Source organism: Zootoca vivipara, chromosome 11, assembly GCF_965207765.1.
Source record: "Zootoca vivipara chromosome 11, rZooViv2.hap1.1, whole genome shotgun sequence".
Lineage (NCBI taxonomy): Eukaryota > Metazoa > Chordata > Lepidosauria > Squamata > Lacertidae > Zootoca > Zootoca vivipara.
In genome coordinates, this window is record NC_142594.1 from 50,488,074 (window position 1) to 50,731,866 (window position 243,793).

The following is a 243,793-nucleotide window of genomic DNA, read 5'->3' on the forward strand; positions in this document are numbered from 1 at the left end:
TAAAACAGAGCATTTAATAAAAATTATAAACACACACACACACACAGATCCCAGCTTATACCAGACAAGATGGTCCTTCAGATAGAGGACTGCTCTCTGTAAAGTAGGGCATATGCCTCCCCCCTAACTCTGCCCTTCTTGGGAGATGCCCAGGGTTGAACTCGTGACCTTCTGCTTCCAAAGCGTCTGCTCTGCCACTGAGCTATGGCCCTTCCTCCATGGAGCATCCTGCCTTCTGTGCACTTCATTTCTTCACAACGCTGAATCTAACCTGGTTTCCAGCTTCCATGGGAGGTCACAGATCCTTTCAGAAAGGATTATTAATGAAGTGCAAGTTCAAAGTGGAGCTCAGTGAGCCGTAATGGCGTTTCCCGCCAAGCGTGAGTGGCCGTCGGGAGCTCCAAGGACTTCTATGTTGATAGGAAGGTCTTCTGCGTTCAGAGGGACCTCTCTTTTCTTTTCCATTTGGAGAGTGTGCAGGAGGAACGGGCCTTTCTCCCTCCCGCTCCACTGCCCAGTGGCAAGTCCCCAGATGGGGAGAGCCAAGTTTAGAGCTGGACTTCGGCTGTGTCATAACCGCTTAGATCAATCATGTCTCATTAAGTATGGTGACGGATACAACCAGGCATCGCCCATCACAACCGCTACCCGTCAGCCTCAGGGGGGACGCAGAAGATCTACATTTTCAAGAGGTTATAAGCAAGCCATCCTTCCACTTGGTTCCATGTTTTCTTTCAGTTTCAGGAAGACATGGAAAGGAAAAAGAAAGGAAAAACCAACCAACCAACGCAATATATACTCATAATATTGCATGCCATCTGGAGTCGCAGCCAAAGTTAGGAGGGGGAAATATAGTCGTACCTTGGAAGTCGAACGGAATCCGTTCCGGAAGTCCGTTCGACTTCCAAAACATTCGAAAACCAAAGGCGGCTTCTGATTGGCTGCAGGAAGCTCCTGCAGCCAATCGGAAGCCCCATCGGACATTCAGCTTCCAAAAATAGTTCGCAAACTGGAACAGTCGCTTCTAGGTTTCGATTGTTCAGGAGACAAAACGTTCGATACTAGGCTGTTCGAAAACCCAGGTACAACTGTATCTATGAATAAAAAAAATTCCTTCCAGTAGCACCTTAGAGGCCAACTAAGTTTGTCATTGGTATGAGCTTTCGTGTGCATGCACACTTCCTCAGATAAATGTGCACACAAAAGCTCATACCAATGACAAACTTAGTTGGCCTCTAAGGTGCTACTGGAAGGAATTTTTTTTATTTTTTGTTTCGACTACGTCAGACCAACACGGCCTCGCGTCGTGACCCGGCCGGCTTCCTTTCCGGCGGGTCAGCGACGTGACAATGCAAATCGCCCTTCTCGTCGCGGCACAACAGCCAGCGTCTCGCGGCACAGTAGTGTGCCGTGGAACGCCGGTTGAGAAACGCTGCCCTAGCAGTTCGAAAGCACATCAAAGTGCAAGTAGATAAATAGGGACCGCTCCGGTGGGAAGGTAAACGGCGTTTCCGTGTGCTGCTCTGGTTCGCCAGAAGCAGCTTTGTCATGCTGGCCACATGACCCGGAAGCTGTCTGTGGACAAACGCTGGCTCCCTCGGCCTATAGAGCGAGATGAGCGCCGCAACCCCAGAGTCGGACACGACTGGACCTGATGGTCAGGGGTCCCTTTACCTTTACCTTTACCTTTAGGAGAAGATACTTGATTGCTGCTGCTACTATTAGCAATGGCTATTCTCTTGTTTTGCTGTGATGTGTTTTTGCAGGTCATTTTTATGGATTTCTATCCATTTTGCCTTGTTGCATGAAGCCCTGTGGTTTGTGCAAAGGGAGATGCAAAAACCATCTAAAGAACGGAATGGTGAAATGGTAAAATGTCACTCAGACGATGCAACCTAGTCTGAGGTCCAAGCTAAATACCTGCGAGAAGTAACAGTCCCGAACAAATTACAACAGGCCTCTCTCTACATCTTGTCAAGCCTACGCTTCGTTCCTCTGTTATTAATGGCTTCCTCCAAACAATTCCGAGAATCTCAGTTCCACAAGGGTGCTGAGAATTCCTTGGCGGGGATCATTCCGCACCACAGAATGGCAATTCCCAGCATTCCCTGGGGCAAAGGAACAAAGCCTGTAGCCGTTTCCTTTGGCCTCCAGTAATTCCCACATCAGATGGTTAGTTGACAGCAAACAAATTACGCAGGGCTCTTTGTCTGGACATTTTTGGTGCTGTGAACCAGGATTATTCTCAGCACTCCTGTGCTTTAAGGCGCGGTGAATGAATCTGTCAGTTCCAGCTTTTCTCAGCTTCTTATATTCAGTCCACCCCATTTCTGGAGGAGTTTACGAACTACTTTGTTGTTGTTGTTTTTTAAAAAAACACCTTCAAACAAACATTTGCACCCAGAATGCGGCAGCTAGACTGGTGACTGGGAGCGGCCGCCGAGACCACATAACACCGGTCCTGAAAGACCTACACTGGCTCCCAGTACGTTTCCGAGCACAATTCAAAGTGTTGGTGCTGACTTTTAAAGCCCTAAACGGCCTCGGTCCAGTATACCTGAAGGAGCGTCTCCACCCCCATCGTTCTGCCCGGACACTGAGGTCCAGCACCGAGGGCCTTCTGGCGGTTCCCTCGCTACGAGAAGCCAAGTTACAGGGAACCAGGCAGAGGGCCTTCTCGGTAGTGGCACCCGCCCTGTGGAATGCCTTCCCACTAGAGGTCAAAGAGAACAACAATTACAAGACCTTTAGAAGGCATCTCAAGGCAGCCCTGTTTAGGGAAGCTTTTAATGTTTGATGGATTTCTGTATTTTAGTGTTTTGTTGGAAGCTGCCCAGAGTGGCTGGGGGAACCCGGCCAGATGGGCGGGGTATAAATAAATTATTATTATTATTATTATTATTATTATTATTATTATAGTGTACGCAGTGCGCGTAACAGACCTCAGCAACTCAGCATTTGGCTAATCTACTTTATTTAAATATAAACACACACGGAGCACTGCAACATGGCTCCCTCTCTCTCTAGCATCAGACAGGAAAGAGAGAGAACAAAGGGCAATAATCCCATTTCACGGAACACAGTAACACAAACACCCTGTCTCCATCACTTCCCACTCTGTGGAATGAAAACATACACTGTCATGTGATAGACAACAATCCCATGACTGCAGACACGGGGAATGAATCTCCAACATTGCATTAAACTGATCGGATTTCTCCCTCACCCTCATCCATTCCTACTCCAAAAATTATAACTCTTCCAATTGTGCACCCTACTTAAATAGCGAAATCCACTTTTGCCTCTGATGTTTTCTGTCTTTGGGGTTTCAGCTCTTGTGGGGCAACCTTGTCCATTTTGTTCCTCACTGAACTCATGTTCCCAGAACTGTCTGAATCTCTACCATTTTAAATGCAGGAGGCCACTAAATATTGCTTCTCCTAGGCTCCTGGTTTGCCACAATGAGAGGGTGCTGCTGAATGGACCTGATCCAGCAAGCCTCTTCTTACATCCTTATCGGGTTGGCTGGATTTTCTTTTTTTAATGCTTACAAAACTTCATAATTTAAATTTGTATTTAAACAGGTACTTGAATGCATCTTATCCCAAAATGCGTATTTAAATTCCGTGTCTACATTTTGAAACACATTTCATCCAAAAACATTGCTACATTTTTCTGAGCTGAGGACTCCTGAATTTATTTTTTAACATTTTGGATTTCCTCCAAAGTTGCTTATATATTAAAATAAGAGTATACATCAACTGCAACACACCCTGAAACTCCCGGGTTATATCACAAAATTCAGAGGAGTGCAAAACTTGAAGGGTAATTAGGCTCCGATTTCATGAATTGTGCCCAGGAGGCATGAATCTGCTCAATTTCCTTAAAAATGCAGACCAGACAAAATTCTCCCTCCCTAGACTGCGCTACACTCATTCCCCGAGATCTGCTTATCCACCCACGAAAACGCTGCCAAATGAGATCTGTGTGCAGCCTAATACTTTCTGCTTTTATTATTTTGTAAAATAACGTTCTGGTTATATAGCAATCTGTCGAACAGAGGTTTCCTTCCCTTTGTACTCTGCGACAAAAATAGACCTGCCGAGTTATTTTTAGCACGGATCAAGTGCATAGCGGGTCCAAGTTCTTGCCACTGGCAATGAATATACCTCTAAGAGTGTCTGGGAACTCCTGTAAACAGTGATTTGCAACGGAGCCTGCTCTGCTCTCTTATTGCCGGAGAGGCATAATTATCTATTCCCTAATTTCATAGTTCGTGTCTCATAACATCAAGGTGTTTAGGGTAGAGAGGCAGAGCAATATATCGCAAAGCACTGCACACACAGTTTTTGTAATCCTTCTTCGAGCCTTGATTTCTGCTGAGCAAAGAATACATTACTATGCATACATGAGTGGAAGGAAAATGTTACCTCAATCTTTTCTTGTATACTGAATTTTGCGGCAAGGGTGGTGACAGAATATTACTGTATATCCCTCCTCACCTCCGCATTCGCAGAACCATTTGCTTTTCACGCCAGGAAGCAGTTTTCAGAAAAGAGCACTTATATTCCGGACTTTAACATTTGGTCCGCAGCTCTTGTCATCGTCACATACCTTAGTTCGGCTTCTATTCACAACACTTCAGCCATGCAGGCTGTTAGGAAGATAACATAGGAAGATATGAACAGAGGTTGCGGAGTTTGGGGCTTTTTAGTTAGGGGCGGGGGAAGGAAGGTGTGCAGGGGAAAGGCAGGATGATAAGAAGTGTGCAGGATTATACGGCACGTGGGGAAATGTAGATTCAAAGAGGTTTCTCTCTCTTTCTCTCTCCCTCTTGAAATCCTGGGACATGAGGTCATCCAGCAAAGATGGTTGTTTGGGGAGTTCAGGACAGACCAAAAAGAGAGAGTACTTTTTAACACCTTTATGGTTAAAACTATGGACTTTGCTATTGCAAGGTGCTACGACAGCTGCCAACCCGGATGGTTTTTTGAAAGAGGATTTGATAATGAAGAAGAAGAAGAAGAAGAGGTTGGATTTGATATCCCGCTTTATCACTACCCAAAGGAGTCTCAAAGCGGCTAACATTCTCCTTTCCCTTCCTCCCCCACAACAAACACTCTGCGAGGTGAGTGGGGCTGAGAGACTTCAGAGAAGTGTGACTAGCCCAAGGTCACCCAGCAGATGCATGTGGAGGAGCGGAGACGCGAACCCGGTTCCCCAGATTAGGAGTCTACCGCTCTGAACCACTACACCACACTGGCTCTCAAAAGCTCCCGGTCATGGTGGCTATGTGGCGACATCTCTATGCATCTGAACATCATTGTTGGGGGTCACAAGCAGGAGAGGTCTACTGCGCTCCTGATCTCATTGGAAGCCCCTCACAGAAACCCATCTCCTCCCAACTGTATGTTTCATTAGGGTTTCAAAACCCCAAATTAAACATGAGCCCTGTCTCTGAAGCCATTCAGCATCAGATCCGGGCCAAGCCAACTGTTCTCTGGGTCATGGCTCCAGATTGGATCCAGGAAGGGCTGTGCGCAGTCCTACTTCTGGGGCCATGCGTTTTGCTCCATCTGTGGGGTTGAGTGGCTCCTCCAAGCCCCACATGTCTTGTTGGGTCACTTCTGCAGTAGAGATTCTTTTTTTTTTCTATCAGTGTTACTCTCCCTGTGCTCAGCAGAATGCTCATCTTGCGCTGTTCTAAATTATGCCTGGGGCGCCTCCCAGAATCAAAAGGACTTCTTGAGAAGGTATCCCAGGAAATATGTGGGGCTTGGAAGAGTTGCGAGACCTCAGGGGCAGGGCTAAGCATGTCACCTGCAACTGATTTCTACCCATGTTGCCGTTTGCACAGGTAACATGTGAAAAATGCCTGTTTCCTCCCAGGGCTTTTGATTCACATGCTGATTCCATCCCTCTTGTGGTCTGGGGCAGGTATCTTTAAACATTTCTGACCCGGGATCCACCTTTAAACCCAAAACATTCATTTGGGGACCCATTTCTTAACTCTTTACCATATATTTGCATGGTGGTCATGCTCCTCTTGCAACCCACCTCGGAACAGCTTACTGAAATGCTTGGAAAATGTGTATATTACGGGCTTCCCCCTTGCTTCCTTTTGTGCTGCATTTCTAGGCACAGGTGCAGCATTGTTGTTGTTGTTGTTGTTGTTGTTGTTGTTGTTGTTGTTGTTGTTGCTGCTGTTTTACCCCACCCATCTGGCTGGATTTCCCCAGCCTTTCTGGTGTATGCTTTAAAGTGCTGTGTCCAATCCCATTTTCCCTCTGCCCTGGTACTTTCCCCACAAAACCCACTCTTTACTGCTAAATCGGAGCAAACGGCAGTCCATGGGAAACCCAAATTACTGTTTGTTCTGATTCAGCATTGAAGAGCGGGTTTTTGTGGGGAAAGCGCCAGGGCAATAAAGAAAAGCACTCAGAATCACTGCTTTAAAACACGGACAGAAGGTAAGTGTGGGTGAGCCTTCAAATGAAATGTGTGCTTTTTGTACACTCTTGTGGGACTGTCATAGAGTTGGAAGGCACCCTGAGGCAGTGATGTAGCAAGGTCAGGTGGTACCCGGCACAAAAATTTTTTGTCATCCCCCCACATTGAAATCTAGTTGGACTCCCAAGAGACTGCGATCTACTCACAGTATAAAAAGACTGCCTGTGATCTACCCATTGTCATTGCCAGGAGTTGTTGAGCTTTTCTTAGGGAAGGGTTGCCCAAAGTTGTTGAGCTTTTTTGGGGGGGGGTTACAGGGTTTGGGTCCAGTGTTGACGGATCTTTTGCTGCTCTCCTTCCCTCCACCCTCCGCTTCTTTGCTCGCCTGCCTCCTTCCCATCCTCTCCCTGCCTGCCTGCCCCTACAGCAGCATGGGAGCACGGGGCTGTCAAAACGCAGGGCGAAGGGGGGAACGCCACAGCTCCCCACCTTCCATTGACAACTTGGGGTAGGCGGGAGTTGTGGGCGGGCAGCAAACCAAATGACACCCCTTTGGTGATGACACCCACCTTGCTCCGCCCCTGCCCTGAGGATTATCTAGTCCAGGCATAGGCAACCTTTGGCTCCCAGATGTTTTGGAACTACGACTCCCATGATCCCTAGCTAACAGGGCCAGTGGTCAGGGATCATGGGAGTTGTAGTTCCAAAACATCTGGGAGCCAAAGGTTGCCTATGCCTGATCTAGTCCAACCCTCTGCAATGTAGGACTGTGCAGCTGCCCTATACAGGGATTGAACTTGCAATCTTGGCATTCTCAGAACCACACTCTAACCAACTGAGCTATCCAGGCTGAAATTAGAAAAGCTGGAGAAACTAAGATTGGCAGATCCACCCATCCCTGTGTCAATTTCCACAGCGCGGCTGCTCTTGGTAAGTTTTGTGGGTCTTGTGTGGCAATGTCCCTCCTTCCCGTGTAATAAAGACACAAGACACGGTAAATGAGTTTAATTGGGTGGATAAGGACGCAACTTTATTGATTACGAGCGTTGAGCGGAATTGGCTTAGACGTTGGAACCTATCAGACTATATCCGACTCCAACCCGTGTGTTGGAGCCCGTGAGAAGTTGACCACCAGTAAGGAGCCCAGTGATGTACATCTACCGGAACTCCTCCTGTGGCCACCGAAGGGGCGTGCCCTACGGCCCTGGCATCTCCAGGCTCAGGACCGAGCCCCACCCCCAGAATCCTTTAACAGAATTACTTCTCCAAATTTGGGCAGTTGCTGACGTAACCTGCCCCTCTCCGTCTCATTGTTATGCAAATTTCCAATGCCTAACCGCCACTCGAGCCCCCCAAGGCTTGCCGCCAAATCTGCTCACGCCCGTAACCAATCTCTTATCCCCCTAACTACGTCATCTAGCCAAATATCATTCCCCAAAGGTGAGAGGTGTACGCCGTCAAAACGGTAAAGGGCTGCTTCACTGCGTTTTAAGTTTGGGTGCGAGATCACCTGACCATTCAAAGCTAGAACCTTGCAGACCACAAAGGAGTTCAGGAGCCTCCTTGCCTTGTTTAATGCATTCGGGCAACGTCCATCGCGCCAGGAGCGCCTTTCGAGCAAAGAGGACCAAAGCAGCGTCATCCCTGGGTAAGCTTCACTCAAAATATCAAAGTCATGGAATATATGCCGTTTCAAGTCCACCGCATTACGGTAGGGGAGGTCGTTCTCCCCCAGTTGCACGACCAACATGTCAGGGGGGCCCAGTGAAGCAGCCCGGTTCTGGATGGCTGGCAGCAATTCATTCCACAGCAAGGGGGTAAAGAGGCAGAGTTTCCGCCTGCAGGGGCCTTTAAACTCAAAGCCCCGCCCCCGATCGACCTGATTGGTCGGTCCGGGTGTGATGCAGGCGGGAACCTTCCATCGCGCAGGGGCTGACTAGCAGCCCCCTGCGCAATGGATCAGTCGGGCAGCCCACAACCCCACCTCCGTAGCAGGCGCGGAAGTGGCTTTCTTGGGGGAAGGGGGACAGAGTGGTGGAGGGTCACACTGAACAGACCCGTTGGTCAGCCTGACCTACTCCTAAGGGACCAAGCAAGGGTGTAGCAAGTAGTTTGCCAGTGATTGGTTTGGTTCCACCCCACGTGCTGCTTTCAGAGCAAACTTGGAAATCAAGTCGCTATACCTTTGAGTAGTCTCGACACGTCAGGTCGTCTTGAATGCAAAACACCATTTGAAACCTGTATTAAATGTTTCTCTTCCACTCTGCACAGCATTACACGGTCGCCCACAAAGAAGCCAACTAAGTCATTATTTTAAGCCCTTGCTTCCCCCTGCAAATGCAATCCAGAGCACTGAGAAACTGCAAGCTGCTCTTTGTTTCTGGAGCATGCAGGTGTGTGATTTGTGAGAGTTAAAAATGTAGCAGCAGCTCATAGCGTCCGCGTGCAACTCAGCGTGTGTGCTGGAGTGTGTGGCAGAGTTTTTCTGCAGAGTGATGGGTTGCAATAATCCAAGCCAAGACATTATAGACACTCACACACCATAGACTACTAATTCTGCCTTAGGCTGCCTGCAGCGTTTCTGGGTTATTGTCCTAGAAAGCTAACAGTCCAGACATTTCATGTTGCCGCGACTGACTCATGTGAACTGGAAACGACATGAAATGCTCCCCAAGCACCTTTGTGAGCAAAATCTTCCCTCTCTGAGACCCACATTGACTCTGAGCTGTGCAAGATTCCAGGGGTCCCAGAATCTTACCCAAGACTCGGGTTTCCTTTTGGGTTCAAACAAAAAACAAACATTGCTTTCCCTCTCCCCCCCCCCCCAGCTTGCTGTTTTACTTCTAGGTCACATCACTGTAAAAAAACAAAAACGAAACACACCTCTACTCTAAACCCACCCATTCGCCGTCTCACACAGAGCCCCTTAATTTCCCTTGTATTTAGTTATTCATTTATCTACATTGGCTCCCAGTACATTTTCAAGCACAATTCTAAGTATTGGTGCTGACCTTTGAAGCCCTTTAAAGCACTAAACAGCCTTGGCCCTGTATAACTGAAGGAGCGTCTCTACATCATTCAGATGTCAAGGAAATAAACAACTCGGTTTTCGAACGTAATCCGTTCCAGAAGTCTGTTCGATTTCCGAAACCAAAAACTGAAAGCAGAAGCCTCAAAACGGAAGCCGTGTTTCCTATTCGACTTCCGAGACGTGTTTGAAAACCAAGGCATTTACTTCCGGGTTTTCGGTGTTCGAGTTCCAAAACGTTCAACTACAGAGGCATTCAAAAACCGAGGTACCACTGTATATGACTTTTAGAAGACATCTGAAGGCAGTCCTTTGTAGGGAAGTTTTCAATGTTGGATGTTTTGTTTGATGTTTTAACCCAAAGTGGCTGTGGCAACTCAGTCAGATGAGTGGCATATAAATATCATTCATTCATTCATTCATTCATTCGATTGATTGATTGATTGATTGATTGATTGATTGATTTGCAGCATTTGTACCCCACTCTTCAGCCAAAGTCGCTCCCCATCAAAGCAAGACAGTCTCTCCCTGGAGACTTGCAACCTAAAAGAAAAATAATCACAACACTCAAGGAAAAAGGGACAGGGAGGGAAGAGAAAAATCAAAATCAAAACTCGGGCACCAGTTATTAAACAGTTGTTCCTATAATGAACTGCCTGATGCAGCTGGCCTGTCACAGTAGAGCTGATGGAGTGAACTCTGCTCCCCAGATTTCCCACTGCTGGAACGGCTGCCCCCAATGACAGTTGAGCAGAACGGAGATCTGATGGCGCTGGCCTATGCCGTATGACGCTGGGGCTGATGGGAGATTCAGTCTGAAACATTTTGGAGGGTGCCTGGTTGGCAAAGGCTTCTATATGCAATGCCCCAGCTGTGCTTCCCATTCCATCAACTGGGAAACCCACAATGATTAAGCTGACACCCACATTTTTTACCCGGTGGAGGAGGTGGAGCAAAATATTCTTTAACTGTCAGGTTACAAATTTGGGGGATTTAATGGCGCGCCACCCAGGCTATCACCTCACCAGGAGGCTATCCTGGCTGTTCGAAGAATTAAAAGCCTTGATTAAATTCAAACACTTTCTGGATCCAGGGATAAGAGGGGGGTCTGGCACACAGTTTAACACCCCAAACTCATAACAATATCATTTGTTGCATGTTCTGCTTTTTCCTTCGGGTGCCCCATGGTCAGGGATTGGGGCCAGATTGAGTTCGGTTTGCATTTTCATGCCATCCCAGCAAATTCAAATTCTCTGAATCAAAGCATGGTCGAGCCACAGATGCATTTGGCTCCCCTGACATGCTCTCGGCGAGGAGGTGCCACCCTAAAGTCTGCACGCTATTGCAGCAACATAGATTGACGCAACAGAAGATGTTGACACGCCTAATTCTGTAGGCTTGAAATTGGCAGAGGTCTGATGTATACCTAGATCTGAGTGAGGCAGAAGGGAATTCTCCCCAAGGGCATTTATCCTTTCATGAAGAAAGGGACTCTTTTACTGTTTCTTTTGCATGTTCTTTCCATTGGACAGGGAGAAAACAACTCTTTAATCTACCCCAAAATGATTGTTTTGGTGGCCAGCTGGCAAGAGGAACTGGGCAACCCAGCCACTTGGGGGTGGGGGTGGTACAAGAGGCTGTAGGGATTTTCAGGAGACCAAGAAATCGTTGGGTGGCTTGCTGTCCATTGATCAAAGCCTACATGGCAAATAACCCTTCTGGGCCTGGCGCCAAGGATGCTGGGCTTGAAAGGAGCCCTTTGATACCTGGCAAGGATAATCTGTCATTCTAGAGGCATAATCCACTTTCTCCTTTAGTTTAACCAGAGAGCTGCAGCTCAGGTGTGAAATGTTAAAATCGCAGCTCAGTGGAGATGAGCAGGACTCTGGCATGTTGCCGTTGCTGTTTCTGGAGATTTGTTTCGCTCTTTCCCCTCGAGGCAGCTGCGGTAGCCAAGTTCAGCTTCCTTTCAAAGAGAGGAGAAGCATCTTTCAAACCCCTTCTGAGCAAAATGGAATCAAAATTCTTTTTACCTTCCCTTGAAATCCCAACCTTTAGTCCCTTGGGACCTTCCAAAATCACCCAGAATGAAAAGAAAAACAATACAGTATTGCTAAATCTTTGCGCATCCTTCTGTAATTATTTTCACTGCTCATGTGGATATTTCACAGACCCTCCAAATAAACACAGCCAATTCCAAGCTCTTGCGTCCTCATGAAAATTTGTCAGCATTTGAGTGGTAATTTCCCTTAATATGCACATTTTGTGTGTGTGCAATTTCCCCTAATACAGTATACACATTTTTTTGCAAAAGCACTCTCCCCTGACTTTATTTATTTATTCATTCATTAATTTACTCACATACTTATTTATAAAAATATGCACACACCACCCTCTCACAAAACATCACGCAGAGGTGTACAGCAATGTTGTAAAAATACCCTTTAAAAGGAATACAGAACAATCATTAAAATGACTGGTTGCTTTTTGGTATGCTATTTTCAACAAATATATGCATTCACCAGCATGATTTGCCCAAGTATATGCAATTTTGTACACATACCTTGGCTACAGAAATGCATTGCAAAATTCAGAGAGGTGCGAATTTCAAAGGATGGCTGTGCTTCGGTTGCTCCAAGAAGTGTGAATTCAGCATGTTGGCCTTTACTTGTGAACTGGATCAAATATCTCAACCATCCCAACTTAGGAAGGAGACTTTAGCTCGTCTCCATTGCATCACCATCACCAGTCTTGCAGCCAAACATGCACGGAAGAGGCAACGAGCAGCCTTTTCTACTCATTTAGGCTTCCTGCTCAATTCAGAATCCTGATTTCCCAGTGATCCAAATCTTTTATTATCAGCATCACCAATTTATTAATTGCCTTCTAAAGAACTGTCTCAAGGCGATGCACACTGAATATCATCGAAGATTAAAACTCAAAGGAGCAAATACATTTAAAACAAAATTAAAACCAGATAACGTCGACTTAGGGTAGACACCCATTTCTCCAGCTGAGAAAGAGTGTCAGAACAAAAATGTCATCGATTGTTTCTGAAAATGCAGGTAGTGGGAGCCTTTCAAATCTTGTCAGGAATGCAATTCCATAGAAATGGGGCAGGCACACTAAAAGCCTTGCTCTGAGTTACTGTGAACTGGGCTTCTGAGATCCTTGGAACTTGCAAGAGAAACTCTTTGCACTTCTTAGCCTGCTCCTACAGAAGATTTAAAACCCAGCCAGACTTGACAATTCCCCTTTGTCCCACAGAGGCTGGACTGTGTAAACTCTTAATGTATACTTGCCAAGCAATCTGATCATCAATCCACACTTGCTCAGGGAACTAACACGAATTACACAACTTGGTTTGCATCACTCTCCTTTCTCAATGATTTGAAGAACCCATTTAAAAATCTCACACACCCCTGCTGTCAACAAGGGTTGCCTCCCTTGTAATAGATCAGCAATTTGTTCTTCTGTAATCTTGTAGCCACTGGAGGGGGAGAGAGCTGGGTGTATCTTAGGGTACCAGCTCAGAGTAACAAGAGCAGAAGAAGAACTTGCTGGATCAAGCCGAAGATCAAAGATCTAATCCAACGATGGACATTCAGAGGGCACCCAGGACTATGGCACCAAACAGTGGTGCTGGAGCTATCATGCAGTGGTTCCTTGGCATGAAAATTGTTCCCCAAGAGAGAGAGACCTTGAAAAACATCGCAATAGATCAGTGATTCCCAAAGTAGGGGCGATGGAGGAAAGGCGGTGGCAGAGGGCGCAGGAGGCACAAATAACTATCAGACTTTGAAAAGCTGGTATCTCTGGAGCAAGTCCATCAATTTTGTTGAATTCATTTAAGTTGTTTTAATTGGATTTTGAATAAATGTGCAATTAATTTTTTACTGTTTCTAATTTTATTGTGTCACTATTTTCCTTAGTGGAATTATTGCTTCCTCCTCCTCCTCCTCCTCCTCCTTCTTCATTGAATTTATATACCGCCCTATACCTGGGGGTCTCAGGGTGGTTCACAGAATAAAATCAAGATATTAAACCACAAAATACATAATAAAAATTAAGACAACAAGCCAATACCCCCCCAAAAAAACCACATTTTAAAAGGGCATGGGATGTAAATCAGATCAACTAAACAGCTGGTTAAAAAGGAACGTTTTTGTCTGGTGCCTACAAGTGTATAATAAAGGTGTATTATGTATTATGTATTTGTTCTTTTCTATTGTAATTTTATGTTGTGAACTGCCCCGAGATCTATGGATGAAGCACAGTTTGATGATGATGATTACGATGATGATGATGATAATAATAATAATAATAATAATAATAATAATAATGCTTTTGATAGGGTACAGAGCCCTGGGGATAAGTTTATGGAACCAAGTGATGGATCGTGACATTCTTGCCACCCACTTAAAATCCCTTGCAATTCTTCCTGGTGCTAATAGCAAAAGCTGCACAGATTAGGGAATCAACAACCAAACAACTCGCGCCAACAAGTTGCACGAAACCATCGCGAGTGACATGCTGCTTATTAATGGCAGGTGTGAGGAAGTTAAGCACGGCGTGTACACAGATCTTTATCCGCAGCTATTCTTCAACAAACTGGCAGAGACGCATCGCTGCCTGCTGGGCGGGAGACAGAGAGGGATGAGATGTTAGGTGGGGACCCCCAACCTCCCAGCTTTAAGTTTCTGAAGAATACAGATGTGTCCTCGGCTGACGAGGAGCACAGAGAGGGGCCTGGGAAGGAGATACATCAACAATGAAGGTTATTGCCATATAAGGCGAAGAAAGCAATGGCGCTTGCCGGGGGGGGGAAGCAGGTTCAGGCAGACGGGGAGATCGTGGGATCGGAGCATTAGCACCGAGGCCTGTCGAGTGGTGCCGGGATGAAAAATAGGCGAGGGAGCTAGGCCAACAGGCAGCCAGATCAGCCAATGGACAGAGCTCTCGGTATGGGGAGGGATGGAGCCGTGGATGGTGTGTGTGTGTGTGGGTGTGGGTGTGTAAGCCCCTCCCCAAATCCAAATTGCACATTTCTGCTTGGGTCAAAGCTCTCCCTTTCTCCTGCTGGGCGGGGGGGGGGGAGGCTTTCCTGTAGGAAATAAAGAGCCTGAATCTTTCTTGGGCACCTCACAAAGCTCCCGGGACTGTGATCAAATGAAGCCGCTCCCAGTCACCAGTCTAGCTGCCGCATTCTGGATTAGTTGTAGTTTCTGGGTCACCTTCAAAGGTAGCCCCACGTAGAGCGCATTGCAGTAGTCCAAGCGAGAGATAACTAGAGCATGCACCACTCTGGAGAGACAGTCAGTGGGCAGGTAGGGACTCAGTCTGCGTACCAGATGGAGCTGATAGACAGCTGCCCTGGACACAGAGTTGACCTGTGCCTCCATGGACAGCTGTGAGTCTAAAATGACTCCCAGGCTGCGCACCTGGTCTTTCAGGGGCACAGTTAGCCCATTCAGGACCAGGGAGTCCTCCACACCCGCCCGCCTCCTGTCCCCCACAAACAGTACTTCTGTCTTGTCAGGATTCAATCTCAATCTGTTAGCCGCCATCCATCCTCCAACCGCCTCCAGACACTCACACAGGACCTTCACCGCCTTCACTGGTTCTGATTTAAAAGAGAGGTAGAGCTGGGTATCATCCGCATACTGATGAACACCCAGCCCAAACCCCCTGATGATCTCTCCCAGCGGCTGCATATAGATGTTAAAAAGCATGGGGGAGAGGACAGAACCCTGAGGCACCCCACAAGTGAGAGCCCAGGGGTCTGAACACTCATCCCCCACCACCACTTTCTGAACACGGCCCAGGAGGAAGGAGCGGAACCACTGCATGACAGTGCCCCCAGCTCCCAAGCCCTCTAGACGGTCCAGAAGGATGTTATGGTCGATGGTGTCAAAAGCCGCTGAGAGATCCAGCAGAACAAGGAAACAGCTCTTACCTTTGTCCCTAGCCCGCCGGAGATCATCGACCAGTGCGACCAAGGCAGTTTCAGTCCAACTTGTTCATCACCATCATTTTAGTGCTTTTTTCTGGGGGTACTCAAAGGTATGCAGGAGCAACAGCTTCCCGCACCCCCAATTTTTTTTATATTAAAAATGTAGTGCTTACTGTAACAACTTCATGGTGAGTACCAGCACTTTCCCCCCCCTATATAAAAAAGCACCGGTGATTATTTTATGTGGAAAGGCAAATTTATCTGTATGGGAGTTAAGCTATACCTGGGCTGCCCCCCCCCCAAAAAAACCAAGCAACTCAACCTTCCATGCTTCCTGCTGTTTGCAACCAAGGGAGGTGGCATCGCAGTAAACATGTTCTTCCCGATGCCCATTCAGATTGAGGGCTTGTGGGTTGCCGAAAGCATTGCCCTTACTCCTAATTGGCTTCTCAACACTGGACCTTTCCTCAATTTTTACCTCACCACTGAAGTACACTACGTCTCCCTTATAGATGAAAATATGCTTCTCAGGGCAAGGACTTAACGGGACTCTATGAAATGTGCAACAGTTGAGGGCTTGTGGGACTGTGGCACAGTGCCGTGCTCAAAACATTTAACTCATGATCCACGCCGCAGATCTATTTACTCCTACAAATATTTACAATAGCTGCAAGTGGCAGCCGCTCCCTTAAAAGAGCCAGTCCCTGTTTTCCCCTATGGGAAGGAATGCTGTTCCCTTCTGGATCATGTGCGGAAATAATCTGAAATTTTTGTGGGCAAACTGTGGCCAGGGGCAGAGGAAGGGGGGTGGGGTAGGGTGGTCCGCCCTGGGTGTCACCACTGAGGGGGGTGACAAAATGCTGCGCGACACTCACCGGGGGCCTGCAGCATGCCCGAGCCACGTCTCTCCTGGGAGAGACATGGTGGCTTGGGCATACAGGCTCCCCACTGACCAAACAGTCCACCTGCTGTGGTGTAGTTGTTAAGAGCGGTAGACTCGTAATCTGGTGAACTGGGTTCGCGTCTCTGCTCCTCCACATGGTGGAGGACCTTGGGCTAGTCACACTTCTCTGAAGTCTCTCAGCCTCACTCACCTCACAGAGTGTTTGTTGTGGGGGAGGAAGGGAAAGGAGAATGTTAGCTGCTTTGAGACTCCTTCGGGTAGTGATAAAGCGGGATATCAAATCCAAACTACTCCTCCTCTTCTTCTTCTTCTTCTTCTTCTTCTTCTTCTTCTTCTTCTTCTTCTTCTTCTTCTTCTTCTTCTTCTTCTTCTTCTCTAGGGCAGCTGAGTGGGAGGAGGCAGGCAGACTCCGGAGGCCTCGTGGTGATGATGGCCTTAAGGCGATGGTGGCCAATGACTCCTTTCATCCCCTGACTACTGGGCATGCTGGTTGAAGATGATGGGAATCCGATAGATTCCTCCTTTTAGCTTACTTCGCACTGCTGGCTGGCGTATATGTTGTTCGCTGGGCTTGGAGTCCAGGCAGGTGAGGAAAGTTTTAAAACTGATTGCTTAGACACCTGAGGCACCATGGGTTTGAAGATATACCTCAGTCACTTTCCACTGCCTTTGGCTCAGGTTGTCCTTGGGGTCCTCTTTAGGCTCGGCGTGAACACTGGGTAGCGGAGCCACTTGTGTGTGTGTGTGTGTGTGTGTGAGGTTCACATCCAACAGGCTCCTACAGCAAGCTGGGAGAATTTACTTCCAATCCTTTGCTGCATGGCCACAGTTTGTGGCTGCAAACATGCCCAGGAGATGGAAAGGACCCGACCTTTCCTTATTGCATAGACCCACCTGCCTGGTTTCTTATGTTCTGGGCTTAATTGGTTTTGGCAGACCTTCTAATTTCATTGTATTCAATAATCGCAATCATTTCACCACTTGATCTGCCCCCGGCGTCTTCCTTATGGGTGTGCTGGCAAAGCCCTAATAGTGAAACAGAAGACTATTAATGCAAAATATGAGAACCATGGAGACGTAGAGTTGGAAGGGTCATCTAGTCCAACCCCCCTGCAAGGCAGGAAACTTTTGCCCAACGTGGGACTTGAACCCACGACCCTGAGATTAAGAGTCTCGTGCTCTACTGACTGAGCCGTAATAAGCACAACAAAATGTACATTGCATGAGGGAAAATATAAAAGGACTCAAAGCCGTGTTCATATTAAAACAATACTACAATAAGGCTGCAGTCTGAACCAAACATACCCACAAATAAGCTCCACTGAATTCAACAGGATTTATTTATTTAAATTCTTATAAACTTATTTTCTATGTTTTTCATTTTCTATGTTTTTTAGCAGTTCTTATTTTTATCTGTAAGATGTATTGGGTCCCGTCAGGGGAAAAGGCAGTGTATAAATAAATTTATTATTATTATTATTATTATTGGCCACACTTTTATAACAAAAAGAAAAACAAGGCAATATCCAAAATTACAAACCCAGCATGACAATAAGTTCAATAAAAGCACCAGTAAATACTGGTTGGGGGAAAGAATTTCGCATTTCAAAGGCCCATCTGAATAATACAGTTTTCCAAAGGCATCTAAAAGGAAGCAGGGATTATTCCCGCTAGATATCTATTGGCAGGGAGTTCCACAGGGCAAGCCTGTGGGGCAACATCTTCCATAGTTTAACTATGGGCTGTGTGAAGTAGTGTTTCCTTTTAACTGTCCTCAACCTTCCAACATTCTTTTGAAAAGCAGTGGAGCCTGGTCTATTAGGACAAATGGGGCACTGCCCCCACCAAACCCAGCCTACCTTCTGCCAGCTCCTCCACCTGTTTGCCCTTTTACTTGCAACCAGTCCAGGGGGTGCCATGGAGTGCCAGCTTCCTCCTTCTTAGTCTTACTTGTAGAACTCAGTAGGAAGTATGACCGGGACAAAGCTATAATCAGCTGTGGCTCTGCTTTTCATTGGCTCTGGCGCCACCTGCTGTTCAGCTCCTTGCCTTCTGCCCTACCAGCCGCAAAGGTCAGCGAGGTCAGCAATCGCCACAGTTGAAAAATAGCCCCTCCTCCTCCTCCTCCTCCTCCTCCTTCTGGCACCAGGTGGATTTAAAGAACTAAAACAGCAACCACATTTTAAAGAGAGTTCATTCAGCGCAATCAATTTCTCAAGGCTAAGGGATTACGAGGCTCCAAATGTCCTGGTTCGCCTACAAGATGATGAATGATCTCAAAAACAGAGGGTAGGTGCCGATCTATTCATTCCAGCGCGGTTCTTCTCCCACACCTCCGCCCAGCGTCTCCTCGTGGAACGGCGATAGGAATTGAGCCTTTGCACGCGTAAGGAAGCCGGGAATTAATGAGGGCAAAGTCTCGGAGCTCCTTTCCTTTGCAGAAGTGACACGGAAGCTGTGAATAATGAGCTTTCGTGCTACGCAGGCCCCTCTCCAAGGACCCAAACGTAGACACGTTCCATTAAGAAGCCACTCCATCAAAGGGTCCCGGAGGAAGCGCACTGGTGCGTTTTCCAGAAAGATGCCACAGAGCGGAGGGAGTGGGGGGAGGCTGGCGGATGATAGATGCCCGATATGATGTGCAAAGCTAACCACAAAGGACTGGATGAAGAGACATCGTCGACAGGTAATGGAAGACACTCATTCCGATTCCCGAGCAAGCCTCGGAAGGAGACCCGCACGCAGTGATTATTTGCAGCAACTTATTTATCATTCGGGTATCCTGCTGCTCCCCGGAAGAGCTCAGGGCAGCTTATCGAGGGTTGCCAAAATGCCTCTCATCTTTTTTCTTTTTTTAGTTTTTTTATTCATACTTTTCAAATTTATACATTCCATTACTTCTACAATCCATTTAACATTTCAAAATTTGACTTTCTTTCCCCCTCTTTCTGCGGCTCCTTAAATTTATTTTCCCATATCTTCTGCATATCCAAATTCATTTAATTTACTCATTTAATGATCTTCTGCAAATATATACTCTTATAAAACTTCAGGTCATTACAATAATCCCGCTAATGTTTTTTATCTGCTTACAATTTGTCTGTAAATATTCAATAAACCATTTCCATTCTTTTATTAAGAGTTTGTTGTCTTGATTTCTTATTCTTCCGGTAAGTTTTGCCATTTCTGCAGACTCCTTAAGTTGTTTTGTTTTTTAAATCCATTCTTCCTTTGCTGGGACTTCTGCTTCTTTCCATTTTGGGGCAAGTAGCATTCTTGCTGCTGTAGTAGCATACATGAATAAATTTCTATACAATTTAGGTAGTTCCGTCCCTATAATTCCCAAAAGCAAAGCTTCTGGGTTTTAAAAAATAAAATAAATAAACGTTATTTTGAACATCTTTTTCAATTCATTATATGTCATTTCCCAGTAAGCTTTAACCTTACTGCAAGACCAACACCATTTATCAAAATGCCCCTCCATCCATACACCTTCCATGGCCAGACCAGCTCTACTTCTGCAAGACAACCAGATTTAGGTTTGATGAGGCCCTAAGCTACTGAAGGTAATGGGGCCCTTTATATGTCTAACTGTCCTTTGTCAACAACAAATTGTCACTGTTTTTTGTGTTAAATATTTTACTTTCTTGGGCTCCTTGATCACTGCAGATGGTGACAGCAGTCACGAAATTAAAAGATGCCTGCTTCTTGGGAGAAAAGCAATGACAAACCTAGACAGCATCTTAAAAAGCAGAGACATTACCTTGCCGACAAAGGTCCGTATAGTTAAAGCTATGGTTTTCCCAGTAGTGATGTATGGAAGTGAGAGCTGGACCATAAAGAAGGCTGATCGCCGAAGAATTGATGCTTTTGAATTATGGTCCTGGAGGAGACTCTTGAGAGTCCCATGGACTGCAAGAAGATCAAACCTATCCCTTCTGAAGGAGATCAGCCCTGAGTGTTCACTGGAAGGACAGATCCTGAAGCTGAGGCTCCAATTCTTTGGCCACCTCATGAGAAGAGAAGACTCCCTGGAAAAGACCCTGATGTTGGGAAAGATTGAGGGCACAAGGAGAAGGGGACGACAGAGGACGAGATGGTTGGACAGTGTTCTCGAAGCTACGAACATGAGTTTGACCAAACTGCGGGAGGCGGTGGAAGACAGGAGTGCCTGGTGTGCTCTGGTCCATGGGGTCACGAAGAGTCGGACACAACTAGACGACTAGACAACAACAATTTATGGACCTAATAGGTATCTCAAGCCATTTGCCCATGTTGCCATGCAACCAGTCCATGCAAAATGTAGGCACCCTATATACTGAAATGAGCAAACCAGGGATATTTTAGGGAGCAGGCTAGCAGGCGGGGCTGATTCTCTTTATGATATGGGGGCTCAGCAGGAATGTCAACATGGCTGCCTCACTTTGCCTGCCGAAGAAGGCAGCTTTGTAGACTTCTCAAGCGCTATCTTAACCAGACAATCTCAACATTGTAGGGAACTATCTTCCAGAACCCTGGGAGTAATAATGTTAAACTATCCAATAATCCACCTTGGTTAACGTGAGCTGACTGGAGAATGTTCAATAAACACCAGTCGTTCTTGACATTCACCAGGCATTTAGCTATTTCAGTCCTGCTTTTCAGCATTAAATGTTGTCCGCCTGTATCTCAAAGAGGTTCAGGTAGAACCTAAGGAAACACAAACGAAGCCACAATAAAACATATATAAACACTGGGTGAGGAGAGGAAGGCATTTCTTAGAGGCCGGGGTCACACCGACACCATGCTGCATTTAACCCCATTTGTGGGTGATGAATGGGATACAATGAAACAGCAAGCGCAAAATTCACGGGAAACCTAAATCTCTGCCAAAGCATTTCATCTAGTTTTGGGCAGGGTCTCCCTATTATGAACAGCCAGCGAATTATCCCCCCCGGGGAGCAAAAGATAAATACCGTGACCCCGGGAAAGCGTGTCACGGAAAATAGCTTTCCAGCCTCCAAACTGCAACAAAATACAACAAAGGGGGGAGAAAACAACACCTTGCAGCTTACAGTTTCGAAACAGTAAACGTATTGTTCCGACTTAATTTCCTGAGGGCGAGAGTTGAAACGCGGCACGGAGCCTAATGAGAAAGCGAGGCAGCAGGTCGGAATGGCTTCAAAAGCACCTATTCTAACCCATCAGGTGTGTTCAAAGATATTTGAGCAGCATGCAGCCCAACGTTGGCACTCGGCGCTGTCGGGTAAATGCCAGGCTGCACAGTCCCCTCGAGGGTCCACGGTGGCTGACAACACCCCCCCCCCCAAGAACCTCCTTTGCTTCATACATTCTTACCAGGGTGACAGGGACTCTGCGAGGCACCAACTGAGGCTGCAACCGCCCACTACTGCCATTCAACAACTAGGGACCATTTCACCAGTCTTACCCCACACGTGCCCACTTGACTGCTTTGATCAGCCGAGTTGGCACTAATACTGGTGCCACATGATACCCGTTCTGCATTTGTAAAAACCCACTTTGGAACTTTGGAACTCCTTGCCTCTTTTTGACACCTGCAAAAAAACCCATTCCTGTCTAGAGAAGCCTACCCAGGTGCTTTGAAAGCGGAGGCGATTTTCACCTGTTTTAGATTCTCACCTGTTGTGCCTCTGGTTCTCACTACCTCGGGGTGCCCAGAAGCATCCTTTGGGGGGGGGATAATCAGGCAGCTGCTTCTGCCCATCATTTGGCAAGTTTATGTGGAGGGGGGTCACCATTGTGGTGGAGGAGGTCATACAAGGATGTTTGGGGCTAAGGCCTAACACTGACCCTGAATATCTCTATGGCAGGGGCCAGCAAGGTTTATCTTGCCTGGGCTGGATCGGTCCTGCGGAGATTCCTCCATGGGCTGGATCGTGTGTGTGTGTGTGTGTGCGCGCGCGCGCGCATTCGCCCCCGATTTCCGGCATCTGCGCAGATGCGATTTCCGGCACCACAGAAGTGAGTCCCCACGCCGTGCTGTGCTGATTTAATGCAGTGTGCAAGCAGGCAACTCGGTTCGGGGGCGGCTCAGGGGCCGGTCATACAACCTCCGTGGGCTGCTTCTGGCCCGTGGGCCTTAGCTTGCTGTCCCCTGCTCTATGGTTTGCAAATGTCCAGCAGTGACTTGGGGAGTTAGGCTTCAGGGACTCGGCTTCCTCCCCTCCTTTGGCAGTATATAAGCAGAACAAAGCAAAAGGAGTCTCTTACCAGTTAGAGATTTTAATGATCACAGCAAGAGAACAAAGGATGCTTTCTCAGGAATGAAGGTGCTCCCAGTTAAGGGTTAAACCCACTTCTCCTCTTGTCACCCACATCACTTCCACGTCCTGCAACCTGATATTGCAGCCACTGTGCTTTCTGCGCTGCAACCTTATCTGCTCTCCTTGACCTTGGGCTGAGTGGATGGACGCTTTCCAGCGAAAGAGAGTCCGTTAACTCTCTCCCAGTTCTTCTTGTTCTCCTAGCTGTTCACCCCTCAGTTCTTCCCAACTTTTGTCTTCTGACCTACGTCCCTCTGCAAACCGCCTGCTCCAAATCTATACTGTCCCACTGCTCCTGGGAAGATTCAGGAGCAGGGGGAGGGGGAGCCCTCCGCAGCCCTCCGCAGCACGATCCCTGACAGATCCGCACCCAACTCCATCAAAACACAGGCTTTGTACCGTATTTTTCCATGTACAGTATAAGACTAGGTTTTCCCCCTTAAAAATAATGTCCAAAAGTAGGGGGCGTCTTATACATGGATAGTGCCATGAGTGGATTTTCTTAAATCTGAGTCCCCCAAAATAGGGGTGTCTTAAACATGGGGGTGTCTTATAGACAGAAAAATACGGTATGTGTCTGATTGACTCTGGAGCTGAAATTGGAGAATTTCCACCTAGGGTGGGCAAATCCACTAATTTTGGTTTCTCTCCGTTCTCATTCCTTCCCCATCTTCAGCAAAGTTATTCACATTTTCACATTTGTGGGGGTCCCTCCCCTACAAAGTCCACTTGAAAATTCACCAGCATTTTAGTGTGAAATTCTCCCAACGTAGACATTCCTGTGTGCAATCTGGCCTAATATTTTGGTGGGTTTGCTTACCTAGGCATTTATATACCCGTTTTAGGACTGTAGTAGGAAGCTGCCTTATACAGAGTCGGACCATTGGTCCCTCTAGCTCGGCTCTCCGGTATTTCAGACTGGATTCTCTCCCACCTGGAGATGCCGGGAATTGAACCGGGGATCTTTTGCATGCAAGGCAGATGTTCTATTATTGAGTTTCAGCTCTCCAAATATGTGCCGTTTTGTACACAGTACTTGGCTGGAGAGGCGCATTGGGGGGGGAAACAGAGCCATACGAATCTTGTGGGGTGGTTATTTCAATTCGCACATTGCTTTCCAAAAGTGTGAAATCGGAAGATTCGCCTTTCAGTGCGAACTGGACCGAATCTCTCCCCCCACCCCCCTGGTCATTCCCATATCCCCTCCAAATGTCTTCTTTCTGAATAGTTCAGGCAAAGATCTCCAAGTTTCCAGCAGGCAACCCCAATCGGGGAGCTTTGAGGGCATCTGAACCCAGGCCAAGCCAGGCCTTGTTCAGAAGAAAGAGGAGAAGCCCCAGCTTGTTGCAACATGCATTGGGGGTGGGTGGGTGGGGGGCTTAAAAACAAGCTGGTTTTAAGCATGCTGCTGTTTTGCAAGGGCTTCCATGGCAACCATGAAAGTAAACAAGCCCAAACAGCTCAAAATAGCTGCCTTCCGCAGCATGGTTATTGTCTCTATCCTTTGGCCAAAGCGGTGATTTATGGCCAAGCACAGATAGCCCATGGAGCGCTTGGCTCTGTTCAGTCTGTTTCGCAAGCAGCTGGAAATGCTTAAAGGGAGGGGGCTGTCCCAGAAGGAGAGAGGGGTCCAGTTAGAGTTGGGAGAGTGGAGGCAGGATGTCTTAGGGGGAAAGCGAGGGCTGGTGCGTTTGGGATTTGGCCTGCCTGCAAGCCAGGAAATCAAGGTAGCTTGGCCCAAGAATGGATTTTGAAATGGCAGCACTCATTTATTTGTACTGCTGTACAAAGCCTTTGTACCCAGGTGGGACCCAGGTGGCGCTGTGGGTTAAACCACTGAGCCTAGGGCTTGCTGATCAGAAGGTCAGCGGTTCGAATCCCTGTGACGGGGTGAGCTCCCATTGCTCGGTCCCAGCTCCTGCCAACCTAGCAGTTCGAAAGCACGTCAAAAATGCAAGTAGATAAATAAGAACCGCTACAGCGGGAAGGTAAACAGTGTTTCCGTGTGCTGCTCTGGTTCGCCAGAAGTGGCTTTGTCATGCTGGCCACATGACCTGGAGGCTATACGTCGGCTCCCTCGGCCAATAATGCGAGATGAGCGCGCAACCCCAGAGTTGGTCACGACTGGACCTAATGGTCAGGGGTCCCTTTACCTTTACCTTTACAAAGCCTTTGACAACTTGGGAACTGTTTACATACAATGGCTCAGGACCACAATACTCCAAGGGCCTCCTCCCTCCTTATGGACCTACCTGGAACCTTCTTCAAGTGCCTCCTCCACGAGAGGTCCAGAGGGTGGCAACACAAGAACAGGGCCTTTTTTGCAGTGGCTCCCCGTTTGTGGAATGCTCTTCCCAGGCATGTTTGCCTGGCACCTTCATTATACGCCTTTAGACACCAGGCAAAAGCATTCCTTTTCAACCAGGCCTTTGGCTGATTAACATCTTATACCCCTTTTTAATGTGTTTGTGGGAGGGGGTGGGGAGGGAGGTTATTGGGTTGAGGGACTTTTCGTTCTCGATTTTATCATGCATTTTGTGTTTTTATTTTGCACTATTATGTTGTGAACTTCCCTGAGATCTATGAATGAAGGACGGTATACAGATTTAACAAATAGATAAATATAATGGTAATGATAATAACTTGAATAGTGACTGCTGTCAGAAACAGAGTCACAATCCATCTTTTCATTACTACTATATTTGGATGGGTTTTTTTAACTGTCTCGTCTGATTAATTTCCCCATGCACTGCCTTGAGTGAAGGGCAATAGATATACAAATCAAGTACAGTGGTACCTCAGGTTAAGAACTTAATTCGTTCCGGAGGTCCATTCATAACCTGAAACTGTTCTTAACCTGAAGCACCACTTTAGCTAATGGGGCCTCCAGCCGCTGCCGCCGCCGCACGATTTCTGTTCTCATCCTGAAGCAAAGTTCTTAACCTGAGGTACTACTTCTGGGTTAGCGGAGTCTGTAACCTGAAGCGTCTGTAACCTGAAGCGTCTGTAACCCAAGGTACCACTGTATAGTAAATAAAGCATGACTTATTATTACAGTCATACCTCGGTTTAAGTACGCCTCGGTTTGAGTATTTTCAGTTTAAGTACTCCGCGGACCCGTCTGGAACGGATTAATCCACTTTCCATTACTTTCATAAACTGAAAGTTCACTTCAGTTTATGAACGCTTCAGTTTATGAACAGACTTTCAGAACCAATTGTCACTCTTCATAAACCGAGGTACCACTGTATAGTGGTGCTGATGTTGCTGTAACTGTAACTCATTCCAGGTTTTGCTGAGAGATTTTATCATTGTTACTATACTGATATTGTTCATTCTTTTAATACGCTCTTATGATGTTTTATTGTTTTGCATCTGTACATTCTATGGGTTTGGGACTTCTTAAAGTAACATACACCTAAGAAATCCATAATTTTATACACCTCTATTTTCTCTCCCCCATACCAATTACACTCATACCTCGGGTTAAGTACGCTTCAGGTTGAATACTCCACGGACTCATCTGGAACAGATTAATCCACTTTCTATTACTTTCAATGGGAAAGTTCGCTTCAGGTTAAGTACGCTTCAGTTTAAGTACTCCATGGACTGTCTGGAACGGATTAAGCCACTTTCTATTACTTTCAATGGGAAAGTTCAAGTTAAGTACGCTTCAGGTTAAGTACAGACTTCTGGAACCAATTGTGTACTTAAACCAAGATACCACTGTACAGTACATCAAAATTGTTCCAGCACCAAGGCAGCTGTCCACATTTACCCCCTGACGCAACAAGGGCCCAAAAAAGTGCCGGTATAAATCCCAAGTTGAAAACTTGGCTGTAGACTTTGAAGTTGCATTCCTTCCCAAAATGCAGAATTGCAGGGCAAATGATGCAGCACAAATTAGCCCCCCCTCCTTTCCTCCCCACCTCCAAAGATTGCTAGATGAACTCAGCTGTTTTCTCTTAAATCAGCTCAAAGGGGCTGCCTTTAGCATCTGTTCCTAATCCTTTTGTGAGGAAACCAATATCCTTCTGATTTTGCCATCAAGTGGTGTTTCACAAGCGGTGGTTTTTTTGTGGGTTTTTTTGCCCCTCTCCCGTTTATTTTGATGGAGTTTGGGCAGGGGAACTTTCCAGCAAATCAGGGCCCTTCTGAGGAAAGCAGGCTGTGCCTTGACTATGGGGCCAGGATGAAAACAGATACACACACACACACACACACACACACACACACACACCTGCACCTGCCTCTTCCTTTGTCTCATGTACCAAGATGGCATTCAATTAAAGAAAAGTGTCATGATACTAAGAATGTATTAAATCTTTTTCTTTATGCAACTGCTGCGGCCAGAATAGCCGATGCACAAATGTGGAAGGACAAAAACAGTCCAATGAAACAGGATTGGCAGAATAAGTTAATGGAATATGTGGAGTTAGCGACGCTGACTGCAAAGATAAGAAACCAGGATGAACATAAGAGAGGAATAGGAAAACTTCGGGGAACATTCAAAGAATTACAGCAGTTACATAAATCTCCAAGTAGGACTGGATATAGGAACAGCAGCTACATTAACTAGAAAGATATGTAGCACAACTAAGAGTAAAAAGGAACCCATGGAGGGGGGGGGGGGAGTCGGATAATGTAGGATAATGAAGAATATTGTGAAATGGACCTACCAATTTACTGTTAAAGCATAAATAAAATAAAATTTTAAAAGTGTCGTGATAAAACATCCTTGCACAGGGTTGCAGCGTGCCTGTCAGATGTGACAAATAGAGACACCTTTCGATTCATTGCTTTGCAGCTCCAAGCTGCAGAAAATCCGAGAGCCCAGGGAAAGGACGCCAAGCATTGTAAGGAAACAGGACTCTCAGTTTTAACAGGTAAAGGGACAATTTTCTGGTCCCTTGTAAATCACTCAGTCTGTTTCACATTCTTTTTTAATGTGTCACAACATGATCCTAACTGTCTTCACCCAGAAGTGAGTCCTATCAAACTAGCCACAATGCGCCATTGTGTTAATGATGGCTCTGCTCTGCTTGCTATTAATTTTTCAAAATTCAATAGAAGAGGTGATAAAAGTACGCAGGAGCTTGGCTGTTTAGAAGCAGCTCAGACAGGGATATTCTCCCTCCGTACAAGAGGCGGTTCAGTCCTGCTCTGCAGAACGCAGAGCCAATCCGAAATATCCTACTAATGCATTTTGTTGGGCATGCTGTAAATTACCTTTCCCTGTGAGGATTAAAACAATTGTGGAGGGAAGGGATTAGGAGAAACTTGCAGTGTCAGGGTTGGGCCGGCATAGCTGCATCTGGCTCGCCTTCATTTTTATTTTCCCGCTTTCCGGTTTTATTGGAAGTCATAGCCGAGTTCACCTGGAAACCCAAATGTGCATTGGGGTGGGGGCAACGCTTAGTCGTGAAGGTCTCCTTACAACACGGTAAAAATGAAAAACTGTTGAATTTGTTTTCATGTCCCACAGGGTAACGGAAAAACTGAGGCACCTGGCTAGGTTTGTGAAATTTCCAAACTTTGAGAGAAACCAGAGAAGCAAAGGGACTTTCCTGGGTAGGTTTCTTTCCAAGGCGGAAGGACCTGGATACACACCTGGGAGACACACCTGGTATTCCTCCACCTGACTCTTTGGGGCTTTCCTTCTTTTAACATTCATGGGGATCTGGCTATAATTTCCATTCTTGGCCAGTGTGCCAAATGCCTGGAAAGTGGTGTAGGAAGAGAGGATGTTGTTGCCCTTCTCCCAGTTAAAAATCAGATAAAATGGGCCTGATTAAGGAATATTAATTGGAGAGAGGAGATCCTGTTGCGGCTGCTTTTGCACTGCAGCTCAGAAATAAAGGAGAAGTATTCCCCAACTAAGCTAAAAATAATACCTTTTTTTTTTTTAGTTTAAGGCAAGGGTAAGAAGCCTGCCAACCTAGCAGTTCGGAAGCACGTCAAAGTGCAAGTAGATAAATAGGTACCGCTACAGCGGGAAGAGGGACCCAGGTGGCGCTGTGGGTTAAACCACTGAGCCTAGGGCTTGCTGATCAGAAGGTCAGCGGTTCGAATCCCTGTGGCGGGGTGAGCTCCCGTTGCTCGGTCCCAGCTCCTGCCAACCTAGCAGTTCGAAAGCACATCAAAATGCGAGTAGATAAATAGGAACCGCTACAGCGGGAAGGTAAACGGCGTTTCCGTGTGCTGCTCTGGTTCGCCAGAAGTGGCTTTGTCATGCTGGCCACATGACCTGGAAACTATACGCCGGGTCCCTCGGCCAATAATGCGAGATGAGCGCCACAACTCCAGAGTCGGTCACGACTGGACCTAATGGTCAGGGGTCCCTTTACCTTTAAGAAGCCTGCATCCCTCCGGATGTTGCTGGACTCCAACTCGCATCATCCTTCACCTTTATCCAGGCTGCCTGTGGCTGATGGAAGTGGGAGTCCAACAACAGATGGAGTTCTGTTCAGGTGTTGCCGGGATGCTGCTTCCATCAGCCGCAACCAGCATGGCCAATGGGAGTGGGAGCCCAATACATCTGGAGTGCACCAGGCTCCCCAGCCCTGGTTTAAGGAGGCATCAGTTTGCAGTGCTAGACACAGTGTCCTGGGTGAGGGGTAAGTCCCATTGAGTTCAATGGGTTTCACTTCTGAATGTGCATGTTTAGGGTTAGGGTATAAGAGGGGAAGATGGTAGTGGTTTATAATAATTGGGCATGGTGTGGAGAAATCCATTTTTCTCAGTCCTTCATGTCTAATGAAGCTCATTGGTGGGGTCGTGTTAATGTCAGCGGGGAGCGATGGGGTGGGATCGGAATCTGCACTTCCCCAAAATTATGAACCAAAAATGCAGGTATCGTTCAAAATTCACACTCCTCCGAATTTCTGGGATGTAGTTCTCCAACCAAACAGACAAAGATGCATATATATATTAGGAGGAAATGTGCATTATAATGCATGTATTTGTGAAAAATAAGATACATCCTACGAGGAAATTTTTATTGCAAGATATTAGGCAAAACTGCATACAAAAATGGGTGTATTATTAGGAAAACTGGGCACTAAACTGCTGGTGAATTTGCAAACCGTTGCAGATTTATGGAGATTTATTGGGAAAAGGAGAGACTGAGGTCCAGTGTGCTGAGGACCACTTCTGCTGAAATGAACCTAAATTTTGTTTGCCTTTGTGCAAATAAACTGAGAGAAACAGAAATGGATAGACTCACTCATCCCCTACCAAGTTAGACCTCTTCCTTGGGGTAGGCTTCCCCTCTGCTACTGGGTTGCACAATATTTTCACCCAGGCTGCAAAACTATGCATACTTTATCGAGGAGCAGAGGCCCTTCATAATTCACACCTCTAGTTGGGCTGTAGGTCAGCCAGGGGGTAAATGTGCCATCTGGCTGTAGCCTAAGCTGTCATAATGAGTGGATGCTTTTTTGCACAATCTCCCACCAAGTCTTGCTCAAGGTGCATGGTGGAAAAGTCGGTGCGGCACAACCTTATCTATGCTAATTCTTTCTCCAATACAGAATGCTCCACTTCTGATTTCTGAGTCATCTTCTTTCTGTTTCCTTCTTTTATGATGAACGTCCACATGTATGTACCCATTCGCCCTAGACGTCTTGTTAGTTTCTTCCTGAAGTTTCCTTTAGCAGAAGTAATGCCTGCGCTCCCTCTGCTGGCCTGATGAGGAATGACATTGGTGTATTTAGGACTGACAAGATGAAATAGCAAAAACCTTTAGCAGATTAACTCAGACGAAATCTGGCTGCGTTCAGCAGGGTTTACGCTCAGGAAAGTGTGGGCAGGATCACAGCTCCTGGTGCCCTTAGTGCAGGGGCAAAGTTAAAGATAAGACCAGAATTTGGAATGAAATTTGGTGGCTTCAAAAAGTTCAAACTTGGAAGAATGCCACCGAGAAATTAAAATGTAAGCCTTGTTGTATGTTCAGGCAATCACATTTGGTAAATCGTGTCCTCCCTCAAAGAGGGCACGTATTGCGGTGAGACCTGGAGACTGACCCACTGTGTTGTGGGTGGGTAAGATTGGTCAGCCACAAAACCTGATTGGTAGGTCCCTCGATGTTGGGTTCAATCTGGCCAATGGGGCGCAATCCAAACGGATCGAGGGACCTATATATACCCATGCACATGACCCAGAGCTTCCTCTCTTGGTCAGTGCATTGGAACACCTGCCCACCTCTCCCTATATTTAGGGCTTGCACGCTTGACCTTGCTATGCCGCCGTGTGTCGCCTGTCGTTGGGACAGGGACACGGCAGGAATTTCCCCCACTTGGCTGATTGGCTGGTGCCATTTGGATTTTGCCTGCCACATAGCAAATCGTCACAACTTGTAAGGTTGTGGATAGGCACTGGCTCAGGTGATAGGGGTGGGGTAACGCTGCTTCATGTCCAATTGGTATGTATCCTCTAACTTCCTGCTGAAATTCTGTGACTTTTTAGAGCACAAATACTCCTCAGCTTTCTGAATTATCTTTACTGTTAAGGGTTTTGCGTGTTCAGACCCGGTGACCCCCCCCCCAATAAATTCACACTTGACTCAAATGTTAGTTTTGGTATTTGGCAGAATTTAGGCCACAACTTTATTGATCACAGAAAGTGAGTGGTTGCATAGGCTCTGGTTCAACTAGCTCCCTGCACCCTTGCAGGTAGCGCTGACCCAGGGCACCCGCATAGGTCAGCCAAGGGTGAACACCTGGAAAGACGGGAACAGACTATGTCCGCCACCCAGATGTCCCCCCTGGACTCAGGCACGGGCACAACCCCCTCACAGGGTTGACCAAACCAACTGAGTCCCTGGATTCCTTTAACGGAATACTCTTCACATAGGGATGGCGAGAGCGTTACCCCACCGCTGTCTTAGTCGTTTTCATTTTTTTAAAAAAATAATTTTTATTAATTTTTAGAAAAAGAAAACACATACAAAGTATACAACATAAACTCTGTCCCTTCATTTTCCCTCCACCCACAAGCCCACCTCTGCCACCAGTGAGACCCATGGGTATTGGGGAACAAAGGGGTCCATTTTAAGCTGGGTTTGACCTCCCCCCTCCTTCCTCCCCCCTCATCCCCCCCCTGCCACTGAGAGGACAAAGGCGGAGGATCTCTGGGGATTGGCTTATCCCCCAGCTCTTCACTGTACTGGAAAAAAGAAAAACAAGGAAAAAAAGGGGGGGAAAGCAAAAATATAAAAAGGGGGGGGAAAGGAAAGGGAAAAAAAGGAAAAAGGAAAAATATTAATGGCTTCCACGACTCTCCTCCTCCTGGATTTCCCAACCTCTTTACATAGTTATGGCGGGTTTTCTAATCCAATTCAGAATCTTATTCTTATAATATTAACACAATCCTCCTCCTTCTTCATGCTGTCCCCCTCTGAGCCCCCCCCCCTGCCACTGGGGTAGCCCGAGGAGTCCAGCAGTCAAAAGGTTCCATTTTTGTGTCTGGGTTTCCCTCCACCCTTCCCTCTCCCCTCAAGGCACCCCCTGCCACTGGGTACCAAGAGTAAGAAGGGGGAGACAGGCAGTTTTCCACCCAAACACCTCCTGATCACCAAAATTATTCAAAAACAAACTCTAAGCATATTTCCTCAGCCATTCTTTTTACTCCCTCCAGAAAGCTCTTAACCTTAAACTATAAAAATCTCTCCTCCCCCCCCCCCAATGTCCCTCCTCCCAATTGGATCAGCATATCCTTTAACAGGCCAAGATTCCGACACCGTTGTTCATAAACCAAAAAAAGTACCTTAAACTAAAATTTTTACCCCACACCAATTCTTTCCCACATCCACTTCCAGACCTCTGCTCCTCCCTCTTTCTGCCTTTCCCTCCCTTCACTAACACCATTCAACATTTCAGTCTCTCCAGGATTTTCACTTCCATCAATCTTCTCTTCACTTTGCTTCTCCTTGTCGGCCTCATCTCTTTGTTCTGATCTTTGTTTTTCATCATCCAACACATATTTTTTATGGTCTGAATCAGTCTCCAAATTGTCCTCAAATTGTTGCTCCTCACACACAATCTCATAATCAAAATTGTCCTCTAAATCTTGCTCTTGCACCTCATTCTCCTTTTCTGTTGGATTGAAGCATTGCCTTTCCTTGTAGATATCTTCCCATGTTTGTAGATAGCCCAGCACAGCCTCCTGGAAAGCTCGAGAGAATTTTGTTTTCATAGTTCACTTGACCACAGGCAGACCAGAGATAAGGGCAGAAGGGTACTGGAAAATTCCTCTCTACCACGTTGTCGGCTCCATCTTGGCTGTTCTTATCCTTTGTCTTTAACCTCATCAGATTTCAAATTTACAGTCCACTTAAATCCTTTTAAAACCTTTTGAATCAATTTTTCCAATTCACAGGAATAAAATCGTCTTTCTTAGTCCTTTAACAATTTGACAGCTTTTGACAGCTGTCAAAGCGTCCTCCCCCTTGTTGCTGCTGAACCTCAAGGGGCAACGACACCGGGGGCTGGGGAGGTTTGGAAAAGTCTTTCTTTCTCTCGGGTCCGCAATCTTGAAAGAAGTTTTCCCTTTTCGGCTTGGGAATATTTAATGCGCCTCCCGATTGTCCATTTGGAAGAGATCGGCTTCCGTTACTTTAGAATCTCTTCCTATCTTCAAATTTAAAATTTTTAAGATCCGAATGGAGATTTGACTTACTTTGAAGAAGTCTTTTATTTCCTTGGAAGAATCCGCCGCTTGCAGGCTGAGGACTCGGAGCTTCACTTCAAGGAGGTAAGATGAAACCCAAAAATGGCTCCCGCGACTCCACTCCGCTGGCTCTCGATTGCTCTACTGAGCTCTCGGGCAGCAGAGGATTCGCGTCCGGAGCAAACAGCTGGGCACTATGTCACCGGGACTCTCTACCCGGTGTTTTTTCAGGGAGTCCGCTCGCTCTGCGGACTTCCCCCCCCTCCACGAAGCCAGGGACTTCGGAGCACGAAGTCGCTGCGTCCAACTTCACCAGCGCGACGAATCGGAAGCCTGTCTTAGTCGTTTTCAGCTCTCCGTGACCCCATGAACCAGAGCATGCCTTGGAAACTCTCACTTTCTTCTCAAAGCTTTTCCTTTTTTATGTCCATGGAGTTTTCTTGGCAAAATACTGGAGTGGATTGCCAGTTCCTTCTCCAGGTGGATCACATTTGGTCTAAACCAGGCATCCCCAAACTTCGGCCCTCCAGATGTTTTGGACTACAATTCCCATCATCCTTGACCACTGGTCCTGTTAACTAGGGATCATGGGAGTTGTAGGCCAAAACATCTGGAGGGCCGTAGTTTGGGGTTTTTTGGTCTAAACTCTCAGCTATGACCTGTCCGTCTTGGGTGGCCCTGCACGGCATAGCTCATAGCTTCTTGGAGTTATTCAGGCCCCTTCACCATGACAAGGCAGTGATCCATGAAGGGGGACAAAACATTAGGAAGAACTTAATGATAGTACGTTTCCGGGCACAATTCAAAGTGTTGGTGCTGACCTTTAAAGCCCTAAACGGCCTCGCCCCAGTATACCTGAAGGAGCATCTCCACCCCCATCGTTCTGCCCGTACACTGAGGTCCAGCGCCGAGGGCCTTCTGGCAGTTCCCTCCCTGCGAGAAGTGAGATTACAGGGAACCAGGCAGAGGGCCTTCTTGGTGGTGGCGCCTGCCCTGTGGAACGCCCTTCCAACAGATGTCAAGGAAATGAACTACTATCTGCCCTTTAGAAGACATCTGAAGGCAGCCCTGTTCAGGGAATTTTTAATGTTTGATGTGTTATTGTGTTTTTAATATTCTGTTGGGAGCCACCCAGAGTGGCTGTGGAAACCCAGCCAGATGGGCAGGGTATAAATAATATTTTGTTGTTGTTGCTGCTGTTGTTGTCATCATGATTATTATTATAGTGAGCTGTTTGACAACAAAAGCGCGACTTCTGGTGCGACGGCCATTTTGGAACTGGGCAAAGCAGCATCCAAAGTCGCTTCTGAGCATGCTCCGCCCAGTTCCAAAATGGCCGCCGCGCCAGAATAAACCGGGGGGAAACAAAAAAAATCTGGTTTTTTGGCTGGGGTCAGCTGGAAAATGGCGGTTTCCCGGGGAATACGGGAGACTTGGCAGCTATGACTACCATTCTATGATTCCTGGACTCAGCACATGCTCAGAGGCACCTGGTTTCTCAATTCCTAGCCACAATTTTGGACCTCGGGGGGGGGGGGGGACAGGACCCCAGGGTTACAGTAAAAACAAAAGAACAAGCCTGAGCACTTGGGCCCTGAAATCTCTTCCAGGCAACTTGCTCTAGTTATTGTCTTTGGCCTTGTGCCCATCGCTCTGGGCACAGAGATGCATTTGCACCTCTCCTCCAGGCTGATGTGCACTTAGGCAACGCTGCTCCCACGAGGTTATTAATAGGTTTCCCGAACATTTCCTGCCTTGAGATGCTTCCTCCCCAGCAGGCAGAGAAGGGCCTTGGGATTCTTCCTTCTCCTGGCTTACGGTTCACGTTGACCTTCTGTCTCAAGGTTGGTTCTTTCAAAGCTTACAATGTGCCGCGCCAGTAACCTTAAGCAAGAACAGCTTTTCAACAGGAACTCATCAGCTGTAGGAGAGTCGCATTAGTTCAGAAGCAGCCCAGGAAGCAAATAAAGTAAATAAATGGAGAGAAGAACATTGAGATATGTTCAGACTTTGTGTGTGTGTGTGTTTGTGTGTGTGTGTGTGTGTGCTTTGCACAGGTTACAGACCCTCCAAGTGTCCCTATTTTACAGTGAGAGTCCCGGATTTACAGAAGCCGCCCTGATTTCTGATTTGATCCCGGAATGTCCCGTTTTTCATAAGGACATCCCTATTTTCATTGGAGAAATGTTGGAAGGTATGGAATTATCTGACCCCCGAGCCAAGGAGATAAGTAACTAGACAACCTTTAGAAGATGTCTGAAGGCAGCCCTGTATAGGCAAGTTTTTAAATGTGCAATGTTTTATTATGTTTTGATTTATGTTGGAAACTGCCCAGCGTGGCTGGGGCAGCATTATTATTACTCCAGTATTATTATTATTATTATTATTATTATTATTATTATTATTATTATTATTAAATAGGACACCCCTGATTTCATCAGAGAAATGCTGGAGGGTATGAGGTTAATCCAGAATGGGTGGGAAATGGAAAACCCCAGCCAATTAATTAGGGACTCTGAGTCTGAAATTTTATATAGAGAGATTTCAGTAGAAGTGGATGTGAAAACAGCACCTCTGCAATCATTTATTGGCAAGGAACAGAGACCCCGTGGGCGGAGCTAAAACATTTCCAGATTCCGTACCCATGTAAACAAAGATCAGTGGTTCTGAATAAGTCATTTATACTGTATATCTCTATTTAAAGTAGAGATCACAAAGATGGTGCTCCCCGAATGTTGATGGGCTTCAGCTTCCATCTCCCCTGACTGCTGGCCATGCTGGGAAGGGTTGATGGGAGTTGAAGTCAAACAGCATCTGTTTCTAAACCAACCAACCAACCAACCTCTCCCTCCATCCCTATTCCACTCCCCAAAATGATAGACAACACTGACTAAATTAGGATCCTGCCATGCCTGTTAGAGCCAGTCTTCAGATCAGGATAGAGCTGGGGTAGAAGAGAAAGCTTTTCAGATATTCCCATCTGAATGGGAAATTTCAGAAGCAACATTCAACAGGTGGCGCTCTCCCTTGTTCTTTTGCAACTCCCTCTGAGATCCAAGTGGTTGTCAAGAAACCAGGGGAAATGGAGTTTGATTAATGGAGGCAATTAAAATTAAAGAGATGTGTATCATTGTATCATTGCACATGACGAACACATGTTTATTTGGGCCTGCACTCACCACAAGTCAAACTGTCTGTGTGTGTGTACACATGCACACACGCACACAGAGTGCTTTTTTCTGGGAGGACACAGGGGTACACATACCCCTAAACATTTTGTGAATCTTTGTACTTTTGTCCATTTACTGTATTTATTTCCCCCCGATTTGAACTATAAAATGGTGGTTTTCTTGAGTCAGAATGAGAGCACCCCTTAAACCTCTCTCTCTCTCTCTCTCTCTCTCTCTCTCTCTCTCTGTGTGTGTGTGTGTGTGTGTGTGTGTGTGTGAGTGTGTGTGTGTGGACAAAATCAGGAACTCCATGAAGCTGGGGGGTGGCAGCAGGGAATGAAGCCAGGAAACATCACTAATTATTTTATTTTTAACAAATTGCAAGCGCAAACAAAACTGTGTAAATGAAACTAGGAATGCTAAAACTGTCAAAACAGGACCCCGTTTTTTAAAAAAACTAAATGCCACCACAACACAAACTGGTTATTCCTTGTGGTGGAAGGTGAGAGGGGCCCTTCCCCGCCAACCTCACTCTGTCCTCAGCCTTCCATGTCTGCCTGTCTCCCTGCTTACAACCACTTCAGGTGCTTTGCCTGGCTGCCAACTTCCTGCTGCTTAACTTCAGCGCTGCTCTCATCAAATTAATCAGGGAGGAGAAAAAAACAGTATCAGTTGCCTCGGCCGCCACCTGCATTTGTCTCTGGCCCCACCTGCTGTGGCGCTGTGGGTTAAACCACAGAGCCTAGGGCTTGCCGATCAGAAGGTCGGCGGTTCGAATCTCTGAGACGGGGTGAGCTCCCGTTGCTCGGTCCCTGCTCCTGCCAACCTAGCAGTTCGAAAGCACGTCAAAGTGCAAGTAGATAAATAGGTACCGCTACAGCAGGAAGGTAAACGGCGTTTCCGTTTGCCAGAAGCGGCTTTGTCATGCTGGCCACATGACCTGGAAGCCGTACGCCGGCTCCCTCGGCCAATAATGCGAGATGAGCGCCGCAACCCCAGAGTCGGTCGCGACTGGACCTAATGGTCAGGGGTCCCTTTACCTTTACTGTACCTTTTTACCACCTGCTGTTGACCTCTCGGCCTTCCATCCCACCAGCCTCCATGGATTCCTTTAGTTGCCAGTCATTTGTGTCTCCTAACAAGCCCATCGCCCTTCTTGGGCAGGCGTCTGTAACTGCCGTCCTCCTTAACAGCAGTGGCATTTTGCATGTCACCCCAGGGGTCCCAGGTGCTAACCCAGGGTCCGTGTTTCCTTCAGAACGAGGTACAGCAGAGATGGCGGTGCCTTTAGGATATACGGTTTGTTTACACACATGTAAATGCCAGCCAGTTCAGGGAGAGATGCCCACCCATTTGTCATCTGGCACAGAGCCACTTCCTTTGTTACCTTAATGACCTGTACTTAGAAAAGGTCATTATCACACCAGGAAGCTAGCCTGCTATTCCAGGATTTTGAATCCTTGCTTAGCTTTTAATACTTGCTGTATCCAGGAATTAGAAGGGTCTCGGCATACGGCCTACACCCCTACCCAGATTATAGCAGCATGTTGAACTTCATTATTTTCTGTAAGGCTCTCTCTGGATCCAGCACTTTGACCCGAGAAATCAATTTCCAACTATACTATAGTAAAGTCTTCCCAAGTTAAGGGTAAGACCACATCATTGGCTAAGACCAGGAAGAGCTTTAAGCTTCAGTTTTTGAGTTTTTGCTTACTAGCACAATCCTGTTGTCAAAGTTTTTCATCCTTCCCCTTTCCGTATCCCGAACAAAGGACATTCCTGGACAATGAATAGCCAGCAAGGATATTCTTTTGGTGCCCCAATGGCCCTCTTGTTAACATATTAACATCAGCTATTTGTGCCTCAAAGCTCTTAGAATCATAAAGTGAGAACAGACCCCCCCAAAATAAATAAAATAAAATTCCTAACATTATGAGAATCCTCCATCAGAGACCACTAAATTCTCAAACTTGGGCCCCCAGCTGTTGCTGGACTACAACTCACACCATCCCTGGCCACTGGTCCTGCTAGCTAGGGATGATGGGAGCTGTAGTCCCTCAACAGCTGGGGACCCAAGTTTGAGAAACGCTATAGATGGTTTCCATACACAAACAGCTCAACCTGCACAAGCCAAGGGCAAATGTACTATCAAAGAAGTAGCTCCAGATAACTCAAGTAAGCCTTATGCCCAAGTATCCCACATTAGAAAGAAACTAGAGGATTAGATCTAGATTACGTAAATCCATTTTAGCTCCCATCCCTATCAAGTAGTGGGATTTGCAGATCCGACTAAAGCCCCCCTCCTGCCCCTCCGCAAGAAAACCCGAGCTTTTTCTCTCTCCTCTCAAGCTCTGCCATTGCTGTTCTCACAGCCTAACTTTTAATGTTTAATTTGATCCCAAAGTCAGTGGACTTTGCCCACCCGGTTGCTGGAGCTAAACAGCCCAGACAAAAGACTAGAAGCTGGAAGTCCCCACTTGGAGAAGTCTTCATGATGCTTTTGCCGTGTTCCAGTGGGGGCTAGGAAACCAACCGTTGGCAGGTAAGTACCATGTCAACCATCTTAAAAAAAAATAAATTGTTTCCTCCTGTGTCTGTGCCATCCTTCCTCCAAGGCTCTCAAAGCGAACCTCCAAAGGTTCCACATTAAGCTCACAACAGCCGTCAGGGAGGCCGTGGAAGGGAGTTGCCTTGCAGCCCCCAAGCAACGTTCATGCCTGAAAGGGGATTCGAACTCAGACCTTCTTCGCCCAGCTCAAGGGTAGCCAACCTAGAGTCCTACAGGTGTTGTTGCACCATAGCTGCCAAGTTTTCCCTTTTCTCGCGAGGAAGCCTATTCAGCATAAGGGAAAATCCCTTAAAAAAGGGATAACTTGGCAGCTATGTGTTGCACTCTAGCTCCGATCAACCTTAGCCAGCATGTCCAAGGGTAAGAGATGATGGCGGTTATAATACAGGGCTGGGGAAACGGAACAGAAGAAGGCTTCTGCTGGATCAGGCCAGAGGCTCATCTTGTCTAGTAATCCTGTTCTCACACTGGCCGGCCAGATGGACCTGACTGCAGCAGCACTCTCCCCTCTTGCAATTGATAACTTTCTTGCCCGTGGTTTTGTCTCACCCTCTTCTAAAGCCATCCACGTTCTGGTAGCCGCCAGTCCTTTTTGCAGGAGCAAACTGGTTTTTCATCCATTTGAACATCTCTCCCCATCCTTCTCCCCTTTCAACGCATCTCCTTCAGCGCACAACCTTCCTTAATGTCTGGTTTGTTGGAATGCCTTGAATTCGCATCTTCAGAAGCTTCTTCTTAATGTACCCCCAGGTGAGAAGATGCAGTGCTGTTTATTTGCTGACATGGACAGAAGTCCCAGCGTGAGATCACAGGCTTCCCAGAGATTGTCTAATCCTTCGGAGTCTCCGGGGAGAAAACAGAATTTTGGAGCTGCACCTCTGGGAAGAAAGTCCGTTTCGGAATTAGTGGTTCAGTAAGGAGAATGAATGCCTTTAGCGTTGTTTTTTTAGAGTGGCTTTAATTACTTATTTCCTGGTGTTGCTTTTTCCCTTGGCTTTCTTTGATAGGTAAAGTGTTGTTTTGCTATACAAGCAACGCAAAGTGAAAATGAAAGGGCATCAATCACTAAAGCCCAAGAAACGGTCTCAATAAGGGGCAATTCATCATCAACCCTCATGCCTAGGGTTGCCAGACTCAATAGAGGACAGGACTTCTATACCTTTAATTGCCCTGCTCTCTTTTGAGTCTGGAAACCTTAAAGAGAAACCAGCAGACCCTTTGCTTGGAAATTAAACTAAGGGTCTGCTGGTTTCTCTTTAAGGTTTCCAGACTCAAAAGAGAGCAGGGCAATTAAAGGCACAGAAGTCCTGTCCTCTATTGAGTCTGGCAACCCTACTCATCATAGCTGCCAAGTTCTCCCTTTTTTAAAGGGAAATTCCCTTATGCTGAATAGGCTTCCTCGCGAGAAAAGGGAAAACTTGGCAGCTATGCTACTCATGCCATCTCCAAACAGCAAAAAAAAAGGCAGGGAAACTTTTAACTAACTGTGCAGGGGATCTCAGCTGAACATTGCTTATTTTGAATAGCATTGCTGGAGGAGCTTGGCCATGGGATAAGGAATCTCTGGATAAGACAGCATTATACTAACCAAATGCTTTGCAGAGTCTCTGTTTTAATCCCGGTTCCAGCTGACAGGAAAAACAGCCTCTGAGAAGTGAAATATATTCCACACTCCACATACCTCCCAAACTGCCCCCCCCCACAACCCTAAACACGGCCTCTCCCTTCCCTTCCCACTAAATCCCTTCCCTTCCCACTAAATTACTGGTGGTCCAGGAACAGCAACAACAAATGGATGGAGAGAGAGGGCGTGGGATACAATTCTCTCCATTTCTCCCTTTCCCTTTGTGTTGGCTAATAGCATGCCAGGGTACAGGGACATATGGGAGATGTAGTTCTCATAAGGCACAGGTGGGGGACCTGTGGCACTTCAGATGTTGTTGGACTCCAACTCCCATAAACCCCAGCCAGCCCTGGTCAGAAGTGATGAGAGATGTCACTCCAAGAGGCCATGAATTCCACAGGTCGGGCTCCAGAGGGAGGTTGTATAACTGGTTCATTTTGTTTCCCTGAGGTGTGTTTTCCTTCTTGTAGGTATCAGAATATATCGGAAAATGCTTCCACAACTGAAGAGCAGCCAAAGGTGAGCAAGAAGACCGAAGAGGTTTAAATTAGACTGTGAACTGCCCTTAGATATTTGGATGAAAATTGGTATATAAATTTAATAAATTGACCTATTCCTCCCTCACCCCAACAGCATACGAATCAATATGGGGTACAGTATTCTGACCCAGCAATGTCCTCTCACACACAGACAAACCACACTGCAACCGACCTCTGCCTTCCTCTTGACACTCTGCTTCTTTTGCAGAATATATACCCGTATATTCCGGCGTATAAGACGACCCCCAACTTTTCCAGTTAAAATATAGAGTTTGGGATATACTCACTGTATAAGAAATACGACTGGGCGTATAAGACGACCCCTGACTTTTGAGAAGATTTTCCTGGGTTAAAAAGTAGTCTTATACGCAGGAATATACTGTATTTAAATAAAACATCCCCTTCCACAAAATTCAAAGGGTGCAGGGGTTTCGCTTCAGAATTTAGAAGACATTTAAAGGCAGCCCTGTATAGGGAATAAAAAAAATGTTTAAAGTTTTATTATGTTTTTACATATGTTGGAAATATGTGGATCTCTCGGAAAGAAGACTATTTATCTTCATCCTTCTGTACACAGATGTGAAATTGCGGCAGGCACCAATGGAGCGTGCTGGATGCTCCAACCCGAAAGCTACTACTGTCTAAGGACTGTTGCCTTAGTTTTCCTTTTACAGTAGTTCCTTAGAGGTTAGACTCACTACATTCCAAAAGTTGATCAGCGCCTAGAATAATATGTGGGACCCAGGTGGCGCTGTGGGCTAAACCACTGAGCCTAGGGCTTGCTGATCAGAAGGTCGGCGGTTCGAATCCCTGTGACGGGGTGAGCTCCCGTTGCTTGGTCCCAGCTCCTGCCCACCTAGCAGTTCGAAAGCACGTCAAAATGCAAGTAGATAAATAGGAACCGCTACAGCGGGAAGGTAAACGGCGTTTCCGTGCGCTGCTCTGGTTCGACAGAAGCGGCTTTGTCATGCTGGCCACATGACCTGGAAGCTATACGCCGGCTCCCTCGGCCAATAATGCGAGATGAGTGCGCAACCCCAGAGTCGGTCACGACTGGACCTAATGGTCAGGGGTCCCTTTACTTTACATATGTTGGAAGCCGATGAGCGAGGTACAATTATTATTGTTGTTGTTGTTATTGTTATTATTGTTGTTGTTGTTGTTATTGTTGTTGTTGTTATTATTATTATTATTATTATTATTATTATTATTATTTAGGGCACTGGTACCTGAACAGAGACACCAGGTTGACCCCAAGATTGAGGGGGCCAACACCCTTTAAACAAATATTGAGGGGACCGAGGTGCCTTTGGACCTAGAGTTGGCACATCTGGACCCAAATATGGAGTTCAGGGGCAGATAATGTTGAAAATAAATGGGTATCACGTGTGTGTGTGTGTGTGTGTGTGTGTGTGTGTGTGTGTGTGTGTGTGTGTAATAGCTGTCCAGATCATGAATAATCATGGCAAGGAGAGTCTTTCAAGTGTAACAGGTCACCTGACTGGAGAGTGAAGTTCGAAGCCAGACAAGGTTAAACATTGCAGGACGGGTATTTTGCCTCAGTGGCATGTGCTAAAAAAAACCCCACTATATATGGTGTAGCAGCCAATATAAGCCCGTTCTTTGCTACAGTTTCAGGTCCTAGAGGGGAGGGTTCTGCAGAAGGCCCCAGCGGATGGGTCTGGCCCCAAATCAGATATCATCCAAAACAACAACGGCCACAGAGCCCCCAGGAGCAGATCCATGGAGAATTTCACCCTCCGACAAACAAGAGGAGTGAAGAACGAGAGCTCTGATTCCCGGGCTAGCTTTGACTCCCAAGGAGCTGCATCCCCACCAAGCCTTGGTGGATCCCTTGCCCGAGCATCTGCTGCTGACCTTCCTAGGAAGAGCCAGGTCGAGTCCCGGGAAATGGCCGCCACCCATCAGCCGAGCGCCAGGTCCAAGCCTGCTTCCTTGCTCCTTTCCCAGGGAAAAAGCAGAAGAGAGGGGAAAGGCCACATCGCCACCCACCTGCAAGATAACAAAGCAGACGGTGAGGTGGGTGCCCTTTCTTATTGAAAAGAGCATGAGGGAGGGGCAGGAATCCTGTCTGAAATCCTGGAAAGCTACAGACAGTTAGTGTTTACAGTACTGAGCTCGGTGGACCCAGTGGGCTAACTTATACAAAGGCAGCTTCCCAGGTGGTGAGAGCCAGTGTGGTGTAGTGGTTAAGAGCAGTAGACTCGTAATCTGGGGAACCGGGTTCGCGTCTCCGCTCCTCCACATGCAGCTGCTGGGTGACCTTGGGCTAGTCACACTTCTCTGAAGTCTTTCAGTCCCACTCACCTCGCAGAGTGTTTGTGGTGGGGGAGGAAGGGAAAGGAGAATGTTAGCCGCTTTGAGACTCCTTCGGGTAGTGATAAAGCGGGATATCAAATCCAAACTCTTCTTCTTCTTCTTCAGGTACCATTTAATAGCTCAGCTGGTAGAGCACGAGACTCTTTAATCTCAGGGTTGTGGGTTCGAGTCCCATGTTTGGTCAAAGATTCCTGCATTGCAGGGGGTTGGACTAGATGACCCTCGTGGTCCCTTCCAACTCTACAGTTCTATGATTCTATGAATCCCTGGACTAGAGTTTAAAAGGGTGAGGTATCAGCTGTTGGGAAGGGGATGGGAAAGACTTGGCCTGAGTGAGAAAACACCTGCTCAGGTGGGCAAGGGAGGGGCGGGAGAAATTTTTTATTGAGTTCGTATTTAAATGCGAACCTACCCAGTTCACACTTTCCAAGACAATATGCAATGCAAAGTAGATCCATCCTTGGAAGTCTGCACTAATCCACATTTTGCAATGCAGTTCTCCATTCTAGGATGTGTACAAAAAAAAGGATATACTATAGAAAAGTCTGCATTAAAAATGCATACCGTGTTTCTCATATTATAAGACATGTCTTATATTTATTTTTTCCTCAAAAAAAAACACTGTGGCTTATTTTCAAGGGATGTCTTATTTTTTTCCTCCTCCTCCTGCCGTGGCCGGCATTGCTGCTGCGCCTATCACTATGTCTTATTTTCGGGGTATGGCTTATATTCCTTGAATGCTTAAAAATCCTGCTATGGCTTATTTTATGGGTATGTCTTAAAATATGAGAAACAGGGTATCTTAGCAAAAGAAAAGCCCCACAAAACACATTATATTAGAGGAAATTGCTTTACAAACATGTGTTTACAGTGGAACCTCGGTTTATGAACACCTCGGTTTATGAATTTTCGGTTTACGAATGCCACGGACCCATCTGGAACGGATTAATTCACTTTCCATTACTTTCAATGGGAAAGTTCGCTTCAGTTTATGAACGCTTCAGTTTATGAACAGACTTCTGGAGCCAATTACACCCATGCTTTGGATTAAGTACGCTTCAGGTTGAGTACTCTGCGGACCCACGGATCCACTTTCCTTTCAATTGGGAAAGTTCGCTTCAGTTTATGAACACTTCAGTTTAAGTACTCCACGGACCGTCTGGAACAGATTAATCCACTTTCCATTACTTTTAATGGGAAAGTTCGCTTCAGTTTATGAACATTTCAGTTTATGAACAGACTTCCAGAACCTATTGTGTTCATAAACCGAGGTACCACTGTACTAGGCAAAAGAGCATACAAAGAAAATGTGTAAATTAGGTGAAATCCTCTTTACAATGCCCATGAATTTTCAAGAGGGTTCTGCAGAAGGCCCCAGCGGATAAAAATAAATAAAAATAAAAATAGATGTAGAAATGTGGATAGCTGGGCCTGAGATTGGAAAAATGAGAAAGTGATTGAAACTGAAATGAAGACAGCTCTGTACAGAGAAGTTTTTTTAATGGTTGATGCTTCATTGTGTTTTTAATATTTTGTTGGGAGCCACCCTGAGTAGCTGGGGAAACCCAGTAAGATGGGTGGCATATTATTATTATTATTATTATTATTATTATTATTATTATTATTCTATTTGCCCATCCCTACTTGGAACTGTTTGCAATGCGTTGTAAACTCTTACAGGGAAATCCGGTTGGGAAAGACAGGACTCCACAGCACCATCTGGTGTCACAGTGTTATATGGCGTATACAACGCATATATGACGCTGTTCCTTTACCAATCTAGCTGAGTCCTAAGAAGCAAAAACAAAACACAAGAATCAGTGCAGTTTTGAAATCAGTGGTTAAAATCAGTGTTGCTTTAAAATGTCAGCCATCTTGATTCAAAATGGCGTCCAGTTGTATCTAAACCCTGATCCCACAAGCCATCATCCAAATTTGGTTACTATGGGCGGTATTCCTAAATGTTACTCATAGTAGACCTGTTGAAATCAACACACCTCGCTTAATGTGTTCTCTTTCTTCCTGAGGTCTTGAGACTTCAAGCAGTGACTTCACACCCTTCCCATCAGCTTCATAACACACCTTGTCTTGTCACTTTGTCACCAACCAGGAGGCGCCATTCACACGGAGAAAGGAGGAATCTCCTCTCCCTTCTACAACGCTTGGTGCAGCTGCTGCCTACACTTCAAGAAAAGCCAACAGCTGTGAGTGAACTAATCTGTTTTGGTCCGGGGAGGGGGGGGGATCCTTCCTTTTCCCAACCATCATCCAGTCAAGATTTGGCAAAATGACATGTCCCCAAGCAATCGTGTCACCTCAAGAACCTTACCCTTGCTTAAATCCCTTCTCTACTTTTGCATCACTTGAAGAGTTTTATAAACTCATTAAAAAATACCAAGTTGGGGAGGGGAAGAAGGGAAATCTTGGTGTTCCCCCACACTGCACAACAACTACAGATCTTGCTAGAAAAGGACTTTTATGATCGGCGGGTTTATCGGCGGGTTTCTATTAAAATATCGTTAGAGCAATCACCATTGAGAAAGCTCAGAGTGCCACCTGGTGGGGGAAAGTGCCGTTTCTTTTTCCTGGAAATCCTAATTCAGGGATGGGGAATTTATGGTCCTCCATAAATTGTTGGGACTCCGACTCCCATAATCCCTGAGTTGGTCCATTTTCTGGAGGGCCACAGATTCCCCACCTCTGCCCTCGTTGCTTCAGTACATAAGGAAACAAGAGCCAGAGCTGGATCAGAATCTGGCCCAGCGCCCTGCTTCTGACAGTGGACAGCCCGATCCCTCTGGGAAGCCCACAAGCAGGGCGTGAAGGCAACCTCTTCTGTGGGTATGCATGTAGAAGAAGATTGTACCTCCCGAACGCATCATGGGAGTTGTAGGCCAAAACATCTGGAGGGCCGCAGTTTGGGGATGCCTGATCTATCTCTATCTACCTTCTTCTCTTTATCTTTTCTGTCTCTCTATTTCTTGATTTTTCTTTCTCCTTATTTTGGTTTCTCGTTATTCTCCGTCTTTAACGACAAAAGTTTGACTTTTGTTGTATTTTATGTTGAAATCCCCCTTCATGGATCAATGCAAACTATGGCAAGTTCTTAAAGAAATGGGAGTGCCTGATCACCTCATCTGTCTCCTGAGAAATCTCTATGTGGGACAAGAAGCTACAGTTAGAACTGGATAGGGAACAACTGATTGGTTCAAAATTGGGAAAGGAGTACGACAAGGTTGTATATTGTCTCCCTGCTTATTTAACTTATATCGAGAATTCATCATGCGAAAGGCTGGACTAGATGAATCCCAACCCGGAATTAAGATTGCCGGAAGAAATATCGACAACCTCAGATATGCAGATGACACAACCTTGATGGCAGAAAGTGAGGAGGAATTAAAGAACCTTTTAATGAGGGTGAAAGAGGAGAGCGCAAAATATGGTCTGAAGCTCAACATCAAAAAACCAAGATCATGGCCACTGGTCCCATCACCTCCTGGCAAATAGAAGGGGAAGAAATGGAGGCAGTGAGAGATTTTACTTTCTTGGGCTCCTTGATCACTGCAGATGGTGACAGCAGTCACGAAATTAAAAGACTCCTACTTCTTGGGAGAAAAGCAATGACAAACCTAGACAGCATCTTAAAAAGCAGAGACATCACCTTGCCGACAAAGGTCCGTATAGTTAAAGCTATGGTTTTCCCAGAAGTGATGTATGGAAGTGAGAGCTGGACGATCAAGAAGGCTGATCGCTGAAGAATTGATGCTTTTGAATTATGGTGCTGGAGGAGACTCTTGAGAGTCCCATGAACTGCAAGAAGATCAAACCTATCCATTCTGAAGGAAATCAGCCCTGAGTGCTCACTGGAAGGACAGATCGTGAAGCTGAGGCTCCAATACTTTGGCCACCTCATGAGAAGAGAAGAATCCTTGGAAAAGACCCTGATGTTGGGAAAGATGGAGGGCACAAGGAGAAGGGGACGACAGAGGACGAGATGGTTGGACAGTGTCCTCGAAGCTACGAACATGGGTTTGACCAAACTGCGGGAGGCGGTGCAGGACAGGAGTGCCTGGAGTGCTATGGTCCATGGGGTCACGAAGAGTCGGACACGACTAAACGACTAAACAACAACATGTTGAAAACCTGAGACGGGCCCAGGCTCTCTGACCCGGGCGGCAGCAGCAGCAGCGGTGTAACTGTTTACTCATGGCTGTTTATTTAAGCTGCATTATGGAAGGCGAAGGGAAGGTGGCTATTGCCTCTGAGGCATACCTTTTATGCAGAGATAGATAGACCGACTGCATCCATAAATAAGCTAATTGTCATGAAGGAGGCATTTCTGTGTGATGTTGTTTAGTGTCCAGGGTGAAGGTGAATGAATCTTCAGGGGAGAGGAATCCACCGGCCTGAGGTCACCCTTTCCGTTCTCGGGGAAGCTCCATTTCCCAGCCCCCAGGCCTCTAAAAGCAGTTGCCAGCTATGACATCTGACACTGGGAAAAGCCATTCCTTTCCCAAAAAAATGCTCCTGAAACGTTTGGTCACCCGAGTGTCACCCATAGCTCGGCTGTCACAAGCCCGGGTGACACAATGACACATTTGTGACATAGCTACGAGATGTGTAAGGATGAGTAGAACGGTCAGCTTTTGCTGCCTCTTCTGTTATCTCATTTCCCCAAGGATTGCTTATTTATTCGATTTAACAAAATGTATAGAACCAAGCTGTCAGAGATGCCAAGCTTTTCCAAAATAAATAAAACAAAGTGAAACATGAAAACTGTAATAAAGGACAAATAAATAAAATACACAGTTTTAAAACTGATTTTTTAAAGAAAAAAATGCCATATAATTGAAATCAGCAGTTCATATAAAATCAGATTAAAACAGATAGCCTAGGCTATCTAAAGGACCATATTCTCCCATACCTGTCTTGGCCCTAAGATATTTGGGGGAGACTTTTCTCTTGGTCCCCCCACCCTCACAGGAATGCTTGGTGGGGAAATGGGAGAGGGCCTTCTCGGTGGTGGCTCCCAGGCTTTGGAATTCACTCCCTGGAGAAACCAAATTGTCTCCCTCCTTGTTGCTCTTCCTCTGGCAGGTGATGACTTTTATTCCAACAGGCCTTTGGGAACTCACCGTTTTCGAAGGAGGGAGCTTTAACAGTGCTGTGCTGTTTTTATTATTTGTATTTTAATCAATTTGTTTGTGTAATATTGTTTTAATTCTGTTAGACTTTAATTACTTACTAATGGTGATCTTTTCTATGTTTTGAGCTGTTTGTATTTTATCTGTGTTGCTTTAGTCTATGTATGGACTCACCTTCCTTGAGTCCAGCTCTGGGGGAAAGGCGAGATTTATTATTATTATTATTATTATTATTATTATTATTATTATTATTATTACATCTCACACACACACTAGGAAAAGAGCACATACCTGTCAACTACCTCATTTGGGGCGCCTTGCTGTTGCATGATTTCAGGCCGAGATCTTGCCTTTTCACATCCACAATCTCACGCAGCACCCCCAAAACATGTGTTTTGGGGGCATCGTGCCTGAAAAAAGTGCTTTTTCGGGTCCACGATCTTGCCATGCCCCCCAAAAGTGCTTTTTTTCTGGGTCTGCAATCCCATGTGGGTCCTGGGATTTGTGCAGGATTTCGGTCCCAGAAGGTGGTGTCCCAGATTTGGGCCACGTCCCATCGGAGGGTATGAGATCACCGGTCTTGACATGCTCAGAGGTGCCTTGCCCGTGCCCATCTTACAGCCTAGTTCGAGGGACCCTTGTCAGGAGAAAATGAGAGAGAGGCCTCTCATGACTGGGCTGGACGGGGGCAACAAAAAAAACAAAACCGTTGCAGGCCATGACCTTGGGCTTAAATGGGCTTTAGACTGGACTAGTGGTCTGAAATTAGTTTCTGATCTCAAAAGGTGTGTTTGACGTGGTGCCGCCGTCGCCGTCATGACACAACACCTCAGAGCATGACTCAGCGAAGTGTCCCTAGTCCCTGATGTGCTTCTTCCCTTACCAAATTACGATTTACCGAGGGTGGAGGCGGCGGGGGGGGGGCTTGGTGGAGTGAGTCAGCCCTCTTGGCATTGCCAATTTTGCAGGACATGCCGCGGCTCCTTCTCCTCCTGCTCCCAAACTGGCGTACAAGAAATCGTGATTGACTCAGCCTGATGGAATAGCAGAGCGCCTGCCCCCTAAAAATAGACCACCCTTTTCATCCTCCCAACATAGCTCAGGATTCCAAGATATAATCAGCTGCGAGGGGCCGGCAGGAGAGACTCAGAGCCAGGATCAGAGAGTGGAGCAGGTCTCCTCCCTCGGATATACCAACGGCCGGGCCTTTCCAAGACGCCAGCCCAGGACTTGCCATTGCAGATTGCTGGGAACTCTCCGTAAGTCATTTCTTGAGATATCGTAAAGGGAAGGGGAATCTAACGGAAGCTAAATCTGTGGAGGAGTTGTAGATGCTGAGTGGCACATGCCCAGCTCCAGCCCTGGTGGGAGTTAGCGATTGTCAAATATCTCGTTGAGCGAAGCCAACTTAATGTACCTGGTTTTTCTACGTTGAGCCAAAGCTTCAGCCGGATGGTGGTCATTATTATTTTTCTGTAGTCAGGCACGTGTTCCTTTGGCGTAGTGAACAGTCACATCCAGATGGCGGCCTGACACTTTTGGAAGCTGGTCTATCTTCTGATGTGGCATAATGGGCCCCAGATGCAAAGGGTGAACCTGGATTCAGGTCTCGGGCACATCCACTGAAAAATGGATAAAGCCAGTATTTCCACAAATGTTTTGGCCTTCCACCCCACCCTCCAGACACACATTTTGGCTCTTCCTGTGATCTTGGAGGGGTTGCTGCCATTCAGAGTCTGAAAGCTACAGGTGGTCTTTCCGACATATACCTTTTCTGCCTGCCTCCGTTGTATTTTATCTCATAGGGTGTTCTTTTAATTGTCATTGTTGTCATTTAATTACCTGAGTAATGGTGGCGTGGGATTTTAGAGCTGGGAATGGGGGAACTTGGAAGGCGCCCACTCCAAACCTCCTTTGTGATGGAATGATCAGACTGCGGAACTGTAGAATGGGAAGGCCCCAAGGGTCATCTAGTCCAACCCCCTACAATGCAGCTTAAGAATCCCTGACAAATGGCCACCCAAGGGCAGCTCTGTATTCCTTAGATCAGGATTCCCCAAAGTTGGGTCTCCAGCTGTTGTTGGACTACAACTCCCATCATCCCTAGCTAGCATGATCAGTGGTCAGGGATGACTGGAACTGTAGTCCAAAAACAAAACAAAACACTGGAGACCCAAGTTTGAGGAACCCTGCCTTAGACTACGCTTCCCCAACCAGAGACTCTCCAGGGACTATAACCATAGCTGCCAAGTTTTCCCTTTTCTCGCGAGGAAGCCTATTCAGCATAAGGGAATTTCCCTTTAAAAAATGGAGAACTTGGCAGCTATGACTATAACTCTCATCAGTCCCAGCTGAAACAGCTGCACATGGAGACTCCCTGCAAATGTTTGGTCTAGAGAGTGAGTGGTTTTACATCGAATGGGTGGAAACCTGATCTGGCGGTTGGCTGACATCAGGTGATGATCATCATGATTTCAAAGTACCACCCGGGGCTTGGAGAGGCCTTGAATGGTGCTTTGAAGCGCCATGGTTCAGCCGTCTTGAAGGCAGCGCCTGTCATCGGATGGAAGGCGCTTCAAGGCTGCATGTTGCAGGGAATGGCTTTGCAATCGAGTCTCCCAAGGTGGAATCCAGCGCACAGCCCATCCAGCCACTTCTCTCCGCACAGGTGATAACCATAGGATGTCATGTGGGGGAAGGTTTGGGGAAAACAGCTTCATGGGTCAAATTAGAACCCAACGTGGGCCAAACTGAACTATCCACAGACAAGATAGCGATTGTCAAGATAGCGATTGGGGCACCGCACAGTCTTTTCGTTGCTGGCTTCAGAAATATATTACATAGTGTTTTCCGTTAACAGTAGCAAGATGAAAGAGTTGGTGCCCAGCCACATGGGGGTGCTTATTATGGAACAGACCCCCTATTCCCCTCATATAATTGCAATTCCCAGAGCTCCCTGAGAAAAGAGACCGACAGACCCTCCAAGTGTCCCTATTTTCCAGGGACAGTCCCAGATTTACAGAACCCACCCCAGGTTTCTGATTTGATGCCGGAATGTCCCGCTTTTCCTTAAGACGTCCCCATTTTCATCAGAGAAATGTTGGAGGGGATGTTTCTGTTTTCGTGGGAGGAATGTTGGAGGGTATGGACTGAGTGCTAAACCACTCTGATAATTTCACTTCTGTGAGGGGAATAGGGGCTTCGTCAGAACTCTCAGCATCCTTGGCAAACTACAACTCCCAGAATTCTTTGGGGGAAACCCATGGCTGTTTAAAGCAATAGGATAGTGATTTAAATGCATGGTGTGCCCTGCGTAAAACAAAGGTAAAGAATGAAAGAAAAAATGGATCCGTAATTGCTTTTCAAGTTTGTTTTGATTCCTCCTTGCCCCCCGCAGCTACCAATTCATTTCAGGATCCATCACCTGTAAAACAAATGTGGGTGCAAGCATTACATTTCATTTTCCATTCATTTTTTATTTAAAAAAATGCACAGCCTTAAAATACCACCCTCTGCCTGTCTGGACAACTACGCTCCATTCAGCACCAGCAATGCGACGGTAATTCCAGACAATACCACTGGCTCATGCATTGTATTTCTGAAAGCTCTTTAACATTCCAAAGGGTTTCGGGATCCCTCCCTGGCCTTTTGCACAGGAATGAAACTGGGCTTCTCTCACCAGCTGCCCGCTTGAAGGCAAACCTCCTCTCGCCCCCACATCCCAAAATGCAACCGGCAGTTGTCACTCGCCTTTGCATTTTTGAACCAGGAATAGCAGCTCTGCATTCTTTCAAACATGATTATCTCCCCTGCCTGCCTGCCTGCCCAGCCCCCCAGACCCACCCCTGGTTTCTCTCTCAGGCCAAATGTAACAAGCACAATGACTTTTGTCTCAAACAAGGGGCCATTTGCAAGGAATGCGTGCGAGGGGGGGGGGGGAGACTGCCCCTTCCGAGCTGTCAAAACTACAGGTTCAGCACCACCAGCTATTCAATGGACATTAGTATTTGCTATGGCTCGGCTCGGTGAGGGATAAGATTGCAGCCTAAATGGGCTTGTATGTGTCATGGAGGGTAGGACTCGAACCAGTGGCTTCAAGTTACAAGAAAAGAGATTCCAACTTAACATCAGGAAGAACTTTTGTGACAGTAAGAACTGTTTGTCAGCAGAACTATCTCCCTTGGGAGGTTGTAGAACCAGGCATAGGCAAATGTTTTGGGACTGCAACTCCCATCATCCCTGACCACTGGTGCTGTTAGCTAGGGATGATGGGAGCTGTAGTCCCAAAACATCTGGAGGGCCGAGTTTGCCTATGCCTGTTGTAGACTCTCCTTCCTTGGAGGTTTTTGAAGCAGAGGTTGGCCGGCCACCTGTCATTGATGCTTCAGCTGAGATTCCTGTACTGCAGGGGGGTTAGACCAGAGGACCCTTGGGGTCCCTTCCAACTCTACAATTCTGTGATTCTACTATTCAAAAGGGACCCAGGTGGCGCTGTGGTTAAACCACTGAGCCTAGGGCTTGCTGATCAGAAGGTCGGCGGTTTGAATCCCTGTGACGGGGTGAGCTCCCGTTGCTCGGTCCCAGCTCCTGCCAACCTAGCAGTTCGAAAGCACGTAGATAAATAGGAACTGCTACAGCGGGAAGGTAAACGGCGTTTCCATGTGCTGCTCTGGTTTGCCAGAAGCGGCTTTGTCATGCTGGCCACATGACCTGGAAGCTGTACGCTGGCTCCCTTGGCCAATAATGTGAGATGAGCGCGCAACCCCAGAGTCAGTCACGACTGGACCTAATGGTCAGGGGTCCCTTTACCTTTACTATTCAAAAGACCATGCGGTTGAGGTGAGGGCGGGTAGTGATTTCTAGCGGCTGTGCTAGATCTTTGAAGCTGCCCCTTCCATTTCCAACCGCCTTCAAACTTCATTGCCTGCCTGGACCAGAAAAAGCCTTACACACAGAGAGAGAGAGAGAGAGCGCTGCCAGGCCCTGGGATGGTGTTGCTCCATCAGGAATGCAGACAGGATCAGGGACCTGGCAGCAGGACAATGGCCTGCCAGCACAGAGATGGAAAGGGGGCAGGGCGGCGCAGGGCGGAGGCAGGGGGCTGAGCGTACGCCCATTGCCTGAATGGGGTTTGCATATAGAGCCGGACCCATCATCCTCCAGTTAAAAGGACGCATTGGCTTCTCCCTACCCCCCACCCTCCAGCTATTATTGCTGCTTATCCATCTATGAGAATCCCACAAGGCCGGGGGCACGAGCGGCGCCGGCGCTTAGCAAGCCTTTTGTCAAGGCTCTTGCAGCGGAGCAAAGGGAGAGGGATTAGGGGAGAGGCCACACGAGTGAATTCCTTAACTTCCAACCACAGATACACGCAGGGGAAGTGCCTTCCTCCCCTGTTGGAAGGCAGGGCTGGGGGTGGTTGACGTCCTTGGTCCAGGCCAAGATGCCTCTCCGTAGAAGCTCTGGCAGGGCAAAGACAGATGGAGTGGAACTGGCAGGAAAAGAGGGTGGGTCATTCTAGCAGCCGGAACTGAATTTTGGCAAATTTATTCAGTCTTAGAAAATAGGTTTTGGGGTGTGAGGAATTCAAATCTGCTTTTATTTTGTGATTGGGCAACACTGGAGATCCCCTTGGAATGACACTGCATCAAAATGTCATGACTTCATGGAGGTGGGGAGGAACCCTGAGAATAAGGGTCTCATGCTCTACCGACTGAGCTATCTAAGCTGATGTGGCAGTGAGGTTTTTTTTTAATAAAAAAATTCTTCTTCTTTGTAAAAAACAAGAACTTACAAGGAACTACCCCTGTTTCCTAAGGAATCAAAACTTTGAGGGAATGTCACCCCTCCCCATTTTATTTAAACCCCCCTCACCGACTTCCAAAGCTTAAAGCTCTTCCAGTTCAGCACTAAATCCCCTTGCTTCCTCCCCTTGGCTTTTCCCTTACAAAGACGGTTTAGGATTCCTAAGATTCCATGATGTTCAGTGAAGAGTGTCACACACAAATCACATCAATGAGGGCACATCAATTTCAGGCGAACATTTCTACCATGGCATGACTGCATGGTGGGTTTAAGTGCACGAGCAGGGGCGGACTTGGGTAATCTTTCGTAATACGGCGCCCTGTGCAAGGCCATAATTTTGCGCCCCAAAATTGATATCCTCAGTTATGGGATTTCTAAATTTGTACCCCCTTGGCTCAGCACCCGGCGCGGGGGAACTGCTCGTACCACCCTAAATCTAGCAATGGCATGAGAAACTAGTCTTAAAATCGACTCTTAACAGGGTTGTTGGTCTACAGGCCCTTCTCAGTAGAGATGGGGGCAATGTGACCCACAAGAAAGAAAGAAAGAAAGAAAGAAAGAAAGAAAGAAAGAAAGAAAGAAAGAAAGAAAGAAAGAAAGAAAGAAAGAAAGACGCCTGTTTTTTCTAGTACCTGCTTTGCCTCACTCACCGTACTCAATTCCAGTACTGTGAAGGATGGAAAGTGGGGGGGGGGAGGCTTAGAATCATAGAATCATAGAGTTGGAAGAGACCACAAGGGCCATCCAGTCCAACCCCCTGCCAAGCAGGAAACACCATCAAAGCATTCTTGACATATGCCTGCCAAGCCTCTGCTTAAAGACCTCCAAAGAAGGAGACTCCACCACACTCCTTGGTAGCAAATTCCACTGCCGAACAGCTCTTACTGTCAGGAAGTTCTTCCTAATGTTTAGGTGGAATCTTCTTTCTTGAAGTTTGAATCCATTGCTCCGTGTCCGCTTCTCTGGAGCAGCAGAAAACAATCTTTCTCCCTCCTCCATATGACATCCTTTCATATATTTGAACATGGCTATCATATCACCCCTTAACCTTCTCTTCTCCAGGCTAAACATATCCAGCTCCCTAAGCCGTTCCTCATAAGGCATCGTTTCCAGGCCTTTGACCATTTTGGTTGCCCATTTTGGTTGCTTAGCCTTAGGTACAAGGTGAGGGTACGAGCAAGCAGCAAAGCACTTGCAAATTAAGGAGTAGTATCCTAAATGATGCTTGAGATCCCTCCCAACTCGACAATTCTATGGTTCTATGACTTTGGCGGACTGGAAATGGCCAGTAGGCAGCAAGGGGGGAAAGGAAGCAGGAAGGGGCAAATACTTAGTGGCATGATCCAAAGAGGGATGGCGTAAAAGCTGGGAATCCCAATATAATCCCCAAACTGAAGTATGCCAGACTCCTGCTGCAGAGCAGAATACAACGTACCTATTCTAGAAATCCTTTTCATACTCCTCCGTTAGGAGAAAAAAGCAGGTTTTTGCTCCAGGGCTTTGCAGCAAACATCTCTCTCCTCTTCCTCATAATCATTCAGCCACATGGGGCACCCCTAAGCCTAGTCAGCATTTTTGCAGATACTGGGATAAAATTTAGGTTGGTGCAATTGATGTCTCCTGTCACCCACTTTAGAAGAGAAACCAAATAATTGCAGTAAGGAAAGTGACAGGGAAAGGCATTGAAATTCGTGTGACGTCTGAAGGATTAAGGGGAAGTTAGAATCATAGAATCGTAGAGTTGGAAGAGACCACAAGGGCCATCCAGTCCAACCCCCTGCCAAGCAGGAAACACCATCAAAGCATTCCTGACATATGTCTGTCAAGCCTCTGCTTAAAGATCTCCGAAGAAGGAGACTCCACCACACTCCTTGGTAGCAAATTCCACTGCCGAACAGCTCTTACTGTCAGGAAGTTCTTCCTAATGTTTAGGTGGAATCTTCTTTACTGTCTAAATAACCTGCAACCCAATCAGGACGAATGCTGAATAAAGACCCAACGAAATCTAAACTCCGCAGGAGTTTTGTGCAAGCAAATTAGGAGGAACTCTCAGCCAATAGGTGTTCTGGGGAACTGGAACCAGGCTCAACCCAAAGTGATCTGGTGAATTGAATTTCAAGGAAACGTCTATAAATCCAGTGATGTTTGCCAGGGTGGTTTTTTTTTTAATACATCCGTAGGGCATCGCTATATCTTGTCCACTGTTAAATTCAGGCCCTGGGTTTGCAAATTCCTCCTTAGGCGAAACATCTGAGAAATCTCGGAAGAGCCAAAAGGATCTCAGCAAGGGGTAGGGAAACTCCTCGTTGTGGGGTGGCATGCTGTTAAGACAGCAATGCTGATGAAAATAATCAAGGCTTGGTGCGATCAGTGCATGGATGAATTGCTGCCCAAGGAAGAAAGGTGGGCTGCGATGAAACACAAGACACGGCTCACACCAGGCTAGGCTGGGTGCTGTGCCTGTCCGCTGCTGCAGAAAGAGAAATTCTGCTGGCATTTGGGGCAGCTTATGCCGCGACACACAATAGGGTTTTTTGCTTAGCAGGCCTCTTTGTCCGGGGCAGATGGATTCAGCAGCAAAGCTGACGACACGCTCTTGGCCACCTCTGGCAGAGAGGCTGGGCGCTGAGCTTGCAGCTTTGCCTTTTTTTTTTAATAGGCAGTTGCGTCTGTCGGCAAGTCGGGGGTGGATGGTGGCACTCAGCCGGTCTGGAGAAAGAAGCCATCGATGCTAACAGGTGGGTGGCACCGCTGGATGGCACGCTCGCTGTGGTTTTAACATAGCAGCAAAACGGGGCAGGGCAGGAAGGGGGAAAGAGGAGAAGGAGTTGTCTATTTTGACTATATATTCTGGATCTCAGAGCAAATCTGGGTATTGCATGAGCATTTTTAGTAATGGCGGCTACAGTGGAGAGAAAAACACGAGTCAAGTGTAAAACAGCCTCTGCCGACCTCATGGCCTCCAGATCTTTTGGTCTACTGCTGATGGGAGTTGTAGTCCACAACATCTGGAAGTCAGCCAGTTCGGCAGAGATTAATGTACCGGATGCCACAGGTTGAGCTTTGTTGACTAAGCAGGAGTTATTGTTGTTGACTAAGCAGGAGTTTGTTGAGCTATTTGTAGGAAGGAAGGGAAAAGGCAAGCAGGCCAAAGTAGCCGATCCCACCCACAGAGAGGTTGCCAGCTTTCAACTGTTGGGTGTGAGGCTGTGCTCATAGCGTACATCTTAACATTTAGACATTAACCATGTTGCTCGGCACCAATGGGAAGCTTTCCTCCAGATGGAATAGCAGTTACGGTGTGTGTGTGTGTGTGTGTGTGTGTGTGTGTGTGAGAGAGAGAGAGAGAGAGAGAGAGAGAGAGAGAGAGAGAGAGAGAGAGAGAGAGGTGGAGGCAAAGAGTTAAAGCCCTCCCCCAACCATGATCCCAGTTTGGATCAGTGCCCCTCCCATATGGCTACTGTTTACAAAATACCAGGCAGCCACTTGCATGACTTTCGCCAAGTCATGTCATGGGCGTAGCCAGGATTTATTGGGGGAGGCAGGTTTTATGTTGGGGGGCAGAACCAAGTTATCTGCAACACAACTGGTCAGTAAGTATTTTTTATTCATTTACTTAGTTTGGGGGAGGGGCAGCTGCCCCCCTGCCCCCTGGCAACGCCTACGGGTTATATATGATGTCGTGAGTTGGGAGGGTGGGCATGGCTTGAGAGAAATGGCCTCGCAGGCCAAATTGGAAACACTACTGGGTCAAATTAGCTTTGCTTTGCTTTCTCACAGAGGAAATCGTGTCCTCCCTCAAAGAGGGCATGTGTTGCGGTGAGACCTGGCAACCAAACCCTTGTGTTGTGGGTGGGTACGATTGGTCAGCCACAACACCCAATTGGTAGGTCCCTTGATGCTGGGTTCAATCTGACCAATGGGGACGCTAGCCAAAATGGATCAAGGGACCTATATATGCCAATGCACATGACCCTGAGCTTTCTCTCTTGGTCAGTGCATTGGAACACCCGCCCACCTCTCCCTATATTAAGGGCTTGCACGCTTGACCTTGCTATGCCACCGTGTGTTGTCTGTTGTTGGGATCACTTCTTTTGGAGCCGCAATCTTGTGCAGCATTCCAAAATGTGCACTTTTAGGTCAGAGCACGCCCCCCATGTGTGTCTTTTGGGCTCTGTGATCTCATGCAGGTCACATGACTTGCAGGAAGCACAGACAGGAAGTTCCGCGTCGCCGTTTGGGGACTCTGCATGTTGATGGGTATGGGGACCTTGCCTTGTCTGGAACAGAGCTTGATGCTGCTACAACTTCCCATTATCTCTCCCAAGAAATACATTTCTCCACTTAGAACTCAGGGCTGGGGAAATTTCAGGGACGCACCCAGAACATCTGGAACAATGCTTGATTCTGAGTCTGGATTGACTACTAATTTGGATGCCACATATCACTGAGGATCATTAATTAAGTTGCCAAGCCACAGCAGAAATTGGTTGCTTGCTACTAATATTGTGTCCACATCTGGACACTGAAGTTTAAGGACAGACCACATGATAAACACGAGACTGCAGTGTGATGCAGCAGCAAAAATGCCAAATGCAATTCTAGGCTGCCTCAACAGAATCATAGCATCCAATGGTATTGTTGCGTGCTGCTTTGGTTAGACTTTGGCTGGGATACTGTACATACTTCTGGGCACTGCCGTTTTGAAAGGATATCCTTGAATCAAAGACCTGTAAAGCAGGAAGGGACTACAAGGATCATCTAGTCCAGCCCTCTGCAATGCAGGAATCTTTCAGCCAACGTGGGGCATTGAACCCGTGACCCTGAGAGGAGGGCGGCAAAGACCAAGAGGGGAGATTGAAGCAGTTGGACATCTTTAGCATGGAGAAGAGACAAAATGCCGTTTGAAAGAATACATCCAAAACGAATGCAAATTTTCAAGGTGTTTTTTAAAAGACTGGATGAGAAGGTGCTTGTGAGTGAACACATGTAAATCTGACGCAGGGTGGAAATAGGCTGATCTGCCCTACATAAGCATGACCTTGGGATGTGAAGTGGGGGTTATAAAAATATACCCCTCAAAGAAGCATGTTTCTCAGTTAAAGATGAGAACCCTGTATTGTGGGCATCTGCACAGCGAGAGTCAAATGCCTAGACTGACTGGGGCCGCCATGCCTGGCTGGCCTGTTGCATCAGTTGTGTGCATGATAGATGCGTCATGTACTGCAATAATAAGTGCAAGGCATCCCTGTGGTTCAGCATGGCATTTTCAGCTGCTTGAGATGTTTAAATGTCAAGGCCCACCATAAATTGGTCTCTGGAGCAGACTCTCCCCCAACGCTGTAGTCTGGGGGAAGGGCACCAGCGTTGCATGAAGAAAGCCACAAGTTCAATCCCCAACATCTCCAGGTAGGGCTGGGAGAGATCCTGCCTGAAACCCTGGCAAGCCACTGCCAGTCAGTGAAGACAATATTAAGTAAGATGGACCAATGATCTGTCTCTTTTTAAGGCAGATCCCTATGTTCCTGGTGCAAGAGGGGACATAGGTGTATTCTTCACAACTTCTCTTCAAAACACACAGAAATGGGCACTGGGCATGTGCTGCCCCCCCCCTTTCCAAGTATTTTAAAAGTGGTGAAGAATACACAATTCCTGACCAGTCCTGCATGTGTATAGTCTGCCCTATTCAAATATCCACTTTAATTGAATTTGGAGCTTGAGTTGGCTTCTCTTCCTCTTCCCTCCGCCTCCTCTTTTCCTTTTGTGTTGTGGTGTTTTGCCATCTACCCTGCACGGAGCTGCAATCCCAGCACCTTCAACAAACCACAGTTACCAGGATTCTTTGGGGGAAGCCACGTGCATTAAATGTGCTTTAAATGTATGGGGCGAATGTCACCAAGGCACGTGACTCAGGCTGCTGTCTGTAACTCGTTTTCTCGGAAATGTTGCTTTATAAGAGCTGATAATAAGCCAACAGTGGGCTGAGAAGCATCAAGCGCAATAAAGGGGAGGGGAGTTGAGGGTTGCAGTAGATTAACCTACACAGAAAACCTTCCACTTTTAAACTGCATCTCAGCTTGGCAACCCCAGAGGACGTGGAGTTAGATGCATCAAAATGGCGCACGGTTGCACTCCTAAAAATGGGTTTTAAGTGACTTGTTCTAAAGCAGATCCTAAGAAGCCTTTAAAAAAAAGTGACAATGATAGTATCAGGCAATATACCTGAGATATTATGAGTATCAAAGTTGATCTCAGAAAAGGTGTTTTGAAAAGAAAACTGCCCTTTAGTCTTACTGTTGCAGATCTGCAACAAATAAACAAATAAATGTTGTGGTTATTTGTGAAAGGTATCACAGTGCTCCCTCCCCTCCATTTCTGTTTTCTTTGGGGATTTGGGACTGGGTTTAGTAGTCCCTAGGGACCCAGGTGGCGCTGTGGTTAAACCACTGAGCCTAGGGCTTGCTGATCAGAAGGTCGGCGGTTCGAATCCCTGCAACGGGGTGAGCTCCCGTTGCAGTTCGAAAGCACGTCAAAATGCAAGTAGATAAATAGGAACCGCTACAGCGGGAAGGTAAACGGCGTTTCCATGTGCTGCTCTGGTTTGCCAGGAGCGGCTTTGTCATGCTGGCCACATGACCTGGAAGCTATACGCCGGCTCCCTGCTAGGTTGGCAGGAGCTGGGACCAAGCAACGGGAGCTCACCCCGTCACAGGGATTCGAACCACCGACCTTCTGGTCAGCAAGCCCTAGGCTCAGTGGTTTAACCACAGCGCCACCTGGGTCCTTTACCTTAGTAGTCCCTAATTGCTGGAAGCCTCTCTCCCGTCTTTGGAATGCCATATCCATCAGACTTGGGGAGATGTTCAGAGAGCCTGCTTGAAGCAAGTTTGAATTTAGGCAGGAAGCAATGGAGCTGTGAGGGGTCCAAAATAGGAGATCAACAGTGAAATCTTATAGCTGTCTAGTAAAAAAAAAAGCCCTGTTGAGTTAAGGAAGACTTCTTTGCAAGGGCTCGCCCTCACTGTTCCTTTGCTTCCGGGGTTAACAACCGCAGGGCTTGTTTTTAGTACCGTGTAGGCCAGATTTAGCTGTGTGGCCATCAGTTACTAACCAGGATCATACATTATCTGGACCCTGAAGTAGTAAGCTTTCTAGCAGGAGGGTAAGGCTTCATTCCACAAGGGGGCAAATGCTGGGATAGCTCAGTTGGTAAAACACGAGACTCTTAATCTCACAGCCGCTGGTTCGAGCCCCTCGTTAGGCAAAAGATTCCTGCATTGCTGGGGGTTGGACTAGATGACCCTCGGGATCCCACCCAACGCTACAATTCTGTGATTCTGTGAAGTAGTATTTCTACTGATGCTGGAACCCTGGCACATATCTTAGCATATCTGTCTTTGTCCCTGTTCCAGATGAGAGGACCCTGGGAGTTTTAAACCGCTCAGGCCACAAAAGCCACATACTTCGCCAAGGACACAGGACGGCCTCGTTCCCCTCTGTGAAGGAGCGGTCAGCTCTTTATCTGTCTCAGGCAGCAGCTGCCGCTGCGGATCTCCCCGGTGGTCTGACAGAACCAGTAAGTTTCTCAGCCTTGACATTCCTCTCATTTTTCTGAGCTAAAAGAAGTATTTGAGCGATGCCTTCCTCCACAAATGGCCATACTGGAGCAGGGGAGAATTGGGGCAGGGAGGGGGCGAATGCTATTATGGGAGTGTGTTTTTGTGGTCATCTCCCTCTCTCCAAGTAGCTAATATACAATGCCTAGATCTGAAAAGGCTGCAGGGCAATTTAAAAAGTCCAAATAGTTGCAAACACTGTGCTCAAATTGCCACCAGCTTGTTTCAGGGCATATCCATGCGATAGCTTAGTTGGTTAGAGCGTGGCACTGATAATGCTAAGGTTGCAGGTTCAATCCCTGTATGGGATTGAATATTCCTGCATTTCAGGGGGTTGGACTAGATGACCCTCAGGGTCCCTTCCAGCTCTACAATTCTATGATAACTAACATGAATTAGGAATGGTGGAGAAATCCAATCTGGGTCATATTTCAGCATTAACCATCCTAATTTGCTCTTTCGACACAATATGTTGACTGAAGCACAGCTCTCCTTCGAAATTTGTACTTCTAATTTTGCAACGCAGGTCTCCAACCAAATCATGTGTGCAAAATTAATATATTAGGGGGGTGGCTCTGTAGAAATAGATATGTTAGTGAAAACGACAAAAGCAAAAAATATGCATTTTATTAAGGAAAATTTGCTTGCAAGCCTATAATACAAAAAGGTATATATTGGGAGAAATTTGCACTAAAATGCTGGTGGTTTTTTAATGACTTAAAAAAAAATGCCTACTGATTGCAGGCATATTGAGTACCGAACTTACTGGTGGAGAAAATGAGGGGACAGAAATTGAAAATGAGCAGCCAGCCCAACATGAATCCAGTGCTCAGATGCAAAATACATCAGGGCTCTTGCACATTTAACAGTCATATAGAAGAGGACTCTCCTAGCGGTGCAGCAATAAAACCGCTAGCACATTTGCAAAGCTAAGCAGGATTCAGTGTGGTTTCAAATTGGATGGGGGACCGCGTGTTGAGATTCATGCATTGCATGGGATTGGTCTAGATGACCCTCACGGTCCTCTTCCAACTCTACAATGCTATGGAAATACAATGCCAACCAGGTGCTCCACAGGGATGATGATGATGGCGGCAACGACAATGATGATGATGATGATGACGACGATTATAATAATATTTACTTATACCCCGCCCATCTGACTGGGCCTCCCCAGCCACTCTGGGCGGCTCCCAACAGAATATTAAAAACATGATAAAATATCAAACATTAAAAACTTCTCTAAACAGGATTGCCTTCAGATGTCTTCTAAAAGTCAGATAGTTGTTTATTTCCTTGACATCTGAAGGGAGGGAATGCAATGAGGGAACCGCCAGAAGACCCTCGGAGCTGGACCTCAGTGTCCGGGCAGAACGATGGGGGTGGAGATGCTTCCTTCAGGTATACTGGACCGAGGCCGTTTAGGGCTTTAAAGGTCAGCACCAACACTTTGAATTGTGACCGGAAACGTACTGGGAGCCAAGGCAGGTCTTTCAGGGAAACCCTCCAGGAAGACCTGAGCACATCAGTATTCTGACCACCTGCGGTTCTGAGCAACTGGTGCCCAGAGGCGAACTTTCCCTGACACTGGAAGCAGTTGTATAACCATCATGGCTAGTAGAGATCAATTGCCTTACCTTCCGGTTTTTGTAAAAGCCATCAAAGTGGATGATCAGCACTGCATAGTGTCTAAATTTTAACAGCTGGAATTCCCTCTTCTACACAGCTGTCAAAAGTGCAGGACTCCTGCTCTCTTTTTCATGCCCACCCTGCCAAAGAACCTGGGGGATAACAGTTGGTGAGAGTGCAGAGGATTCTCTTTTGGGAACCCCAGTCTCCCTGATCCCATCCTATGCTGCTGCCACAGTGAACTACAACTCCCAGAATTCCATGGCCAATGGCAGAGGCGGGTTTGGGGCAGCACATTCGGTTCCTCTGCCGGGCCCAAGGGGACATCTTCTCGTCTTAATCTGGGGAACCAAGTTCGTGCCTCCGCTCCTCCACATGCAGCTGCTGGGTGACCTTGGGCTAGTCACACTTCTTTAAAGTCTCTCAGCCCCACTCACCTCACAGAGTTCTTGTTGTGGGGGAGGAAGGGAAAGGAGAATGTTAGCAGCTTTGAGACTCCTTTGGTAGTGATAAAGCGGGATATCAAATCCAAACTACTACTCCTCTCCTCCTCCTCCTCCTCCTCCTCCTCCTCCTCCTCCTCCTCCTTCTTCCCAAAGCCTAGTTAGCTCTTGCCCAGCTTTGGGAAGGAGCGAGGAGGGCTCTAGGACCCTGCCAGAGCCACATGCCTCCTTCCCAAAGCCTGCACCTCCCTTACCTGGCTTTGGGCAGGTGGCCTTGGGCTGGGGGGTTGTGTGTCAAATTTTGGCCCCGCACAGGATGGCAGATTACCAAGGCCCACCCCTGGCTCGTCAAACCAGTCCATGCATGTAGAGCAGGACAAATACGCCTCCGCTATGGTGAAACTGAAAGATCAGAATATTAAGATAAAATAGCTTTAGAGAAATGTGCCTATACACTGACATTGAATTTGGCATTTCCATATTTGTAGCTTACAGGCCTATCAATATGTATTTAGTGATGTGTGTGTGTGTGTATGTATGTATGTATGTATGTATGTATATATATGAATATAAATATAAATCTACTTTCTGTGTTTCATTCAGAATTTCATACACAAGATCCCTTTTTAATTCTCCGCATAACCAGAAAGCAAATAAGGTAGGAAATGCTACAAACATAGGTGTGGTTGCCTAATCCAGTATCCGCAGGTGGTTGCGCGGTTTATGCTAACAATGAATGCAGGCTTTGTGTCTCACGCTGAGCTTCAACATCACCTTGTGTTTTAAACCTCACTAATGTGGAATTTGCGGAAAGCACTAAACGGCAATTGAAACTGGAGTGATTTGCAGTTTGGTTTGCAATGTACTGGTTTTTGTTGTTGTTGCGTTGCTGTTGTTTACTAATACGCTGTCCAGACTTTTGTTTGCTGGAAATGCTTGTGCATCCAACTGAGGGACTCATACTGTACAAAAAGGGGGGTGGGACTCACCTGTTTTAATTCTGAGCTACCCATTGCATTATCTGCAATGTCGGATTCCTCTCAACGGCATCCTCTGTGCATCAGGTTCAAACACAGAAGGGGCAATATACCAAAATTCGCACTTTCCAAATTGAAATACAGTTCTCCCTTGGGAGGGATCTCCTCTAAATTTTGCAATGCAGTTCCCCAACCAATGAATGCATACGAAGCATGTATATTAGCAAAAGCTGCATGCATTTTTACAAAATGTACAAAAGTGCATTGAATCGAGGGGAACTGCTTGCCAAATTTAATTAACTGTGTGCCAAGAAAAAGTGTCTATTAGGAGCAACATGCATGGAAAGGCGCATGAATTCTCATGCAAACATTATTTATGTATCGCACCGCTATGCTGCCTTTTCCTCCAGGGAGCTCAAGGCGGGGTATGTGCTTCTCCCTCTCCTCATTTAATCACAACAACAACTCTGTGAGGTGGTGAGGGGCAGTGACTTCATGGCCACGTTGGGATTTGAACCCTGGTCTCCTAGGTCCCCGTCCCAAACTGCAGCATACTGGTGCAAAAATCCACAAATGTCTGTGAAAATGGGGCAAACCGAATTCAAGACTGGGAAAATGTGTTATTCTCTAACCATGTGGTGTTCTCGGGTGCAATGGTACCCTCAAGGTCTTCCTTTGCTACCCATGAAGCCTCTGAACCACCACTCATTTCCCCCTGGGTCATGAGGTGGTGAGATTCTCTTTTCCTGTCACGAAAAGTACCGTACATAGAGTTGAAGAAGGAAGTTGGAAGATTGACACTCCTTCCTACTTCCTCTTTCAGCTCTATGCACTTTCCAAGGCTCAGATTCATTTACAAGATTCAGCCTTTACTCGGATCTCTTGGAAAAGCACAGCACATATACGTCCCTTTCTCTTTCTGCCTCTTTGGCAGGGTATTGCAGATACTAATATTGTGTAGCTTCAAGCGGTTGGGTGCATAAAAACGGACACATTTTGGAAATAGAACATTACCAAGGCCCATAAGTTTAATTTAAAACTTTACTTGCAGAAATTTATTCAAAGCATAACAAAAAACATCAGATGATACATCCAAACAGTTCCGTAAGACATATTTCAGTCCAAAGCATAGGCTCAGCATCTTACAAAATATGAAATAATTCCAGAGGTCTGTCTCTTCCCACAGCCTGCAATCCTGCCTGAGGCTGTGTGCTCCTGGAAAGCTTCATTTACATCCTCACTCTCACAGAGCCTGGGAACAAAAAGCTCCAGCCACCACCCTTCCAAGATGGCAAATTTGCAGTTCAATGTCTCTCATATGATCTAAGGTTAAACACTCACATGTTAGCTAGCAGAAAACATCAATAGTTAATTCTCAACTCAGTTAAAGCTTAGAGTCTCTTAGAATACTGCAGTGGAATTTTCCAATGTTGAACCTTTCAGCAATATGCAGGCATTCCCATATCAGTGTGAATTAAACAATTATGCTTAACACAGGGGGGCTGATCTTGGAAAGGGAGGAGAGAAGTGACCAGAGGTCATGGCACCTGCACTCACTCAAAAATCCAAATGCACCCATGGGCTTGAAAAGGTTGGCAACCCCTCTTCTAACTAAATAGAAACATAGGACTTAAAGACTGAAGAAACAAAGCACCTGGGAAGTGTTTGTGTTGTAGCTTCTCACTGAAGTTACGGGTGTCTTTAACACCACTAACGGGAAACCAGTTGTGGTGGTTGTGTGAGTTTGCAGTGGTGTGACGCTTGTTGTGCTTTGGAGGTACGGAATGAACACACAGCTAGGCATATTAACCAGAGCTGCTGCATGGATTTGACCTTCCTCACTAACAAACTGGTGTACTGACGAAGGGATTATGCTGACTTAAAAATAAACAAATTGTTTCCTTAAAGATGGCAGAAGCTCAGAACGAAAAGTCTTCTAAGGCAAACATCAAGTTGGATGAAGGTTTGCTCCCACCTCCTCCGCCCCACGATTCTGCCTCAGCCGCAGCTCCCGCTCCTGCGAATCAGGATACGAACCCTCTGCCTCCACCTCCTCCCAAGGAGTCCTTCTCCAGGTTCTACCAGCAGCGTCAGGTGAATGAGCTGAAGAGACTTTACCGCCATATGCACCCAGAGCTGAGGAAAAACCTGGAAGTGGCTGTGTCAGAGGACCTGGCGGAGATGCTGAGTACCGACGACCCCGGCGCGCAGGCCGTGGTGAATCTAGATGCGGTGCTTCCAGGAGAGGTACAATCCATGCGCTGGATCTTTGAGAACTGGACGCTGGACTCCATTGGAGAACGTCAAGCCGCCAAGAAGCTGACTGACGAGGAAGGCATCCCGAGCGGAGATGTGAAGAACAGGTCCATGAGGTTTGAAAGCCAGCCGTTCAATGGACACAACTTGGTCCCTTTGGCCCAGGCACCTGAGAAGGAACAAGCCAGAGGGGATGTGCACACGGCTCGGTGGTTGTTTGAAACCCAGCCGCTAGACTCCTTGAACAAAATGTATTTGGATGAGGCCGACTTGCAAGAGGCAGTTCTCAAAGAGCCTGTGCAGAGCGGGGATGTGAAGGGGGCTGCCCGGCTTTTTGAAACCCATTCCTTAGACGCATTGGGCCGCTGCAGTTCAGTGGAGGAGCAGAATATCTTGCAGCTGAAGTCGGAGATTCAAGAGCTCAAAGGCGATGTCCAGAAAACCGTCAAGCTCTTCCAAACCGAGCCCCTCTGCGCCATTAGGGACAAAACGGGAAACATGCACGAGATCAAATCTGTCTGCAGAGAGGAAATACAGAGCAATGCTGTGAAGACAGCCCGCTGGCTCTTTGAGACACAGCCTCTGGACACGATCAACAAGGACACCTCCAAAGTACAAGTCATCCGAGGGATATCGCTGGAGGAGGTGGCCCAGGGGAATGTCAGCGGAGCAAAATGGATGTTCGAGACACAGCCCCTAGATGCCATAAGGGAATTTACCGTGGAAGAAGCAGAGTTCAAGGCTTCTCCAGACCTTATCCAAGGGGCCGATGTTAGTAAGCAGTGCCTCCTTTTTGAGACTCAGCCTCTCGACGCCCTGAAAGGAGAAGCGTCGGACAGCATCCCAGCCAAGGAAGAAGTTATCAAAGGCGACGTGAAGTCAACCCTTTGGCTGTTCGAAACCCAGCCAATGGAGAGGCTGAAGGACGACTTCGAAGTGGGTCATTTGAAGAAAGTAGAGCTTTCAGACGAGGAGAAAGGAGCGGTGAGGCAAACAAAGCACGTCTTCGAGACCTGTCCTTTGAGCAGCATCTCCAAATCTCCACCTGAAGACTCCTCGGCCACCAGCGTACAAGAGGTGGAGAAAGGTGACGTGAAGGCCTTCAAGAGCCTCTTTGAGACCCTCCCTTTGGATAGCATTAGGCAAGCGAGCACCGAGGAGGCTATCAAGGAAGGAGAGGAAATAGTTCCAGGGAACGTCAAAGCCAATCAGCTGCTGTTTGAGACGACACCTCTGTACGCCATCAAGGACAGCTTTGGGAACTTCCACAAAGTCACCTCTGTGAGCAGAGAAGGGGAAGTTGTAGGCGGAGATGTCAACTACAAATGGATGTTTGAGACCAAGCCCTTGGACCAGTTTGACGACAGCACCCAAAAAGTGGACCTTATCAAGGGGATCACTAAGCAGGAGGTGGTTGCCGGGAACGTGGAGACAGCCAAGTGGCTCTTTGAGACGCAGACCATCGACGTCATCCACAGTCAGGTGAACCAGGCAGAGCAGAAGGTCTCTGAGAAAGGAGACTCTTCCCAAGGGGGTGACGTGAAGACCTGTAGGTGGTTGTTTGAGACACGCCCAATGGACACCCTGTATGAGAAAGAGGAGAAGAAGAAGCAGGATGGAGAAGAGCCTGTGCCACGAGCAGATGTCAAATCGTGCACATGGATGTTTGAAACACAGCCCTTGGATTCCCTGAAAGGCCAAGAGGAACAATATCTGCAGGTCAGCAAGACCTATCGCCAGGACGAATCGCAAGGGGCGGATGCAGAAACGGCCAAGCACCTGTTTGAGACAGAACCCTTAATCAATAACGTCACTAGTGACGCAGATTCAAAGAAAGTAATCCGGTACTCCAGCCGTGTGGAGATCCAGTCCGGAGAAGTGTCCAGGGTGAAGGAGTTTTTTGAAGCGAAGCCCTTAGATTCAGCTGGTAAGCCCAGCCCGTCCACGAAGGCCGTCGATATCCCAGCAGACGGGAACATTGAGGCAGGGGCAGTGCACAAGTTTACCTGGCTCTTTGAAAACTGCCCCATGGATACCTTGAAAAGCAGCACGGAGGGCATTCAAGAGGTGCCCCCCGAAAAGGACATCCGAGGTGGAGATGTCGGAGGCAAGAGATTCGTCTTCGAAACCTACTCCCTAGATCAGATCCACGACAAAGAGAACGAGGTGCAAATCAAGAAAATCCAGGAAGAGACCATGAACAAAGACAGCGTCAAGTCCTGCACGATGCTGTTTGAAACACAGCCTCTTTACGCCATCCAGGACAGAGACGGGGGATACCATGAAGTCACATCTGTAAAGAAGGAAGAAATCATGAAAGGTGATGTGAAAGGCGCCCGGTGGCAGTTTGAGACCAAACCCTTGGACCAGATCAAGAAAGACGAAGAGGTGTTTGTGATCAGGGCTGTCACCCAAGAGGACGTCAAGAAGGGAGATGTCCAAACAGCCAGGTGGAGGTTTGAAACAGAGCCTCTGGATTCCATCGCTGATGAAAAGAGGCCTGTCTTGAAAACGGTTGACGATGTGCCAAAGGGAGATGTCCAGTCCAGCAAGCAACTCTTTGAATCAGAGCAAGTGGGTCAAAAGAAGTACGTGAGGATGGTCAGTGTCAGTGATGTCCACCAAGGAGATGTGAGGACATCCACCTGGCTTTTCGAAAACCAGCCTATTGACTCCCTCAGAGGAGAATCCGAAAGCACCTCCAGCCTGAACACGGTACAGAGGGAGGACATTGCCAAAGGGGACGTGAAACGCTGCACGTGGCTGTTTGAGACGCAGCCCATGGACAGCCTCAAAGACACAGAGGCTTCTGCGAGTGCTGAGCCCCAAGAGCTGGTCCCTCAGGCCGACGTGAAGAGCACCACGTGGTTGTTTGAAAGCACTCCTCTGGACAAGCTCAGTGCTTCTCAACACTGCACAGAAACAGAAGTTAGGGAGAGAACCATAAAGGACACTTTGGAAGTTCTCTTCTCCTACCAAGTGATCCAACACGACGGTATCCTTATCGAAGCCAACGACATTGAGAGCGTCAAGATGGCCAAGTATCAACTCGGCAGCCAAGGAGCCCCCGAAATCCAAAAGGAAGAGGTCGTGGGAGGCAACCTGCAAAGGATCTTGATGCGGCTGCTTCAGAGGCCCAACGTGGAGAGCCAGGGGGTTTTGGTGCAGGAAAAAGAGAGCGGGGATATCAAAATCAGCGCAGTGCAGCTATTGGAGTCTGGCATGTCTGAAAGGAGCCAAGAGGAGTTGAGCAGCAATGCGGCAAAGGCTCTCCAAGACGTTTTTAGCCAAGACACCTCAAGCAAGAAAGGGATCGTCATGCAGGAGACACAAATGGGGTCAGCAAACTTGACCGTCTACTCTCTCCTTCATCGCATTGCTCAACAGCAGCAGTTTGTCAAGGGGGATGTCAAGTCGACGATTGGGAATCTGCTGGCTTCTGCCCAGGAGCAGAGGGCAACGGCGACCGTCCAACGAGAGGACAACGAGAGAGGCAATGTCCAGCTGTTCACCAGCTGCATCGAAAAGGGAGACCTGGATTACTTAAAAAACCTCCAAAGGGATTCCGAGATAGAGGGCCTGGTTTCCTTGCAAGCAAAAGAGGAGCCCCTGAAAACGGTGGAAGAGTTCAGCGTATCTCCTGCCCAGCTGCAGGAGGAAAAAACTGTGGCAGCAGCAGCAGCAGACATTGTGCTGGGGAATAGCAGTGGGGCTAAGCGAGTGGTCTTATGTGAGAGCAAAGAAGGTACATTAGAAAGGAAAGCGATGCATGCAAGTGACCCAGGTTCTTCTGCGCACTGGCTTGCGCAAACCCCACCCCCTGCGATAGTCAAAGAAGGTCTTGTTTCTGGGGACGTTAATTTGCCCATGCAGTCAGTGCAAAAGGCACAGAATGGTAGCCACAGGGTAGCCAGAGAAGAACAAAATATCTTGGGCAACAGGAAAGAGGGCACAGCCGTCACCACCACTACCACCACCAAAGTGGAAGGTCAGAAGGATAATACAGCTGGGGTGACCCACTGTTCCACGGTAGGGGAAGCCAGCCAGATGGCGGCACAGCCCAAAACGCAAGTTCTGGGGAGTGACCTTCAAGCAGCGATGCAAAGCCTACGGCTAGCCACAGCAGAGGCCCAAAGCCTCCAGCACCAAGTCCAGAGCAAGCTGCAAAAGACGACCGAAGAGATTCAGCTGAGCCCCGCACAGCCCCAGGCGGCTGTGCAATCCGTTGCGGCAAAGATAGAGGGCTGCGTGGCCACCAAGCAGCAGCAGCAGCAGCAGCAAGCAAGCAACGTCACCATCCTCAGAGTGCAGGAGGCCTCCAGGTCCCATGCAAGTGTGTCTCAGAAGACCATGGTGTCCCACGCAAAGGTCAGTGCTTCCGAGGAAGTCCAGGGAGGTGCCCTGCCCGTTGCAGCCTGCCCGGACGGCCGAGCTGCGCCTAGTGCAGATCTTAGTATTAAGGACGGCCTGTATACTGCCACGCCAGTGAAGTCCTATGTAAACCCATTTGTCGAGTCTGATTACAAAGAGCACTCTTCCGTTCCAGAAGAACGAGAGCAAGAGGCGATAATCAGAGGCGATGTAAAGACAGCTATCCGTGCCCTCCAGAGTGCCGCCACGGAACAGAGGCAAGTAGACAAAGAGGACGTTGTCCGTGGCAACTTAAAAGCCGCGCTTGAGTCCCTGGAGAAGTCTAACGTTAATGTCTCCAAAGGAGATTTTAAAGCGGCTATGATATACAGGAATGCAGGGCTGTCCCATTCCAGTTGTAAAAAGAAACACGAGTCTCAGTCTGTTAGTAGTCAGGCAGCTTCAGCCTCGCAAGCTCTTAATGACTTTCCTCCTCCTCCTCCTCCTCCTCCAGCTTCAGCTTCAGTGATGGTCGAATGCAGCTTGCCACCCCCAACCAAACAGAGAGAAGCAGAGGCTGTAGAGCATTGCCTACCCACACCGCCCCATGTTCCTCAGACTCTCCCTCCTCCACCTGCCAAGCCCAGCAACCAGAGTCCTTTAGAGAAGCCGCAACTTCCCCCCAAGCCAGACGTTCTCGCCCCACCAAGGAAGAAGCCTGCCCCACCTCCGAAACCAGACTTCCTTTTGAAGGAAGCACCGCCCCACCCTCCCTGCTGCAAGAAAGGGCAGTCGGGGAAAGCGGTGCCTCCCCTTTCCCCACCCAAACCTCCAGCCACAGCTGAGCAGAACAAACCTATGGCTTCCCCCACAAACCAAGCCAGGGCACCTGGGGAGGCTGACGAACGGAAGAAATCTGCATGCGGAGAGGATTCGACAGGTTGCCCTGTCCCGACTGTTGCCACAGACGTTGCTTTTGAGAAGAGGGCCACGAAAAGCACCGTCAAGACCCCCCTGCAAGTAGCAGAAGAAAAATATAAGGCAAAGAAGGGAGAGCAGAGCAAAGTGGAAGCGTCTTCATCAGGGGAGATTAAAAATGGGTCAGTTGCCTGCGAAGGAGGGAACTGCCAGCCTACTACCCAAATCCAAGGATCCCTGGAGTTGTGCCAACAAGAAAAGATGTGTTTGCTGCCTGGCAAGCGAGATTTTCTCTCGCCTCTTGGATGCCAAGTGGGTCTTCCTGACTTGGAAGGTCAGAGGAAGCCGTATCTCTCTGCATCGTGCGAGGCCAATATTCTGAGAAAAGGAACCGTCACAACCCATGTCTCCTCATCGAAGATAGAAAAGGCAGCCGTCATTGGAGCCTCTGCTACAAAGAGAACAAGTCCAAGGGCACAAGAAGAGACACCAGAAACTTCTGGTTCAATGTCTTCACAATCCAAGCAGTTCTTTAAAGGTCACCAGTCTGTGAGCAGCAGCGGGTTAGGAGAACCGGAAGCGAGGGCCGAACAAGAGACGGAAAAGGAAAAACCAGTCGTGGTCATGCGGGAGAAAGCGTGCAGGGAAACCGAAGACGAACGTCGCAAGAGGCTGTCTGTTCACAAGGAGGAGATCATGAAAGGGAACGTCAAGGAAGCCATGGAGATATTTGAGAACCTGCGGAGGCAAGAGGAGCTACAGGAAATCCTAACCCGAGTGAAGGAGTTTGAGGAGGAAACCTCCAAGGTGGATGTGAAAGCCTTGAGAAGCTTCTTCGAGGACGTCCCTGAGTGGGTGGTGTATCACAAAGCTCACCTGGCAAAACAGCCCAAGGTGGAGAAGGCTGAGCAGATGAAGGAAGCACGTGAAGATGCCGACAGTGTTTCGTCGGTGGAGTTAGCCTTTGAAGATCTGGAGAGAGCCAGTGCTGAGATCATTCATCTAAAGGAGCAGACACTGAGCAGACTGCTAGACATTGAAGAGACCATCAGGAAAGCCCTGTATTCTATTTCCAGCCTGAAATCCGAATCAGACATAGCTGGGCTCTCAGGACTTCTCAAGGAGTCTCTTGGGAGTACCCAGAGCCTTGCGGCCGGCAACAACATCCGCAAGATCAGCATCGTCTCCAGCAAAGCCAAACAAGAGAGAGGGGTGCGGAACTCGTCCTGGGAAGAGGAAAGGAGGCACGAGGTGCCCAAAGTGGAGCTAAGGGTCCCCTGCATTGTTCAGCCTCGAGCAACTTCTCCTTCCTCCCCTTCCTACATCTCCATTCAGTCGGCTGCACGGAAGACTGCAGAATCCCCCAAAATGGTGCGTTCCTCTTCCTCCAACTACTTGGACAGGGCAGCAGAAAGGGACACGTTCGCTCAGGATATTTTTAGCTCCTTGCCACGTCACTCCGTGAGGTCTGACGGCTGCAACTTGACTTTCAGTGAAGGGGAGCAGGAGCCCATCAAGATGAAAAAAGGAGGGAGCTTAATTAAGCAGCAATATCTCCGTAGTCCCGACCATCTCCAACATCACCTTAGCAGCAATGGTGATCAGGAACGGGAGGCATCCCAAAGCTTGAACCAAGGAGGAGTAGCTCCCCTGAGCTCTTTAAGCCCATCAAATCCAAGAAGGCAAAAGAGCATACTAGAACTTCAGACAAGTCCCGATGGATCCAAGCTGTATGGGGCTACTCGAACCGTAACGGAACAGTATGAGGAGGTGGACCAGTTTGGAAACAAAATAATCACTTCCTCCACCACCGTCACCAAACAGTCAGAGACTCAGACCTCCTCCACATGCGACATGGTCTCCTGCCCTACCAGATATGAAGTGACGGCCTCTCCAGTCCTTCGTAGGTACCTGAACAGCCCAGCAGAAGACTTCCACTCAAATGGAGGCAACCAGGAAACAGGGGTGGTCTATGTCACTTTCAGCAACTCCAAACCTGCCAAAAAATGAATCGGTGGGTTGTTCTACAAGCTGGCTAACCTCACCCCAGGGCTAAAGGTTAAGCAAGCTGGTTTTAATAGGACCCAAATGTCTTTAATCCAGCACATTCAAGATAAAGGAACTGTAAATTACGGAAATTGCATGACAGGAGAAGCTCTTCAGCTTCGCAAAACTTTTGCGGAACAGTCTTAGGGTTTGTGTAAGACTGTGACTGATGAATTCCAAACCGGTTCTTGAAGCCCACCAGCTTCTTGCCATCACAATACAGACCTGGATTTCAAGCTGCAGGGAAGAGATTGAGGCAACTGCTCTTAAGAGTGTGTTTAAGACTTCTTCTAAGGCTCACCCTGCTGTCCTGGGCCAACAGGCCCACATTCTTTCCCCCCAAATAGACAATCAGAAGTTCAAAGCAGAGGTCAAAGAGACAGACACTGGACACAACTAAAGAACCAGGGAGCCAATATTTTGGGGGGAGGGATCACCAGTGTTGAAGCAACGATTCTTCGACATCAACTTATTTGGACTGGTCATGTTGTGCAGATGCCCGATGATCGTCTTCCAAAGCAGCTACTCTATTCCAAACTTTAAAATAGAAGGCGTAATGCTGGTGGTCAATAAAAGAGGTTTAAAGACTGTCTCAAGGCAAATCTCTAAAAATGTAGTGTAAACACCAGCAATTGGGAATCACTGGCTTGCGAGCACTCCAGTTGGAGAACAGCCTTTACCAAAGGTGTCATGGGCTTTGAAGACACTTGAACTCAGGACACAAGGGAGAAACGTGCTAAGAGGAAAGAACGCTTGACAAATCCACACTGTGATCAACTCCTGCCCAGAAACCAATGTCCCTACTGTGGAATGATGTGTGGATCCAGAATTGGCTTCCACAGTCACTTACGGACTCACTGTTAAGACCGTGTTTATGGAAGACAGTCTTACTCGGCTACGAGTAATCGCCAAGAAGATACTCAATCTGCAGTGCCCTTCCCCCACCTCTTATTTCGATTGACAGATGCTCCACAGACACACCCATGACTTCTCTATAGCTAGAAATTGAAAGTTTTTATCACAGCTGTCAATAGCTTCAGCTTTGTTACATATCAAACAGGATATTTAGAGCTATCCATATGTAGCAAGAGATACATATCAGGATGAAACCCATACAGTATTTAAGAATTCCTATCATTGTCTTTCCCTCTTAATGAGAAAATGGGGGAGGGATTCTAAAAAATACCAGGGTGGTTTTTTTTGCATATGGATGGTTATTGCTTTCCTCTTTTTTTAAAAAAATAGAACTGTAATTTATTATTCATTGTTAACATGTCTTTTATTCTTAGACTCCTCGCTTTCTTACCTGTTCAGTATTTAAATCAATTGTGAAACCATGTAAGAGCAATTTTATTACAATGTTTTGTATATTCTCAAGTGGAGATTTTAGGTATTTTGTGGTTGTTGTTGTTTTTTAAAATTTGCATTCTGAAGGTAAATTTGACTTCTGAAAAATAACTTGAGTCAATTTGTTTGTCTGTGTGGGTGTGCTTAGCCAAAAGTGTTAATTCCTTTGAAATCACCCATCAGATCATTTCTCTTCATGAACTAATTAAATCTGTCTTTTAAACAGATGGGTTTTAAATTACCTTGAAACAACAATGAAAATTCCTGAACACTTTTACAATGTGGCGTGATGGGGGCCAAAGACCTGTTTGCTATTTTATTTAAAGTGATCAGTTCCGCACCAGTAAGACATTCTTCATTTCTCTTCCAACAACAGCAGTCTGGTGTACAGAAATTAAGATAGTAAAGAAAATCACATTTACTAGCTGAGAGATTTGGGGGGGGGGGGGGTAGAGAGACTTCCACATTCTTAATTCCTGTTCAAGGTTGCCTACATTTCTTTATGTCAGACTGCTATTAAAGGAAAGAGGATTAGGGCCAGTATATTTTTATGTATCAATCAAATTTATAGACCTCTGCATGACATAAAGCCTTCAAAATGGTATACAGGGTGAAAACAGAAACACAAGCTCTAAGGACATCAAAATCAATTCAATGAACTTAAATATATATGTAAACCATCCATACAAACCCTATAAAGGAGATTCATTATAAAGGAGATTCTGACCAAACACCAGGAATAACTTTCTGACAGCAAGAGCTGTTCGACAGTGGAACGGTCTCCCTCGGGAGGTTGTGGACTTTCCTTCCTTGGAGGGTTTTAAGCAGAGGTTGGGTGGCCATCTCTCATGGACGCTGTAGCTGAGATTCCTGCATTGCAGGGGGTTGGACTAGAGGACCTTTGGGGTCCCTTCCAACTCTTAAGATTCTATTTATTTTATGCCTTTCAGCTCCCTGTCCTGCAGCTACATATAATATTCATTCCTTAAAACCCAACCATTCTGTCTTCTATAAACCTGCATTATTCCAATATTCAAATCCCAATATTACCTACCATTTCATCTTCTATTTCACTCAAAAGTCCATAGGAAATTTCCAATCCTTAACAAATGTCAGTAATGCTTTCTCTCTCTCTCTAATTAAGCATGTTAACTTTGCCATCTCAGCCAGATCCAATAATTTTATCAGCCATTCTTCTATAGGAGGGGTCAGCAACCTTTTTCAGCCGTGGGCCGGTCCACCGTCCCTCAGACCATGTGGTGGGTCTGACTAAAGCAAAACCACCTTGTTCCTCCTTTTCAAGGGTTCCTGCCACATTTCCAGAGTCTGTGGCGTGTGATGGTTACGGTTAGAAGGTCAAACTAGACCAGAGTTTAAATCACCACTCATCCATGGAAGGCCTTAGGCTAGTCACTCTCTCTCAGCCTTGCCTACCTCTCAGGGTTAGCGTGAAAATATGAAATGGGGAGGAGGGAGAAATTGAAACACAGAACATCAGAAAATAAGAACGTTCATGTGTGTGTGTGTGTGTGTGTGTGTGTGTGTGTGTATACACATGCACATACACATATACATATATACATACATATACATATATACATACATATACATATATATCCCTGTCAGGGGTTATTGCGACTACTCCAGAGTAACGACGCTCCACATGCTTGTCTTTAAACAGTATTTTATTGGTGCACTCTATTTACAGTGAGACAGGTGTGGAAAACATGTCTGCTCATTCCGATGCAGAATCCGGCACTGCCCCTCCGCGTGATTTCCTCCAACATAAGAGTCTCGGGACAGTAAACCTCCTCCCCTTTTTTCTCCTGCGTAATTCCGGAACCGGAGGAAAGGGTCTACGCTCCATACTTCCCTCCCCCCCTTTCCCCCTCTATCTCCTCCCTCCTGTGTAGCCGGGGCTCTCTCATGCTGCCAGAGCCCTGGCACTCTCCCTCCACTTCTTGACTGGTTTCCTCAGAGCCCTCGCTTCCATCACTGCTTGGGGAGGAGCTACTTCTGATGCAAGGGGGAGGTTCTCTATACTGTCTCCCCCTTACAATCCCCTTCTAAATTCAAGCAATCACTCGATGAAAAGTGCACATCACGGAGTGTTTATTTGTGCAGAGAGCTTCCAAAGTGTTCTGGCTGCTGGGGATTAAAATTCTGGATCCAAAGGAAACTTTGTTGACTCTTCATCTCTCCTGAACTCCGCCAACAATGACCTCATCGTTTGCGTCACAGGCATGTCCTAATGCCCCAGGGGAGCTGTTTATAGCAGGTGAAATAATAGCAGATGTGTGATCCTTTTCGCATAGTCGGTCTCATCCAGGATACTGACGTACCTCGTCTCAGATTACTCCAGCTCCACAACATGCCTCCCGTTTGTGGCTCTTGTGCAGCAAGAAATGGAATTGCTCAACAGACAAATCCAGACCAAAGAAAGGGCAGAAAAACACTCTTGCCACCTCCCTTTTCAGCGTTGCACTGCAAAATTTGGAGAATGTAAATTCAATTGCCGGCTCACCAAATAGCCATTGTGGCACTGTTGCCTTTCTGCAACCATTCTAGAATATCATTTCAAAAAGCAAATCATATTATGGGGGGTTTGTGTTAATCCTCTAAAGTGGGGCTGGGGGGGGGAATCGCTCTAAATAGCCAGATTGGGGAGTCCAACTCTGTGTGGCACTCTCAGTTCTGCCAACTCTACAAATCTATTTTCACTTTCAGAATCATATTTATTGCACATTCGTCCTGATTTGTTTGCTGCAAGGTTAGACAGCTCTCAGCACCCTTAACAAAATACAGTTTCCAGGACTCTGTGAGAGGAGCTGTGACTGTTTAAAATTGTTTGTTTATTGTGAATAGGCCCATAATATTACGTCAAGCAAACATTATTCCACACTTTCCAGTGCATTTTCTATTTACAGTTGTACCTTGGAAGTCGAACGGAATCCGGAATGTTGCGAAACCAAAGCGTGGCTTCTGTTCAGCCAGATGTTCGGCTTCCGATAATCGTTCGAAAACCGGAACACTCACTTCCGGGTTTCGATCGCTCGGGAGCCGATTTGTTCAGGAGCTGTTATGTACTGAGCTGAATCCGAGTATATTTCAGGAGCCAAAGTGTTCGAGATCCAAGGTGTGACTGTACTGCAAAAAGTCATTTTTGGTCGGAAAAGGGAGAAGGTTTGTTTTGCAAGAGCTCTGAAATATACCGGAGTTGAGTGTTGATTTTATGCTCTTTATTTCAGCTCATGGCAAACAGGGAGTGAGTATGCCCCAAAACCTCTGGCTATATACACATTATTTACACAATGAGTCCAGCTGATTCAACTCCCCTCCTGGAGCCTGATTGGGCTGCTGCTGCTGCAGGCCAATCAGGTTGCTGATTCACTTCTTCCTGGAGCCTGATTGGGTGGCTCCTGCAGACCAGTCAGGATGCTGCCTTCTAGGATCCTACTTGCCTATTGTTCTAGGATGGAAGCTCAGTACATAACAAGCTCCAAACTGGTTTCAGTTGCACAGCTTGATTTTGCCTGCATCTTTCCTGAAAACAATAAAAGCTTGGCACTTGGGAAAGGGCCATAGTTCAGTGGTGGAACATCTGCGTTGCATGATGCAGAAGGTCTCGGGTTCAATCCTGCCTGAAATCCTGGAGAGCTGCTATCAGTGAATGCAGACAGCACTGGGCTAGATGGACCAATGGTCTGACTCAGTATAAAGCAGATTCCTATGTTCCTATGACAGTGCCCCTTGCCTGCTGCAGCTGCTGCTACAGCTTCCCAGACTACCTGTCAGGGACATAGCTGCCAAGTTATCCCTTATTTTAAGGGATTTTCCCTCATGCTGAATAGGCTTCCTCGTGAGAAAAGGGAAAACTTGGCAGCTATGGTCAGGGATGAGGTGACTACTCTTGAGTAACGACCTTCCACATGCTTGTCTTTCAGACGTTTTTATTGGTGCACATTATTTACAGTGTAACGAACTACTGATTCCATGTCTACCTGCTCGAGTCAGATTCCTGCACTGCCCCCCTCCGCTTTCTGGACCAGCATAAAAGCCTCAGAACTGAGAAGCGCCTCCCTTTCCTCCTCCTCCTCCTCAATTCCGGCGTCGGGGGGGGGGGGACGGGTCTTCTGTCTAACCGATTCCTGTCCTCTCTTTCTGCCTCCCTCTCTTCCTGCCTATGGAGCAGGGGCCCTTGGATGTTGCCAGAGCCCTGGCACTCCCTCTCCGTTTCCTGACTCCCCCCATCAGACCCTTCGCTCTCATGACTGCTGGGAGACGGACTGCTTCGGATGACAGGGGGGGGGCTTCTCTATAAGCCCTCCCCCTTACACTACCCGAGATAATTTCCCAGCAAGAGAGATGGCAGGGCATCGTAAGCCTCAGTTCTCATGGCCATTAAAACAGTTTGATTCAGCCTTCCTCAACACGGTGCCCTTCAAATATTCCTGGGCTCCAACCTCCCATCATACTTGGCCGTATGGGGTAGGAGAATCCATCAATTTCTGTTTCTCTTGACTTGTCATTTTTCCAATCTTAGTTCTGAGTACAAATGCTTAGGATTGTAAGGCTGCACAGCCTTGACCCATTTAGTTGGGAGTAGGCTCCATTGAATATAGTGGGACTTTTACTTCTGCGTAGACTAGTGTAAAGCTCAATTGACAATAAAGGAATAAACACTCCACACATGTCCTAAGAAATGGCTGGCATTGCAATGAAAGAATTTAAAGTGGATTGGTGACATTTTCCTTTAAAATTAAAGAAGGCCTTTGTGTGCCAGCTTTACCATTTCCTACATAATATTATTGGGACCCAGGTGGTGCTGTGGTTAAACCACTGAGCCTAGGGCTTGCTGATCAGAAGGTCGGCGGTTCGAACCCCTGTGACGGGGTGAGCTCCCGTTGTTTGGTCCCAGCTCCTGCCAACCTAGCAGTTCGAAAGCACGTCAAAATGCAAGTAGATAAATAGGAACCGCTACAGCGGGAAGGTAAACGACGTTTCCATGTGCTGCTCTGGTTTGCCAGAAGCAGCTTTGTCATGCTGGCATATGACCTGGAAGCTAGACGCCAGCTCCCTCGGCCAATAATGTGAGATGAGCGCGCAACCCCAGAGTCGGTCACGACTGGACCTAATGGTCAGGGGTCCCTTTACCTTTACATAATATTATTACTATCATACCGTCCTACACCTGGAGATCTCAGGGTGGTTCACAAAACAAAATCAAACCACAAAATACACTATCAAAATAAAAACAACTCAATAACTCCCCCCCAAAAAAAACACATTTTAAAAGGGCATAGGTGAAGGTATTTTATTTTCAGTATAAACAGGGCTCTGTTTTTGCACCTACACATGCACACACGCACACCACTTTTAAATTGCTCTGCAAGACGTGGAGGAAAAAGGAAAAGTGGGACATTCCAGGATCAAAACAAAAACCAGGATGGCTTCTGTAATTCTCAGACTGTCCCTGGAAAAACGTAACACTTGGAGAGTATGCTGTAGCTGCTGATGTCTCTGGCTTAGTCATCACCCTGCAGGCCTGCGGTGCCCAAGAAAGTCTTATCCCATGAGTGCTGCCCCGTTGAGAGCAAGCCATGGCCAAACTAGTTACTTAGACAGAGCCAGTTTTCTCAAGCGGAGGGTGGGTGGGTTGGTTGCCACCATCTTCATCCCCACCAAGACCATCACAGGAGGCAAAGCACCAGAAATTTCCCTGCTCACACACATGCAGACCCCAAACTTTCTCTGAGGACCACCGAGATACATGAGGGAGACGTCACTTCTGAGTTTCAGTTCAATTGCAAGAGCTATGTTGCTTCAAACAGGGGTGCCTGTCGTCGATGCCTCCTGTGGCACCCGCAAAACATCCGCTCAAAAGTCCAGAGTGCACAAGATACTGTTCAGCTCTTTCTGCTACGTTCCTCTATGTTACATTAAGCACACACCCAGAAAATTCCCGCATTTCGATGGATGCCATTAGTGCACATCTACCCGTTTTGAACAAAGGAGAGGCTCAAAGACCTTCCCTCTGTGAGCAAGTAGCTAATGTAGGTGTCTTTCCCCCCCCCCCATTGGCTGGGAGGAGTTGATCATTTGGGGTGCTCAAACCATGGTGTGATTCTGTCTCTTTTTCTGCCCTTTGAGATGTGTAAACCCTATATACTTGAAGGAGCATCTCCACCCCCCATCGTTCAGCCCGGACACTGAGGTCCAGCTCCAAGGGCCTTCTGGCAGTTCCCTCCCTGTGAGAAGTGAGGCTACAGAGGGAACCAGGCAGAGGGCCTTCTTGGGAGTGGTGCCTGTCGTGTGGAATGGCCTCCCATCAGATGTCAAGGAAATAAACAACTATCAGACTTTTAGAAGACACCTGAAGGCAGCCCTGATTGGGAAGTTTTTAATGTTTGATGTTGTTGCCTGTTTATTATTGTTAGTGGTTTTCTGTTGGGAGCCGCCCAGAGTGGCTGGGGAAACCCAGCCAGATGGACGGGGAGGTGCAAATAAATTGTTGTTGTTGTTGTTGTTGTTGTTGTTTAGCATTATGCCACTCCCATTGCAGCCGTTTTGCAACAGGTGCCCATGGCACTTTGTCCCCTCTGGGCAAATCGGAGACCTCTGCAATGTAAGAAAGAAGCTCTATCGCTCTTCAAAACACACAGAGAGAAACAGTGTGAACAGGAATGGGAGGGAGGGAAACACATGCAGGAATAAAAGGCAAAGTAATGCCCCCATTGCAGCTGCGGAAGCCAGCCTGGCAGTTGGGGCAGAAGAAATCCCAAGACCCCATTGCTACCAGTCAGAAGAGGAAAGTGATATTTGCAGTTTACGGGTGACTTCTGCAAAGCGAGTGTGTCAGTGTGGATGTATTTTATAGAAGCAATCTATCTACTGCAGATAAAACCACCGTCTAAAATGCAGTAGCGCATTGAAAGTCACTATAGCCTGACAGACCTAGACTCTGCCTTCAAGAGGCCACAAGAAGGCCCCAAGGAGAGGAGAGGTGCTTTTCCTGCCTCAGTTGCCAAAATAAATGGGCTGGACATAGATAGGGATGGGTGAACCAGTCTGTTCTGGTTTCTCTCCGTTTCTTATTTTTCCAGTCTTAAGTTCAATTTTCCACGGCAGCTCATGATTGCTATTATTTTTAAATCCTCACGAAAACCCACCAGCCTTTTAGTGCACATAAGCCTAATACACACATTTACCCGGTATTTATTTATTGCAAAGCATGTTTTACCGAACACAATGCAGTTTTCTTTAGTACGCTCCACTGATATATGCATTTTTCTGCACGCTTTACCTCAGTGTGTGCATTTTTGCACACGTTACATGGCTGCACTGCAGTTTTTGCACTGCGCTGCAAAAACCGGGGAAGGGCAGATTCTGAAGGACGGCTGTGCTTTGGTTCACATAATGTTCTCAGAGTGAGAATTTGGGAATGGGAACTGAATTTAATTTCTCCCCCACCCCAGCTGGATAGAGGGGGACTGCCCTGTCCCTGGTTTAGAGCCTTCTTGGGTGTGGAAGTTCCTGTTAAGGCAAAACTGCTCGACATCCTCCACTCTTGCCTTTAGGAGAGGAGAAGAGAAACCTTCTCATCTTGGGCAGACGTTCTGGTTTTAAGCTGAGAATTGCTCATTTAACGCAAATATTTAAAATGTGTGAACCGCCCAAATAATTTTTTGTTTCAGAAGAAATCCAAAGAATTATTTCACACCACCAGAACCACCTTTTCTGTCCTATTCCTCCCCAAAAGAACCGCCTTGTTGGACGGACATCACGGGCCAACAAAAGCAAGACAAACATATTGATGCTAGCTGATGCTTTGTAATTTCAGACTGGAGTGAAGGAAGTGTGCACATCATGTTCCAAGCCTGTCTACACAGCGGAGCGCATGGCAATCCAGAACGTTCCTCTGCACCATGCATGTTTTTGCTGTAAGCATTGCGGAAAGAAGCTGAGGTGAGACATGAGAATCGAGTGAGAAAACCATGGGGTAACGGGTCACACTCAAAGAATGCAGAGATGTATCAGGCCAAAGTCCCATCTAGCCCAACTTCCTGTTCCAACCAGATGCCCATTATGGGAAGCCTAGAACCTGAGTCCAACCAGATGCCCATTATGGGAAGCCTAGAACCTGAGTCCAACCAGATGCCCATTATGGGAAGCCTAGAACCCGAGTCCAACCAGATGCCCATTATGGGAAGCCTAGAACCCGAGTCCAACCAGATGCCCATTATGAGAAGCCTAGAACCCGAGTCCAACCAGATGCCCATTATGAGAAGCCTAGAACCTGAGTCCAACCAGATGCCCATTATGGGAAGGCTAGAACCTGAATGCAACAAGACTCTCCCCACTTGTGATTCTCAGCAACTGGCATCCAGATATGGGGTGTTAGGAGAGGGGTAGTACCTCTGGTGGGGGACATGTCATGTTCCTTCAGGGGTAGCTTGTCCACCATTGGTCCCCGCTCAGCTCTCACCTGTGGCTCCTAGAAGCTGTCAGCACAGGACAGCGGCCACACTCCAGGAATGGCTTTGGCTGGTCAACTAAACCAGGTGAGGGTAGCTGGTGGGACTCAAAGCCCCAGTGAGTTAGGGTCTTCCCCTGTATGCGAAGACAGGCTCCGGTGAACTGAGCAGATGAGACCAATCATGGGATCAAGAGTCAAGAAGGCGGTTTCTGCATGGGCTGTAGAGGGAAGTGAGAGGCAGGTGGGACTTGTCAACCTGGGAAGGAGGACAACTCTGAGCCTATACCTACACTGCTTTGTGGGATATCTTCGGGAGAAGAAAAGGCTAAGGGGTAAAACTCTGTCAAATCCAGAGTGGAGTCCCTAAGGCAGTTGGGTGGCGCCTTGCATGCCTCCTTCCGGCAACTCCTGCCTCCAAGCTGGTGCCCAATGTCTTGCTCTGCTTTCCTTTGGACCACATCAGTGAGACCGAGAAGGGGGGGGGTCTTGTCATCTGGGCAGCCCAGGACCTCCATGCACACTGCCCAGGCTTGCACCCACTTTGATGCTGCAAACACAGCGGTTTGACTTCACCCTCAGAGGTATACTCCGTTTTCTTTTGAGACAGAAGGATGCCAACAGCAACTGCCTCTGACAGCAGATGTAAACACAGCCATTGCTGCTGGTACCCACCGATAGCACAAATGTGTCTAAATTTATTTTAAAGCTATCCAAGTTACTACCCAGCATAGTTGCATCAGGGCAGGAGATGTGCCTTTTCCCTTCTTCTGGTGACCCCCTTCTTTTTCACCCCTTCCCCATTGTCCCTCAGATGGTAGCTCATTTATTTTGCCCCACTGAACTAAATGGGGACTATTGATCATTCAGGCAGCTCTTATCTGCATAGCTCCACCCCCTTCATCTGCATGGCCCAACCCCTTCATCTGCATATCACCACTTGGCGTGTTCTTGCGTGATGCAGTGGAACTCTGGGAAACTGATGGGTGTTTCTGCATAAGCGACAACCGTAACCATTTCCCTTCTGTATGTCTTGCAGCTTAGCCAACTATGCCACCTTCCAGGGCACGTTTTATTGCAAATCTCATCACCAGCTGCTTGCTGGGGTTAAAAAAAGGAGCCCAGAGGAAAACGCCGGCATCCGTCAAAAAGATCAGCAGCCAAGTGCAGGACTGGGGTCCAAGGATAGAAATAATCGCCCAGGAAAGCTCCTCGCCAGAGAGAAAATGCAACCACCCTTTTCTGGTTTGTGCTCTCAGGCTAACCTGAGAGCGCCTAGGCAAGCCAGGCGAGAAATGGCCTCAAAGAACAAGCCCATTTCTAGTTGGCCCCCATTAAAGGAAGCGGCTGGAAAAGAAATAGGTCAAAAATATGGCAGCCCTGGAGCAACCAAGAAACCATTGCAAGATGCCGTATTGATTCTGCAATGCCGGAGTGGAGCAGTTGGGGGCCTCCGCGAGGCCCTGGGAGGCAAATCGACATCAGAAAGTGCTCAGGCAGAAAAGAAGCAACGCCAATTACCCAGAGTCACATTTCCAAAGCCCGGTTCGCACTGGATTAAAACAGCAGGTGGGAGCGGAGACTTGAGAGTATTGGGGAAAAGACAGTTGTTCACGGGTGAAAGCATCCTAGGAGCTCAGGGAAGGAAGAAAGGACTCAGCATAGCAGAAAGGGCTGTGATGTTCCAAGGCAACCCACTCAAAATGAAGAGGAGCGTTCCTGTAGTCTCACCTTTAACACCAACCCCTCTGGAGTCTCCTTCCTTTGGTTCACTGCCCTCCTGTTCAGAAGCACTCAGAACTAGTAAAGCAACTCATTTTGCCGCTTCAGGAGTTACTGTAGCTGATGCTTCTAGTCTTGCAAAAGGTTCTCTCGAGGGCAAGAGGCTTAGTAGTGGATCTTCCTCCAGCACGGGGGCATCCGATGAAAGGCGTGCAGAGCAGATTTTGCCAAGAGCCAGGCTTCTTCTTAAAGCCAGGGTCCCACTGCCTGCTTTGGCACCAGCAGACAGCAGACAGAAGCTTCCAGAAGCCAGCAAAGGTAGCATGTCAATCACTCTGGCATGTGAAGAGGCTGGACAACTGAGCCACAGCAGCACTAAACCAACAGAGGTTCGCAAGCCCTCCCCGGCGAAGGTTGAATCCTCAGTATATCTACCTGAGCACAAAGGTGAGCAAAGCAATGAGGAGGAGGCATTGGGTTCTTCTCCTGATTCATTGGAGACATGCCTGGCAGCTGACCAGGTAAGTGAGCATTTATGGGAAGGCAGGATGGAGTTCCCTGGGAGAGAAATGCAAGCAGTGATAGACCCAGCGAGCTTGCAAAGGCCAGAAAACCAGCTTTATCCTGAAACCCACAACAGTAAGGAGACAGAGAAGAGAAGGGAGAAAGAAATGCAGGCCGGAGGAGACTTAGACAGCACTGAGACACAAAATGGCATTCTTCAAGAGATCTCCCCAAGTAGCAAACCTGAGGAAAGAGCCACCACTTCAGATGAGGAAGCAGAAATAGAAGGTCATCCAGCATCCAGCTCGCAAGCAGAATGCGCTCCAAAAATGGGTGCTCCGCAAAGAAATAACCCACAAGACTCCACTTTGACTTCCAACACAGCACCATTCACTTCTGAAAACCTGGAACCATGTGACCTACTTGCAAAAATGGCCGACACAAATGTAGAGATACCAGGAAAGGCTAGCAGTGACAATAATATCCAGCTTGAGGAAGAAACTTTCAGAAGGACCACCCTTCAGGCTTCTAAGCTTCAGGTCAAAGACCAAGAAACATTCGACTCCTGTGAGGTCCCACGTCTGACTGAAAAGCAAGTGATGGGAAGTATAAAGGTGGCCATGAAACCTCAGGTTGAAAATGGCTCAGGTGTACAGACAATCTGCAGTAAGGAGACCACCAAGGAGTCTGCTAGAAAGCAAAAGGAAAGGAACCCTTTGGCTCGACTTTTTGCTTCCAAAACTCAAGGCAGAGCATGCAAGCAGGAAGAACCAGCAGTGACTAAGAAAGCACTTAAGACTCAATCTGCCTTAGCCACACTCTTTGGATATTCTCTGGAGAAAGACAAGACCCCAAAGGCAGTAGCAAAGCCTTCCATGAAAGCCAGCAGTGGAGAAGGATTATCCCTTGTATGTTTCTCAAACTTACCAAAGCTTGGCACCTGCAAGGAAAGTGAGACCTCAGGTCTTATTCAAGCAAAAGGTTCAGAAGCAGACCTTCGGGATTCAGAGGAGAATTATGGAAGCCACACAAGGGATGGGCACAGAGAAAGTTCTCCACCCTTGGACAGTGCCAAAGCCTTCAGTGCTGATGCGCTTCCTATAGAGCTGAGCACAGATATTTCAAGTAGCATTGAAGTAGTGTCTGGAATGAAGGGTCCTGAAGCTCCCAAACAATCCAATTTGCAAATGGATACAGTGCTCTCGGACAACAACAAGTCCTCACTACTTTCCAACTTTCAAGATTCTCTGACAACTGCTGCAGAGAACCTGTGGCAATGTTCTACGAGCTCCTTGATGGAAACAAACTCAGAAATAAATGTCTCTGGATGTGATCCCTATGATCAAGATCTACAAAACTTCCCTAACCAGGATGCCATGGATGCTCAGTATTTAGAAATAAAGGCTGAAAATGTTTCTTTATTGGGCCCTTCAAGAGAAGACGAGGCTCAGTGTGACTATCAAGTTCCCGACATGCTTCTATTTTCTATGGGGGTAGACAGATCAGCATGCATGGATGGAAGTGGCCTGCAATCCAGCTCTCTTGATCTGGACACAGGGAGCATGGAAGTAAAAAACAAAGCTTGCTCTGGTGTAAGCGCTTCAGAAAACGTCTCAGAGGTGAACAACCTGCACCAATTTTCAGAATCTGAGCCCCCTAGAGCAATCAGTCCTAATAACAACGGCACTCCAGGAGCTGGAAATTCTGAGATGTTTCAGAACCCACAATCCTGCCTTCAGCTGTGTGAGGATGTTCTCCTCGGACTCGATGTTGAAAAATCCACTGCTGATGGTTACCCCAGTGGGAAAGTTGACATCCCTTCATTCCTTGGATCTCTCCAGCATATTCCAGAGCTCCTTAGAGATACCATTCAGCCCAACACTGAAGGAAGTGCAGCTGCAACAGAACAATCCCTGGAAGAGATTATGCCAGCAGAGAAGAGCAATGGGTCATCGGGAAGCCTTCTGTAATGCAACTTGAAATGCAGTTTGTTGTACTCCCAAGGCGAGGTTATGGGGGCAAAGTCCTAGCAGAGGTGGGTCTGTGGCTAAGAGCAGCAACCAGCAAAGTCCCCTCTCTGGGATGCTAACTGACTTGACTGCCCATAATTTTCCCAGGTTAGGAACTGGCAACCCAAGAGAGAGCCCCCCCCCCCAAGGTCACAGGTACAATCCAATGACCTTCGACTCCAGCCCCCGACTTCCAAATGTTGGCCTACAACTCCCATCAGCCCCTGCCAGCCTGACCAAAGGTGAGAGAATATGGGAGTCGGGAGTTCAACGGGTGGAGGAAGGCTGTTTTTTTTACACTTCACGGCTCTGTGACTCTAGGAAACGGTAAAAGAACCCATTATCTGATTCTCTCCACGTTCTCCTTCCCCTCCACTCCACCACCTTAGTTCAATCAACCCCAAACTCACAAACAACCAATTTAGTGCGTTCCCAATTGTCTCCCCTCTTGCTCAAAAATCCTTAATGAGCATTACTCTGCGAAAAGGAAATTGCTCTCTCTAACCCTGGAGGGAGGTGAAAAATTCGTTTCCTCCTCTTTCCCTGTTCCTAAAATAACACATTGCAAGATAGGAGGTCTGAGAATTAATTAGATTTCCCTTTGCCTGGGATTGAATCCCAAGGAATTAGCAACAACACCAGGCAGTCGAAAACATGCTTAGCATCTGTTTTTGGGTACCACGTTAGCCGTTCATTTTTTCCAAAGTAAAGGAATAGCATTTTCTGCTCACTTTTCCTTATGAGGAAGTTTCATTTGGGCGGAACACACTTGGAGTCTCGTTGTGTCAGCAAAGCAACGACCTATTTTTTCCTTACAAAGGAAATGCTTCGCCATTGCGTGGTGTATGGCTTGCTTAAGGATTTGTGGATGTTTGGTATATCATTGGGTTTGCTGTTGTATTGACTGAGAAAATTTGTATGTCCCTGAGCTCCCTGCTTGATGGCAATAAAGACAATAAATACGTAAAAATGTGTTTGACACTAGGGGGAAAACCCACACAAGTTAAATGTGCAATCATTTAAGGAGTACATGTGCCATCCCGCAGGCAGGCAAAGTTCAGCGTGTTGCCTTTCCCATTCACTTCAATGGAGGGGCTCCATTCAAGACTCCTGAATCGGAAAGGCTCCACCTTGGCTATCACTTCACAGGCAATGGTTTTAGGAGAGCAGAATCGGAACTGCACATTTTAACTGAGAAGCATCTTTTGCGCCATCTTTCCCATTCAGTGGGATCAACATGGCTGCTACTTTGCCTCCTCTAGAACAGGGGTCAGCAACCTTTTCCAGCCGTGGGCCGGTCCACCGTCCCTCAGACCATGTGGTGGGCCGGACTGTATTTTGAAAAAGTATATACAGTGGTCCCTCGGCTTATGAACTTAATCCGTTCCGAATGCACATTCGTAGGTCGAAAAATTCGTAAGTCGAAAAGCGGATTCCCATAGGGGAAAAAAATATTCGGAAAAAAACGTAAGTTGAGGAAACCGCATTAAAAAATTCGTAAGTCGAGTAAACCGCATTTAAAACCGCCAACGGTTTCCATTCGGATGTAGAAAAATTCGTAAGCGTGCGGCCATTTGCCCCGTTCATAAGTCAAAAACTTCGGATGTCGGGTAATTCGTAAGTCGAGGGACCACTGTATAAATGAACAAATTCCTATGCCCCACAATTAACCCAGAGATGCATTTTAAATAAAAGGACACATTCTACTCATGTAAAAACATGCTGATTCCCGGACCATCCACGGGCCGGATTGAGAAGGCGATTGGGCCACATCCGGCCCCCAGGCCTTAGGTTGCCTACCCCTGCTCTAGAACATCCACATCTTCGGTCTCATAGTTGATTGTTCTTATTTGAAATATATGGCCTCCTAAGGTTGCCGCCGTCTTTTACTGGCCCTGCTCCTGCGCCTTTATCTGAAGCCTGGGACAGAGAAATGGAGCAAGCTACTCTTTCAGGAGTAGAGATAAGTCTCAGGGAAAGCTTCCCCTGATAAATTTCTGTGCGCCGGGTTGAAGCCGCATGTGGTTTAAGTCACAGGAGCAAAGCCAGCGCTCCTATGATCAGCCATTTAGCCCCTTCACAGTAAAATCAACAGGACGGTGGGTGGAATTGTTGTCTTCTTCTTAAATCGCCTCTCCTGGCAGAAAGCCCATCAGCAGTTTGATTGCCCCTTTGGACTCTGAAGTTTATCGTTCCTCTGTTAGCAAGTTGTGCATTAACTTCAGAGCCACGGGCATAAATAAGGACACAGAGAGTGTTGGTGCCATTGCCTGTGCAGCATGTGAAGGCAGCATGACGACCATCCATTTTGCTTTTGTCACATTTATGTCTTACGAATGCACAAAGCTGCCTTATCGCTGCTTCTGTGCCAGGTGATGGGCACATCTATCAGCCCAGTAATGTCTATAGAATCTGACAAACCACATCTCTCTATAGTTTCAGGGGCTCTTTCCCAGAACTGCAGCAAAACTTTATTTTCAAAAATAAAATAAAAAAAAGGTCTGGAAACCTGAAGGTTGAAAAGGGGCCTTGGCATATGCACTAGGGCAGTGTTTCCCAACCTTGGGTCTCCAGCTGTTTTCGGACTACAATTCCCATCATCCCTGACCACTGGTCTTGCTAACTAGGGATGATGGGAGTTGTAGTCCAAAAACAGTTGGAGACCCAAGGTTGGGAAACACTGCACTAGGGTGATAACTTTTTCATTTTTTTTCTCAAACATTATTTCCTGTAGCACAAATGGATGAACTTTTGCCTACTAATGACTAAAATGAGGTATATTCCATTGAAATATTTAAAAAGGTTACGCACAAACCGTTTTTATTTTTATTTTGTATGCCGTTTTACCATTTCATAAAATTGTATTAACAATTCTATATATATTTCGTATCAAATTTGGACACAACACCACATTCCACAACGGGGAGTGTTCTTAGCAACATAGGGTATACAAATGTCACACCTGCGCAAGGTAAAAGCCCCTTTTTGGGACCGCAAGACTCAGCCAGCAGACCCTGCCGGGCAGGCTGGGAAAAGAACCTACAGGAGAGGTAGCAAAACATTGCTCTCTAGCGGCGTCTATACTGTTACTGCAGCTAAAAAAAAGCTTCCTTGCGTGTTTGATGACGCTATATAATGTTGTATATATGTGACTCTAAAGCTTGGGTTCAGTTTTATATCTGCTTACAGTGACTTCAAAAACTGAGAATTAAATTTTTAAAATCATTTTGTGCGTGAGGTTTTTTTATCAAATCTCTTTGAAAGTAAGATTGTATCTAATCTTTAATGAAAGCTCATCAAATTATGATACAGGGAAATGAAGTTGTAAAAAAATCATCCCCCTAATATGCACAGAACACATGTCACTCAAAGAGCTTTCTAACTGCAAAACCTGGTAACTGGGCCTGGAACTTGAAGCATTGCAAACAAAATGTGTGTTTCTCCACCACTGAGATTATTTGGGGAGTTGAACTGGCGGGGAAGTATTTGCACGTGCTTCAACACTAGACGTGGGGGGGGGGAATGCAATTCAGTTCGCATTCAAAGTGAATATTGCACTTTCTGAAACAGCATGCAAGCAAAGACACATTCATCCTTCAACACTTGCACTTCTTCAAATTCTGCAACACATTTCTAATATTAGTGAGAAAAACATACAAAAATGAATTGAGCTGGAGAATGCTGCATGCGAAAGACATTTGCGTATATTAGGAGAAATTCATGCTAAAGTGCTGGCGAATGTTCACGAGGACTTAAAAAGCAGAATTGCAAATTGCTGTGGGGGGGGAATGTGGAGAACTCAACCTGGAAAAATGAGAAATGGAGGGAAATAAAAACTGACCACATTGCCTATCCTTACCTGACACGAAACTCTGTGGCCCCTCTCCATCTGTTCACCTGCTACTACCATGTCTGAAACGGCTTTCTCATCACCAGTTTGTGGCTAATTTATTAAAAAAAACAAAGTGGAAAGCACTAATAGTAGTGGGTCAAACTTGCCTGGAAGCCCCCACCCTCTATATACCCCTATAATCAACAGTACCATTCACAAGGTCCATTCTGTCAGGGGTCATTTCAAATATTTGCCAGCGCCTTCACCTATTCTTCACTTATTTTTATTTACAATATTTTTAGACCAGTCTTCGGCAGAAGTGTCTCAAAGGAGTGTACACAAGAGAGATAGAGATAGAGAGATCATAATATGTTAAAATTAATTAAAAACCAGGGGCACGGATAAAGAAGAGCAGCAACAAAATGAAAACAGTGAAGTGGGGGAAAGCTTCCATTTTACTGAAAGTGCCGTGTAACATAAAAAAACCAGGTGGATAGAAGCTGTATGAGCAACCTGAGGGAGAACATTCCATAGTTCTGGGGCTACAACAGATAAGTCCCTGTTTTTGGGGGGGGGGGGTATTCAACCTCACCTTGATACAAGACGGAATTTCAAGTAGGAAAGATATTAAAGGTTGGGCTGTGTCATTTGAAAGACTATTCTCCTTGAGATGGTCACCCTTTGGGCTGCTCGGGTCCAAAAAAGCTGCTTGAATTGGGCAAATGGATAGCCACACAGAGATATTTCAAGACACATGAAATATACCGGTATGTAATGGGTCAGAAAAAGAGACTTTATTTAACAGGGATGGGGAAATCTGTGGCTCTCCAGAGATTGCTGCACTTTGGTTCCCATCAGCCTCAGCCAGTATGGCCCTTGGGCAGGGAGGATGGGAATTGAAGTCCAATAATATCCAGAGGGCGACAGGTTCCTCATCCATGCTCAATTAAAAGGAATGGCAATCCTGATTGGTGTGCTGGTGTGGCTGTTTTAAAGGAGCACGGCACCTGCCTTTCCTAGGTACGCTTCTGGATCATTGGGACTTGCAAGGCCGCATGTTTTCCTAGGCAACCTGAGCATGGCGGGTGGACAATCGAGAGGTGTGCCCACATCATTTGCCTGCTAAAATCTTCTGCAGATGTCCCAGCACTCCTTTGGACTGCAAGGGGGATGTGCTGTTTCTGCTAGAGGTATGTGCTGCTGGTGTGTTCTTTCGTTTCGCCAGCTTCTTTCTGCGCAGGTCTTTTTTCGAAGCTACCAGCGTGAGCCTTTTTTGACCTAATGAAAAGGAACACAAATAAGCATCACATACAGCAGCCCCCGATCGTCCCTCCCCCCCCCACCCTCATCCCCAGCCGTTGCCATCTCTTCCGTGGAGACTTCCAAGCTGTCACTCCTCTGTGGTTACCTGGGGCGAGCTGAAATGATCTCCAGGCGATATTTGCAAGCCAAAACAAACTTGCTTCTTTCGCCTTTCCTTTTCTTGCAGGCCACCAATGTTGCCACACATTACAAATGGAGACAGAGGTGGGCAGCTTGGCTGGTAAAAATTGTTGCAGGCTGGTATTCCGCTCTGGTCAGACCTCACCTGGAATACTGTGCCCAGTTCTGGGCACCACAGTTCAAGAAGGATACTGACAAGCTGGAACGTGCCCAGAAGAGGGCAACCAAAATGGTCAAAGGCCTGGAAACAATGCCTTATGAGGAACGGCTTAGGGAGCTGGGTATGTTTAGCCTGGAGAAGAGAAGGTTAAGGGGTGATATGATAGCCATGATCAAATATACAAAAGGATGTCATATAGAAGAGGGTGAAAGGTTGTTTTCTGCTGATCCAGAGAAGCGGACACGGAGCAATGGATTCAAGCTACAAGAAAAAAGATTCCACCTAAACATTAGGAAGAACTTCCTGACAGTAAGAGCTGTTCGACAGTGGAACTTGCTGCCAAGGAGCATAGCTGCCAAGTTATCCCTTTTTTTCAGGGATTTTCCATTATGCTGAATAGGCTTCCTCGCGAGAAAAGGGAAAACTTGGCAGCTATGCCAAGGAGTGTGGTGGAGTCTCCTTCTTTGGAGGTCTTTAAGCGGAGGCTTGACAGCCATATGTCAAGAATGCTTTGATGGTGTTTCCTGCTTGGCAGGGGGTTGGAATGGATGGCCCTTGTGGTCTCTTCCAACTCTATGATTCTATGGTATGAGAACAGCTTGGTAAGTTGGTTCCTAGCCTAACAGCGACTTCATTCATTCAAGTCCTACCCCTCAATCATAGGCACACTACAGGTGATTAACAGCATAATTAGTAATTACATTGGGTGATTGCACAGGGGTGGGGGTTGTTATCAAGATCACAGTGCGCAGAGAGGTGATTTCAAGCTTTTTCTCTTCTGCCACAATCTCCGTGAAATTCTTCCTCCATTCCGCTCGCCCCCCTGCATGTTAATGCAAACTTAAGCATAGGTGCCAACTCCTAGAGACCGAGGGGTCTTCAGCCCCCTCCCCAGTACAATATTTGAGGGACCCCCCCCAAGTTGATGGGCATTGCCATTCAAATGGTGTGCCTGCACTACATCATGTGATTGATTATGCAGGGCGGAGCTTTCCTCCCCCCACTAAGATTTCATTCAAGTTGGCACTCCTGAACTTAAGCTTTCCTAGCATTTTTTAAACGCTATGTGTGGGGTATGTGTGGCAAATTTCACAAACATTGCTGGTAAGGAAGAAAAGCTTATATATAAAAGTTCAAATATATAAAAGGATGTCATATAGAGGAGGGTGAAAGGTTGTTTTCTGCTGCTCCAGAGAAGCGGACACGGAGCAATGGATTCAGGCTACAAGAAAGAAGATTCCACCTAAACATTAGGAAGAACTTCCTGACAGTAAGAGCTGTTCGGCAGTAGAATTTGCTGCCAAGAAGGGTGGTGGAGTCTCCTTCTTTGGAGGTCTTTAAGCAGAGGCTTGACAGGCATATGTCAAGAATGCTTCGATGGTGTTTCCTGCTTGGCAGGGGGTTGGACTGGATGGCCCTTGTGGTCTCTTCCAACTCTATGATTCTATTATTCTTAAACTGCAATCTCAATAGCAATGATATGGGGGGGGTGGATCACCTAATATTTAATTTCTTAAATCACTGAACTCATTAACCATTAACACTGTCCCATGGAGTCAGGTCTTGGGAGAAAAACCCATTTTACTCAGTGGGCTTAACCAAAAAAAGAGCCGGCACAGAGGCAGGGGTGGAGGAGGTGACAACGCAGCAGACTTAGTGTGCAAAATGTCAGCCTCTTAACTTCTTATGTAGAGCTGTTCAAAAATCCCCTGCAACTCACCTCTGGCTTGCTGGGGATTTGCCAGTGTCGTCCTGGAGATCTTGGTTCCGTGTCTCAGGAAGGAAGAAGCAGAGGATTCCCCCGGCCAGTGCTATGCCTCCAAATATCACCATGGGAATAGCAGGGTGGAACTTGTCCAGGAGACCAACAAGCGGAGCAAGGATGCCCCCTATTCTGGCAGCCATGGAGCACAAGCCTAAACTGCTTTGCCTGGTGGCAGTAGCAAAACACAGAGAGTGATGCCTAAGAGGAGGCGCAGACAGGGGCAAGTTTTCCAGAAGCAAATCAGCCACACCATGCTTAAGGGTCAACAAACATATGTGGTGGGAATGCCGAAATATTAAACAATTTTGGAATGAAATATATGAAGAAATTAAAAAGATGTTCAAAGTAACTTTTAGTAAAAAAAACCCAAAACCTGAAGCATTCCTTCTAAGTATAATTACAAAAGATATTCCTGGCAACCAAAGGAAAGTATTTATTTATGCAACAACAGCTGCCGGGTTGCTTATAGCAAAAAACTGGAAAGGGGGGGGGGGAATCCCATCAATAAAAGAATGGCAAAGTAAACTTTGTGAATATATAAACTTGGCAAGACTCACAGCATTCTTAAGGGGACCAAAAACTAGCAAAAGAATGGGATTGTGTTAAAGAATATATGAAAAAGCATTGTTCTGGAGTAACCATGTTGGTATGTCACGAATGAAGCTTTGCAGGGTTCAAGAAATTGAAAAGTGGTCCGAAAGATGTAAAAATAGAGGTAATTCACAGTAGACACCACAATTCAGAATGATTAGAAATTTCGAGGTCTCAAAATAGAGGAAGGAAGTCAACATGTGTATATGTGTGTAAAGATTATAATGACGGTGTGGTTTTCTTTGTAGGTTTTTCTTTTCTTTTCTTCTTTTGGTTTTTGTCTGTTCTGCTTGGCTTTTAGTTTGTATGTTTGTTTTATTTTTGGACTTTATGTTTGTAATTTTTGTTGTAACTTTGCATTGAAAATAAAAAAATTAAAAAGAAAAAGAAAAAACAAACATACGGTATCTGTTTTGGTATCTCTAACATTCTCAATTGTTCTAGTTACAGGTAGGTAGCCAGCCGTGTTGGTCTGAGTTGAAACAAAATAAAAAAATTGCTTCAGTAGCACCTTAAAGACCAACTAAGTTTTTATTTTGGTATGCATGCACACGAAAGCTCATACCAAAATAAAAACTTAGTTGGTCTTTAAGGTGCTACTGAAGCAATTTTTATTTTATTTTTTTATTTTTATTTTATTCTCAATTGTTTGCAGTCTTAAATTCACTTCACTGCAATTCTGCACCAGTTTACCATTTTGTCATTTTCCTGCACTTCTTCACTTCATTGCATGCAATTTTGCCCAATATTCAATGTTTCACTAGCTATTCTATCAGACATGATGCATTTTTAAAAATGTTATCTTCACCGTCAGGGTTACATCCAACCCAAAGGCTGGCGAGATGTACCGCCACTGTCTTAACCTTATTTGAGCAAAATACACAGAGGATATTTTTTAGAATACAGTATGCTTTGCGTAATAGATCCTCACCTGACAACTGTGGGAAAGACTTCGGCAGAAAACACATATGTGGTTGAAAAGGAGGCAGCCAATGCAGACTTGCCAATAACAGCCAGCACCGTCACGATCACAGGGAAGTCTGGGCAAAGACAGGCAAGTGAGGTTAGAAATCACCAGACCACAAAAAAATCAAGGTAAGGCATTGTTGAAAGACCACAGGCCTAGCAAAATGTTTAATCCAGTTCCGAAATGTCACCTGTGGTCCTAGGGATATCCAGAGCTACTCTAACTCAGGAATGCATGGGTAGTTAAAATGTTTTCTGGTGCCCATTTGCGGAAAGACTGGGGTTCAGTGGTAGAGCAGAGACTTTGCTTATAGAAAGTTCTGGGTACATGGTCGTGGCAGGAAATGATGCTCTACTTGAGCCCCTGGAGAAATGCCATCAAATGCCAGATATTGCTGCGTCACCACATAATGCTAAGCCCTTGTTTTCCTTTATTTTTATTTTATTTCACAACTGCTCATTCCACATTTCAGACTGCCTCCTCTATTGCGGTCAGAGGAGTTGTATTTAAGCTACAGTAACTGCTTCTAAAATTTGCATCTATGTGTATAAACTAGCACATGTAATTGTCATGCAAACCAGTGTGCCCTGTTTTTGTTTTTTTCCAGAAGTTAGTCCCTCGAGGGTCTTGGTGCAAAGAAAGGAATGGGAGGGAAGAAACAGGGAAAGGAGGAAATGGGTGGAACGGAGGAAGGACACAAAGTGTAAGAAAGCAAAGTTGAACAGAGATGCAGCTGGTTACCCAAGGCATCCCTGCAAGGGTATTGCTAGCTACTTAAAAGTCCTGGCGTTCAGGCTCCAAATGTGCCTCTGACAAATAACAGGGTGGGTGGGTGGGTGCACTTTATAGAGCATCCAGCCTCCTTGTAAGCAATCCTTTAAAATAAAATAAAATAATTTAAGAGGCATGGGGCAAAAGATCAGGTCCCCAGTGCAATAGACCCAGAGCCTTGTGGCAATGCCAATTTGGCATCCCATAATAACTCCACCAGTGCTTGGCTGCTATGTCTTCTTCACATACCTCAGGGGATCCCTGAGCACCTGAAACAGTCAAGGGCTTGTGGGTCGTATTTTGCAACGAGGGATATTGAACTCCAGCTCCCATCACCCCCCAGCCAAGATGGTCAATGCTCAGGGATCATGGGAGTTGAAGTCGGGAACATCTGGGCAACCGCAGGTCCCCCTTGCCTGCCTTGCCAAGCTTGCGTTGGACTTTTTTTTTTTTTGCTCCCTCAAGCGGCTTTTTGTACCTGTTGGAATAGCAGGGATGAGCAAGCACACGACTCCACTCAGGAGAAGCCAAGCAGCCTGGCATTTCTTCCTCCCCATCCACTGGAGGAGGAAGATACAGGAGGCTCGAGATGGTATTTCCACAGCTCCAAACACAAGCTGGGTCATGTAGATGTCCAAGCCAAAATCCCCAACATGAAGGCTCACTCCGTAATACACAAGACTGTCTGCAAACCTGAGGAGAAACAAAGCAAAAAATTACTGTTCATTCTGCATTTATTACTATTGTTCATTTTAATGTCTGGCTCACCCAGACCCATCGCTAAACTTCTCCACAAAAGAATGCAATAACGCAGCCTTGGGTGAAGAATTCAGTTTCTTCAGACTCTAATTTTTCATTTTAAATGGGAGAGCACATTCCTAGCCCTCCAGGCAGTGTTTGGAACCTGTTATGTACTGAGCTGAATCATAGAACAATAGGATCCAGAATCAGCAGTCTGATTGGTCCGCAGGAGCCACCCAATCCAACTCCAGGTGGAAGTGAATCCGCAACCTGATTGGCCTGCAGGAGCAGCCAATCAGGCTGCTGGCAGAAGTCAATCCACAAACTGATTGGCCCACAGGTGTAGCCCTGAAGTAGCCAATCACGCAAAGCCCATTGTGTAAATAATGTATATAAGCAGATGGTTTTGGGAAAAGGGCATTCTTCTTCTTTTCTTCTCCTTGATGACTAAGAGCTGAATAAAGAGCATGAAATTCACTCTCGACTCCGAGTATATTTCAGAACCGCTGAAACAGACTCTACTTTTGCTGCCTGAGACTGCCCAGCTGCCCTTCTGGAAAGTATAATAAAACAACAACAAACCAGAAGGTCTCATTCAAGATAGATAAAAACAGCCTAAAAACTATGCCTGTAGCGTATGCCATTATCTTGTTTTTACATCTGGGACACAGCATACGCATTTTGCCCATTCCCAAAAACATTCCTTTGCATACCCTCCGACATGGGTAGGCAAACTAAGGCCCGGGGACCGGATCTGGCCCAATCGCCTTCTCAATCCGGCCCGCGGACGGTCCAGGAATCAGCGTGTTTCTACATGAGTAGAATATGTCCTTTTATTTAAAATGCCTCTCTGGATTACCTGTGGGGCCTGCCTGGTGTTTTTTCATGAGTAGAATATGCGCTTTTATTTAAAATGCATCTCTGGGTTATTTGTGGGGCATAGGAATTCGTTCATTCCCCCCTCCAACATTCCTCCGATGAAAATAGGGACGTTTCTGACTCCCCCACAACTGACCCTCTTCAACCCCCCTATTTTTTTGTCCCCCACCCCCGAGCATTTCCATGACCACTACTACCAATGGCACACAAAACACCCACCCACTCCACCATCATGAGAAAACCCCTTAATCCCGGTTTTGTTTTGTTTTATTCTTTGCTAGATTTACAACAAGAGAGGCACACGCCAATGAACAAATTTTAGAAAGGGGCAAGATTAGACGCATCCACACAAAGCATTTAAAAAGAAAGAAAATCGGGACTCCACTCCCTGTTTCTTCCCGGTCCTCTACCTTTTGTAATTCCAGGACTGTCCCCGGAAAACCGGGACACTTGGAGGGTATGCGTTTATTCTGTTTGATGGAGAGATATGCATGCAGGTGCCAATGGCTGCTTTTTATCACATGGCTCTGCTTGAACCGGTCCGTGGCAGTCACTGCCAAAGCCCTTCTCCCATCCTTTCCCCATCTAAAGTAAGGTAAGCAGTGACTTGAAAGAGGACCACCTTAGGGGCACCCTCTTTGCGGAACACGCTCTCTAAGGAGGCCTGCTTGGCACCAACTCTGCTGTCATATTTGACACGGCTTTTTGTCTGTAAGGTTGGGCAAAGTTTTTGTTCCGCCCATTCCACTGATTTTCATGCTTCCTTTGAAGCTTGCTGCTCTTTCGTTTATTCGACCACACTTGATATTTAAGAATTGTTTTCTGGAGCGCATGAACTACACCAGGGGTCAGCAACCTTTTTCCGCCGTGGGCTGGTCCACCGTCCCTCAGACCATGTGGTGGGCAGGACTATATTTTGAGGGGGGGGGATGAACGAATTCCTATGCCCCACCAATAACCCAGAGATGCGTTTTAAATAAAAGCACACATTCTACTCCTCTAAAAACACCAGGCAGACCTCACAAATAACCCAGAGATGCATTTTAAATAAAAGGACATATTCTACTCATGTAGAAACACGCTGATTCCCGGACCGTCCGTGGGCCGGATTGAGAAGGCGATTGGGCCGCATCCGGCCCACGGGCCTTAGGTTGCCTACCCCTGAACTGTGCTTTCATTGCCACCCACCCTGCAAATTTTACTAAGAGTGGCCTTGAAATATTTTAACCAACGAAAGTTAATTCTCAGTCTTAGACCAAACAGAGCTTCATTAGATAGAAGTCAAAGGTTTTGCTATAAGCTATTGATTATTTTATACCTAGAGAACCAATAAGAAGGAAGCTTTATCTCGTGATGCCTTTCCATGTAGACATTGGAATTTTTTTTAAAAAAATATTTTGTACTGAATTAATATAGTTTGGAATACTTACCAGACTATGACCATGATTAAAGTCAAAATCCTTAGATGCGGCTTCTTGAAAATATCCAGGATATTCCCAGATTTCACCTTCTCTTCTGGAGTGAGCTTCAAAATGTGCAAGACAAGACAGACACAGAACATCAGCCATCAGACCCATCTGCCAGGGCAGCTGTGCTGGCTTGCGCTGATGGGAGTTTTAGTCCAAAACAGCTGGAGTGCCAGGTGGGTTAGCATGTTGAACTAAGACTGGAGAGATTCCACTCAGCCACAAAATTCACAGGGTGTACTTGGACTTGTCTCCCCCAAATCTCACAGGCCTATGAGGAATTAGGAGAGCATGTAAGGCCGATCAGGGGAACCTTTGGCCCTCCAGGTGTTCTTGAAATACAATTCCCATCATCCCCAGCCACTGGCCATGCTAGCTGAGGCTGATGGGAGCTGTAGTTCCACAATATCTCATGGATGTTCCCCACACTGGATGTAAGCCAGGCACCCCCAAACTCTGGCCCTCCAGATGTTTTGGATTACAATTCCCATCATCCCTGACCACTGGTCCTGTTAGCTAGGGATCATGGGAGTTGTAGGCCAAAACATCTGGAGGGCCGCAGTTTGGGAGTGCCTGATGTAAGCTGTCCTTCTTACCTCCTTGGAGAATGGGTGGAATATACATTTGTAGTAAAGTAAAGAAAATGAGAAGGCAGAGGTGGTTTGGAGGGACAGGTTGACATCTAAATATGGTAGTAGATACTCAAGGTAGATAAACCAATCTTTTTTTTAAGTCAAATGCAGTTTGATGAGGGACTCTAACATCGCAGGGCAGGGATCTCCCTTTTTCCAATGATCTTGTTTTCCCTTTCCCCATTGCACTATTTGCTTTTTCCATATCCTCCCCAGACATTTTCAGAAAAGGAGCAATAGAAATCCCAGGCTTTGCTACCTGGTTGAGTAGTTCTTCTGAGATGGCTCGTTTGTTAATGGAAGCGGCCTTTCGAAGCTCCTTTTTGGCTTCCTCGACCTTCCCTTTTGTCACAAGCCATCGCGCAGACTTGGGAAGAACCCTGTAAAGGACAAGAGTTTGTGAAGCACAGCAAGCGCATTAACCTGGAAAGGAGCTGAGATGGCTTCCTGTTTCTGGTGGTGAGAAATGGCTGACTCCCATAAGATCGGACCTCAGCCATGCTGGTAATTCAGGGTTGATATGGGGGTAATTAGCCCTGGCAGACTCCCCAGGGTGGGGAGGACTGTCTCATAGACCCGCAGATTGTCCAAGATTTTCAGCTTGCATCAAGGTGCAAGCGGCAGGACACTGGGTCCCAGAGCACAACACAGCTGGCACTCTCTGAAACCACTCTCATAGCCAGAAATATCTGTTTGATAAAATAATTAGATTTGGACAATAAACAGACATAGTTTGGACCGAAGAAGACTGAGGAAAAAACCTGCAGAACTGCACAGTCCCTGGTGTTTAAGATCGGACTTCAAAGAGATTCTCATCATGGTGTTTGGATTATGGAGGTGATTGGTACGTTCTTGTTTTCTTCTCAATACCTACCGTACAATTGTTTTTCTATGCCAAGCCTCATTAAGAAACCTACTTAAAAAAAAAAAAGTACAGATGGACTTCTATTTATAATTAAGTATTCAATTGCACAGCTTTACTTAGCCTTGAAAGACTTGATAAAGATAAAAGAAGAAACAAGATGTTAATATGACGCAGCACAGAAAAATGCAGTTCATTCATTTTCAGCTTTGTATTCTTGTTATAAAAAAGTGTGCCTAGACATTCTGTTGTTGCGCCCATAACCTAGGTTTAAGGTGCCATTTAGCTCCTAGCTTTCAAATATTGGTTTCTAACCCCGACTGAACACAGAAGAATGTTGGGAGGAACCATCTGGGGAACCCCCAAGGGAAGAAGACTCAGAGCCCGGGAAGTGGTGATGGGACAATGATGAGTGGCCAGAGGGAGAAGAGGGAGAAAACTGGGAGGAGGAGATATTGGAAGCTGGAAAAGTAACTGGGTTTGAGTGAGCAGGAAGAGACTGTGGCAGAGAGCAGGGCAGAGGCAGAGGCAGAAGACGAGGCTGGAGAGGAGGGGGGCCAAGAGGCAGAGGTGAGTCTGGCTGGAGAAAAGACACTGGTGTCTCCCCCTCCTGCTGTGACAAAATCCCCTCCCCCTGGTCTCCAAGAACCAGGAGAGGCATGAAAAGGGCGGGGGAGAGGTTGGCTGCATACAGACACAGTCTCTGATTGCTTGGGGAAAGCCCTGGAGAGGAAGGGACTTAAGCAGCTGTGGGAAGGCGGGGACCTTGAGTCTCCACTGCTTCATAGGGGCAAAACCTACCAGAAATGAGTTGCTGTGCTCATTAGACCCTACACTCCTGTGTAGATCCTGTTTTTGCTAATAAAGAGTTAACTCCAACTTGCACAGTGCGATTTACAGCCGGCTCGCTCCTGTCTCATTTCTGGCCCTTTTGCACACTCACCATATGTAAAAAAAGAGGGCAAATGCCGGAGCAGAGCCAGCAATCTGGTAGAGTCTCCAGTCACGAATGGCGTACGCCAAGCCAGCCAAGGCCATCTGCCCAAGAGCGTTGCTGCAGTGGCTGATGATCATCGCAAGCGGGCGATAGGAAGGCCCAACCCACTCTGAAGCTAAAAGGGTTCAAGTTACAGTCAGTACCTGAAAATTAAAAGACCTTGCCATTGACAATCGCTTGCATATTTTAAAACAACCCTGACTTTATTGTTGGCTGCTTTTAAATAACCACGTAAATTACAAGAGCAAAGTATATTTCTAGGTGGGCAAGAAAGAAAAGTAACCACAGATGTTGATGAAAACTCCTTGTTTGCCCCCACTTGTACCCCCAGCGCCATTCATGCAGCCACACGGAAGAGGCTACATTGGTAGCAAACAGAGGAGCATTTTGACCCATGCAAATCGGGACTGAGTTTTGCATTTATTCCAGGAACACACCAGCTGTGTTGCTAGAAGAAGAAGAATCATAGAATCATAGAGTTGGAAGAGACCACAAGGGCCATCCATTCCAACCCCCTGCCAAGCAGGAAACACCATCAAAGCATTCTTGACATATGGCTGTCAAGCCTCTGCTTAAAGACCTCCAAAGAAGGAGACTCCACCACACTTCTTGGCAGCAAATTCCACTGTCGAACAGCTCTTACTGTCAGGAAGTTCTTCCTAATGTTTAGGTGGAATCTTCTTTCTTATAGTTTGAATCTATTGCTCCGTGTCCGCTTCTCTGGAGCAGCAGAAAACAACCTTTCACCCTCCTCTATATGACATCCTTTTATATATTTGAACATGGCTATCATATCACCCCTTAACCTTCTCTTCTCCAGGCTAAACATACCCAGCTCCCTAAGCCGTTCCTCATAAGTCATTGTTTCCAGGCCTTTGACCATTTTGGTTGCCCTCCTCTGGACACGTTCCAGCTTGTCAGTATCCTTCTTGAACTGTGGTGCCCAGAACTGGACACAGTACTCCAGGTGAGGTCTGACCAGAGCAGAATACAGTGGTACTATTACTTCCCTTGATCTAGATGCTATAGAAGAAGAAGAAGAAGAAGAAGAAGAAGAAGAAGAAGAAGAAGAAGAAGAAGAAGAAGAAGAAGAAGAAGAAGAAGAAGAAGAGGAGGAGGAGGAGGAGGAGGAGGAGGAGGAGGAGGAGGAGGAGGAGGAGGAGGAGGAGGAGGAGGAGGAGGAGGAGGAGGAGGAGGAGGAGGAGGAGTTTGGATTTTATATCCCGCTTTATCACTACCCTAAGGAGTCTCAAAGTGACTAACAATCTCCTTTCCCTTCCTCCCCCACAACAAACACTCTGTGAGGTGAGTGAGGCTGAGAGACTTCAGAGAAGTGTGACAAGCCCAAGGTCACCCAGCAGCTGCATTTGGAGGAGCGGAGACGCAAACCCGGTTCACCAGATTATGAGCCCATTGCTCTTAACCACTACACCACGCTGGCTCTCCTGCAACATGGTCTTGTACTCTGAGGTTATTTCTTCCCTAGCTGAGAGAGCCAGGGTTAGCATGTTGGACTGGGAACTTGGAGACCAGGGTTTGAAACCCCATGTGGCCTTGAAGCTCACTCAGGGCTTATCCACACATTCGTCAGCTGGCGCAACGGGTCAGTGCATCCAGCTGTTAACCAGAAGGTTGGTGGTTCGAGTCCAGCCAGGGACGGCTGTGGGCAAGATTCCTGCATTACAGGGGGTTGGACTAGAAATCAGGGGTCAGCAAACTTTTTCAGCAGGGAGCCGGTCCACTGTCCCTCAGACCGGACTATTTTGGGGGGGGGGGGAATGAACGAATTCCTATGCCCCACAAATAACCCAGAGATGCATTTTAAATAAAAGCACACTCATTAAATCTCCAAAATAAAGATATAATTATATAAATCTCCAAAATTATATTTAAAATAATACATAATATATAATTATCTCTCTTTTTTGAGATTTAATGATTGTGGATTTTTTCTTTCTTCTTTCCTCCCTTTTTTTTCTTTTTCCGTTATCTTATTTGTATTTGTTATATTTGCTATATTTTAAAGAAATGAAATGAAGATTTATTTATAAATAAAAGCACACATTCTATTCATGTAAAAACATGCTGATTCCAGGACCGTCCGCGGGCCGGATTTAGAAGACGATTGGGCCGCATCCAGCCCCCGGGCCTTAGTTTGCCAACCCGTGGACTAGATGAATTGGCATTTGCTATCCAGATGTTTTGGACTTCGGCTCACATCTGGAAGACCCCGATTGGAGAAGGCTGATTTTTTATTTTTTTTATTTTTTGGATGGCAGGGGCCTGAACTTCCCCAGAGAAGCTGAAGTGTCTTACTTAACGCTGCCATGCTGATACTGATCCCGGCAAAAGCAGCGCCCACGATGAATCTCAAGGCGATGTAGAGGTAGAAATTTGGTGCGAAGCCTGCCCCGACACCAAAGGCGCCCATGAGGAGGAGGGTGAGCAATATCATCCGTTGGCTTCCAATCCTGGAGGAGGGAAACAAAATGTGGGACAATCTACAAGAGGCAGTTCAATAACGCCCACCTGCCTCACAAAGAACTCATAACCCACTTACTCTCAGCAACCGGAAACATAACCAGACACTGGAGAGACCTGTCAGGAGTAAGCATAGAATCATAGAATCATAGAATTGTAGAGTTGGAAGAGACCACAAGGGCCATCCAGTCCAAACCCCTACCAAGCAGGAAACACCATCAAAGCATTCTTGGCATATGCCTGTCAAGCCTCTGCTTAAAGACCTCCAAAGAAGGAGACTCCACCACACTCCTTGGTAGCAAATTCCACTGTTGAACAGCTCTTACTGTCAGGAAGTTCTTCCTAATGTTTAGGTGGAATCTTCTTTCTTGTAGTTTGAATCCATTGCTCCGTGTCCGCTTCTCTGGAGCAGCAGAAAACAACCTTTCTCCCTCCTCTATATGACATCCTTTTATATATTTGAACATGGCTATCATATCACCCCTTAACCTTCTCTTCTCCAGGCTAAACATACCCAGCTCCCTAAGCCGTTCCTCACAGTATGGGAAACAGTATGGGAAACAGCCTTACTAGAAAAATTAACCAATAAGCTGAAACTGACACGGGAACAAATAGAAGAAGATGGCTTCAACCCGGTATGGTTCCCTTTATCACATACACAGCCCAACAGGACAATGACAAAAATCCACCAACAGCATACAAATCAATATGGCTAACCTGATCCAAAACACTCACCCACCCCACTCACACACGAAACAAAGACCACCACAGCCAACCACAAAGGAACAACCATATCCTAGGTCAGGCATCCCCAAACTGCGGCCCTCCAGATGTTTTGGCCTACAACTCCCATGATCCCTAGCTAACAGGACCAGTGGTCAGGGATGATGGGAATTGTAGTCCAAAACATCTGGAGGGCCGAAGGTTGGGGGTGCCTGTCCTAGGTCAACCCCAACATCTCTCACCACCAAAGGAACACAAGGGAACAGCAAAGAACCTACAAAAGCGACGCTGACAAAAAAACCCCACATATATTAAGCAAAATAGAAACATCGTCCCCCCCCCCGACCCCACCCCCACCTACCTCTCTTCCCCTTTTCTTCCCAATGTCTCAACAAATGAAACTGATTTGTAAAAATGTTATGAAATATATTGCACATATCTTTGTAAACCAATAAAACCTTTAATAATAATAATAATAATAATAATAATAATAATAATAATAATAATAATAATGGAGGGAGTTCAGAACTTGCACCTCGCAGGAACATAGGAAGTTGTCTTATTTTGAATCAGACACCTGGGCTATGTAGCTCTGTGCTGTCAACACCGACTGCAAGTGGCTCTCCACAGAATTTAAAACAGGGATCTCATCCTGCCCTCTTGTGTTGCTGCACATAAAAAGCTTTCCTATCTGCTAGCCGAGAAACCCACGAGGTATTTTCATTCAAAAGGTTATTTTATATCCATAGTGGCTTATTGCAAGATAGGTGATTTTGCTCATTTTTAGTTGCATCCTCATCTATGATCGGGGGCATAGCGCAAATAAAGAAGTTTTATAGAGACAATGGGTAAAACAAACACCATTAGTTGTACTGCTGGATAAGTGTTTAATGCTGATTGTATTTGTACTTGTTTAAAAACCGATGAAAATTTGTTTTTTTAAAAAAATATATATAGAAGTTTTATTAATTTTGTGGTCCTTTCTGTTCTCATACACATTAAAAATATATTTTTAAAAAAGGCTTTGAGGGCCTTTGAACTGGACATAGCTGAGGTGGGGGCTCAGCACATCTAAGAAGCAGGCATGCAAGTTTTGGGTACTTCTGCATTCATGTGGCCTTGGTGTTGCAAAGTGCCTTCCTTCAGCTTCAGCTGGTGGGCCAGCTGTGCCCCTATCTGGACAGGGATAGGCTAACTTCTGTTGTCCATGCTCTGGTAATCTCTGGGTTTGATTACCACAACACATTATATGTGGGACTGCCTCTGAAGATGGTTTGGAAGCTTCACCTGGCATTGAATTTGGTGGCCGGGTTGTTCACCAGGGTAAGATGGCTTGAAACTAGAACTCCAATCCTGGCCCAACTGCACTGCACTGCCCCCCAATTAGTTTCCAACTCAAAGTGCTTGTTTTGACCTATAAAGCCATAAATGGCTCAGGAACGCAACACCTGAAGGACTCCCTCTCTCTTTATGACCCGCCCTTATCCTGAGATCATCATCTGAGGCCCTTCTTCAGGTGCCTCCTTCACAAGAGGTCTGGAGGGTGGCAACACGATAACAGGGCCTTTTCTGTGGTGGCTCCCCATTTGCAGAACGCTCTCTAGGGTTGCCAGACTCAACAGAGGACAGGACTTCTGTGCCTTTAATTGCCCTGCTCTCTTTTTGAGTCTGGAAACCTTAAAGAGAAACCAGCAGACCCTTTGCTTGGAAATTAAACAAAGGGTGTCCTGGTTTCTCTTTAAGGTTTCTAGACTCAAAAGAGAGCAGGGCAATTAAAGGCAAAGAAGTCCTGTCCTCTGTTGAGTCTGGCAACCCTAACTCTCTCCCCAGAGAGGCTTGCCTGGTGCCTTCATTATACACCTTTAGGCGCCAGGTGAAGACGTTTCTCTGCAACCAGGCCTTGGGCTAATTGAACCATCTTATTAACTATGGGGGTTATTGTTCTTTGTTTGCTACTGTGTTTCATATTTTTGTGTTTTTATATTGTGATCCTCAGACAAAGGGTGGTATATGAATTTTACCAGAACAACAACAACAGGATCCTGATCATGTGAAACCCACCAGCAGAAAAACACAACCTTTACTATATTTTGAAGTGCAGTGCACTTAGCTGATGGTGTTACCTTAGTTGTTGTCCAAAACTACCTGAGGTAATCTCTAAGCTAAACTGATGTGCCAGTTCACTAAGGTCACAGTGGATCAATTTCTTCATAAAATATCAGTTGTGGGTTCTGTCCTGCCCTTGCTTCTTCTAGAACAGGCATCCCCAAACTGCGGCCCTCCAGATGTTTTGGCCCACAACTCCCATGATCCCTAGCTAACAGGACCAGTGGTCAGGGAAGATGGGAATTGTAGTCCAAAACATCTGGAGGGCCGAAGTTTGGGGATGCCTGTTCTAGAAATATGTTTTGCCTCTCAGGCACACCCTGAGAATCGCTGCTCACACTCCTCTGACTGGGCGTTCCAGTGTTCAACTGGAAGAACAGGAAAAGTTTGTGGGTTTTTTTCTGCAAAGGCACATAGAAAGTGCAAGGAGCTAAGCCATCTTTTCTTAAAATTAAATTTGTACACCGCCCTATACTCACAGGTAGGGTTGCCAGACTCAATAGAGGACAGGACTTCTGTGCCTTTAATTGCTCTGCTCTCTTTTGAGTCTGGAAACCTTAAAGAGAAACCAGCAGACCCTTTGCTTGGGAATTAAAGGCACAGAAGTCCTGTCCTCTATTGAGTCTGGCAACCCTACACAGGTCTCAGGGTGGTTACAACACAAAAACACAAGATAAAAACACAAAATACATAACAATAACAATAACAACCCAATCTTCCACCAGGCACTGCCCATACATTTGAAAAGCCATGAGGACCAGAAACTTGGTTGTTATTATTAAATGGAAAAGTAAAAGACGGGATACTGCATTGCCAGCAACCAGCTGGAGATGTCTGCATCTGGGACCTTCTGCATCCAAAACAAGTGTTCAATAAATATAATAGGTAAACAGCCTCAAAGTTGTGGGCAAATCCCCTCTCCTCTAAATGACTGAAATACCCCCCCCCCCCGTTCACCAGCTGCAGCTGGAGTGGCCAATTTCTCTCAGCCGCAACATGAAATCTCAAAAGTTACGCTTACCAGTCGCTCAGTGGGCCAAAGACCAAGGCTCCCACAAGAAGACCAGACATGTAAATGGATTGAGAGATGTCTTTTAAGTCCTTTCGGTCGCAGACCAAGTTGAACTGAAGGAAAAGAAGAAGAAAATGCCTTTTCCTTCCGTCTCCCGGCACTGAATGTCCTGTTTTTTGGTCCAGCGCTCCGCTGATGATGGCCAGAATGCATCCCTTCTGATGCCCCAGTTTGGGGGGGAGGGAAATATTGGCGGGTGGGTGTTTCTAAAGGACCATGGGATCTCTCCCATGTGAGTGTAAAAAAGATCCCCAAAGGGAAGGAAGTTTTAAAACCATGGATCTCTCTCTCTCTCTCTCTCTCTCTCTCTCTCTCTCTCTCTCTCTCTCTCTCTCTCTCTCTCTCTCTCTCTGTGTGTGTGTGTGTGTGTGAGAGAGAGAGAGAGAGAGGGGGGGGCAGGGAGAGAGCCACTTCACTCCTCAATTTCTTAGGGTGCTGGAGCCCTGACATTTAATCGCTCCATAGTCCAAGACACTCCAGTCATCAGAAAAATCTGAATACAGACATCCCTAAGGACCCTCTCAGGTGTTGAGCACCAGAAGGAGCTCTCTTGGGGTCTCTACCAGCCCCCAAAAGCAAGGGAACCACAGCCTGGAAGAGGTCATTCTAGGTGGCCGAACTGGGGAACTCCCTCCCCACAGGAGGTGTGTCTCCCATCTCCCCTGTACAGTTCACCTGGCCTTCGACAGCTCGGCTGTTTTGCCTCGTGAGACCTGTCTCTACTCTGCTATACACTGTTTTGTTTTGAATGGTTCCAACCTGTGTTTTTAAATCATTTTTAACTGTTTCGCTTTAAAAATCAATCAATCAATTTTATTGTTGTAACCTACCCTGGGAACTCCTGGTTAAGAATGGACGCAAATTGTAGCCCAGTTAATTTATATACCACATTATTATCAAAACCTCTAAGCCAGGCATCCCCAAACTTTGGCCCTCCAGATGTTTTGGACTACAATTCCCATCTTCCCCGACCACTGGTCCTGTTAGCTAGGCATCATGGGAGTTGTAGGCCAAAACATCTGGAGGGCCGCAGTTTAGGGGTGCCTGCTCTAAGCGGATTCCATTACATATAAATTATATATTAAAATTGCTGGTAAAAATGAGATGTTAAAAAGAAGTTAGCCTCTCCCCCCCCCCCTTCAAAATAAAAGCAGCAGTTTTGAAAATTTACCTCTTGAAACAAAATTGCATATATCAAAATGCATGTCAAAACAATTATCCCCTTGGCTGGCCACTCATTGCAATAATTAATTTGTATTGTTCTTATGTTTTGTAGTGCTTATATATATACATTGTGGTACACCACCTTGATCTTTTATACGAGTTGGCAGCTAAAAGACTTAAAGAAGGCCACTAGTCTATCCACAAGTCATTTCCTGTCCTGTCAGTTTCGCTATCCAGATCTTTAACTGTAGGGTGCAGGGGAATACCAATGTTGAAATCACTTTAGAGCTGTCTAGTACAAATCCCACATAGCACACAAGCGCATCCGCTTCAAGAGAGACAGAACCATGTTTTGCTAACACGGAATGTACAGTACTATACTCACCTCGGTGAGCAACGACGGCTTTGGATCTGTGGGGTACACCCAACCATCTCGGCAGCCTTCTGTGGAATTTCGTCCATCTTTTATGATTGAATCGATATCCCCTTTCACAGGACTAAACATGGAACATTCCTCAAAAGAGCCATCTAGTTTCCTGGGAATGGTCAAGTTCAGCTGCTGCTCTTGGGTCAGGTTTTGGGTAATATTCAGGATCCAGTTCGTGTTGCAGTGGTGAGGCACGTCCATGACAATGAACACTTGTCCGAACATGTGAAAGGGAGTCAGGAAATTTGGGATGCAGATCAGCAGCACCAGCCATTTCTGAAACCTCCCGAATTCTCCGATCACCTTCAAGATGTCTCCAAATCTGATCATTCTGGGTTTCTTTGGCAGCCGGTCTGTATTGCTCTCACATCTGGGGACTGAAATTAATCTTTAAACTAAATTGTGGCTATGGATAAGGTGAATAATTAATCAGGCTTTGGCATCTGATAAACTTGAGGAATCTATCCTGTCAAAAGGAATTGAGCTTCAGTGTGTAATGTTAAGTGTACACCATACTTTTGAAGGACATTTAGAGCAGACCCCCCCTCTCTCACAAAGAACTTGGGAACCATAGTTTGCCCTACAAAACTACAATTCCCAGCACCCAGCACCAAGAATTCTAGTGGGGTGGGAATGTTGGACTGGTAATGTTGTTCAGATGCCTGATGATCGTCTTCCAAAGCAACTTCTCTATTCCACATTTAAGAATGGAAAGCGTAATGCCGGTGGACAACAAAAGAAGTCGACAACAAAAGAAGGCAAATCTTTAAAAATGTAGTATAAACACCGACAACTGGGAGACACTGGCCTGTGAGCACTCCAGTTGGAGAACAGCCTTCACCAAAGGTGTCATGAACTTTGAAGACACTTGAACTCAGGATGAAAGGGAGAAACGAGCTAAGAGGAAGGCACATTTGGCAAACCCTCACCGTGATCAACTCCCGCCCGTAAACCAATCCCCCACTGCGGATGTGTCGATCCAGTCACTTACGGACTCACTGTTAAGACCGTTTTCATGGAAGACAACCCCACTTGGCTATGAGTGATTGCTAAAGAAGAAGATTACAGTGATAATTGCAAATTATTGCAGAAATGAAAAATCAGAAACTGCAAGAACCAAAATTGTCAGATTCTTCCATCCCTGCTCTGGAATAAAACTCTTCACTGCCCAGAGTCAGGCAAGCTGTTCTATGAGGAAGCTTTACCACTGAATCTAGGCACCACCACTATTCCTGAACTCTGGATGAAAGAAAGAAGCGCCCAGTTTCACACCTTTATCTCTACACACACAAGATGCACCACATAAACCTTTGCCAATGCTACTTACCTCCTTCCCTTGCACCTCACAGCAGGAAAAAAAGAGAAGGAAGTCTACGGAGGGAAATGCACCGTGGAGGAAAGTCGGCAACACCGAGGCGGTTGAGACATCAGTAGGAGGTCAACACACCCTGAAATGGGCACCTCCATGAGAGATTACCATCTTCGCCGGTTGATGTAAACTTGTGCAATATATCAAAGGATGGTTGCATTCAAAGCAACATACTGTATAGAGGAAGAGGCGAGGCAAACCTGTTTGAATCACAGAATACCAGACGATCTGAAAAGTCAACCAATGGTGGCTAGTGCTCACTGGAAGCTACAACCAGGTAAGCCAGAGGAGGCACACCAATTTAAGAAGGGGGCCCAAACAAATGGCACTTTCCCTAGAGATTCCTGAAACCGGCATACAGCCGAGTGGCTGTGCGATTGTCGCAAGGGATAGCAAACAAGCATTTTGCACAGCCGGCTTCCCCCGGAAACCAACACATTGGCCCATCTAGCCAACTCAGGTGGAGAGTTTTCCCTACCCCGTTCCCGGAGATCATCGGGAACTGCCTGATACCAATCCACATCATCTAATTCAGTATTATCTACAATGACCCTCAAGGGACTCTCTAGGGATCCTGGCAGGGAACATTCCTAGCCATACTTGGAGTTGCTGGCGATTGAGCCTTCAAAACAGGTACTCTTCCATTGCTAATAAAGTAGCAATAGACAACAGGCTTCTTCTTCTTCTTCTTCTTCTTCTTCTTCTTCTTCTTCTTCTTCTTCGATCTTAACAATGAGTCCGTAAGTGACTGTGGAGGCCAATTCTGGATCCACACGTCCTTCCACAGTGGGGACATTGGTTTCCAGGAGAGTTGATCACGGTGTGCTTTTGCCAAGCGTGCCTTCCTCTTAGCACATTTCTCCCTTGCGTCCTGAGATCGAGTGTCTTCAAAGCCCATGACACCTTTGGTAAAGGCTGTTCTCCACCTGGAGCGCTCGCTGATGACATAAGAGAAGTCACCTCCCTCAAATGGGCGTTTCTGAAAAGTTCCAAAATGTTTGTAAAAGTGGGTTGTTGTTTTTCAGCTTTGAGCATTTACAAAACACGAAAGTGAAAACACAGACAGAAAGGGTAGAGCGGGGGAACCAAGAAAAGTTCGTTTGTAATCCCTTGCTTTCTGCACATCTCATTCTGTCATGTTTTTGTTTCTGCATCAAAAGCAATCTACACCGTTTGCTCATCATGGGCCAGAATTGAACAGTGTTGGCCAGATGTATATACTGTATCCCTGTTGGACTCTGCCACCTGGTGGTGGGAAGGAAGAAGTGCAGTTCCTGCCCAGCTCACCCACAGTTCCCGTCTGTATCATTGGAGCACACCCCACTTTCTCAACAGGACAAAATCTTGTTGGAGTTAGCGGCAAGCACTGTTCAAGCAATGGAGACAGGAGGAGTTGCTAAAGTCTTGTGCAAGCTTTAGTTTACTTGGTTGGGGCAAATGAAGTCTGCTAAAAATGGTTTGTTTTACTCTTGAATCAGTTACTGGAAAAGCATGGGGTAAGTGTTGTCTTTTTTCTTTTCCATTTTTTAAGCTTAAGTACAGGTTAGGGCATGAATGGGGAACCTGCGACCCTCATTAGCCCCTCCCTGCATGGCTAATGGTCATGGATGATGGGAGATGTTGCCCAGTCAACATCTGGAAAACCAGATGTTTTCCTCTTTCTCTCTGCCTAAAATGAAACATCGCCAGGTGGGAGGGGGTGAAGATTAATTATATTTCCCTTGCCCTGGATTGCATCTCGAGGAAACAGTAACAACAAAAGGCAGCCTGGGTTCAGAGAATATGTTTTTGGTACCGTGTTAGCCATCCTTTTTTCTATGCAAAGGAATAGCATTTTCTGCCCGTGTTTTCTCAACACTGGGGAAGTTTCGACTGGGGAGACCACACTTTCAGAGTCTTGTTGTGTCAGCAAAGCAACGACATGTTTCCTTAGAAATGAAATGCTTCCTGAAGTATGGCTTCCCTAAAAATTTGTGAGTTTGATATCTTCGTTTTGATTTTGCACTGAGTGAGAAAATTTGTATGTCGTCCCTGTGCTCCCTGGTTGGGTTGTATGATAACAAATGATGTTTGATTAATTTGCCTCCAGACAAATTGGGCCCGTTTGGAGGTTTAGCCTTCCTCGTGGCAAATGTCACAACTTTTGGCGGATAAGGCATTGGGTGGGCTCTTTAGTCCAATACTGGGATTGGGCTGAATTGGTGCATCACCCCAGCCTCAAGAAGGTGCAATCTCAGGACACCCTGTTAGAGGGGTCTAAGTGCCCAGAAGCTAAGTGTGGGGCATATGGACCACACAGCCACCAGCAGCGGCCAGGGAAGGCCAACTCAGTTGACTAGCATCTTGACGTGGTCCATACCCCAGGCATGACCTTTATAATTCTGCCCCCCATCAGGAGGCTGATAATGGCTATACACCTATCACCTGAGCAAAGGCCTGTCTACATGTGCAATCAATAAAAATGCAGCCAATTTTTAATCCCAGATTGTCGTCTTGTCAAATTTGTTCCATCTCACTGTTGGTATTGTTTTTGCCCACTGCTAGTGGTTCCACACTACAGCCACGATCAAGGACAAATCTGGAAGGGCCTCTAGTCACAGATTTACTGCTTCTCTGGCGGCATTCAGACAGCACTTTTTCCTGCGTTTTTGATGGATCATTCCACCACCATTCACGTGATGAAATCTGGGGCAGTATTCCACTCTTCTTCCCTTGGAGGTTTTTAAGCAGAGGTTGGATGGCCATCTGTCGTGGATGGTTTAGCAGAGATTCCTGCATTGCAGGGGGTTGGACTGGATGACCCTCGGGGTCCCTTCCATCTCTACAATTCTATTATTTTCATGGGAGAATCATGGGGGAACAGGGGCACGCATATCTATAGAGGGTGGCAGCATGTCCGACGGCATCCGCTGTTGTGCCACACCATGCCCACTGTGTGACATGGCTGTATAAATAATCCAAAAGGTCACAGTTCCTTAAAATAACAGTTAATGCAGTGTAAAAAGAGTGTTAGAAACTGAGACAGAAGCTCTAGCATTAAGGCATGGGAAACTAATGAAATAACCCCCATGTCTGAATCCACCCTCTGCCTCTCTTTCCTCTCTAGAAAGAGAGACCATATTTTAAAAAGGAACCAATCATTACTGATTATTCCAAAAGAACAGGTTGCACACTGTATTTTATCAACATGCAACGCTATTCCATAAATTTCAAGGAATGCAGCTTTCCAAAGGAAAGCTGGCAAGTCAGAAGAAACCGAATCCTTCAAAATTAAGCTGATCTCTCAAAGATAGAAAATGCCTATCCTTACACGGGGATGTGTCCAAATTTCAGAATTCAACGCAATGTCTCCCATTAGGTGTCTGCCATCTTAGCTACTGTTTGGAATAGAATGTGGAAGGTGGTGAACTCAGCAGGCCTTGTTCAGAAAGACCCTTAGATGTGGCTCCAAAGGAGTGAAATCTAAATCAGAACCACCCATTTTCACCTGGGAACCAATCTTGCATTATATTTCCCATTATGTGGGATCTGCACTGCTGCTCACTTCATCACCCCCTAGAACATCCAGATGCATTCTGAGTATCATAGTTGCTTGGTTTTATTTGAAACTACTGTCACCAAAGATTTCCACCTTCTTTTACTGGCCCTGCTCCTCTGCCTTTAACAGACGCCTGGGACGGAATAGAGAGAAGAGATGGGAGAAGCTTCCCCTGCTAAATTACTGCTTGCCAAGCTGAAGTCACAAACCATTAAGATAACACTCTTCTGATCGGCAGTTAACCTCTTTGCAGTGAAGTCGCATAGTGGTGGGTGAGATTGTGGTTTTTTAAATCTTCCCTCCTGGCAGAAAGCCCATCAGCAGCTGATTACCCTTCTGGACTCCCAGGTTTATAAAGTCCACTCCTAGCAAGTTATGCATTAAATTCTGAGCCATGGGTAAGAATATGAACCTGGGGGGTATAGGTGCCAAAGGCTTCATAGCATGGGGATCTGGCATGGCAAAAAAAGAAAAAGAAAAAAGACCGCTTACTGTTTGGAATACAGTACAGCTGGAGGGAGGTGGCAGTTGCAGCTCAGTACAGCCATGATGATGCCAGGAAAACCTCTGGCACCAGCGCAGGCATAGCTCTTGGAGAGGACCAGAGGGGAAACTTCTTCCCTCTGGTCTGCTCCCTGGCTATATAAGCAGTGGTGAACTTTAGGCTTCCACGTTTCAGCAATGCCCTATGCAATGCCAAACTTTGGCGCCACCTCTCTGTTCTAAGTCATTGTTGTGGTGCCCTCTTGGCTCAGTGCTCGGTCGCACTGCCCTAAATCTGCCTTTAATATAAGCCAGCTGCACCTTGCTCTCTGGATTAGCTAGTCCCAGCCCTCCCACCCTAAGTGTTATGCTGCAGGTCGGCTGGCAGACAGCCGGGCAGGCCCTGTGTGAGAGCTTGCTGTGGAAACTTTTGGTCGCCATATTCAGGGCCAGGGAGGAATTTGCCTTCACATGATATTGGGCCTGTCTGGGGGTTTTGCCCACCTCATAGCAATTGTCACAACTTGGTGGCAGATAAGGCATTGGGTTATTTAACTTATATGCAGAATTCATCATGTGAAAGGCTGGACTAGATGAATCCCAAGCCGGAATTAAGATTGCCAGAAGAAATATCAACAACCTCAGATATGCAGATGACACAACCTTGATGGCAGAAAGTGAGGAGGAATTAAAGAACCTTTTAATGAGGGTGAAGGAGGAGAGCGCAAAATATGGTCTGAAGCTCAACATCAAAAAAACCAAGATCATGGTCCCATCACCTCCTGGCAAATAGAAGGGGAAGAAATGGAGGCAGTGAGAGATTTTACTTTCTTGGGCTCCTTGATCACTGCAGATGGTGACAGCAGTCACAAAATTAAAAGACGCCTGCTTCTTGGGAGAAAAGCAATGACAAACCTAGACAGCATCTTAAAAAGCAGAGACATCACCTTGCCAACAAAGGTCCGTATAGTTAAAGCTATGGTTTTCCCAGTAGTGATGTATGGAAGTGAGAGCTGGACCATAAAGAAGGTTGATCGCCGAAGAACTGGTGCTTTTGAATTATGGTGCTGGAGGAGACTCTTGAGAGTCCCATGGACTGCAAGAAGATCAAACCTATCCATTCTGAAGGAAATCGGCCCTGAGTGCTCACTGGAAGGACAGATCGTGAAGCTGAGGCTCCAATACTTTGGCCACCTCATGAGAAGAGAAGACTCCCTGGAAAAGACCCTGATGCTGGGAAAGATGGAGGGCACTAGGAGAAGGGGATGACAGAGGACGAGATGGTTGGACAGTGTTCTCGAAGCTACGAACATGAGTTTGACCAAACTGCGGGAGGCAGTGGAAGACAGGAGTGCCTGGCATGCTCTGGTCCATGGGGTCACGAAGAGTCGGACACGACTAAACGACTAAACAACAACAAGGCATTGGGTTGGATCCTTGGTCAAAGAGGGTGTTGGGAGCCCCACGCAGGTCCAAGGAATCGGCTTTGCCAGTGGTTTTCAACCCGTGTGCCGTGGCAACCTGGGGTGCCTTGAATGATGGTCAGGGGTGCCACGAGCAACACTGACCTCAGTCCTGCTTTTCCCTCTCTCCTCTGATGTCCTCCTGCATCTCTGCCTTCCAAAGGCTTGCACAGCTGTTTGTTGCAGCCCTGGCTACAAGCTCCCAAGGTGAATGGTGCTGAGGCGGACCTGGAGTAAGCAAGCAACTCGGTGAGGGAGCCCAGACAGCCAGTCCACCAGCCCTTGCTGTTGGGAATGGACAGACAAATGGGAGGCTGCGCAGGACGGTGTGTGTGTGTGCACTGGCCTTTCTTGTGCTTGCTGTGTGCAATTCCTGCCTGGGAGCTGAGTGCCCAGGGCTGAAGGGGAACCTTTCTGCTAAGCAGACCCAGCTGCACCCACTGCTGCCTCCCATGGTAAAGTGCTGACCTCATGTTCACCTTTGACCAGTCTCTGTTGGGCCACTACGGCTGGGGGCATCCTCTTTCCAGGCCCCTGTGGGGAAGTGTGAGGCGGCACCTCTTTTTGAGGCAGGGGGCAGTTCAAAGACCGGGGGGGGCAGCAGCAGCTGCCCAGAGGACTCCCAAGGGGAGGGGAGAAGAGAGGAGGCTGAGGGAAGACTCCACAAGGAAGGGTGTTCAAAAAAGGGTGAGGCTGCTAGCTCTGCAGGCAAGGGGTGACGTAACTGGGCACCGGAGCCCCACAGGGCTGCTGCAGAAAGAATGCAGCTGGTCAAGGGAGCTATGGATTCAAAAAGGTTGAAAATTATGCTATGCTGTTAAGGAGATCCAGGGGAGATGCTTCTGTCTGAACGCCCCGATGGGGACTGGTGGGCCAAGATGGTGCTCACAGCGAGTCACCCCAATTTGATGTATGCCATGGGGCGATTCTTCATCTTGGTTAACCCTGCCAACGCCTGCGCCAAAACCTGCTGACACCTGTAATAAATGAAGTTGCAGCCCTTTTTGTCCCCAAATGCTTGCAGCTTCACCGTGCCTTAGCCCCAACTTCCCACGGCTTCACTGCACCTGGGTCAGCAAATCCATATTGCTTGTGCCACGTTTCTGTCTTATGAGCACACAAAGCTGCCTTGTTGCTGCTTAGAGATGTCTAATCACATCTCTCCAGAATTTCGAACTGGTGACTTGGTGCATGCACAAAACATGCCTCATCCAGAGAGCTTCCTAATTGGAGAACCTGGTGATTGGACCTGGGACCTTGAGCATGAAAAAAAAAGTGTGTGTTCCTCCACCACTGAGGTTATTTAGGGAGTTGAACTGAGTGCTCTAATGTGAGCAGAGGAATGCAATTCAGTTTGCACTGAAAGGCAAACCAGCAGAGTTTGCTCTTTTTGAAACAATATGTCGTCCTTTGGGACTGGCACTTCCCCAAATATTGAAATGCTGTTCTCCAGCCAAGCAAAGTGATTGAACATGCATATATTGAAGTGTGCATAGAAATGCATATATTAGTGAAAACAACATACCAAAATGCATTGTATCAGAGAAAGATGTGTACAAAAATGTGCGTATTGGGAGAAATTCACATTAAAGTGCTGGTAAATCTTCATGAGGACTGAAGAAACTGGTGTGGGAATGTGAAGAACTAGAGTTAAGTTTCGAGAGATGAGAAACTGGGAGAAATCAAAACGACCAATTCACTCATCCCTGACATCTTCACTAAACGTCCTTTGGATCCAAGTGGATTTGTTATTTCTACTAGAAGCGTGTAGTGATGGTGGCTTCTTTCGTTTGGCGATCTTCTTTCTGCACAAGTCCATTTTCAAAGCTACTGTTGACAGCCGTGTTGGACCTAATGAAAGGGAATATAAATAAACATGAAATAAAGTAGCCTCCTATCGCCCACTAGCCTCATCTCCACCACTGTCATCTCTTCCTTGGAGACTTCCAAGCTGTCATCCATCTGTGGTTACCTGGGGTAAGCAGAAACCATCCTGGCTTCTGACTCGATCCCAAAATGTCCTGTTTTTTGGTCCCGTACTCTTGCGCAAATCAGCAGTCTCATGCCAGAGCACTGGACAAAAAGGCGCTCATTTTTTGCTACAGCACTCTGGCGGAAGACCAAAAAGATAAGCATTCCAATTTTGATCAGCAGGATGTCGGAGGGGATGGCATATCTAAGCCTGGCAGGACAGCTTACTCTATGGTGTTAACCCCTTCACACATTAATTAGACTTAAGCATGTTGGTTATATGAAACTGGTCACCCCACGATTAGCAATCACATTTGTGTGTTTGTTTAAACTAAGTATGAGACACAGAAGCAGATTGTTATCAAGATAAGAGTGCATGGAGTGAGGAATGCATTTTCTCCTCTGCCTCCATGAAATTTCCCCCTCTATGGCAACCAAATCCTCCCTACCCCAGACCCCTGAACACTATTGCTAACTTAAGCCACCCTAGCATTTTCTGACAGCTAATTTGCTTTCAGTGGGGGGCAGATTTCACAAAGATTACAGATTGGGAAGAGAAGCTTAAACTGCAATCCCAGGAACAATCCCAGGAACAACCATGGCAGGAACCTGGTGCTAAATTTTCCAAAACACGAAAGGCATTCATCATGAATGTTGTCATATGTAGTTAGGCCTTTATATTCTGGAGAAAAGTCCTCGGTGGACTTACTTCTCCCCAAAAGAGGGGCAGTGTTTTACCAGGACTTACAGTGGGATGGGGGCAGAATGGAACAACCTGAGGGCATGCAATGTACAAAATGTGACCTTATATACATATTATATTTCTAGAATCCCATGCAACTCACATCTGGCTTGCTGGGGATTCTCCTATGTCGTCCTGAAGATCTTGGTTCTGCGTCTCAGGAAGAAAAAAGCAGAGGATTCCCGCAAACAGTGCTGTGCCTCCAAGTATCACCATGGGAATAGCAGGGTGGTATTTGTCCAGGAGAACAACCAGCGGGGCAAGGATGCCGCCTACTCTGCCAACCACGGAGCACAAGCCTATACTGCTTTGCCTGGTGGAAGTAGCAAAACACAGAGAGCGATGCCTGAAAGGAGGCGCAGACAGATGTGCTCTGCCAGGGGCAAGTTTCCAGAAGCAAATCACCCACACCATGCAGTAAACAATTACACAACAGGAAGGAAAGGACAAATATCTCGGTTTTGGGATCTCTAATGTTCTCGGGGGGGGGGGGGTTCAGTCTTAAATGCAGTTTGTGATTTCATCATTTTAGTGCACATTATACACATTATAAGTATGCAATTTTGCACCCATCTTTGCAATCAATTTTGCCAAACACAATGCATTTAAAATATGTTGTTTTCATGAAAATATGTACCTGTATACATTGGATGGTGTTCAATTATGCTTTACTCAGAACAGACTCACTGAAATCAATGAACATGCCTAAAGTTGGGCTCATTCATTTCATTGCTAACTGCTCTCTTGGGCAAGCATTTTGGTAAAAGGCTTTACGTTCCTTGGTCTGAGGCTCCTACCGGTAGCTGGATGGCATCCCTTGGGGCACAACACAATGCTGCCCTTTATTTTGCTTCGGAAGAGCATTGGGGTCAGGTCCAACACAAAGTTGACAAGATATACTGTCAATGTCCCACACTTATTTAGAGCACAATATGTGGAGGATTCATATCTCAGAACTTTCAGAAGATGCTTTGTACACTGAAGACTGCAGAGTTCAGGCACTTGAATCTTTTGCTTATACCTCCAGTTAAACGATACCATCGTCATAAACTTTCATCATAAACTTTTTGTTGCACAAGCCAAAAGGCCATGGGCATCATCCAAAAACACCAAAAGCCACTACATATAGAATAAAACCACAGTCATATCTACTATATTTCTTTGTTACATAGAATAAAATATAGTTCTCATGCAAAATGTACAGATTAAAGCCCCCCTTTCAGTTGACCACTAGTTTTAAAGAAACCAGGTAATATACCAGGTGGTGGGAAATTTAGAATTATGGAATCATAAGAGTTGGAAGGGACACCCGAGGGTCATCGAGTCCAACCCCCTGCAATGCAGGAATCTCAACTAGATAATCCATGACAGATGGCCATCCAACCTCTGCTTAAAAACCCCCAAGGAAGGAGAGTCCTATATGTCTTCCTCATACCCTGGAGAGACACTACTTTCTTGCTTGGTTATTTATTTGTTTGTTATATTTATATCCCATGGTTTTTCTCCGAGGAGCTCAAGTGTACATGGTTCTCCCCCTCCTCATTTAGCCCTCACAATAATCCTGTGGGGTAGGTTAAGCTGAGAGAGACAAGGGGAGCCACTGAGCTTCATGGCTGAGTGGGAATTTGAACCCTGGTCTCCCAGGTCCTAATCCGACACACTAACCACAATGCAACATTGCCTCTTGTTGGTATATGGCAATTTCCTAGGTTTTCTAGCATGGATTGTAACTATTCAATATTTCAGGTTGCAGACGAATAAACATGTCTGAAAATCTCCAACATCCAACTGGCAAATAACCTCCGTGTTACCATCCTTGCCCTGCCCCCCCAATGTCTCTCACAACTTAGATTGGGATTGTTGTCATTATGCCTGTGGATAAAACTGCCCAGGTAAAGGTGAAAGAGGAAATTCATTTTCCATGCCCCTACACCCAAGAGATCCTCACCTGATAACTGTGGGAAAGATTTCAGCAGAAAACACATATGTGGTTGAAAAGGAGGCAGCCAATGCAGACTTGCCAATAACAGCCAGCACAGTCACGATCACAGGGAAGTCTGGGCAAAGACAGGCAAGTGAGGTTAGAAATCACCAGACCACAAAACATCAAGGTAAGGCATTGTTGTCTAATCCAGTTCTGAAATGTCATCTGTGGTCCTACGGAAATCCGGAGCTATTGTCACCACAAATCCATGGGTAGCTAGAATGGTTTCTGGGGCCCATTTGGGGAGAAGACTGGCAGTATTAGAGCACTTGCTTTGCTTGTAGAAGCTCTCAGTTTCAATTTCTCCATGGCTCAAAAAAGAAGCAAGGGGCAGAAGATCGAGTCCCCAGTGCAAAAGACCCAGGGCTCAGGCCTTATAGCTCCTATTAACTTCAACAGTGCTTGCCTGTTATGTCCTCTCTAAGAAGAAAGAGATAAAAGGGGGAACACACTGCACAAACACGAGACGAGTTCTGAGAATACACAGGCATACATCTGTGATCCTTCTGAAGTAGCTCTGTATAGCCAGGGGCCTTTGGGTCACATCTTACATTGGGGATGGGGGATCTGTGGCCTGCCAGATGTTGAACTTCAACTCCCATCATCCCCCAGCCAAGATGGTCAATGCTCAGGGATGATGGGAGTTGAAATCCAGCAACATCTGGAGGGCTGCAGGTTCCCCTTGTCTGCCTTGCAGCTTGCCTTCCAGATTTTCTCTCTCAAGTGGCTTTTTTACCTGTTGGAATAGCAGGGATGATCAAACACACAACTCCGCTCAGGAGAAGCCAAGCAGCCTGGCATTTCTTCCTCCCCATCCACTGGAGGAGGAAGATACAGGAGGCTCGAGTCGGTATTTCCACAGCTCCAAACACAAGCTGGGTCATGTAGATGTCCAAGCCAAAATCCCCAACCTGGTGGCTCACTCCATAATACACAAGACTGTCTGCAAACCTGAGAACAAAGCAAGAAATTGCTATTCATTCTGCATTTATTACTATTGTTCATTTTAATTCCTGGCTCACACAAGCCCACCACTAAACTTCAGTGCTGGTTAGAACCAGGGTGCTGCATGTGATGCAGTTCTGCAATGTCCCAGAACTGGACGCAGAATTCAGCTTCCTCAGAGTCTAAATTATCATTTTAAAATCCTAGTCCTCATGGCTGTGAAACTTTATAGGCAGTGTTTGAAGTCTCAGAAGAAGCCAACTCTTCTCTTTTTTGCTGCCTCGGACTAACACAGCTGCCTCTTGGAAACTATAGTGAAACAACAACAAAACAGGTGGTGTCAATGTGTGTCATGAAGACTGATAAAAAAACAGCCTAAAAACTATTCCTTTAGTGGGAGGAACATAGGTACGAGATCGAGATCTTTTAGGAATTTAGAGGATACTGTTATTGGTTGTTTTTGGATGTGAATGATGAGACAATTGTATGTTTCTCTCTCTCTTTTTTCACCCTTTCTTTTTTCCTTTCTTTTTCTTTTTTCTTTATGTCCTGGAATATTATGTTTATCACTATTTTCAATGCACGATGATTGTCTTTATTATTATTATTTAGTGATGAAAGCTTCAGTTTCTATTAGCAGTATTCTCTTTTCTCTTTTTTCCCCTCACTTTATTATTATATGATTTATATGATTTTGTATATTATGATTTATGTATGACTTTTGTATATTATGATTTATATATGATTTTTGTATACTTTTGTATATTATTATTTACATATGATTTATGAATTTGTGATGGTTTGGTATGATTGTGGTTTTCGAGTATGTATGGACTGTATTTTAACTTAAACCTTAATAAAGTTTTTTTTAAAAAAATAGATTCCTACCTTGAACCCTCCCTTTTTGTGAGGTATTGATTATGTAGCTGTGATGTAGGAATGATGTATTTTGGGGGTATTTCTTGGTGATGGGAAAACTGATAAAAGTGGAGGTTCTCTTTTGTTTTGGGTTCCTTCCTTGATCTCTTGTGTGAGGGGAAGGACCCTGTTGCAACAGCAAAAATAAAGGCTTTGCTTCTCAAAAAAAAAAAAACTATTCCTCTGGGTACAGGAAAAGCATTTTGCCCATTGCCCAAAACATTCCTATGTTCTGTTTGACCGGGAGCTGTGTGTGCAGCTAGCTAGATGCAGATCTCAATGGCTGGATTCTGTCACACAGCCCTGCCTGAACCTTGCAGTCATTTGCCAAGGCACTTCTTCCTGGACCACCATCATCCAAAGATGGTGACTTGAAAAAGGATCACCTCAGAGGCATCGTATTTGCAGAACATGTGCTCCAGAAGCAGGCCTGCATGACAGCAACTCTGATGTCATTTTGGCACCTGGCAAAGACCTTTGTTTGACAAGTGGGTATGGTTTTCGTTCCACCCATTCCACTGATTTTTGTGCTTTCCTTGCTGCTTACCGCTCTTGTTTATTTGGCAATTCTTGATATTTGTAGCATGTGTGCTATGCTTTCATTTGTCAGCCACCCTGGAAGTGTAGCAACCAAGGGTAAGAGAAAAGTCCTGCCTTAGACCATACAAAGGTCAAAGGTTTAGCCATAAGTTGCTGGCTGTGCTCATTTTATACATGAAGAAACAATAACAAGGAAGTTTAAACAACTGATGTCTGTCCACACACAAAATTGAAGCCACATACTGTAAATATTATATATTGGTTGCTGAATTAATGTACAGTACTTCAGAATTCTTACCAGACTATGGCCATGATTAAAGTCAAAATCCTTAGACGCGGCTTCTTGCAAAGATCCAGGATATTCCCGGATTTCACCTTCTCTTCTGGAGCCAGCTTCAAAATGTGCAAGATAAGACAGACACAGAACATCAGCCAGAATCAAGGACAGCTTTCCCCAACCTGGTGCCCTCCAGTGGCTTTGAACTACAACTCCCATCAGACCCATCTGCCAGGGCAACTGTGCTGGCTTGGGCTGATGGGAGTTTTAGTCCAAAACAACCAGAGTGCCAGGTGGGTTAGCAAGTTGAACTAAGACTGGAGAGATTCCACTCAGCCACAAAACTCACTGGGTGTACTTCGACTCATCTCTCCCCCTGCCCAAATCTCACATGCCTGTAAGGAGGCTAAAGCAGGGAATGGGGAACCATGTAAGCCAAATGTGGGTAACCTGTGGTCTTCCAGATGTTTTTGAACTGTAACTCATGTGATTCCCCAGCCTTGGTTATACTCACTGAGGGTGATGGGAGCTGCAGTTCCACAACATCTGGAGAACGTTTCCCACCTGGTGTAAGCTTGGAGGAAGGGTAGGATATACATTTTGCATAGCTGTCAACTTCCGGATTGGAAAATAAGGGATCAGCAGCGGCACGGCACCGGAAATCCGTTCTGCGCATGTCCAGACATGCACAGAAGTGACTTCCGGTGCCAGGCTGCCCGTGTTCGCATGTCTGGGCACCAGAAATCGCATGCACAGAGGCGATTTCCGGCAGCACTCGGCAAGCCAAGTGAGCGAGCAGCCAGCCGGGAGCCGGGACATTTACACAGCTGAGGAGCCTCCCTGGCCGGCAGGAGCTGCTTTCAATTCAGGATGACAGCGGGAAACGGATTTAAATACGGGGGTTTCCCGGGAAAAACGGGAGGGTTGACAGCTATGATTTTGTAGTAAATAAAATAAAATGAATTTGTAGGGACAGGTTAACAGCTTAATAAGGGATGCTTGAGGTGGATATGCAACAGATTCTTTTAAAAAAAATTCTAATGCAGCATGAGAGACTAGAGTATTGGATTGATTTGATCTATTGTGTTTCTATGCCGCTTTCCCTCCATATCCTCCCCAGACATTTTCGGAAAAGGAGCAATAGACATCCCAGGCTTTGCTACCTGGTTGAGTAGTTCCTCTGAGATGGTTCGTTTGTTAATGGAAGCAGCCTTTCGAAGCACCTTTTTGGCTTCCTCGACCTTCCCTTTTGTCACAAGCCATCGCGCAGACTTGGGAAGAACCCTGAAAAAGACAAGAGTTTGTGAACAGTAGGTGGAGAAAGAGCCAGTGGCAGGGCCAACTAATTCTAGTTGTGGGCTTGTCCACACGCACGGGTCCAAGCAGTTTCCTGTTTGTCCCATGCAGGGCTGAATTTAGGTGTGACGAGGCCCTAAGCTACTGAAGGTAATGGGGCCCTTTATATGTCCAGCTGTCCTTTGTCAACAACAAATTGCTGCTGTTTTTAGGGAGCAGGCAAGCAGGCAGGGCCCATTACTTACATCATAGGAGCCTACACAACACAAAAAACTGTTGGTGTATGTAGGCTTTATTTTATTTGTTTTTTATCTTATATTTTGGAAATGTACATCGTGGTTTATTTTCTTTTAAAAAAAATGGGACCCCCCAAGAGAGTGGGGCCCTAAGCTATAGCTTGTTTAGCTTATACGTAAATCCGGCACTGGTCCCATGCTTTCTAGGCAGCTTTGCTCTTGTCCCGCTATTTCCCCTGGGAATAAATTGGAGCAAATGTCAATCAGGAGAAAACTTTGCTTTAATTCAGTGGTAAAAATCAAGTTTCCCGGGGGGGAAACAGCAGGGCAAGGGCAAGTCTGGGTGAGCCCTGTATCCTCATTCTCCTCCCTGCTGAGTTATACAAGGGATAATGCTGAGACTAAGAAGCTGGCAGGCAGTGTCATTTTGTAAGAAAGAAGGCAAGTGGGAGCCATCTAAGGGCAGATTGAGATTGCTGGGGATGTGCCCCATTCACCATAGCTGCCAAGTTTTCCCTTTTCTCATGAGGAAGCCTATTCAGCATAAGGGAATTTCCCTTAAAAAAAGGGATAACTTGGCAGCTATGCCATTCACCCTAATGAACCAGTCTCCTGGGTTGTTGCACAACAGTTCTCTTTCAGTTGCAGTACAAACAAAAGAGGTTCCCACAATAGTGTGGGATATTGCAGTCAACTCTAAGTATGCATGACTGCTAGTTCGTGCATGAAGGGGTTAAGGACCATAGAGTTGTATTCCTAGATAGACTCATCAGTCCAAAGAGAAGTGAAGCCTCTGCATCATATAACCAATGAAGGAGGATATGTGTGGAAGCTTGCTCCCAATCTTACAGCATGTGTTTGGAACTATATTCTGTATTTTCTGCCTAAGAGCACTTTGCCTGTATTTTCCTTGCTGCTGTATGGAACAACGCATGGACTGAGACCTTGAATCTGTAAGTAAATATTTTAAAACTTACTTGCCAGTGTGTGTGATCTGCTCATTGCAAGAGGGGTAGGAAGAGGTCAACTGCTGTGTTTGGCATAAAAAGGTATAACAACCTATATTCCTAATGCTATACTGATGCTTGATGTTTGTGAGTTCAGTCTCTGCTACTGGGGCTCTCTCCCTGCAGAAGAGTGTACAAAGCCCTATGTTTCGAATCCAAGCATCCAGCCAATTGTTTTGTTGATCACCCACACTAGTGGGTCCACAGGGATTCATATCTTTTCTCTCAGATCTTAACTCAGGGGCAGCTTGGGTGAGAGGTACTCCTTCAGGTATTTTGGTCCCCAGCTAAATAGAGCTTTATCTTGGTCCCTGGCAGATCATAAAATATGACAGATCTTAAAACACAGGGTGGTTATGAGCCTATGTTACTGTTACTCTTAATGATATAGTATGCTGTATTATTTTACACACAGCCCCATTATGCTCATTTCTGGTTCTTGTGCACACTCACCATATGTAAAAAAAGAGGGCAAATGCTGGAGCAGAGCCAGCAAACTGGTAGTTCCTCCAGTCACGGATCGAGTATGCCAAACCAGCCAAGGCCATCTGCCCAATGCCTTGGAAGCAGTAGCTGATGATCATCGCAAGTGGGCGATAGGAAGGCCCAACCCACTCCGAAGCTAAAAGGGTTCAAGTTACAATCAGTATCTGAAAAAGACCCTACCATTGTCAGTCACTCACATTTTTTTATAAATAAAATAAAATCATTTAACCACCCGGCTTTATTATCAGCTATTTTTAAATAACAGCGGATTAATGTGATGATGTCAAGGAGGAGGAGGCTGGAACGCTTGCAGCAGTTATTGATTATTTGGATTGGGTCCCCAGTTTGTGAGACACATTTACACAAACACACAAATCATGTCCATCAGACTTCACCTGAAGTAGCTGGCACAGCCTGGCTCTTTCCTTAGCTAGGCAGGTGTCATCATAGCTGCCAAGTACCCCGTTTCCCCCGGGAAAACCCCCTTTTTACTTACCTTTTCCTGGTGGTCCCCCGTATCACTTCATCTCCCGTTGGCGGCCATTTTTTTTCTTTCCAATTTGCCCTTCTATGGGCACCAAAAATGACAGCCACCAGCTTCAAAAGTCGCATCTACGCATGTCCGGAAGTGCATAGACCATAGCTGCCAAGTTTTCCCTTTTCTCGCGAGGAAGCCTATTCAGCATAAGGGAAAATCCCTTTAAAAAAGGGATAACTTGGCAGCTATGGCATAGACGCATCTCATTTCTTGGTTGGGATGCTTCTGTACGGAATGATGACACTGTACCTCAACAGGGCCGGATTTAGGTTTGATGAGGCCCTAAGCTACTGAAGGTAATGGGGCCCTTTATAGGCCCAGCTATCCTTTGTCAACAACAAATTGTCGCTGTTTTGTGTTGAATATATGCCGTATGGTCTTTTATGGACCTAATAGGTATCTAAAGCCATTTGCACATGTTGCCGTGCAACCAGTTCATGCAGAATGTAGGCGCCCTATATATAGAAATGAGCAAACCAGTGATATTTTAGGGAGCAGGCTAGCAGGCAGGGCCCATGACTTACATCATAGGAGCCTACACAACACAAAACACTGTTGCTGTACGTAGGTTTTATTCTATTTGTTTTTTATCTTATATTTTGGAAATGTACATTCAGGTTTTTTCCTTTACATTTTTGGGGGGCCCCCAAAAGAGTGGGGCCCTAAGCTATAGCTTGTTTAGCTTATACGTAAATCCGGCACTGCACCTCAACATTCACCTTTAAACAATGTTACCTTGAGAGAAAATATATCTACAGTCAAACCTCGGTTTACGCCTACCTCGGCGAGCGACCGCCGCGGACCCGGAAGTGTTTACATCCGGGTCCCATGGCGTCAGATGCACAGCCACGATCTGCGCAGCGCGTGCGTGCACAGAAGCGCTCTATCGGCGATTTGCGCACGCAGAGAAGCGTGCCTTCGGCAAGCGACCACTTCGGTGAGCGACTGCTTCCGCGGAACGCATTGCAGACGTAAACCGAGGTACCACTGTATTTGGGGAGGGCAATATATTTGTAAAAAGCAAGTTGTGCAGGTTGGATAGAGTAAGGCAGTGCCCCCAACCAGATGCCCCACAGATGTGTTGGGCTATAACTTGCACTGCCCCCAGCCAGCAAAACTGTTGTGGTGCAAAACATCTGGAGGATAGCAGTTGTGGAAAGAGTGTGACTCTTTTGACAGCAAGGCCTAAATCTCTCCAGAGAAGCGGAAGTATCTCACTTAAAGCTGACATGCTGATGCTGATCCCAGCAAAACCAGCGCCCACGATGAATCTCAGGGTGGTGTAGACGTAGAAATGTGGAGAAAATCCTGCCCCAACACCAAAGGAGCCCATGAGGAGGAGGCTGAGCAGGATCATCTTGTGACTTCCAATCCTGGAGGAGGGAAATGCAATACAAGATGGGTCAATCTGCAAAAGGGAGCCTACCTCACAGAGGACTTCCGCTTCTACTGTGCCCAGAAACCACAGGTCTGAGTGGTTTCCCCCTTGTCCTGCTCCTTTCCAAGGGAAAACCCGCTCTTTAGCGATAGATCGGAACAAATGGTGCTTCGGGGAAACTCAAATTGCCATTTGTTCCGACTGAGTGCTACAAAGAGCAGCTTTCCTCGAGAGGAAAGCAGGGGGACAAGAGGAAGTGAGGATAAGCCCAGAGTTATTGTGGGGATGATGATGGTTTATATTGTAAGATCTCAGGGCGGTTCACAGCATAAAATACAGGATAAAAAACAAGTAAATGATTAAAAACAAAACATCAAAACCATGACCCGCTCCCCCCTTCCCAAAGGCCTCGTTGAAGAGGAATATTTTCTCCTTAAACCTAAAAATATATAATGAAGGCACTAGGTGAACCTCCCTGGGGAGAGCATTCCACAAATAGGGAGCCACTGCAGAAAAGGCCCCGTTCTCGTGTTGCCACCCTCCGGGCTTCTCAATGAGGAGGCACACAAAGAAGGGCCTCCAATGAGGATTGCAGAAACGCCTCTCCCCTTCACCTCCTGAAAATGGGAGTGGCCATTTTCTCTCGGCTTCTCCACGACATCTCAAAGTTATACTTACAAGTCGCTCAGCGGGCCAAGGATCAGGGCTCCCACAAGACCACCCGCCATGTAAATAGATTGAGAGACGTCTTTTAAGTTATTTCGGTCACAAACCAAGTCAAACTAAAGAAAAAGAAGAAAAATCCTTGTACTTCCCTCACCTGACACTGCATTGTGTACAGTATATCACAAATCCACACTGTTTCTGGTTTTGTTTGGGTAGTTTTAGCCTGCTCTTTTTAAAAATTTAACTGTTTCACTTGCTTTCATAATGTATACCATTTTATTGTTGTGACCCGCCCTGGGCCTTATGCTGAAGGATGGCCTCCATTTTTGCTCCACTTTGGTCAAGTCCCCTCACTTACAGAATACCTTCCCTGGTGAGGTGAATCTCCTCACCCTCATTATTAGCGCTGAGGCAGAATTTTAAAACATTCCCGTTAGCTCCAGGCATTTGGTGGTGGAAAGACATGGTTTTTCGCAACTTTGAGAGGGGTGTGTGGGGTTCCCTCCCCCCCTTTTTTTAAAAAAAATTGAGTTGTTATTTGCCATCCTGGGCTCATCCTGGGCTCCTTTGGGAAGTAGGGCAAGATGATGATAATAATAATAATAATAATAATAATAATAATAATAATAATAATAATCCCCTCTTTGGGGAAAATTCCAGAATGCTCAAAAAGAATTGTCCCCTGTGGAGAGGAGAGAGAAAAGAGCCACCATCTTGTTCCACCTCAGGTGATCTCTCCGTCCCCTAACTGCCACCAAACCTGACTACTGAAACATCATCCTCCCTGAGGGAAGGCGATTTCTAGTTTTTTAAAAGTCTCCCAATTTTTTCGCTCTTTTTTCAAACAGAGTGCTAATGTATGCATATTCCTATGTAAGCTGCCTTGCGAGGCTCACTTGAAAAGTGACGTGGAAATGTCTTCATAAACAAACAGATGAATGAATGAAATAAACTTTATTTTGCAGTTAGCCAATGGCCATAGCAACAATAGAACAAAACAAAATATACAAATAGAAACATTGAGTAAAAGGCACAATTTACATATAGAAACATTTACAAATAAAATATACAAATAAAAGCATTGAGCAAAAGGCACAATTTAGTATCCTAAATTATCATTCAGTTAGTTATTCCTATGTAAGCTGCCTTGCGAGGCTCACTTGAAATGTGGCATGGAAATATCCTCATAAACGAACAGATGAACATTTGCTAGTAGCTTTGGGAGAGCCTCTGAAAACAGGACATTTCTGCTTCTAATATTCCAAATTCATCTCACGTGGGAATTAAGAGAAAAATTAATAAAACTTTCTCGTTACCTCACAGAGGTGTCAAAATGGTTAGAGGACTCTCCCTCATGACCTACAAGGCCTAAAATTGGGTAAACGTGCGATCTGGCATAATCTCCTTATTAAAGGTAATCCTTATTACCACAGTATAAAAACTGTATCCCAGCCAAAAAAAAATCACACAGCGGTTTAAACGTTCACGCCTTGTTATTTTTTTACCTCATTAATACTGAGTTTCCCTCACAAAATGGAAACCAGGGAAACCGGAAGCAGGGAGAATTCCCACAACTACAAAGTATACTTGGGGAATGCAGGCTGAAAGCCATTAATTTCTTTAAAAGTAATCAACTGAGACCTAGACAATTAACAAGCAATTGTCTTTAAGAAACATGGACTAATTATTATTATTATTATATTATTAATTATTTATACCCCGCCCATCTGGGTTTCCCCAGCCACTGGGCGGCTTCCAACAGAAATATTAAAATACACTAATTTCTTAAAGATTAAAAGCTTCCCTAAACAGGGCTGCCTTCAGATGTCCTCTAAAAGTCTGGTAGCTATTGACATCCATTGCTGTAAAGTTCTGGAATGACTATATGACGTCTTTTCCTCCCTCTCTCTCTCTCTCTCTCCTGCTTGAATTGTCTAATAATAATAATAATAATTTATTATCTCTGAAACAGTGTAGTTTCATACTGGCAGAAATCAGATTCGGAAAGTAAGAATGGACATTAAATAAGCACATCATCCAACCAGGTTTCAACATCAAAGTGCTTCAAGATAACTATCCCATGATATGCAACATCTGGATTAAAAGAAGAGGAATGCCACTAATCTATCCGAGCTCCACACTATCATAGGATCACTGGCTTTCCCCCCCAAAAGCATTCCCTGTCCTGTCTGTTCCCCTATCCAGTGTTTTAGTTGTAAGGGCAGCACCAATGAAATCACTTTACAGTTGTCTAGTGTGGTTATCAATTGATGTGCGTGCATGCGCACACACTTCAGGAGAGACAGAACCGAATTATGTAACAAGGGCTGCAAAATACCTCTGTCAGCAAGGACGGCGTTGGATCTGTGGGGTACACCCAACCATCTCGGCAGCCTTCTGTGGAATTTAGTCCATATTTTATGATTGAATCGATATCCCCTTCCACAGGACTAAACATGGAACATTCCTCAAAAGAGCCATCTAGTTTCCTGGGAATGGTCAAATTCAGCTGCTGCTCTTGGGTCAGGTTTTGGGTAATATTAAGGATCCAGTTCGTGTTGCAGTAGTGAGGCACGTCCATGACAATGAACACTTGTCCGAACACGTGAAAGGGAATTAGGAAATTGGGGATGCAGATCAGCAGCACCAGCCATTTCTGAAACCTCCCGAATTCTCCGATCACCTTCAAGATGTCTCCAAATCTGATCATTCTGGGATCTTTGGCAGCCGCTCTGCATGGTTCTCACACCTGGGACTGAAATTAATGTTTAAACACAATCATGGCTATGGATTAAGTGAATAATTAATCAGGCTTTGGCATCGGATAAACTTAAGAAATATATCCTATCACAGCTACTGCAAAGGCTATAAACTTTCTTTCTTTCTTTTTGTTCTCTTCTTATTCAGTCCGGGTGCTGTTTTGACTTTAGTATGTATTTCCTCCAATTAAAAAGAAAGTGAGCCTCAAGGCTATAAATAACATGTATGGCTGCGTCTACAGCAAACATTTAGAACACTGCAAAGCATCGTGGGAACTGTAGTTTACGCCTAATAATGCTAAAATCCCCAGCACATTTAACAAATAACATTGCCCAGGGTTCTTGGGGTGATGGGAGAGACTGTGCTTTAAACGTATGGTGTGCAGGTATGCAACCTTAGATGAGTTATGTTATAGCAACAAGACGGGGCCATTTAAATATTGTTTGCTGCAGGACAAAAATGAGCCTCAAGTCTTTCTTGCTGTCTTGCATTTGGTCCAGCGTCCTGTTCTCACAGTGGCCAACCACTGGCCTAGTAGCTGACAGCCTGGAGTCTCTCTGAGCTTGCTATAAAAGGAGAGAGGAAGGTTTGGAGAAGGAAGGACAAGAAACCTAAAGGCCCTGAGGAAAGAGTCGGGGCCTGTTCCTTTATATTTTTCTAAACTGACATAGAACTAGCTGGGAATCATCAGTGTAAGAACGTAGCAGAACCAGGGCTGAGCAAGAAGAATAAACACTCAAAGGCTGGGAACTGCTGCTGTTTGAGAGTTCATTGCTGGCAGGGACAAACACAGACCAAGGTCTGCATCCGACACTGAACACGAAGGCTTTTAGTCTGCAGTGGGGGAGTTGTTAGACTTTCCCCCCTTTTAAATAAATTCCATATGTATTCTCCTGAGTCCATAGGTAAAGGTAAAGGGACCCCTGACCATTAGGTCCAGTTGTGACCGACTCTGGGGTTGCGGCGCTCGTCTCACGTTATTGGCCGAGGGAGCCGGCATACAGCTTCTGGGTCATGTGGCCAGCATCAGAAAGCCGCTTCTGGCGAACCAGAGCAGCACACGGAAACGCCGTTTACCTTCCCGTTTGAAGCGGTACCTATTTATCTACTTGCACTTTGATGTGCTATCGAACTGCTAGGTTGGCAGGAGCTGGGACAGAGCAACGGGAGCTCACCCTGTCGCGGGGATTCGAACTGCCGACCTTCTGATCAGCAAGCCCTAGGCTCTGTGGTTTAAGCCACAGCGCCACCTGCATCCCTATGAGTCAGTCCATAAACACCCCCAAAAGAATGCCATGCGGTCAGGAGTTGTCCCGTTTCCCCTGCGAGCTAACAGCAGTCCGTACTGAATGTCTGCACTGCAGGCCCTGTTTTGCCTGAAGTGGACCAGTTAAAACGGACCAGCAAAGTTGTGCTTACCAGGCAGCCTTGCTGAAAACTGGAGAAGACCAGTGTTAAAGAGGTGCCGGTTTTGGCAGCACAAGTTTGACAAGGCAGCTGAAATAAATAGATTATTTTAAGGATCATACGTGGTGGAACCGCACCATAATATATCAGTTCCGGCAAACACCATTTAAAGAGACTAGTAACATAGTACGTTGCAAGCTTCAGAGTACGCCTCAACCAGCATCGTTGCCCCTATTTTATAATCAAAAATGCTGGTGTTCCTTACAAGGACTTAAGTAGATTTTTGACTCATTAGCTGATAAGCGAGCACTTGAAAACTGGTCTCAAGTTAACATTCCCTAGCCGCCCAGAGTGGCTAAGGAAACCCAGCCAGATGGATGGGGTATAAATAAAAAATTATTATTATTATTATTATTATTATTATTATTATTATTATTATTATTATCCAGGTGGCACACAAACATTTGACAAATTGCTTTAGTTGAAAAAAATTAACAGGAATGTAAAAACAGATGGCTCTGACACCTTTTTGTTTTTAGTTATTTCGTATGTTAACAGGTGTAGTCATAGCATAATTACCCCCATCAACCCATGAAGACGTATGGCTTAATTTATCTGGATTTCACAGTGCACAGCCTACTATGGTTCTGTCTTACGTTGATATTTGTATGTTCAGAAAAACCCTTCAATAAAAATATTTACACTTAGGTACCTTTCAGGGACTTCCAATGGCCATTGCAGAAGTGTCACTTAGTTGGAAATTTACATTGGATTGTCCTGTTAGTTACGGAATGAATGGCTGGCTCCCATGGAGAAACCACCACTCATATATACCGTAGTATGTAAGAAGGGGCAAAGCATGCTTTGTGTTCATTTGGGGTTTTAAAGGGGTGTCTGCTTTTTTAAAACCCTGTATTCCACCAGTATGTATTCACAATTCCAATGGCTCAAACTATTATCCATTTAATTATTTGATTCATTCAGATACTGCCTTTCATACAAACATCATAGGCTGGTTTATAGCATAAAAATACAAAATAGAAACACAAAATACATAACATAACAACAGCAACAAACAAATACCCCCCCCCCCCTCCTTCTACAAACACCATTAGAAGGCCATCGATGGTTTAATCAGCCAAAAGTTTGGTTATAGAGGAATGTTTTTTGCTTGGTGCGTACCTGAATATAGCTCAGGACAGACATGTTATATTGGTGTGTCTTGAATATACAGGTGAAACTCGGGGAAATTAGAATATCATCGAAAAGTGCATTTATTTCAATAATGCAACTTATTATTTTTTAATTTCCTTTTAATTTTCACAACTGCTTTCTTTTGGAAATTCCACAGTAATAAGACAAATAGTTACAATAATACAAATGGAAACATCGCTATTACATTTCATTAATTACATTCCATTTATAATTGACCCGCCTAACAACAAATAATTACAATTATTTGCACGTCATGCATCTATCTCATATATTGGTTTCACCTTTTGAGTTGCATTACTGAAATAAATGCACTTTTTGACGATATTCTAATTTTCCGAATTTCACCTGTATAACAGTTAAAAGTTATGGCCTGTGTTTCTTAGGTTTCAAAAAGTCGCCTGTCTTCCCCCATTATAGGTAATGCTTTTTCAGACATTTAGCTATGGAAACTGTACAAACAAACGCATATGTGCAAACCTCTGTTTTCCTCAGGTGCACTGGAACTTTCAAGTACTGTACAGGGATAAAGCTGAGACCAGCAGATCACTTCCCACAGACATGCAAAGCTACAGAGGTCTCCTGATAAGAGGAACGCTCAACTATTTCACTTATTCATTTCACAAGAGTATTTACAACCTTAATACATTCCATCCCAGCAAATTCTCATGTTGGACTCACAAAGAGAACACCTGACACTACAGCATTTTGAAACAATAAAACAATTTAAAGCTAATAATCCACCAGCTGTAAAAAAAAAAAGGAAAAGAAAGAGTGCAATGGTTTTTAAGGAGAGGTTAGATTGCCCTCTGTCATGAATGCTGCAGCTGAGGTTGCTGCATCGCAGGGGGTTGGACTAGATGACCCGTGGGTCCCTTCCCACTCTATGATTCTGTGTATACAGAAGGTGCCAGGTTCAATCCCCAGCATCTCCAGGTCTGGCTTGATACAATGCTGATTCTGATGTTTTCTAGAAGTCCTACAGTGAGTCCAAAGGGATTTACTCCCATATATGTGTGAGCATAGAGCTGCACCCTGAATGCTCCCAAGTTTATTTGCACTATTCTGTAAGAAGCACGACCAGATCTACCCTAAGATATTGATGTTCTTTTAAACGTGAGTGCATTCTTTAATCTGCTCATATTACATTCAGATCGTTCAAACCAAGTTATTCTAAGGGGCACTTAATAGAATTGATTTTTTATTTCAATTTTCTTTAAACCAAATATTTTTATCTGCTGGGTTCAGAGTGGGAGGGGAGGAAATTCACATATTCTTCTTGGCACCTTGGAGCAATCCATACTGTGGGTTAAAGGTGAGTTATTGTTGTCTGTTCAATAATGTCTTCATTCGGCTTTAAACACGCATTTCCCAAACTACCGTTAATTCTTTTGCTGGGCCTATGGAGAGGAAAGAAGGTTAAAAGGAGATTATTAAATTCATGCATAGGTTTTCTGCTCCAAATGATTTTGAATGGCAGGTGCATCAAGCAAACCTAGGAATTGGTTCACAGAAGCTGCCTCACACAGAGTCATGGTTTTGGGTCCATGTAGGTTAATATTGTCTGTTCTGACTTGCAGCAGTGTTCCAGGGTTTCAGACACAGCCTTTCCCAGCCCATTCGGGTGACACCACATTAGCACTGATGGTTGCAATGTCAGATGATGCCCAACATGTGTGATTCAACCAGTTATTGCAGATCACATACCACTCATCAAGACACAGTTCCCACATTCATGTAAGTCAGGCATCCCCAAACTTTGGCCCTCCAGATGTTTTGGACTACAATTCCCATCTTCCCCAACCACTGGTCCTGTTAGCTAGGGATCATGGGAGTTGTAGGCCAAAACATCTGGAGGGCCGCAGTTTGGGGATGCCTGATGTAAGTTAATAGAAGGCAAACAAGTGAGCTGTCTGCCCTGGAAAGGTGTGTCCATGACCGGCTGAGACAGGAGATCTGTTTGTGGCATTAGGTCTGTGACAGCTCATCTGCACATGCAAGCAAACCCTCAAAATTGTGGACCTCGAGCAACAGCAATGCATATATGAAGCAGCCCTAGAGGCAGAGCAGTCAAGTGATCCATAGCCCTGAGATTCCCAAGTGAGAGTAAAAACCTCAATAGTCAACCTTCTCTTCTGATAACCAGTTCAATTAACTATATCTACAAATGACTGTAAATAATTGCTTAGCTCCTGGCAGGCTCAAACAATGTTTTTAAATCACCCAACACTGTTGCTTTAGCACTGCATTGTTTTAATGGAAGAGGTTAGCTGCCTCGCGGACTCCACACAGCCAGGTCAACAACTCATGGATGCAAAAAAAGGCAAGGGAATAAATAAATGCACAAGTCTTCGGAACCACCCCGAGACTTGCCTCTGATAGTGTGCAACGTCATCCATGCGGTCCGGCAGTTCCTTGCCGCACGTCTCCGGAAGCAAGCAAGCAAGGAGTCCACCAGCCATGGCTGCACTGCCAAATATCACCACAGGGATAGAGGGGTGGTACTTGTCCAAGAGACCAATCAAAGGCGAGATGATGCCTGCCAATCTGGCTGTCGTCTGGCACAACCCCACTCCAGTCTGCCTGAGAAGGAAGGAAGACATGTTTGGCAGGCATTTCCCACAATCCTCTGGAGGGGCGCCGCATTGGGGGCATTGCGGGAAATCAAAATGGTAGTACCCAGGCTCAGGAGCTAGCATTGCTTCCATGTGAGCCAGAGGGGGCGCATGGATGTAAAAAGGCAACCCACAGAAATGACACTCTCCCTAGAGATTCCTGAAGCCTGGATAAAGCCCAAGTGGCTTTTTGATTGCCGCAAAGCACAGCAAATAAGCACTATGAACAGCCAGCTTCCTTTGGGAGCAGGAATAAGCATTGGCTTATCCTAAGCTCAAAACTCAACTCTTAGGCCCCCTCAATGTTCAGAGGGCGTTCAGCTCTACACCTGGCTCCTTGTGACGTTGGGCACTAGCAATCTCCTTTGGAAGTAGGCACCTCTGTAGGAAAGTGAGTGGAGGGTGGAGATTTCACTTGTTTCTGTCAGTCTTTTCCATTCACCCAGTCTACGAATTTAAACTTATAATCGTTTGTTGGTTGTATGGTCGGTTTATAAACACAACATGCAGTGCTATTTTTCTAGAAAAATAGATGCCAGAGCTCATCATGAACTTCTCCCCTGTTTTTAGAATGGCAATGATGTCTACCTGAGAGGTGCTGGAGCTGAGCTCTGGTGAGCTGAAAAAAGCCCTGACAGCGTGTGATGTTTCTCAAATTTTGCTAGAGAGCCTGGTTCTCCAGACCTAGCAGTTCCACCCCACCCCACTCTCCTTCCACCATTTTGTCATCAAAGCCCATTGCAGTCTACAAGTGCTTGAATTACACAGAGCAGCAGGCTAACTTAAAGGAGCAGGCAGGGTGGTGCTATATAGAGCTATGGCTGCTCATATGGGCAACTTCCATTACGTAACACTGCAAATGGTCATGGATTATCCAGCTGAAAAACTGGAAAGGCAACCTTTACATCTGATATAACTTTTTATTTTATTTTTTTTAAAAAGCTCTGTTCCAGGCCCTCTGCATAAATACACCCCATTTTTGAGACATACTATTTTTAAAGTGGGACCCAGATGGCGCTGTGGTTAAACCACTGAGCCTAGGGCTTGCTGATCAGAAGGTCGGCGGTTCAAATCCCTGTGACGGGGTGAGCTCCCGTTGCTTGGTCCCAGCTCCTGCCAACCTAGCATTTCGAAAGCACGTCAAAATGCAAGTAGATAAATAGGAACCGCTACAGCGGGAAGGTAAACGGCGTTTCCGGGCGCTGCTCTGGTTCGCCAGAAGCAGCTTTGTCATGCTGGCCACATGACCTGGAAGCTATACGTCGGCTCCCTCGGCCAATAATGCAAGATGAGTGTGCAACCCCAGAGTCGGTCACGACTGGACCTAATGGTCAGGGGTCCCTTTACCTTTTTTATTTTTAAAGTACATAGCAAACCTCACCGGACAATAGTTGGGAACAGCTCTGCAGAATACATATACGATATAGATAAGGAACCAGACATGATAAACTTCCCCATGATGGCAAACACCGTTACTAGTATAGGCAGATCTGGGGGGAGAAAGATTGTATGTCAATGAAAACAAAAGCCAGGGGGGAGGGGTGTTGTCATGCGACTCAGGGCTCCAACAACCCATGCTCAGGGGAAGAGGCCATGGGTACGAGAGGTGCCATCTGTATGAGCATGATGCCACCAGCCTCGGAAGATGCATCTGTTTCCACAGGCATCACCTTGATCTCTCAGTTCAATCTCCTGCTTAAATTGCTGTGTGGTTTCAAATGGGATTGTTTTCTTGCGTATTTTAATCTGGGATCTTTATATTTTAACTTTTTCTGTTTTTATAATTTGCAAACAGCTCATTTTGGCATTAAGAGGTATATGCATTAAATCATTAAATCAACGCGGGTGGTGCTGTGGGTTAAACCACAGAGCCTAGGGCTTGCTAATCAGAAGGTCAGCGGTTCGAATCCCCGCGAAGGGGTGAGCTCCCGTTGCTTGGTCCCTGCTCCTGCCAACCTAGCAGTCCGAAAGCACGTCAGAGTGCAAGTAGATAAATAGGTACCGCTCTGGCGGGAAGGTAAACGGTGTTTCTGTGTGCTGCTCTGGTTCACCAGAAGCAGCTTTGTCATGCTGGCCACATGACCTGGAAGCTATACGCCGGCTCCCTCGGCCAATAACACGAGATGAGCACCACAACCCCAGAGTCGGTCACGACTGGACCTAATGGTCAGGGGTCCCTTTACCTTTACCCTTTATAAGAGTAGAGATGTCACTTACCCAAGATAGGACTGTTGCTAAGAGGAAACTGGAGCACTCACTATTGAATGCTCAGCCTGGGTCGGCTGCTTGCTGGAGCAAGCCAAGATTCCAATCAGAGCATCGCCTGACTTCACTTATCCGAACCTCTTTTGAACACTGGTTTGAAACAGAGCTCATTTGGCAAGTGTTAGCCCAGGGGGTGCTAGCCCTTCAGGGGTTGATATGCACCTTTTGGGATGACTGCGATGAGAAGGCAAAAGGCTCCCCCCAGGAGCAAGGCGGAGGATTGGCATTTCTTTCTCCCTAACCACTGCATCAGGAAGATGCAGGAGAGACGACCTGGAATTTCAACAGCCCCAAAGATAGCCTGCGTCAGGTAGATATTGAAACCAAAACCGCCCACGTTCAAGCTCAAGCCGTAGTACGCCAAACTGTTGACAAACCTAAAGACGAACAGACCATATTCATGATTAAAAGTAAGGCAAGTTTTAAACTGCAAGGACACACAGCACTTCCCAAAACACACCTTTGCAATTCCTCACAGTACCCCATTTTAACTTCTTTAAAAGGTTTCTAACCCGCATGGATGGGAGTGCAGATCATTTTGGAAATGCGACTTGGAAAAGGGCATGTTCGGCAGTGGAATTTGCTACCAAGGAGTGTGGTGGAGTCTCCTTCTTTGGAGGTCTTTAAGCAGAGGCTTGACAGGCATATGTCAAGAATGTTTTGATGGCGTTTCCTGCTTGGCAGGGGGTTGGACTGGATGGCCCTTGTGGCCTCTTCCAACTCTATGATTCCATGATTCTATGTACAGTGGTACCTCTACTTACAAATTTAATGCGTTCCGAAAGCACATTTGTAAGTCGAAAAAATTTGTCAGTCGAATCCCATAGGAATGCATTCGGAGAAAACATTTGTGAGTAGAAGCAACCCTATCTAAAAATTCGTAAGTAGAAAAAATCCTATCTAAACCACATCCAAGATGGCGGATGGAGCTCCTTTCGTAAGTAGAAACATTCATAAGTAGAGTTATTTGTAAGTAGAGGTACCACTGTAATTTGGGCAAATTACAAACGCTGAGCTTTTGGTGTGGGCTGATGAATGAATGGGATAATATAAAAGGAGACAAAATGTATGAAGATGCTTTCTGTGTAATCAAACCATTGGCCCTTTTGCCCATCTCGGGTAGGTAGTCTTTCCAGTCCCATTCTCTGAGATCTAGGAAATACACCGAGTTGGATCTCTGGTCCATCTGACTCAGTATTGTCCACACAATGGCTGTGACTCTCTGGGATTTCAGGTAGCGTCCTTGCCAGCCACACCTGGAGATAGTGGAGCTTGAAATGGAAACCTTCTGCATACAGAGCAGAGGCCAGGAACTTTGCACCTTTGGCCTGCAATGCAGGTCCTGTACCGCTGCAAATAAAGTAACAATAGATAACAGGCTTACCAGACTGTTGATATGACAAAAGTCACCTTCCCCATGTGGGGGTTTCTAAACAGTTCCCAAACGCCTGCAGACATGGTCTTTTCAGGTTTCAGCTTTTGCAAGACATGAAAGTGAAAACAAAGAGAGAAAAGGATGGAGTGGGGAAACCAAGTTAACTTCATTTGCAATCTCTTGCTTTCTGGATAGCCCACCTTAGTTCACCTTCTTTTTTTGTTTCTGCATCAAAACCAAACTATAGTTATGGACCACCCAAACAGTGTTGGCCATATCTGTGTCCCTATAGCACACTGCCCAAATTCTGGAGACACAAAACCAGGACATGTGTCTTCCCAGGCAACAGGGCCGTCCTTCCTATTGGGCTGACTGGCGCAGTGCGCCAAGGCGCCCAACCAGCAGGGGGCGCATCAAGGGGGCACACGGAGCATTGTGGGGCAGCGCTGTCTGTGCTCGCTGTGACTTGAAGGAGTGTGGGCGGAAGGTAGCCCAGGTCCAGGTCCAGCTTTCTCTCATGGAGGCAGCTTCGCTGCCGCTGCTGCCATCATGCTTCAGCCGAGCAGGCAGAGGCGGAGCACAGCTGGCAGCGTCCCTACCTGTTGAGCTGTGCCCTCCGGCTACCCGCTGCGCCTGACCCTGCCCGGCGGAGCGCAAGGGGCGCCGGAGGGATCATCACGCTGCGGCGCCCGGTACACTTAAGACGGCCCTGTCGGGCAAGTCTTACTCTGCTGCCCCCAGGCGCTTTTTGGGCTTACCTTCCAAGTTCCGGACTGCAGAATCCGGGACCGGCAGCCATTTGACACCGGAAGTTCCGTCAATGTAACTTCTGGTGTCGCTTTGCCCTTCTATGGGCACCAAAAATGGCCACCGCCAGCTTCGAAAGTCGCTTGTACGCATGTCAGGAAGTGCGCTGACGCAACTTCCGGTGTCGCTCCACCCATCTATGGGCACCAAAAATGGCCGCCGCCAACACCGGAAGTCACGTCTATGCACTTCCGGACATGCGTAGATGCGACTTTTGAAGCTGGACGCGGCCATTTTTGGTGCCCATAGAAGGGCAAATCGGGGGGGGGGAATGGCCGCCGGCAGGAGAAAATAACGGAGAAAAACGGGAGACGAAGTGATACGGGGGACCACCGGGAAAACGTAGTAAAAAAGGGGTTTTCCCGGGGAAAACGGGAGACTTGGCAGCTAAGTTTTTGGGGTTGAGAACAGTGTGAGAGCACATGACACCGAAAATGGCCACCGCAATCTCTCACAAAAAAAACCCCGGAAGTCCTATTTTTCCCAGGGCACTTGGCAGCTATTCTGTTGGACTTTGCCACCTAGCGGTGAGCAAAAAGAAGTGCCGTTCCTCCCCAGCTCATCCATGGTTCCTGCCTGCTCAGCTTCTCAGCTGGACAAGGTTTCGTGGGAGTTAGGGATAAACATGATTTGCACAATGGAGACGTGGGGAGTTGCTAAAGTCCTGTGCAAGATGACAAATGGAGGCTGCTAAGGAGTCGGGATGGCTTAGCTAGATTCATTTGCTTGATTTGCTCTGGAGCCAGATGCTGGAAAACCACGGGGAAAGTGTTATCTACAGCCGTACCTTGGTTTTCAAACAGAATGCGTTCCGGAAGTCCGTTTGACTCCTGAAACGTTTGGAAACCAAAGCACGGCTTCCGATTGGCTGCAGGAGTGTTATGTTGCCAATCGGAAGCTGCGGAAGCCGCACCGGACATTCGGCTTCTGAGGCAAAGTTTGCAAACCGGAACACCTACTTCCGGGTTTGTGGCGTTCGAGTTCCAAGTTGTTCGTGAACTAAGCTATTCAAAAACCAAAGTACGATCGCATTTCTTTTCTTTTGAGCTTAAGTACACAGTAGGACAGGAATGGTGATTCTGCAGCCCTCTGGTAGCCCCAGCCTGCAAAGCTAGCAGCCAAGCACAATGGGAGATGTTGTCCAACCAATATCTAGAGTGCCACAAGTTCCCAACCCCTAGATTAGATGAAAAGACAGTCTAGGCTGTATGGCCAAATACTACTGAGCTACCTTTGCCTCTTTGAATTCATCCGCTATACAGCTCTACTCCCTAGGCCATGCCTAAGGATCCAATTTTTTTGATGCCACAAGTTGGCAACTTCAGCAATTTAAAATACATTTATCAGTTTCAAGTTTTGTGCTTGTCATTTTTTTCTACAAGACATCTGCTTTTGAAAATTGAAGTTAGCTATTTTTTGTGGGGGGAGGGATGCAAGTAATTACCCCAAGATATGCTCCGGCACCCCTGAAATCTCTCGCCGTTCTGAGATTGGGGTGCACATAACAATATGGACTAGGTGAAATAAATGATTTTTTTTGCAAAGAATAGTTGGCTACAACGCACGGCTTCTCTTACCTCATCTAACAGCTTCAGTGGGATGTCTCGCTGATTGACAGAAGATGCCTTCTGGAGAAGCTTCTTGGCGTCTTCTATTTTTCCTTTGGTCACCAGCCACCGAGCAGATTCAGGAAGGACCCTGATAAATATTCCATCAGGCAAGCAAATTCAGGGCAGTCCATTACATCCCTACTAAAATAAATAAATAAAGGGTACAGGGACGCGGGTGGCGCTGTGGGTTAAACCACAGAGCCTAGGGCTTGCCGATGAGAAGGTCGGCGGTTCGAATCCCAGCGACGGGGTGAGCTCCCGTTGCTCGGTCCCAGCTCCTGCCCACCTGGCAGTTTCGAAAGCACGTCAAAGTGCAAGTAGATAAATAGGTACCGCTACAGCGGGAAGGTAAACGGCGTTTCCGTGTGCTGCTCTGGTTCACCAGAAGCAGCTTTGTCATGCTGGCCACATGACCTGGAAGCTGTACGCCAGCTCCCTCGTCCAATAAGGCGAGATGAGCGCTGCAACCCCAGAGTCGGTCACAACTGGACCTAATGGTCAGGGGTCCCTTTACCTTTACCTTACGGTGTCCTGGCAGACAGCGTAGCAGACTGGAACCCTTGACATATTGCTGCAAGTAGTCCAACTCACAGAAGTAGTCCAACCCTCTGCAATGTACCCGTTTTCATTGTAAGCCACCTTGAGGCTCTTGCAGAAGGCAGGGTAAAAACAAAACAAAATACCACTTCAAAAAAAAAAAAAGGTGGGCCTGGCTCTGGGACTTGTCACATTCTGATCCAGCACTCACCACAGGTAGAAGAAGAGAGCAAAAACCGGGGCGGATCCAGCAAGCTGCAGCGTTCTCCAGTCTCGAAAGGCATAAGCCAAGCCAGCCAGGATCATCTGCCCCACGGCAAAGGCTGCATGGCTGATAATCACCGTATGTGGACGGTAGACAATTCCAACCCATTCTGTAGCTGCAGGTGGTTAGGAGAAATTGGTTTTAAAGCAAAACAAAACAACAAAAAACCAATCATATGAATAAAGCTTGAAATTATATATATATATATATATATATATATATATATATATATATATATATATATATATATAACAGCTTTTTCTCGCAATTTGAGTTTTGATTTCAAGTTGCATTCAATTCCACAAAACCCTCTCTGATTTTGCCTGCTGGTAATGCAAAGAGAATTTGTGGCTATTTTGTAGGGCACTTGTCTTGGGTGTTCAGTAACACACACACACACTTTGGCTGTGACTTACTAAAATATTGTTCTAGATGGAATTTAAAAACCTATTCCTAGGGCAGCAATAGAGTAGGTAATAAACCTTGCCCTAGGTCAACTGAACCGGGACGGGTTCTCATCTCCCCAATGGGACATGGTTGGCAAGTGGCTGAGGCTGGCTAGCTGTCAATCTGGGGTTTGTTTTGCATAGCTCTGTGTGAGGAAGCCTCAACAATCAGAAGATCGCCAGGACTTGCAAAGGCCTTAGGTCAAGGATGAACAACATGGTGCCCTCCAGATGTTGATGGACTCCAACTCCCATCAACCCCAGCAAGAATGGCCACTGGCCAGGGATGATGGGAGCTGTAGTCCAACAACACTGGAAGGGCACTTGGCCTAACACATGTGTATCACGAATGGAACTGCTTGATGCAAAATCAGATTATTGTTCCATCTGGAGGGTTTCAGACTTCCGAAAGGGAGCAGCTCCCAGGGGCCTCAGGTAGAGAAGGATCTTCCCCTTCACCTGCTATTTGATCCTTTTGTTTGAAGATGTCAGGAATTAAACCTGGGATCTTCCACATGCAAAGCTCAAGGTTTTACCATTGAGCTACCGCTTCTGCTCATATGAGAGTCTGGTATAAAGGTAAAGGGACCCCTGACCGTTAGGTCCAGTCGCGGACGACTCTGGGGTTGCTGCGCTCATCTCGCTTTATTGGCTGAGGGAGCCGGCGTACAGCTTCCGGGTCATGTGGCCAGCATGACAAAGCCGCTTCTGGCGAACCAGAGCAGCGCATGGAAAGGCCGTTTACCTTCCCGCCGGAGCAGTACCTTTTTATCTACTTGCACTTTGACATGCTTTCGAACTGCTAGGTTGGCAGGAGCTGGGACCGAACAACGGGAGCTCACCCCGTCAAGGGGATTCGAACCGCCGACCTTCTGATCGGCAAGCCCTAGGCTCTATGGTTTAACCCACAGCGCCACCCGTGTATACCTGGTGTATCTGTCTTCAAAAGCCGTACTTAAGACTCAGAATGCTGTGCTCTTGGAAATGTGAAGCTATTCAGAGCATAAACACCACTCTTGATCTTTTAAAAAATGCAGTCAGAGCGAAAGAAAGGCCTCACTGATGTGATCCAAAGGAAAGCAGAGCCATACATTTGGCATCAGCTTGGAAGCAGGAGTTGCCACCCAACTGTCTTAGGGACTCCACTCCAGATATGTGTACGGTTTACTCCTTAGCCTTTTCCTCTCCTGAGGATATCTCGCAAGGCAGTGAGTAATGAATATTCATAATAAACATTATTAAAATTTTAAAAAAAAACCACACACACACCGCACAAAGGACAGCCAGTGAGTGCCGTGGCATGGGGAGATTTCCAAGGGCCAGGTAGAATGGTATTTGCCCAGAGAGGAACCCAGAGACTAGGCTTCCCTTTCTATTTTGTAAAGCCGTTTGTGTACATCTTACCTAAAGCTAGAGTGCTTATCACGAATCCGGAAACAGCAGCACCCACAAGAAATCTGAATGCAATGTAGAGGTAGAAATTGGGAGCAAAGGCCGTAGCAACCCCAAACACGCCTTCAATGAGCATGGACAACAGAATACTTGGCCGCCGACCAAACCTGGGAGAAGGGGGGACACATTTTGCCATCACGTTGCTTTTGGGGAACTTTCCCTCTCCTAAGACAGTAGCAGAAAACAGGAGGCGCTCACAAAAATCCCTGGGCACAAGGACATGGGTCTGGAGCTGCACTCTTCAGCAGAGGGATGAAAGGACAGGTGCTTCTGGGAGCCCATTAGCCCCAGCCAGCAGGACCGGCAATTAGGGATGGCGGGAGCCCAAAACATCTGAAGGGCACCACATTGGGGGAGGCTGGTGTAACTTACACACTCCCAACCTCCCCAAAGTGCTACTCTGGTTTCCAGATGTTTGCCTTGTATACTGGGATTTGCAAAATATAAGTGGGACCTGCAAACAGACGTCACTGGTGATTTGGGTACCAGCCAGTCATACCTTTCCCAAGATACTCCCATTGCCCCCTCCCAGTCTTCCCCGTCATACAACATTGTATAGCCACTATGCCCCCTTAGGTTCCTCCATGTCCCGCCCCCCCCTTTCTATGAACCTTACGGTCTCCTTGCATCTTTCTCAGTAGCTATGCAGCAGCCACGACTCCACTCCTGAGTCTCCTATTATATGCATGACAACAATGGCAATATGCCATTGCTAAAAGCTTGCTCATCTATGAAACATCCTGTTATGTCTGCTGCGGCAGAAAGGATCAGAGTATTGTGGTATCTTAAAAAACTAGCATTTATTGTGGTATCGTCATTTCACTTCTTCTACTGGCTTGGAAGCCATTGTTTTTGTTGCTGTTGAAGACACGCCCCCAAACCCCATCATGAAACTACAGATGTAGGAATTCGTGATAAAATTTGACTCTGTCCATTGAGGTCTTAACTGAGACTAGGGACGTGTCTCCCACTACGTGTGTTAAACATTCCTAGCCTTGCAATGGTGGCTGTGTTATCACAAATTCTACTGCAGAGAACAGTTTATCTCACATGCAGATAAATGTCATAAACCCAATGAACCTCCCGAGTTTCATGGCCACACCTCTCCGCTGTCTCTCGTTTTGTGCTTGTGGTAGACTTTATGAGTCTGGTGACACAAGCCGCAGTGCCACAATCATTTTTACCTATTTTTAAGACACCACAATGCTCTAAGGACCAAGCTACATGCAAAGTTAAATGCATTTATTATTTTGCATTTCAGGTGCAGGTTTCTAAAAAAAATGCAAATTGCATTAGCTTGGGGAATCGAATAACAAGCAGGCAGGAAAGTAGCGGGGAATTTAACCCATTCCTCCCCTGGGTAAAATCCTTCTGAAGCTGGTTTTTGGGGATGGGCAGGAATCTCCTGCTGGCTGACCACATTTCTAAACAGCAAGTTTCTCAGATTGCTGCCCCTTTTATTTTCCCTCTTACCGGTCACTTAACAGACCAGACACCAGCGCTCCAGCGAGAAGGCCCAGCATGTAAATAGATTGCGAGATGTCGTTTAAATATTCCCTGTCACACACCAGGTCAAACTTAAGGAAAGAAAAGGAAAGCCACTTTACTTGAAGGGAATCGGGAGAGGGAAAGAATTAAACTTGTTACTTGCCAATGGGCATATTTTTTCAGGAGCCAAGGCTTGTGCATAGGAAACGGTTTTCAACCAAGGTGTTAGCATACTAGGTCCTCCTAACCCTTTGTTGCCTGCACAGGCAGCAGCTGTCCAAGAATACAGACCTGTCACTTTTAATTGGAAGGACCAGGACTCATTGGTAGAGCAGCTGCTTTGTATGCAGAAAGACCTAGGTTCAATCCCTAACATCTCCAGATAGTAAACCTGGAAAACCTGGGGAGCAGTCATTGGAGACCAGGGCTCTTCAACCAAGGTTCATTCAGATCTTGCAATGAACTAATTCAGGTTAACTAATTCACTGAATTAAATCAAGCGTATCTGAATTACACCTATAATTTCCAAGTGAATTGAATGTGAATTAAGTTCCTTTTGTGGTGTAACTTTGGGTGATTTTTTAAAATTCAATTTGCTTTTTAAGTGTGTGTGTGTGTATGTGTGTGTGTGTGTATATATATATATACGTGCACACCTGCGCATCTGCACACATAAATATTTTTTGATAGCGGCCACTGCATTTACCATTTTTACTTGCCTGAAAAGTGATGCTGCTGTTTAAAGTTCATAATTTGGCGGGAGGGGGCTGGAAATAGACAGGAAGACAAACAAATGAATGGAAAGCAATACACTTTCCCTGGCTTGCAAAAACACTTAGGGTTGCCAAATTGTGATTTAGCATCATCCGTGGGGCAGGCACTGGAGGTGGGAGTTGTTGTTGTCAATTAAATTGATGTATTTCCCGTTGTCCGAAGATCTCAGGGCAGTTCATAAGATGTTGCTTAACAGGAGTTGCCGCCTATGGCTACACGTGTGGAAGTGAAATGGCTCTGAATTGCGAGGGTGTGAAGTGCAATAGGTACAACCTCCTGAAACCTCCCACGAAGGACGGGAGACGGGGGTATATAAACTGCTTAGAAGCCATTTTGGCATATATATAACCGGTATATAAATGAATAAATAACTTAGGGGGGAATGCAAGCAAATGATTCAGAAGGGTAAAAGGAAATTTCCAAACCTGTGCGATCAAGGAAGGCTCTTGGTTTGAAGGATAAACCCAGCCACGGCGACATTTTTCGGTAGAATTAAGTCCATATTGTATGATGGCATGGAGAGCCCAGTCCACTGGAGTGTACATGAGACATTCTTCAAATGTCCCATCGGGCTTTTTGGGAAGGGTCAAGTCCAGCCGTTCCTCTTCGGTCAGGTTCAAGCCGAGGGCGTTGAACCAGCTTGTGTTGCAATGATGGGGCTCTTCTAGGACCATGAATAACTGGGAAAACATATGAAAGGCGAGGCTTGGCGTGGCTAGTGAGATGAGCACCACCAACCGCCATTGGAATCGCCCAAAGTCTCCGAGAGCTTTGATGATTTCCCCAGTGTCAGTCATTGCCGGCTTCTTTCTCCCCTTCCCTTCTGCAACTGCAATCTCCCCCAAGGGAGATTTTTCACCTAGCCTCTGGAATTAATGTTTAAACCCAAAATAAATGCTTAGATGGCATTTGGCAACAAATGATGGGTATCCACTCTGATCTTTTGACAGCATGACACCTCACGTTTCTGCAACTCTACTCTGTAACCCATTAACCTGGCTGCCAACAATAAATGGCAATATCATGGGGAAATGCAGTATTGAAAAAGGGACAAGACAAGGTTTTCCCATGTCGCCACTGTTATTTATTCTAATATTGGAAATGCTAACTAAGGAAATATGGTTACAGGTAGGTAGCCGTGTTGGTCTGAGTCGAAGCAAAATAAAAAAATTCCTTCAGTAGCACCTTAAAGACCAACTAAGTTTTTATTTTGGTATGAGCTTTTGTGTGCATGCACACTTCGTCAGATACACTGAAACAGAATCCATCAGACCCTTATGTATATTCAGAGGGTGGGGGTGATGGGAATGGGTGATGGGAGTGGTAAAACTGTAGATGGCTGTTAACGACTGTTGATGACTGCAATTGGTCCTGGGGGGGGGGGGAAGCAAGGGCTGAGGCGCTAAAGAAAGCTTGACCATGCATAATGAGATAAGAATCCAATGTCTTTATTCATCCCAGGTGGCTCCATGGTTTTAAGCTTGGTAATGAGTTCCAATTCAGCAACTTCTCTTTCCAGTCTGTTCCTGAATTTTTTCTGTAATAAAACAGCTGCTTTGAGATCTTGTATAGAATGTCCTGGGAGATTGAAGTGTTCTCCTACTGGTTTCTCTGTCTTGTGGTTCCTGATGTCAGATTTATGTCCATTTATCCTTTGGCGTAGGGTTTGGTCCGTTTGTCCAATATAGAGAGCTGAAGGGCACTGTTGGCATTTGATGGCATACACAATGTTAGAAGATGAGCAATTAAATAGTCCTGAGATGGTATGTTGGATGTTGTTGGGGCCAGTAATGATGTTGTCCGGGTGTATGTGGCAGCAAAGTTGGCATCTAGGTTTATTGCAGGCTCTGGTACCAGTGTCCATGTTAAGTCTGGTGGTTGTATTATTGTGGGTGAGGAGTTGTTTAAGATTGGGTGGCTGTCTGTAGGCAATGAAAGGAAATATGGGAAAAATGATGGGGGGGAACAGTTGGGCAGAGAAATGACAAATCGAAAGCCTTTGCGGACGATGTTGTGTTGCTGTGATGGGAAACGAGGCCCAGAGCATCTCTTGAGGAAGTCTGGTGTGTTGTGTGGCTATTCTCTTGTATGTAAGCATATGACGTAACCGTGGTGAGGTATTGGGGATATTTGCAAGAAGAGGCAGAGAGGGAATGAGAGCAACATCATAATAATACAAACCAACTCCCAAAAGCAATGGACATTTTTTTTTATTGATTAAAAATTAGAGAAATACATGCAATAAAATACAAAGTCAAAGGGGGGGAGGGAAAAGGCTGAATATTTTACATCTTTCATTAAAATCTACAGTACACCAAAATCATGTAGAGGTTCCTGTTTTATTAATACACCATCATCATCCCTAAAAAAAATACCAACTGATTTCTAGGTTCAAGTTCAGAATTTACCCAAAATAAAAATTTTTTAAAAAACCCCTCTGATCCGTTAAGGGTAAAAAGGTTAGAAATAATTCCTTACCCCCCCAAAAATTAAAATATAAAATAATAAAATCATTGGCACTTTGAACCTCGAGAACAAAACAGTCGCCTAGCACTTTTTAGTATCCCAGGTTGGGGGGGGGGGAAGGAAACTGTTACCAAGAAACATGTGCCTAGGAATTTCTATTAGCAAGGGGAGTGAAGGCTCATTAAGACAGAATAAAATAAAATTACAAGGAGAACGGCCAGCATGGATACTCTTGTCTGCTAGACTTGGGTTAGACAGAGGTGGGAGTAAATAAATAGATACTGCATCATTGCACTGGATTAGGCTGGACCCCCCTCCCAGTGTAGAGTACAACAAGGTTTGCACGGCATGCAGGCAAAAGTGAAGTAATACTGTACCAGAATAATTTGGTCTTCATAGCTGAAGACAGGGTGGGAATAGTGGGTAGTGGGGGTGGGTGCCTTCTACTTGCCCTCCAAGCTTCGCCCACCTGGCTCCTCACCTGAGGCCCATTTCAGCCACAAGCTCCACCCACCTTTTTGAATCACCACCACCACCACCCTACAAGGGGGTGGGGCTTGAGGCAAGCCCTGCCCACTTTAGTGGCATGACATCACAGGCTCCGAAGGGATGCGCCGCTGGCCAAAGGCAGGCAAAGGATTCAGGGAATCGAGACTGCGGCGGAGCCTCCGCCACTCCCATCGCTCAAAGTGGGGACACACACACACCCCGGAAACAGTAGTCCCGGGGCTGCTTAGTGTTACACCCCACCCATGCAGGTTTTAAATGAAAGTAAGAGTTGAGGAGGGGGGACGTGGTGCTCTGAGAGGGGGCAGAACAAGATCTCCCAACACAGACACTCAGAATTCGAACGGGGCTCTTTTCTTTCACACTCTGCCTCTAGGACACCACTGCCTTTCCTATCCTTTCCTCGTTTTGCCTCCACGTGTGTAGCAGTTTTTGTTCATGACCTATTGTAGATAATAACCATGTAGATAATAAAACTACAGGTTTGGGGTTGGGTTTTTTTTGGGGGGGGGGGTTATTTTCTTTTAAAAAGCAAACATGGCAAAAATCTTGTGTGTGAGAGAGTGAAGGAAGCTTCTGTCACTGCCGATAGAGCGAAAAATATATAAATATAATCGGTTAAATGGGGACGGGACCCAAGAGATTCCTAACTGAATTGAACCCCCCCCCCAACCAGAGTGGGCCAGTGCACACGTCTCTTCAATCAGTTCCCCCCCCCACCTGGTGCCATCCAGATGTTTTGGATCGCAACTGGGCAGGTGGAAATTGTGGTCCAAAACCTCTGGAAGGCACCAGGTTGAGTGTGTGTGCCTTAAATCCCAGTTAAGAGGTTAGATGTGAGATGCAAAACTTGCAAGTTGCATCCTCTTCTTTTCCTAGCTTCCTTCTCGGTAGTAGCCATGGTTTTGCAGAAACGTTAACTAGGATCTGCCTTCTCCCAAGTTAACAGAGCAGCTTCAGAGGCATGCTTGGAAAGTTAATTCCGGTTAAAGTTGGAGCAAGTGGAATGCAGAACCACGGATAAAGCCAAAGAAACAAGGAGGGCTGGAATTTGCCCTGGAAACAGAGTCAAGGGGAAGGAAGGAAAGGAATCCGTAAGCCAGCTCCAGAGAGTTTAACTCTGGTTAAGAGATTGGCATTGCAAAGTGCCGACCGGGCCAATTCCAAGCACATTGGAAGGCTGTAGGGGGAGAAACGAGAACTCAGTTCCTTTGTCTGTCTGGGATTTAAACTCATCCATCAAAATGTAGACTGCCTACATTTTCTCTGTGCTCCAAAAGCAGAGCAGGGATACACGAAGGGCCCAACTGTTGAGTGTGTTTGAGGTGGGGGGGAGACCTGTGGGAGAGGGAAGAATCTACACCATTTTATTATTCACATATTGCATTACAAGTGTTGCTTTTTTCCAAACTAAAAAGTATAATTTATATGTAGAAATTCAAAAAAACGAAAAAAAACCCATACACACGCACGCACGCACCCCACCAGATACTCATTTTCTTTAAAAAATACTAAACGCAAGCTATATTGGTTTCAGTTATATCATCTTGATCAAACTCTGATGCTCACACTGGAGAGTATAAAAAAAACAAGTTTGCAAATTCCAAGCAATTAGTGCAGCAGGAGGGACAAAATTGTCCAGAGCTTAATCTTGCCATGTATGAATCTACTGGCAATCTATTTATTTATTTATTTATCTTATTGCTGTAAAAAACAGAATAGGGGTGGTTCCATATGTACCAGTCTGTGCAGGAAAAGAAAAGAAAAGGGGATGAATGCATTTTTCTATCTTGAACACACCAAAGAAAAATTCTGAGCACAGGAACAGGAAAGATTCGCTTCGGCTGAAACACACACACACACACACACGCACGTACAGACACAAATACAGAGCTTCCAAATGCCAGAAGGCATGGTCAACTTTTGTTCTTAGCAACCATGTACGGAGAACATCTGGTTTTATGAATGCATCAAACCACACATCTGCGACTTTGCACAGTTAAACCACCCCAGCCAAACTTTGCGCAATTACAACCTCCAGCAATGTAGTCTACTTACAAAGGGCTCCCTTCTCAAAAACGGTTGCAGACAAAATCCCACGGTGAGGGAAAATGTGTATCGTTTGAAGAAGCAACCCAAATTTTGCAAAAGAGTTCTGGGAATTGCAGCCAGTTTAGCAAGCTGAGATTTCCCTTGCCTTCCTTTTTTTTGCAACATGCTCATCTCCAGAGGGACCAAGATGCTCATATCCAGGGAATATTGGACCCCCAACTCCCTTCAGCCCCGGACAGTGATCAAGGATAATGGGAGTTGTGGTTTGGCAACAACTGGAGGGTTAACAAATTAGAAGAGGCCGGCCTACGCATTCCTAACCACACAACTACAAATCCCAGGATTCCAAAGTCAGGAGGTTTGAAACTCGCACAATGCTGCCATCAAATGACTGTGTGGATTTGTGAGGATGCAGCAAGCCTGATAAGAGCACGGCAAAATTGGGGGGGGGGGAGCCGCTTCTTCTTCTTTTTACAAAGCAGCCCAATATTTAGGGCTATCCAGTCCCACTGCTCCACCCAATCTCCTTTCAGCAAGGGACACCCATCACAAACGTTGTTACGGAAACCACCCCGAATGGGAAAACAGAGATTGCAAAGGCCAGCCTTCCCGAACTTCCCAGCAGCCAATGCTTTTCAGGCAAGGGTGATTTGGGCATGGTGGCAACAGCAGCAGAAGTACGCAGAGGTTCGACTCAGCGCAATTCTGGCTTGGTGCTTTAGAGCGAGGATGGGATGCCCGCAACCCTTCTTTGGGTGCTTTTCGACCACAACTTCCACCCCCCCTGATTGTTGCTCATGCTGGATAGGGCAGATGGGAGGTGGGGGGGGGTGTCCAACAACAGGTGCACCACCCCTCCTCTAGAGACAAACATGTTGGAAAGTGGCCTGACAAGATTGCGGGTGGTGAAAAGTAACGAAAAAAGCAGCAGCAACAAAACGATACCCTGATAGTTCTCCCTTCCCAAATGCTATATTTTGCATTAAGGTGAAGGGGGCGAGGAGGAATTAAGGCTAATCCATTTCTTTCGTGCCGTAGACCCATTAAATAAGATCCCTTAATGGTTTATTGCTAAGCCTAAGGCTTAAGACTCTCTCTTAAGACTTTGTTGGGTTTGCAAGAGCCCATCCGGATTTCTGACATGCTAGTATAGCTTGCCATTCCTGTAGTTTTTTAAGTTGTTTTTTCCCCCCAATGCCTGGTAAAGTGGACCCAAAAGTGAAGCGACCCCCCCTTTTGCAATGGAGCAACAACCACACAGCCACACAGGAGGGGGGGGGACCCTGATTCGACATAGAATCAAGAAACCGGCAGGCACACGAATTGTACGGGGATCGTTGTTAAGAGTAGTGGAAGCCCCGTGTCGTACTCTCAGTAGTATATCTGGCTCCTTCTCTTTCTTTCTTTTTTGTACTTTTAAATAGTTAAGGCAATAATAATAATAATCATTTAGAAAAAAAACTACAAACATGCAGGCAATGGTAGGCTGGCTGGGTCTGCACATCTGGGATGAAGGAAATGTGGCCGAGAAGCCAGCTGTCTGCAACGGTGGTATCGGTGGGGAGGCGCTGCGATGCGACTCGGGAAACAAACGAGGTTAAAGCTTCTAAGAAAGGGAGCTGTAGTTTGGTTCTTTGGCAGTAGTGGTTTTGCTTTTCAGGCTGACAGAAGCGTTCGAGGCTGCACCCGTTTGGGGGGGGGGACCACCATCGTCTGGGAGTGTCGTTTTAGTTAATGCTGAGCTGGGCAAAGCCAATCAGCTTGCTGTCGTCGGGGATATCGGAGCCTTCGACGCCAGATGCCTGGAGAACAGAGGGGGGGTGGGGAAGTCCAACAGCGGTAAGCATCGCGGAGGAGAGAAGTTTTCCACAAACCATTTTCAGAAATCGCAAACCATTAACAACAAAAACCCAACACCCTGGAATTCTACATGAAGAAGAACGCCTGGATTTCGCAGTGCTGAGGCAGAGTTGCCACCCGGGCCAGACAGTCTGTGGGTCATAGGATCACAGAAGGGCAGAGTTGGAAGGGACCCAAGCAATACAGTTTGCCAACCCCCTGCAATACAGTTTGCTGTCGATTAAACAAGAATAGCAACCCTCGGCGAAATAATAAAAGAGCCACGGGAAAGAGAAAATTAAGAATCAGTGGAAACAGTCAAATATAAGGAAGCAGCTTTTTGCTGATGCTTTAACAACGCCACTGCAACTTTCTACGCTGCTTACTGCCCTGCAGGAGCTTTGTGAAAAGCGTGGCCTGTAAATATTTAAATATAAATAGTAGCAAAGCAATAAATATATCAGGAAGTGGTTCAAAAAGAGCAGCAGTAGCCGGCCAACAAATCTTTACAGAAAGGTAGCGAAGGCAACCTGAACACAGTCTTTATATGAAAAGTCCCAGGGAATCAAAGGGGTGCAAATCAAGCTTCCGTATGAGATGGAAGCTGAACCAGGAGCTCCTCTGAAGATACTATTGCAAAAACCGAACTTGCAAAAACATTTGGCAAAGTTAGGTGGCCAGACTTCCCTATGCCTTCCAAAAGAGAACAGCTGGAATATGTGCAAGTAATGCCTCGGTGAGAAATCAGAAGTGTGGGAAATATATCCGTGCCCCCCTCCCCATGCATTTCGCCAAAGTGACAGAGACTGCCACAGTCTGCTTCTGTTGCACAGTCACCTTGCGAAGTACAGAGGTGTGGGGGAGCATGAATGAGAAGACTATCACAGGTGCAAACTCTGGTGCATATGGACAAGGAAGCAATTCGCTAAAACAGCAAGCGTCACAGCAGACTACACTTCTTTTTTTATGTTCTCTGCAGGCCATAATTAAAACTCACATCCTTCTGCATTCTGATGCAGCTTTAAGGAAACATGTGAGACACAGAGAAAAGGGCTATATGGGGGACAAGCATTCCGAAGTTAGCAATGCTCACCTCTAAGCATCTCTAAAGCCACCACATTACATTAAACTGTGCCGTTGTGCAGAATGTAGTTCAATTTGGCATTTGCAGTATTTTGTCCCAGGTCCCAGTTGAATTTTCAAAGTCGTTTTTCCAAAGCAGCATGGAACGCTCCTGTTCAGAATTCCTGCTAGCCAGCCATGCCCTCTTATAGACACTCCATTTCATCACTCCCCTCTCCCCCAGATTTTCTCCTCAAGAGACACTTGGCATTTTTAGCCCTCAATGGGCTATTCCAGGATATTCCCCCAGGCAAGCTGATCTTTCTACCCTGGAGAAAGGAAGATGCCAAGCTGACTACAAAAGGACTGGCACATGTCCCCAAGCTTCATTCATGGAGGAAATGATATTTTAACCCCACTTTTTGATCTGGGTGTATCTAAATTAGGAAGACTAATCGCAACTCAACTGATCCCCAAAGCCCCTGAAAATAGAGCCCCTGCATTATTTCTGCTATGACTGTGTGGGTCCCCCACTAGATACCCATTGTCCAGGGATTACTGTTGAAGAATCAGCGCCCCAAAGAAGCCTAGAGCAGACACACCCTTTTAACACAGACCAGGTTAATAAGGGGGGGGGGGGGGAAATAGTAAATATACCAGTTTGAAAGTGACAGATCGATTCGTCTGGGGCTCTTCCACAATTTTTTGTAAGTTGGCAGCAACTGAAACGACAGAGGGTGGACACACTCAAAGACGGAGCACTTAAGCATTTTCATTCTGAACAAGCTTCCCTAAAACATTGGAAAGAGACGTCCTAGTTAACAAGGAAGGAGCTTCCCCCTCCCTGTCCTGGGAAGAAATACAGCAACTTGTATCCACAAATCCAGTATGGGATTAAGGTGAACGTGAAATACGCATTATTACCTATTACTAAGTCTCTGCCATCAACAAGCCCAGCCGAGATGAGTTCTTGGGATACCCCATCCGCAGTATCTGGAAAGATCATAATTAAGAGACCATCATATCTGCACCCAAGTGGTCTAAAACCAATTCAGAGTTCACAATTTGCAGGGCATTTAACCTTTCCCCCCTTCTTTTTAGATTGATTTTATATTGTGCACCATTCTGCATTATATTTTACTTAAGATGCCTCGAATGGGTTGTATGCAGAGAGGTGGGTTAGAATAATTTCTTTAATTGAAAACAGAGCTTCTAAGGATCCAATCCTACCTAAAAGTACCGCCTCCTGATCCCAGACTATATAAGGATCGAGGTGGGATCTCTCATTTGGGAAGGAAAAGCGCTCTGTGTGTGCTCAGAGGAGTCTGAACCCCAACTCTGATTAAGCCCAAAGCATTACTTATTTGGAATGTTTCTGAAAACAATTAGTGCAGAAGCCTAGTGCTGGGAAACTCATAAACATTTGGTTCATCTAACTTGGGACTGCCTATTATGCAGTGGACAATGGCATTCAGTAAACAATACTAATATTCTGTCGACAGTTGTATTGTTGTATTGTTTCAATAATAATAATGTTGATGATAATGATGATGATGATGATAAATTTATTATTTATACCCCACCCATCTGGCTGGGTTTCCCCAGCCACTCTGGGCGGCTCCCAACAGAACACTAAAAACAATAAAACTTCTAACATTAAAAACTTCCCTAAAGTGAGGGATCTTTCCTGCTTGGCGATGCTGGAGGTTCAACCCAGAACATTCTGCGCCCGAGGTTACTCACTAACTTCCAGCATGTTTCTCTTTCCTGTACCCATTTCTCACCTCTCCCAGGGGTGAACTCGAATCGAATGTCGTTGAGTTCTTTCTTTGAATTCCTGTTGAGGGGAAGAGAAGAGAGATGAAACACAAGCCATTTTTTAAAAAAATCTGCAGACGAAAGCAAGGATGGTGAACGAAAAGCCTGGAATGCAGATCCCAAGCACATTTTATCTGGCCCTAGCAATGCTATGCCAAGCACGATAAAAAGGAGGTCTGTTCAGTTTTGTTTGTGAAGAAGCACGTTTTTACATCCTGTAAGGAGACGATCCACAATTCAACTTTACACCTCTTTCAGATTTTTCACGTAACACGTAAATATTTGTTAGCAAATCATATACCTGAGTGCATGTGCTCTTTAGCTGAAGTCCTTAATGTTAGAGCAAATACATTATGGGGCCTGAGCACTTTTCATTAATGTGTTCAGAGCATGGATGGAATGGGCCTGGGCGCAGGCACGCACAAGAAGCAGAAACCTGTTCTAGGTAGTATTACCTATTTCAGTATGAAATGTTCTAAGGATTACTTTTGAGTGGTCTGAGCAATGAACATATTTTCAGACATTTTTTACGCACTGCAAACAAGGATTTATACTCTTTGGGCTGCAGGTGTGGCTATGCATGGACCGTCTGTTTGCAGCCCATGTCAATTCTCCATGTGTTCTTTCAGAAGTCTGTTCCATCCCATTTCTACATTAATCTGATTTTTTTTAAAAAACAAAACAACAAAACTATAAGGTATTTCCTTAATAAACACATTCGTAAGAGTATTTAGTCTCGAATACGTGTTTTATGGTGGTTGTTTTAAAAATAAAATAAAATTCGGTACAGTTTTTGAGCAGAGGGCTGTTATTGCAAAATTCGAAGAAGCACAGAAGCCAAAAGGATATTTACGTTCCGATCTTGCGTATTAGTCTGAGTGGTGCAAATCAGGTCACAGCTGGCTTAAAAATGCAAAACTGAATCGACTTTTCCACCATCCCCACGGTGTGGTTTTGTTCTTAAATTGCATTGTTTCCCACAGAAGTTGTGAGATCGAAATACATTCAAGCCCAGGCATCCCCAAACTGCGGCCCTCCAGATGTTTTGGCCTACAACTCCCATGATCCCTAGCTAACAGGACCAGTGGTCAGGGATGATGGGAATTGTAGTCCAAAACATCTGGAGGGCCAAAGTTTGGGGATGCCTGTTCAAGCCAATGATACATCTTTGGGTACATGTACCACGTTGTTCTATTACTGGGTTCATCAGTGGCACGGCCTGTTGACAGGCACCTCAGTTCTCTGTGTATATCTACTTCAATAAACTGTGTGCTTTTCCAATGCAAAAATTAAGCCTCAACCAAAGAGTCTTGCCAAATTGATTGGATTTTCTTGGTGTGAAATTGTGAAAAAGAAAGAAATTGTGAAAAAGAAAAAGAAATTGCTCCAACAAAGACGTCCCCAGGTATTAATGCCATTTCCTAGAGTGGGATGCTGAAAAGCTCCCAAGATTGAAAATATTAACAGCAATGATATACTTACAGGCGAGGAGAATTTAGGTCATACATGGCCATGGAAAGTTCATGAGATTTGAACCCACCTCTCCTTGGGGCCAAGTCAAGCCTCACCCAGTGGAAAATAGAGAGAGCAAGGATGGGTGTTGTAAGGGGAAGGGAATACAGAGATCCCCCTCCCATCATCAAGAGCAGCTCCTCCAATAGCAGCAATGCCAGCGGGGAGGGGGAGGAGTCCAGTGAGGAAGGAGGAAGAGGGATGCAGGGCTCCGGCAACACAGAAGAGCCCCTGCTACATATGAGGGAGGAAGAAAGAGAGGGGGGAAAGGGGGAGAAGGAAAACATGGAGCGCAGGCCCCTTTTTCCTCCGGTTCCGGAATTACGCAGGAGAAGGCGGGGAAGAAGGTTTGGCGTCCCAAGACTCTTATGCTGGAAGAAGACGAGGGGCGCGCCATTCCCGGATTCTGGCTCGGTCTAAGCAGACATGTTTCTGCACCCCCATTTCACTGTAAATAGACTGCACTAAATAAAACTGTCTAAAAACAAGAATGTGGAGCGTCGTTACTCTAGAGTAGTCGCAACAACAGCCTCTGACAGGTGTCATGGTGCCTTTGAAAGATGCCGATGAACTATAATTCCCCATCAAACCTAAAGCAGCAGCAATGGTAGTTGGGACTGATGGGAGTTGCGGTGCAACAACATATGGCGGCTGCCATCTTGGAAACCCCACCCAAAAAGCCTCTCCTTTTTGCAAGCCAAAGCAACATGCTTACCTTAACCTTAGAACGAGACTGATGGGGACTTTCATTTCCTCTTGTGCTGGGTTTGTTGCAGGAGGTGCCTTTTGGAAAAAAAGAGGAAGGGTGAACTTTTAAAAATAATAATCAATGTGTGTTTTGTGTTTTTAAAAAAACCCACACAAAAGCATTATGAGATGATCAGGCAGCAAATGTGACAATTTTGGACAGGCAGAGAGCAAACAAATGTGGTGACACCAAAATGGAACTGATTAAAAAACCTCTCTCGGGACGACTCGCTGGATGAATTTTCTTCAGTGTTTCACGACTGGCAATATCTCAAGCAATATTCCGTAAGGCGTCTCTCTCCCTGCCAAAACACAGGCCTCTTGTGCCCCAAGTCAAACTGACTACTGATCCGGTGGAGTTAATTTATGACTACTTATTATTTTGGAGTCTTATTGCAGTACATGGCTTCACTTGTTTGTTTTAATCATTTGCTCCGAAGGAACCTGTTTTTTTTTTTTTTTTAAATGTTTCTTCCTTTATTAAACCATTTTTCCACACAATGGTTTGCAGCTCTCTCGGGAACTAAAGCACAGAAAAATCCAGCACAGCATTGATCCAACCCAGAGCAAGGCAGTCTTCTTAAAAAGAAAAAGCAAAAAAAAAAAAAGCCTTTGCCTCACCAAGTAAAATAAAACCACAATGAGTAAACAATACTTTCCGCAGTGTACATACTTACTGCAGATGCTATAGTCTAATATGGATTGAGTATGTTCAGCTTCGTACTCTGGGGCAGGGGCTGACGGGTGGCTGCCCCTGTTTGCAGGGAGATGTGGGCAATTCAGATTTTCAGGCACCTGCCAAATCTATTCCTTTCAACATAGGTCTGAAGTGCTTGTCATGGCATCAGCGCCCTCTTCGCTTAACAGTTTATATAGTTCAGGGATAGAGAACAAATGGCCTTCCAGGTGTTGTTGGCTCCAACTGCCACCCAGCACAGCCAACGTTCAGGGACAAAGGGAGTCGGAACCGAGCAGCACCTCCCCATCCCTGTCCTTAAGGGGAAGAGGCTGCTGGCCAGTGCTAGGATACATGCTCTGTATGCAGGAGGCTCCAGGTGCAATATCTGGTGCCTCCAGTCTATGGATCTCAGACAGCAGCTGATAGAGAACACCTCTGCCTAAGACCCAGAAAATCACAAAATTGTAGAGTTAAAAGGGACTCCGAGGGACATCTAGTGTGAAGCACAGCCTGGGGAGACTTCCCAAGGGCCAGAGAGAGGCGATGGAGGACCACATTCGGATTCCAGGTCTAGAAGCTCCTCACTCCTGGTTCACCCTAACAAAGCTGCTCCACGCCCACCCTTGACAAGCAACTCTTGGGGTGGGAGGGGCTTATGCAATGCCCTTAAGGGTTGGGCATGATGGGTTCACACACAGACACACACACACAGACACACACAGACACACACACACCACTGATTCTCTGTGTTGGAGGGGGAACCAGACACCTATGGCACATTGTTTCCCCCTTCCTCTCCATGCCACTGTCTTCAGGGTCAGAGAGTAATAGAGCTGGAAGGGACCCCAAGGGTTTTTAAGCTGTTTTTATTATATTTTGTACATCGCCTTGGGACATATGTGGAAGGCGATTAGCAACCCATTAATTATAGTGGAGCTACAAGTTAAGAGATGGAAGGGACCCCGAGAGTCATCTAGTCCAACCCTCTGCAATGCAGGAATCTCAGCTAAAGTACCCATGACAGATGGGCATCCAACCTCTGCTTAAAAACCTGCAAGGAAGGAGAGTCCACAACCTCCCAAGGGACGACCGTTCCACTGTCAAACTGCTCTGTCAGAAAGTTATTCCTGATGTTTAGTTGGAATCTCCTTGAAGCCATGGTGTGAGTCCTACCCTCCAGAGCAGGAGAAAACAAACTTGTTCCATCCTCCATGTGACAGCCCTTACGTGCTTCTTACTTTGCCATCATAAAACATCATAAAGCATCCATATATAAAAGTTTAAAATATATACAAAAATACAGCCATGTTAAAATATATAATGATGAGGATTTTCATTGGTATCTCTTCCCGCTAAATAATGCCATTCACCACTCTAGGAAATACTATCGAGAAAAACTTAGCCACCCTTGCAGTTACTTCCGGGTTAATGTCAGACCGATAGAATCTGATATTTTCATTGTGTCGTGATGTTAGACTACCCAAAAAAGGGGTAGCATGGGTTTGCATAACTAGTTGTACAATGGACAGTTGAAAAGGACTCAAAGAACATCCGCCATGTCTATCATTTCTGAGGATGTTTAAATATTTGCCCTTGACAAAAGCTGAGGGGGAAACGTTCCGTCGGGCTAACATAAAGGCCCTGCGTTGGGCTCACGTGACAGCCCTTTAGAGATCTGAAGATGGCTACCAGATCTCCTCTCAGTCTCCTCTTTTCCAGGCTAAACATACCCAGCTCCTTCAACCGTTCCTCATAAAGCTTAGTTTGAAAGGCATGGCCAGTCAGAGCAGACAAATACGCTGGCCAAGTGGGGAAATACTTCGAGCTGGTCTAAAGCAACTTCCTATGCCTCAGGATCTCCTGGGGTGGCCCCACAACCCCTGGCCCAGCCTAGTTCCACAACAGCAGAGGCACCTACAAGCTTAAAAGTGCTCCCTTGATATACAGGAGCTATAAATGGAGCTGGGGAGTAGAAGAAAGGACGCGGGTCAGACGCAGCCCACAAATGGCCGCCTAGGTCACAATGGGGATGAGATTAAGAGATTCCCTGAAATCCTACGCTGGGGATCCACATCGCGCTCCCTTGACGTCAGTGAAGCCACAGCTGCTGTACCTTCCAGAAAAGTGGCAGAAAAGCACAACCGTGCACATTGAGGGATTGTTTCAAAGCGGAGCCCGGGGGCTCCCTCAAGCGTTTAACTGCTGGGCCTGCTCACATAGAGAACATCTGCAGACCCTGAGCCAAGCCAAGTCAGTCCTATTTAATTTCAGCCAGCTGGAATCCAGGAACATAGGGCGCCAAGGTTTGTCTCCCCAAGATTAATGGGCTGTCAGGGAGAGAACAGGAGCCCTGTGATCGCAGAGGGGTTTATATATAGCCTCCTTCCCAAAAACCCATGAAAACGTTTCTAGGAAAAACGCTGAAGCCCTCGAGTGTTGCTCTGGCCACAAATCACCGCCAAACCATTCCCAGCAGGCCTATTAGGATCATGGGGTGAGGAAGCTTCCCCCGCCCGTCCAGCCTTGCAGGCCTCACCCTGGCTGCAAGGACAGCTATTTGTTATAATACATGAGCAATCTCTGTCCGACTGCCTCCAGAGCACCCGCAAGCTGTGGGACACACTCCAGAACAGGCTGGTTTCGGCAGGAGTTCACCCTGGGTGACAAAAGCCATCTCATTGGCTGCTCCTCCGCTCTCTGCAAAAGGCAGGGCTGGCATTAAAACACTCCGGCCCCTGAAAAGCAGAGACATTGGGGTGGCGATGGTTTTTGCGGCAGAAAGGTCCCAAGGGCTCAGTCTCTCCTTTTTAAAAAATAAATAAAATAAAATATACTTTATTGAAACATTTTTAAAAGACATTACAACAAAGAACAAAGCAAACAATTTCTCCATCATCACAATATCACAGTTCAGAAATCAAACCCTTATATATAAATAAGTAAAATTCACTTCCAAACTCTAACACATCACTTAGCTTTAAATTTTCCCCATTTCTTGCGTTGTTATTCTCCTAAGACAAAAACCTATTGTATGTTTCTTTTCCTTGTCATAATTTCTCTCAATTTTCCCCGTGTCTCTCTAGGCTAAACAGATCACAAGCTCCGTTTTAATATCTTTTTTCTTAAAGTAATCCTCTACATATTCCCATTTCTTGCTAGACATTTGTTTCGACTTATTCCTAATTGCTGCAGTCATTAGGAATTAGGCAATTAGGGCTCCGTCTCTCCAAGCAGCCCTATAGGGTAGGCCAGCTGCTCTCAATCCTGTCTCACGGATTAAAAAAGGGGGGGGCGGCTAGACCACCTACTTCGCTAGTGGTTGAAGGGACATTTCGGCCAGGAACTTTGCAATTCATGGCCTCTTCGCCAGAGAAAAGGGGAGTGGGGGGGGGGAATGAATGTACTTGTTTTATAGCCAAAGCAGTCTGGGGGAGGCTGCATGGCCAGCAGCTGCTTCATCCCTTTCCCCACTGGTCTTATGGTGTGGTTTAGTGACTCAGGGGTCAACAAACCTTTTCAGCAGAGGGCCGGTCCACTGTCCCTCAGACCTTGTGGGGGGCCAGACTATATTTTTGAAAATAATAATAATGAACTCCTATGGCCCCAGAGATGCATTTTAAATAAAAGGACACATTCTACTCATGTAAAAACATGCTGATTCCCGGGCCATCTGCGGGCCAGATTTAGAAGGCGACTGGGCCAGATCCCCCCCCCCCCCCGGGCCTTAGTTTGCCTACCCATGGGTTAGAGTGCCAGAGTCGGACCTGGGAGACAAGGGTTCAAATTCTCACTTGTCCAGGGCCAGTGACCTTGGGCCAGCCACTGCCTCTCAGCCTAGCCTACCTCACAGGGTTATTGTGGGAATACACTGCGAAGGAAGAGAGCTCTGTGTGTCGCCTCGAGCTCCTTAGAGGAAAAAGTGGGATATAAATGCAAAAACAAACTGTTTCCGCTTCTGGTGGGTCTTCCCCAGAGGCTCCTGGCCTTACCTGCGCAGGTGCCTGAGAAGCTGGAGCCCCAGGGACAGCGGGAGAAGTTTGTGCGGGTGCTTGTCCTGCAGGCTGAGGTAGTTGAGGCGGCTGGGCTGGGACGTTGAGCAAAGGGCTTGTCGGCTGCTCCGCTGGTGGAAAGAGCTGCGAATCAGAAAGGACAGGAGATGGGTATGGGAGAACGAGGGTGGCCCACCTGTCAGAAATACCAACGACGAGCTGCTTGTTTGTCGACTTATTCAGGCAATTTCTTTTACCGCCTAATTACAATTGTCCCTAAGTACAAGTAACTAAGGGCATTGTGTGTGTGTGTGTGTGTGTGTAACTAACTAAGAGCCAGTGGTAGTGTAGTGGTTAGTATGTCAAGACTAAGACCTGGGAGACCAGGGTTCGAGTCCCCACTTGGCCATGAGGCTTACTGGGCCACTGCCTGTCAGCCTAGCCTACCTCTCAAGGTTGTTGTTGTGGGGACTGGATGAGGAAAACCCCGTATGCTGCCTTTGAGCTCCTTGGAGAGGAAGGTCAGGTATAAATTCAATAAATAAATAAAATTAAACACAATAACAAATAAAATTAAATAAATTCAACACAATGAAGGTAAAAACCAGCTACGAATTTGTGACCGAATGAAGCAAAGATAACTCAATTATTATTCCAAAATGCTTGACCACTGCCAGTCCATGGAACAATTGATTTAAAGTTTCTTTACGAGTCCTTGCCATTTATATTTCAACTCCTTGCCGCTTATAGCAATTCATACATTCCTAACATTTAATGCATTAGTATGCATTAGTATGTTATACTGGCCAAATCCACAGCCCTCTTGAGCTTATGCCTACAGGGCAGAAGATGCTACCATCTTCCTCGTCTCCCTTTTTCAGGAGCCTTTTCCCGTTTTTTCCCCAGAAGGGATTTCCATCCTCCCATTGGAAGGGAAAAATACATTCGCCAGCCCATTGTGCCACACTCCCCCACCCTGAGCACTTGCCGGCGGGATTAAGTGCTACAATTTATTACTGTCTTACATTCACACTCCACCTTTCCTCTGTCACGGAACCCAAGGCGATGTGGTTCATAGGCACTCACAAATCCAGGCACCTACGCCCAGACCTGCTTCAGCATCAACAAGCTGGTGGATTTCCATGAACCTTCAGAACATGCTCTGGATTTTGTTATGAACCGTAATTTAAAAATGACAATATTTTAACTGGCTTCAGCAGTTTTCGTCCCATTACTTAAAAGTTGAGATTAGTTTGCAAAAATTGCACGTTGTGTGTATCTTTGTATATAAAACTAGTCTCATTCAGCCCGTTAAGAAAACGGGCGCTAGAGGTGCGACGGGGCCGCGGCCTTCCCTCCCTTTCTGCGCTCGACCGCGTGGGGCGCCAGGAACGCAATTAAACAAAGCGCTCTCCCATTGTGTCCCGCGGCCGAGCGCAGAGAGGGAGGGAAGGCCGCGGCCCCGCCACTCCTCCCACGGGCCAGGTAGGGTTGTCAGGAGAAGGTGGCAGCGGACCAAGATGGCGGTATTGGGTTCCGGGCCGCGGCCCGCCGCCGCCCCGGAACCCAAGCCGCCATCTTGGTCCGCCGCCGCAGGGGAACGTGAGGCAGAGGGTTGAGGGGGGAAGAGAGCGTGTGTGTGTGTGTGTACGTCCCGCCTCTTCGTCCACTCCCTGTGTCCGTGGGGCACATGCGCATTAGCTCGGACACAGGGACACAGGGACTGGACGCAGAGACAAAGGGACTTTATTATATAGGATGCTGCCTAGCGATTGCTTCAAGCTAGCAACACTTATTTTATTGTCCTGAAACGCGGCCGCCCCACTTTTTAAGCCAGCAGAAGTCAGTCTGTAGGTCAGCGTTCTGTTAAGAGAACTAAAACATTACCTTAATTGTTACTATTATTTGTGAACTTGGCACTCCCCAAAACAGAAGACAGGCGGGTGCTTCAAGAGGCATGACTGGTTAATAACTCACCTCGGAATTTTGTGATGATTCTTTCACTCTGGGCGACTAAAAGAGGAAGAAACAGACAACGGCAATTAGCATGCAACGCCACCAACGGATCTCGTGCCCTTGAAACATGGTGAAAATGGCAGCTTCCGGCACGATTTCATTTTAATGTGTTTCAGGTCTAACTACGGGCAGTAATTCTTAGATCCCAGAAGACCTTTGAAACAAGAGGAGCTCAGAGGTCTTAAGCTGGTGAGGGTGTTGCAGCGGGGGTGTCAAAATGGTTTACCATTTGTTTTTAATAAATAACAGGAGTGCCTTCTGTTAGAAATGCAGGAGCAAGACTCTGTTGAGTAAGCAAAGCATTGGCAGTGGCTATGAAGACTAAAATGGCAGAGAAGCGCTCCTTCGAAGAGAGAGATTCTCCTGTCCTTAGAAAGGTGGCATGCGTCTCCCCATATGTTGCCCGAGTTCATCTTCTGGTAGCCACAGCCAGTGTGCAGAACGGTCAGGACTGATGGAAGATATGGTGCCGCAAAATCTGCAGGACCACATGCTCCTTCATCCCTGCTCTAGCTGCTTTGGAAATTTGTCTTTCAGAAATGCATAGTAGTTTTTACAGTTATAGCAAAAATTACTGATTTGGTTATACTATTAGAAATACAAAGACAGGTAATTATGAAATTATTGTTCATATTTGGACAACTTTTCTGCTGTACTTTATTGGAAGGAGAAAAATAATCATTGCCTTAATAAAAAATTAAACAATTTATTTAACTAAAACAATAACATTATAGCACATGTATCCATGTTTCTTAACTGATGTGGTTAAATGATTATTTTTTTAAACGACTGAGTTTTAGCACACATGAAAAACTTAAAACAAATCCTTATTTCCTGATGAATAGCCTTTGGACTATAATGTAACTGAAATAGAAAACTAGAATTTTACTCCAAAAGCATTTTATTTTAAAAATCTGATTTAAATTTTAAAAAATCTGGGTTTTTTTTTAAAAAAAAATCATTGATTTTTATCCACCCTGCAACCAAGTAAGAACTGCTAAGGTGGGTTAGAGTTGGTTGTACTGATGGGAATTACAGTCCAGAAATCTAGCAGGGACCAATGTGAGTAAGGGTGCCCTAAGCAAGCGCCAGGCATTTGTAGAAGCCAGGTATTGAGAGCCTAAGCTCTATCAGAACCGGGTGTTATCTGTGCAAATATTCTTCTGGAGCACTGCTGGCTCCACTTACCCACAGAGCTCCAGGAGAGTTACGCAGAAAAGAAGAGGCCGTGGGCAAGTGTGGATGCTCAAACCTTGGCTTAATAAGCCAAGATAGGCATGAGCCTTCTGACCGCAGCACTCCTTCACCCCACCACACAAATTTACTGAGAAATGCGTGACCATGGCTGCACAGATGTTACTGGCCCAAGATGAAAAAAAAGATAAAGTTCCTACCAGAGATGATTGGCAGATGAAGTTAATGGATTGTGCTGAAATGGCTAAAATGACCGGAAGAGTCAGAAATCAGGAAGACCAAAATTTTAGTAAGGAATGGGGAAATTTTATAACTTATCTTAAAGACCATTGTAAACAGTTAGAATCGTTAGTAGAATTGGAATATCACTTGTAGTTTAAGGCTGAATTCTGGACATAATGGAAGAGGCAAAGGATTTGGAGTATCATAAAGGACACGGGAGGAAATGATTAATAATTGGACCCACAAAGGGGAGGAGGGAAGTCCAGGAGATTCCTTGGAATCTTGTTTTTATTATTTATGTGTGATATAGCTCTGTAGAAATTTAAGTTGAAAAACCAAATAAATAATTTCTTCTTCTTCTTCTGAGAAACGCTCTTGCAATCCCATCAATTCGTTAACTGCACCCTTAAAACAGCTTTTGCAACAGAGACCGTCTTTCAATTCTGGGGCTAATTTTAAGAGGGAAACGGTGACTCTGGTGCCCACCCTGAGCTGTGAAATTGCCGCTTTGCCTTCCTCGCTCTCTTCATCGAGCTCATCGTCGCTCCACTCCCAGTCACCGTCTTCCGTCTTATGAAGGCGCCCGCTGGAACCAGGGACTCTCCGGACCTGTATTTCAACAAAGTCACAATTAAAGTCACTGACAGAATTTCATACAGAGAATTCTAGCATGGCCTTTCTAGTGCAACCAGGGAGCTGGTCGATGGAAAATTTAAGAAGCGCGGTGTGCAGATTCCCACTTTAAACTGTTTTAAAGAGTACCTTTTTGGCTCTTTCCGTAATGGTTGGGGCTCTCTGCAGCATTTTTTCTTGCAAAAATTCTTTATTCTGGAAAAGAAAGGGAGGGGAATCAAATGGACACTTTGCGACTCCTGTTCCTCAAAGGCCACTGTTTGGCTCAAGCATCACTGCTTATGTGTGTGCGAGAGAGAAAAGCTCTCGGGTTACTTGAAAGGGAATGAGAGGGTCTCCTTTGATACAAGTGTTGGAAAGCCAACACATTAGATTCTTCCTAAGAGTAGGCCGTGCTGCCAAACTCCTTAGAAATTATCCTGAGGTGGTTGTAGAGAGGAGAGGGCATCAAGGTTTCAACTTCACCACAAGAGTTTTCAAAATCCATACACAGCTGCCAGGAGAACGCAGGCCTACCCCTGCCTTAAAATGCCTGAGCTCATTGTGCCTTGCCTGCAGGAGCCTTTGCTCTGACATAAACCTCCTAGCTCTTCGCAAACTGTGGGAGAATTCTTGCTTCTGTATGTGAAGCAAAACCTAGTGAGGCCTGGGGCAAGGTCTTCTCTGCCCCGACACAACAATTTCCAAGGTAGCCCATTCCGCCTCACAACATTACTAGCCTTCAGGTGAAAATAGCTCCCCCATTTCTAAATTCTGCACTGCTGACTTCATACATTTTTTTATGTTGTAATGGTAATCGTTTTGATATTCCTTTTTGAGTTACTTCATTTTGAATAACATTTTGAATAAGGAGGCGGGCGGGTGTGGAGGACTCCCTGGTCCTGAATGGGGTAACTGTGCCCCTGAAGGACCAGGTGCGCAGCCTGGGAGTCATTTTGGACTCACAGCTGTCCATGGAGGCGCAGGTCAATTCTGTGTCCAGGGCAGCTGTTTATCAGCTCCATCTGGTACGCAGGCTGAGACCCTACCTGCCCACGGACTGTCTCGCCAGAGTGGTGCATGCTCTAGTTATCTCTCGCTTGGGCTACTGCAATGCGCTCTACGTGGGGCTACCTTTGAAGCTGACCCGGAAACTACAACTAACCCAGAATGTGGCAGCTAGACTGGTGACTGGGAGCGGCCGCCGTGACCACATAACACCGGTCCTGAAAGACCTACATTGGCTCCCAGTACGTTTCCGAGCACAATTCAAAGTGTTGGTGTTGACCTTTAAAGCCCTAAATGCCTCGGTCCAGTATACCTGAAGGAGCGTCTCCACCCCCATCGTTCTGCCCGGACACTGAGATCCAGCGCCGAGGGTCTTCTGGCAGTTCCCTCGCTACGAGAAGCCAAGTTACAGGGAACCAGGCAGAGGGCCTTCTCGGTAGTGGCACCCACCCTGTGGAATACCCTCCCACCAGAGGTCAAAGAGAACAACAATAACCAGACCTTTAGAAGGCATCTCAAGGCAGCCCTGTTTAGGGAAGCTTTTAATGTTTGATTTCTGTTTTTTAATGTTTTGTTGGAAGCCGCCCAGAGTGGCTGGGGGAACCCGGCCAGATGGGTGGGGTATAAATAATAAATTATTATTATTATTATTATTATTATTATTATTATTATTACTACTACTACTACTGTAAATTGCCTTGAGTGGTAAGTCTCAATCAAAGGCAAAAGAAACTCAGCCGGATTTGCCAACAGATTCTAGCTAATAATCAAGGCATTCTGACTTTTGCACCAGGAAAGGCCTAATGCAGAAGTCTTCAACATTTCAGACTTATCTTAAACATTTGTTTGGGGTCCCATTTATCTCTCCCCCCCCCCTTTTATTTTTATGGTGCTACTGCTGCTGGTGTGACCCACTTTAGATCAGGCCACAACTCAGCAGTGAGTCCCGGAAATTCCACTGGTGAATAAAACCTGGGAGGAATCTCTGCTGCAATGAGCTCTTATTACCTGCACACCAGTAAACTGCCCCTCCCTTCAAATATATTATTTATTGATTATTTGTTCATTTATTTAAAAGGTCAGGCTAAGTTCCTACCTTTGCTTTCTGGAAAAATTTGTGCCTTAGAAGTTCAGCAGCTGTTGGTCTATTAAAAAAAAGAAAAGAAAAGGCAGGTGTCATTAGAAGACGTCGCAAGAGTTGCTTTTTCTTGCTATGCCAAAACAAGATTGTAGGAATCTTTAAAGAGCTGGGCGCCATCTTTGATAGAAGAGACGAAAGGTGAGAACTTGGATTATGGCAGAGACTGCTGTTTCCTGCCAATGTGTACATCTTAGTTCAGATGTTGACAATATTAACAGAAGCTCCTAAGATCTGGACTCAGTGAGCTTTGCTAAGGGGACGGATATGTAACTGGTACCCACTGACCATCAACAAGTCTGCAGTGGCTGAATTAAAAGTAAGAAGAAAATGTGCATTAAAAATTAGAAGTAGTGTAGAAAAATTGCTTTTCTGCATTCTTTGCATTACTCTGTCTCCTACTCTCACAAGAAGCTTTCATCAAGCAAGGCTGGTTCACAATGGGTGGAAACAAGACGGTTTGCCGTGCACCTTTTCTCGGGGTCCTTTTGCAAGCACAGTGAAATCATCTTCCTAAAAGACTTTCCATACTTCTTCAGCATCTCCTTATCCTGCACACCTGTCTCCAGCGAGGGCGGATCGTTCTGTAGCGTCAACATTAAGACCTGAAACAATTGCACCCGTTAGAAGCATCAAGACAAACCTCAAGTTCATTAAGCAGGCTCTGTCACTTTGAAAAAGACGCCATGGCCTCTTTGAGCAAAAGGAAGGTGGCAAGTAGCCTATAGCCCTCAGCAGACAAACAAGGTAAGCAAAAGGTTGTGGATGAACAATAGGTACATTAAAAAAAAAAGACTTGCTGGATTCTGCTAGGGTGATGTCTAGTTCAGCATCCCAATTCCCAAACCACTGGGAGGTTATTCTGGAAAATCTCCAGGGAGGCTTGAAAGCAACTGCCCTCCTCAACTCCAGCATCTGACTCTGAACATTGGAGTGAGCAGCAGGAATGACTTCCTTAATTTATAATTTAGCACCCAGCACGTCTATCCGGTAGTTCCCAGCTCAAAATGCCCGGCAACTTAAAAATAAGCTGCAATTAGATGAACACGTTTGGGATTAAAGCTCCCCTCCCCCTGCTTTTTTAATAGAAATTTTGCTTTTGGAAAGAAAAGAAAAAGACACAGGAAAAAACACCACACAACGTGTTAAGGATGGGGAAAATGGGGAAAACCAGCTCAGCCAGGTGAAACCACAACATCAGACATCAGTGATGGAATTAGGGGGTGATCCTGTTAATGTTACTGTAGTTCACTTTGTTTTGTTTTCCTAGTTTGGTCGAAAGCCTCAGTTGGTCGAGGGTTTGAGGACTACTGCAAGCTTTTGGGGTAAAAGCTAGGTCACCTGCTTTTAAATTGTTTGATTTTATAGTTTTCTCTTAGTTGTGAATTGGGCTGTATCGTTCCTCAATCTCGCTGCTTTAAGGGTTTCCTGAAGGTCAAAAAGCAGCATACAAATTGAAATATTAATGATTGCATTAATTATTGAGGCAAGAATTCTAGATGCAGCCTAGGAGGGACCATTTGGAGATGTTGGATAAAAGAAGGAAGGTTTCAAGAAAAGGAAAGAGGGAGGGGTTGCAGAAGAGTCTAAAAGGGAATCCAATGAGAAATCAAGGGCTTGGCATGGGGAGTAGATTCAGAAGAGTTGAGCTGCTGAGTGTCTCAAAAGCAAGTGCTCAGAAGAGAAGATCAGCAGCAGGCAGGCAATTTTTTCAGGAATCTGACCCACCATCACAAATCTGCTCAATGAGGGACCCCAGATTAGTTTCTGGGAAGCCTCGGGGTTTTCTGTTGGTAAACCACAGTTTCAACGTATGTATGCAGGGAAGCCTATTGTCTTTGTCCATGGAGTTTTCTTGGAGTGGCTTGCCAGTTCCTTCTCCAGGTGGATCACATTTAGTCAAAACTCTCCACTATGACCTGTCCATCTTGGGTGGCCCTGCATGGCATAGCTCATAGCTTCTCTGAGTTATTCAAGCCCCTTCGCCATGACAAGGCATTGATCCATGAAGGGGAAATTAAAAGACGCCTGCTTCTTGGGAGAAAAGCAATGACAAACCTAGACAGCATCTTAAAAAGCAGAGACATCACCTTCCCTACAAAGGTCCGTATAGTTAAAGCTATGGTTTTCCCAGTAGTGATGTATGGAAGTGAGAGCTGGACCATAAAGAAGGCTGATCGCCGAAGAATTGATGCTTTTGAATTATGGTGCTGGAGGAGACTCTTGAGAGTCCCATGGACTGCAAGAAGATCAAACCTATCCATTCTTAAGGAAATCAGCCCTGGGTGCTCACTGGAAGGACAGATCGTGAAGCTGAGGCTCCAATACTTTGGCCACCTCATAAGAGAAGAGAAGACTCCTTGGAAAAGACCCTGATGTTGGAAAAGATGGAGGGCACTAGGAGAAGGGGACGACAGAGGACGAGATGGTTGGACAGTGTTCTCGAAGCTACGAACATGAGTTTGACCAAACTGCGGGAGGCAGTGCAAGACAGGAGTGCCTGGCGTGCTATGGTCCATGGGGTCACGAAGAGTCGGACACGACTAAACAACAACATGCAGGGAAGCTCGCTCTGCATTCTGATAATACAGTTTTGCTTCGTCCTTGCCAACTTCCTTCCTCATTGACAAAACCCAGACTTCCGAATCTCTCCCCGCTGCCATCCCTGCAGGTTATCGCTTACTTCCAGAAGCAGCACATTCCAGGATACTGTTGGGGCGGGGGGGGGGAGCACAGGTGATTCCTAGGAACCAACACAGTTATCTGAACTAGTCGATCAGTGACTCACCTTCATGGGTGGGTATTTGTGGTAAGGAGCTGCCCCTGTCGCGAACTCGATTGCCGTGATTCCAAAACTCCAGATGTCTGCCTTGAAATCATAACCTCTCACCTAGAAAGTGAACAAGGCATTTCTTTTCAGTTAACCTACGTAGGCCTCCAGGCTTTTCCTGCATTCTTGGTCACAAAACTGATCCAACTCCAAGCTAATGGTAGATTGGAATCATACCTAGAAGCTCTGCTCTGCTCACTATCATCAAGCAGAGATAATCCATATCCCAATAAATCCATTTCCTTTCTGGCAATGTGTTATTGCCAGGCATCTAATCCAGAACACTGAGTTTCTCTCCCAACGACAGAGAAAAGTATTCTCTATACTTCAAGAGTTTTGGCCAAACGGGAGGAATTAACTGTCCCTGGACCCGTCGGAATACTGACATCTTTGCAAATGCCATAGGAGTGTGTTGCTCCACTAACTCAGCATTGCTCTGGAAGGAAAAGGTCATTTCGTCCACTAAAAGAGTGGTGGCTTCATATTGTACTATGCAGCTGGAACGGGCGGGGGCGATCCCCAAATATAGGGAAATGATCCCAGATTCTTCTGAAGAAATATTAATGCAGAACCTTCAATGAACTTCGTATAATAAAATAAATAAATAAATACAATTACTTTATTATTTATACCCCGCCCATCTGGGTGGGTTTCCCCAGCCACTCTGGGTGGCTTCCAACAAAACATTAAAATACAATAATTCATCAGATAATAAAAACTTCCCTAAACAGGGCTGCCTTCAGATGTCTTCTAAAAGTTGGGTAGTTGTAAATTTCTTTGACATCCGATGGGTGTTCCACAGAGCTGGCGCCACTACCGAGAAGGCCCTCTGCCTGGTTCCCTGTAACTTGGCCTCTCACAACGAGGGAACCGCCAGAAGGCCCTCGGCACTGGATCTCAGCGTCCGGGCAGAGCGATGGAGGTGGAGACGCTCCTTCAGGTATACAGGACTGAGGCTGTTTAGGGCTTTAAAGGTCAGCACCAACACTTTGAATTGTGCTTGGAAACGTATCGTATGCGTTTAATCATCTTTATTTCCTTTATTCTCCCGGCCACCGCTAGCTAGCAAGACCAGTGGTCAGGGATGATGGGAATTGTAGTCCAAAAGCATTTGGAGACCCAACTTTGGGAAACACTGATCTAGTTCAACCCCCTGCAATGCAGGAACATACAGTTGCCCCATATGGGGACCGAACCTGCAGCCTTGGTGTTTCCAGCACCATGCTCCAGCTAACTGAGCTCTCCACTTGTCTGCCAAAAGTCCTTACAGTAAGCAGAAGTTGCTTTTCCCTTTTCTTCCCTACCTGCTCCATGACTTCAGGTGCCATCCAGCAAGGGGTGCCCACGAAGGTTTTCCTCACTTTGTTGCGGGTGATGTCGCCGCCAGTGGCTAAAAAAGCACTCACACCGAAATCTGAAATGTTGAAAAAGAATAAAGTTTTACGGGGGCATTTCTGAATGGCACACGGCACCCCCTGACCATTTGCACTGTGTGCTTCCCAGCCGTCGCTCCGCTTAATCTGCGAATGGGGCGGAAGAAAATCACAAGTGCTGAGAAGTTTCCCAGTTGTTAAGTTTGTCAAGCCAAGTGTGACTGGGCTAGGGAACAAATTCATGTCTTTGCTTTAGCCGCATAGTACTGCTATCTGCTCTCAGGTAATACTCTGGTCTGAAGTGAAACACGGCGACTTGCACACCTATGATAAAGACGTAGGAAGCCAAAACAAACAAACAAACAAACCACCTCTTTCAATGCCTGGACACCCAGCTAAAGAAGTACCATAGAATGAATCAGCCACCAACAGATTTAGGAGACAGAAAGGATGCGCTTTCATGAATTTTAAGGTGGCCAAGATTTGTGATTCAAGCAAGCATTTTAAAACGTATCAGATGCTAAGGCAGGCACCCCCAAACTGCGGCCCCTCCAGCTGTTTTGGCCTACAACTCCCATGATCCCTAGCTAACAGGACCAGTGGTCGGGGAAGATGGGAATTGTAGTCCAAAACATCTGGAGGGCCGAAGTTTAGGGGTGCCTGTGCTAAGGACATAAGAACCACCCTTACTGGATCAGGCCATGCAAATCATTATTAGCTGCAAGAAAGAACACAAGAGTGGCAAATCATTAAACTGTGTGTAGGTCAGTGTGAGATGGAGGGAAACCCACCATTTGTGAGTTTAGGAGAATTCAAGCTTTGTCAACAAAGGTTTTGTTTTTAAAAAGAAAAAGAAAAAGTTTCCATACTTTGTTATTCTGGAGACAGGATTGGAAATATACTGACAATGTCTGAATGAATTATCAAGAGCTGAAGGGCTTGCTGTAAATGCTTTCCAGTGGGCAGGTGTTGGATTTCAGCACCCAGCACAGCTACTTGCCTCACCCAATGAACAATTAGAATGCAAGTATGCCAGATCATTCCCTCAGATTCTGATAAGTTGCCGAGTGAAATCTCCTTCACTGGAGGTGTTTAAGCAGAGGTTGGATGGTCACCTGTCATGGATGCTTTAGTTGAGATTCCTGCATTTCAGGGGGTTGGACTAGATGACCCCCGGGGTCCCATTCCAATGCTACAATCCCATGTGTGCTGCTGCTTTGTTGTTGTTTAGTCGTTTAGTCGTGTACGACTCTTCGTGACCCCATGGACCGCAGCAGGCCAGGCACTCCTGTCTTCCACTGCCTCACGCAATTTGGTCAAACTCATATGCTGCTGCTTATGTAACTAAAATAGTGTGTAACTAAAATAGTGTAATGAGAACTGGCCGCACTCAGCGGCCACAGTATGATGATTGAATGGTTGGGGTGAGGGGGGCAGAAATCAGAACCGTAGCAGCTGGAATCTTGACCAGGGAGCACTTCTCACTCCAACATTTTGTTTCAGCCCCATCTCATGATTCCAAAATCCCTATCAGAAGCAGTAGGGGAAAAGTTTGCCAGCTTGCATGTTTGCAGAGGTGGCAAAAATTCAAAGCTTTTACTCAATGAAAGGATGATGTTAAAACTTAGTTTGGGGGCACAAAGTGGCAACAGCCCTAGCAATAATGCCAGGACCCTGCAGACCCCACCCCTTAATGTCACCCCAGAAACCCCACATCCTCCCGTCACAAGATTTTTGCACTGTTGCTCCTCCAATTACGCACAGATTTATGAAGCTTCTATCGTTTCTAAGAACAAAGAGAGGGGGAGGAGTCAGATATCTTGTTCCGAGACAAATGTGCCTTGCATGGAATGCACGCATTTTAAGCAGCCACACATCACAACTGCTGCATACTAATTATCCTGTCATACTTCTTTACAGCCAGTTGCAGGATGAAAGAGAGGGCAAGTCAATATGTTTTACAAAGTATTTCCAAACCGAGGGGAAATGCGGCAGAATACTGTGGAGTCACTTTCAGCCGCAAAAGAGAGGGTGTAACCCAGGAAGCAGGTCCTCTCAGCCCCGGCTGGCGATGCGGGAACTTCCTGCATGGAAAAGCAGGTGGCCAGAGTCAGGCCTTTCCCCTTGACCTCGCTAGGCAGATTCTCTCTCTGATTTCGGCCAAGTTCTGCCTGAGCCACTAAAAAGCTAACACACTACACTATGAAGTTTGGAGGATCCTAACTGGGGTTCCACATTTCTGTTCACTCCCCCAGGAGAGCTGCAGCCTTCCGTGCTTGGAGCTACAATGGTCAGAGTCATATCATCACCCACGAGGACTAGAAGCCCACCGTTGTAAAAAAAAAAAATTAAAAAAAGGAAAATGCCAGAGGTTCACCAGCGACATTTGCAGCTACTCAGCTCTCTAGGTGCCCACTCCCAAATCTACCATACAAAGTTCTCATTGTTTAGCAGACGGCTCACTACAATGGAAGGACAGATCCTGAAGCTGAGGCTCCAATACTTTGGCCACCTCATGAGAAGAGAAGAATCCTTGGAAAAGACCCTGATGTTGGGAAAGATTGAGGGCACTAGGAGAAGGGGACGACAGAGGAGGAGATGGCTGGACAGTGTTCTCGAAGCTACGAACATGAGTTTGACCAAACTGCGGGAGGCAGTGGAAGACAGGAGTGCCTAGTCCATGGGGTCACGAAGAGTCGGACACGACTAAACGACTAAACAACAACACCACCACTACAATGAATGGTTTTGCTGTTGTGAATACTACAAGCAAAACTGTCAAGGAGAGAACTCAATGCTTTGCACAGAACCGCCCCCCCCCCCCAATAATAAGTATTATGCATGAAGTCTTTTTATAGGAAATAATTCACTTCTCCCTGAAGTGTGGACTTGCATTTACGGGGATGTCTTCAATGCAGAACAGTTTCCTAATATTTGCACATTTAAACTGTCTAAACATAAGATCACTTTGACAGCACAAGTAATCAACTTTTATTCCAGGCGGAGGAAGCATACAATTTAAAACTGTTCGTCTCGAATGCCTGAGAATGGTGGAGACGGCTTGTCAATCCAGTAACTCACAGGAACAAAGGACGCTAACTTACACAGAGTTTAGACTATTGGCCCATCCAGCTCAGGGCCGTCTACACTGACAGGCTACGCCTCTCCAGGGTTTGAGGCAGCAGACATTCCCATCCTTACCTGGGGTCTACTGGCTTTTGAATTGCCACCGAGAAGGAAAATCTGTTGCAAAAGCAATATATCCTTGGAAAAGAGCTGAAGAAACTCAATCTGTAGATTGGGCAGTTCCAAGAGTAGAAGTCGTATTTCACAGCGTCGGATGCTTTTTTCCCCGTTGAAGTTTCCTGGTGCTGTCTTTGCACAAGGCAGCTTTCTATGTTTATGTAGCCCCTCTCGGAGGGCCTTGTGCGTTCTTTATTTCTGGGGATCCACAGGTGTCTTTCAACCATGATGGTCAATCTGTGTCCTAAGCATTTTGCCAAGGGCTGGGAAATCAAGTTGCAGACCAGAGTCCACTGCCCCATCAAGGAGAGCTTACAGCTAACGTATCTTTGGCCTACCACTCCTTTAGACCCCCATTTATGTAGGTATGTAGCCAAGAAGCTGAATGAACTTGCTTCGCTCTGAATTCAAATGTCCCATCACAAACAAACTTCGGAAAACCCAAGGGTTGTGTTCGGATCCTCTGCAGAGACACATGCAATATGGTGCCTGCCACATTCATATCTTTAAACTGAAGGATGCTCTAAAATAGGAACGAGGAACCTCTGGCCCTCCAGAGGTTGCCTCATCATCCCTGTCTACTGGCCATGTTTGCTGGGATGATGGGAGTTGGAGCCCTAACAACCTCTGGAGGTCTGCAGGGGGGGGGCATCTGTCACTGATGCTTCAGCTGAGATACCTGCACTGCAGGGGGTCAAGCTAGATGACCCTCGGGATCCCTTCCAACTCTAAATTCTATGATTCCATAATTCTACACAAACCCCCTCACCTGCCCTTTGTGTGAACAAGCCTATAACTTATGCTTAGTTCCATAGTTTTGTGTATTCAGACAGAAACACAATTCATGCTAAATGAATTTTGCAACCAGTATGAACAAATGTCCATACTTTTTTTTTACTGCTGATGTACATTATTTTTGCAGCCATGAAATATAAAATAAATAAATTCAAAAATGGGGGGGGAGGAGAAAAATAATAAGGACTGAATTCTGCGGCTTTTCTGAGCTTAGGCTCTATTTGTGTCACTCGCACAGCTGCACAAAGAGACCCTTCTGTAGGTTACACCTTTATCCAAATACAACATGAATGCGGCACATGACTGTTTTAGATAAGAATATCAAAGGACGAGGGTAAGGATAGAGTTATTAACTCTCAACACAAAGACCCTTCTAGGGCATAGGCAATAGATTTCCGGTCAAAGCATCATTAAGGACTCAGGAGGTTGCTTAAAAGGCAAATCTAGTTGCTTGTACAATCATTTTGATATTGAGATGATCTCACACAGCTAAGTGATTCTGGAAGAGGATGAAACAAAGAGGTAGGCAGCCTTAATTTATACTGCAGCCAGTGCCCACTGAGTGTAAATTGATAAACCCCCGCAGATAAAACGTCCCCATTCAGAAGAATCCTGAGCTCTGTTGTAATAAACCACAGAAGGGCCATAGATTGGGGAATCAAAGAGGTGCAAGACAAAGCCTTGGTTCATACCCCCCCCCCCAAAAAAAATCCCTGCGATGAGAGGAGCCTTCCTTTCCTTTATGGGAATTCTACAGAGAGGAGGACCTTCTACCCAAATCTTTCAAAACAGGAAACCAGGCAATACAAGCGAGTTTGGGGGGACAGGCTCCTTTCTTATTTCTCTTCTCCTTGCCTCACTATCTTGCCTCCTAAGCTTGTTTACTGGCAAGAGCACAAAGAGAACTCTTGCCAGACAAGGTGAGCAAAGGGGGACCTGAGGAGGGAGAGATCTGACACAGGCAGTGTAGACAGAGCAAGGAACCAGATGGACCCGAACTGCTCTTGACGTGGCTTCCTAGGCAAGAACAGAATCGGACAGCAAGCAAGCCACTTCAGATTTTGCAGTTCGAGGGTGTGACCGCACAGCAAGAGCGAGAAAACATTTTCGGTCTGAGGGCCACATTCCCTTCTGGGGAGCCTTCCGAGGGCCACATCTCTGTGATGGGCAGGGCTATGGGAAAAGTGGGTGGAGCAGCAAATGTTTATCGTTACCCTTACATGGTAGGCTAGTTTCTACATACACTCAACACACCTCTCTGTACCCTTCATCCAGGCGAGCAAGGGGCATTACTGAAGTTCAAGGACACATTCCAGCCAGGGGAAAAGATCTGAGGTGTGAAGCACAGCCTGCGTGGGGCGCAGCCTGGGGAGACTTGCCAAGGGCCAGATAGAGGCGATGGAGGGCCACATTCAGACTCCAGGTCTAGAAGCTCCTCACCCCTGGTTCACCCTAACAAAGCTGCTCCACGCCCACCCTTGACAAGCAACTCTTGGGGTAGGAGGGGCTTATGCAATGCCCTTAAGGGTTGGGCATGATGTGTACACACAGATGCCACTGATTCCCCGTGTTGGAGGGGGAACCAGACACCTATGGCACATTGTTTCCCCCTTCCTCCCCATGCCACAGTCTTCAGGGTCATAGAATCATAGAGCTGGAAGGGACCCCAAGGGTTTTTAAACTGTTTTATTATATTTTGTACATTGCATTGGGACATATGTGGAAGTAAATTAACAACCAATTAATAATAGTGGAGCTACAAGTTAAGAGTTGGAAGGGACCCTGAGAGTCATCTAGTCCAACCCTCTGCAATGCAGGAATCTCAGCTAAAGTACCCATGACAGATGGGCATCCAACCTCTGCTTAAAAACCTCCAAGGAAGGACAGTCCACCACCTCCCAAGGGAGTCCATTCCACTGTCAAACTGCTTTTACTGTCAGAAAAGTTCTTCCTGGTTGGAATCTCCTTTCTTGTAACTTGAAGCCATTGGTTTGTGTCCTAGACTCCAGAGCAGGAGAAAACAAGCTTGTTCCATCTTCCATGTGATACTGAAAGATGGCTGTCCTCAGGTTCCTCTCTCTCTGGCATGGAAGCAGAGAGCAAACCACATGGCAAATAATAATAATAATAATAATAACAATGATAATTATAATGATAATAATAAAAAGGTTCACCTGCAATCTGGACCGAGCCATCTTCTCCTAGAAGGATGTTTCCAGCTTTCACGTCCCTTTTGAGAAGTGGGGAGACAGAGGGAGAGACAAAACAAAAAGATATACACAGTGAGTAGAAGCTGTGAAGTGCCACACTCTGCTTCATGATCAAACATTATCTTTTCAATGCAAAAGGCCATTGCTGCGGCTGTAAATACTCAAATTAAAGTTCCGCCTGCAGAGAGAGAGAGAGAGAGAGAGAGAGAGAAAGAAAGAAAGAAAGAAAGAAAGAAAGAAAGAAAGAAAGAAAGAAAGAAAAGTGGAGGGACATGAATTTGGTAAACCTGCAAAAATTATGGAAAGCACGTGCAACAAGTTTACTTATTTGATAAGGTCTGTTCTGCTTATAGCTCAGCAAATACTGCTCAACTGATTTATATGAAATATGGCTGCCCCCCCCTGTCCCATAGGCATAAAACCACTGAGCCCCATTTCCCCAACACCCCCAACAGGGGCAAGGAAATATGCCTCCTTCCAAACTTTCATCACCTTCCAAACTTTCATCACCTGGATAGCTGCATTGGAAGCCCTCAGTTGCAAACCGTGCTCCAGAGGGCAGCCTTTCTCAACCTTGCGTCCCTGGAGGTTGTTGGTCTACAACTCTCATCAGCCCCAGCCAGCATAGCCCAATGGTCAGAGGTGGCGGGCGATCTGAGGTCCTACGTTTGGGAAAGGCTGCTCTAGGTCAAGGGCTACCCAAAATAGTGTCATATAGTTGCTGATAGACTCCATCTCCCACCGTTTGTCTCTGCTTCCCTCTCCTAACTGGGATGTTTTTTCTTCTGAGATCAAGCGGGCATGGCCGTTGGAGCAGAGACCTGCCTTCATGCATGCCTGATGATCATGTATCCATTCATTCACATTCACAAAAAAATAATTAATTTTCATAAATACTTTCGCCCCACCTTTAAAAAGAAAAAACCTCAAGGCGGCATAGGAAAACAAACAAACAAACGGAAAGTGCATAAAATCTACCCCACCAGTCAAACACACCTTAGGATTAAATATACAAGCAACCATGACATTCATTTGATTTTGATCTGGAATTATGCTGCAACGCCCGAGAAGCTGGTTTCTTGCAGAACCCTACCCCCTCCCAACCACCGAATGCTCCTTTTGTGAGCTCAGCGAAGCCGTCTTACGCAGAGGGAAACAGCTGGTCCAACTTTACCAACCTCCAGATGTTTCCAGCTACATCTCCCATCAACTTGCTGGTGGGAAGCATGGCTCGAAACATCTGCAGGATGTTGGGGGCCAGGAGAGTTCAGCGCCATCTCCTGTGACTTCTCTAGTAATCCTGTGCAGTGATCGAAATTCGCCAGGCGCATTTTGCACCTGGCTATTGGCCACTGGCGACCATGTGAAGATGCCTGGGCATCTGGATGGTGCAGGATGTCTCCACCATCTGGAGGTGCCTCCTACCTGGGAATTATTGGATCTTGAAAAGCAACACATTCTGGTTGTTATATTTTAACTATGCAGTCATAATGAATTGCAGGACTAAAAAGTCATATTGAAAAATACAACTTTCAAGCCACTTGGCGCCAAAATCGCAACTAGGCATTCCATTTTAGTGACTATAACCCTGGTTTAAGGAGCCACTTGACACCTAGCTTATATACCTGAGTTTCTAACACTGATCCCGGGATTCCAAAATGCCTTCTTGCTCATTTGGATGTGAAGCCGATGAAATCCCAGCCTTCCCACCATAGGTTCAAAGACGCATTTATGGCCAACGTAACGCGAAAAGAGCTTCCAGAACTTGCAGCAAAACTCACAGTGTACAAATTAAACGATGCAAACCACACTCCAACGAGCTTTTTTTTAAATAAAAAACCCACACATGAACCAGCTTACTTAATATTACACAGAAGGAAACTTCATTGTATCTCTTTGTCCGCGGCCCATCTATTTACTTCCAGTGCCAAAGAATAGCAAAAGCTTTTGTCCTCAGAATAATGGCTCTATTATTTGTTTTCATTTTGTTTCATAACCCAGGGAGAGGGGGAGAGCTTGGTTCCTCTCCAGAACAAAAGGGAATTTCCATTGAAAGAATCAGAATTCTTGAGGGAGCACCGGCAATGTCCCAGCTCAACACAAATCTTCCCTAAGAGGTGAAGACACCCCTCTTCAAAACTCTGGAACCACTATTCGCTTTTTTCCCAGCATGGCATACTGGCTGCAGGGGTTGTTTTTAATTACAGTACTGGTACAATTTATCAGAACCATTTTTAAACGTTGCTTAATGGTGTGTTGACTTTTATCATCTGCTCTGCTGTTTTACTATTATTATTATTATTATTATTATTATTATTATTATTATTATTATTTATAACAGTTTATTTCATGTTATCCTGCACTGTAACAAGCAACTTTTGGTGCTTCTTATTGCAGATGGGTTTTGTTTTGCTTTTCATCATGTGTAAACGACGCTTACCGTATGAGACACGGTGTGCAAACATTTTAATGAGGAAATCGAGCCGGACCCTAATGGCTTTGTTTGAGCTCCAGAATATGAGCACCGTCTCTCTCTCTCTCCCAAGACATAAGAAGAGTGTGCTGGATCAGATTGAGGTTGAATCCTGACAAGACAGAAGTACTGTTCGTGGGGGACAGGAGGCGGGCAGGTGTGGAGGACTCCTTGGTCCTGAATGGGGTAACTATGCCCCTGAAAGACCAGGTGCGCAGCCTGGGAGTCATTTTGGACTCACAGCTGTCCATGGAGGCGCAGGTCAATTCTGTGTCCAGGGCAGCTGTCTATCAGCTTCATCTGGTACGCAGGCTGAGACCCTACCTGCCTGCAGACTGTCTCGCCAGAGTGGTACATGCTCTAGTTATCTCCCGCTTGGACTACTGCAATGCGCTCTACGTGGGGCTACCTTTGAAGGTGACTCGGAAACTACAACTAATCCAGAATGCGGCAGCTAGACTGGTGACTGGGAGCGGCCACCGAGACCACATAACACCGGTCTTGAAAGACCTACATTGGCTCCCAGTACGTTTCCGAGCACAATTCAAAGTGTTGGTGCTGACCTTTAAAGCCCTAAATGGCCTCGGTCCAGTATACCTGAAGGAGCGTCTCCACCTCCATCATTCTGCCCGGACACTGAGGTCCAGCACCGAGGGCCTTCTGGCGGTTCCCTCGTTGCGAGAAGCCAAGTTGCAGGGAACTAGGCAGAGGGCCTTCTCAGTGGTGGCGCCTGCCCTGTGGAACGCCCTCCCAACAGATGTCAAAAAGGAAAACAACTACCAGACTTTTAGAAGACATCTGAAGGCAGCCCTGTTCAGGGAGGCTTTTAATGTTTAATAGATTATTGTGTTTTATTCTTCTGTTGTAGGCCGCCCAGAGTGGCTGGGGAGACCCAGCCAGATGGGCGGGGTATAAATAAATTATTATTATTATTATTATTATTATTATTATTATTATTATTAGGCCAGCAGGCAATTTAGTCCAGCATCCTGTTCTCACAGCGATCAATCGGATGTCTAAGTGAAGATGTCTGAAGCAGGGCCTAAGCACAAGACCGCACTCCCCTCCTGCGGTTTCCAGCAACTGGTGTTCAATTAAAAAAACCTATGTATTCAGTTATAGCCATACCCAAATCAGACTGCAACCAACCCACTCCACACTTCCAATAAAACCCATTTACTTGTTTTCTCCTCTAATCTTGGGGGGAAACAGGGAGAGTGCACTTAGATCTACTAAAAGCACAACACAAATGCAGGACGTCAGGTTTTTCCCTTTTTCTTTTTTAATGCTATTTATAAACCAAGGAGAGATAATATGTTCCGCTGCATTCTTAATGGCTGAGTAATTGTGCCCCTTCAACTCCAAACATTACTGCCAAAGTAGCAAAAGCTTGTTAGGCTCTTTCCAATTACAGTAAACCTAGACATACGCCATCCATCTTTCCTTTGCATTGTCTGAGCGCTTAGTACAAACGCACGGCTGTCAAAGTGGGCTAGAGTCATCTGGGCATAATGGCTAATATATCTGAATTGTAAACCATAAATTTCCAGTGGCCTAACTCTTAATTTGGCCAGAGGAAACAATGCCAAGAATCTATACACAGAAACACACGTTAATTATTGTTGTGTGTGAGAGAAAGAGCAGGCTAAAACCAGCTCCTTATCTGCTGGGCTATCGGAATATCTGGTTGGACTTGTGTGTGACCACGAGACAGAACTCTGCATGGACATTGGAGCAGACTTGATATATTTTAAATATAAATTTTATTAGAGTTTGTAAAGCAAAATGCAAAAGATTGTCAAATACAGTATTTGTTGTTGTTGTTGTTGTCCAAATTAAAACATTAATCCAGAGGCAAAACAGAGAGAGATGGAAAAAACAAAAAAGAAAAAAGAGAGGAAGAGATCAAGAAAAAGGAACTGTAAAGGAATTAAAAGAAAGTGGAAACGAGAGAAAAAGAGAGAAAAATGAGGTAAGAAAGTAAAGAATTTCCGATTCTTCATCTGTCCACTATATATAAACATTATTCACTTCATCCACTCCAGTATGACACCTAATAAAGCCACTTTCTATAAACAATTATCTTCAATTCTCAAATCCAAATGTCATTCTGTCTTTTTCTTTTTCCACGCAAAAGTCTACAAGAGGTTTCTAACCTTTAGTGATAGCAATAATAAATTTATTTACGGCATACCCCGCCCTCCCCGACCAAGACCAGGCTCAGGGCGGCTAACACCAAATATATAAAATACATTAAAAACACAAAATCAAACGAACAGTATATGTTAACAATGAATTTTATCTTATTAGGCATGCCATTTTCGCCACCCCAGAAGCAGATGTGATTCTCGACGGCTGGGTCACTAATGGCAGGAGCAGCCCGGCCACCCCCCATCACCCCAATGGCGCCAGCATGCGCACCCTTTTTTTTTTTTTGCTTCCCCCCACGTAACTAAACGGCACCCATTTATTCCTTCAAGGAACAGGAAAGAGCTACACCTGGGGCAGTGTTACAGTGGAGCCAACCATCCAGCTGAACATTGGCTTCCATGCCACAGACATCCTTTGCGTCTGCACGTAATCCAACCCAAGGGCGACTAATTCTTCACCACAGTGGTGGGAGACGGAGTCCAGAGTGGCTGGGGAAACCCAATCAAATGGGCAGGGTACAAATAACAGAATCATAGAATCGTAGAGTTGGAAGAGACCACAAGTCCAACCCCCTGCCGAGCAGGAAACACCATCAAAGCATTCCTGACAGATGGCTGTCAAGCCTCTGCTTAAAGACCTCCAAAGAAGGAGACTCCACCACACTCCTTGGCAGCAAATTCCACTGTCAAACAGCTCTTACTGTCAGGAAGTTCTTCCTAATGTTTAGGTGCAATCTTCTTTCTTGTAGTTTGAATCCATTGCTCCGTGTCCGCTTCTCTGGAGCAGCAGAAAACAACCTTTCTCCCTCCTCTATATGACATCCTTTTATATACTGTATTTGAACATGGCTATCATATCACCCCTTAACCTTCTCTTCTCCAGGCTAAACATACCCAGCTCCCTAAGCCGTTCCTCATAAGGCATCGTTTCCAGGCCTTTGACAATTTTCGTTGCCCTCTTTTAATAATAAAATTATACAATTATTATTATTATTATTATTATTATTATTATTATTATTATTACTGTATCTTTATTATATTTAGGGGAAACCACGTTAGCGGTCCCTGCACTAGGGGTCTCGGCAGATGGCTTTCACATCACCTGCCATTGCAACTGGAAGTGACAGGGATTGAACCTGTGACCTTCTGAATGAACTGCTCTGACTCTGAGCTATGGTCTTTCCACAGTCGAAGAGCAAACTTGGTTAGCCTTATCCATAGTTCAGGTCGGTGCCAATGCAGCCCTTATCTGTGAGGTTAAGGCCAAGGGGAGGGTGGAAATCCACTCCCCAAGACAAGAGGGGGCTAGGATCAAATAACCCCCATGAACCCTTAAATCCCTTCATCATGCTTAACAATGCCTGCAGCAGCCCCTACATTTCACAAGGGCAAGAGTAAGGCTGTTAACCGGCAACAAGTTTCAATCAATTCTAAGCTCCGGAGGCCGTGAAGCAACACGAAGAAGAAGAAGAAGAAGAAGAAGAAGAAGAAGAAGAAGAAGAAGAAGAAGAAGAAGAAGAAGAAGAAGAAGAAGAAGAATACTTTTATTTATACCCCGCCCTCCCCAGCCAAAACCGGGCTCAGAGCAGCTAACATCAAATATATAACATATTACCATAAAATCAAGCAACCGATTAAAATACATCCTAAAATCAAATCAGAATCAAAGTGAAATCTAATCAGATGGCAACCCGCAAATTAGGGATGGGGACCTTAAATGCTCACCAGGCCTAACTGTTTATCCTGATCTTATATGAGCCTGCGAGAAAAGTTGGGGGGCCACTTTCATGCAAGTTCTTATAAGGAGAGGGGGGGAGTCAGACTGGACCCTGGCCAGAGGACTGGCGGAACAGCTCCGCCTTGCAGGCCCTGCGGAAAGATGTCAGATCCCGCAGGGCCCTGGTCTCTTGCGAGAGAGCATTCCACCAGGCCGGGGCCACAGCCGAAAAGGCCTTGGCCCTCTTTGAGGCCAGTCTAATCTCCTTGAGGCCCGGTAGACCAAGAGGAGAGGAGAGACCGGGTTCCACATTCTTATGCCAACCTTCCCACTAATCTTTTCTCCTGACCTCCTTGTTCCCACTGGATTTCTCCTCTTACAACTCCCCTGAAGCAAAAACCATCTGATGCCAGAAAGAGGATGGGGAAAAGAAAAGAATCGCACAGGAGACAATGGTTAACACAAGAGTTGCAGTTCTTGATAGTCTCCATAGCAATTCTGTGGAGAATGGATTTTCCTCTTCTTCAAAATTAAAAACACACACACTCCCAACTGCAGCATCTGTGAGCAATCTTGTCAAAGCATTACTCAGGATCCCAGAAATATGAGTCGGCATCCAACAGGGGAAGAGCCGGGTTCTGTTCCTTCGCTTCCGGGGGCCTTGACCAATCTTTTGAGGAATCAAATATTACAGCTGACATTTTTCCAATTTTGCTCAGCTCGGATTTGGAATTTTTGACATGCAAAGAAGAAAGACTGGAGAAAGGAGTGCATTTAAGCAGTGGGAAAATATATATCCCTGCAGGGCTCTTTGGGGGAAAGGGGAGGATTTTTTTTAAAAAAACAACCAAACAATTAAAATAGTATGCATAAATGTCAACGCTTTACAATGACAGGAAACTTCATAGAGCAGAATGGAGCCAGAATCGCGATGTCTTGAATTACCCAGATTCTAAAAACAATGTTCTCGGGAGGTGTATATATGAAGTCAGGTAGAGTTTTCCTCTGTCTGCCCTGGGATCACCAGGGATAGCCAGGCTTAGGGAAAATATAAAACAGAGAAACAGCCCTGTGGCATCAAAACACAGGCCAGCACACAGGGTTGGGAATGATCCCTGCCCCAAAACTGGGAAAGCCGCTGAGCTGGCTGGGCCAATTGGTCTGACTCTGTGGAAGGCAACATCCTCTGTTCCCCTCTGGGAATCTCCAAAGCTGAGCAAGGGGGAAGCAGCCATCCCTAGCGGTCTTCAGCACTAGGCTGCCTCTGTCCAAACAGGGCACAAAGCAACCATACCTAATCCCTATCCTTTCCAACGAAGCACATGAGCTGGTGATCGCTGCCATGCCTTATGAAGAACACGAAAGCAAGAAAAACACAAGCTTGCAGATGTGCGTCTCCTACGGTCACACATGTTGATGATGCGCTACATGTCCCATTGCCAGGGCTGGGTGTGCCCAGTGTTAGAAACTCTTGATATATAAGCTAGGCACCAAATGGCTCGTTAAACCAGGGTTACAGTCACCAAGGTGGTGCTGTGGTCTAAACCACAGAGCCTAGGGCTTGCCGATCAGAAGGTTGGCGGTTCGAATCCCCATGACGGGGTGAGCTCCCATTGCTCGGTCCCTGCTCCTGCCAACCTAGCAGTTTGAAAGAATGTCAAAGTAGATAAATAGGTACCGCTCCGGTGGGAAGGTAAACAGCATTTCCGCGCATTGCTCTGGTTTCTCCAGAAGCGGCTTAATCATGCTGGCCACATGACCTGGAAGCTGTCTGTGGACAAACGCCGGCTCCCTTGGTCTATAGAGCAAGATGAGCATGCAACCCCAGAGTCATCCGCAACTGGACCTAACAGTCAAGGGTACGTTAACCTTTACCTTTTACAGTCACCAAAACTGAATGCCTAGTTGCCATTTTGGGGCTAGGCGGCTTGAAAGCCGTATTTTTCAATACAAATTTTTGGTTCCTGAGATTCTGTTTGTGCAGATAAAATACCACAGATAGGCGCCTTTCTTAGCCTCTCTCTTTACCCACATATATGAGACTGGCTGCATCCCAAGGGAACGGGGAACAGCCATAATAGTTCCATTCTATAAAAAGGACAATAGAGGGGACCCATCAAATTATTGGCCAATTAGCTTACTAAGTGTGATTAGTAAACTTTACACAAAGCACCTACTTAAAAAGTTTACTGAATGGTTAGAAAATGAAGACATTCTGGCAACAGAACAAGTGGGCTTTAGACCCGCCTTTGTAGATCTAAAAGCAGCCTTCGACACAGTCCCCAGAACTAGACTCTGCGATAAACTTCAGCGTACCACCATAGACAGAAGGCTTCTGTTTTTAATCCAGGCAGTTCACGCAAATGCGGCTCTTAAGAGTCAAGTGTAGCCACCTAACAGACCCCATTAAAACCTTTAAGGGAGTCAGGCAAGGGTGCCCCTTGGCCCCCCTTCTATTTAATTTCTATTTTAACAACATAGTAACAGCTCTCAATAACCTAGAATTCCACCCCCCCCCCGAAGATAGCGAATCAGCATATTACGGTTTTGCTATACGCTGATGATGCGGTAATTCTATCTAGAACCCCTATTGGGCTCAAAAGAGCATTAAGAAAGCTTGCAGCCTACTGTGAATGTCTTAAAATTAACTACCAAAAGACCAAGATCCTCATTTGTGGGGAAAAACCAAAGCTTAGAAGCTGGGAACTCCATGGCCATAAACTAGAACAAGTCTCAAACTATAAGTATTTAGGTATGGTGGTCCAGGCTTCAGGATCCAACAAACTACACATAAAGTTCATTGGGAGCTCCGGAGGGGACGGGGGGGACGGGGGGGGGACTGCAAATTGTATCCTTAAATTTTTCAGAACTCAGGGGAGCATTTTCGTCCCCACAGCATTAAAATTATATATAAGGCCAAAATATTGGCACAGCTCCTTTACGGATCCTTTCTGGGCCTGCTATCCTCTGCTGCATTCTCCCCCCTTGAGAGAATTCAATCCAAACTTCTTAGAGCCCTTCTACAAGTCCCCAGATGTGTCTCAAACGCATGGGTCAGACTAGAAACGGGGATGATGAGAGTCGAGGCTCATATCAGCCTAATGTCAATATATAAATGGCTGACACTGAAACTGCTCCCCCGTGGTACAGCTCCACTGATCCTTTGCGACCAGTTCCAGTCAGGCCGGCAGACAGCAGTCCTGAACATTCTTCACAAACTGGGCTTTGCCCCTCAATCCCTTTCAAGTCTGGGCTTGGGCCAAGCAAAAGCTACGGGCAGGCAAAGAATTTTAGACACACTGAGAGACAATAGGACTGCCTAAGGTGCCCCGACTATAAAATTCTAGAAACCGAGAGATATGTTGCTGCACCGGCAGCATATCTCTATTTTCTTGTATCCAAAAATGCAAGAAGGGCCTTTACCCTTGCCAGAAGCTCGGCTCTGCCCTCCCCCCTCCTGGAAGGATCCTTCAAAAAAAAAAGTCCCATATGCCCAGAGACTTTGTGCCTCCCCATTGGGGGATATTGTTGTTGTTGTTTAGTCGTGTCCGACTCTTCGTGACCCCATGGACCATAGCACGCCAGGCACTCCTGTCTTCCACAGTTTGGTCAAACTCATGTTCGTAGCTTCGAGAACACTGTCCAACCATCTCGCCCTCTGTCGTCCCCTTCTCCTTGTGCCCTCAATCTTTCCCAACATCAGGGTCTTTTCCAAGGATTCTTCTCTTCTCATGAAGTGGCCAAAGTATTGGAGCCTCAGCTTCACGATCTGTCCTTCCAGGGAGCACTCAGGGCTGATTTCCTTCAGAATGGATAGGTTTGATCTTCTTGCAGTCCATGGGACTCTCAAGAGTCTCCTCCAGCACCATAATTCAAAAGCATCAATTCTTCGGCATCAATTGGGGGATATAGGAAGCCCCAAGCATCTATTTTTTACATGTCCTCTCTAAAATGAGGCACGTAGAGATACTATTGACCACTTCCTGAAGAGGCTTGCTGACTTCCCGGAAAAACACAAATCTGATCTCGTCCTTTTAGGTAAAGATCATAAGACGTCCCAGATGGTCGCCAGATTCTGTCTACAGATCTGTAGGCGCAGACCATCGCCCGATACAAATTAGTCCGTCAAGAAAATCCCCATGGGTGACTCTGGGCCAATTTTCTATGGTAGTTTTTCCTAAAGTTTTTATGTGATTATGCGTTTAGCGCATTTTTTTAACATGTAAGCCATTGCTGTATATTGTTTTAAATGTCTGCTTTGCTTTTGGGAGTGCAGTCCCATTATGTGTTTTACAAGCTATTATTATTATTATTATTATTATTATTATTATTATTATTATTACTACTACTATTATTATTACCATTCTAGAGGGTGTGTTGCTGGTGTGTGAAAACAGGCAAGATCCAAGGATCCCCAGACATGCACCTCCAGGTGAAGAAGACATCCAGTGCCATCCTAGCGCCTGGCCATGTTCACTGGGTCGCAAGTGGCTGATAGCCAGGTGCAAAATGCGCTTGATGCCCGGCGAATTTTAAACACTGGGTGCGCCACCAAGGAATGTGTGGAACTGTCCCTCCACGTGAGGCATTTCTGGAGCAGAGAGCCTGTCTCCACCACAAAGCACAGCTGGACCCAAGCTACCAAAACACAGTTGTAGGACAAGGTGGGGGAGCTGTGGCCCTCCAGGTGTTGTTGGGCTTTAGCTTCTGCCATCGCTGGACAATGACCATGCTGCATGGAACTGATGGGAGCCAGAGTCCAACCGCAGCAGGAGTCCAACAACATCTGGAGCAGCTACAGGATTTAGGCCCTGAGTCTACGTTTGCTCACTTTCAATGGTACCCGGGTCAGCTTTCAGGATATCCCAAGCAAACCTTTATATTTCCGCCATGTCGACCGACTTTAGAGAGCACCTGTGTGCAGCCCCAACGATCCAGCATGCCAAAAAGGAAAACCTCCCCAAGCTAAGTTGCTTTTTAAAAAACAACAACACACATAGTATTATTGCTTCCTCTCCAAGCTTGTCAAAATATTCAGTTACACAAGAGCTGATCAGAAGCTCAAAGGCATCCAGGGGGGAGAGAGAGAGAGAGAGAGAGAGAGAGAGAGAGAGAGAGAGAGAGAGAGAGAGAGAGAGAGAGAGAGGAGAGAGAGAGAGAACAAGAACTTCCATCCAGTTAAGCTGACCGTGACTGGCTTGTCAGAAAGCTATTTAAAAAAGAAAAAGCAGCAGCACCTGAAAGGGCTTAAGTTTCAAACTCTGCCCAGTAACTTCCCAGCAGCTCTCCCATTTGCTTTGGTTACAGATTATAGAGGATCATCCATCAAGCAACTGGACACATGATAATCCATGAACAAATGCAAAGGCAAGGCAAGTGTCCAGAATTGGGAGTGGTGCAAAATATTCAACACGTCAACTGACTCATGTCACTCAGGCCTGGGAGCGGGTCTCGTTTTTCTCATCCTTAGTCACAGAACACACTCCGTGGGCCTTCAAAGCCTCTTGAGATTAACCGCAGTGCAACACACCTCTAGCGCACCAGGGCAACCTTTGAAGACCGTGGAGGAGTTTGCAGGTGGTACAGAGGGCATTACCTGGATGCTCAACAGAGATTGCTCACCTGCAGCACTTTACACAGGGACACAGGGTGCTGTCTTCATCTGAGTCAGACCTTTGGACCACCTAGGTCACGACTGTTTACACTGGCTGCCAGCAGCTCTTTGGGGTTTCAAGCAGCGAGTTTTGCCCGGTCCTACCCGGAAATACTGGGGATTGAACCTAGAACTTCCTGCATGCATGGCAGCTTCTCAACTGGGCTGTCTTCCACAGCAAACAAAAGTTCCCGAGCCAAATCTCCCCTAAACCCTTGCCAAAGAAGCTTGGGGAAAATGTTGCTCATGGCAAGAAGCCCAGTGTTAAGGAAGGGAAGTCCCTTCCAGGTTTGCTTCAGATGGTGGGTAATCTCCCCTTACCCTGTTTAGGGCTGGGCGAGATATCAATATATCATCCAAAACTGGTTTGAAGTCCATAGTGTGATCGATTTCATAGTTTCTGACCTGGCAATGTATCGTGAATCATGATGTGTTTGGGGCTGGGTGATATATCGTCCAAAAACCAGTTTCAAGTCCATATCATGATATTGGTTTCATAATTTTTGACTGGACAATATAGTGTGAATCATGGTATGTGTGTGCTCTGCAAAAATCACAATTTGGGGGAAACCGTGAAGCAAGCCAATGCCTCTACATAGCTCCATCCTTATTTCAGACATTGCAATATATCAGTATACTGCAAAGTTTAGCTGGTGATATATCGTGAAAACCAGATATTGCCCAGTCCTACTTTATCTCTGATGTGGGGAACTGAACTGGGCCAATTGGCCAGGTCCTTGATTTCCCCCACCCACCGAAGGCCAACTTTGGTAGTTGATTGGCGGCAACTGCAAAGCCTTTTTGAAGTCCACTTGCAGGTGTGGCTGGGATCCAAACTGCACCTGAAGGATGGAAGGCTTCCGGGTTCAGCGCCAGCGCCGATCGGCGGGGTTTCGTCTCGTCTCCGAGACGGCCCGTCCCTGCTAGGAGTGGGGAGGGCAGCGAGAGCGACGCTGCGCCCCTTAGAACCTCGGGAAGGGCGTCCCGGGGGCAATTTGCTCGGCACAGCCCCAATCCGGACTCCCCAACTCTTCGGTTAGCTCTAATAAGAGCTCCGGAGCAAGGAGGGTAGAAGTCGCGGGGGCCATTTTGAGCGGCAACGTTATTCTAGCAGGGAGAAGCTTCAAGCCGAAGGCGGAGAGCGCTGGATTCTTCCGAAAATAAAACGATTGGAAAAGACTGTAAGTAACCTCACGATTTGGATTATAAAACAATTTGGATCTGGGAGAGAGGGGAGAAAAGAGGAAGCCACCACCCCCCCCCCACGGCAACAAAAGAGACAGTAAATAGAAACCCGAAGCCATAAACAGAAGATTTGCAATTCAAAAGGATCCCTCAAAGGCATCAAAGAGAATCTCCCCTTTGATGCAGGGTGAGAAGGGGAGAGAGACTGTGGTTTATGACTGCCCTGCAGCAAGAGGTAAAGACTGAGAAAAATCTTTCTTTTCCTGGGAGCCGGCAGCCCAGACAACCCAGTGAGTTGATCAGGATTTATGAGTCAATTTTTATTTTACTTTGTATTTCTGGACTTTGTGGAATTTCTTTTTTGATTTAAATGTTTGTGAAATGTGAGTTCGAACTTTATTGTTAATAAGACTTGAAGAATGCAGCCAGCTTGTTAAAATGGAGTCGAGAAAATAAACTGTGATCATATTCCACCCCACGTGACAAGTTTTGACCTTGGCAGGATTGAATTATGTCAACAAAAAAGTGTTCCCCTGAGTTCCAGCGGTCTGTTTTGACCTTAATGTGGGAAACAAGAATAGAGCTATGTCAAGAGGAGACACGACGGCAAGAGTTACAGCAAAAATTTCAGATGGTGATGGCAGAATATGATTTTTTAGGAGATGAAGCTTTTGACACTGAAAAAGATGAATGTGAGAATGACAATGATGATGACCGTGATTTGGAAGGAAAAGATGAAGATGAGGACTGTGATGATTCAACACAAAATGAAGCACACCACGAAAAAAATGATGACTTTACTCTACAAAAAGTTGGATGGAGTGCCCTGCTTTTGAGGGGGGCACGATTGGTATTATTGGAACTCCAGAACGCCCACAGGGAAGAAGGAAAAAATATGCAGAGAAGAGAAGAAATTCAGGGGTCCTGTATGGTGGCCTGGATGGCAAAAGACTGTAAACAGGGGGTGGGGTGAAGGGAAAGTGATGTTGTGACTATATGGATGGATTAACAGGTTTATAACTGGTCTGCTGATTATGGAATTTGCTGGATTGGGGGGGTGGAGCCGGTAATCGGGGAGGTAAGGTTAAATTGAGAATAGTTATAGTTTTAAAAGTGAATGGATTTTGGAAAATGTGAAAATATGGAGGCTTATAGAGGGAGAAAAAATTAGGCACGGGAAGATAAAATGGGAGTTTGATTTTTCAGTGATTTGAATATTAGATGAAAATGTTAACAATTGATTTATAAGTTGTATAAGATACAAAGGTGTATTTTTATAAAGTAAGAAACTGTTGCAGATGATAAAAAAGGGATGAAAACCGGGGAAGGGGGGGGAGGGGAAGCCCACAAAATATGGTTTTACAATCATGAATGTAAGAAAAAAATTTCTGTTTTGTATTGTTTTTTTTCTCTTTTTTTGCCCTTTCTTTTTTTCTTTTTTCCTATTTCTATTTTTCTCTTTTTTTGGTATGACAATAGATGGTTGGATGGATGGCCTCCTGCGTACTGCCCTGGTTTGCTGGAGCTCCCTGGTGGCAGGGGGGGGCTTTGGGGTCAGGGGAGGGGGAGGAGGACAGAAATCCAAGCATAAAATGGACCATCTCTGACTGTTCACATACATGGGATACTTCTGTGGCAGGGGAGGACCCATGTGGGTGGGTAGGAAGGAGGTGGAAAAGGTGTTTATGTATGTACCGTTTTTTTTGTTTTTTTGTATTCTGTAAAATTAATAAAAAGTATGTTTTTTTTTAAAAAAAACTGCACCTGAAAGTGAATTTCAAAGGAACTCACAGTGATCCCCCTTAAAGATGCCCCTGTCCAAGAAAGCACACCTTCAAAGGCACTTGTTGACAGCGTCAATCAGCTGGCTGCAACTGACAGCAAGCTTGCAAAGGAAGGATCGGGTGCTCGCTTCAAGCTCCTAGTCATTCCTTTGTAGCCACGTCCTTGCCTGCTGAGAATCTGTTGTTGGGTTAGGGGCAGGTGGCCACGGTTTGGGGAAAACAACCTGGTGGGCCAGTTGGACCCAGACTAGGCCTAATTACACCCACAGGCCCAGCAAGATTTAATTGATTAAATTTGACGCCGCTCTGAACTTTTACGCATTATTTCATTTGCTGCTGCAGTTTTTGTTGTTGTTCTCTTTTAAATTGAATTATTTTTATTGTGAAAGACATTTGCTATTCTTTGTTTCGTGACGTGAACTGCCTTGAGAAGGCCAAATAGCCCTCAAAGACAGCAAACAAATACCTAAATCCCCCCCCTTTAAATACCCTGAACTCCTGTAGGAGGCCAAGCAACTAGCTAATGCAAGATGCTATAAGGCGTATTGGGTCCTACACACCGACACCTTTAAGCTTGTAGTAGGTAGAACTTATACTTCTCCTGCCCTTGAAGGCTTGAGGGAGGATGGTGAAACCAGTACATTTTTAAAAGGGTAAAAAAAAAAGCAAATGTGGCTTAATCTTTGAAAATGTTGAGACAAGAAAGCCACATTTACTCCATAAACTTATATTTTAAAAGAAAGGAGAGTGTTTAAATTAACACTCATCTGCAGGGTCTAATGTCTCTCTCTGTCCCTCCCTCTCACACACAAACACGTCAGAAGGTCCCAGCCGATGCACTACTTTAACAGCTTGATCTGTTCTTCCCTCTCAAAACATACGATAACTAAGGGGGAAGGCAGTCTCCACTCCAGAAAGAACCTCCCTTCTCACTCTGCCAATAAGCTGGGCGCCAAATTTGGACAGATGTACTAAAGGCATTTGCCCTGCCTCCATGCCATGGCTCTAATGGTACTGGGCTGCTTTTCTACTAAAGGTGTGAGCTATGACTCAGGCCTTCCGCTGCACAGGCCCCGAACAATCGTTTTATTGTGCTAACTTGGATAAGCTGCTTGGAGCTTATTTCTTCCACAAAGTCTTGAAACTCCTCTTCCGATTCAGCTCCACCTCTAAGCAGGCAAGCAGATGCACCACAAGAACAATGTCTGTTTGGAGCTGGTCCGCAAGGGGAAAAAATGTCTCTATACGGTGACAGCTGTCTTTGGGGGCAACCGTGCATTGAAAACCTAACACATAAACCTGGCAATCGTGAATGTAACTGGCAGTACTTCTCAGCATGCAAAAAGCTGGGAGAGGGGGAATCCAGAAATGATCAAAAGAATGGCCTGAGCGGTGGAAAATGAGAGGGTGGAAACACCTTCAAGTTTCAGAAATGCATTATTTCACAGAATTACTGGTTATTTTGCAATGCAGGTTGTAGTCCAGGCGTCGGCAAATTTTTCTGTCCATGGGCCGGAGGATTCCCACGGACTATCATCTGTGGGCCAGACATGGGCTGCACAGGCGCAGAAGCAATTTCCGGTGGCGCTGCGGACATTTTGGAAATGGGCAGCCAGCACCGAAAATCGCTTCTGTGCAGCCGCAGACATGCGCAGAAGCGATTTCTGGCGCTGTGGACATTTTGGAAATGGGCAGCGCAGCACCAGAAATCGCTTCTGCGGCTGCGTAGACGCATTTTCCGGCGCTGCTTGGCAATTCCCCACGCCGCACCGCCTCACACACACAAAAAAGGAACAGACGAGAAGCACAACATAAGAGAGCGAGTTATAAATGTAGTAAGAGATCCACCTGTGGATTTGTCCGTTTTTATGCAGGTATTCCAGTCCTTCCAGCACCTCCTTCAGGATCGTGGCTATCACAGGTTCATCCAGCACTCCGCTCTTGTGTTCTCCTTTTGACACAATGTGCTTAATAACATCCAGAACAGACCCTATATGGAAGGGAAGAAACGTGTTAGTAAAATTGCGGGAGGGGGGAAGCGCTTGGTTACACCACAAGTTATCTCAAGATATTCATCTTCTCATTTGCGTCCAGCTTCACGTGGTTGATAGGGAATGGGTGACTCGTAAGCCACCTAATGATATTTGCACCTCGCTCAATGAATGCTCTTGAACGCCTTTTGATGGGCTTACCTCTTTTGTCCCTAGCCCTGAGAGAGAGAAAGCCCCCACGGAACAGAGTTTCTGCACGGCTGCCAGTTTGCATTGGCAAGTCCTGTTAAGTTACTTGTGTCATGGCTCAGTTCCAGAACATCAGTGAAACCATAGTTCAAGGAAGCTTTGCCTGAGGTTTGGTGTAATTTCTGAACAGATGAACAGCTTGCAGTTAGCTGGGAAGCCGGATTCAGAAACCATGTAGGTTGGCAAAACTGTGGCCTATGCCAAGTGTGGTTTGTTCTGTTCGAACATCCTGCCAAGCCAGTGTTCCAGCCATTGCTCTGCCTCCCAATTATTGAATGCTGAATGCAGGAATGGCTGAGAAGAAAGGCAAATAAGCAGCTCCAAACCATGATCAGCCTGTTGTATGTGCTCAAACCATAGTTTGAGTGCTGAACGATGGGAGTATATAAACTAAAAGGTAAAGGTAAAGGACCCCTGCCAATTAAGTCCAGTCGCGTACGACTTTGGGGTTGCGGCACTCATCTCGCTTTGCTGGCCGAGGGAGCCGGTGTTTGTCCGCAGACAGTTTTTCCGGGTCATGTGGCCAGCATGACTAAGCCGCTTCTGGCGAAACCAGAGCAGTGCACGGAAACACCATTTAACTTCGCACCAGAGCGATACCTATTTATCTACTTGCACTGTTTCACGTGCTTTCGAACTGCTAGGTTGGCAGGAGCTGGGACCGAGCAACGGGAGCACACCCCATCACGGGGATTCGAACTGTCGACCTTCTGATCGGCAAGCCCAGAGGCTCAGTGGTTTTGACCACAGCGCCAGCCCCGTCCCTCTGTATATAAACTACTGCTTGCTGTATTTTTGCATTGCCAGCATTTGGACATTTGAGTTTAACTATGGTTTAGCCTTGTAAGTATGATCCCATCACAGGTGTGTGCACATACCCAAGTGTGAGAGCAAGGGTATTAAACTACGGTTTGGACATGATGCTAAACATGAAAGCTTAGCTTTCCCTTGAACTGTAGTGGCTGGACCACACTATCGAAAGAGTAAAAGGAGCAAGGAAGGGCTGTTAGAAAGGAAAGCAGGGGTGGAGAACTTGTGGCTCTCCAGCTATTGTGGGATTCTCAGCTCCCATCAGCTGAACCTAGCACAGCTCATGGGCAGGTATTTTTGGAACTGGGTATCCCACAATCCCTGGCGTGCTATGGTCCATGGGGTCACGAAGAGTCGGACACGACTAAACGACTAAACAACAACATCCCACAATACCTGCAGAAGCACCAGCTCTGCAGCCCTCCAAGTAAAGCATCTTGCATGAGACATTTAAGCAGGTAGATTTAGGGCTGAGCTACCAGTTCTGCCCAGCACCTCCCATCTCTCTCTCTCTTTCTTTCTTTCTTTCTTTCTCTTTCTCTCTCTCTCTCTTTCACTTGCATGCAACTTATGTGACGATGCTACTAAATCAAAATGTCAGCAACAGTAATTTGTGGAAAGGATTTAGGAAATCCAGTCACCAAAGCGTGCCAAGAGCTGGTCCTAATCTAACTTTTAATATATATATATTTTAAAAGGTCATTAAAAAACCTTAGGGTGCTTATAGGCCTCAGATATTGCGGCAGCAATTTAATTTGGAATAAAAGTTACAGAGAGTTCACTGTGCTTAGCCTGGGGATTAACATTGCACGGTGGGGGAGACTGCCTGCCCAGGCTTGTTTCGGGGAGTTTCAAAAGCCTGGAATCCTTAAGACTTACCCCCATTGAAAATTAAGTTTAAACAGTATTTATTTTGGATTGCCGATAAATCCAGAATGACAGTTAGCACCACTAAGACCCGATAAACATGTATGCAGGAAGGGGAGGTGGCTCAGTCTGGAACCAACCCGGCCTCCTCCTAAAATTTCTCCCTTGAGGTGATTTTTTTCCTACCTCCTTTTGACTGCTGAGGAATTCCTGCATATCCTCAACCAAAACCCAGAGCACCACATAGCATTTTAGGCTTCGCACTGAGGTTGCGTGTACACACACACACACACACACACACACACACACACACACAATTTTAAAATACACCTGAAGCACATTATTTCCCTCCCAGAATTCTGGGCACTGTAGTTTGCCCTTCACAGCAACTATAATTCCCAGCAACTCTTAACAAACTACAGTGCCCCGGATTACTTGGTTGTGAGGTAATGTGTTTCAAAGGTATGGCATAGACAAGACTGCCTTAGTGCTTTCACATAAGCACCTACACACACCCTTGACCCCCACACCCCAAGATATTCTCTTCCTCCAGCGGGGGGAAGAGAGATATATGGGAGCACACTGTATTTAAGCAGGAAAACTCCATCTAATGCAGGCATCCCCAAACTGCGGCCCTCCAGATGTTTTGACCTACAACTCCCATGATCCCTAGCTAACAGGACCAGTGGTCGGGGAAGATGGGGATTGTAGTCCAAAACATCTGGAGGGCCAAAGTTTGGGGATGCCTGATCTAATGCCTTGCTTGGGAGGAGGCTCTGAAATCACCCCATACTTAGAATGACCAACAGCTCCTCAGGTTGGTGAGCTAGGAGCAAGCCTGGTATAATGAACTATGCTGGGCTTAGAGCAGGCATCCCCAAACTTCGGCCCTCCAAATGTTTTGGACTACAACTCCCATCTTCCCCGACCACTGGTCCTGCTAGCTAGGGATCATGGGAGTTGTAGGCCAAAACATCAGGAGGGCTGCAGTTTGGGGATGCCTGGCTTAGAGCAACAATATCTGGGTACAAATTCTTGCCCAGCCATGAAGGCTGGCAGGGGACACAGGGCTAAGTCACTACTGTATTTCTAATCCCAACCTGCCTCCCAGGATTGTCGAGAGGATGAATATGGGATAAATCCCACGTTGAACTTCCTGAAGGAGGAAGAGGGTTCAACTATCCACTGCACTAGTTGTCCCCAATCCGATGCCCTCCATGTGCTGTAGGACTACAACTCCCATCAGCGTCGTTGGCCATGCTCTTGATTGTTTTGGCTGCACTTTTTCTGAATCTTTAGCAACTCTGCAAAATGTCTTAAGCTGTTCTGAGTGTGTAGATCAAGGGCAGCCAACAAATGTAGGACTACAACTCCCATAAGCACCAGCCAGCACTCCCAATGGTCAAGGATAATGGGAGTTGTAGTCCAGGCATCCCCAAACTTCAGCCCTACAGATGTTTTGGACTACAATTCCCATCTTCCCCGACCACTGGTCCTGTTAGCTAGGGATCATGGGAGTTGTAGGCCAAAACATCTGGAGGGCCGCAGTTTGGGGATGCCTGTTGTAGTCCTACAGCATCTGGAGGGCAATATATACATAATTCTTAGCTGGAAGTAACAATAGCTAATTCACTACAAAGCAGCCTCTTGTGTTCCTGGTTCGAAATAAACCAGCCTCAACCCCTCAAAAATAATAGTTTCCAAAGAAGGTAATGCCTCAACCTTGCAAGAAGCAAATAAAGCAGGCATTATTAAAAGCATTTTAAAGGGGAGATACAAATATAGATTGAAGGGGAAGATAACCAAGGCATCCAAGGAAAATAATAGGTCATGTGATGCAGTGCTGGTATCAAGCCCAGCCTCTCCTAGGTATTTGGAAGCATCCAGGTTCAAGGCTAAGATGCTTAAGAAGTAATGGAAGCATCAGCAATAATGCTCCTTAGAGAAAAAGATTCAAAGGCACAAGCGAGGAGCAAAAGCCTCTGACATGTTCTTCACTGTTTGGGGGGAGCAGCCGACAAGATAATGGAATTTCAAAAAAGCCACCTCCTTGCCATGGCAAATGCCATGTGAATCACCAAGAGATAAATGTTTATGCCTCCAGGACCCACAATAACATCTGAAAAGGCATATTTATGCTGCCTCATGCATCACTGAAATTGCTAGTTAGCCTCCGGTTGCAGACATATGTTGGAAATAAAAACAGGGCAAGAGGCAGCGAGAAGGGTGTGTGTGTGTGTGTGTGTGTGTGTGTGTGTGTGTGTGTGTGTGTAGACCTAAGTGGGTATTCATGGACCACTCAGCAGGAAAGCACGTCGTGGGCAGAATGAGAAATGGGAGAGGCTAGAGACTCCCATCTCCTCCCAAAAAAGAATAGAAAAAAAAGAACTGTTTGGATTAGGATGTGCAAATGTTGAGACACAGCCATAGATGCAACAGGCACTGGTAGCTATAATGAATGAATGAATGAATGAATGAATGAATGAACGAATGATCAGGATCCTGGCTTCCATACCTGCTTTTCACTAAGGCAACCCGCCCAGTTTAATATGCAAACAGCCTTGCAAAGGTGGATTTTCTAGACATTATGTAGCCGCACCAAGACTCGCTCTCAAAAGCTCTTCTCATCTTCTCTCAATGAACTTCATCAAGCCCCCTTCAGCCCCCTTAATAATGCTCCTTGAAAGGTTGTTCATTTTCAGTGGTTCAATTATAGGCACTACAATGCTGTTAATCTGTGCAAAGCTATGCTTGAAATGGGTTTCTCCCTTCTAAAGCCAACCAACAGCAATGGATCAAGTTTCTGGCCCTCGTGAATTGTGATTATTTATTTATTTGTTAAAACTTCTTCCAGAACAGAATGGAGTGGCATTTCCAAAAAGTGAAAATGTAATGGGGATATAAGTACAAATTAAGCTATGTGGCTCAACGAACAGCCCTATCCAGCGAGTGTATTATAAAGCAGAACCTATGGCACCCCAGCTCAAGACATACTTCAGCTTAATTTTGTTGAGCCATTCTTTAACTTGTCCATATATTAATCAAGAGAAGCTTCACCTTTCCTGCCCTAGAGAGAGGGAGTTTTACAGAGTAGTTAAAATTCTTTTCCGAGTAGAGGAAGTGACACACCCTGAACACCCTGTGGGAAAGAGATGATCGCAGTTAACAAGACACACAGAGAAAGAAATGTGATTTAGAGAAAGTTATTAGACAGCCTGCAGACTGAGAGTGAAACATTGCTTTGGCGTTCAATGACTTCCTCCTTGGTTATGATGTCATCCACTAACTTGAAAGTTTCATAGAATCATAGACTTGTAGAAGCTTTCCTCAACTGGCAGAAGAATCTTCGTCGTGAAAGCTATTCTGGAAAACTAACCTGCTTATAAAACTCAGGAGGCATTCAGCTCCAAAGCTTTCGAACCCCCAAGACAACTCCCTTCCTCAAGCACTTTGCTGAAGGCTGCTTCACACGTAGCAAAAATCCTACACTTTGATGTAGGGAAATATGTAGTATAAAACTAATGTGTAGACTACTGCACTTAAACCTGCATACCAGTTACATACTATTTCCTATACAGATCACTTTTAAACCAGGAAATGTGCCGAGTTTTAAGTAGCTGATCTGAAGGAACTAATATTCAAGGATATCTGGGCTAGAATCTGAGTTGAGGGGATGGCTTGCAAGCCACATTCCCCAACCCCTTTGTTCGATGCAGGAGGTCCACAGCTTGAGCATCTCCAACAGCTGGCTGTCTAGCCTTTGGCTTGAAGACCACCAGGAGGGGAGAGCCTACCGACCCCTTCAGGTTAATCAGTCCATTGTCAGACTGCCCTACCATCAAGAAGTTGTCTGTAATGGACAAAGGTTCCTCAGCAGGCAAGTCAACGCAAAGTAGGGTGGGATGGAAGTGACCGGCTTGAACACAAATTCCAAAGAAATCAATTGGTGTTCCTCATTGCTAGGTGTAAGGGGGGGGGAGTACAGAGAACCGTCCCCATGCATCAGAAGTAGCTCCTCCCAAAGCAGCGATGGAAGTGAGGGCTCTGAGGAGGCTAGTGAGGGAATGGAGAGAGAGGGCCAGGGCTCCAGCAACATGAGAGACCCCCGGCCACACAGGAGTGAGGAAAGGGAGGGGGAGAAGGGAGAAAATGAAAGCCTGGAGCGTAGACCCCTTCCTCCGGTTCCAGAATTACGCAGGAAAAAGAGAGGGAGGAGATTCACTGTCCTGAGGCTATTATGTTGGAGAAGGTCATGTGTGGGGGGGGCAGTGCCGGATTCTGCATCGGACTGAGCAGACATGCTGTACATATCCAGCTCACTGTAAATAGCCTGCACTAATAAAAACTGTTTAAAGACAAGCATGTGGAGCGTTGTTACTCTAGAGTAGTCGCAAGATCCTCTGACACTAGGCATTAGAGTTTTACAGCAGGAGGGAGAAAGAGAGAGGGGGGAGAGAGAAACAGGCACAGAAAGAGAGAGAGAGGGAGAGAGAAACAGGCACAGAAAGAGAGAGAAATGAAAGACACAGTGTCATCACCCAAGAACCTTTCCCTTCCCTTCTTTTACCTCTCCCTCTTCAAATGCCAGGTAAAAGAGACTTAACGAGATAATTAAGGGAGAGGAAAAGGTCAATAAAGAGCTGATTTATGACACATGCTGGAAGAGCCTTGCATGCGTAAGTAAGAACTGCACTCTCTCCAAAGACAGGCAGCAACGTTCCTCAGAAAAGGGAGATGGAATCTGAAGTTGCTGCATGCGGAGAGGCTGCCAGCTCAACCTCGTGGGAATCTTGACAAATTGCAGCTACACCGAGGATCCCAAGCAGCAGGTCTGAAAACCAAAGCAGCAGCAACAGAAAAGAAAGAAAGAGGGTCCAAGAATAGGGCTGCCAACTGATTGAGGCATTTTCGCCAACTAGAACTTGTGCCTTTTAACAAATCAAGTTTAAATGCATACCAAGAAACAGGTGGTCTACCAAAAATAAAAAGTGGTTCTTGAAATCTCCACCCTCCCCTGCTTTCTTCATCCTTTAAAGGTGTGAAGAAAAGTCAGGTATGAAAGAGCATCAGGTCCCCTCACCCCAACCAGGTGAAAGAGATTCTCCCTCCTCAGTCACCTTCACTCAAGATTTTCTGGATTATCAAGTAATCTATTAATATTCCTGCTATTTTCACCAAGATGTCTCTGGCAGGGTTGAGTGGGTAGGTTTAGCTAGGGTATTATTAATGTCTGCAAGTGAACACAAGCCATCCTTTTAACTTCTACCCCCCAAAGAAAGGTAACTGGCCTAGATCCAAAGAGCATCTGGAGGAGCTGTGTTCAAACAGGGCTTTGCAACCTCTCCATTTCCTGCTAGAACCAACTGCTCTCTCCTCTGCCAAGAGCCATTCCGGAGGGTTAGGGGGCTGCTAGTGTCAGGGGTGGGTGGGAGGAGCAAGAACAGAAGTTCTGCTCAAATAAAGGTTTCTCGTATCATCTAGCTGTGGCCATGCACTGCATTCACACATTTCCAAATCACTTCCTGGTTAAGGTAAACCATACTTTATGACATCCAAATAGGTCAAACTTTGGCTCAAACCATATTTTGTTTCTAATTCTAGTTAGTAGGCAAGCTACAGATGTCAAAACAAACTATAGTGTGCCAAACCAGGAAGTGAGGGAACCTCCAAGTCTCGTGGTAAGTTTGCAGGCCTCAGGCATAACAATCATGATACCCAAGCTACGCTATGACTAGGGCTGGGTGATAGGTTCCTATATCGTCCAAAACCATCTTGTGATATCAGTTTCATAACTTTTGACCTGGCAATATGTTCTGAATCATGATATGTTTGTGTGCTATGCAAAAATGACAATGCAGGAAAAACTGTGAAGCCAGCCAATGCCTCTACATTGCTCCACCCTGTCTGAAATATCAGTATAACACGATGTTTAGCTAGTGATATATTGCGATGTTGAAAACCAGGTATCGTCCAACCCTTGCTATAGCTCTGCCATTAAACGCGAGTCAAGCAACTGTATTTGGGAATCACTTAGGATAAAATAAATAAGGTAAAGGTAAAGGGACCCCTGACCATTAGGTCCAGTCGTGACCGACTCTGGGGTTGCACGCTCATCTCGCATTATTGGCCGAGGGAGCTGGCGTACAGCTTCCAGGTCATGTGGCCAGCATGACAAAGCCGCTTCTGGCAAACCAGAGCAGCACATGGAAACGCCGTTTACCTTCCCGCTGTAGCGGTTCCTATTTATCTACTTGCATTTTGACGTGCTTTCGAACTGCTAGGTTGGCAGGAGCTGGGACCAAGCAACGGGAGCTTACCCCATCACAGGGATTCGAATAAATAAAATTGACAAATAAAATTATCAGATTATTATTTTTTAAAGATCTATTTAGATGCCTTTTTGAAAAAGGGTAGGCTATGTTTTATTTTAAAAAGTGGAAAATTTCTAATCAGTGTTAGGAAAAAAATACCTCTTTGAATGTTTTAAAAGTCCCTTTTACTAGACTGGAACCAAAACAACCTGAACACACACACACACAGGCACACCTAATAAACCTTATACTTACCTCCACTGAGAAGCTTCATCACTAACCAGAGTTCATCTTTCACTACGAAGGAAGTATAGTAAGATACAATGTTCGGATGATGGCACTGGCTCATAGCTTGAATTTCTTTCTAAAGAAGGGGGGGAGAGAGAAAGAGAAAATTGCTGTTACTATTGCTGTTGTTTTAAAAAAACCATGTGCTGAGTGCTCTATGCAGAAGTGGTGGAGTGCCCAATTTTGGGGCAGAGTGCTTAAGACGCATGTAAGATGAACCCAGTCATGGCAAGCAAGTGAAGGGGTCACGAAGTGGCCATAAGAGCTGAGCTGAGCTGAGGAGTTAGCACAAAACACAAGACACAGCCCTTGCTACTACACTGCAGGGTTGTCTCCAAACTCCCAGCATCCCTCGCTCGCAGAACCAGTCGTCAGGGATGATAGGAACTGTAGCCCCAAAACAGCTGGGAGACCCAAGTTTGGGAAACCCTGCTCTAGTGCTCCAGGTTACAGGCAGGCTGCTGCATGTCTGAAGGCTCAACAGTGTTTTAGAAAAGGATCCCCGTATGTAGAAAAACTAGTATATTAAGAAGCATAGGAGCCAACTCCTAGGGTAGGGTTGCCATATTTCAAAAAGCGAAAACCCGGACAGCAAAGTTGTTGAGCCTTTCTTTCTTTTTTTTGGCAAAGCTGTTGAGCTTCTTGTCAAAATTGCAAGAAATGCCATACAATGCCAGACACTGATGGTCGAATCCCAGCTGTGTCTGGGAAATTCCAGATGTATGGCAACCCTATTATATAAACTGAAGAAGAAAATTCATCTGAAGGTGGAGAAATCTGGATGAAGACTGCAAGTCGAGAGGAACAGAGACAGAATCCTTTCAGATTCAGCCTGATGCTATGCACAATCTGTAGGGGTGGTATTTTAAGGCACCGAGAGGAACAGCAGCACAAGGCCCACCTGCTTGAATGAGCTTTTCCTCAGAATTCTAGAAGAACATATGAGATTATGCATATTTAAATTACGCTCATTTGGAAATTTTTTTGGGGGGGGGGCTGCAACAAAGTGTTGCAGTGTACAGTGCTGCTGTGCAAGAGGCCAGCCAGCCATGCCTATCACCCAAATACTCCATTGCATTTCCCCATCTCCCCCTTCCAGTATCCCATTTCATTCATATCCCCATATTAGGTAAAGGTAAAGGGACCCCTGACCATTAGGTCCAGTCGTGACCGACTCTGGGGTTGCGCGCTCATCTCGCATTATTGGCCGAGGGAGCCGGCGTATAGCTTCCAGGTCATGTGGCCAGCATGACAAAGCCGCTTCTGGCAAACCAGAGCAGCACATGGAAACGCCGTTTACCTTCCCGCTGTAGCGGTTCCTATTTATCTACTTGCATTTTGACGTGCTTTCGCACTGCTAGGTTGGCAGGAGCTGGGACCAAGCAACGGGAGCTCACCCTGTCACAGGAATTCGAACCGCTGACCTTCTGATCAGCAAGCCCTAGGCTCAGTGGTTTAGCCCACAGCGCCACCTGGGTCCCTATCCCCATATTAGATCCCCCTTTAACGAAATACTGTATTTTTCCGTCTGTAAGAAGCCCCCATGTATAAGACACCCCCTATTTGGGGGGGACTCAGATTTAAGAAAATTGCGGGGGGGGATGTATCCGTGTATAAGATGCCCCCTAATTTCTGACATCATTTTTAGGGGGGGGGACTTAGTCCTATACATGGAAAAATATGGTACTTCTGCAAATCTTGCCTTTCCATCTCCTCACATGCAAACACCTCCTTCATGTGCAAGAGCCATTTTGGCTCCATAAAGAGAAGCGCCTGCCAAGAACTAAGGTTGCTATTAACATATACGATGTATGGTGCTTGATTTCTTTGTGATACTGTTCTCTTTTATTGGGTTGTGGGGTTTTTTTTTACTCTTTCCATTCAATTTTCCTTTGAGGTGCTAAAAACATAGAAGAAGCGGAATTTAAAACAAAACAAGCAAGGTTGTTTACGAAACAAAACCTATACGATAAAATAATGATAAAAATAATAATATACACAGATTTACCACCAAGGATTTATACTAAGAGTCATGGCTGGGAACGCCCGTGTGAACTGGTGAGCTTTTAACCAGCCAGTGAGACACCTCCTCTACAAATGCCAACAGTATGTCTTTTCAGAGACGTTGGTGATGTACTGCAACCAGGGACCTGGCCTGTACCTTTAAAGCAGTATAATGCAACTTATACTGCTTTAACAGGTTTACCACTTTGCCATCAACAGGTTTACCACTCCTATACATAAGGGTCTGGCTCTTCTGTTTCAAGTGTATCTGAAGAAGTGTGCATGCACACGAAAGCTCATACCAAAATAAAAACTTAGTTGGTCTTTAAGGTGCTACTGAAGGAATTTTTTTATTAATGCAACTTAAAACACTCATCGCTTCACCCAAAGGATTCTGGGAAGCGTAGTTTGCTCAAGGTACTGAGAGTTGGGGAGTTAACTCCCCCATTCCCCTCAAAGGGCTACAGTTCCCAGAATTCCCTGGGAACAATTCCCAGACTCTTAAACCACTCTGGGAATTGTAGCTCCGTGAGGGGAGTTGGGGAGTCTCCAAATAACTCTCAGCACAAATCTCCCCACCTTTAACAAACTACATTTCCCACAATCCCATGGTCACCAGCATTTTTGGGTCCATGGGCATGTTTGTAAACCAGAGGCGCTGTTGTGTGTGCCACGCATGCGCACCTTCAACCAAGCACACACCACAACCTATTTGCTTCTTCCAGGCCTGATTTCTTCGACGGTGGGAGGGATGACCACAAACTCCGGCACAAGCTTCTCAGTGGAAAGGAAAGAGATGCATGAAACAACCTTGAATAATTGACAGATCACAGCTAGGTTGACAGAAGAAGGGGGGGGAAGTACTGTGGCTATTAGGAAGGAAGAGGCACTTAGCCATCTGCAATAAGGCTGATTCAATAATGGAAGGCAGAAAATAAATAAATCTGTAAAATGGAGAAGATATGAATTATTAATGGAAAGGATACTGCCTTCCTTTTATTTCTGCAAGACTGACAGAGCTGAACCCACCGGGCAAAGCTTTCACAGCGTCAAAACTCTCAATTCCTTCGGTCTTCCTTCACAAAAGTTACAAATCTTGCAAGGGTCCTGAGGATCATATAAAGCAGGCTTCCTCAACCTTGGGCCCCCAGATGTTGTTGGATTACAACTCCCATCATCTATTAGCAGAAGGGCAGCAGTCAGGGGGAGAAATGGTTGGCTCCGGAGCTGCCGTAACCATTCTTCTGACCCCCTGCAAACAACGAGAATCGGAAAAGCGTGCAAATGTTGCCTCGTCTATTTCAGGCAGTAACTTGTCACAGCCAACCTAGCGAGGCGAGAGTCCCCAAAAACAACTTTCCTCAAACAGCCAATGCTTGACCGCAGGTAGGGTTCCTGCTCCTAGAACACAGCTAGGAGTTACACTGCACCATGGGTTATATTCACTCTTCTTAACCAGCCAGAATGATGCTTCAGATAATCAAAATCTCAAGCTTACTTCTTAATACCTAGAAGATTGCATCTCTTAAAAATCAATCAGGCAAATAGATTATTTTTTATATTTAAAAAACCCCTACAACTTTTGACGTACTGGAAAAAGGTGTCCTAATTAACTGAGCATAAACTTTCTTTAAAAGGAAAATAAAAATCTGCGCAATCAAAAGGCTTCAGGTTGCAAGGACTATCGTGGAAGAAAAATCACCTCGTGCATGAGAAAGGAGGAGAACACCTCTCAGGAGCATGCCTTTTACACCACACCTGTACCACAAAAGCTTACTGTTTTTACTGGCACAAAGATTTGCTATCAGTCCATCAGCTAATATAATTGCTGTCATCGGCTGACTAATCTGAAGGGCTTCAGCTCAGAAGTAGAGAATCTGATTTGCACACAGAAGGTTCCGGGTTCAATCCCCAGCATCTCCAAGCAGGGCTGAGAATGGCCTCTGCCTGAAGCGCTGGAAAGACGCCATCAATAAAGACAATACGGATTTAGGGGGGATTGATATACTGATTCATATAGGGCAGCTTTCTGGGTCCTACTGCCTGCCTCCCAGGCACCCTGGCAGGACAGAAGGAAGAGGCAAATGTAGAATGCCGCTTCCTTGCAGCGGCCGGGGCTTTTCCTCCAGCCCAGATGTCGAGGCTGAGCTATAATAAGAGCAGACATCAACCCGCAGAGTAATTAAGACTGCTCAGCTATAAGCTTCGGCAGACTCGAATCCCAAGGAATCTCTCTGCAGAGTTGCATGCAAGGGATCTCGGGGTTTCTACCTTTCCATCTCCAGAGGCCCAGATGTAACAGCTCCTCCGAAATGAAAAAGCAACATGGAATCTGCTCAGGGATGCACAAGTCGCCCACATCCACTGGACATGGATGAGGAACTCGGGGGCTCTCTTTCTAGGAATTTCAGCTCTTTCGTGGGAAAGGCTGTGCAATCCAAAAGCATTTGCTGAATACTTCCCACCCCACTGCCCCCAAAAGACCAACTGTCGGACCACTATTTATACTCATTAGTACAGGGGTCAGCAACCTTCTTCAGCCATCAGACCATGTGGTGGGCCGTACTATATGGGGGGGGGATATGAACGAATTCCTATGCCCCCAAATAACCCAGAGATGCATTTTAAATAAAAGCACACATTCTTGTAGTTGTTTAGTCGTTTAGTCGTGTCCAACTCTTCGTGACCCCATGGACCATAGCACGCCAGGCACTCCTGTCTTGCACTGCTTCCTGCAGTTTGGTCAAACTCATGTTCGTAGCTTCGAGAACACTGTCCAACCATCTCATCCTCTGTCGTCCCCTTCTCCTTGTGCCCTCCATCTTTCCCAACATCAGGGTCTTTTCCAGGGAGTCTTCTCTTCTCATGAGGTGGCCAAAGTATTGGAGCCGAAGGTTCACGATCTGTCCTTCCAGTGAGCACTCAGGGCTGATTTCCTTCAGAATGGATAGGTTTGATCTTCTTGCAGTCCATGGGACTCTCAAGAGTCTCCTCCAGCACCAAATAACCCAGAGGTGCATTTTAAATAAAAGGACACATTCTACTCATGTGAAAACACGCCAATTCCTGGACCGTCCGCAGGCCGCACTGAGAAGGCAATTGGGCCGCATCCGGCCCATGGGCCTTAGGTTGCCTACATAATCTCAGCAGTCCTTATAAAGATCCAATCTTCTGCTTCAGGAGCAGGCATCCCCAAACTGCCGCCCTCCAGATATTTTGGTCTACAACTCCCATGATCCCTAGCTAACAGTACCAGTGGTTGGGGAAGATGGGAATTGTGTCCAAAACATCTGGAGGGCCGAAGTTTGGGGATGCCTGCCCTAGAGCTTGGGAATAATCGAACAGGGTTTTCCCCCCTTTGAATATCAGACCCCAATGCCACATCAAACACTGCACTTTAAAAGCCATTTCACTGCTATATGACAATGGTTCCCAACTGGGGCTCTAATACACATCAACTGCCCAGGACGTCCCATTTTGCGGGGCTATGACTCACGCAAGGGTGCAGCCTGAAAGAAGCACATCCCACATTTGCACTGGGACTTGCTGGAGGGTATGGTGGCACCATTCACACAACAAAAACTACCACTGAGAGACCAACCTTTTTCCAAGGTAGGTGGTCCATGGCTGGGCTTTTTTGGGAACCATTGCTATATAGCATGAGATACCAGGATGGAGGAGCTGCTGCTCTAGAAATACAAGTCAAAAGCTCCCTTTCCCAAGGCTCTTCTTTGGACACTGGGCACGATCAAGCCTGAAACCCTGGAGAGCCGCTGCCAGTCAGTGTCAACAATATTGAGCTAGGTGGATCAACAGTCTTGATTCAGTATAAGGAAGCTTCCTGTGTTCTGGCTCCCAGGAATTTTGCACATTCCCAACATCAGCCTGAATGCTACTTGAGAGAGGGGTGCAGTCAGCTAGCCTGCCCACCTGTAATCCCTAGCTTCACATCCTGTCTATTATATTCCACAAGTGTCTGCCACGATTCCCTCCACTCCCCATTTTGTGGAAGATCGTGTCTACATCTCAATGATCTCTTCTTCTTCTTCTTCTTCTTCTTCTTCTTCTTCTTCTTCTTCTTCTTCTTCTTCTTCTTCTTCTTCTTCTTCTTCTTCTTCTTCTTCTTCTTCTTCTTCTTCCCTTTTTTCCCTTGCTCTGCCTAACAGCCAAGGTGTCCTTGAGTTACTGCGTGCATATTTCCATACTAAATCCCCCACGCTAATCCATGGTGTGGGCAAGCCCCAGCTTTCTAAATTTAAAACACTGCCACTGTGTATGAAGATGGCATTCATCGAGAAATGCACGCCTGTTAATTATAAACACGTCGCTGTCGCAAACCGCCACATGACAACAAGGTGTGAGGGTCACAGGAGGCCACGCAGCCCCTTGAGTATATTTTGAGACTTTAACCACAAGTTAAGTGCTTCCAAGAATGCCCAGCAAGCTCTTTTCTGGGGGGGGGGGTATCATTCCAAGGCAGGCTTTTACAACCTGGTACCCCCGCAGGGATTGTGGGCTGAAACTCCTATCAGACCGAACCACCATGGCCAATGGTCAAGGATGATGGGGAATTTGGAGTCCAGCAACATCTGAAGTGCCCTGGAATGAATCTGAGAATTGTAGAGTTGGAAGGGACCCTGAGTGTCATCTAGTCCAGCCCCCCGCAAAGCAGGAATCACAGCTAAAGAATTCTGGACAGAAGGCCAACCAACCTGTTTTAAAGTGAAGGGGAATCCACCACCTTCCGAAGGAGCCTGTCCCACTGTCAAACAACTCTTGCTGACATATAGGTCTTCTAAGGAAGGCTGTTCCAAGCAATTTGAAGGAGGATGCCTTTTCAAACTCCGTTTCTATCTAATGTTACCCCCCCCCCTCAACAACAACAAAAAAAACCTTCTTCTGCATCATACTTGCAGCACGATCAACATCCCAAGGCCTAACCAATCAGTTAATTTGGTTATGAGCATTTTCATAGTTTTAAATCTATGCCTGCCTTGCAACAATGGGTGAGAAACTGCAGCTATCTACCTATCCTTCCTTGCACCCCACAAATTCTGGAAGGAAGTGCAGCCCAAACAAACCCAGTAAGGGGGCAGAGAGTTCTTTAAAAGAGGGAAATGTAAAAAGTGCCAGAAGATCAAGCAAAGTCAAAACTGAAGAGAGCCATGCCTGCTGCGGTTGCATTACCTTGGGGCAGGCGGCAATAGTAAGGGAGCCTTAGCTGCCCAGCTGACCGGGGAGGGAGATGGAGGGGATCAAAGCTTTTGCGCCTCCACCCACAACAAGACTTAACACACCCCAACACAAAATCTGCCTATGGTCCCGTCCCCCCCCCCCCCGCCTATTGGTCTATTTGACCTCCCCAATACATTATTCTCTGCTCCATCCCCACCCCACCCCAGCACCACCAAGGTGGGAAAGGCCAGGGCTTTTGATGTGGCACAAAAGCTAGGATTGTGTTGCCTAGAAACTGGATGGAATGTGTTGCAAGCTGGCAACTGGGCTTGGATTCCCCCCTTGATCAGCAGAATAAGCAAGGAGAACAGCACTCAGAGTGCGCAAGAATGGCTGGGCTGTGGAAGAGGCACCAATTCATCGCTCTGTCTTTCTTTCTCTCTTTCCAGAGTTAACGTGACTGCTCTATTAAGTTGGTGTTTCTTCAAGGCAATGATTCCCCCCCAAAAAAAGTCTTTGGAATGCATTAGGACAGGCATTTGATTAAAGAAACCTTGGGTGACGAAGTGAGTCACCTGCTTAAATCTGCCCACAAGTTAAATTGAAGTCCGCACCATGTTAAAAGAATCATTCCTGGTTGTGCGTTTAATCAAGAGCACTGACCATCTGTAGTTGTTAAGTAGTACCTGTGTGTGTGTGTTTTAAGATCCATTGCTCAATCAATTATGCAAACGTTTCCAAGCAAACTATTTTTAATCAGTGTAACTAGGCAATTAAATGTTACAGTGGAAATTTTTCCAGCACTTTATTTTACCATGGAAAATGTTCCACTCCATAAATTCATTAATAATTATGAAAGGATGTCAGCTGCAGGTGAAAATTAGGCAAGCCAGGCAGTTTCAAAGTTTTAAGCAATGTTTACTAAACAAGGGGCATCAGAATGTTTGTTTGTTTTAATTCAAACTCAAAATTTCCAAAATTTCTCAAAATTTCTGGAAAACCCACAACACTGGAGGCTAATTAACCATTCCATCATGCAGGGCAGTTTCTCTGGCCCAGCTGGCAAGAGCAGTGTGTTTAGAAAGAGATGTTTGAACACACTCACAGCAAACCAAGTGGCTTTGGGGGAGGGTGTTAAATGGGAATACTGTACTAAAAAGCAGGAGTAGTTAAGTAGTACGGTAGTGTGGAAACATGGTCCATTGTTTGCCAAATACATCACAGCTGTCTGGCTGCTCAACAATAAAAACACTCTGCACATGCTCAAGATAGTGGCACCAATTTTCGTTCACATGTGCTGGGGATCAGGCTTAGCCCCCGCTGAAACTAAGCCCTGCAATAAGCATTCTACACCGTCACGATTGCCAGATGTGGATTTCTTGGAGGCATCTGTCCAGCCACTGCTGGAGAAAGAAAACTGGGCAGATCTTTTTTTAAAATCTGTGTTTGTCTTGATTATTTCACCACCACCATCCATTATCAGGAGGAGGACTGGATGGCTGAGAAGAGACGCAAGAAACTATTGAAGGTGGAAAATTCCCACCTTCCTGTCCCTGACAGGGTGCAGCTCGGATGAAATATTAAAACTTTGTTTGTTATGTTTAAGTCACTAGGGGAAGAAAAGCAAGAGGTTCCTTCCCCCAACGAAAAGCCTGGTAAACAAAGACCGACTGCCCATCAGGTCACCTAATTGGGACCTCTTGAGAAGAAAATGAAGCGATTCATTGCTGCCCCATTCATTAGCCAATGAAATAGGGGGCTGTTATGGAGGACTGGGTCAGCTGGAGATTAAAATATTTAATTAGGAGTTTTATCTGTGTTTTCTGCCGCAGAGCTTTCTGAATGGTTCTTTGAGCCCCGAGCTGGCAAGTGCCCAAGTTCCAACAGTATGTGTGACTACTTTAGCAGGAAGGGACTAAAGGGAGGAGGGGATGGGGCCGAATGGTACAAGGGATGCGAAAGGCATTCAGACACACAGGCTCGGCCTCTAGGTTTTGGGTGGTTGGGTGGGGGTGGCATGGCTCTGGGGCAAGCTGCTCTCAGCAGCCTTTCCACCGGTGGCATCGTGCCCTCACCACCACCTCTACAGGCACTGCAAATGTAATTCATCTTTAAGGGATCGAATCACTTCCCAAACCTGTATACACCTGAACCAGATCTGACCTGTAACAACTTACTTCACAGTTGAAGTGGAACTAAAGCTCACAAAACTGAGTGGTCTGACTCCTTGAGAGCAAGAGGCAGTGTAGGAAACACTTCACAGTCTGGGGGAAGGAATGTGTCCCTCCAGGCCCCTCCATTTGGCCTTGCAACCTTTCACAGGCCCTGTTCCACACTCTCAAGTGCTTTTTCCTGGCTGCAATAATTATGATAATGTTTCTTACTTGCCAAGATGGGGTAGGGGTTAGTGGCTAGGATTAAGGCTGGGTGACATATCAATATATCGTTCAAAACCTGTCTGAAGTCCATATCATGATAGCAGTTTCATAATTTTTTTGTCCGGAAAATATATGGCGAATCATGGTTTGCGTGTGTGCGCTATGCATGGCTCCATCCTTATTTCAGACATTGTGACAGATCAGTATATTGTGATGTTTAGCTGGTGATATAGAGTCGTACCTTGGTTCTCAAATGTCTTGGTACTCATACATTTTGGCTCCTGAACGTGAAAAACCCGGAATTGTTCCAGTTTTTGAATGTTTTTCGGAAGTGAAACGTCCGATGCGGCTGTCGGCTATTGTTTCTGGGTTGCCTGCGCCAATCAGAAGCCACGCCTTGGTTTTCAAACATTTCAGAAGTCGAACGGACTTCCGGAACAGATTATGTTTGAGAACCAAGGTATGACTGTATTGTGATGCTGAAAACCTGGTATCTCCCAGCCCTGGTTTGGATGTAAGAGCCACATCCACTGCCATGCCTTTATTTGCCTCTGGCCACTCATACCCATGCCACACAGCCAACATAAGGCTGCTCACGATGGAAAGTGGCCCTCAACGTGAAAATGGTTTCCTACCATTGATCAAGTGTCCCCCCCCCATCTTTTTGTTTCCTGCAATTGTACAATGGTGCCTCGCAAGACGAATTTAATTCGTTCCGTGGGTCAATTCGTTTTGCGAAAAATTCGTCTTGCGAATCGCGGTTTCCCATAGGAATGCATTGAAATTTCTTTTTTTGAAATTTCAATGCATTCCTATGGGAAACCGTGATTTGCAAGACGAATTTTTCGCAAAACGAATTCGCCTTGCAAGTCACCATCAGATCGCAAGACGCATTCGTCTTGCGAAAAATTCGTCTTGCAGGGCATTCGTCTTGCGAGGTACCACTGTACAACTTTCTCCTATGCAATCCAAGGGTGAAATCCTACCCACAAATCCAGGAAACCTACACACACACACACACAGAGAGAGCAACCACAAGATTTTAACACTGTTTTTCAAATGTTGCTTACAGTCATGAGGTCTTCAACTTTTTCCTTAAAACAAAAGTAAAAAAACAACACAAAAACCCAGCACAGTCACAGAGAGTCTAACAAATTGCCTGCACAGGGGGGAACTCCTCCGCCAACATAGAGCAACGGTGATTTATAGACCCTAAAATGAATTGTGGAAGAAGATAGATGGGATTTTTGTACCAGAAGCTCATCCATGCTGGTCTGGCATTTCTCAAGGTTGATCCGCTTGATTGCCACCTTTTCTTTCTTCGGACTACAATAGGCTGCTTGGACCACTGCTGTTGCTCCACTGCCTGGCAGAGAAAACACATAAAAAAATACAAAGTTAGGAAGAAGCTGCTAAGGTTGCTGCTGAATTAGCATCTCTTTGCAAGGAGAGGTCCGAAATACTACATTTTTTAATTCTATTTATTTATTTATTTCATTTATGGCCCTTCTTTCTTCCAAGGAGCTCAAGGTGGTGTGCGTGCTTCTCCCTACCTGCAATTTATCCTCACAACAACCCTGTGAGGTAGGTCAGGCTGAGGTCTTCATGACAGAGTGGGGATTAGAACCCTGCCCTTCCAGGTCTTGGTCCAACACTCTTAGCCAATAAGCCACACTGGTTTTCTTTGTATGAATACATTCATAAATAGTGCTGCTTTTGAACACTGTTGGCATATTCAAATTGCATATTCTGCCCACAAACTTGCAGGAATCCCATAGTCCTGCCTTTAAAAAAAAAAAAGAAGAAGGATAAATTACTAGCCTGCCAGTAACTCCTCTTGCAGAAACCAGTTGCAATTCTCTGATGGGCCCTCCATTTCTTCTCCAGTGGCCAGCTCAAATGTCAACATGCAATGGCTTTTTCAGCTATGGCTACCAGGTCAAAATTTAAATCAGGCATGGGCCAACTCGGCCCTCCAGATGTTTTGGGACTACAATTCCCATCATCCCTGACCACTGGTCCTGTTAGCTAGGGATGATGGGAGTTGTAGTTCCAAAACATCTGGAGGGCCGAGTTGGCCCATGCCTGATTTAAATGCAAGGCTCCATATTTCACTTGCTCCCCACTACATCCATTCATATCCCCCCCCCCCCCCGCAACTATTAGGTTGCAGAGCAAACAAGGAGACTTGCTAGGGATGACTTTCTCCAAAGTATTTTAAAAAAAATAATGCAACAAGACACACAAGTGAATTCTCACTTTGGCAGCGACTGTGGCACACCATGGATTTTCCAGACCAAACTTAAGGCGGATCGCCAGGCTGCCTTAAGAAAAACGTTAATAAAGGCATAGCTGCAATTCCTGGGATGGCTGAGCTGCTATGGAATTTAAATTGTAACATTCCACAGGGGAGGCAGAACAAGATTGAAGGTATCACTACAGACACATCATACCAAAACCACAAAGCTAACAGCAAGAAGAGGGAAAGGTCACAATGAGGAGACAAGGAGGAAGCTGTTGTGAGGCAAGGAACAGTTTTTTGAAAGGGGAGACGAAGCTTCCCAAAGTCTTCTCTCTCACCCTTTACAAGGCCAAGCTGACATGGCAAACAGTTTTGCCGCTGAAGCTAACCAGCCCTGACTTTTATATACTTCCCAGATGGTCACCCATCAAGGCACTTTAGCAAAGGAGCCCAACACAGAGGAAATGCAATGCGCAAATCTCCCAATGCAAACTAACATAGGATTTGGCGTCCTCAGAACCTGAGTGGGGTTCCTAGCTCTCATGACTGAATTAAACACAAAGTCCAGAAACTTTAGTCGGAAAACCTCTAGCAACAGTCCTTCGTGTTCCTCACCCCAACCGTCAAAATATTTCTCTCCCTCTTGAACTTTCTGCAGCTGTAATTCCCCTCTCCACCCCAAAACACTTCCAAGCCCACCTTTATATCATTTTCACAACCTCAGGTCTTGAAAACTATTCATTTATTTTGCTAATTTTTATTCTGGACACAGGACTGAGAGTGGTTGCACTGGCTTTAAAGCTGTTTTTATCCATGCCTGTTAAGAACTCTAGGATCTGAGAGATGATCTAGGTACCCCACCACCACCACATAACCGTCTAGATGTGCCCCCCCTTGCTACTGACAGCTCAGGAAAGCAGTGAGTGAGTGAGTGAGTGACAAGAGTTGTATGCCTTTTGCCACGTGTGTTTATTTACTCGCAGCACTATTAGCATGTTCAAATTAGATTTGCCATTTGAAAACGAGGAATTATATTCCTTCCTTCCCCTTCGGCCAGGCTCCCTCCTGGGCCAATTTAAAGGGCACCCAAACTATTCAGCGTTAATTCCCTGGGATGGGAGGGAAAGCAATTCTGCAGTCCCATTTCCAGCACACAGCGACCAGCTCAGAATGGTACACCATTCCTCCTTAATCCCCTGCAGCTGTCTTGATGGAAGATGCCATAATAAACGCTACAATCACTGTATCCACTTCTCATCTTACTGTGGCTCAATGCTTTTTTATTACAGTCATACCTCGGGTTAAGTGCGCTTCAGGTTGAGTACTCCACGGACCCGTCTAGAACGGATTTATCCACTTCCCATTACTTTCAATGGGTAAGTTCGCTTCAGGTTAAGTTCGCTTCAGGTTAAGTACAGACCTCCGGAAACAATTGTGTACTTAAACCGAGGTACCACTGTATTTTTATTATTACCGGTAAACAGGAAGTGCTGTAGTCAAAATGGTATCCCCATTCCTCCTTTGCCTCTGAACTGCCCCTTCTCCAAATATAAGTGGCCAGTTATAAATAATATTTTAATTGTCTAGTGTGCCACTACCCCAGCAGCTTTCAAAAAATGTGTCGGAAGGTACTTCTCAATTGCCAAGAGCTGTCCAGGCAAAGGGCTGACAAACCTGCTCCAGAGTAAAACTACATTTGTAGCGGTCAGGACTGGATGAACACCTCTGGATGCAGATTAGTAAAACAAGAACTTGTGACCATATCTCAACGGGCTAAGAGAGAAAAAATAATAGAGTATTTTGCCTTCTAAAAAATGCTAATGTTGTTCCTTGCTAGGCAGCAGGAGGGTAGACGGGTTAGTCGAAAGCAATAGTTTAAGAGCCAATGTCTCTCTTTTTTCCCTTTCAAATAATATTTATTCATTTTAAAACAATACAAAATACAAAAAAAAATCACAAAAACAAAGACAAAAACCAAACATAAAACATCTTTCATTTTTACTTAACATTGTAGACTTCCTCAATTCCCCCCTCACTGGGTCCATTTTTAAATCCCACTTAAGCAATTTTCATATTATATCTTTAATCATTTTAACACATTTTTATCATTATCTCTCAACTATTCCTAATCTATAAACATCAACTATCCTTAAACTTATAATTCATCAATTATTCCAAATCATAAATCATTTTCCCAACCTTCTATCTTCTATTTCACCCCTTAGCCTATAATTTATTCCCAAAAATTATCCATAAATTCAGATATTGGTTCTTCTAGCCTAATAACATTTATACATTTAAATCTGATTCAGCACCCCACCCCCTGGACTCGAGGTCTCCCAGATGATTCAGCCAGTTCCACAGGTCATTCCACTTTCTTTTGGGGGTCCCCCCTCCTTCGCGCCAGGAACCTCGGAACTCGAGGTTTCCTCGCCGCTCGGCAATGGCGGTAGACCGGAAGTCCAATGTCTCTTTTCAATAAAGAGATTTAAGCAGCTGGGAGTCATCTGATCTACTTTTTCAGAGGGTTACCTTATAAAATCATAAACCTGCAACTTCAGGGCAAACTATGAGATAAAGCTAATTCCCAAATAACTTTGTAGAAGAACTCCTTCCACATACTTGTACTGTGGCTACATATATCCAATAGGGCTGGGTGATATCTCTCGTCCAAACCTGGTTTGAAGTCCGTAACCATTTCGTCATTTTTGACCATGGCAACGTATCAAGACGTATCACCGAGAAAGTATCTTTCAACTGAAATTAAGATGTTTTCATTTTTTAATGACGGACCTCGTACAGATTCTATATCATATTCCAATATGTTAACATACTAGGACTCTGCTTATTGTGTTTCTAAATCCCACAGAAACCCAGCATATTCTTCAGGGATTTCAAGTTTTATGTCATTCTGAAGACACAGCAGCAGGTTAAACAAATTTGCACCATTTTGCCAAGGCTCTCCAATCTCTCATACTTTTCCTTAGATGTAGGATAAAATCCTTCCACAACTCCCCCCCCCAAGCAACAATTATCACTAATGGTATTTACACACTGTGTGGACTTTTCAAGGAGTCAATCAACACTGGGGTGTTATTTTATGTCAATTTCTCCTCAAGTTTGGTCACGAGAACTGCAAGCCTCTTATAAAGTTCCCATATTTCAGCTGACAGACTGTGACACAAATCTCTCCCTCTGTCTTGTCACAACATATGTGTCACTGTGCCACACTGTTAAGAAATAATATGAGTCACATTATTTCTTAACAGTATGCGACTGGCAGAATCGCAAAGATTTGGGTTGGGGGGCGGGAAGGAATTCCTGAAAAAATTTCTCAACCCTTAGTTCTCTCAATGAGTTGCTTTCCGTACGCGCAAAAGAGAAAATGCTTCTCTGTAAATGTTTTCCAGGACTGGCCCTCAACTCACTCCCCACTTCTCTACAATCCTCATTTATCCCTCTGCCCTTAATTTTTGAAAGTGTGGAAATTTCATCTCTCAGGCTGAAGGCCCTTCCGTCCATCCAAGATGGCTGCCACCATTTTATAGCCATGACTTCAGAGAAACAGGACAATAAAACGCCACATGACCTCTCTCTTTCCCTAGCTTCACTGTGGGTATTATTCAAATTCCTGTCCATGAGCCTTCCCCAACCTGGCACCCTTCAGATATTGTCAAACTATAATTCCCACCATCTCTGGCCATGCCGGCTGGGGCTGAGGGCAGTTGGAGTCCAACAACGTCCAAATGGCGCCATGTTGAGGGAGGCTCTCTTCTAGAAGTTTCCCTTCGTATTTCCTATTATGCTCACCCCACTTCCATTAAGTAGAGTTTCAAAATATCAAACACACACTTCATGGTAACCATAGTTTAAAACCACCAGGGCCAGAAATATTACTTTATTTTTGCTGAATGGATTCCATAATCTCCACTCTTAATTATGGGTTATTTAAGCCATGTTATTTAAGATGTGTAAACATGATACATGTCTTTACAGCCCTCCTCAAAGGATCTTGGGAACCCCTCACAGATCTACAGTTCCCAAGAATCTTTGAGGGGGATACGCTTTAACTGTGCCTTAAATGTATGGTGCGGAGGCAGCCTAAGAAACTGTTAATATGACTGCTTTTTTTAATAGACATCACCTCGCCCTGAGGAGCACAGAGAAAAAGCAAGAGTAGCTCCTGCCTCCCCCAATTTCCACCACAGAAGCTTTGGAAGAGCTCTCTTTGCCCTGAGGGAATAGAAGAAACAGATACCAACTTCGTTTAAAAACAAAAACATTTGTCTTTTCTATTTGACATTATTGTAACAATGACCATCAATAAACCTCTTTGTAAGGTCCATGTGAAAAGCAGAATATGAAGCTTATGAAATAATACTCTAGCATATATTGCACAGTTTTCTTTATTGCTCATCGCCAGTGCATTATGTACTTTTCTTGACGGGGGGGGGGGGGACTGACTCTTTCCAAAACCAATTTGCCAGCATATGAGCTAATAATTTTCCTGGCCTGTCACGAGCTGCAAAATGCTTGGGTTTAGTACACAAGTATTTCAAAATATGATGCAAGAGTTCTAGTGCCTAATTTCCTTTACTAGATTCAGATGTTATACATCAATCCTGTTATTTTTTTTCATTAGGGATTCTTCTCTTCCAAACAATGCCAGTTATCCCGGTTCTTCCGACTAGGCAAATACATTGAAGAACCTTTTAATGAGGGTGAAAGAGGAGAGCGCAAAATATGGTCTGAAGCTCAACATCAAAAAAACCAAGATCATGGCCACTGGTCCCATCACCTCCTGGCAAATAGAAGGGGAAGAAATGGAGGCAGTGAGAGATTTTACTTTCTTGGGCTCCTTCATAACTGCAGGTGGTGACTGCAGTCACAGAATTAAAAGACGCCTGCTTCTTGGGAGAAAAGCAATGACAAACCTAGACATTAAAAAGCAGAGACATCAACTTGCCAACAAAGGTTCTATAGTTAAAGCTATGGTTTTCCCAGAAGTGATGTATGGAAGTGAGAGCTGGACCATCAAGAAGGCTGATTGCCGAAGAATTGATGCTTTTGAATTATGGTGCTGGAGGAGACTCTTGAGAGTCCCATGGACTGCAAGAAGATCAAACCTATCCACTCTGAAGGAAATCAGCCCTGGGTGCTCAATGGAAGGACAGATCGTGAAGCTGAGGCTCCAATACTTTGGCTACCTCATGAGAAGAGAAGACTCCCTGGAAAAGACCCTGATGTTGGGAAAGATGGAGGGCACTAGGAGAAGGGGACGACAGAGGACGAGATGGTTGGACAGTGTTCTCGAAGCCACCAACACGAGTCTGACCAAACTGTGGGAGGCAGTGCAAGACAGGAGTGCCTGGCGTGCTCTGGTCCATAGGGTCACGAAGAGTCAGACACGACTAAACGACGAAACAACAACAGAAAAATAAGATCAGCTATGTTAGAGCTTAGAGTCAACTTTACTGAATGCCCTGAGTTCTAGTATTATAAGAGGAAGAGAGAAATTAAACCCTATCTGCTTTCTCTACACTCATGCATTCCTTACACCTCCGTCCCCTGCTTTACTTTCCAAACTCAAAGAGACCCCGAATTTCCTCAGCACTGCCTCCCTAGTAGTACCTTGCTCCATCCTATTTCATTTTTTAAAAAAACACAACCACATGCCTGATAACTTTTTTTAAAAAAATATGCAATTACACCTAATGATTTTGGTCATGTTTCACATAAATTAAACCATCAGTTGAAGTATTAATGACCTAGCAGGTCAAGGAAGGGAGAGATTAAATAAACCCACCAGATATAATAACTATTTCTTGAACGGAGAACGTATTGCATATCATTGCATAGAAACATATAAGCAAAGACTTGCATGGAGCAAAGGCAATTCTGCTCCTAGAATTGTCTCCACAAGTCTCCAAAGGTGGCAACCCCCTTCCACTGCATAGCAGATATTAAATATATTAATATATATTTCACTTTAAATCGAATAAGAACAAGCAGAAGCAAAGGGGTAATATATTAGTTCAAGCTTACTCCACTAACTCCCGCTTCTAATGTGCAGGTTTCTGAAGTATCAGTCAATGAAGTTCTTCTCTGTACTCCCTTGTGCAATAGCCTCAATTTGATTAATTGATCAGAGAGCTGAACCATTTCCTCTTCACATCTACCAACTGCTACTTTAATTCCAGAGAGATAGCTGTGCTAGTCTGCAGCAATTTAGGCCTGATTCAAATGATGCTCTTACCCGATGGCTCCCCCACAGCAAGAGAAAATTAATAATAGAATAACAGAATTGTAGAGTCAGAAGTATGCCGACAAAGTATGTAGAGTCAGAAGTATGCCGACAAAGGCCTGTATAGTTAAAGCTATGGTTTTCCCAGTAGTGATGTATGGAAGTGAGAGCTGGACCATAAAGAAGGCTGATCGCCAAAGAATTGATGCGTTTGAATTATGGTGCTGGAGGAGACTCTTGAGAGTCCCATGGACTGCAAGAAGACCAAACCTATCCATTCTTAAGGAAATCAGCCCTGAGTGCTCACTGGAAGGACAGATCCTGAAGCTGAGGCTCCAATACTTTGGCCACCTCATGAGAAGAGAAGACTCCCTGGAAAAGACCCTGATGTTGGGAAAGATGGAGGGCACTAGGAGAAGGGGACGACAGAGAATGAGATGGTTGGACAGTGTTCTCGAAGCTATGAACATGAGTTTGACCAAACTGCGGGAGGCAGTGGAAGACAGGAGTGCCTGGCGTGCTCTGGTCTATGGGGTCACAAAGAGTTGGACACGACTAAATGACTAAAGAACAACAAAAACAACAGAGTCAGAAGAGACCCAAAGATCCATCCCCCTCCAATTCAGGAATCACAGCTAAATAATCTCTGACAGATGGCCATCGAACCTCTGCTTGGAAACCTCCAAAAAGGAGGGCCCGTGGCCTTCTGATGGAGCCTGTCCCACCGTCGAACGGCTCCTACTGTCAGAAAGTTCTGTACAGTGGTACCTTGGTTCTCAAACTTAATCCGTTCCGAAAGTCCGTTCCAAAACCAAAGCGTTCCAAAACCAAGGCACGCTTTCCCATAGCAAGTAATGCAAAATGGACTAATCCGTTCCAGACTTTTAAAAACAACCCCTATAACAGCAACATGAATTTTGCTATCTAACAATACTATTGGTCCATAAAATGAAGGCAATAAACAATATACTGCAGTCACACATTCAATCAATTAATCGGTAGCTGGACTGGGTTCCACACAGTCACAGAAACAAAAACAAAAGAGCCACAAAAACAAAAATGGAAAATAAATGGAAAAAATAGACAGACCTCAGCGTAACACCCAAAACGGAAGTGTGGCACTCAAATTGGAAGTTTAACACTCAAATGGAGCATGTTCAGCTTCCAAAAAATGTTTGCAAACCAGAACACTTATTTCCGGGTTTGCAGTGTTTGGGTTCCAAGTTGTTTGAGTACCAAGGTACCACTGTAGTTGGAACCCCCTTTCTTGTTATTTGAATCCATTGCTTCAGGTCCTACTTCTGGAGCAGCAGAAAACAAACTTGTTCCATTTTCCATGTGACAGCCCTGTAGACATTTGAAGATGGCTACGATATCATCTTTCAGTCTTCTATTCTCCAGGCTAAACATACGGTACCCACCTCCCTTCTCCACATGCCCAGGACTTATGCACTGCTTCCCAACTACCCAACATGCTGCTCCGCCCTGATGCTACAGGCTTAATGTATCAATGGACTTTGTGGACAAATGTAAAGGTAAAGGGACCCCTGACCATTAGGTCCAGTCATGACCGACTCTGGGGTTGTGCGCTCATCTCGCATTATTGGCCGAGGGAGCCGGCGTATAGCTTCCAGGTCATGTGGCCAGCATGACAAAGCTGCTTCTGGCAAACCAGAGCAGCACATGGAAACTCCATTTACCTTCCCGCTGTAGTGGTTCCTATTTATCTACTTGCATTTTGACGTGCCTCCGAACTGCTAGGTTGGCAGGAGCTGGGACCAAGCAACGGGAGCTCACCCCATCACAGGGATTCGAACCGCCAACCTTCTGATCAGCAAGCCCTAGGCTCAGTGGTTTAACCACAGCGCCACCTGGGTCCCTTCAATGTATCAATAGGACACACAAAGTCCACCATGCACAGGCCCAGGGATGATTGCCAGGTATCAATCCGCTGTTCAGGCGCACCTACATTGGGTTTTGACACAATGCTCTACACAAAAGTGGGAGAGGACCACTGGGGCAAAAAAGATCATTTTGTGGGAGTGATCAACAAGAGAATCATTGCATTTTGGCCGAAAGCAAGGCCCTGTGGCACCTTAAAGGCTAACAAATGTGTATTTAGCTTGTGGGCTTCCCATAGGGTCCTGGTTGGCCACTGTAAGGATGGGATATTGGACTAGATCAGCCTCTAGACTGTCTACCAGGGCTCTCCTTAGGTTCTAGATCGGTCTAGATCAACTCCTATGATCCCTAGCTAACAAGACCAGTGGTCGGGGAAGATGGGAATTGTAGTCCAAAACATGTGGAGGGCCAAAGTTTGGGGGGTGCCTGGTCTAAAGGAACATGAAGCAATGGCCACACTGAAGCTAAGCAAGCCTGTGTTTTGATACAGCACCTGGTTGAGTGACTACCTGGGAACCCCATGTCATATTTGGTTCCATGGCAAAACTGAGACTGCATATAAATGGATGCAATAACAATGGAATCTTGGACTTGAAGGCATAAGCCTGCTGGCTTTAGCTATAGAGTAAGGCTTCTTATATTTCTGGCACAAGCTGATGAGTGAGAATCTCAACCAAACATGGTGGCCAATTTGATATGTTGTACAAAACACTGAGCCTAGGGCTTGCTGATCAGAAGGTCGGCGGTTCGAATCCCTGTGACGGGGTGAGCTCCCGTTGCTCGGTCCCAGCTCCTGCCAACCTAGCAGTTCGAAAGCATGTCAAAATGCAAGTAGATAAATAGGAACCGCTACAGCGGGAAGGTAAACGGCATTTCCATGTGCTGCTCTGGTTTGCCAGAAGCGGCTTTGTCATACTGGCCACATGACCTGGAAGCTATACGCCGGCTCCCTCGGCCAATAATGCGAGATGAGCGCGCAACCCCAGAGTCGGTCACGACTGGACCTAATGGTCAGGGGTCCCTTTACCTTTACCTTTACAAAACATGAATGAGTGTGCTTCGATTCTTGGTAGAGGGAATGCAGGCCAACCACACAAACTCAATTCAAAATCCATTAATACAAAGGCAGCAACAGTATGACAAGGAAGAATTCTGCGAGAGTGTGAAATACGTAGGCAGGGGCAATCTGGTAAGCATCATCCACCGTGGCAGAATCACTCAGCAGACAGTGAGGCTTCTGTTAGCATATAGGGAGTGAAACCTTCTCAACTATGTGGTGATAAGGGTTTATTGGTTTCCGTCTTTACTTTTATTATCATTTCCCTTTGTAATTGCAGCCTGTATAGTGGTAGCACAATATTTGAGATTAGTAACAGCAAATTTGATACGGGAGTGGTATTCTCATATTTGGTTGGTGGCCCTTATGTAAAACTTGTCAATTGAGGGAAAGGAAGAGTCCACAGGGTGAAAAAGTCTTATGTGAAATGGTTTTGTTTTATTAGATATTTTTTGGTCAAAGAGGGTGATTGGCTTCCTCCATCAACTCGTACTGCTTTATTATTACAGGCTGGCTGAGTTTATTATTTTCCCTTCTTGTTATGCTTGGCTAGTTAATTACATAAAAGACAGCTCCTTTTATTGCTTCACTCAGTCTTTATTTGTTCATGTGTTTATGTATTGTATATTTGTGGGAGATTTTCTGCTGTCTGCTTGTTTTGGTCTTACGTTTGCTGTAACCGGGTGATAGGTGTATACGTCCCGGGTTTTTGTTGTCTGTATTTCTTTGATATGGAAAGCCTTAACAAACTGTTCCTAAGAAACAAAACAAAGAAGGTACTTTGTGGCGAGGGCCACAAAAAAAATGGATGGCTTTGAGAAAAGAAGAAGATGAAAACGTACATGGGAGCACAGTAGCTACTGGCCGTGATGATTAAGCAAAACCTCCTGGCTCAAAAGCAGTGTACCTCTTAAATACTGGGAGCTGGGGAGCAAACAGAGGAGGTTATTGCTTTCATATCCTGGTTCTGGACTTCCCAGGTGCACCTGGCCGGCCACCGTGAGGAACGTAAGGCTGGTGCAAATTGACATTCTTTTGTCTATTTACAGCAGATATCTTCTGTAAGGACATTGAAAGAAGGGAAATTACTACATGGAGAATGCTGAAATGCATATGCACAGATCATCCAGTTAGAGATGCAGCACATAGAATACACACACCTGGTCTTTAAGCTGCTACATCAAGAGGCAAATCTTACTCATTAAGTAACTGAAGGAAACAAGCCTTGATCAAATAAGATTAAGCAACATAAAGCCACAAATCTCATGACAGTAGCTGAAGATTGTTAGCCACTGAATTAAAAAAAAAAGTTAATGCTTTATGTCCTTTTAATTGGCACAAATAGCTGTCTTGATTTCAAGAAAGCAAACAAAAGAATGCCAGATCATAAAATCCTTGCAATTTTCTTGGGGCTAAAGCGTGAAAAGTCTCTGCTGCTCCAGCAACTGGCATCCTTCGGACTGCAAGGCACTCCATAGGCAAAGCATCAATAAGGTTGAGGTGGTGCACTAGCTAAAAAGGTCCCTCCCAGCTCCACTCACAGGCAAGACAGTTCCGCCTCAGGCTACAGCTGGTCTGGCTATTCTGGCTTGCACCAGAGCAGCTCAGGAACCCTGCTTCCTTCCCTTGCAATGCTTCATTCAGCCCCGATTCTGGAAACCTTAAAGCAAAGCAGCCCTGACTTCACCACAAAGGAGAAATCTGAACACAACTAAAATGCAGTGTTGCATATCCAGAGCTGTGCTTACAAGTTTCAAGTGCCAAAGCAAAGTAATAATTCTGCTACCTGTGATGTAAACTTAAATTCTGCAAATTTATTATAATGTGTTCTACACTTCCAATTATTTTGTGCATTTCTGCCTAGCTATTTCTTTGCAAAGGTCAAGGAAACTTGCAGAATTTTAACAAGTTCTTGCTGCTATTGTTTTTAAGGAAGTTAAAAATTCAGGTCTTTGATCTGCACAAACAATAACTTTCTAAAGTCGTCAAAGTTGGTATCACTCCGTGCTGCTACTCAAGTGCAACAGCCAGGCCATTCAGTAAAGGGTTACTTTATATTCCTGCGTATAAGACTACTTTTTAACCCAGGAAAATCTTCTCAAAAGTCGGGGGTTGTCTTATATGCCGGGTCGTATTTCTTATATGGCGAGTATATCCCAAACTCTATATTTTAACTGGAAAAGTTGGGGGTCATCTTATACGCCCAGTCGTCTTATACGCCGGAATATACGGTAAGCGGTTCTGAAGGCACCTGACCTAAGAAAGTCAAAATTATTTTCTCCCTGTATCAGACACTGTCCGTGCTCAGTTTGTTATCATGAAAGTAGTACTATGGGGAGATCAAGATTCGAATCCTACCTCAACTGCGAAGATTCATTGGGTGACCTTAGGCCAATGAACCTAATCTACCCCAAAGGGCTATCGGCCACTTACAACTTGACATCTCTGCCATCTGGCGGTACGTGCCTGGCAATCATTGGATCTTGACTGTTTTCACACACTAATATCACATCCTGCAAAATTCTATCAGCTATATTGTATCTGAACACGTGGAATGAATTTTAGGGATCAAAATGCTTTTTCTGTGAAGCTTGAGCAGGAGCAGTGAACAATGTTATAGATAATTGTTGTAGCTTGTCTCCACTTACCCCACTGGCCTGCTCATATTATCCAATATATTGTGAAGAATATTCTTACGTTATGGTCTGTGTCACCATTAAGAAAAGCAGGTCACAATAGGCAAATATATATGCAGACTGTCCCTGGATCAAGTGACTTTTCCTCTTGAAGTTCTCAAAGTTCTTGAAGTTCTCAAAGTTGTCCTCTTAACTAGCCAGATGTTAAACTGATCACCGATCACAGTCAGCGCACAATTTGAAAAATAAGACTTCAGAGCTACCTTGTCCAAAATGGCAACTAGACATTCCGTTTTGGCAACTGCAACCTTGCTTTAAGGAGCCATTTGGCGCCTAACTTATATATTTGAGTTTCTAACACTGGCTGAACAAAATCATGTATGCTTCCACCTTGACAACAGTAAAAAAAAAAAAATCTTTTGAGCCCAATATTGCATTCTGCACTCACTGACGTGTGTGTGTGTGTTGCACACTGCCCAAATGCATTCACTAAACCATGGGTAGGCAAACTAAGACCCGGGGGCCAGATCCAGCCCAATGGCCTTCTCAATTCGGCCCACGGACGGCCCGGGAATCAGCGTGTTTTTACATGAGTAGAATGTGCCCTTTTATTTAAAATGCATCTCTGGGTTATTTGTGGGGCATAGGAATTCGTTCCTCTCCTCCCCCCCCCCGCAAAAAAATATAGTCCGGCCCCCCCACAAGGTCTGAGGGACAGTGTACCGGCCCCCTGCTGAAAAGGTTTGCTGACCTCCTGCACTAAACCATACAGGGAAAGGAATAGACCCAACCCAGGCTGTGATCTTTGCCTCCACCAACAGCTGCTGTCTCCACATGCAGAGGATCTCCGATCTAAGTCCACAGAGAAGCTGCAGCTGTTAGTCACTCCAGGCTAATCCCAGATCATGACACAGATATAATGCGTACCTTGTAAATGGAATGAATCAGACCGTGCTGAGTAATAGATTTTTTCCCCTCTTTTGGGCCCTAGATAAAGCAAGGACATTTCACAAGGGGATTTCCTCTCTCTCTCTCTCTCTCTCTCTCTAAAGCATTCAGCAAACAGCGGTGGCAGGATGGCACAATGCCCACTAGAGTAACTCAAGAGATTTTCGTGGGTGGTTTTCAGGCAAAGAAACAGCATGAGGAAGTGTTTTTTTAACCAAAAAAAGGGGGAGGTTAATAGTGTTTTGTATCAATGTGATTTGGAACAGCAGCATTAGCTGTTTGCCAACTTAAAGGTGGCCGATTCGCCATTCGCATACTGGTGCAAGGTTTCAGGCCTTTCACAAAGAACTCCAATATGAAGAAGGAGAAGAGTTTGGACTTGATATCCCGCTTTATCACTACCCGAAGGAGTCTCAAAGCGGCTAACATTTTCCTTTCCCTTCCTCCCCCACAACAAACACTCTGTGAGGTGAGTGAGGCTGAGAGACTTCAGAGAAGTGTGACTAGCCCAAGGTCACCCAGCAGCTGCATGTGGGGGAATGGGGAAGCGAACCCAGTTCACCAGATTACGAGTCAACTCAAAGAGTCCCCCCCCAACTATTGGCAGTTAGATATACAAGCTGCAGGACAAGGATGGAAAGGGGCAGGAAGTTGTGAGTGGGTAGAGTGAAAGTGGTTTTCTTCCCCCTATAACTGAGCATAACACAAAGACAATGGAGGGGAAAAGAAACAGAACACCCAGGATTGTGGGTTTCCTAGAAAATTCTCAATGGCAAAACTGGTAATTTCTAGAACTGTGGTTCTCAAGCCATTTTCTCTGAGATACAGAACAAAAGATTGCTTCTGCCACACTGAGTTTTTTATTGATAAGAAATACATTGGAAAACAAAAAATCTGAGTTTCTAACACTGTCTCCTGCCACACCCTTTGAGAACCACTTGCCTTAGAGTGTTATCCAATTCAGCCAGGTTATTTTGTACAGTGGTACCTCTACTTACGAATTTAATGCGTTCCGAATGCACATTCGTAAGTCGAAAAAAATTGTAAGTAGAATCCCATAGGACTGCATTGGGAGAAAAAATTCGTAAGTTGAAGCAACCCTATCTAAAATTTTGTAAGTAGAAAAAATCCTATCTAAACCGCATCCAAGATGGCGGATGGAGCTCCATTCGTAAGTAGAAACATTCGTAAGTAGAGTTATTCGTAAGTAGAGGTACCACCGTACTTGCATTTATTAAACAAAGCAAAACCATTTGGAACTGCCAGGCTTGTGTAATATTTTCAATTAGCATCCATTCATTGTTGCTAACAAATTTACAAAATGAATTTTTTTTCCATGAAAAAGACCTGGGAATTTTTCCTGCCCTATCTCACCTATCTCATGCATGACCTCTCCCCTTTCCTCCTATGAATTACACAAGTTCTTTGCAGAGCTTTTAGTCACAGCTTGCAATGGTTGAGTATTTCAGTGCTTTCAGGAATTTGAGGGTCAAGAGGGGAGGGGGAGAAGGAAAGAAGGACAAAAATAAGAACAAGCCCATTCTTCTCGTCCAGTTGTCAACATGTGTTTTAACACGCAGTCCAAAATCCTGAACCAATCTTTGAATACCAGCAGCCAGTTGCAAGGGAGATAGTCTACAGGAGAAATAAATTAATATGATTCTCCCCCTACTAATTATTTCATTAACCTTCATTACATAAAAAACGGCAAAGACACATCAAAATAATCAGTCCCGATTCAGACTCCTTATCCCCACTATGTAACCAACATGGCAAATGTTTAAATGGAGAAATGTTTCTACATCTCTGCGATTCCAACCTATGCACTTCGCTGGATTCTGTATGGGGACAGAGCATGTTCGTGGGGGCAGGGGGGGGGAATATGCCTGAAAATTTACCTAGCTACTTATTTGTCTGACCCATTTACAAGGACCTAAGAGCAGGCTTCATCACCTTGCCTACAAAGGTCCGTATAGTTAAAGCTATGGTTTTCCCAGTAGTCATGTATGGAAGTGAGAGCTGGACCATAAAGAAGGCTGATCGCCGAAGAATTGATGCTTTTGAATTATGGTGCTGGAGGAGACTCTTGAGAGTCCCATGGACTGCAAGAAGATCAAACCTATCCATTCTTAAGGAAATCAGCCCTGAGTGCTCACTGGAAGGACAGATCATGAAGCTGAGGCTCCAATACTTTGGCCACCTCATGAGAAGAGAAGACTCCCTGGAAAAGACCCTGATGTTGGGAAATATGGAGGGCACAAGGAGAAGGGGACGGCAGAGGACGAGATGGTTGGACAGTGTTCTCGAAGCTACCAACATGAGTCTGACCAAACTGCGGGAGGCAGTGGAAGACAGGGGTGCCTGGCGTGCTCTGGTCCATGGGGTCACGAAGAGTCGGACATGACTAAACAACAACAAGAGCAGGCTTGTCCAAATATTTAAATCTATCAGCTAAAAGACCAACGGGGCACTTGATTAACTTTTTTTAGGGGACACACTTCTGAAAAGGCAGTCTGCTTTGCCTTTAGAGCAGCATTTTTAAGGAGGGACATTTGTGGGGATGACAAGTCAAATTCTTCAGTGGAGCAATTTTCTATTTGACAGAATGCCCAGTTTTAATCACAATTTTAACTGGGTAATAGTACATTTTGCTTTGTTTTGTGCATCTTGTTTTGTAATGGCTTCAGCTACACGAATAAAATCAAAGAAAACTAAAGGAAATAGGACCCAACTTACGACCAAACTACATATTACATGGGACATGCAAGCTACCACCAGCCGAGGCCTCTTCAGTAGTACTTAGCTGAAGGAGCCAAGCCATTCAATCTCACTCAGGGTCTCCCGGTCTCCCTGCCTCCCGGTCCACTTCATCCGATCCTCCTTGCAGGCAGGGGAGAAGCAGAACATGGCATCACATTGTACGCCTTCCCTAACCAATGATGGCATCATAAAGCTCAGCATCTTTGCATCAGACATTGGCTCCAGGGGACTTGCTCCCTTTTCATACTGTGAAGATATCTGTGCAAGCTTGCAACATTCATGTCAGAGACCGTAACTATGCTTAAACAGAAGCAGACCTCTTTAGCAGGTTTGTGCTCCTACTCCCCTATTACAATATGGACAGGATTTGATCAAAAGCAATTTCCAGAAGAGCAGCATCTTGCCCATGTTTAAGAACGGAATCTCTGGCTCACAAGTTTTCTCAACCTACCGTAACTCACAGACATAGTGCAACTGTCCAACATGGATCTGGGAATGAAAGCTGCTGGAAAAGGAACATTTAAGTGCTCTTTTCCCTTCTTCTAAAATTTGAACCGATGGGTTCTTTTTCCTCTTCCTCTTCCTCCCCCCACCCCCACCTCACCCCACCTCTTAAATGAGTCATGTTACTTGAGATTGCTGGAGAAGCCAGACAAAGGGCACCAGCCCTATTCACCTGCTGCTGCCTCCACTAAAAATAAACAGCATGGATTGGACAGCAGGCACACACATGCAAACTCCAGACCATCACCTGAGGAACAGGACAGACAGATAGCAGAGCAACGGTCTCAGTGGTGGAGTTTGACCTTTAAGTGACTCGTCTGCTTATGAGAGCCTGCCAGAGCTGACACCCCAACGCTCAGCAACAATGCACATGGGAGCTTTTTCTGAATGATGAAAACGGGACAGTTAACTTGTGTGGGGTTAAATAAAAAAATTCATTCAGTAGCACCTTAAAGACCAACTAAGTTTTTATTTTGGTATGAGCTTTCGTGTGCATGCACACTTCTTCAGATACACTTGAAACAGAAGTGTCAGACCCTTATATATATATACAGAGGGTGGTGGGGTTGGGTGGGAATGGGTGATGGGCTGATGGGAGTGGTAAACCTGTAGATGGCTGTTAATGACTGCTGATGACTGCAATTAGTCCTGGGGGGGGGGGGAAGCAAGGGCTGAGGCGCTAAAGAAAGCTTGATCATGCATAATGAGATAAGAATCTGATGTCTTTATTCATCCCAGGTGGCTCCATGGTTTTAAGCTTGGTAATGAGTTCCAATTCAGAAACTTCTCTTTCCAGTCTGTTCCTGAAATTTCTCTGTAATAAAACAGCTGCTTTGAGATCTTGTATAGAATGTCCTGGGAGATTGAAGTGTTCTCCTACTGGTTTCTCTGTCTTATGGTTCCTGATGTCAGATTTATGTCCATTTATCCTTTGGCGTAGGGTTTGGCCTGTTTGATGCATGACAGCAGCTACCATAGCCAAACAAACCAATTGGTGGGCTTGGCATGCCCAATCTGTCCTCAAGCTACCTCCAAGAAATGTAAAGGCCTCCAACACTACCATGGATGAAGACTCTCTCAATGAGGGTGGTTCCATGCCTGGCCTTTCCTGGAAAGCCATTCTAGGACAAGAATAGTCAACAGAATACTCCTCAGATGTTGAAAGACTCCAGCTCCCACCAACCTCAGCCAACAATGGCCAGGAATCATAAGAGTTGCAATCCAACAATATCTGGAGAGCACTGTTGGCTACCCATGCTCACGAGCCTAATGTGCTTACTACACACTGCTCTCGTGGGCCTTCCATTGTCTTCACTTCCCATCTATCCTGCCTTCACATTATACTGGATTTTTGCATGCACCCTCTTGCAGCACCATTCATCGCCATCACCTTGTCTATTTCCTCTTGGCCCTATAATCAGCTACCATCCCCATACTTCACCCTGCTGCATCTTTCCCAGAGATCTCCCAGTATCACCAAAGTGCCTGCTGATTCTCTTGGACCTCTCAATGGCTTTTGATACCATCAATCACAGTATCTGTCTGGTTACTTGTTGCCTGGCTTGGGGTCTAGAGGCCCTACATGGCAATGATGCTGCTCTCACTTGGATGGTTGATTCAATGAATTATTACTCGGGGGGGCTATTGCCCTGACCTATCTCAATTATGCCATGGAGTTCAACAGGGCTCCGTTTTATCCCCCGGGCTATCTAACACCTACATGAAACCACTGGGAGAGGTCATTGAGGGGTGGGGGCTGGTGTGTCACCAATATGCGGGTGACACCCAGCTCTATATCTCCTTTTCATCTAACCCAGGTAACTCAGTGGGTGTTCTGAACCACAGCTTTGGCATGGAAATGGAATGAATGGGAGCCAATGAATGGAGCCTGTTAGTGCAGCCTTTGCCAAGTTGATCTCAAGAAGCGGAACTAGTGGGTGGTTCATCTGCTCATTTAATGGTTAGCATTCTGCTCCGTCCATCCAAAGGAGGAGGTTTGACAACTGGGGGTGTGCTCTTAGATTCAGCACAGGCACTTTTATCAGTTTTGGCAGACAGGCTAACTACAACTTTAGTTGGGCAGAGATAGCCTTACAATGGTTAATGAGGTTCTGGTAACCTCCAAGTGGGGTTATTACAGCAACACAACGATATGCATGGAGATGCCTTTGAAAATGGTCTGGAAACTTCAACAGGCCTAGAGTGTGGGGCACCAGGGTTATCGTAATGGGGGCTGGCAGGTATGATCACATCACACCAGGCTCCGTGACCTGCACTGGCTTCCGGTCAGGGATATGGGACGGAAAAATCTCACGGGGAAAATTCCATCTTATATGTTCGTTTGTAACAAAGAAGAGATGCCAACTGCAAATTAAAAAATTAGGCAAGCAGGGCAGTTTCAGAAAAGTTCAGCTTTTGGAAACAACGCAAGTGGAACAAATACGTTGCATCAGATCACTCTTGTGGGCATTGTAGCATTTTCCAATGCAAACTGAAAATGTTGATTAAAAATTCATAGAATTTTACAATTCACAGCTTTCTGGAAAACCCACACCCCTGCTTTCCAAGCCCAATTCAAAGCACCCTTAAAGCCCTCAACAGCTTGTGACCAGCTTGGATCACTTCCAGTCAGGTATCCCTCTCTGGCCCTTAAGAATTGATCTTCAGCAGAGGGGCTTCTCCAGGTTCCCATCCTAATGAGTCAAGGTGAGAGGTCACCAGGAGGGACTTTTACAGTGTTGGCACCCCAGTTGCATATTACCGTATTTTTCCTAGAGAGGCTCATCTGATATGTCTGTTATGGTCTTTCCAGTGCCAACTAAACATTTGGTTTTTTTAAAAAATAAAATCCCATAACTTTTAATTATATAGTTTTGAGGAGGGGACATTTCAGATCATTGGCACTAATCCATGCTGGGCTTCAGGATACATATATACATATATAGATATAGATAGATAGATAGATAGATAGATAGATAGATAGATAGATAGATTGCTTTGTGTCCAGTCACTTTTTTAGACTGATATTATGCTGATTTTGATAAAACCAGAGGACATGGTTGATGAGAAGTACAGAGGTGTCACAAATACATAGCAAACTTCATTGGACTTGGGACTAAGGCTTCCTTTAGCTTTGGGCACCAACTCTCCATTCCAAGGTCACAAACACTGATGTCCTCCCAATGAACTCACACCCCAAGGGGGGGGGAAGAGGAGTCACCACACAAGAGTAGGTGTCAGGATGAAGGGTGACAAACACTGTTTCAGCAATATATTATGAATTTGCAAGGCTGCAGCAACACTAAATGCTTACTTTGCAAGCCCACAATGAATTTAACAATGCAACAGACCCCCAAATCTCCAGCAGCTAGCACCTCCTCAAGAGTTTTGACCTCTCCCTGAGCTTTACAGATGCACCTCCGAGCGCTGAAATGCGAGAGCGAGAGCGTCTGTTACAGCAAACTAAAGATGCAAAGAGGAAATATAAAAAAATGAAAAATCTATTGTGCACACTGTATTTCCACATCTCTAGCAAGAGAAAGTTTGGCAGAGAGCAAGGATCCAGTTACAAAAACCTTAAATGATAGCACAGCCACACACCCAGAGCTTTCAAACCACAGGTATTCAAACCACCTCATCCCTCAAGCATCATTAACAGGGAGAGTAGCTGCAGGCCTGCAGAGACCTACAACCCAGAACAAAGTCACAACACACCATTCCCCTTGGAGAAGACAGAGATCCCGCGAAAGCTCACGGCACTAACGGCAACAGATACCATCTGTAGAGCTTTGTACAGGAACACACACATGTAGGAGTAAGAGTACTGAACTGGTAGCATGAAACTATAGCTGTGTGCCTGCAAAATAAGATCCAGGTCCTTTAATTGTGTACAAAATGGGGTGCATACGATTGTATTATGCATGAGAACACTCAACTCAAGTGCTCCTTCACCTCCAAATCAGGCACAGGTTTATTTATTACGTTCATATCCCAGCTTTCCACCAAGGAACTCAAGGAGGCATATATGGATCTGCTCTCCCCCTTTTATAATCACAACAACCCTGTGAGGTACCGTAGGTTAGGCTAAGAGATGGTGACTGGCCCAGCGTTAGCCACTGAACTTCAAGGCTGAGTAGAGATTTTAGCACTGATCTCTCAGGTCCACGGTAATCACTTCAGCACACTCCAAATTCCACAAAATCTCATACATCTATCACAGCCAAGCAGCTCAGGGCACACATGTTCACACATGCACAAACACCTTAGCCCCGACTTCGCATGAGAAAGCATGGCTCTCCCACCTAGCTAAGAAGCAGCAAGCTCTACAATACTTCGAAAAGCAAGAATGCCACTACAAAAGCTTTCCCCAAATGCAACTGACATACACCAACCATGAGCTCCCGGGAGACACACACGGTCCTCCAGATGAATGAAAAAAAGGCATCCAGAAAACTATTCTTTCCGGAACTGGGTCACACGTGCGGCAGGCACAACACATGCAAGGCCCCCACCTTCAAAGCACCTCCACCCAGCACCACGCACCCACACAGCTACAAGAAAGAGGCTTTCCTGTCACCACTACCGTAGGAGCTGCCGGACACACACCCCCACATATATACACAACCTGCACACACCCGTAAGCACACAATGCCCACTCTGTCCTTTTTGTTGCATGACACATGCAATTCTCTACATTAATTTTGTTCTTTCTGGGCTGCAATCCAGAGCATTATTCACAACCCCTTTGACCTCGGCAAGACTTGCAACCAGAAAAGGTCATTTAAGATAGGGGTCAAGGTATGGCATACAATATATACATCAACATATATATATACACACACACACACACACACACACACACACACGTCACAGATATAATTTCCACTCTGCAAGTACTACATATAAGGTGCCCACAATGCTTGGCTCAGAAGTGCTTGCAGTGCTCCCAGGGGCAGAGGACTCCGTTTCACAAGGGAGGCCACCCTGCCAACACAAAAAAGTCACTGTCACCCATCTGGGCCCTTTGGCCCAAGATTTCAGAGCGGAGCAGAAATAAGTGTCAGATGCACCGACACAGACCTGTAGAGGCCAGCCCTTTCCAGACCTACGCACTCCCAAGTGCACACGCGAAAATGCCAGGGAGAGGCACACCCCCTTGTGCTCCTCTCCTCCAGCTGAAAGGCAGGATTATATGCTGCACACGGGAGACCCAACACAGAGAGAGAGAGAGGGAGAGGGAGGAGAGCAACTCCTAGGCACGCACGCACGCACACACACGGTGCAAAAGTGCAGCCCCCCTACAAAAAGAAAAAGAAAGAGCCATCCTGCTCTTCCTTGCATTTTGGCCACGCCAGGCCTAGCTGGAGAGAGCAGGGGAGGGAGCAGCACCCCCAGCCTCCTCGTCCTTCCCACCCCCCAAGTGCCCGGCCCCACTCACCAATCACCTCCTGCAGCTCGTAATCATCCTTGTTGATGGACCAGGGCAGGGAGCTGGAGTCTTCAGCAGCCATGGCACCAAGAGCTGCTTCCCCCAGCACAGCAGCAGGCAAAAAAAGGGGGAGGCTGGGCTGGCAGGCCTGGCCCCCAAAGGCAGGGAAGTGGGGAGAGAAGGGGGGAGGGAGAAGAAGGAGACTGGAGCCTGCCTTGAGTTTTCCCACGCACAGCAGCCTGCCTCCTGCTCCCGCTTCCCTCCTCCTAACAGGGGCCAAACTTAGCCTGCTCTTCCCACCTGCCCATGCCCAGAAGCGCGCGGTGACGTCACCCCGCACGGCGCGCGTCTCCCCCACGAGGTGGAGAGGACGCCGACGCCATCTTGAGCGTGGCGTCCGCTTGAGTTGTCGGGCTGACAGAAGCTTACAGTATAGTATGAAACAAGGGCATGATTTCGGGTTGTGTGTGGGGTCTTTTCTAATATATGTATATACTCCACGAGCGTGCCCACCTACTCCCGTTCTCTCGCCCGGCGTTCTCGGTTGTACCACGAGTGCGGAAAGGAAGCTGAGGCGATGGGCGCCGCACCCAAGATGGCGGAAGGCGCATTCTTCGTCTTCGCTCGTCTCGAACGAGCCGTGAAGGAACCCCGCCCCTGTGGGGCTGGGCGGCGCTGATTGGTGAGTGGGCGAGGTGGGGATGGATACCTTGCCGAGCATTGGCTTGCTAGGGTGTCCGTCACGCTTCGTTCCCGCCTTTGTCCCTTGGCAGTACTTGGTTGCTGGGGAGGAGGACTGAGATGATGAGCAGGGGAGGGTTTGGCTTCATGTTGCCTTTTGCAGCGAAGGAGGAAGAGTTGAGCTGGGTTGGGTAGGAATGCAAAGCATCTGCCAAACTAGGAACTGTAGCTCGGAAGTTCGCAAATTTTTGCTCAGTATTTCAAATGCTGCCACTTGGGCAAAGGTGTCTCTGAGCATGCACAGAGTGGCTTTCTCCTTTATATATATAGATAAAAACCTCTGTAAA

At 46.0% G+C, this 243,793-nt stretch overlaps 6 protein-coding genes across 13 annotated transcripts; 2 read left to right on the top strand and 4 right to left on the bottom strand.

The window, feature by feature from the left end:
* Positions 1-49,814: 49,814 nt before the first annotated feature.
* Positions 49,815-76,171, top strand: XIRP1 (xin actin binding repeat containing 1). Of its 4 annotated transcripts, XM_088654453.1 has the most exons (5): positions 49,815-49,932; positions 57,138-57,216; positions 61,891-62,054; positions 64,770-64,824; positions 67,052-76,171. In XM_088654453.1, the coding sequence occupies exon 5, from the start codon at positions 67,052-67,054 to the stop codon at positions 74,675-74,677; it is 7,626 nt and encodes a 2,541-aa protein (XP_088510579.1). In that variant the 5' UTR covers positions 49,815-49,932; positions 57,138-57,216; positions 61,891-62,054; positions 64,770-64,824; the 3' UTR covers positions 74,678-76,171. The 4 variants fall into 4 exon arrangements, with proteins under 4 accessions (XP_088510579.1, XP_088510578.1, XP_034985296.3 ...); XM_088654452.1 differs by lacking the exon at positions 64,770-64,824; XM_035129405.3 differs by lacking the exon at positions 57,138-57,216.
* Positions 76,172-83,819: 7,648 nt separating this feature from the next.
* LOC118092093 (uncharacterized) lies at positions 83,820-89,728 on the top strand. The gene is made up of 2 exons (XM_035129833.3): positions 83,820-84,025; positions 85,573-89,728. Exons 1-2 carry the CDS (start codon positions 83,958-83,960, stop codon positions 88,727-88,729), a joined length of 3,225 nt encoding a protein of 1,074 aa, XP_034985724.3. The 5' UTR covers positions 83,820-83,957; the 3' UTR covers positions 88,730-89,728.
* A 3,444-nt stretch (positions 89,729-93,172) lies between these two features.
* Positions 93,173-113,311, bottom strand: LOC118091911 (solute carrier family 22 member 13). 2 transcript variants are annotated; one of them, XM_088654455.1, is made up of 12 exons: positions 113,175-113,311; positions 111,806-112,224; positions 110,206-110,309; positions 106,191-106,345; positions 103,821-103,989; positions 102,890-102,928; positions 102,275-102,395; positions 101,348-101,442; positions 98,776-98,990; positions 97,491-97,599; positions 95,924-96,133; positions 93,173-93,878 (listed from the first exon to the last, which is right to left on the bottom strand). In XM_088654455.1, exons 2-12 carry the CDS (start codon positions 112,175-112,177, stop codon positions 93,785-93,787), a joined length of 1,683 nt encoding a protein of 560 aa, XP_088510581.1. In that variant the 5' UTR covers positions 112,178-112,224; positions 113,175-113,311; the 3' UTR covers positions 93,173-93,784. The 2 variants fall into 2 exon arrangements, with proteins under 2 accessions (XP_088510581.1, XP_060136909.1); XM_060280926.2 differs by lacking the exon at positions 102,890-102,928.
* A 588-nt stretch (positions 113,312-113,899) lies between these two features.
* On the bottom strand, positions 113,900-134,686 carry LOC148684310 (solute carrier family 22 member 13-like). Of its 3 annotated transcripts, none has more exons than XM_088654456.1 (10): positions 134,023-134,686; positions 131,697-131,800; positions 130,859-131,013; positions 129,070-129,238; positions 127,241-127,361; positions 126,099-126,193; positions 124,134-124,348; positions 123,362-123,470; positions 121,517-121,726; positions 120,179-120,551 (listed from the first exon to the last, which is right to left on the bottom strand). In XM_088654456.1, exons 1-10 carry the CDS (start codon positions 134,392-134,394, stop codon positions 120,458-120,460), a joined length of 1,644 nt encoding a protein of 547 aa, XP_088510582.1. In that variant the 5' UTR covers positions 134,395-134,686; the 3' UTR covers positions 120,179-120,457. The 3 variants fall into 3 exon arrangements, 2 of the variants coding, with proteins under 2 accessions (XP_088510583.1, XP_088510582.1); XR_015946464.1 differs by having other exon boundaries at positions 120,184-120,551; positions 121,517-122,532; positions 134,023-134,466; XM_088654457.1 differs by lacking the exons at positions 120,179-120,551; positions 121,517-121,726 and adding an exon at positions 113,900-114,195 and having other exon boundaries at positions 134,023-134,471.
* Positions 134,687-136,703: 2,017 nt separating this feature from the next.
* LOC118092092 (solute carrier family 22 member 13-like) lies at positions 136,704-152,762 on the bottom strand. Its single transcript, XM_088654328.1, has 10 exons — positions 151,123-152,762; positions 149,909-150,012; positions 148,388-148,542; positions 146,484-146,652; positions 145,703-145,823; positions 143,328-143,419; positions 142,106-142,320; positions 141,060-141,168; positions 139,437-139,646; positions 136,704-138,463 (listed from the first exon to the last, which is right to left on the bottom strand). Exons 1-10 carry the CDS (start codon positions 151,492-151,494, stop codon positions 138,373-138,375), a joined length of 1,638 nt encoding a protein of 545 aa, XP_088510454.1. The 5' UTR covers positions 151,495-152,762; the 3' UTR covers positions 136,704-138,372.
* Positions 152,763-152,891: 129 nt separating this feature from the next.
* OXSR1 (oxidative stress responsive kinase 1) lies at positions 152,892-243,036 on the bottom strand. Of its 2 annotated transcripts, none has more exons than XM_060280927.2 (18): positions 242,775-243,036; positions 220,298-220,410; positions 209,455-209,559; positions 200,820-200,961; positions 183,974-184,029; positions 177,693-177,802; positions 176,347-176,448; positions 174,030-174,163; positions 173,517-173,565; positions 171,563-171,628; positions 171,287-171,409; positions 169,346-169,381; positions 167,369-167,512; positions 162,669-162,736; positions 160,408-160,460; positions 159,548-159,616; positions 159,281-159,345; positions 152,892-157,524 (listed from the first exon to the last, which is right to left on the bottom strand). In XM_060280927.2, exons 3-18 carry the CDS (start codon positions 209,546-209,548, stop codon positions 157,450-157,452), a joined length of 1,386 nt encoding a protein of 461 aa, XP_060136910.2. In that variant the 5' UTR covers positions 209,549-209,559; positions 220,298-220,410; positions 242,775-243,036; the 3' UTR covers positions 152,892-157,449. The 2 variants fall into 2 exon arrangements, with proteins under 2 accessions (XP_060136910.2, XP_034984887.3); XM_035128996.3 differs by having other exon boundaries at positions 209,455-209,563.
* Between the last annotated feature and the right edge of the window lie 757 nt (positions 243,037-243,793).

What these genes read in the sequence shown, in the direction of transcription:
- XIRP1 (XM_088654452.1), top strand. An exon ending in CCGGTGGTCTGACAGAACCA is followed by an intron (nt 62,055 to 67,051) that starts GTAAGTTTCTCA and finishes GTTTCCTTAAAG; the next exon opens with ATGGCAGAAGCTCAGAACGA.
- LOC118092093 (XM_035129833.3), top strand. Translation starts at nt 83,958, where the DNA reads ATGGCAATCCAGAACGTTCCTCTGCACCATGCATGTTTTTGCTGTAAG. An exon ending in CATTGCGGAAAGAAGCTGAG is followed by an intron (nt 84,026 to 85,572) that starts GTGAGACATGAG and finishes TATGTCTTGCAG; the next exon opens with CTTAGCCAACTATGCCACCT.
- LOC118091911 (XM_088654455.1), bottom strand. Translation starts at nt 112,177, where the DNA reads ATGATCAGATTTGGAGACATCTTGAAGGTGATCGGAGAATTCGGGAGG. An exon ending in AGCCGTCGTTGCTCACCGAG is followed by an intron (nt 110,310 to 111,805) that starts GTGAGTATAGTA and finishes CTTTTCCTTCAG; the next exon opens with TTCAACTTGGTCTGCGACCG. An exon ending in TTAATCATGGTCATAGTCTG is followed by an intron (nt 98,991 to 101,347) that starts GTAAGTATTCCA and finishes GTTTCTCCTCAG; the next exon opens with GTTTGCAGACAGTCTTGTGT.
- LOC148684310 (XM_088654456.1), bottom strand. Translation starts at nt 134,394, where the DNA reads ATGATCAGATTTGGAGACATCTTGAAGGTGATCGGAGAATTCGGGAGG. An exon ending in TTAATCATGGCCATAGTCTG is followed by an intron (nt 124,349 to 126,098) that starts GTAAGAATTCTG and finishes CTTTGTTCTCAG; the next exon opens with GTTTGCAGACAGTCTTGTGT. An exon ending in ATCTTTCCCACAGTTATCAG is followed by an intron (nt 121,727 to 123,361) that starts GTGAGGATCTCT and finishes TACTTCCACCAG; the next exon opens with GCAAAGCAGTATAGGCTTGT.
- LOC118092092 (XM_088654328.1), bottom strand. Translation starts at nt 151,494, where the DNA reads ATGACTGACACTGGGGAAATCATCAAAGCTCTCGGAGACTTTGGGCGA. An exon ending in GATAAGCACTCTAGCTTTAG is followed by an intron (nt 146,653 to 148,387) that starts GTAAGATGTACA and finishes AACCACCTGCAG; the next exon opens with CTACAGAATGGGTTGGAATT. An exon ending in TTTGTCATATCAACAGTCTG is followed by an intron (nt 142,321 to 143,327) that starts GTAAGCCTGTTA and finishes GTTCGTCTTTAG; the next exon opens with GTTTGTCAACAGTTTGGCGT.
- OXSR1 (XM_035128996.3), bottom strand. Translation starts at nt 242,847, where the DNA reads ATGGCTGCTGAAGACTCCAGCTCCCTGCCCTGGTCCATCAACAAGGAT. An exon ending in CGAGCTGCAGGAGGTGATTG is followed by an intron (nt 220,411 to 242,774) that starts GTGAGTGGGGCC and finishes TTTCTCTGCCAG; the next exon opens with GCAGTGGAGCAACAGCAGTG. An exon ending in TTACGGAAAGAGCCAAAAAG is followed by an intron (nt 171,410 to 171,562) that starts GTACTCTTTAAA and finishes GTTGAAATACAG; the next exon opens with GTCCGGAGAGTCCCTGGTTC.